The sequence below is a fragment of the Mytilus galloprovincialis genome, chromosome 3, assembly GCF_965363235.1.
Source record: "Mytilus galloprovincialis chromosome 3, xbMytGall1.hap1.1, whole genome shotgun sequence".
Classification (NCBI taxonomy): domain Eukaryota; kingdom Metazoa; phylum Mollusca; class Bivalvia; order Mytilida; family Mytilidae; genus Mytilus; species Mytilus galloprovincialis.
The window spans coordinates 20665377-20892873 of record NC_134840.1 but is presented as its reverse complement, the minus strand read 5'-3'; the positions used below and the strand labels follow the sequence as shown (position 1 = coordinate 20892873).

Sequence of the window (227497 nt, the reverse complement as noted above, 5' to 3'; positions counted from 1 at the left end):
TCAAAATGGTGAAATATAATCCCTTTGGGTGTAACCATGGCAACAATCTGCATTTCTTAGATACAAAATATAGCAAAAAAGGGGGGAGATTGAACATGTCACAAAAGACTCCAAAATTTGGTCTGAAGGAAAATTTCAATCAATTGACAACTAATAGTGTTTGGCGAAAGGTGCTTTATTATAGTAATGCATTCAAATATAGTTATACCAAGCATGGTATCAATAAGCTACAATGAACAAAGTGTCAATATGAAGCACCTGAACCCCAATGTGGGTAATAATTTTAAAAAGTAATTAGAAAAAATTAACAATAAAAAGAAAAAGAAAAAAAAATGTTTTACATCAATTACATAATTAAAAGTGGCTGGAACATGCTCTTTTGCTTAAAACCACATGGTAATATAAACCCGGATGAAGTATCAAAGGGAAGCAATCTCTTACAAGGCGTTATCTAGCCTGGCATCCGGTCCAATCTAGCTGCGTGTCGTAAGGACCCCAGGCTTGGCGTTATCAGTTAGGTACAATGAGAGTTGCCTCCCATTGTACGCAATTTCAGTGACTCGAAAGTTTTCTATTGAAAAGATCGAGCGCAAAATCTTTGTTGATAACTATAATAATTTATGGACCTATGGACGGAACGGATCGGAAAATACGGACTGTCATACATATAAATGGCATATAAAACATGTTAAAAACAATCTGAATGTTCATATAAACACACTAAGAAGGCTATATTATCTTTAATTATCTAGAAATCAATTTCATTGTACAAAAACTTTCATATTTGAAAAATTCACCATGGCCATAATACGAAACTAAACTTCTAACTATTGCATGCTTACCTATTAAAGTCGAAGGCTCGACAAAAACCTTGAAGAATTCAAAATTGATAGAAAAATAAAAAATGATTGTCATCAGCTGTTACATTCAAAGTGTGTCATCTCCCATACATTTTTGACAGACTTTATCGTCTTTATCATCAAACTAACCTAAAAAGTAACTGACACACCCACACACACAGTTTCTTCTACTAAACATCCGCAAACACGGCAACTCAACTTATCCAGATTTTGAATAAGCAGTTCCAAGATAATTCCCTTTGCAATATACCATTCAGCATATGGAATGTCCGCACCTGAAAGCAGAATTTTCGGATAAATTTCACGGGCGCCTGGGGCATTACAGCAACACAGTAATATGTGAAAATTATAACCAAACGGAACTTAAAAAGGGGGTCCATTCCCTAAGCGCCCGTGGTGCTATCTTCACCATACCACGTAGGGTGTTAGTGTCTCTTATAACAGTACATAGGTTTAAGTTCAACATCATTATGTCTCATGGAATCTCGCATGGAATTATAATATAACATAGATATGACAAGGTAAGAAGCTATCTATTAAATGAAGATTTACTTAATGAAACCCAAACGAATTTTTTCTATGAGAAATCAATTGTCTTCTTCTTCTTCTTATGGTATCAAGTTATCCATCAGATTTTTGATGATTACTAACTGCTGTGCATGCGTAGGATAATAATAAATAAATATTTACAAAATAAAAGTGCCAAAAAATAAACAAATACTAACATGACATGTGGTTAAAACTATTTACATAACTACTAGGTTTACTGTTCTATATTGTAGAGAACAGTAGGTGTCAACTGTTCTCTAAAAATATTTAGAGTGGGAGAAAGTACTACCTTTGGAGGTAGTACATTCCATTGTGTAATAGTATACGGGAAAAATGAATATTTGTAACAATCTTTAAATGTAAGTATATGTCTGTAAGTTTGTTGATGAAATTGTCGGGTTCTATTGTCTGTTGGTATGAGTGATGTTGATGGTACAGCGACAATATGGTGAACAATTTTATAAAACATTATAAGTCTTGTTTTAAGTCTGCGTTGTTGTATGGTAGGCCAATTTAAAGTATTGAGCATGTCTGTAACGCTACTGGTGTTGTGAAAACGATTACAGGCATATCTAACAGCCCGACGTTGAACCATCTCAAGTTCATTGCATTGTTCAGCAGTATGAGGGTTCCAAACCGAACAAGCATATTCTAGTTTAGGTCGGACAAGTGCTAGATATGCCTGAGACTTAATGTTTGTAATGGATGTTTTCAGATTTCTTTTTAGAAAGCCTAGGCTTTTATTAGCATTACCAATGATGTTATTTGTATGCTGTGTCCATTTTAAGTCTGATTGCAGTGTTACTCCAAGATATTTTGCGGAGGAGACAGATTCTAGAGTGTGGCCGTGAAGGATGTAGTCGTGTTTGATGGTATTTTTCTTGTTTGAGGCAGTGAGAACTGTACATTTGTCTGGATGGAAAGCCATCAGCCATCTTCTTCCCACTTTGCAGCAGCATCAAGATCTTCCTGAAGGCTATCACAATCTTCTTGAGATTTGATGCTTTTGTATATGATGCTGTCGTCTGCGAACAGTCTGAGTTTACTGGATTTCAAATATTCTGGTAGGTCGTTAATATATACCAGGAATAGAACTGGACCCAGAACTGTTCCCTGTGGGACACCAGAAGTAACTGGAGCAATGTCTGATGACTCACAATCCAGGACAACTGTTTGTGTGCGGTTTGATAAGAAAGCAGAGATCCAGTTAAGTGTTTCATTTTGAATACCGTAGAAATGTAGTTTATATAAGAGTCTTTGATGTGGGACTTTGTCAAAGGCTTTGGCAAAGTCCATAATTACAAGGTCTGTTTGGGTGTTATTGTCTGAATTTGAAGCTAGTTCTTGTATGAAAGATAGAAGTTGTGTTTCACATGATCTAGAGTGTCTGAAGCCGTGCTGAAGGTCGTATAATAGGTTGTTTTTTTCTAGGTGGTTAATTAGGTGTTTAGTAATGACATGTTCCATTAGTTTGCAACTGATACAAGTGAGAGAGATTGGTCTGTAGTTGACTGCGTTGTATTTTTCCCCTTTTTTGTATGCTGGTGCGACATTTGCATGTTTCCAGTCGGATGGTATACATCCAGTTGTGAGTGATTTTTGGAAAATAATGGTGAGGATTGGTGTCGTAATGTTTTGAAGTTGTTTTAGTACTCTTCCGCTGATGTTATCTTGGCCAGTGGCTTTGTGCGGATTGATGTTGTGTAAGAGTTTTTGTATGCCAGGTGTGGTAATTGTGAGTGATGGTATGACTGGATGGGGACTTGGCCCTTTATCAGGCATATTATTTGCTGTTTCGGTGGTAAAGACTGATTGAAACTGCTCATTTAAAATGTTGGCTTTTTGTTTTGTATCAGTTGTTAATTGGCCCTCTTTTTTAGGGGAGAAACTCCACCATTGCCAGTTCTGATTGATTTTATATAAGAAAAGAGTTTCTTTGGTTTTGATTGGTTGCTGTAACTTAGGTCCGGGTCATTTGTTGGAAGGTCAAGGATCATTTTTTCTATGTATGTACAATAGGCACGTCTCTGTTCTTGTTGGACTTGTTGTTTTAGTTTTTTATATTTTACTATATGCTTTTTGTCCTTTTTCATTTTAGAGTACAATTTATTCTTTTTATTTATCATTTTTCTGAGTTTGTTGTGCACCCAGGGAAGTCGATGTTTATACGTTAACATTTTATGTGGGATGTTTGTATCTATAGATTTTGTGATATTGTTTTTAAATAAATCCCACATTTCATTGATAGTACTATTGTTGTTATTGTTCATAATAGTAAGCTCTTCTAGTGTTTTTTGTAGGTCTGCTTCTATATTTTCCCAGTTTGCCTTGTCATATTTTAGTATTTTTCTGGGATGTTGTCTAACTTTTCGAAGCCAAGTGTCTGTTTCTATGTAGACGATGTCGTGGTCACTTAGTCCTAGTGGTGGTAGAGTGTTTACTTTGTTGACATTCAATCTTAACTTTGAATTCCTCCCTTTTCTTTGAATAATAACTAAACGACCACATTTTTTTTAGAAATGTCTAGCATTTTTTCGCGTCTCCGATAACAATCTATAAATATCATTTGGCTTCTTCATAAAAGAATAAAATCGTGATTGCTCATTGTTAAAGGTCGTATGTTGACTTATTGTTGTTAACTTCTACCATGTCTACATAATTTGATATCTGATGTTGAGTTGTGTCATTGCCAATCATATACCACATCTACTTCTTATTGTATTACGCAAATATTCTAAATCTTTCTTTTTTTCAGCCATATCGTTAAATTATGCATTATAAAAAAAGTATCTAGAGCATCATCAAAAGTCTACTGATAATATATTTTATCTCGATTGAGAGTAAATATGAGATTATTTCGATGAATGTCATAAATATAACATACTCAAACTGTTAAACTGTTAAACTTTTAATAGGGAGCAATCATTTGACTTCAAAAGGGGGAATTAAATTATAAGGTATGGGCAAATCTAGATTCAGATTCAGAATGTTTTGTCATCTGTTTGAACACAATATTTGATTCCCATCAAATTGGTAATCCGCATATATTTTGTTTTGATTTTTTTTTGTAATTGTTAATGAACGTGATACAGTAACATGTATTATGAATGAGAAATAGTTACCGCGTATATGTTATCTAAGATTGTGGTTTCTAAAAGCTCCAGCCATTTTCGGGATATCGAAAATGAAAGTAGAAATAGACACTATTAAGACAACCCGAATAATCCAGTCGTTTAACTCCCGGCTCACTACGATCACACTATCCCCATCAGAGAACGTTGAATTCGAGTATTCATCATGGGGAACACAGCTTCCGATTATGGCCCTAATGAAACTATTACTGAAATGAGACCCTCTGAGTTACGATTTACTCAAGATAGTGTTAGCTGCAATTTCCAGGACGGGCATTCAATGGACGAAACATTACGTATGGTTTTAAATGGATCTATTCCGATTTCCAGAATTCCTCCACTAGTTGTTATGAACTTTGAAGGTTCGTGGTATGTCGTTCGGGGTAATCGCAGGTTGTATCTTTATCAATTATTGGAAAGGAATGGAAAGCTACAATATGTGAAAGTCTTACAACAGAACTTTGACAACAATGTATTCAATAAACAGCATACAACCAAGAACAATGGCCGATCAATTCGTCTGCGAGGAGATCCAAATATGGAACACAGATTGAACGAAATTATCAGAGAAAATTCAAGTAATTATTTAAAACATTTTACTTAAATATAAACGAACCCGTGATATAATAATTATGACTTCTGTGTATTTCCTTTTTTTACTCAATTTGAGTGTATTTGATACTACGGGTAAGTTACTCGGAAAAAAACTAGTACATATGTACCTAATTAAGGAGAATTCATACTAGTACATTTAATATAAAAAAAGAAGATGTGGTATGATTGCCAATGAGACAACTGTCCATAAAAGACCAAAATGGCACAGACATTAAGAACTATAGGTCACCGTACGGCAATGAGGAAAGCCCATAACGCATAGTCAGCTATAAAAGGCCCCGATATGACAATGTAAAAGAATTCAAACGAGAATTTACTGGTCTTTCTAATTAAAATTATAAAGTCTTTCTAGTTAAAATTATTAGTGTATCTAGTTAAAATCATTTGTTTTTCTAGTTAAAATTACTAGTCTTTCTAGTTAACATTATTAGTCTTTCTTGTTAAAACTACTAGCCTATCTAGTTGAAAATACTTGCCTTTCAAGTAAAAGTCTTTCTAGTGAAAATTACAAGTCCTTCGTAGTTGAAATTATTAGTTTTAATAGTTGAAATTATAAGTCTTACGAGTTGAAATTATAAGTCTTACTAGTTAAATTGATTGTCTTTCTAGTTAAAATTACTAGTCTTTATAGTTAAAATAATAACATTACTGGTCTTTCTGGTTAAAATAACGAGCATGATGATGTCTTTTTGAAATTACTAGTCCTTCGTAGTTGAAATTATTAGTTTTAACAGTTATAATCATTAGTCTTTCTAGTTTTCTAGTTAAAATTACTAGTCTTTATAGTTAAAATAATAAAATTACTAATCTGTCTAGTTAAAATTACAAGTCTTTACAGTTAAAATTACTGGTCTTTCTAGTTAAAATTACTTGTTCTTTGTAGTTGAAATTACTAGTCTTTACAGTTAAAATTACTAGTCTGTCCAATTAAAATAATTAATTTTAATAGTCAAAATTATTTGTCTTTTTCGTTAAAATTACAAGTCTTTATAGTTAAAATTACTAGTCTGTCTAGTTGAATTTACTAGTCTTTATATACTGAGCCAAAAAAGTTTAGCAACAAAAGTGTGAAATTTTATTTTATTACAAAATCATAACAACATATAATTTTGATAATAACAAAATTGAATTATGACATGTCAGAAGCAACATGAATGTTTATCACTCACATTCATTAGAATATAATTACATTAGATGTATGTTTCATTATAATACTTTATTCTGATTGGCTAACTGCACATCACGTGTTATTCCGTAAGCAGTTGCATTGCTCAATACAACTTTTCATTCATGATAACACGTGGTCCAACAATAAAGTGCACAGGTGAATTAAATAAAAAGATATATAAAATTCGTGTTTTCATGATCATAGCTAAAAAATGTAATTATAAGTATTGAATGCTTCTTTTTGTAACTTTATAGGGTTGTAAAAGCGTTGACCGTGCGCACATTTTTAGAATGAAGCGCTTCCGCGCTTCATACAAAATGTACTTCGGTCAACGCTTTTACACACCAATAAATTTACTAAAAGAAGCATTCAATTCTTAATTTCTTTGTATGGAGCGCGGGAAGGTCAAAATGCGGAAATGAGTATAGTGTTATTCGAAATCAATTTCTCAGCAATGCTCTAAGTGCACCAATGAAGGATTAGCATGCACATCATCAGCTGTCCTTAGTCATGCACTACTTTTGTGGCCGGAAAAAAACAACTGGTCACGTGTTCATGTAAAGCGAAGGTAGCGCTCATCCCCTGACGATAGTTTTTTTTTTTTTTTGGTTTACGAGATATCGACCTAAACTGTACAGTTGCAATTTGTCGATATCTGTTTGTTAGTCTCTAAACTGTTGCCTTATGCACACTAAATCGAGCCAAGATGTCAGTAACACTCATTCCGGCCTCAACCATTCCAAGAGCTTTCTGACGGTCATTTTCGGGATGGCCTGGTTGAGGCCCTACGCAATTTTTTCAAAGGTGTATGTGAATTCTTACCAATTGTGTGTTTCTGAACGTTAGTGAAACAGAAATTTATAATTTCGTTTTAAAAGTACAGGTACAGAAGGTAAAACATCAATTACACGTGCAAAGATGAAATGACACAAAATCAATCACCAGGAAAAAAAAGTACGACTGTTTTAATTACAGGTAAAACTAAGGATTATATCAATGATGTTTAAATAATTTTTTTTCCAGAAACAACAAAAAAAAACAATAATTAGTTGCTAAACTTTTTTGGCTCAGTATAGTTAAATCTACTGGTCTTTCTAGTTGAAATAACCAGTCTTTCCAGTTAAAATGACTAGCTTGTCTTGTTGAAAATACTAATCTTTTAAGTTAACATTACTAGTTTTTCAAGTAAAGGTTACGTGTCTGTCTAGCTTAAATTACTAGTCTTTATAGCTAAAATTATATTTTCTTTGTAGTTAAAATGTCTAGTCTTTCTAATTGAAATTTATAGTCTTTCTTGTTAAAATTATTGGTCTTTACTAGTCTTTCTTGTAAAAATTACTAGCTTGGCTTGTCTTATTGAAAATAATAGTCTTGCAAGTTAAAATAACTAGTCTTTCTAGTTAAAGTTAATAGTTTATAGTTAAAATAATTTGTCATTGGTAGTTAAAATTATAAGTCTTTCTAGTTATAATGTGTATGTCTTTATAGATAGAATTACTGGTCTTTCTATTAATTAACATTAATAGTTTTTCTAGTTAAAATTATTTATCTTTCTAGTTAAAATTAATAGTCTTTCTTGTTAAGATTACTAGCTTGTCTTATTGGAAATACTAGTATCTCAAATTAAAATTACTTGTCTATCTAGTAAAAACTACTATTATTTCTAGTTAAAATTATTAGTCTTACAAGTTAAAGCTACTAGTCTTTCTAGTTTAAATTACTAGTCTCACTAGTTAAAATGGTTTGTCTTTCTAGTTAAAATTACTTATCTCCAAAGTTAAAATAACTTGTCTTTTTAGTTAAAATTACTAGTATTTCTAGTTAAAACTACAAGTCTGTTTTGTTGTAATAGCAAGTCTTTATAGTTAAAATTACTTGCCCTTCGTAGTTGAAATTTTTTTAGTCTTTATAGTTAAAGTTATTAGTCTTTCTAGTTAAAAATACTAGTCTCAATAGTTAAAATTACTAGCTTGTATAGTTGAAAATACAAGTCTTTCTAGTTAAATTTACTAAATTTCAAGTTAAGATTACTAGTCTGTCTAGTTTAGATTACAATTCTTTAATCTTTATAGTTAAAATCACTTGTCCTTTGTAGTGTAAATTATTAGTATGTCTAGTTAAAATTACAAGCATTTCTAGTTATAATGTGTATGTCTTTATAGATAGAATTACTGGTCTTTCTATTAATTAACATTAATAGTTTTTCTAGTTAAAATTATTTATCTTTCTAGTTAAAATTAATAGTCTTTCTTGTTAAGATTACTAGCTTGTCTTATTGGAAATACTAGTATCTCAAATTAAAATTACTTGTCTATCTAGTAAAAACTACTATTATTTCTAGTTAAAATTATTAGTCTTACAAGTTAAAGCTACTAGTCTTTCTAGTTTAAATTACTAGTCTCACTAGTTAAAATGGTTTGTCTTTCTAGTTAAAATTACTTATCTCCAAAGTTAAAATAACTTGTCTTTTTAGTTAAAATTACTAGTATTTCTAGTTAAAACTACAAGTCTGTTTTGTTGTAATAGCAAGTCTTTATAGTTAAAATTACTTGCCCTTCGTAGTTGAAATTTTTTTAGTCTTTATAGTTAAAGTTATTAGTCTTTCTAGTTAAAAATACTAGTCTCAATAGTTAAAATTACTAGCTTGTATAGTTGAAAATACAAGTCTTTCTAGTTAAATTTACTAAATTTCAAGTTAAGATTACTAGTCTGTCTAGTTTAGATTACAATTCTTTAATCTTTATAGTTAAAATCACTTGTCCTTTGTAGTGTAAATTATTAGTATGTCTAGTTAAAATTACAAGCATTTCTAGTTATAATGTGTATGTCTTTATAGATAGAATTACTGGTCTTTCTATTAATTAACATTAATAGTTTTTCTAGTTAAAATTATTTATCTTTCTAGTTAAAATTAATAGTCTTTCTTGTTAAGATTACTAGCTTGTCTTATTGGAAATACTAGTATCTCAAATTAAAATTACTTGTCTATCTAGTAAAAACTACTATTATTTCTAGTTAAAATTATTAGTCTTACAAGTTAAAGCTACTAGTCTTTCTAGTTTAAATTACTAGTCTCACTAGTTAAAATGGTTTGTCTTTCTAGTTAAAATTACTTATCTCCAAAGTTAAAATAACTTGTCTTTTTAGTTAAAATTACTAGTATTTCTAGTTAAAACTACAAGTCTGTTTTGTTGTAATAGCAAGTCTTTATAGTTAAAATTACTTGCCCTTCGTAGTTGAAATTTTTTTAGTCTTTATAGTTAAAGTTATTAGTCTTTCTAGTTACAAATACTAGTCTCAATAGTTAAAATTACTAGCTTGTATAGTTGAAAATACAAGTCTTTCTAGTTAAATTTACTAAATTTCAAGTTAAGATTACTAGTCTGTCTAGTTTAGATTACAATTCTTTAATCTTTATAGTTAAAATCACTTGTCCTTTGTAGTGTAAATTATTAGTATGTCTAGTTAAAATTACAAGCATTTCTACTTAAATTAGTAGCTTTCTGGTTAAGCTTACTTGTCTTTCTAGTTGAAATTATGAGTCTTTCTGGTTAAAATTACTGGTCTTTCTAGTAAAAATTACTGGTTTGTCTATTACTAATTAATCATCTTTCATGACAAAATTTTCTAGTTTAAATTACTAATCTTTCTGTTTAACATTACTTGTCTTTTACTTGCAATTACTAGTCTATCGTTAGAATTACTGTTCTTTCTTGTAAATATTACTAGACTTTCTTGTTACTAAAATTCCTAATCTTTTGTTAAAATTAATAGACTTTCTAGTTTAGATTACTAATTCCTCTAGTTAAGACTACTGGCCTTTCTAGTTACATTATTGGTCTTTCTATAGTTCATTTATACAAGTCATTCTACCTACTAGGTATTTCTTTTAGTGTAACCGTGTATACGCATCAGTCTCCAAACAATGCGCGCAATGTAGTAGTCTAGGAGTTATTCATTCCTGGCATGTTAATTCGGTCAAAATTTATGGTAGAATTTAAAGTTTTTAATAACACATTAAATGACATAAACTCTATCTTTTTGGTCGTTTGTCAGCGGCAGATCCCATAAGAGTTTAAGAAAATGACAGTTTAAGTGTAAAAATAATATTTGGAAGTATTTTATTTTGAAGAAAACACAATTATAGCCATTTAATGTTCTTTGTATCTAGTCTCACATTTGAACAGCAATATGTTTTATACACCTTTCTTTAACACTAGCAATCAATGAAGAGTGGAGGATTAGAACTGATCTGAGTGTTCTACACATCAGTAGTATTGATGGGGTATATCCACAGATATCAAATATCATTAGAGGTTGTCCAGTATCCACGGATATCCAATATCCTTAGAGGTTGTCCAGTATTCTAAGAGAGCTACATATGGGTCTGACGTATTGAAAATAAACGCATCATAAATACCATACGCGCGTTTCGATTACAGAAAACTCACAGGTGACGGTCGAAGAAAAGGTTGATTTGCCAAATAAAATATTAAGTTAAAGAGCCCTGAACCCACAATTGCGAAAGGTTTTACTAATGTTTTCAAACATCGATTTATGACTATAAAAACGGTGGTATACTTCTACTATTGTCTGTATTTCGCACACATTAATTACAGTTTGCATGTGCTGTTTTCTCCGCCATACAATTAGAGGGAGAGAGTAATGTGTACATGAAATAATGTGTTTGAATCCCGTTGTTGCTTAACTCACTAAACTCTTGAGAAGAATATGATTGGAAACAACTGTCACATACCATAGCTTGGTACAGGCATTTTCTGGATAAAATGGTGGGTTAAACCTTGTTTAAAGCTAGCAGGAAAGTTTTTTCCGTCTGTCATAAATATTAGAAGACTCTCAACTTAATGTGACGAAAGTTAATTAATTGTTTTATTCTATGTTGGTTTCTACAAAAAAAAAAGGTGACAGCATAAACTATGTGTAGTGTGTTTCTATGTGTCTGTCCAAATTAAGGAGTCTGGAATTATATGGTTGTCTTCGTTTGAATGTTTGTCCTAAGTTGTCTTTCGGTATTTTGTTTTTGGCATATTAAGATAAAGCAGGTGGTTTCTCTTTTGACTAGTTTCACATTTTGTCATGCCCCTTTTATAGTTTTTATAATACTTATTGTTTCGAGTTTTCTTATGGTTGAACTCTTACATTTTCCTATATAGTCGATTATGCTGTTGTTTTTCGGTATCTGATGAACAGTTTTCTCATTGGCAATCATACCACATGATTCTCCTTATTTGTATATCTATATAACTGTAGTGACTATATTATGTATTCTGTAAGGTGCTAAATTATTGTGTGAAATTCTGTTTACTTATTATACCGGATATATAACATAACATTTTGAAGTGTTCAAGACAGATGAAGAAAATAGATCAGTTGAGACAATAACATTCTTAAAAAATCACTTATCTTTACTCCTTTCTTTTTCAGGCTGGTGTGTAGTCATGTGATTGGAACTTTTTACTTTTTACAGACCGGTGTTAACTTATGTGATTGGTACAATACAGTAGGCCAGTAGATTTGTTGAGATACGCATGTTCTTTACAAAGTTGACAATAACGAGAGTTCAGCATTATTTGTTTTCGATAAATAATTGTTTAATGACAAAATCTTTTTTATAGCTAGATAAAATACTGTACTCCAATGTAAATTTAAAAGGGAGAGACCAAATTAACTCTATCACTCAACGGGTCGAGTGGGAAAGGAAACTCGCACACACAATTCCCTATCTTCCATACATGAAACGATCTAAGTTAGTCTTCATCACCAAACATGTGTTTTCGATGACGATTCCGATTTTACAAACATACGAAAAAGGTTTAATAACTTAGGGTCGATATTCATTAAATGCACGATATCTGATGAGATGCAATGAACAGATAGATAAATGTTTAAATTGTGTGTGCTGACCGATAAAAAAGTTGTTTGAATCCTTTTGCACATTGATTAATTATTTAATACATGAATACATTTCGACCGTTTTACCGGTTCACAATTAACCATTATCGGTTGAGGAAGATATGAAGATAATAATTTGTAGAAAATGTTCAAAGTTAGAATACCTATACAATATTTTTGGCAGATGATTTGAAAATAAGAGTCAAACTGTTTTCAATTAAAACAAAACATGGCATAGGATTACATGTTTTGGGACTGCATACCATTGTAACAAAGACAGAAATAATCGTTTTGCATGTAGAATTTTACAAATCTTTTTTATTTTGTCCAAAACGTCTCCTCATAAATGGCACGATTTTCATCAATAGTTATGTAATTTTGCATTCCGAAGATTGGTATATCTATCAAATCATTGGCATTGCGGTAGTCAATTTTTTACATATACCGAGGGGAAACTTGATGCAAAGCATTATTATTTACTGTTTCATTGCATTTAATAGAAAAAGAGTGCTTTGTGGCAAATAAACCAAGATTTTTTATAGAAAGCCACAGCCTTTATTATAGAGATTTTGTTATAAAATTTGGAACATAGATTACTCACTTGTTTTTCTATGATTTGCTAGTATTTATTTTTTACAAAAAGTTCTAACCAACCATTAAATTCCAAAGTACCACTAAAGTCGAGCGCACCCTAAAAGGTGTACTTGATTTGGTCCATATTTTTATTTGTTTTAACCAATAACTACATTGATAAACTTGTTCTAAGGAAATCAATGCTAGCACTGCATGCAATAATCATGTATCTACCAGTCTACAAATCGACAAATTTGAGAGTACAATGATAAAGGCTGTGGATTTTCTATAAAATTTCCATATATTTAGCATTGAATCAACGCAAGGGTACATAATCCTTAAAGTAATTATGGAAATTACAGTTGTGATAACTCTGATTTTACCTGTCCTTAATCACCTTATAATTACATTGCCAAACCCAAAACCCAAAATGAAGAACTTGTGAAAAAGATTAATGAGCTTTTTTTTTACATTTATTTGGAATTCACCTGTTCAGGGCCGTAACTACCTATGAGGCAGGGGAGGCAACGTTGCCTCCCCTAAATTTTCTGCACCATTTTTTTTAAAGTAATAAAATGAAATATTGACAACATGTACAAGAAGAACCTGAATTTATATCATAAACTATACAAGTTTACAGTTTTAACAGTGTTATCATGATACATGATATATTATCTGTCATTGTCTGGATTTTTGATCGATAGTGAACCGTTTCAGTATTTGTTTTATTTTTATTTTTTCGGGTGGCCGTCCGTCTGTTATTCAGTATTCGTACGAGAACACATATGAAACTTTGCGTTCGACAATTTATATCATAAACAATACAAGTTTACAGTTTTAACAGTGTTATCACGATACATGATATATCTGTCATTGTCTGGATTTTTGATCGATAGTGAACTGTTTCAGTATTTGTTTTATTTTTATTTTTTCGTGTGGCCGTCCTTCTGTTATTCAGTATTCGTACGAGAACACATATGAAACTTTGCGTTCGACAATTTTGAATAAAACCTAACTATTCACATTTATTTAGGGCTCAATTAAGCAGCGGGAGTTCCCTTTGTATTGTGATTCTTTTATATCGGAAATTCGTTACCGGCTGAATCAGCTGTTGGATCATTTTTTAACATCTCCCGATAATACCAGAACATTATGGTCAATGCCTTAGTTACTTAGTTAAACATTGAAATTCAAGGTCCTCGATAAAAAAAAATATCTTGCGTTCTATGATCTTGCTTTATATGTTTTTTTAACTTACCAGTTTGATTTCTTACAAAAATATCTTTAAATACAGACAATAATTGTTTGCATAAAAATTTCTTCCAGGATCCAGCAATACTGATATTTTTTAAAGTAAGGCAATCGAAGGAAAACGGGTAATTTTTACGGCCACTGATTTTATTAAGAAAAAAAATCTGCGGTCACATTGTATTGAATGTTAATAATTATAGGTCAAAGTACGGCCTTCAAGACGGAGCCTTGGCTCAACCCGAACAGCAATCTCAGCTTGTTTTTGCATAAAATTGCTTTCAGGTTCAAGCAATACTGATGTTTCTGAAAGTAAGGAAATCGAAGGAAAACAGGTAATTTTTAGCCGTTTTACTGAGAAAAAAAAATAATTGGCATATCTATTGGGCCTCAATCGGCGCCCCCAAACCCCTGCCTCCCCTGAATTCAAACCCTAGTTACGGCCCTGCTGTTCATAGAGTCAAGAAAGAGCTGTTACAAAAGGATTACAGTGAAGGTGGATAGAAAATGATCAATCTTAATTCCTTCATCATAGCACTCAAATCTACATGGGTTAGAAAACCTTTTCAATCTAACAATAAATGGAAAAATGTTTTATTTTCCTTAATAAATCAAGAAAATTTATTTAAGTTTGGAAATGGTTATCTGTCAAACATTAAAGTAAAGATGAAAAATAAATTTTTGGCAGGATGTATTCCATTCATGGGACATTATTGTTGATAAAGAAGAAAACAATATGTGGGAATACTTTTTGTCAAGCCCACTGTGGATGAATAATTGTATAAAATAGAAAATAAACCTGTATTTTATAAAAACTGGTTTACTGAAGGTATAATTTTCATTAATGACATTGTAGCAGATGCTGGAACAATTCTTAGTTTAAAACAGTTAGAAGAAACAGTTAGAAGAAACATTTAAAATTAATAGAAATGTTATGAAATATAACAGCACAATTTCTGCTGTAAAGAATGCAAGAAAGGACTATGTTTTTGATAATTATAAACTAGTCACCCCTTTTATTCCTTCATTTGCCAAGATTTTTTTTTAAAGCTCAAGGGGAACTAAAGACATGTATTCACTATTTATCAAAATTAATATAGTTTCAACAGGTCCGAAAAAATGGGATCAAATTGTAAAGGTAGATGAAGATGAATGGAAATTAATTTTCAAATTACTTCTTAAAGTCACAAAAAATACCAAACTGCAGTGGTTACAATATAGAATAAATCACATAATTTTAGGTACTAATAAACTTTTGAATAAAATTAAGGTCACTGACAACCCAAATTGTACTTTTTGCCAAGAAGAAGTAGAAACTATTGTACATTTATTTTGGTATTGTAGATTGTTCAAACATTTATTGATGAAATTGACACAAGGTTTTTGTCAAAGGTATAAGTGTTCCATTTACCATAAAATATTTTTTATTTGGGGATATTACAAAATCAAATAGGGGGAATGCTGCAAATTTGATTTAAATGCAGATAAAACAATATATTTTCAACTGCAAATATTTTAAGAAAGCTTAACAATGCAGGCAGTACAAAGTAAAATAAAACCTTTATACAACACTGAAAAAATAATTGCTGTTAAAAATAAAAGAATAGATATTTTTGACAAAAGTTTTTTGCCATTCTTTGCGATGAATGATCAAATATTTTTTTACATTGCATATGTGTACATAAATTAGTAGAAATAGAATTCTCATATGATATATTGTCTCTTACATGAGAAAGAACTACATAATTAATCTCTGCAAATAAATAACAAGAAACAAACAAAAACTTTTAATTTCCTTGAAATCCTATCTATCTTTCAATTATCTATTTACTTATTTATTTAATTTCGTTTCTTTTTGTGTGTTTTTTTTTTTTTTTTTTTTGTGTTTTTGTTTTTGTTTTTTTGTTTTTTTTTTTTCATAATTTTGAATTAAAAAAAATCTACGGACATATTTAAAATATATATCTTATAACTCTTTATATTTTACAGCTTTAAGATTTGAGGCAAACTTAAGTGTATCTGTTGTATCCCATATCTCTTCTTCGATGGAATAGATGCGTTCAACATAAGTCACCAAACTTTGAATTATTTAGTGAGAGAACATTATCTCTGTAGCGGAAAGAAAAGTTAAGGATATTACTAACCTCTATTCTTTCTTCCTAAGAAGTTCATGTATGAAGTCAGTCTTATAAGAATACAGAACAAGTCGGCAAGAAGAGGGGCACCATTGGTTCCCATGTGAATGCCGATAGTTTGTTGGCAACACGTCCTCCAGACAGATATATTGTCAATCAAGAAATCAAGCATCTTGATAATGTCAGTTTCAGGGATTTTTTTTGTTTGAATCAAATTGTTTCTTTTATAAAGTAGGATTTATCCCTCCCTAAGACAAGATATGAAACAAAGCAATACCAACTCTTTCAATTTGGCTTTTAGTTTGGAATGGGGAATACATGTGTAAAGTGTAGAAGAGTCAAATGTATTAATACTATATTGTAAGATGAAAGAATCTTAGATTGTATATACTCCATAACAGATCTTTAGAAATTTGTATATCCACATCTGATTCACGCCACCTCTGGGATAGGCACTTTTGCAACAACTTTGAAGCCGATTGTTGATAAAATTGATGCTAATAATTTAGCACTTAGAATACCCAGCAATACACTGTTGTTTGTAAGGACACTTATGTAGTTTAGGTATAGTGACGGAAGATCCATTTCTTCATCTTTGGATGAAATTCCAAAGGAACATAGAACAGACCTAGGATTATCTAGGATTTCCTCTTTGGTAAAAGAGGGACGAAAGATACCAAAGGGACAGTCAAACTCATAAATCTAAAACAAACTGACACCGCATGCTAAAAATGAAAAAGACAAACAAACAACAGCACACACGACATAACATAGAAAATTAAAGAATAAACAACACGAAGTGTTGTGGGGTATATGTTGAGTTTCCAAGTGAATTGTCAATTCTTAATTCATTTATCAAGCAGTTTTTTTACTGAGATTTACACACAAAACGATGCTGTTTAGGGCTTTATCTGCGGGAACAGCAACAAATTTGTCATGGAGGTAGGAAAAGTGTTTTGCAACATTTAGGTCTTTAAAGATTTACGTAGCATGGGTATTGATAGACCAATTCAGTTTCTTAATTCTGATTTGCATCAATGACCTCGCATGCTTAATCTATTCGGAAAGAGTATCTACGTCTTCTCTCTCGCGTTTAGCCTATTGCCTGACATAATCCACGACTGAATTCATCACTATTTTGAATTTGTGATCCAATTGATGGATTTATACTCATGATATTTTGGACCTCATGATAACACATTTCGCAGGGAAGTCTTATTGACAATTTTGAAGTCACCGGTAATAACGTGGCCAGCCCGCAACTGCTTTGAAAAGTCTGACTTGTAATATCCGAATGATACTATAAGCATTTTATCGGTTTAAATTAGGGTTTGCAACAGTGGTTTCAAAACATAAATTGAACAGATAATGAAGTTTTGAAGGTGGTAATAAATAAAATTTCGTGTGAATGTGATTATTACCTAACAGCTTTTGTATAAATGGCAGCTTGTCATTAATAACGACACCATGCATAGTTGGTGATGTATAATGACGATGATCATGACTGCTCTACGTCGAGGAGTAAAGTTGAAAATATTCATCACATTCACCGAGCTACAGGAAGGACTAAATAGAATACTTAGTTATACCATCAATTTTGTCATTGCAACCATATGGTGTCGCAGTTCCAAATTGTCGAATCCAGTAGTTATTCTTTTAGTGTGCGGAGAGACGTAACAAGAAGATGATTGTTAGTCCTGTGGTATATTTTTTCGATCATGCAAACTTTCATAGAAACAATTTAATGATTAGGCTGATTAAAATGTTGGTAAAGAATGTTGTAGTAGATGTCTGATCTATGGCCGCGCACAAGTTTGTTAAACCTTCCTTTCGTTTCACCGACGTATACCAATCAGCATAAATATCTATTCAACTAAATATTTATACCTGCGCAAGTCCAGATTACTACCATAAAATGTTATACCATCCCTACAGTAGAATGAGCATGATGTCCATAAAATGGAAACAACTTCAAAATACTAATGGATTCAGTCTAGTGGATTATACAGGACAATGGAAAACGGGGAAAAAAGACGTTTGTACTCCTTCTGAATAAGTGTTGGGTGTAAGGTCGTTGAACATTTATTAAATTAAAAAAAAATAGATTTATTAATAATCCGTTATACATCTATCTTCAAAGACCAACATACTGCTATCAACATAATTTTATGGCTATCTGGCGAAAAGATTTTAAAACAATCAACAAGCAATGACGGATAGAGGACTGTACTGTAATTGTAGGGAGAGCTGTGGAAGAGTTAATTATAAAGTATGACTGTAAATACATCCACCTTTTGAAACATTGTCTTAAGGACTTTTATATTCATTATCATATCTTTTTAATTCGTTAGATGCTTTTCGTCCGTTCATATTGACATCCACAGACTTTTAAAACAAAATACTTAAACCTCTCAATCAAGAAATAACGAATTATCTACTATCAAAGTACTTGAAAACACGACATATACTCCCACGACACTTACCGAAAAGGAAATCCTGAACAATCTGAGGTCTCTTTTATCACGGTGGGTATGGTTGTCCTGCGAGAGAACGTACTGTGCTGGTGATTCGGTCCTGACGGGTGCTGGTGATCAATGAAAAAATGTAAACAAAGACGAAAATGATGATTTTTGACGTTTTCACTCATAAAAAATGGAAGAAAACAGTTGAGATTTTTCAATTTCGTTTCTTATGGGTTCATATATAAACCATTAAAAAATTGACCCTCTAAACTGTTTCAGTAAGCGTAACACAAAAATGCTCATTTTCAGAAAATCTCGAACTGAAAAAATAAAACAAAAATGCTCATAGAGTCCGCTTTCTATACCGCAATCCACACGACAAAACAATTTTGTGAAAAAACATTGCAATTTCTTAAAATTTAGCATTTTCTCAATTTATTCATGTCCTGATACTGTGCTGGTGGGTCCTGTCATTGTGCTGGTGGGTCCTGATACGGTGCTGGTGATTTTGGATAAGAAGTTGGTCATATTTGAAAGAAATGTTACAAAATCAATAAAATTGGGCAGATAATTGTTGCCAACAGGATCTATGACTCCTATTTCAGCTCTTGTGCATCCATTTGGCTGTTTAATATGTGTTTTCAAATGATCTTAACTTGTATTACATAATAACATAAAAGGGCAACATCTTTCGTCCAATATCAGATAACAATATATAGTATCTAAAATAAGTTAAAAATTCCACAATACTATATAATTCATTTTATGTGTCAATTTGTTCGAAAAAAGTCGAAAAGAAGAGAGTTTAAGTTAATGTCATGATTATCTGTCGCTTTCTAGATCTATGCTTAGCATTTATTTCAGATGACATGCACTCCTCACCCTGCTGCCTTTCATAACTTCATCCGTATACATATATTAATAGATAAACGAAAGGCTGCAACTGGTATTTTTGTATTTAAAATGATTCGTTGTAACGAATATATTTGTGGTGAATGGAAACTGTGAGGGTCAAAATCTTAAATTGCTTATAAATGTTGCTGGACCTAGTTTCGTTATCTGATCCGAATTTTCTGAAATGTGCAAGGTAGATAGACATTTTAATTTGTTTACTCGGTAATGAACCCTTGTGTTGATCCCATGCTAAACATAACAAAAATCTCTGTACAAAGGTCTGTGAATTTTCTACAAAAATAGTGATTTTATTTTCACTAAATTCTCTTTTTTCTACTAAATACAATAATGAACTATAATAAATAATAATGCTTTGCAAGAAGTTTCCCCTTGATATATGCACATTTCGTAATTGACATTGTCATAAACCGTACACGAAAAGATAAAATATTGATATAAGTACTTAATTTGCATCTTTGAACCCCCACCCCGGCTTGTTTTTTAGGAGCCTGGGGTGTCTAAAAATGGTCGATTACAGACAGCCGAGTACGCATTTTACTTTCCAGGCGTGTTTATGTTTTTTTAAATATAAATTAAGGCTACATTTTAATATAATAATTCTATGAATTCACAATATAAAAAAATGCTGAAAAAAATTTAAATGAAGTGAAATATCTTAGTAAGGAGTCATAACTACAGAGATGGTGTGTTTGACACACAAAACTTAAAAGCTTAGTGATATTACCAATATTAAAATAAAAGTGTATTTTAGTTGGGTATTTTTTCCATTTACTCATTTTCAATTATAATCAAGGCACATTTGATTTTTAATTCATGAAAAATATTTAAATATAGAAAAGTAGGACACATTGTTCACTTCCTCCCCCGTAATTCTTTATCAAAAATATTTTTTTTTGAAATGAAAAAGCTAAGAAATCTTAGGTTTTTTAGTGTTTTCTAGGTTATCTCGTCTTCATTCTCTGACATATTCTAGCTTGCCCTTTCATAAAATAGTGATTTTTTTAGTGTTTTATCGAATTTTCGAAAAACAAATACCTGATAACCGCTTAGACAAAAAAAAAATATGTTGGAAAAATCTTACAGCAAGTGATTCTTAATAGCTATAGCCTCGGTCACACCTTACCGGATAGCTCGAACAGACGCCTAACGGATAAAAAAAAGTTATCCGTTGACAAAATTTGTATCTGTTCACTGGTGGTAAGCGGATGGTCGTAACTAAAAGTTACGACCATCCGGAGATGGGAGACAATTCTAGGGATAAGTTTTTCTTTTTCGATTTTCGTGCAGTAAAAGGTTCATTTGAGTCAAACCGCTTGTCTCATACATACTATTCGGTGGTTCGGTGATACTGAAACCAAATTTGATGCATTAAAACATTCCAATTTTCGTAAAATAGTCATTCAAAAATTCGAGCATGATGGTCGTAACTAAAAAACAAAAATGTCGAAGATGGTCGTAACGAAAATTTGTGATGGTCGTAACTCGAGATCTGTTTTAAATTAGACCGAATAAGGCAAGTCAAGAGTTTTAAACGTGTCTTTTATTGTATGCATATATTATATGATGTATTTCTGAAGATTTATTTAAAATTTTTACATACAACGTAAAATAAAGCAATTTCAATCCGTGTAACACTTATCAATTAAAATTTAAAAAAAAAGTTTTCAAATATTAGTTTGGGGGAATTTTGATTAAAGTTTCAAATTGGTTTAAAATTCCAAATTTTTAAAATGTTTTGTACCGGACAAGGCAAGTCAAGAGTTTTAAACGTGTCTTTTATTATATGAATATATTATATCATATATTGTGAAGTTGTTTTCACCAATGATAAAATCTAAAGGAGTGAAGAACGGGGTACCTGTAAAGTGCGAAACGGAAGAAAATTGGAACGAATCGAACAAAACAATACAAAATGAAATGACAGTCATATATACTGAAAATGTAATGTATAAAACTAACCAGAGGCAAATAGTTGAATTAATGTAAGCGATTAAATTCATTAACAATGTAAATTTCTCAAAAGTGGAGAATTCATTTTAAAACAAGAAACACAGCCTTGGTTATGATAATTCTTAGTTAGAAATAAAAAGCACAAAATGTATCAAATCAATTTTAATTACAAAATAAAAGATTTTAAGGAAAGGCATTTTTAATAAAACATGAAATAACAGTATCCTGGTTTTTTTTTTCTTCTTCAGATTTTGCATCTTTGTTAAAGATAAACATTGTAAAAACTTTTTGAGGATTTACCTACTAGTTGATTTTTTTTGTTAATTTTTTTAAATTAGGTCGAAAGAGCATTAGTAACGAGACAACATAATCTAAAAGTTAATATTGATAGGTTATGAAGGTCGTTATCTAGACTAGACCATTCCCGCGAATTCGCAGGTCCGTACCTGAGTTAAAGAACACTAGAACGCACCCGTGAAATCGCGGGCATATACAGCTTGAGAACTGTTGTAGGATGATTTTTTGTAAAAGATATTATGTATGGAGAATTTCATAAAAGGTATCAAAAGCCCTCTCCCTTTTTCCAAAGTCCGATATTTGTTTCCTTTCTGTTAAATTCAATTATTTTTGTGTTTCTGGCCTCAGACCACAATTATTCTTCTCCTTTGCTACAATGCTTCTTTTGGTAAAAGTCAAATCAAATAAAAAATTTGCACCGTTTCAAACATGAAATAAATGTAACTGCTTATATATAGACCATTATTAGCCTAATAATATATGCTTCTAGGACAATCCATCAGTGCCTTTTCATTTGAGAGCCGTATTAACATACTAATGGTAGGATATGAATCATTTATAGATGACTAAGACCGACTTAGACTAATTTGAGGGGTGGTCGGAGGGGTCCTGATCCCGAAATCTCGGGCTTAAAATCATGAAATCCCGAGATGCAGAATTTAAAGAAATTCATATCCCGAAATCCCGAAATCGAAAAATATATTCCTGGATTCCGTAAGGATCAAATTGAATCCCCAAATCCAAAGCTTAAAAACACCCGACCCCAACGCCCCGAAAGAGGTCCTGCCTCCCTCTTATCTCTACCTTACTTTCATTTTTGCCAAATCACTATTTTCCCTTTCAACCATAAATTTTGATGCCCCATTTATGGGCATTATGTTTTCTAGTCTGTGCATCCGTGCGTTCGTTCGTTCGTTCGGTCGTCCGTCCGTCCGTCTGTATGTCATGCTTCAGGTTAAAGTTTTTGGTCGAGGTAGTTTTAGATGAAGTTGAGCATGTTTTACTTATTAATATATATGCAAGTGATATGACCCCTTAAATAGTAAACATTTCAAAGAAAACAGTCGACAGAATCAGGGACTTTCTATACTAACATAGAAAGTCCCTGACAGAATACAGAGAGTCTCTAGCTATATATTAAAGTAGTATAATTGTAGTTTACATGTAGATAAACGCCGAAAATAATTCTCTCTAAGGAGTTATAATAATTGTGGTTCTTGCGATCTAAACACCATGATATGGAGAACGCTCGGAATGGCTTATTTATTTTTCATTTTTGTTATCTATCATACGATTGGTTGTACTTGTGTCACATGTTTTACTTATTTTAATATATATGCAACTGGTATGACCCCTTAGATAGTAAACGTTAATATTTCAAAGAAAACAGTAGACAGAATACAGAGAGTCTCTGTATATTGAAGTAGTATAATCGTAGTTTCCATGTAGATAAACGCGAAAAATAAGTGTCCTCTATAAGGAGGTATAATAGTTGTGGTTCTTGGGATCTAAAGACCATGATATTGAGAACGCTCTGATTGGCTTATTTATTTTTTCATTTTTGTTATCTATCAAGCGATTGGTTGTATTTGTGCATGTTTCAAACCGGAAGACTGGCCCAAGACCACAATTGAATATAGTTCCTTTTAATTAGAGTGTATTTTTCTTTAATTTTTTTTCTTTCCCTTCCTCACTCATTTCTTCAATTTTTTTGGTGGAAATGAAAGAAGAGAGGTGAAATAAATTTTTGGATGTTGTATTTTAACTTATTTTGATTTGGAATGAGTGATTAGGCCAAGTGCAAAAAGGTAATATTTACAGTTTTCGGAACATCTCTTGACTTGTCAATAGGGGTATGGAAGTGTATTGGCTAAATTTGTAAAAGTGATTGCTACAATCTTTCTGAATTTTGGATATATATTTGGACTAGGACTATACATTACACACACAAAAAATTGGACAAAAGTGCATGGTGCAATTTTTTTAATGATGCAAAAGGTTATAAAGAACTGATAGAGGAATTAATTGTGGTCTGTGGCCAGACTTATCTATGACTAAAATTCAGTCTAATGACGGAATCATATCCGGACTCCTTTTTTGTCGTTTTTCTCCCAAAATAACTCAATCTGAATAATCATAAGAATGGATGACAAATGCGACTATGCATGTTAGCTATAGGACACAGAGGCATGATCATTGATTTATTGTGGAAGGAAGAGAAGTGACACACAAAATGAGGTCTTCTCGTTTAATAGTATAGATATGCTTTAATTTTAGCCTTGATTTTTTAGAAGTCATATTGTTATTTGGTGAAATCAAGCTGATAATAAGGTGGACAGTTATGTCCATTACGAAGTCCATGAGTAGCGTGTAGCCATTCACACAATATAAACATATAACATACACATAATGTTCAATTTGCATACCGTGGGGTTTGTATGTGATAGTTGCCGCAGTACATTTAGTTCTACCTAAGTCTCTGACATATTATCCTGGTTACAAGCTTAAGTCTGGCTTCAAACTAGTATTTTATTTTACTCTTAAAGTCAGCGCGTGTTGCAGTGTAAAATATATATCAACAATATTCCTACTTTAAGGTTAATACAATTTTATTGCGACACAATGGATTCAGTTTTCATTCCGTACCAATACTTAGAACTAATTTCAATGATATACTGCAATATATAATCGTTATGTAATCGATAAACAATAGACAGCACGTTAAAAAATCCTGGGTTGAGTTCAATATCGTAGCGACTACGTAGCTGCTATCAATATCTATGTAGCAACTAGTCTATAGCTACACGTTCAATAGTCAAAATCTACGTAGCACTATTCGTAGCTGCTACGTTATTGAACTCAACCCAGGACTCCGAAGTGTATTTGTTGATTTATTTTCCGCATGAACCACCAAAAGCCGAATATTTGAAGGCCTATAGTTTATAAGAACTGCAATAGCTGATTAAAAGTTAAAGATGATTGTTCAGAATTGTACGTTTAATAATTTCATCTGCCGATATGATTGCAGATAAAAAAAAAAGTCGAAAATAAAAATTAAAAAAAAAATATGAGGGAACACACGTGCATTTAATAATTTTATGCCTTAACGTACAGTAAAAACATATAGTAATACTCAACCCTAACATACTTTTTGACTTAATGCGAGTTAATAAGTTTTCACTGTTACTCCTAAATGATGAGCGTTTGGAATACATCAGAACTGTGTGTGTTTCATAATTCTCTAGCTCAATTTCTGCATTCCATTATCATAGTAACAAATAATATTGTTTCGGTAACAAATCATATATAACATCTGAGTTTATTACTTTTACTTTTAAAATACATTAATAAAAGTTTGTCTAAATACTCGAGTTACGGTCATCTTTCAAAGTTACGACCATCATCCAAAATATTATAGTTGAATTTACGACCATCACACATTTAAAGTTACGACCATCATGCTCCAACTTTTGAATGACTATTTTACGAAAATTGGAATGATTTTGTCTATCAAATTTGGTTTCAATATCAACGCACTCACGATAAGTGTATATGAGACAAGTGGTTTGGCTCAAATGAACCTTTTACTGCACGAAAATATGAAAAGAAAAACTTATCCCTAGAGTTGTCTCCCATCTTCGGATGGTCGTAACTTTTAGTTACGACCATCCGCTTACCACCAGTGTCTGTTGGGAGTCCGTTGGTGTACTAACGAACATGTAACGAATGCCAAACGGACACACAACGGACACTGAACGTACGTGAAACGGATACGTACCGGACAGAATGGACGTCGAACGTACATCCAACGGACAAGTACCGGATAAAACATACACCTAACGAAAGCGTAACGGATAAAACGGATGAACAAAATAATCTGAAAATTAAAGGCAATAAACCATCTAAAAATTAAAGGCAATAAACCATGAGAAATTTCAATTGGCATTTGTCCATTTTACATCCGGTAGTCATCCGTTTTATCCGTTATCCTTCCGTTAATATCCGTTTTACATCCGATTTATCCGTTAGGCGTCCGGTAGACATCCGTTGGTGAATTGGTCTACCGGATCTCCAACGGATGCATAACGGATACGTAACGGATACAAAACGGACGAGTACCGTACAAAACGGATGCCTAACGGACGTTCAACGGACATTTTATCCGTTCGACGTCCGTTCAAAGTTTGAACATGCTCAAAATTTTCCACCGGACAGAACGGACGTCAACGGATAAAACGGACGCTTAACGGACATGCAACGGATATGGACGGACGCCTAACGGATAAGAACGGACGCCCAACGGACATGAACGGATTGAGAAAAAGTTATCCGTTAGGCGTCCGTTCGAGCTATCCGGTAAGGTGTGACCAAGGCTAATATAAGATACATTTTTCTTTTACAATCCACCTTTAAAATTTTACGGGAAACTATTCCAAGCTTTCACTGTAACCTCGCTCTAACTTATCCCCCTCCCTCCCCCCACCCTCCCCCCAAAAAAACACCAAACAAACAAACCCGCAATACTATTGTCATTCTTATAGTCAACACTCAATTGTTCACAAACAAATGTGTTTTAAGCTGCTAAAGACATGATTCAAACGCTCAGAAAGTCCTTTGATCTATATTTATGCAAAACCTTTCACATTTTTATTTTATGGGTTATTGTTGAAGGTCGTACGATGACGTATGGTTGTTAACACATACTTCCTTTGGTTTCTTATGGAAATTTGTCCATTGACAACAAACATACCACATCATCTACATTATATTAAGTATTGTATAAATTACAACGTATTTTGGTGATCTTGCAAAATGATCGTAATCCCGAAAATCGTAAACATATGAATATATGCCACTTTTAACTAAAATATAAAAGCACAGAACCAGGACATAGGAGCACAGAACCAGGACCGTTTTTCTTATCACCAGCACAGTGTCAGGACAATTCCGTTTAACGAACTTGCACGACTTTTGCAATATAATATTGTTGTAATATACTTTGCATGGTACTTATGACACATCAGAGAAAAATTAAGCAACAAAACAGTCGTTTTATTGCCGTTCTGATACAATGTAAACAAACCCACCAGCACAGAATCAGGACCCACCAGCACCCGTCAGGACCAAATCACCAGCACAGTACGTTCTCTCGCAGGACAACCATACCCACCGTGTTTATGTTCCTTTGGAATTCAACTTAAGATTAAGAACTTGGTCTTTTCTCAAAGAACTGAATATCCAAATTACGGAAATAACCTTACAAGCAAAGTAAACTGTATTGCTAGGCTGCGAATCAGATGTGAATACTCAATAATGCCAAAGATCTGTACATACAATCTGAGTATTTCTTCTTCCAAAAAAAAATAACAATAAAACTTTTGAATTAACTCAAGTTTTCCTCGTTCTAAACTTAAGACAGATTGAAAGAACAAGTCCAACTTTGTTTTGTCAAAGTTAATGTCCAAGTAAGATACACTCATCTTGTCATATTAATGGAGAAATAATACTTCACAAAATACCACCGACTTCAAGCAAAAACTAAGCTGGAGTCACACGACTTTTACTGCCGTCCTTGACAGGATTATTCCCGATTAAAATGTGTCTAACCTGTGAATTGTGGATTGAAATTCAAACTTGAATTGATATTTGTAAAAACAATCAAACAGGACAACAATCAGATATTGTCCATCTAAACGTATAATAAACCAGTCACCAGACTCTTCCGAAATATACAGATATCCAAACAAATCGAAATACCTGATTGGGTTCACGTACAAAACCCAGTTTTACGTGTATACAAACTTTTCCCTTTGCATATTTAGAACATATCATGGTCGTAAAACAAAACACACATTAAAAAAAATTGCACAGTGCAAAGATTGGGGACTATATTTCATGGAACTTGAAATATAGGATATTAATTACACGGCAGTGTTGATTTTGAAGTCGTTATAACTAAGGTCAAGATCACAGCAACAATTGGTACACTTAGGTGGTATATTATAAGTTATCTACGTTCATATCCGTAGATATGGATATTTTAACACCCTGAAGTACCCCAGTACACCATGAGGCGTAGCCGAAGGGTGTACAGGGTACTGAAGGGTGTTAAAATATCCATATCTACGGATATGAACGTAGATAACGAATTTATCCCCGGTCTTAGTCCGAATCGGGCGAGTTTTATGGAAATTCGGGTACAAACTGTAACGCGAAAACAACGTTTTTTTCATTATCTAAAAAAGTTTTATTGAAATTTGGAAATTTTACATATTTTTTACGGGGTGTAGGGTACTACCTTTGGTAGAACCCTACAGGTAGTCAAATATAAGTCGTTTTTAATACGGAGACAGAGAAACTGGATAGAGTCAAATTTGGCGCTCAATGTTGTGAGCGTTACGCCATAGATGGTGTGACGTCAACGTGGGTCATTTGCATAGCTAGGTCAGTAGTCCCATTCCTTGAAAATGTGGCAGTCAAGTGATGCATTTAATGAAATGAATGTAAATAATCGGCATAATAGGACAAAATCGTTAATGAATCAAATATTTAATTACAAACATTATGGATAATCTACAGAATTCAATATTTCACAAGGAGCAATCATGGAACTAAGGAAAACTTGCGTGAAGTTCCCCGGAATAATGGTTAGCAACGTCCGGGGATATGGGTTAGCAACACCCAGGGGCTATGGGTTTTGTAACGACGTGCGTTAACCAATCAAAATCCTGGATATATACTAAGCCGGGGATAAGTTTCATTGAGTCAACAAACGTTTGACACATATACAATACAATATTTTTATTTTCCAAATAAACAAATAATATTTAGACTAAATTGGGACAGTATTTTATCAGACAGGGATATCTTTTGAACCATATATATATCTTTCACCAAACAGCTTTAATTAAATTAACGGTACCAATTTTCTTGCACCAGATGCGCATTTCGACAATACATGTCTCTTCAGTGATGCTCGTGGCCAAAATATTTGAAATCCAAAGCTTATATAAAAGATCCCTATCTATTACATTTTTTAGTATGTCAAAGTTCACACTGATGTTAAACAGATTGAAATTTTGTGGGTGAAGTGTCGTTTCCAAACAATATGTGTTGATCCAAAAATCATAACTTTGATGGAAAATATACCTTAGGGTGAAAAGATCCCTTTTGAGTTAGAGGTCACTCATTCACAAGAACAATTAATAGACTACATTGTTTTCGAATTACATCTTTGAACCATACATGCAATCATTAGCACAGTTGGTTTTCAGTTCATTATAAAACCAAACAATTCAAGTACCTGACACATAAATACACAAAATGTATCTTCGCTGTACTTCAATTGTATCAACTTATCCAGATTTCGTTTATGAAACTCCAAATTAAATTATACCCTTCTGCAGTATAGTATACTGTTCAGCATGTTTCGTTTTTAGTGATCAGTTTTTGTATTTGAATAAAAGAATGTTTAACGTTTTCCCCAATTTTCTTTTTATAAATGTGTTTTTGCTCTTACCGATACAATATAATAATACCCTTAGTTTATACATGTGACAATAATACGTTCAAAAGAAAATCCCCTAACTTTACGTCTTTCTTTTGCAGGATTGTGTGTAGTTATGTGATTGGAACAATAATCTAGGCAAGAAGATTTGTTAGGTTTGACACGCGATTTTATTTTTTTCGATTAAGAATTGTTTAATTAATGACCGAATTTTGGAAATTAAACGCACACCAAACGCCTTTTCCTGCATGAATAAAGAGACTGCATAAAGTCTTCATCACCCGAAATTGGTCACTGATTCTGATTTTACAATCGTACGAAAAATTTAACACTTACATCCCAGCTCCTTTGTTCTAACAGGGGTGATCTGAGCCGGATCACCCCTACCAGATCACACCAGCTTGAGTTTCTTTGTTATGCATGCTTTCCTTTGTTCTGTAACATTTTGGCGGGAGTGTCAAAGCCATTATAAAACTTATAATTAATTATACAGAAACGACAGTGATTAGGGATTTCACGTAGAAAAAATCCATTGTATATGCTGGGATTCGAACTCAAGACCTTTAGCATATCAAGCCATGACACATACCACTACACCAGGACGACTGGATACGAATTAACAGTAATTTAACATACTTAAAGGAAGTAAGATCTTTTAAATGGGGCGAGTTGGCAGACCTTTATTTAGTGGGGTTTAAACCTTTTTCGTTAATAAGTGAGTTGTCAGACTGATTGTTCAATTTGATTTTACACTTTTCGAAAGTGTGGCGAGTCGGTAAACAAGAGTGGGGCGATATATTTTATGAAGTGGCGATATAGTATGGCCGATTGTCAAGTGGGGCGAGTTGACATTGTTTGATATCTACTTATTGTGTTCGGGGGTCATAAAGGGTATACATCATATAGTAATATATAAAGTATATAATAATGGTTGTGTGGCGTTCTAAACTAGATTTTATGAAATGTAAATGTTTTTTTGTCTAATCTTTAACAGCTGGGATGTAAAATAGTTATCCCACTCGGACTTGGTGTGTCGGTGTAAGATGACCCTCTGGCCTCCGGCCATCGGGGTGATCTTATACTGACACACCGCGTCCTTGTGGGATAACTATTAAGGATTAATGTCCTTTCAATGTGAACGATACAATATAATAATACCCTTAGTTTATATATGCTGCTCCACTATTCTTAATGTCCACGTTAATTAAGTTAAGATATTAAAGATTGTTTTATCCAAAAACAAAACAACACACAAAAAGAAGAAAGGCATGCCGCAGGGGCCGTTGCTGCATGATTTTTTTTATATATATATTTCACCACAGCACGTCTTTTGATAGTCTTTGATATCGCTTGAGATCAACATAAGTCAGGTGGAACATTAACATATATACTAATTATAATAAAGATCCATTTCACAAAGACATAATTAAAGAGTAATGATGTCTCTGTGAAAATTTAGTCTTCATAAGCAGTGAACTCCCGCCCATTTTTGTTCTAATCCCTAATCATTGATAGTGTCAACAAACGGCTTTGAGTAAGTTTTCTTGTTCAAAGTATTCTTTGGCCGATTTTGTTTTTGTTTTTTGAAAACTTTAATAGTGTTTAGTGTCACAGCCTTTAACGAAATATATATGGCTCCTTCACTTCTATAAAATGCTGCAACTTCTATATGGCATCTTGATAAGGGAATAGAAAGTTGTTATTGCACATCACACACATATTCTTATTCTTTCATTATCTCTTAGCAGTACTCTTTTATTATAGAATATGGAAACAGTCTCAACGATGTAGAATTATACATGTATGTCGGTCGAGAGTAACAGAATACATATCATAACAGTACATTATTTTTCAAGAGCTGTCTCCGTTTCTTGGTTAGCTAATATCAATAAATTACATAATATGATGAAATTTAACTCGAGATCAAGTGGTAAGTTTAATGTATTGGGGAAAGATTATGGTGACGCACTTGCATGTTACATGAATTTTGTGAAGAAGGAAAAAGTTGACGTGTTTATGCAATATATGAAATAAATGTAGATCTGAATATTCAATCTTTTTAACAAACGATCAATATTCCCGTTGGAACCAACTTGCTCCAATTTTACCGATTTGGTTTTTTATTTATATAAGCCAGAATTCATACAGGAGCTTCCAAAGATGGATAAAAAGACATTATCTATCACTTCTCAATCCAAATAATAGTTTTGTGACTATGTTGATTGCATCATCTAGAAATTATCAATAAAGTTTGGTTTAGAACAAACTTTATGACAAAGGAGAGGATTTAAGCTTCCTTGATGTGAACTTTCCATTTCTATGTTGAAACATTCAAGCAACGTCTGCATCTTAAGTAAACATCACCAAACTGATACGATGTTCCAGATATGCTATTTTCTATTACGATTTCATCGAAAGAACGTTGCTATTTTCTAGATAGCTATTTTAATAAAGGCAACAGTAGCATACCGCAACATTAAAAAAGTCATTAATCGATTGAGAAAAACAAATCCTGGTTTACAAACTAAAACTGAGGGAAACACGTCAAATATAAGATTTCCAAGTGATAAAGACATGACTTCATTTATTTTACGGACTCCATCACGAATCTTTTGTCGTTATTAGATATCTATTTCACAGAATATACGGATTTTTTATAATTGTCGTATACACAATTCCGTTCTCTTTGGCTGAAAGGTGTCACCATCCCATGAGACTTATCTCAGCATTTGTTCTCGCATGATCAACACAATTAACGTATAATCTGCTTACCCGATTTTTTAGTTTAGTTTCCTGCCTTTTTGTCGTTTTTTTATTGCTATGGCGTCAGTTTGTCTTTAACTAAAAAAAAATAATATCCCTTCTGTAACTGTTGTCTCCCTTTACACATGTATGTTGTCTTTAATTATTTCGGTGAGTATCATAAATTAAACATACTCAAACTGTTAAACTTGATTTTGATATCCCATACAATTGTCACAGTGATATGTGTTATCTATTATCGTGGTTTCAAAGCTCAAGCGATTTTCGGTCGAAAACGAAAGTAGACATTGATAACCTTATACTGCATATTCAGAATGGGAAACACACCCTCCGATGATTATGGCCCTCGTGGAACCATTACTGAAATGAGACCGTCTGAGTTACGATTTACTCATGATAGTGTTAGTTGTAATTTCCAGGACGGACATTCAATGGACGAAACATTACGTATGGTTTTAGACGGGTCTATTCCGGTTTCAAGAATCCCGCCACTAGTTGTTATGCAATATCGAAGTTCGTGGTATGTTGTTCGCGGTAACCGCAGGTTATATCTTTATCAGTTATTGGAAAGGAATGAAAAGCTACAATTTGTGAAAGTCATACAACAGAACTTTGACAACAGCGTATTTAAGAAACAGTTTACATCCAAGAACAATGGTCGATCCATTCGTCTTCGAGGAGATCGAAAGATGAAACGCAGATTGAACGAAATAATAGGAGACAATTCAGGTATCTATTTTAAAATATACTGTACTTGAAACTAAAATATAAAGAAAAACATGATATGCACTTTAACTTCTGTGCATGTCTGCGTTCCTATTCAATTTTAGTTATGTGCAACCTCGTGTTTGTTGTTGTTGCATTAATCAGACCTTATTCCCTTTTGAATTGTTTCATATTTTTTCATGACAGGGCCTTTTATAGCTAAGTTAACTGTATTGGTTTTGCTCATTTCAAAAAGCCATGGATAGTCCTATATATAGTTGTTACATCATTGTCCTTTATATATATAGTCTCTGGTGGGCAGCTGTCTCCTTGGCAAGCGTTTTTTTTTTCATATACTTTTATTTGTATCAAAAATGAGTTAATGATAAAATGACCTGTGTCCTAGAAGGTGCTGAATTGGTTTCGAGAATTTTATTTACTTTATATAGTATAATTATACCTGATATATTATGTACACAATATTTTAACGCCGGTGTTCAAATAAGAAAAATCAGATAAAGAAAGGCACTGTTTGATTTAAAACATATTTCAGGTCAGTTTTGACAATAATCTACACTACTAAAGGAAGAGACCAATTGCAATGAGCCGCAACTCCTCTGAACAATACAAAGTCGCATATATGCCCAGTCGACGTACTACCTTCGAAAATAAAAACTCTTTGTTTCAACACTTGCCCAATTCTACACAGGCACTTGTCTCAGCATTTTTCCCCCTATATACCTTAGTATAAAAATAATTCTGAGACACGTGCCTGTGCGATTTTACCGCGATTTCGCGGGAATCTTCTTGCACCATAATAAAAACACCTAACTTTGTATCGTCTTTGTTTTGCAGGATTGTGTGTAGTAATGTGATTGGAGCCATTATCTAGACAAGAAGATTTTATAGACATACACAAATTTGATAATGACGAGATTTCAATTTGTGTCGATTAAGACTCTAATTAATGACCGAATTGTAGCAATGAAACGCATACCAAAAATAATCATATAAGATGGAAGTCTTCTCCGCCCGAAATTAGTCACTGATTTTGATTTTACAAACAGAAAGTTTAAACAAGGATCAATGTCCTTTCAAATGTGAACGGTATTCCGATAAGAAGCAATGTACGGAAAGTGAGGATAGAATAATGATACATGTGTGCGTGCTGACCGATAAAAAAAGTTGATTGAGGCTTTTTGCAAATTGATGAATCAGTTGATGTATGTACCCAATGATATTTTTCAGTCATTTATCGGTAAGGTAGATCCAAAGATAACAATGTGTAAAGAATGTTCACAAGATAGAATATACAAAAGTCGAAAGTGGTCCGATGAATTAAACATAAATGTAAACATTTGTTTCACAATTAATACGACATAGAATTGCATGTCTATTTCATAGGTTTTGATTGAAAACAAGCGTAACAAGGAAAGAGGCACTTGGATTTGCACATGTCCTAAAACTACAACACACGAAAAATATTGATTGTGGCATCAACGAATACGACATATCTCCAAATTTTAACTTTCCATGGTCATGACGGGTGTCACCTGTGAAGCAGGATCTTTATACCATCCGAGAAGTGCCTGCATCATTCCACCCCGGCTTTTTATATCGGGCTCGTGTTGCTCAGTTTTATATGCAAAGTTTTGTAGACGTGTTTTTGTCTTTTCGTCGTATTTCCATTTTGCCATGGAATTCTCGAGATGGAATTTTATGGGGTTTTTTTCGCTGTCTTATGATTTTTAATTTTCTCTTCTTCCTTTATCTCGTTATTTGATATTTGTTGAAAGTACTATTTCAATGTTATAATGTCTTCCTCTTAAAAATTTCGTCCTATACTTGGGTGGAAGGAAATATGTAGACATTTATGTGTTCGTTATGTTTATCTAAAAAAAAATTATAAAGTTTTGACTTGTGCTTTACTAATTGGCATTCATCGGTGAACGCTATACATGTTTTAAGGAACAATTCATGTGTGCATGGAAGAAAGTATTAAATACAAATAAAACTGGTTATGTATTCCTCCAAATTTTGTCATTCGTTGTCCTACAAAATCTCTTAGGATTGTTGTGATATTGAGGTAGACACCCACATCTTCTTTTTCTTCATATTATACATATACATAAAACAACCACAAACAATGAATCACCAAAGTTGATGTGGGCTGCGAAGACGGATTAGATGCATATATTCGAACCACAATAATACTTACGATGAAGTATGACCATGAGTAATTGACTTATAAACAATCCATAAATTGACAGTAATTTAGAGAATATACCTCAAACATTGAGGCACGTAAACATTTCAGAACTTGCCCACATAAAATTATTCTTTTTATCATACCTCATTTCCATTCGCAATTTTATACATACGCTTTCTGTTTTGTTATTGGAAGTGTTTTAAACATTCTTTGTCGCTTTAAAACGTTTAGAAGAATTATGTTTCAAACAAATTTCGTTTGACAATGTTTGAAAATAAAATTGAGAACGGAAATGGGGAATGAGTCAAAGAGGCAACAACCCGATCATAGAACAGACAACAACCTACTTATACTTATACTTGAAAAGACAATTTATATGCTTTTATATGATTACATGTTGCAAATGTTACAGAATCGTACATTTTTGGTGAACCGACAAGCTGAATATTAACTATGCCCAACAATAGGTCCTGTTTATTCGTATGGATCAAACGTACACGCTGTATGTATATATAGTAAAAACCAATTTACATCAGACCAAATCACATGAATCAATCGTATATACGCTGCTTATATAGTATACACCAATTTATATCAGACCAAATCACATGGGAATACATGTACTCTAATTCCTACACATGAAACTTAATCCTTGTAACAAACTTGTATTGTCCAACTACATGGTGACATTTACATATATGATGTTTATATATGATTATAAATGATAATGTTCAAAATTACCTATTTTCCCTCCATTATCATGTATTCTATCAACTAATTTGAAAGAAATCATATTTCACGAAATTGTATATAAGGTCAACTCTTACATTCCATTCTCGTCCTTGTTCTTCTAATTGGGTTTAGAGTGTTTTCAATATGAAGTACTACATGTGGTACACAGCTCAGTCTAACAATTATATCTCCCATCAAACCGATTTAGATGACTAAACAAAAAACAAAATGCCGACATAAGTGAGACACCGTTAAGAAACTGAAAATTCGAAATACAAAATATGTAGGCTGTTTTCATGAATATTAATAAGTACAACAATGTCAATATCAAAGTATATACCTAGTATATGATGTGTCAACACCCACAAAAGTAACTTTATCTTTTATTATTACAGAAAGAGCTTATGAACTAACATTTTGTTAAGTTTCCACATAATATATCTTGTTTCGAATTATATATGTCATATAAAAACGTTTAAGTAAGGGACGACATCAAAAGATTGATGTAGGATAAAAAACTTAAATCAAATAGTTTGGGGGGGGGGGGTTAAAATTCTGCAAGTTTTGTATATCTAAAATCGATTTTTACATATATCCCTATTGGTAAATCAATTTTTCCCAAATTAAGTTAAGAGAGGGGTGGGGGGGGGGGGTCAGTGAAAAAACTATGTGAATTAAGTTTTTTATCCTACATTGAACTTTTGATGTCGTCCCTAAATTAAAACTAGATCTATTTTGGAACATGCAACTTATATTGTCCCCAATACTCACATAACATGTGAAAACAGTCACCACTCGACCAATCTTAGCATACGCCATGTATATCTCTTCAATTATACACTGTAACTATAACACTTTTTGGTTCTTCATCAATCATAAAAATGTCCTTTTCACTAAATGGATCTATAACTAGTTGAAGCTTGACCACTGTATCCAATGGATCTATAACTAGTTGAAGCTTGACCACTGTGTCCAACTATAATCTAGTAATAACCTGGTTCACGTTTATTAAGGAAGTGTCGCTAGTAGAAGTTTGTAGCAATGCTATTTAACTACAGTCGATTCGTGTAAACATATTACTTGCAGTCTTATGACCGATATTTACTACTATATTTTTTTCTGATCATGTAGTTTGGATGCCGAAGATTGTAACCATGTTATCTTTAATACTGCATGTAGACTGTTGGTCAAATATTGAAGCCATGGTATCTTACTGCATGTAGACTGTTGGTCAAATAGTGTAACCATGGTATCTTACTGCATGTAGACTGTTGGTAAATTAGTGTACCCATGGTATCTTACTGCATGTTAACGGTTGGTCAAATATTGTAGCCATGGTATTTTACTGCATGTAGATTGTTGGTCAAATAGTGTAGCCATGGTATCTTACTGCATGTAGACTGTTGGTCAAATATTGTAGCCATGGTATCTTTCTTCATGTAGACTGTTGGTCAAATAGTGTAACCATGGTATCTTATTGCATGTATACTGTTGGTCAAATAGTGTAGCCATGGTATCTTACTGCATGTAGACTGTTGGTCAACTATTGAAGCCATGGTATCTTACTGCATGTAGACTGTTGGTCAACTATTGTAGCCGTGGTATCTTACTGCATGTAGACTGTTGGTCAACTATTGTAGCCATGGTATCTTACTGCATGTAGACTGTTGGTCAAGTAGTGTAGCCATGGTATCTTACTGCATGTAGACTGTTGGTCAAATAGTTAAGCCATGGTATCTTACTGCATGTATTTGATGGTCGATGGCTGTAACCATTGTTTCTTAACTTGCATTAAGTTTGGTGGTCAAAGAGTTTAACCATGGTAGCTAACTCTATGTTGTTTGTTGTTCAAAAATTGTAACAGAAGTCCATTTTATCGTACTTCGTGTCGTGTGGTGGTTGAAGTTTGTTACCAACTGTAATCAGGATGTCAATGTTTATTAAATTGATATCATGCTTTCTAACCAAAGTTGTCCAAATTGTTAATGCACCCACGGTAAAATAGAACATGATTGCTTAATGTTGTATCATCTGACTGTGTTAATTTTTAAAATCTATATAGTGTTTAAAACAACGGGGACCTGCAGTACCTGCATTACAAAAATCAAAGATTATCAATTGTCAACTACCAGTTTGATAGGTTGTCAATCAAAGTCGTGTTACTACTTTTACCTAAAGTTTTGTACACGTCTAAAAAAAACAATTATACTTAATTGTTGTTAATGTTTATCAGACATTGAAATATTATGAATATACAAACTAATTGCTGTGATCATGGCACATTCTAATTTGTTATTGATAACCGAGATCTGATTCCTCAATGACTTGTTTGCTATTTCGGTAATTACACTGTTCTTACAATAGACAGACATACAATCGTATTTTTGTAGTAGATAGTAATGAATTGTTGGCATCACATCAATTATTTTACACTATAGTTTACGCTATAGTAAGGTTTGTAGGTTAGTGTCACAGGGCTCCCACAGACATTTCAGTGATATTATTACAAACGCTATTCCATAATTAAAACTGAACTTATCATAATCTTACTCAGTAAACTAAACTTGCATGGTCTTGTACATACCCTCTCCTCGTTAAAGTGAAAAGCGTCGTTGCTGTGTCATGAAGGAATTAATTAATTTCCATTTCTATTATGCCGGATGGATATGGACCGCATAAAAGATATTGCAATTGAATTGAGTTCCATGTGTCAATTTCAAACATTTGAATATTTCTTTATCATTAAATGTAACATCAAGCTAAACTTTTGCTTCTCGCAGTCAAAACGACTGGTATCAACTACTTCAGATGACTTTTTTCGATTATCTTAGATGAAATAAATAAAAACAAGATAAGAGAAGACCAAATTTTGTCTAAAAGGATATAATGCACAGAAATATTTCTGTCAAGTAGCTTCACAAACTTCGCATTATCATTTGCTTAGCTTTTTTCGAAATACGTAATTTATATTCCCATTATTATTTTGACGCATTCTTGTTATACGTTTAAAATCATTCTGGTTTCAAATTGCAGAATACCAACTTCGAGAATGTATTTAATACGACGATAAAGTTGATTCAAAACATCTATTTAACACTTGTTAAATTTTCGCTACAGCATATCAATCCTTCTACACATAACTTGAAATAATCATTGTTACTTGTTACTGGAATCATATTCTGTTGTGAAGTCACAATCGAACAGGAGTTATTCCCCTTCGTAAGATTACTAATACTAATATGACGGGTGTGTCCCATGGGGAATTCCGGCCTCGTTTTGAACAGTGTTGCAGACGCCGGTATTTGATTATATAGAAGGATGGCGGCAGCAACTGAATCTTCGTGTAAGTAAAATATTTATTTAAATGTGTTCCGGATATAATTTTGAAAATGTTTTTAAACAAATATGTTTAAATAGTTGAAGCGTACGTATCTAATCTTTTTCCGGCAAGGATGTATCATGCGGTAAGTGTTTTTTTTTTCAAATCTTTTGATTTAATTTTTTTCTTTTTTTCAGATATTTGTATATTGATATAATGTATCAAATATTGTACAATTTCGATGTTTTACTTCACTTTTATGAGTTAACATTTTATTTTATATATGAATAAAACGACGATGAAGAAAAATAGTGTCAAAAGTACTCATTTAAAATGTAGACTTTATTATATATGCAGACACCCTTTGATTATAGCACTTAAATACGATTCTGTCGTTTATAAAGAGAATATCGAGGCATATAGGAACCAATTTTCACAAAAAGTATTTATCCGAAAATTAAGAAAAAGAAATTGGTTAGAATTCTCATTTTTGAAAATGCATTTCGAATATTGATTTTATCATTACATTGATTTTAGTTGAACTATTGTAATTTCTTTATGGTATTGGAAAATTATTCCAAATCTTGATGATTCAAAGATGAAATCATGACTGACTCAGAATCCGTTACTGGTGCATGTCATTATTTTAAAAGAGGCTCCCAAAGGTACGGGTGGGACAGTTCATTACAGTTCAATTCCTAATCGAGATGAAAGATGAGCGAATCATATATCTGTACATGCATAAGTGTTATTTTATTGTAATAAAATGACAATTCTGCAATAAATACCTGTATGCAGATTAATAGATAATATGACTGAAGTAGTTCATAAATTTGCCTTAAGTGATTTTACTAACCAAACTTGATCATTACATTTCCAGAGGGTATAGTCGAGGTCTCAAATATTGCAAAACTATTCATCAAACATGACTGAATATTTAACAGATGTTAGAACACCGAGGCATTCTAACCTTATATATATGTTTGGATTTTTAACCAGGATTAAACACTTAGAAATAATTGTCCTCTAAGTAGTTTCCGTTTCCGTCTGTGGTTTATATGGATTTATATAATACTTTTATTAAAATTTAAGTTAATAATACAAAGTATTACATATATACTGTTTCTACGTAGATCTGTCTAACGAGACAACTTGTAAAGAGTGAGGTGTATGTCCGAGTGGGATTAAGTTTGGTCCACACAAAAACAGGAAGATGTCAATATGTGGCTGTTGTCCCCTTATAACCTATCTGATTAGCCTGCGAGATTACATTGAGGGTTAGACCTCGATTGGTTTGACTTTATGGTACTTTTTATACATTTGGAAGACGAATTTTACGGTTGATAATTTGAAAATTTGTCAGCACTTTTGCTCAATTTTTTAATCCATGTTTTGACTTTAGATTAAGGATTTGAATGGTTTTATTTTATTTTTTTTAAATAGGAAAAAAAAAAAATCACTTTACAATTAGATAAGATGTTTTGTTTCTATACTATCCCCTTTGAATAACCTCCATAGAGAAACAAGCCGTTCTCACAAAATAAATTTCGAAAGCAGCGTCCTGGGTCGTATTTCTCAGGGATCCATGACAACGACACGTGGAAATAATATTTTCTTCAAATTCCATCAACATTATGCAACATGTAAACATTCTTCACATCAGGCAAATGGCTTTGATAATTTGTTGACGACCTCCTTCAACGTTCATTATGACACCCGACTGACTTCAATGGATTTGTGTTGGGGAAATTGACTCCCATTGGAAGATATCAACTTCAGCTCCCGATTATCCTGAAAGATTAATGTCACTTTGATGTTAATTAAATCAACTATTATGATGAATACAATAATTTTCCCATAGATTATTTGAAATTCAACTATTTGCTCGTTTTAAAGTATTTACAAAGACAAAGACTTGCATATACATGCATAAGCAGAACTTACTATAGGCTGGTGCTTTATGTTACATCAAGCTGCACAAAAAGGGGACACAAACTGGACTAAAGGGGATACAAACTGGACTAAAAGGAGCAATGCATGTGTATTATGTGAAAGTTAAAACGTCCTTCACATGTAAACAATATATATCAATATACGCAGTAAACCTTTACATATATGTGATACGGAAATTTCATGGAAACTTTGCACTTGATGGCTTTATCTGGATTAAACTCGACAACAATTTGTAAAAAAAGTAAAAACATTAAATCAAGTAAAGAATGAAGCTCCTTTATAGTTTCATTGTCTGGATCCACATTTCCCTGCATGACCTTTGACTGAACTGATGTGGAACCTCAAATGTCTTGATTCTAGTTGGTATATCATGATAACATCACCAAACAATGTCAAAAGTATTGAGATTGTATTGACATGTTCTAAGCATCTGTTGATTCACGTGCATCTGTCATAGATATAACACATATTATAATCTGATAGCTAAACAAACCCACTGATACACCCCGGGGTTAACAGTGACTGTTAAGTAGAACAACATTAAACAGAATTGCCCATAGTACCATGAGATCAAATCTTGGAACAATAATTGACACGTATAAGCAACTATCCCGTGAGTGCCATTCCTTTTTTCAAAAGTGGAAGACGTAAAAGTCGGGAAATTACACATTCGGTAATAACGGTTTAAAAGCTTAAGAGATTATGTAACGGTTTATTTCTTCCTCTGTGATATTTTATCCTGAGGATGATTTGTCCTGGTAATTTTTTTCCAGGCATGGTATTTCACAGGTTGATTTTTTCCAGAGGAGTGACAATCTATCTGTGTTATGCGGATAGTATATACTGGTATATATTTGCCGTACTATATTTCACAGAACCATGTGAAATAGAGTCCCATTAACTACTGTGTAAGTTACTCACTATCAATATATACCTGACTATAATTATAAAATGTTTCACAAAGGTAGACCAAATTTGCATAATTTATCAAAGGGAGGTAATTATGAGCAATTTATATTTTAAAGATATTAATATAATATATTTCTGAATCTATTTTATAGTGAAATTTTTCCTTGAATCTTATTTTTTATATATTCATTTATATAAAAAGATGACTTACAACTTGATTTGATAAGACAGATAACATTTCACAGGTAAAAACTATCCAGCTGTTAAACATGCTTTTGTTCCAATATACTGTTATGCTATGATTTATCTGATTTTCATATAATCAACAACTACATCTCTGTCCCAAGACGAAACTATTTATATAGTTAAAAATATCATCATAATCAAATTCTTCTATTACTGTTAACAGTAGTAATGCAACTATATTTCTACCTTACTTTTAAAATAATTGTACTGAGATCTGAAAACAACTCACTTTTACATCTATTTCACTAACCTTATTTAATCATGATATTATTTTCACAATTACGATCTTTGAAATTACTTCTGGTTTTCTTCCCTATGTTTCATGATAATTTTCTTTTTAAAAGGATGATATTGACTTGAATATTTTAGGAAATTTTTTCAAGGATAATTTGAGAAATTATTTCCCATTATAATACATTTTTTTTTCTAACAATTTCGCTTTATTTCAAATACACTATTATTATTTCATAGCATTTTTAAAGGATAAGTTTTTTTCTAATAACTATTCAATAAGTTAACTACCCAGATAGAATTTCACGGCAAAGGAAAAAATATAACAGGGAAATATTTCCCTCCGGATAAAAAAATAACAACAACTACTGTGACATTTTTTCCTCCGGATCAAATTTCACCCGGATATAATTTTGCTTTACAATTACAGTCGGCCTGACCTGACTAGGCTAGTTTACTTGAATTCCTAAATGTCGCGTTTTACTGGAGAGACAGAACACATCCACTGTATAGCATTTGGTTTTATCCAGGCGAGGTCTAACCAACGACCTTTTTCACTCGATGCAAACACGATACTATTAGACAATTATCTCAACAAATCGAATTTTACAATTACAACCAGTGTTTCAAAGTTCCATACACTTTTTACAATCATTAAACACCTGACAAATGTGCACCCGCTGCACTCGAGTGGAATGTTCATGATTATAAACAGTCGTACTAATGTTATAAAATGAGTTAATTGTTTAATCTGAAATCAAAGCTCTCCCGCTTACGTACTAGATACAGTCTACACCTGTGTAAAACAGAAATTGTGTTATGATAGGAAAGGAATGATCTTATTGCTTGAGATGTAAAAACAATTTTGACGAATGGTGTTATTCAAAAGGCGTGAGAAGTCGGTGATTTCGTCACTGGGTTAGATTGCTGACAATTCTATATATATAAAACAAAGTTTTTAGAATGATGATACATTAGTTAACCAGAACATAGTTACAACCCTTAATTACAATACATTAACAGTTATGATAATATGATGATTATAGCGTGATTAATATGAGGATTGAACTGAAATATGTTAATTTCAAGGCCACTAGTACATAAACAAACCTAAGGCTATATAAAGGTTATAAAAATATATATACGTCCCAAACCTCTGCTATCATAGCTAGTTATGAATGTTGACTTATTCAAAAAGCCCCACTAGACGATTTTAATTATAGATACCATATTTGCTTGTTCTTACGTCCGGAAAAGAATAATATATTCAACTTATGATCAAGTTTCACACTTCAATAATGATGTAATCATACCACGAGCAATCGTGCTACTTTAGACAAAAAGTACATGTTAATCCATATGACAGATAAAATTACGAAAGTTTTATAACCTCCAGTTCGAATAATGAAAACACGACATGTCTGGTCATAAAATCTACCAAAGCTTTACTTATCTTATCAATAGTCGATGCATTGCATTGGTGGATCCGGGGGGGGGGGGGGGGGGGGGGGGGGGTTCCGGGGGTTGGAACCCCCCTTTTTATTGGTCGATCAATGCATTTGAATGGGGACATATAGTTGGAACCCCCCCCCTTTGTCCTGGGTTATGACCCCCCTTTTTTAAATAGCTGGATCCGCCACTGTATTGGTTCATATCAGTCAACGGACGACGGGCACTTAACAAAGGCAATAGCTCACACTTATCCTTTCAGCCAAGTGAACTAAAACAAAGCTATATGACTAATATTAACATCTTTCATTCATTAAAGGCTAGATTTACACACTTATCATTCAACTTAAACTAGGTCTAACATTTATCATCATCTTGAACCAGTTGTAACATTTATCTGTCAGCTTAAACTAGGTCTTATATCTTTTATCAAGCTTAAAGCTTACTATCGTATTACCACCCTGTGTAATGGATCTCGACACATATTTTATCATTCAGCTTAAACTATAGGGGTAACACTTTCCATGCATTTAGCTTAACATCAGTCCAACATGTGTACCCCATTTAAAGCTTGGTCTAACACTTACCAGTCAGCCTGAGGTAGGCCTAACAGTTATGATTCAGTTAAAGGGACTTAAAGCTTGGTCTAACACTTACCAGTCAGCCTGAGGTAGGCCTAACAGTTATGATTCAGTTAAAGGGACTTAAAGCTTGGTCTAACACTTACCAGTCAGCCTGAGGTAGGCCTAACAGTTATGATTCAGTTAAAGGGACTTAAAGATTGGTCTAACACTTATCGTTCATATTAGACTAGATAATATTTATCATCCAGGTTAAGCTAATTCAATCATTCATCATTAAGCTTAATACCTATATATTTATATCATTCAACTAAATACTTGGTCTTACATTTATCAATTGCCATTTGTTGGTCAAATGAAGAGAATATAAATCACGGTTTGTAAAATACTGAAGAAATGATCTTTTTGATCTTCTGTTGTTAATTAAGTTGTGGGAGGTATCTATTAAGATAGACAGAAAGATAAATAGATATAAATAAAGATAACTCTATCTTGAACATTCAACTACAGATTTTACAAAAATAAACTCCCTCACTTCTGGAAATGGCACTTTGTAGAAACAAGCAAAACCATGCACACCACTAAAGTGTTTGTATAATGTTTCAAGAGAGATCGACATTTTTAGCCGACGTAGATCCGAATAAATCATTGATTTCTAGAAGAGAACATGATTTTACATGAATTTAATACGAATTAGTGGCACCTGATATCAGAAAAAGATAGTTCCATACAAAGTCCTAATCTTTCTACTATACCACGGGCACATGAATGTTTAACGTTTAATCCACGATGTTACGGATATATATTCAGGATGCTATCAAGTTGAAAAGACCTATTTAAGGGATAGATTCTAGGAAGAATTTTGAATATCGACGGCATTTTGGTATGGTCGGAAATATCTTCTACAACAAGGTCTTAAACGTTCTTTTAATACTCCTTTACCCTTTTCAAAAAAATATATAGATCTTAATTTTAAACTGACCAGTATCAAGGTGTCAACGCTTACAATGTTTTTGATATTCAATATTGTTTTTATGTTTAGTACTTTTAAAAATTTGCCAATTTTTCATTTTAAATATGATTATTACCGTCACTTCATTTTCAGGTCATTTGTTTCGTTGTCGCCCACGTTGTAAACTTTTTATTGAAACAACTGACCCGTGTAACTGTTTTTATGTAATGAAAACAATAATTGGTGTTACTTATGTTCATAACTTGAACTGACATTTCTGTCGATTAGTTTGACAGACACCATACAATTCCTAGGGTTAGCCATGATGGTGACCTCACAGAACCACAACTAATCCTACATACCACCATGGCCAGACACAGGTTAGAAATGATGGTGACCTCACAGAACAACAACTAATCCTACATACCATCATGGCCATACACAGGTGAGAAATGAACACCCCCGCCTGCCGAATTAAGTAACCGATAACATGTAGTACAAGAAAGTCAAGTAATTAATTAACATGTACACATGGCTTGATGTATTGCCAAATAAACGTCTCTTATTTTATGTATTTATTCGTTAAAAACAATGACTAAAAATCTTTTCTTAAACTAGAGAACTCGGGTATTGTGGGTTTTTTCTCTCTCTCTTTTTGTCGAAAATAGTCGTCGTGACCGTGAATAAGAAAATTAATATATTTCAGGTCAAACTTTCAATAAAATCTTAACAGTAGCAATTTCTATTAACAAATTCCAAACATTCTCCGCCATCTGCCTAGTTATAAAGAAGTTGATTATAACATATGTTATCAACTTAGATAAGCCATTAGGTTACTTCAGGTCAACATCGCTGCGGTAACTAGTAAGTTGTATACTAAAGCAGTGTCTGGATACATAAATTTGAAATGGATAAAAATCCATCAGACTTTATTAAAAAAAAAACATGAAAATTTAACTTTTTATAAGAAAGTTGGCAAAGGAAAAATCAATATACTCCTCTTCTTACTTCAGATGTCAAATTCGGTAGGTTTTTAACTCGGTTTATCCCGTCTACAAGAAAGTTTTATTTGACAGTAAAAAAAGTTAGATCCCGTCGACCAGACTGGGACACGGGTTATTTTGTCGGCTGGAAAGAATTACTCGACTGAAACACAGTTTTTTCTGTCGGTCATTTAGGGACGACATCAAAAAGTCAATAAAGGATAAAAAACTTAATTCAAATAGTTTGGGGGAGGGGGTCAAACTGCTGTAAGTTTTTGTTTAAATTGACATCGATTTTACATTCATCCTAATTGGTCAATCAATTTTTCCCAAATTAAGTTGAGAGGGGGGTAAGGGGGTCAGTGAAAAAACTATATGAATTAAGTTTTTTATCCTTCATTGAACTTTTGATGTCGTCCCTTAGTGCATCGACTCTCGAACACTATGATCGATGACTTGAAAATATTTGAATTTAAGAATGTTGATTGATGGAATTTCCATACTGTAAGATTATAACATAAAATTATTCAAATTGAAGGAATTTCCTGATAATTCTGCCAGCAATTTTCTTTTTAATTCGATGATTTACACTCCACCTTGAAACTGACATAAGCGTACATAGCATTTCAGCTATCCTTCAAATATATTTCTGCTGCCAACCTGTACAATTTATGGAACTACACATCCTGTCTTATGTTTTTACATTTTATTGATTAAAAACAAGAATGTTACATCATCAGTGTTTGTTAAGCGGAAATCTTGACAGACTCCGGGCGAAAAATCAATACGCTATGCCTTAGAATGATGAAAGTTTCAAAAGACCAGAAATGAACACAATTAATTAAAATTTAGTGCACCAAATTACGACAATATTAAATGGTTGAGGTATTTTTACTGACGATGAATCAGAATATGCATTTTAGAGCGGGTCCAAATGGTACATTGCAGGTTTTTTTTTATAGAGATACATATTATCTTGATATTATATATTATAGATATGTCAGATAAGTCATGTAATTCAGTTATAGTTATGGAATAGTATGTGTAGATATGTAATGGAACACGAAATATTATATACATTCATCTATATTGTATTTATGATTTTTTCCATTTTTTTTTTCAAAATATGTAAAGATTGTAAAACAATACTACCAAAGAAAAATTAGATGTAACCAATGTGACCATTTCTTTGACTGGTTCGATCCACAAAAAACATTCTTACGCAAGTAAGAACGGTGATTAACTTATTTTGTTCACCACATGAAATCAAACAGACCTATAAAAGTCCAATTGCACGAGGTCGCTATACATTTATATTTATGCTTGTGTTTGTATCAGGTTATGTGACCGTCGGCAGTCTTATGGAGTCATCTCGATGGTTTTAATTATACATGGCGTCTTGACTAGAATACGCAAGAAACACTGAAATAAATATTATCGAGTCCATGCTTTATTTTTTTGTTTATTTCAGACTTATTGTAATTTGGATATAAGTTTGAGTATGTTAAAAATCGAATATGAGAATTAGGGTAAAAACCATGAGCATGAATTTTACTGATAATGCTACTTAAATATTAAGGAACTAATGTTGAAGCAGAGGCATTTTAAATAAATTTCTCCAATATTCTGCGGTAAAAGAAACGTTTATTTTGCTTATTCATGTGTGTTACAAGTAATACGGTTTAAATGCAAAGCGAGCGCATCGAAGCAAAACATGCGCTATGAAAATTAATTGATCATAAAAATCATTTGCCTGAATAGTTATCAATCACGATTATTATCTTTGGTAAATACACAGACTTTTGTAGTTATTCGTCCGGATGATGTTTTTGTTAGTGGTGATTAAAAATGTCAACCCCGGAACTATCTGTTAAAAAGAAAAAGGAACAAGTTCTTACTGGGAGTCGGTAATGCCCGCGTCACACTGTCCCGATTTTTATATACGATGGACACCCGAATGCGAAAATTGTAAGTTCGTACGAAGTTGGTCCCGATCTCGTTAAAATACCCAAAAGTGACCGAAGCAAGTACGAGGAATAACGAAGTCTATACGAGGGTGCCGAAAGTATATACGATAGCAAAAGATGGACATACGAAGGTTAACCGAAGACGGTATTTAAGCTTCATATCTCAGCCGAAGCCTACAAGATGGATCACGAAGGCTACACGATGGATAACGATGATGGCGCGATGGCCACACGATGTCTAATAGACGTCCGTGTACAGCTTACGATGCATTTGAATTATATGCGGAAGGCATCACGCGTTTTAAATTGTTTGATCAATATTGAATATATATTATATTGTACATTTAATTTTTGGTTTAATCATAAGACGGAAGACCGTGGGTACTTCCAGTTACTGAATAATTTGGTTGATTTCTAAAAAATAGTTTATGTATCAAATATGCGTATTCCATTTACCATTTTCTGCATGTGTCATATACAAATATAGTGTCCATATTTGTCTCCAATATGTTACATACGAGGGGATGCCACGCTCGGCATTGCTTTGTTTTAACTGTAAAATGTGTGCACTAGTCTGAATAATCACAAATAATTATGCCCATGTTTACTGATCTATCTTAAAGGTAAGGTAATGGGTTCGTTGATCCCTTTTATTCAAAAAGAGCTCTTTCCAGGAGAATATCATAATAATATAGACTAAAGGAAGGATGTGGGGAAAGCAACTAATGCGGCAAAATATGACATATAGAAAACAAAATGTTTATGGAGTAAACATTCGTGTGACAACAACTCAGACGATACATAAAAAATCAGAATAATGAAGAAAAAGTTGGTTTCCCTATATACGTGTACCTGCAGTGTTGGTATACGAGGCCGGTTTATGATTTTTATTATGTTATTTGATATGAACAATTGACAAAAAATAATATTTTATTTGTAAAAGTAAATCCTGAGCCTGTAATAGCTGCTCTTCTTGTTCCATTTGAGTTAATAGAAACAACGCTGTCGCCTTTCTTGTTCTCATAGAATCATATGATATGAGGTCCATGTTTTGTGAACGTCTTTCTTAACTGTCGTATTAGACTGACCAGTGCATATCGCGCATGGCACTTTAAATTTGGCGAAAATTAACTTACATCTAGCTGGATTTATTGCCGTCGTAGTTCCATCTTGTCACCTTCGTACTTTTATTCGATGGCATCACGACGGGATTACGAGGTCTTCACGAAGTCGTGTTGCCATCGTAAGACCTTCGGTTAGCTTCGTGATTCATTCGTGTAGACATCGTAATGTCAAAACTGCCCGATGGAAACGATGGAAACACGAATGCAATACGATGTTCAAAAATGCATTCCCGGTGACATTACGATGGTGAGGATGGTGATACGAACTCAATACGAACCCTAAACATCGGACGCACCTTCGGGGATTTTTTAACATGTTAAAAAATTTAGAACCCTTCCCGAAGTTGTCCCCGAAGGCTAGAAAAAGTGGCCGATGGTTCTACGATGGTTAAAGATGGCACTACGAATAGCCCGATCTGGATACGATCAGTCCCGATTTTGAAAATTTCCATAATCTTGTTGCCATCGGCGTAAAAATCGGGACAGTGTGACGCGGGCATAAAACAAATATACTGACGTAATGTCTATTGATCGTTTTCCATACCGTTTTAAACTATATTTTACTAAATGCTTCTAGAGACTGTGTTGTCTACGAATCTTTCGCAAGTCAAAATATAATTATCTTGTGATGATTAGCACCAGTTAATATAGTTAATCTTTATAGACAGAGATGATCCATCTATCATCAACATGTGTTGTGATTAATGATTCAGACATTTCAAACTATTTATTGTAAGCACTGGAATCATATACATCTTCAGCTGTTCATTTTAGCTTACCTGGACCAAAGTCCACGCGAGCATTTACCATAACTAGGCGTCTGATATTAAAAATATTCTCTTCTGAGACTTTTCGGCGGAATGTTACCAAAATTATCTGACTGGACAGGTAGCTTCTAAATGATATCTGAACATTTGATCCACTAAGAAACATACTCCGCTATTGCTTGAATAATACACCGGCATCATTCTAAATATTTTCTTTGTTTTGAATCTTTTACAGTAAGAAGAATGGGAAATAGTCAACATTGTCGTAGTACGTTACCTTATAGAAATTATTGCACTTATATGAAGATTATTTCATGTTTTTTTTTGTGATTTTGGTCTATAAATGTATATGTATATATGGCAAATCTTTGACAGTCTGTGTAACATTTTTCAAACTTTTCAAGTCATTTGACGATTTTCAAAGCTTATCATGTTGTACACCCTTTTGTATATTGTTGAAGACCTCATGTGTGTTGCCCTTATAGATACGAATTGTTGGGTTGATGTCTCATTGACATATTACCTCCCCCCCCCCCCCCCTATATCTCATAGTATACATACTTTTGAAAACGCCATCGGAAAAAAAAGTGAATGACAACTATTTGATAACTGTTTATACAAAATGGAAATGAAAACGTAACATTTGACATGATTTAGATTCAGGTATGAACTATTTTGACAGGGTTCTTTCAGTACAATTGTATTAGAATTTATGTCGGCCTCAATATTTGTGTGGTAAACAACTGTACTAGGATGATTTTATATAATGTAAAGTTTTATAAAATACCGAGTTGTATATTTCAAAATGCATGATTTAATTCAAAACACAACCAAACTATCCTTTTACATTTGATTAGAAGGGACTTTTGCATTGTATGCAAATTAATCAAGTTGGCAATCTCACTTTTTTAAGAAAATTCTATGTATTTAAAATTTGAGATTTCATGATTTTAAGACAAATTTAAGGGCGTTTTTCGCAGATTTTCTATATTTTCTACACAAATGCTCCCCTTTTTTGATAGAATAACAATTCCATCACTTTAAGTTATAATACTTCTGAGAATAAAAGAGATAGATGCATTATTTGTTTCGATTTTCAGTAAAAATTCACCGAGCTATATAGCTGAATATATGACATAGCCCAGTAACTGTTTTGTTCATTGACCTCAATAAAGACATAGACCCCGAGATTAAGTCCAAAGTCGATTGTTTTTACCTTTATAAAGACATAGACCCCAAGATTAAGTCCAAAGTTGATTGTTTTTATATTTGATTCCATATTATAATTTCTGTCTATCTTTTCAATTTAGACTTGATGAGCTCTTATATGATTTTTAATGAATTTTTAAGATAACTTGTCAAAGAAATTTGCTTGGTTTATACGGTTCTATGAAATGTTGGTTCATTATGAGAAATAATTAATCTATGAGAAATAATTAATCTAAGTCAGGTTTATGTACTGTTTATACATCGAGGAAACAAAAAACAAAAAACTTTTTACATCCAATACCACCTGCAGAATTACAAAAATCTTTTTTTCGCATGCAGTGTTCTGTCATTTTAATCTAAAAGAGCAAAATAAATAGAAATCCGGCGACATTGAGGAGTAAAGACTTGTCGATTCCAAGTCAGTGTCCGTCTAGTGTGACATGTTCCCTCATGGACTAACATGTTAAAATTCTAGCTCTGCTGCGTACTAGTATTAGTCTATTATAAAGAAAGGTTCATATTCATATGCATTGAATGTGCAACTGGACGCTAAACAGCCATACATCATAACATGGATGAGTCATTTTTCCGAAATTGTAATTAACATATAATTTTTGATAAAACTTTGCATATGTGTGTCTTAACAACAAATGCCCATTATTCTTGATTCTGATAAACAGTCTATCTCCACTAACGGTTTTTTTAAAGTGCCAATGCACTATTGTGTTAAAAGTATTTGCACTTTAAGTTGAAGCATTTCGTTGTTTTATGTTTTTCCAGTAGGTACATTTCAAAGTCTGTTGTTTAGTGTCAAACAAACCCATTAAGTGTATCTTGCGATACAGTTTATCAATCTGAAGATTTTTTGCATTTTGCACAAACTTCCTGATACATTAGAAAGATAGAACTATTTTGAGAAAAGAATTTGAGATATAAACTTACACATCCTGTTGTTACGGCCAGAAATCGCCTTTAAATTGTAGCCAACAAAAGACACAAATCAATAATAAAATTTAACAATATTTAATATACAAAAGTTTACAAAAGGTATTACACAAATATTACTGTTAACTTAACTGTCAAAATATGAGTCCAATCAGTTATCTTTATCTGTATCCGGAAATCTTTCGGAATCCAATTTGAATATTACGTTCACTACTAATGTCACAATCCAGTATGATGTTGTTTGTAGAATAAAAGTGTCAATCCAAATGCTGTGAATACTAATGTCTATCAATGTCTATGTCCAAGTTTTAATTATGAGAGTTTAACTTTAGTGTCTGTATATATAGTGTTGTCAATGGAAAATTCTAGAACACTCTATAATGGAACATTGTGGAAAATCCTGGAAAGTTACAACGGAAGTTTCTGGAATAACGTAGAAGTTTAAATTACGCATCTTTTATAAGGATCATTCTAGAAAGTTCCAATCATTCTGTGATTGTTCCAGTGATTCCTAAACTGCACAATTATAAGATTATTTGGTAAACAACTATCAGGCCATACAACACAAATTAGGCCAACATAAATAAACATAATAATTACAATATCATAACACCTCCCCCCTTAAAAGAAGTTTTAGTGTAACAAAAACTTATCATGAATAATATGAACAAAAATACATAATATATACAAAGTGATTTAATAAGCTCTAGATAAAGCATCAGCTATTACATTATCTTTACCCTTAATATGTTTTACAATTACATCATATTCCTGTAACAATAAACTCCACCTAGTCAACCTCTGATTCTTGTTTCTCATTTTATGCATGAAGGTGAGAGGATTATGATCAGTATAAACAAGAATAGGATATACAGTGGGATTCAAATATACATCAAAATGTTGAAGTGCTGACAACATTGCAAAACACTCTTTTTCAATAGTTGAATAATTTTTCTGATGTTTATCTAATTTCTTAGAAAAATATGATATAGGTTTTTCAACATTATCATCTGTCTCTTGATATAAAACAGCTCCTATTCCTACATCGCTTGCATCAACAGCAAGTTTAAATTGTTTTTCAAAGTCTGGAGTAATCAGAACTGGACTATTAATTAAAAGTGATTTGCTATTTTCAAAAGCTTTTTGACAATTTTCACTCCAGATAAATTTAGAATCTTTTCGTAAAAGATGAGTCAATGGTTGAACAACAGTAGCAAAATTTGAACAGAATTTCCTGTAAAATCCTATCATGCCTAAATATCTCATAAGTTGTTTTCTATTTGTAGGAGGTGGAAATTTGGAAATAGCTTCCACTTTAGCCATAATAGGTTTTACTTGACCTTGGCCAACTGTATGCCCTAAATAATCAACAGTGGCCTGACAAAATTCACTTTTACCAAGATTAACAGTCAAATTTGAATATGACAATCTATCAAAAGTATCATACAAATGTGTTAAATGCTGTTCCCAGCTATCACTACATACAATAAGATCATCAATATAAGCATAACAACAGTCTAAATCTTTTATAACATTATTGATCATTCTTTGAAATGTAGCTGGTGCACTTTTCATGCCAAATGGCATTACAGTATATTGAAATAAGCCATCTGGTGTAACAAAAGCTGATATTTCACGAGCTCTCTGTGTCAATGGAACTTGCCAATAACCTTTCAATAAATCAAATTTGCTCACAAATTTTGCTTGACCAATATTGTCAATACAATCGTCTATCCTTGGAATCGGATAGGAATCAGATTTTGAGACTGAATTTACTTTTCTGAAATCAGTCACGAAACGAAAAGTTTTATCTGGTTTTGGCACAAGGAGACAAGGAGAGCTCCATTCACTGTGACTCGGTTCAATAATATCATTGTCAAGCATATATTTAATTTCTTTTCTCATAACTTCAAGTTTGAGTGGATTGAGCCGATAAGGATGTTGCTTAATTGGAGAAGCATCTCCTACATCAACATCATGACAAACAGCAGTGGTTTTGTTTGGCACATCTGGAAAAAGATTTTTAAAAGAAAATACCAAAGTTTTTATTTCTTCTCTACGATCAAAAGACAGATGTGCAAGTTTTGAATCTAAATTTGACAAAATTTCTGAATTTTTCAATCTAACTGTCTCTTCCATAGTTTTACAACTAAAAGTTGGTTCAATTACATCTGGTTTGTCATGATTGTTCTCAAATTTAACCATGCCTAAAGTGGCAACTGGTTTACTATCACATAGTACATTAGTACGCTCAAAATATGGTTTTAACATATTAATATGACACACTCTATTTTGTTTGCGCCGACCTGGAGTTTTTACAATATAATTCAAATCATTAATTTTACTCTCTATTGTATAAGGACCACAATATTTAGCCTGTAAAGGATGTCCAGGGACTGGCAAAAATACAAGTACCCTATCACCAGGCTCAAAAACTCTGTCCCTGGCATCTTTATCATACCATATTTTCATCTTGTTCTGTACATTTTTTAAGTTTTTCTGAGCAATTTGACAAGCAGTAAACAATTTTTCTTTAAATCTAGATACATAGTCTAAAAGATTCAAGTCAGTATGTTCAGTAAGCCACTTTTCCTTAATCAATTTTAATGGTCCCCTTACAGTATGACCAAATACCAACTCAAAGGGACTAAATCCAAGGGATTCTTGAACAGCCTCTCGGACTGCAAAAAGTAGAAAGTGAACTCCATCATCCCAGTCTCTGTCAAATTGAAGACAAAAAGTTCTAATCATGTTCTTCAATGTTTGATGAAAACGTTCTAAGGCACCTTGAGATTCTGGATGGTACGCACTTGATCTATACTGAGCAATTCCTAGCTGGTACACGACTTGCTGAAATAAACCTGACATGAAATTTGATCCCTGGTCGGATTGTATAGACTTAGGAAGTCCTACTAATGTGAAAAATTTGATAAGTGCTTTGACAATAGTAGGTGTCTTGATATTTCTTAGCGGAATAGCCTCAGGAAAGCGAGTGGATGTACACATGATTGTCAATAAAAACGCATTTCCAGTTTTGGTCTTCGGTAAAGGTCCAACGCAGTCAATTAGAACTCTGCTAAAAGGTTCCTCAAAGGCTGGAATAGACAGAAGTGGTGCTGGTGGTATTTTCTGGTTAGGCTTACCAACAACCTGGCATATATGACATGATTTGCAGTATTCTGCGACATCATTTCTAAGTCTGGGCCAGTAGAAATGTTGCAATATTTTTAGGCAAGTTTTCCTTATACCTAAGTGCCCAGCCAAGGGGGTGTCATGGGCAAGACCAATAATTTCTTGCCTATAAACTTTAGGCACCACCACTTGGTACACCACTCTCCATTCCTCCTCTGGGGTAGCATCAGGAGGCCTCCACTTCCTCATTAAAATGCCGTCCTGATGGTAAAAGCATTCGGCCACTTTGTCTGCTTCCTCCTGTGGTTGAGCCCTCTGGCTGAGCTGAAGAACCTCAGGGTCTTTATGTTGTTCTTCGAGTAAATTATTTCGGTCTAATGAATGGCTGTTTACATCTGGCCATGGCATAATAACATTTTTGTTAACACTAGGTGGTTTTATAATAGCCTTTTCTGAGTTACCAGGATCTTCAATATCAGCTATAAAAGTGTCAGAAAGGTCCATGTAATCAAACTTGTCTTCTTGCAAATTCTCATTTTGTTGTTTTCTAGCCATCGCCCTAGTAACAACACAAGCTGGATACAATTCAGCATCATCTTCAGGTGATTTAACATCCACCACCGGTTCACTGGTAACAATTGGTTCAGCAACCACTTTGTTCCTAGCTAGATCATTTCCTAGCAATAAGGTAACACCCTCAACAGGGAGATTAGGACGAACACCTACAACAACTGGTCCAGTTATCAAATCTGACTTCAGATAAATACGATGGAGAGGAACATCTATACAACCTAACTCTACACCTTGTAACAAAACGGAGGCACCAACAGAAGTCTTCTCGGACAAAGGCAACACACCTTCTAACAATAAAGACTGAGAAGCTCCAGTGTCCCGTAAAATCTTAATAGGCTGAAGAGTGGTATCATCAACAATAGAAATAAACCCATCAGACATAAAGGGTTTATATTCCTCCATGTAATCACAAAAACTGGACTTAAAAGCCTGACTCGCAGGACATTCCAACGTACTGGTAATATAAGGTGTCGTACAAGCACTGGTCTTCGGCTTATTATCTCGTTCATTCTTCTTCTGGAGTCTAAAACAATCAGCCATCAGGTGACCAATCTTCTTACAATAAGCACAAGTCAGTGACTTCTTCTCAAAAGTATCAAATTTTGGACTAGACATATTATAACTGGACTGACTCTTATTCTGTGGAACAGGCTTACTATCAGTACGCTCAGTGCTTTGATTTTTGTAATTTCCACTGGAAGTATTAACATTTTGACTCTTGAAACTTCTTTTATGTGAAAGAGTATAATTATCTGAAATTACAGCCGCATCATGTATTGACTCAACAGTTTTGTCGTCTAAATGTGTTTTTAATTCTGAATGAACACATTGTTTAAACTCTTCTAATAACATCAATTGTCTTAGTTGATCAAAATTGTTTTTTGTTTTCTTTGAAGTAAGCCATTTATCAAATAGATCTTCTTTTTCCCGAGCAAATTCCACATAGGTTTGCGAATCAAACTTTTTATAAGATCTAAATTTCTGTCTATATGCTTCTGGTACTAGCTCATAGGCTTTCAAAATTTCCTGTTTCACAGTGTCATAATCAGAACTTTTTTCTGATGGAAGTGCGGAGTATATTTCAGCTGCCTTACCCTCAAAAACACTTTGCAGCATCGTAGTCCAATACGGCATTGGCCATTTCAAATTATTAGCAATTTTCTCAAACTGTGGAAAATATTTATCAACTGTTTTTTCACAAAATTTCGGAACCAAACGTATATTTTTTGCTGCATCAAAATAATCTGATTTCGACTGGACTTTAGTGTTGCTTTCTTCTTTGACCATTTCAATTTTCAGTTTTTCCATCTCTAGCCTTTCTCTCATTTCAAGTTCTTTTAATTTTAATTCATCTTCTTTTATTTTCTCCCTCTCCTTCATTTCCAGTTCTTTTAATTTAAATTCATCTTCTTTTTCTTTTCTCTCTATTTCCAACCTTTCCTTCATTTCCAGTTCTGCTTGTTTTAATTTAAATTCATGTTCTAATTCAAGCTGTTTTAATTTAAAGGCATCAACATTTTCGACCTTAAGTTCAAGAGCCTCTTCACCTAAAATTTCTGCGTCAACTAATTTGTCTATAACCAAATTTTTTATAATTTGTTTTCTCATAGATACTTTAAAATTTAACTGCAGATGTTTAGCAAGCAACACTAATTCGTCTTTCTTTAAATTATCAAAACTCTCCAGGTCTGGCGTTTTCAAAAATTTACCGGCATCAAATGCCATTTTGTAGAATTTTGTTGGCTAGTTATAATAAAAATATTGAAAAAATTTTGAATAATATATTTTCAGTATCCCGGACGAGCCCCCAATTTCTGTTACGGCCAGAAATCGCCTTTAAATTGTAGCCAACAAAAGACACAAATCAATAATAAAATTTAACAATATTTAATATACAAAAGTTTACAAAAGGTATTACACAAATATTACTGTTAACTTAACTGTCAAAATATGAGTCCAATCAGTTATCTTTATCTGTATCCGGAAATCTTTCGGAATCCAATTTGAATATTACGTTCACTACTAATGTCACAATCCAGTATGATGTTGTTTGTAGAATAAAAGTGTCAATCCAAATGCTGTGAATACTAATGTCTATCAATGTCTATGTCCAAGTTTTAATTATGAGAGTTTAACTTTAGTGTCTGTATATATAGTGTTGTCAATGGAAAATTCTAGAACACTCTATAATGGAACATTGTGGAAAATCCTGGAAAGTTACAACGGAAGTTTCTGGAATAACGTAGAAGTTTAAATTACGCATCTTTTATAAGGATCATTCTAGAAAGTTCCAATCATTCTGTGATTGTTCCAGTGATTCCTAAACTGCACAATTATAAGATTATTTGGTAAACAACTATCAGGCCATACAACACAAATTAGGCCAACATAAATAAACATAATAATTACAATATCATAACACTGTGTATATATGAATTGATCATCTATACATGTGTGTATGACGACATGTCTAAAACTCATCTAAAATTACCATGTCTCTGTAATTATATATCAGTACTTAATATATTTAGCTGTCGGTTAGCCCGAAACTAAGAAAAAATGTGCTTGTTATTATGAGATTACCAGTAGCATTGCTGCAATGAATACTCGAAGGGACTAAATAGATCTGAATACTTACGATATGTATAAAATGACAAGTATACTCGCGATAGTCCTAGCTTTACATAAACGTACTGACATGTGGCATATAATTGTAGAAATCAAATATTTAACCAGATCAGTGGAATAACGGAGAGTTAACATGCAATAAAGATAACTCAGACAAAACACTCTGTGAAATCGTTACTAAATAAAGAACAATAAAACACTACAACACCATCTCAACCAAATGCAGAAAGATACAGAATACATGCTTAGAGTGCTTAATCTGTTTTGTTGGAAGTCATGACTTAAACAATCAGACCTATATACAACACCAAAAAAAAATGTGTGTGCAGATAATTGATGTTCAGAAAAGAAAATATATGAAACATTTTAGACAGTTTTCGCTTATAAATAGGCAAATCGACTTTATGATAAAACGCAAACCTTCATGAGTTTACAACCCTGAACATCTTAAGTTCATTGTCCAAAAAAATATGAATTAAAGAATGAAAATTAAAAGACTGGAATTTCAATTATAAACCTTTTGCTGCATAATTTTTTTAGCCGATCAATCCATTTGGTTTGGTTAGAATCTTTGAGAAAAATACAATTTTTTATTCAGAAAACAAGACATCTAATTTGTTTTTGTCTTTTGAATGTTGTGAATAATTGCAGATCATGAAACATATAAAATCTTATATTATCATATCATGGATATTTCCATTATCTGTTTTATCTTGACACCAAGATAAAAAATATCAGCAAATAAAAGTTTGATGCAATCCAACTGACTGCTCTTTTTCATCAATATTATACAGGCATATTCTTTTATTTATCAAATCAGCAAATTCGATATTAAAATGTTATTTTACTAAATAAGGAGTTTGGACTACTAAGTTTTCGAAGTTTGTCACTTTCCCGTGACATTTAGAATATTAAGTATTAATTTGATCACATGTTTTAAGTAGTTATTAAACTAAGTGTAACTCGGCTCGGAATGTCAGTGACCGAATTCCGTAAATATTAAGTGTCACCTTACAATAAAGAATTTACTACATTATAGAATAATTGCTAGCTATCATTCATTGTCGGACATATTCGTAGTATTGTTTGTTTACCAGTATTATTTCTGTAAACACCTTTTAGCCAGGAATTTCATATCATAAGAATTGTAGAGACACACCAGTGAGCATTCTTGAAAAATAATTGGAATCCTTTATATAGGATGTCTTCAAGTAAGTTTTTATTTTTTTGGAACTTCTAGAAAACTGTCATCTATTTGTCAATAACTGCACGGCAGCCGTAAATCGTTGAATAATTAGAGAGAAAAAACACAAAAGTCCTGTATCATGTTTAAAAGTAACATTTTTTCAGTGAAGGGTTAACTTGATCAACACGCCCTTATAATTGAATTAAAATCATTACCTCTTACATATATTATATGACTGTTTAAAAGGCTGCAAAACAATCGAACGGATTTATGACGAAATTTATCATTAAGACTAGCTCCTTATCAATTTTCATCAAGATAATTGGACTTGTTTGAAGATTTTCACATTGTGTGTCCCTTCTTTAAAATTTAGTAAGTTATATTAAACAAAATATTATAGATGAATTATCATTCAATTGAAAATAATGTAGTCATATGATTTATCATGCCTTATCCTAAATAACGGTCAAATTCGTGATTTTTTTTTATAACTATATAATTTTTGCATTAACTATGATTTTGTATTTTTATAATGTTGTGTAGTATACTTTTTATTTTATGAGACAAAAGAACTGATGGGTGCGGATATAATTTCATGTCCGTCCGGTCTACGATAGCAACAGGGCATTATGTTTTCTGGGCTGTGCGTCCGTCCGTCCGTATCTGGTGAAGGTATTTTACCATGATAGTGTGGTCACATTAACTGAAGAGTTAGTACACTTCCTCATTGTGATGTGAACTTTTGAAATTTTATCTAAATTAATGTTCAACCACAATTGCACGGATCATTTAACATAGAAATGTGAGATCGAACATACGAATATTCTCAGGTTAAAGTTTTTTGGATAGGTTAGTTTACCATGAAATTTAGTATACATGTTCATCTTTTAATCTTCAGTCGCTTCTAATTAATAACTTGATCCAAGTAGAGAGATGAGCAAATAATGCTCACGACATTTCTAATTTAACTTTTTAGACCTAAATAATGAAGTGTATTAGCTTTTATAGATATCCTATTCGATGATGGATCGTGTAAACTAAAGACAAACAATTATAACTATTGTACAATACATCTTGATTATTTATTAATACAGGAAACTAGAATTCAAAATTACAAAGTTCATCTATATTGACTGTGGAACATAAGACTATGAATAATCGCCACCAAAACTCAATGTGTCATATTATTACTAACCATTTTCAGTCCACTTCAAATTCCTTTTATTGCTTTCTGTAGGTTGTTAGATTGATTACGAACTTTCTGCATGTTTTGTAAATACGTCATTGCTTTTTAGAGTGAATAATGTATTGTTGGCCTGAATTGACCTGATCAACCCATGCAGTGTGGACTTAATTGACCTTGTCACAGTGAGAAACGTGTTAACTAGATTTGCAGTGATGTCTAATCGGTCATTTATTGGTCAATACAATGGTGTTAGATATTGCCGTAATAGGAGAATTATATCATTGAAATTGGCTGTCGAATGTCATTAAAGATGCTTTAATCAAATGAACTCAACAGTTATTCAAGCAGTGTCCGATACTTTTAGATGGACAAATTAGCCTTGTCTGGCAGATTATTGATCCTACAGTCAATGTAGTACTCCCCATTTTATCTAAGATCTGGAAAATAATGTCTTAACGTTGTTTGGAGAAGGAAATTGATTGAAGTAGCCAGTTTTGGTTTGCTAGTCAGTCATATGTCTAATCTTTATGCAAATGTAATATCATTATAACTATAGTTGTCTGGAATATATAGCTCACAGAAAAAAACAATCGAAAGTCGCAATGATTAAAATCAATGTAAAAAAACTATATTACGCTATGATTGAGTTTGAAATTCACTGGAGAATTTTCTTCAGTGACATATTTAAGATCATTTAATTTTTGGCTTTTAAAAAATAACTGAATTCCAGTTTTATCACCTCAAAACTGAACCACAAGGCTTAAATTTGTCATCAACTAACTATATAAATACTTGGCCACCATAACTTTGAGTAATACACAAACAACAAGCTAAGTTTTATGATAGTTCTAATATATACTATTCACTTGCCGTATTTAGCTTTTTGCGTTCGTTTGTGTGCATGACTCGTCATATCCAAGAACGTGGTTGTCGACTTTGCCTGTTGTATTTCCGCGAAATATTCTTGCCAATGTTTGTCAATAAACACAACACTGTTTTAAGGTTTTAATTTGTTTACTACATTTTCTGTTAGGGATCTCTAGCAGTAAAGCCGTTTTGAGCTCTGGGATAGTGTTCAAACACATAAACTCTTCGGTTTATAATTTCAATCCCCCCTTTTTCCCTTGGTATTATCTTGGTATTATCTTTGTTTTTTTTTTTATTTCATCAACTTCTCAGTTGAAAACACTGTGCTTCTAACTTTGAATCAATACTTTATCAATAAATTGTTTATTCTTCAAAAATTTTCTTGTCAATATAGGAAAATATATCTTTTTTATTTTTTTTGTAGATATGTAGACTTTTTTATTATATTCATTGTCCTCAGGTATACTAACATGGAACTTGTGAATCATACTGTTTTGAAAACCATTAACATAATCCAATGCCTTGTTTAAGCTAATGACGAATAAAGGCCGCATGTAGACTGTTGCAGACGACATTCAAGCCATTGACATTTCTCCACAGTAAAACAGATTTAAAAGTTGGATGCAACGCAGCTTGAAGAACGACCGAATGATTTCATTTGACACAAATCAATATATATTCAACGTGGTCGTCCTGGTTACATATCCGACATTTTGCTGCATATTCTACAAGTTAATCAAACAAGATGCAGTTAAAACCGAGAGAATATGAAGCATGCATTACATTTCAAAATTGATAAAATGTCTGCTTTAAAATGTATAATGGATTCCAGCTGTATCCCCTGGTTGTGACATGAACTGTCAAATATACCTTTAAAACTGAAGATTGTCCATTAAATTTAACATATTTGCTTCTTTTTTTTTTTTTTTAGTAAAAACTGCACTTATTTTGATTCTGACCCAAAACATTTGTCGTTAAAAACCGATACAAGGTAATCAGAGTTAATTCTAGTGTTGTATGTTAGACTACAGAATGAATCACTCCACTGTGCCCATGGGATCGGAGATTATTGTGTAGAGATAGCGATGGCATTTGTTTTTATTTAGGATCAGCTTTTTATGGAAACAATTACATAAATGAGTGAATCATCTTGGGACTCTATTTATACATAATTATATCGATGACCCTGCTAATCATAGAATGGTTTATTCAATTGAATGATTTTTTTTCTCAATAATTTCAATACAGTTATTTCACTATTACATTGGACATGCACATTTGCACTGTAATCGTATGCATTTTTGTGATCAATTTTTACTGGAAAAATGTCAAAAAAGAATACTACACAATGGACTTATCTATCCGTCAGGAAAATTAGCGCGAGCATGTTATTTGAAAAAAGTTATAGTTAGTTTAGGTATAAGAGTTAAGATAACTTTTATTTTCAATAGAGGATACATTATGGAGAAAATCAGCACACTGATTTGCACAAACAATATTTATATTTAGTATTGCAACAATGGTTAACTACTGCAACCGATAAAAAAATCTACTTAGTAATATATTTGATAAATTGCAAGATACCACAAAGTCACATTATATAATGCAAATTATATATATTAAAAGTTCAGTTAAGCTAAAAGTACTATTATGGTATCGTCTGCATTTATTTCTTAATCTGTTTTTACACACCTTAACATAAAAAGGGTTGCACTTTAACCATTAAACCCCTTTTCAAGGATATCCATACACACATATATATATAAATAAATTTGGTAAAAAAAATGTTTTAGATTCTTAAGATTCCTGACAGGATAAGGGTGTAACAAATGGTATGGCTGTCAGTCAAGTATCTAAACAGCAGGCTTATGATGTAATTTGGTTCATGAACAAAACATGTAACGTTATAATCATCTTTCCATCACAGATTAGAAAAATGACTTTTGATTCCCAGTTGATTGTCAAAGCACGTGAAATGACTTGGTTGCATGCTGTAACGAATGTTTGTGTTTACATTGTGAATACTTGTGGGACGAAATATTAACTACAACAGAACTGAACGTTTAACCAGGTTGAATAAGACATTATCTTGATATACCCTGAGAGTAATCACTATAATTACTGTAACTAACATGTTTATTACCTTGTCATCTAATACTTAGGACTTAAAAGGGACATAATCTTTTCTTAAATATCATCAGCTGAAAATAAGTTTGCATATGATAATTGAGTCATTGTGTGTTCAAGTTAAAACTATAATTTAAAATATGAATTGAGGCATATTTCAGCCCAGTTCTCACAGTAGTTTGACATTCAAATTTCCCTGTATTAAGTTCACCTACATAAAACTTGTGGGCTTAGATATATCTTCGTTTATGTATGTTTGCCAAACACGTTTTCTCTACCCTTACTTCTGAATGTACATAGATTTAAATACGAACCCCAAAAACTTCAATAAAAATCTGTTTTTTAAATTCTAATCTAACCTTTACAGGAAATGATTTTAATAGCTGTAAAATAAGCTAGTTTTGATATATGATAATAGCTGTTTTTGTTATATCAGTGAGTAGTTTTCTATCCTCATGCAAAAGTTATTAAAACATTTCACTACCTCCCAACTCTTTTCGTTAAACCACATAAAGTAACAGAAAAAAATCAAGATATTAATGCACTTTTACAAATGTTGAGCTCTTGACTTTAGTACTCTATACTTAGGAATAAAACTATATTCTAAAATTAAACATATGAAGTGCTGCCAATTAAATAAAACAAATATTTTTTTCAAAATTTTGATTGTTTCCCACCTTCAAGATTAAAACTTTACAATGTCATCCGACATTATTTTTCAAGATGGAGATATTTTACACACCCATTTTCACTGAGAAAGAATCTTATCTAAGTTATCTTTCGATTGAAACTATTTTTCAAAAGGCGTTTAACAGCGTCTGAATCTGAAGAATTTTGATAAAGTGAGTCACAATGCAATGAACTGACGAAGTGATTGTTTAAGTTCCATTGCTTCTGATTCAGTTTCTTAGATTGGAAATATTATAAGGTCTGTAAAGATAAGGATTGATCTGTATATTATAAATAATAAATGTTTGTCTGTCTGTAATAGAGTAAAGTACCGGTTAAATCATTCCCTGGCGATTTAGTTTTATTGACAAGTTAGCATTTGTATGTATGTGTTTATGTTTATTCTTTGACCTTATGCTGTCATTTTCTGACATTTTTGTAGAATCAATAAAATAAGATATTTGTGTAACAATATATAAATATTCATACATTGTGTTGATATAATAGTGTCTATCATATAGTTCAGTCTTGCTTATAAAAAAACTTAATCACAATGACTGCCGTTCGATTTTGCTTTGTCATCGCAAAATAAACTGGATTTGCACAGGTTTTCACGACAACCTCTTCAAATACTTAGACATATTCGATACAAAGCTATAAATGCAGTCAAAAACAATGTTTTCACTGGTGTAATTGTGATAAGCAGTTTTTGCATTCATCATTAAGTAAAACATATGTAGGTTCTAAAAGTGCAAGAAAGGGTAACAAAATCTTGTAATTTTTATTGTAATTAATATTGCGTATAATATGCTCCTGTTACGCAGTCTTCTGCGGCTGAGTTTTCTTTAATAATCTATGAAACAATGAAAAATACAAAGCTTAACGTATATTCCAACAATCTTAAATATTTATTGGTTTTGGTATTTTTTTATTACTTTTTATTACTTACATTTTGTATTGTACTCTTTTTTTTATACACAAATAGATATGTATAAAAAAGACTTGTATTGCAATGTATAATATATACATATATGTTTTTATGTTATATTGATATGCATTATACCATTATAAGTTTCAATGAAGAGTTTTATTGTCGAAGTTTTACATGCTGCCATTGTATGTTTCTATGTAGAGTTTTATTGTCGAAGTTTCACATGCTGCCATTGTAAGTTTCTATGTAGAGTTTTATTGTCGAAGTTTCACGTGCTGCCATTGTAAGTTTCTATGTAGAGTTTTATTGTCGAAGTTTCACATGCTGCCATTGTAAGTTTCTATGTAGAGTTTTATTGTCGAAGTTTCACATGCTGCCATTGTAAGTTTCTATGTAGAGTTTTATTGTCGAAGTTTCACATGCTGCCATTGTAAGTTTCTATGTAGAGTTTTATTGTCGAAGTTTCACATGCTGCCATTGTAAGTTTCTATGTAGAGTTTTATTGTCGAAGTTTCACATGCTGCCATTGTAAGTTTCTATGTAGAGTTTTATTGTCGAAGTTTCAAATGCTGCCATTATAAGTTTCTATGAGGAGTTTTATTGTCGAAGTTTCACATGCTGCCATTGTATGTTTCTATGTAGAGTTTTATTGTCGAAGTTTCACATGCTGCCATTGTAAGTTTCTATGTAGAGTTTTATTGTCGAAGTTTCACATGCTGCCATTGTAAGTTTCTATGTAGAGTTTTATTGTCGAAGTTTCACATGCTGCCATTATAAGTTTCTATGTAGAGTTTTATTGTCGAAGTTTCACATGCTGTCATTATAAGTTTCTATGTAGAATTTTATTGTTTATCTTACAGTAGTCCTAGTCACTGGAGCCACTGGCTTTATTGCTTCACATATTGTTAAACAATTACAAGAGGATGGCTATCAAGTGAGGGGGACAGTGAGGAGTTTTCAGGATGAGGAAAAGGTTAAACGTCTCAATGAACTCTGTCCAGAAGCGGAACATAAACTTGAAATAGTTGAAGCAGATCTCACGAAGCCAGAATCATGGGAGGCGTAAGTAAAGTCATTAAGTTGTTGAAATTTCAAGAGACAGTAATATGAATTCAACTTACTGTTAGATGGGCAGAAAATAAACCGGCCAAAAAAATGCCTCAATTCGTAAAATTGAATTGGAATCTTCTCTAATCATTTTGAAAATTATGTTTGTCCATATTTTAATTTTCCTTTAGTGTATGTGGGGGAGGCAGAAAGTTGTTTCAGTATGTTGGTTTGACATTAACACGTAGAAAAAATGTGGTAGTCATAAGTTGCATATTTTAACAGATTCAAGCACTCAGAAAAACGTCAACTATGTTAGATCAAAGAGTCTTCTAACAAGTTCAGAAAGAAGAAAGATAAGGTGGTGTAATTAATACAATTGTTACATTAACCCATTCAACAAGTCCTTATGATGTAGACACTTTCCGTCCTTGTCTCTTTCTTAACCTACGAGTGTTTTGAATTATGAAGTTGTATAAAAATAAGAAGTTGTGTTCATTTTATCATTTCTGATTCGAATAATTACAAAATAATTCCACATGTGTTTCCTATCTATATTGTTTATCTATCAACAGTAATAACATTTTTCTTATGTTTCAGGGCCGTCAAAGACGTAAAGAATGTTATACACGTTGCAAGTCCGTTCCCAGCACAAAGTCCAAAGGATGAAAACGAGATTGTTCAGCCTGCTGTCGAAGGAACTCAAGCCGTTCTAAAAGCATGTGTCCAAGCCAAATCCGTCAAACGTGTAGTTATAACAAGTTCCTGCGTTGCTGTGGGATGTAGGTTTTCGGCTTTACATTTGTATTTTTGACATTTGTTTCTATAACTTTCATAAGCTAAATAAATCTATGTTTTTGGGTGTGTTATGTGCGTGTAGACATTTTTTCCCATGAAATAATACACTGTATCCCGTCTTATCAATTACAGTTTGAGTTCTATCTAAATATCTTTACAAATGAATTATTAAACAAAAGCCAAGGTTCATATGTGGCAGCTTACATAATAGAGCCAATAATTTCCCTTCTATTTTGCCCGAATTATTTTTCTTTCTTTTAATTTTCGTTCAATAAAATTCTATATCTTGTACAGGGGGTCCAGCAGCGTTAGCAGCCGATCCAAACAAAGTATTTACAGAAGAAGATTGGACAGATCCAGAGAAATTAGATGCCTATGGTAAAAGTAAAACTTTAGCAGAAAAAGCAGCCTGGGATTATGTCAAAGAACTACCAGGTAAACATAGTTATATGTATGGGACAACACAAAGGATAAACAATATAAAGTACTTGATAATGGAAAATAAGACAATTAACCGGATAGTTGGCATCAAGTTCTTTAAATATTGAACCATCTTCTTATGAATTTAGTGCAATTCTTCATTTGAATTTTTAATCGAAAATATTGTGAACGATTCTATGCTTCTCGACTCTAGTAAATATTCTAGGTTTTAAATTTGTATATTTTAACATGTATACAGCTGTTTTGTTAGAATGCAGTGCTATTTCTTAAAAAAAACAAACTTTTTCGAATTTTTCAAGATTACATATTATGTAACATTTGTTTCAATTTCAAATTAGATATACTTTCCCTTCTTTCTTTTTTCTTCTTAAGTATTTTTTGTATTGTTTTATTATCAGTACTTATCCTTTCCTCGTTTTTTCTTCGTTGTTTTCTGTTTTTAATAGAATTAAGATTTTTGATTCCTCCCTTGGCATCTCCTCTCTCTTTTAAAAAACCCTAATATATATTTGCTTTCTAACATGTAATGGTTTATTTCAGATGAAGATAAGATAGAACTAGCAGTAATTAATCCAGCTTATGTGATGGGTCCCGTTATAAATGGATCGCAATGTACAAGCCTAGAGGTTTGTAACTTTAAAATGATAGTTCAGATATAGGAATTATTCTACATTCATTGTTATATATAGTTCAGATATAGGAATAATTCTACATTCATTGTTAATGTCACATTTTCTCCTGAGTATTTATTGACTATTTGATATTAACCAAATAACATCCGTATTTTCGCAATCCATTACTAATATGAACACTATAGTAATCTAGGATCCACAATTATTAATTATTACACCTTGCAGTTCCCAAAACAATAATTCCAGTTCGTTCTGCTCAAAATTATTTTCATTAGAAATTAGATTTTGAAAACAAAACATTGCATATCAAAATGGAAAAGTAAACTGCTGAAGGAAAAATCATTATATGGACGAACTGAATTGTAGCATAATAAAAAAAATATGATGAAAAGTTTTTGAAAATCATACACAATTTTTATGAGAAACAGTTTATTAATATTCAAGTAACAAATTATCAATAGATATATTATTGTTAACTGTTATAAGATAATATACGTTTTTATTTGATAATGCACATATTATCATCGTTTGCCTTAACTCCAAACATTAAATATTTTAGATTGTAAAAAGACTTTTGGAAAGAGAAAAACCATTCTGTGCTAAACTTAACTTCGCAGTTGTCGATGTACGAGACGTGGCTGCTGCCCATATTAAAGCCATGACACTGGAAGAAGCAGCAGGTTTGTCCCATATATACTTATCTTTTTTCTATTAAAGGAATATGGTAGGTTGAAAAATGTAAAACAACAATATCCAGGAATACTTAAATATATGGAGTATTCAAAAAACTTATCTTCACGGCTATTTTCCCAACTTAACATTGACCTACAGGTTTGGTTTTGAACGCCGAGCTTACTTACTTCCTTTATCCTCTTCCGGCGCACTTGCCAATGATGCCTCACCAACGCCCTCCCACTGCTGTCTGTCTTGTGTCTTTTTTTCTGCCTCTCCCTATGTCATTCCCATGATTCTCAGTTCACTTTCTATTGTGTGTCGCCATGTTTCTTTCGGTCTTCTTCTATTAACAAATGTTAGGCTGTGTGTTTAGAGTGTACGTATAACAACAAGGGTAAAGACATAAATACGAAATATACAAATGATTCAAAACTCAGGGATGAGGAAACAAGAGCAGTGCTCTTATAGAAATCCGTCTCCAGACTTACGAGCTTATATGTAATACGTTATTGGTGGCCTCTAACACCGACTTAAAAAGTGATAAGATCTTTACAGCCTCTAATGACGACCTTAGGAGTGACATGATCTTTACAACCTCTAATGACGACCTAAGGAGTGACATGATCTTTACAGCCTCTTATGACGACTTAAGAAGTGACAATCTTTGATATTCATTGATAAACGCAAAATATGTTTTAGAAGATACATTTGCCTAATTGGATAATTGCAAGTATATCAAATAACAAACGAGTTCTTATTGCAAAATGCTTACAACTTTTAACACGTTAAAGTTACGTCCAAAAATAGTATAAGAGAGGATCAAAATGATATATAAATAGAGCGTCATATTACTTTTAAAATTCATGGCAGTATTTGTGATTAAAAAGTTAATTTTAATATGATTGTAAGTGGGATAAGAATGTTAGAATTACACGACTATATTTCAATTAGTTATAGCTTTTTGACACTGTCTGAAACTTTACATCAATTACCCCTATATGTTACAGTATCAACAACCATTTCTTGCTACACTTTAAGTATGTCTAGGAAAAGTATGATGGGTCTTATGAAGACGAAACGCGCGTCTAGCGTATCAAATTATAAGCCTGGTACCTTTGATGACTAATAATATTTGGAACAGGGATGATTCAAGGCAAATAATTCCATTCATTTACCATTACATTAAACAGAATAATCCACTGAAAATGGGAAAGGGTACTGAACTATAAATAATTACCTCTTCCAAACACAATTTGCCAAAAGAGAGATTGTTTAATGCACACCAATACTGTCTTCAAAATCATTATTTCTGAAAACCTGATGCATATGGATACAGGGAGTGGAAAACGGGTTAACTTATACAGGCCATGACCAAAACGACGGATGCAACGTGTAGAGCCTGAAATGCACCGCGGATTCAGAGTTCAACTTATTGTTTTCAATCGAATTTTGTGTGGGCTGTTCTTAGTTCTGTATTTTTTCTTTTATTTATTCTATTTTAGAATCAATGACTAAACAGCAGTTAATTATATCAGTAATTATCTTCAGCCAAATCAAAAAGTAGGATTTCCAAGCCGTAGTATCCATGCAGAAGTAATGACAAACTGTGCCGTTTTTTCAGTGGATGTCACTTACAAAGATGTATCGTATAATTATTCATAAAATCTGCATATAATACAAGATCAATTTACCGAATTTAGAATATAAACAAACTATGAAAAAGAGCGATAGGATAATTTACCGTTATATTTATGTGTAATATATTTATTTTTAGGTAAAAGACACCTGATTGTTAACCAGAATATTTGGATGAAAGAAATAGCTCAGATTTTAGCTAAAGAATTCAAACCACAAGGTATACAAAACTTTTCAGACTTTATAGTTATGCAAAAAAAAAAAGAATTGTAAGAGCAGTGGTGTTTCTTATAATGTTCAACAATATTCCTCTAACTTCATTTTAAGCTTACAATATGATTATGACAGTTTTTGTATTGACAGAGAAAATACTATTGTTTCCCCATAAAAGAGGGACGAAAGATACCAGAGGGACACTCAAACCCTTCTTCCAAGAAAATACTAAAAATCATGATACATACCATTCTATAAATATGCCGACCATCAGCATTTATATGTAAAAATGCAATGTATTTAAGAAAATGCATTAACTTTTATTTTAGGATACAATGTTCCAACTGCAAATTGTCCTAACCCCATTTTGTGGATGACAAGCTTGTTTGATAGAACCATAAAGATGATTTTACCAAATGTTGGCAAAGTGTACAAATTTGACAATTCTAGGGTAAGTTCATTTTTTCTTTAGTTGTAATATTCATTAGTTTACTCACATTCATAATTACATATTTGGTTACTAGTAAATACAAATAAGAATTTGTTTGAAAATATAAAAAAGTGTCAGCAAAAACAAACGTCCTGGTGTTTAAAGTAAGACAGCAAATGACTCCACGTCCACATTATAAAGATAAAAATAATTTCATTTCATTTAACATTTTAACTTGTTAGAAACTACAGGTCAAATAAGGCTATTATATCTCATTTTGAAATAAATATCACCAGACAGGATTTAATAATGTACCGTGCGTAATTGACAAATCATGTAGTTGTGAACTTTGGCTGTCAAAAAGATCAATTTTGAAACGAGTTTGTGAAATTTACTGGTAAGCAATTCTTCAACTCATTGTAAACAATATTTACTACCTATATTTCTGCCTTTTTAAATGCAAGCAACGCATAAAACAGCTCACATACCAAAATAAACGAAAAAGATAAAGTTAACATGTTATATATGTTCCAACTACAATCATATTCCCTTTCCTCGTTTGTGACATAAACGAAGTCGACTTATTCCCGGATTTTCACTTGCATGAATAAAGGCAACAGTAGTTCAATACAGCTGTTCAATAGTCATAAATTTGATTGAGCAAAAACAAATCCGTGTTTAAAAAAAACTAAAACCGAAGGAAATACATCAACTGTTAGACGAAAACTACAGCACAACAGAATTACTGAATTACAACAAAAGCAAATGCAAACATACATAGTAACGAGTAACACGACTGGAGTCACATGTAACTTTTTATGTCCTGCAGAGTACAAAGTAATTTTATTTGTGACGTTAGGCAGGTGTTCCAATTGTTTAAATGAAATTAGAAATGACCTTCTTGACAAAGCATAAGAAGAGCGTCACATATAATATAATACGTCACTGCATGTACATACGTTAAATTGTAAGAGCAGATTGCAATAATTTGCATTACATCGAGGACTATTTTATGTATTCAGAAGGACAAGACTGTAAACACATCGAAGACACATGCTCTCCTTTTTCGTTTGCTCAATATTTTCCTACTCAAATGGATCTCACAAAGTTAGATATATAGCTTATATATTCTAAACTGAAAGTCAAAATAAACAAAAATCTCAATACATAAAATAGTCATCGATGTAATGCAAATTATTGCAATCTTCTCTTACAATTTAACGTATGTACATGCAGTGAAAATTTACATTTCTGAAGAAATTCAATAAACTCTATTCAAAAGTATTTATGTTTATTGTACACTTTGTAATCATTAAACAGTTGGTATTTTAAAACGTGTTTGCTTCATCAAATCAATTCCGCTGCCTTTTGAGCATGTCATATAGTTTGCTTCAGCTAAAAAAAGTTGAGAATTTCCCTAATAGAATCGAAATATTTCTTTCATGTCATGCTCTGGTATCCTACCTTTGAATTCAATTGACTTTGTTGTCTTTATAGTTCTAAAATATTGTTTGGTTGCAGTCTTTCAATTTCATTTCCATTTATTTACAATCCTATTGTGAAAGCAGAATCGTTGTAGATATCTGACCACAGACAGTTGTTAGTAGGACATTGATTTGACGAGATGATTCATTCATTGATAAATCATATCATATTAATGTAATAGAAAGAAAAGATGACAAAATCATGACCATCTTCAGCTGTTTAAGTTGTCACTAATAGGGATGAAACTTAATCCACACAGCAGATGTTTCATCATCAATGCCACAGTATATTAATGGAGTCAGTATATTGGTTAAACATATGGCATCATAAAAATCTTCAACATAATACATTATATTTATGGCTATTCACTAAAAATTGTCAGATGTAATCATTATAAAAGCAGAAAATGTATACGTACAGTTAATGCAGAATATTGGAATTTTCCACATATTTTATCGGTTGTGTATCAAATTTTTGCGTACATATGAGATCTCACAATAATATTTCTTATAGAAAATCATCTCCTTAGTTATTGAGATTTTTTTTTTCAATCTATAGATGAAAGATGTATTAGGAATAGCCCCCAAAGAAATAAAAGAGACACTGATTGATATGGCATACAGTCTGATAGAAGTTGGTCTGGTGAAGAAAACTAAGAAATACAAGGGTCCAAACGCTGGTACTGAAGGAGAAGAAGAAGAGAAAAAGGAGGAAGAAGAAAAAAAAGAGGGTGAGGATGAAAAACCAAAGGAAAATGGTGACGTAAAAGAGGGTGGAGAGGAGGATGATCTTAAAAAGGAAGAAACCAAAGAAGACCAAAAGATCGAAGATGTGAAGGATGAGGAGAAAAAAGAAGAAAAAGAACCAGAAGAAAAGTCTGAAGAGAAAAAAGAAGAAAAACCAGCAGAGGAAAAAGCAGATGAAGGTTCAACAGAGGAGAAAAAAGAGTAACACATTCATATTATATATTTTTGACATTATTCAAAGGACAAAGTAAGCATGGATGTTCATTATTTATCATGTACTTGTATATTTATTAATTTATTCATTTCTAAGAAGGAATGCTGAGTACGAATCTAATTCATGTTTAAGCATAATAAACAACAACACTTATGTTTAAGATACATATTTGTATTGTTTAGGACTTATGCCAATAATATTTCTCCGTTCAATCTATGGAAAATTATCTGTTAAGTTTTTTTACATGTGATATTTTGTCGGAAAAATCCAAGCAGTATTACAAAGTATTATAGGGAATTTAAAAATGCTTATCAAATTCACACTTTAGTGTATTAATAAAGTGCAAACATGAATTTCAGTTACTGGTAGGGAAAATTAAAAAGAATTTCTGTAGAAAAAATTAATGCACATGATAAATTTTGAGCTACATTATTGATGAAGGTTGTATTTTTAAGGAGCTGTATGTGTAACTATGTGAGATCAAATCATTCTTAAATCCATTTACATTATTTTGAATTTCTTCCATTTGTCTTTGTTTTCTTTGTTTTATATACTGAAGATCTTCTTGCATGATATATTGGACCAAAAACTTTTTGATAAAACTTGCGATGAAATGTGTAATTGATTATTACTACTATGTATGTAAATATAGATTTTGGACCAATATCTACAGAGACCAGAATGAATCAGTAAAATTGGAATGTAAAAGGAGGTAAATATTGAAAAAAGATTATGCTAGTATTATGATATTAAGACTGAATACAGATAAATAAGTACAACATAAAGTCTATTCCGATTATATATACACCGCCTAGTAGTAAACTTCAATGTTAGCAGAATTCTTTTGTATATGATCTTAAAGATGGTTTCTGTCTAGCAAGACCTCTACAAAAGTTGTTCATCATGGTTTATTGTTTTCTGTTGAGTTGTGTTAATGCTTAAAGTGTTAAGTGAGATCCATGTACTATCATTAGGAAATGTTAAAGGAGACAATTCATAGATTTACACTCAATTTAGTATACGTGAATTTTAATGTTAGTATGAAGTTCACATAATCTGAAGGAGTTGGTGAGATTTGTGAATGTTCCTTTACATTTTTCTAATAAAATTTTATAAATATTTTTATTTGTCACTTTTTGATATGATATATAGTTATACATTTATTTTCATTCATCACCAAGTATGGTCATCATTTCGAAAGTGCTGCAAATGGTTGTCATGACAACATTAAATGCTTTTTAAAGGTTTTGCCTAAATTATTACATTTTGGCATTTTATAATTGAATTAGTTTGTATTTACAAAAAATCTTTTTTACTTTATTTTCTAATATATTTATATATAAAGATAATTTTAATATACCATATTTTAAAATATTTTATTTTCATTATTATTGCTTTTAAAAACATCAGTGCCTAACTTTCTTTCATTTCTGAAATGTTTTTGCTATAATAACTATTTATAACTATAGAAATGTATAGACAAGCAATTGTGTAGTTCATCTCTAGTCTCAATAAAACAATTCCAAATTAAGAATATACCTTCTTGTAGTAATAGCTCTTACTCTTATTAGTAATATTTTCTCTCTTGTGATAATACTCAAGAACTGTGCAATATTTATATTCCAATATTAAATATAAATTACATGAATATTAGTATAATACTTGTAGTTTTATAGGGTTTGAAATATGATTGCAAAATAGTTCAGACATTTACTTTATCTGATTAATGAGGCATTTAGATTTTTATATTAAACATTTTATTGGATTCCCATAAGTTGGGAATTGCCTAACTTAGAACGGTATTCATATGTGCATATGTGTATATGTGCAAACTCTGATAAAAAGTAGAAAAGCCTCCAGTTAGAATGCAAAAGTGTATCGCTACTTTATATATTTCATTTGATAAGACAATAATAGTAGTGCGAATTTTTCATATTGTAAAAATTCTATTGAGTGGAAAGACACTAAAACACATTGCACAAAGAGTTCAAGGGAAACAAGGTTTAATGAATCAGATGCCTTAAGATGTTGTTGATAAAGAAACGTTGAAATATAGACCATAAAAAATTGAAACATTTTGTTTCCCAAACTTTCTATGATAAAAGTAAGAGATAATATTTTGTTAGATACTAGGAATGTAGAAAAATGCACTTTTTATATGATTTGCACATGTAGTTTTCATTGCTTTGATGCCAAAATACACACAAGAAATGATATTGATTTTTATTGAAAAGTATAAAATTGCTTTGAGTAGATCATAGCATGCACACATTGTTACATTAATGTATATGATACATTTTCATTGTATTTAATTGCAAACAATATTTATGTGATGTAGTTGTTATGAATATGCAAAATGTTGCATTATACAAATACAAAATTAAGTAGTATGTATAATCATTTAGTCGCTGTTATAAACTAGTCAATATTTGCCCGATATTTATTGTTTTTTTTACATCTTAATGCACATTAATTACAATATATCAATTGTATATCTCCTAGAGGGTTAATTACAAATGCAAATAGTCTACTTAGCAAGTTAAGAAAATTATCTTTGAATACCAAGTATTAATCAGTGAAAAAAGTTGGGGTTTAATTTCCTGAGGACAAAGAAAACTGTTGAGAAAAACTAGATGCGTTGATTAAAAATAGTCTTTCTATTTTTTAATTTGAGTAACCTGAATAAATCAATGAATTTCGAAAAATAAGTTCATTTCAGTAATATGTACACAAAATATGCTGGCAAGTTCCACTCCTTACACCACCACATATGATATTATTGTGTTTATTTGCAACTGACACAAAACATACATTGTCACATTTATTTGATATACATTAGTCTGTCTTCTTATATATTCATAATGTGTATTACTTTATCGATATTGTATCAAACTTCATTATAAAGGATGAAAAATATAAATTAGATATTCACATAACTCTCACATCAAGTTGGTTGTTCATATGAAAAGAATAAATTCAATAATTCAAATATGACAATAAAATACAGATTTCAAATATGAAAAATACTGGAAACTTGATATCAGTCTCTAATGGGAGTAATTTGGTTTAGTGATTAACTTTGCCGTCTGCCGTCTAGTCTTTCTGTGTTTTATACAAAATTTCCAATAACTTGACTGTATTTTTTCTTTTGTGAAGTTATATGGTAGCAAAATGTAATAAAGTCCAAATAAAAAAAAATAATATATGAAAACATTTATATATCTCAATTGATGACAGCAGACAAATTCATTAGAAAATTAACTTGTACGATACCATTTTTGTATTCCAAACTTAATTATATTAAACCCTAAAAGCTGTTTGTTAACCAATATTATGATATATGTAAAAGTTTCTTTTGCTTGAGAGTAGACTTCATTATTGGTACCTAATTTGCTTGACAATGCATTGCTGGATATCATTATTGTCTGCTCAAAACTACTTATTGTGCATTTTCTGTGAAGAAAAATAAAATTTGTAAAAGAAATATATTTTATGTTGTTTGTTCGAACACATTTGAAAAAACCTAATTATTTGGAAGAAACCCCAACTTGCAATAGAATATCTCCGTAGAGATGCATTCTCATTCCCCATTTCCATTTTCAATTTATTTATATTTCTTAAGTGTTATTTGACCAGATTTCTAAAGGAGGCCGTATTTTTCTCTCAACACTTTAACGCTCTAAGATGGATAAGATTGGAAGAAATACAGACATTATATTATTCGAATGAAACACTATTTCTCCACCACGAATGGCCGACTTGTTGGTGTACTTACATGAATAAAGGCAACAGTAGTATACCAGTTTGCAAAAGTCATAAATCGATCGAGAGAAAACAAATTCTGGTTACAAACTAATCCCCAGGGAAACACACCAACTTCACAGGAAAACAAAGGAACAACAGGACTACCGAAGTGCAAAAAAAAAAACATACGCCAACAATTATGTGAGGCAGGATTCACACACACAAAATTTAAAAACTAAAAGAAAAAACAAGTAAGCAAAGTTCTTTAATTTCACTTTCAAATTTTTTGGCGATTTTCTGTCACTTATTATCACACACTTCAATAAATGCTTACCTCTCATATCCCACGGATTCGTGTATTTTCTTTGGTACAAATTTTTGTGGATCGAAAAAGCTGTGTTTTCGTTAATTGAGAAAATGTGTTTTTGTGGATCTTTTATTTCGGGGTTTTACAAAGTCTATATATACATTAATATAGAAATGTATGGTAATTTTTTTTCCGAGTTGAACAATCCAACTCGTTCCGTTCCTCACGAAAATCGGTACCAAGCGACTTATAATGAATACACAGTATTCCAGTGATCTTGATATTAAGCCTTCTACTGAAAGTAGACTTTTCCCCCAGATTTCTTGATATTTTCTTCAAAATTGACACATACGGACGAATTCAAACTAGAATCAATATAAGAATAGATTTAAACTTTTCAACTTTCAACTTCCAATTTCTCAGCAGTAACATAATCTCTGCGACAAAGTATGGTGTTAACATTTCTGTGAATATATCTGAGTTAATAAGTTACACTGGCGAGTGTAACTTGTATACGGATATCAGGAAAAGGAGCTAGCTCCTTTCATAAAGACTAGTTTGACAGAGTTATGAAAGAGAGCGACTGGAATCGACTCTACACAATTTTAACAATAACCATAACGAATTGGTTGAACGATTTGATGTGTCGGTGTCTCAACTCACAAAATAATTCTTAATAATAAAGTCTTAAGATACCAGTATAGTCGTCTGACCTGTAATTATTTCGAATGTAACTCTATTCCCGATTTAATTCGCATGGTTGGTGATGCACACTAACATTGGTGATGCATTCGGCATCGAGCCTCTTGGTGTTTAGGCGATTTCATCAGTTTTTGTTTATTATCCTCTTGTGTTTCTTCCTTGTCGATTTGCGAAATTTGAACTTCTGTCGCCTAAGTTTATATCTGCCAGACGAATTTTCAAAACATTTTGTGGGGGGAATGAAAGGTCCATATACCTTCTCCTTCGGACATGATTTGTTATGTATGAACATTTTGCATCTAAAAAAAAGCATTGAGATCACACATGGAAGTCACGATTAAAAAGTATATAATTCATTTAACTGTAGTGCATCATAAGATGTGGAATGTTTGCCAATAAGACAACTCAACATCTAAGTCACAATGTATAAAAGTAAACAATTTTAGGTCAAAGTACAACATAAAGGTGTTGGTTCACACAGAACAGCAAGCTATAAAGGGCCCAGAATGACTAGTGTAAAGCAATTCAAACAGGACAAAACCAAATGATTTAATCTATATAAAAACGAGAACCACTTATAAACCAGACAAAACAAACAGGCTCTTGGCTAAGAATAGGAGCATACAAATGCAGCGGGTCAAAACGTCTTTGAAACGTCTAAAAATACACAAGTATAATTCGTATACATTTTTCATTATTCGTACTGATTTGATGTTTTGATTATGGTAAACCACTCTTCAGATTTGAAACATATCTTACAAGAAATGTTATAAATAGTAAACAGCCAATATATCATGTTATGTAATAATATGTGGTGCATAAGTATTCGCAAAGAGATTGCTGGCATTATATGTCTCCAGCTTTCGATCAATATTTGTATCTAATTATTTTCATATATCAGAGCACAATAATATTAAAACGATGAACGACGTAGACATTTCTGATTGTCATTTATCTAATAATTCGTAGTTTTGTCTTCAGTTAATTTTGTTTTCTACTGAAGATAATACGCATGATAATCATATACCATGTTATTTCAGTTGAAATAATCATATTAAAAATCCGGACAAATTCATAGTTGTGTTTACATCATCTTAGAACAAATGCTTCATACTAAATAGACAAATAAATATACACCAATTCTTTTGGTAGCAAGTTGACTTAAATACCGACTAGAAGTGACCCCTTTATGTTGACTTAATTTTTCTATAATGAAATTGTGTGATTTTTGATGAGAGTAAACTTAAACGTAACGAAGCCAAATGGCTTGAAAATGATCAAACACATTAATTAAGGGTTTTCCCAAAATACTAGAGAAAGAAAAAAACGCTTAATTCGTAATACCAGCTTTAATCCACCGGTTTCTACATTAGGATAAGCCTGTATCAAGCCAAGAATATGATTTCCATTCGTTTGATGTAATTCAGCTTGTGATTTTACCATTTGGTAAGGGAATTTCTATTTAAACTTTCCTTGGAGTTCGGTGTTTTTGTTATTCTACTTTTTTCGTATGTTTAATACCTATATCGTGCTAGATGCAGTTGTTTAACGAAGTTCAAATCTCATTATCAATTCGGCAGATATACGTCAAGACAAAAAACACAAATCGAACGGAATCTAAAATGAGCGATACTGGAATGGTGAGCGTCTCTTTTATTTAATGCATCACTTGTTATGTGGATCCTTTCCCCCTTTCAAAATATCATAATCAGATATAAGATAGAATTGATGCATTTCGAATAGCCGTTCTTTTTTCTAAATATTTAAAGAAAACATTTTTTTTAACAGATGCAACTGATATGATAACTGTTGTTGGTAAATAATGTTTTGTTTATGGAACTAATATAAGTAGTCCTATTAGTAATAGGTTTAATAATGACTTATATTTTTATTTTATCTTTCATTGTAAATTGATGTCCAGAATAAAGAAGATAGTATGTTAGCACAAACCCTTTGAATTCGGAATAACAAAAGAACAAAACACCTACCAGATATTTTTTTTCTTCAGATAATTACAAGACTACTGATAAATCAGTTATACAACATTATCATTCATATTTACGTTCATTAATATACGTATATTAAGTGCTTCAATTTCTTATGTTTAATGCAAACCATCAAAAGCCGAAAAAAATATTTTTTATAGCTTGTCATTTATATAACCCGGTAAATCAAGGCTTTAACAACAATTTGGCCAAATTAGTATTTGCTTCAAAGAGGGTTATATTGGTATAGCATCTTTTTGAAATATGTCTATTTAAGTGCAAATAATGTGCTTCAATATAAAATTATGCAATCAGTTTGCAGCTGTATGAATTTAAACTGCACACATCCTTCACTTTGATGTGCATAAAATTACCTGCGGTAATAATCATTATTACATGTATGTATTTAAATTGAGCAGGTGTAACTGTCGTCTTAACATAATGATATTTTTAGTTTTCGCAGATAAGGTAAACAGGATTATACTTTTAAAATAGATTCAAAAGTATTAATGATTATATCATTAAATTGCGTTGGTTGTTATAAAGTTACTAAGCAGCTGGAAAACATGCACATATCTGGAACCTACTTAACGTTTAACGTTATTTATATCAATGTGTAGACAAGAAGAGAAACAAGGGATGTGTATAACAAACAACAAGGAAAATGAAAATACATAAAATTAAGGACCCTTAGCATTTTTGTAAAGTACAGCGAAATCAAAGTCGGCAGGTATATGTAAAAGGAATTTATGTGGTCTATAAGAGTAATTTATTTATCATTGGTATTAAAAAAATAAAATAAATAAAAATAGAACATTGATTAATTTTTAAAGATACAATGCACAAGGAAATAAAACAGTACAAACAGTCCGCTGATAAATGCAATTAAAACCACTTTTGCGTAATACATAAATCATATATTTATAAAGTATTAGTAATGTCTTCTATGTGGATGGTACCTACGTGATTGACAAAAGTCCATCGACAAGCAAAGAGAAACGCACGATACCTGTTTTCCCCCAATATGAAATAATCTTAATCGGAAATGGTCGGGACGAAAGCACATGATTGAGAACATATAAGCCGAAAGCATACACGCATCGTCTTGTGTAGATTTAGCTTGAGGGAATTGCCTTTTTGTGTAAGAACTATTGCATAATGTATGAACAAACTCATCACATAATTTTATATTTGCGCCAGACGCGCGCTTCGTCTGCAAAAGACTAATCAATAACTTATGAACTGGGGGTTTATAGACAAATGAATAAATAAACTATGCAAATATGAGGAATACCAAGAATTATAGCTTGCCTTCCCTTCGTCGAACTGTGTTGTTTAGAAGCAAAACATTCAATGCTATAAGTTCACAAATGTAAGAAAAAACAATCAGAACAGACAGCGACCAATCACAATCACTGGAATACCGGCCACTGTCATGGGCAGCAGATTATGACTCTTGTGTCGTTGTTAATTGAACGGATATGTGTGGTATGATTGCCAATGGACCATGTTCGTGACTGCTAACTCTTTTCCTTATCTGTTACTGAAGTTAAACAGCTCAACATATGAAAAAACCGTTAAATTCAATCATAAAACAACATCATCGTAAGTTGCTTCGGAATAGGACAGATTCCTCATGATGTATGAAGACCATTGAGCCCTCTTCACGTCAGAGAACCATTGCAACGACTCTCTGGTAGTTCCGTGGGTGGCCTTTTGTAAGAGAAATGTTATGTTCAGATCAAACACACCCAACTATGGCATGTGGCAATAAAAGATTTCTTATCCTTCATACTAGTCGTACCACCTTGCAAAACCCTCCTATTTTTTTTGCATTTCGCGTAGTGAAAAGGTTCAGTCACGAATAACCGTTTTCAAAGTTGATATGTCAACCGTTTCTTTTCCATATCGAAATAATTAGTTTCACTTTCAGTGTGATTTTTGCAGTTCTTTTACCTTGACCTTAGACATAATTGCCTAAAAATCATTTGAATCTTCCTCTAATTATAATTTTATATCCAATTAAGGTTTCAATTCAAGAACTTATAGTTCTAATTCCCCGAGGGTATCATCAGCCCAGTAGTCAACACTTCTGTGCTGACATATATGGCCATATTTATAAACTAACTGTTTACAAAACTTTTGAATTTTTGAAATACTAAGGCTTTTTACCTCAGCAATATATAACCTTAGCTGTATTTGGCAAAACCTTTTGGAATTTTATTCATTAATGCTTCAACTTCATACTTTATTTTGCCTTTTTAACTTTTTTGGATTCGAGTTTATCGATATCATTTTCGTAGTAGTGCTGAGCAGCAAGTAAGAATGTATGTAGGCTTTGAAAACGTAATTATCCTTATTAGAATTTTTGATTTCTCCGACATTCATCTATTTTCCGTGTTGAGTGTCTGGTGTATAGTTCTTATCATAAAAACTTAGCATTCCTACTCAATTTTGAAAATTAGATCGAATAGAAATTTGTTTTTCGTGTCTAGTTCAGTATTGACACTTTATGGATGGTTGTCTCCTTGGCAATCATACTTCTGATTTCATTAAATTTAAAACTTTACCCCTTAAAATATGAAAAATGATGTCCAGGTCCGATAACAATGATTAAATGACTAAACTCATCATGAGATATCCATATCTCCGTATATTTTTGTTGTCTTTATGTCGAGATAAGAAATTGTAAAATATGATACACAAGAGTGCACACGCTGAAATGTCTCGCCTTCTATACTAATCATTGATTATGTAGATAGTCCTAAGTATAAAGCTTTATTACAACTGTCTCATAAACTTAACATTAACCAAGATAACTAAACAAAGACCAATGAACCATGAAAATGAGGTCAAGGTCAGATGAACCATGCCAGGCAGACATGTACAGCTAACAATGCTTCTATACAACTTATATAGTTGACCTATTACTTATAGTTTAAGAAAAATAGACCAAAACACAAAAACTTAACACTGTGCAATGAACCGTGAAAATGAGGTCAGGGTCAAAAGAAACCTGCGCTACTGACATAAAGATCATAAAATATTTCCATACACCAAATATAGTTGACCTATGGCATATAGTATTAGATAAAAAGACCAAAACTCAAAAACTTAACTTTGACCACTGAACCATGAAAATGAGGTCAAGGTCACATGACATCTGCCCGCTAGACATGTACACCTTACAATCAATCCATACAACAAATATAGTAGACCTATTGCATATAGTATGAAAAAAACAGACCAAAACACAAAAATTTAACTATAACCACTGAACCATGAAAATGAGGTCAAGGTCAGATGACACCTGCCAGTTGGACATGTACACCTTACAGTCCTTCCATACACCGAATATACTAGCCTTATTGCTTATAGTATCTGAGATATGGACTTGACCACCAAAACTTAACCTTGTTCACTGATCCATGAAATGAGGTCGAGGTCAAGTGAAAACTGTCTGACAGACATGAGGACCTTGCAAGGTACGCACATATCAAATATAGTTATCCTATTACTTATAATAAGAGAGAATTCAACATTACAAAAAATTTGAACTTTTTTTTCAAGTGGTCACTGAACCATGAAAATGAGGTCAAGGACATTGGACATGTGACTGACGGAAACTTCGTAACATGAGGCATCTATATACAAAGTATGAAGCATCCAGGTCTTCCACCTTCTAAAATATAAAGCTTTTAAGAAGTTAGCTAACACCGCCACCGCCGCCGCCGGATCACTATCCCTATGTCGAGCTTTCTGCAACAAAAGTTGCAGGCTCGACAATAAAAATAACTGTATCTTGAAAAATCCAGCAAATTATGACACTTGCAAATTAAAAAAAAAATAAATTGTACTCCGAGCAAGTATAAAGACTACATGGTCAAATATGTAGGCTAAATAATCAAAGAATGACAACTCTGTAAAAAATGTTTGAATTATAATAGATTTATATTGCTATTATTGATTAAAGTCTACGTCAACAGGTAACCTATATCAGTATAACATCTGAATCCATATATGAAAATAGGAGTCAGCTGGCCTCTTATAGTTTGTCTTAAGTTATTCCTACGTTGCCCTTCTACCATCCATATATTGAATAAATAAAGGCAACAGTAATATACTGCTGTTCGAAAGTTATAAATCGATTGAGAGAAAACAAATCTGGGTTACAAACTAAAACTGAGGTAAACACATCAACTATAAGAGGAAAACAATGAAACAACAGAAACACTGAAGTGCAACAAAACACCAAAATGACAATGCAACACAAACAGAAACGAACTGTAAGATAACAACTGCAATTTTCCTGACTTGATACAGGATATTTTAAGAAAAAATGGTGGGTTGAACCTGGTTTTGCGGCTAGCCAAACCTAGCGCGCTTTAATGGCAATGTTAAATATAACACTAAAATGACATCTGGTAAGCATGTTCTTCTTTCTATTCATGTAGCGGGACTGCACAGTCTAAGTAGTAAAACAATTGTTCCACTAGCCAGCTGTCAACACTGGAGTTTTGAGTATAATACTTCATGTGACATGTGCATTGGAGTCCAATCTTTATTGATTAAGATTTTAAGTTGCCTTGCAGAGGTCTGTGGTTCTCTTAAGGCACTCCAGCTTGCTCTTCCAATAAAAACTTACCACCACAAGATAGCAAACAGTAATGAAAGTGTTGTTATACAACAATCAATCAATTAATCCATCAATTTATCTGAAAATGTTTTTTTTATTGGTAGAAATTTGCCTATGGGATGAATGCTTCATTGTATATTTTGGGGATTATTATAAACAGATACATCAAGTAGGGTAATTTCAATATAAAATAAGGGAAAAAAAGACATTTAAAAATATGCATTTTATTACAATACAGTAAATTTGACACAAATTAATTTAATAATGTAAAAAAAGAAACACAAACAGAATGTAATTGGAATGCATATCAATCACTAAATTATACACAAAAGAAATAACAATATCTGTAAATGCGCATAATATGAAAATTCTTAAACATACTAGTATTTGTTATTGACAATATGTTAACCTTCCCAACCATTAAAGTTAGTCAGTTCTCAGCAACCTTTAAACAGATTTTGTCATATCCATACAAATCTTTAAATTGTACAAATGCATATTTTTTCATAAATGTGTGTTCTAATCTAGCATAAACTGTAGGGGAATCATTGACAAACTTCCCAAAATCTAAGAGATGAATATTCAACTATGAAAACTAAAAAATATAAAAACATTTGATGAACAATATGCTCATGGTGTAAAATTTCATGGTTATTGAATGTAAACTGCTGCATAGACAATTTTTCCTGTGTTTCGTGTTTGATTTGAAACATATACAATATTAAATTACTTAATAAAAGATACATATGGTATGAAGTAGCACTTTTAAAACTTTCTCTTATTTCAATGTAAGCTGTTAGAGATTTTCTGTTTAGAAGTTTTCTTAAAATCGAACTAGCAATAACATGTTTTGCTTAGTGAAACTCCAGATATCAGCAACAAAAACATTGGTGTACATTATAGTAAAACAAAAGAAGAGATGTGGTCTGCTTGGGTTGCTCATTTAATTTTTTCAATTTAACAGAACTTTAAACAGGTGTATTACAAGTGAGAGGTTTAGTTAGCTACCAAACCCGGTTTAACTCACCATTTGTTTGGAAAAGAGAAACTGTACTAAGTCAGGAATATAACATTTGATTTTCATTCACTCTGTAGATTGAAATAGTCAACATTTGATTTGTCAGTTTTCACGGACTTCTCCATATTCAAATTTACCTTGAGTTCGATATTTCATTAGTACTTTTTACAAAACTTCTGGTAGTTTACATTTTTTTCTGTCAAATTTTTATCATTTCATAGGTATTTTTGTCCTTTTAATATTGACGGTAGATCTAATGTAATTTTCATATGTTTTTTTTTCAAAACTTGGCTAGACTGACAATTTAGATGTTGACCCTTGTCTATTGTTAAAGACCCATTGTTGACCACTAGACGTATTGTCTAGTCTGTTGTGTTGCTGTCTAAATAATGAGTACCCCCATCTGTATTAATATTAAGCATAAAAATAATCCTACAATAACACAGATAACTGTCCTATTGATATTTACAAATAGGGTAAAAATAAGAAAGAAAATTGGTTGGTTCATCTCATTATCAACATTTTGTAGTCTAAAGTAAAGTGTGACTTAAAAATCTGTGACATTAGCATGGCAACATCTCATCTGAATATTACCAAAATATGATAAGCAGGGTTCTCCTAACTTTAAAATAAATAATCCTTGATGCAAAACATTTCTTTATGTAGACTCTGTAAGAGAAATTTTTATGAGTAATGGCCCAATTCTTAAAGTATCAATTCCTAAATTGACATTGTCTAATTAGAATAGTGTCAATACACAGACATGACTAGTTTATGGCAATTGACCTTTGTGCCAACATCACTTTTAACATATATATAACACAAGAAATGGCACAAACTCTTATAGCAAGATGAATACATTTCATACACACAAACATATAAAAATCCCACAATATCAAGTGTAAATACTGAAGACCATAACATTTTCTATACAGCTTAAATTTTGCTAGGGCACTAAAACTCAAATAAGTTAGGCTCTAGAAAAGTAATATTTTTTAACCCTTAAATGATATTAAGAAAAAGAAAAAAAAGTAGTTGTGTGACACTAAATGGGCATATAGAATAGGAGAAAAAAATTGACATTTTCAATAAAAAATAAAGCCACATTAATAAATTCATAAAATATGATCTAATGGTATTAAATATGATGTAATGAAAGAAATGGTTTTCAATTTCCTCTTTTCTTGACTAGGAAGTATTACTAACAAATCATCTTAATATTCTCTATGCATACTTAAGGTTAGTATTATATCACAGTTATGCTTTAATGAGATCTAAGATTGATATTTGTTTAAAGTGTGTTAACTTATACTTAACATATACTTTCGTTTATAGTGTGTTCACTTACACCTTTTCCTTTGATTCTAAGTGTTATAACTTACACCTTAAATATCCTTTCATTTAAAGTGTGTTAACTTACACCTTAAATATCCTTTGATTTTAAGTGTTATAACTTACACCTTAAATATCCTTTCGTTTAAAGTGTGTTAACTTACACCTTAAATATCCTTTGATTTTAAGTGTTATAACTTACACCTTAAATATTCTTTCGTTTAAAGTGTGTTAACTTACACCTTAAATATCCTTTCGTTTAAAGTGTGTTAACTTACACCTTAAATATCCTTTGATTTTAAGTGTTATAACTTACACCTTAAATATCCTTTGGTTTAAAGTGTGTTAACTTACACCTTAAATATCCTTTGGTTTAAAGTGTGTTAACTTACACCTAAAATTTACTTTGGTTTAAAGTGTGTTAACTTACACCTTAAATATCTTTTGGTTTAAAGTGTGTTGACTTACACCTTAAATATCCTTTGGTTTAAAGTGTGTTAACTTACACCTAAAATATCCTTTGGTTTAAAGTGTGTTAACCTGCACCTAAAATATCTTTGGTTTAATCTTTAAAGTGTGTTAACTTATACTCAAAATATCCTTTGGTTTAAAGTGTGTTAACTTACACCCAACAAATCGTTTAGTTAATAAAAAGTTAAAGATAAAAATAAGTTTGCTGAAATCAACAACTTATTCATTTTTTAGATATGCATATATTTTTCAATTTTTGAACATGATTTTATCTATCTTTTCAACACTAACCTACAACCATACTGCATATTAGAATTTGTATTTTTTACCTGAAATCACTATAGCTAATGGATAAAGATTTATGTTTGTTAAACTTATTAAACTTTAAACTGCCTTATCATTTTCTAGTAATTTAGGTAATGTTGACCTACAAATTGATGCAGAATAATGCTGTGTTTCACTGCAGTGTTGAAATGTCCTAAACATCCTTTCTGTACCACATAAACTCCAGTGATTCCAGCATATCAAAAATATGGGTCACTTTAATGTTTTAGAAATCAGTTTTTCTATACATACATGATGAATGTGGTTGTGAAAAATAAGTTATGTATCATTATGGAATTCTAAGCTAGCAACAAATCTAAACACAAAACTTGATCGAAGTCACTCATGAGAAAATATGTATGGGTCATAGTGATCTGAATGTAGTGAAACGGCATTATACTATATAAAAGAGATAGTAAAAAGATTGATGATATGCAATATTGCTTTTCCCATAAATGGATCTAAATACAGAAATGAACTCATGTTACTCAGAGGTAATATCACTCAAATGTACCAAATATATGTTGAATACTACAGAAAAGAAGTCATGCACAATAAATGATATATCAGAGACATTAACCTAATAGTAAAACTTTATCCGTAATGTAATATGTATGGCAAGATGACCTGTATATCATGAGTATATGGGCAAGAATGATCATTACATCAATTTAAGAGATAAAAGATTGCATGTTTGTCAATCATTGTACAATGCATCATAATAGAGACAACATCTCTATGATTTAAAGTTGGCAATATTTATTTACGCTACTGATACATCACCAGTAACTTATACCTTCACAATAGACAAAATGCCACTAACATTTAAACACAATACAAATATCTCATTAATAAAACAATACATTAAAACATTTGAAATTTCACACAAAGAATTTCAACATCAGAGGTTACAATGTTTTTTTTCTGATTCACAGAATATAGTTCAAAGAATTTCTTATACATGATTCCAATGGAAAGGTACATAGATATATAAAATGTATTAAGGGCTTTTCTACAATTTATTGTTATAAGAAATTTGAAACAATTTTTTCACTAAAGCACCAAATTTCTAATCAAAATTTAATTACTACACAATAATTATAAAAATTGGTTACTGTTTACTTCTAAAAAATTAATTAGCTCAAACAGACAAAGCAGATTCCAAATAAAAGGTTTTTACTTTCAAATGGTTCAAAAATAAACAAAAGTTAAAAAGAACACACCATTATAACTGAACCCATTATATATTTACCCTGTTCATGTTTATGCATTTTTACATTACCCATCAGTCTTTAAATCCAAAAATGATTCCAAGAAAACCTGTGTCTAGCCTAAAATGGCAGCTGTCAGTGTAAAAGTAAAATGGTGATTGCCAGACAGTCCAGTTGTCAGTAAATTTCAGAAATTTTGCAAAGGGTGCTGAATATGAAATGGTTTCTGTACAAATTTTGAAAACTCCATTAAGGTTTGACAAATTTATGAAGTTTTAAAGTCATTAGACCAAAACTACCTACTATTAGACATTGTTTGCCCCCAAAAAATATTATTAGTAAAATATGGAAAAATGGCAAAAAAGGAAGTAAAACTCTACTCTATATGATAGCTATTGACTATGAAGAAACTTCCTTAGGTTTTCTGAAATCCTATAAAGTTTAGTAACAGGTCAATGGTGTTTTAAAATATTAAATCTAGATAGTATCTAAATGTCAAGTCCATTTGCGATATTTGTCAGTTAAATATGTAAACTATTTCTTCAGATGCCATATTTTTATCAGCAAGGGAAGGACATTGCCATCACTGACTGTCCCTCAGATATCTGCCATCCCTCTTTCTGCAGTAGAATGTAAAAACAATAGTATAAAACACTTTTTTATGGATGATAAAATGAACAATATGAATGATAAAATCCCACATTTGACCTTACATACAATATCTAAGCACCACCTGGTAACTTGGTAAAATGTCGTCCATCTAATGTTGTTCTTCTTAATTCATTTTTAAAATATTCTATTGTCCTGTTTAATCCAACTTCTAATTGAACCTGGAAAATTAATGTACATATGTATATTCCTAGAGCAATTTTGAGGGGTAAATCATATTACTAGTATTCAACCTATCTCACTATATATTATCATGACAGAATCAGCCTTATTACATTGTATTATGGTAAAATAGGCTTTATGCTTTTTTTTTAAATGTATTTCTTTTTGAATCTATCTGATGAGTTATGCCCTTTTCAACTGATTTTTACTGTTTGTTCTTATGTTGTACTGTTACACCACTGCCCCAGGTTAGGGGAGATTTGGGATCCTGCTTACATGTTTAACTTCACCACATTCTTTATGTGTCTGTCCCAAGTCAGAAGCTTGAAGTTAAAAGGTTGTTGTTATTTTATGTGTGTCTCAAATTTGTTTGTAAATTTTTTTGTTATAAATTAGGCTGTTAGTTTTCTTAATTGAACTGTTTCATATTTTCATGTCAGGGCCTTTTATAGCCAATCTTACAGTATTGATTTTTCTTATTGTTTGAGACCTTACTGTGGCCTATACTTGGTTAAATCCACTTAATTTGAACTTTGTTGGGTAGTCTCATTGGAAATCCTACCACATCTTCTTATTTTTATAATGGAAATACTGTTTCTATCCTATAAATACAGCTTTTATACTGATGGGACAATGACTATGCTTAAGTGTAAGTATTTTTTTTTGGAATTTTTATTAGCCAGATAAAGTTAATTATAAGTGTAGAAAATCATTTCAAATACCATCATATTCAAGCAAAATTGCATCACATTACCATTATGCTAAAAGAGGAGAATACTGCTAGAATATGCACTTGACGAAATATTATTAACAAAATAACCTCATTAATGATGATTATTATCTAATCTCGACAATTGAATTAAAAAATCTATAGAGTGGGGTGCTCATTTTCGCCATATCTTTCCATATTTTCTTCAGTTTATGTTCAGGTCCTTATGTTTTTGAAGTATACTGATATTTCTATATGAAGATAACTTCAAATGCAAAATATTCTTAGCTTTAAAACGTGTTTGTTTTGAGAAAAATCATTTGAAATGTTGGATTTAAGGGTATTTGAAATTTCCTGATGTTTTGTCAACGGGGGACACATATTCGCCTTTGTTACACATCTATTTAAAACCAAATAACTGCAGCTTTAAACAATATGTATCAAATAAATTTCATTATAGATGAATAGCAGACATTTGAAAAGTGTAAAAAAACTGAAATTTAGGGCAATCAGTCAAAGAATTACTAAAGAAATACTTCTTTGAAATCGTTTTTTTCTTCAGGAAATTGGCTGAAAATCGTTGTCCGTTTTTCGGTCCTTTGCGGTAAATGCCGAAATTTGGTCTCATTTTCAAAAATTATCATATTTGTTATAAAAATATTATTTACCGGCATATTTCTTCAATTTCAACCATCCTTTGAAGTTTTTACACCTCAAAATCATAAAACGGCGAAATTGTGTCCATGGCGAATATGAGCGCCCCACTCTACTTGATTAACTGCCTAGAAATAATAAACAGTGTATAATCCTAAAATTTATTAGACCCTTTATTATCAATCATGAACTGCCTCATATAACAAAGCCTGTGTAGGGAATATCTAAAGGTTGAATAAATTATAAGAAAATTATAGAAATATGATAATGTATGACTTACTTTAGGTGACCAGCCAAGAATATTTTTAGCTCTTGTAATATCTGGCTTTCTTTTCCTGGGATCATCAGTCATAGGAGGTTTTTTAACAATTTTACTATTTCCACCTGAAAATATTCCAAAAGAATAAAATAATGTATGAATGAAAACAGTACTCTCACTCTCATCATTTTCATATATTGTTGAACTGTTTGATCCAATTTCTTTTGTTGGTCATTTTTCAGATAATGTTCATGTGGATAGCATTGAGCTCCTGCAAAAGGACTTGAATTAGAGGACAATATTCCAGTGTTCTCCCCAGGATTTTTGGATAGCGCTGTGGTAAGCGCGTTATTTTCGACAATTCTCAGTAACTTTGTCGCGGCGCGCGGTTGGTTTGTAATTAATTTGTTATGTGTTTTTCTTATATTATGCTATTGATGGTTTCTCTTGTAATGATGTCCTCATCATGCTCATGGAAGTTACCCCTTTGTTTGCTAATGTTATTGTCTGGATATAGACATGATAGAAGAAAAGTCTTTTTTTTCTCCATTGTAAATTCATATAATCCTCATATTATCTGTCTATAAAACCCAAGGAGAAGTCTTTTCCATGGTGGGTCTATACCAGACTGCCTATGTGAAGATTTCTTATCATTTACAGGTGATGTTGCAGAACATGTAGGACCAAGAATAAAGTCATTGTCAGCTTCTGTGAGAAAGTTTTCAATGCCAAGATTGGTATTTTTTACATTTACTTTTATTAACATTTCTAGCAAAATACAACTTTTCAATAAAAAAGAGTATAGTATTTCAAAGGAAGAAATGAAATTGCCCTTTCAATAATATTCAAATGTTATCAAAGACTTGCTTAAAAAAAGACTAAAACATTCCAATTATGAGTATGAAAGAAATCCTATAAAAATATTTTAAAGAGATTTTTTTATTTCAAAGGTGAATTACCAATCAAATACATTATGCCAATTGAAACAACTACCACCTATAGAGGTTGTGTTTGATGATTTTATAAACATTTGAATACTTGCCACCAGATAAGTTTGTCAAGATTTGACAATACTTCTTTTAGGTCTTTCCCTCCCAAATTATCTCCCTTACTGGCTGACATAGCTTCCTGTTTACACTTGTGGCCTTTTTAGCATTTAAAAACACTATTCCTTATCCAAGCCATCCTCTGTTTACATTAAATTTAAAGCAATATTTAATTAATATATATTGATGATTGGTTGACAAATATCGATATTTTATATATATTTACACAAAATTTTCGTTTTGTTTTATTCCCTTATCCATTTGAAAAAGTGCCATGGATGGACAAGTAATCGTAAAATACGGGCTTATAATGAATCCCTTGATAACAGGAATGCTTCTATCAAGCAATACAGGTTCGACAGTTCGAGTGTAAACGCAAAAAAAGTAATGATATAATCGTAGATGGTTCAAAAAATGGTCGAGACCTCGTGTCAGAGAAGGGGGTAGAACTTCCCTTATATTATTTAGAAATGAACTTTTCAGCACCCGAGACTTGTATTTTATGTCTCTGTTAGCACTGTCCATTCCTTTCATAAGTTTCGGCATCTTTTTAAAGCGAAAAACTCTAGGAAGGAAAGGTTTATTTGGCAGTAAAAGTTTTGCAAATGGCGCCATTTTGATCATTTATTGAACTGGCCCCTACGATATTTGACATCGTTGGGTGAATTAACGATCTCTCGGATAAATAAACCAGTCGATCACGTGATCGGAATGTGTACAAAATAATACCGGAAGTTTTAAATTCAAAAAACAATAGCGCTGATTTTTGATTGGATAGCGCTGCGGTCTGCCCAAATACCACCGCGGTGAATTCAAATAGCGCTGAACATCGCAGCGCTAAAACGGCCTGGGGAGAACACTGAATATTCCATCATTAAGATGCATGGCTGCATGTTATTGATCAAGGTAAAATATGTACCTTCTATATACTGTGGATTCATTTATTTTCGTGGGTATCAATTTTCGTGGATAGAGAAAAAAAGACATTTCGTGGTATACGTAAATTCGTGGATCGCTGATAACAAAAACAAAAAACATCAGATACGTAATTCGTGGATTTGTTTTTGATTTAGGAGATCATATAACCTCCTTGGTTTAATCAATGATAAAACAAACAAAAAAGAAGGAATTCATTGAAAAAGTTTTGAATTGTCAAAATCCTCGCTTGGTCATTTTAGGTTAAAGTGTTCATTGAAAACTTCTATTACAATAATGGACAGAGACAACTAATTATTTGTTTGTTTTACAATTTATAAATACTTGTCGGAATTCTATAAGGCAATCAAAACTTTATGATTGAAAGCTCATTTCCCTAATCACGATATAATAAACAGTCATATAAGTAAAAGGTGTGAAAATAAATGTTCCTGTCATAAACAATATTACCTACGGGCAATATCCCCGTACTTAATCCTATTGATTTTCAATCACTAGTAAACCAAACTATGACACGTTAATTTACAACTTATTTTCCATGAACAGTTTTAATCAATTTTAAAAAGTAAATTATCACTGATGTTCGATATATTTATTATTGATTTAATTAAACTACTTGTATCTTCTTTCAATAAAAAACATGTGTTATGTTACAATGTTTATCGCTAGTCAACACTATACTAAAACTGCATAACATAACCGGAAATAAACATCCGACTCCATACACATTTATCGGGATTATTCTTCGTTGAATTCTAAAATTTGTGGTTCGCTGTGACCCACGAAACCCATGAAAATTGGTATACCACGAATAAAAATGAATCCACAGTATAGAAGTAAGGAAAAGTTGGACAAATATTTTCCCTATACAATGAGATTGAAAAATATCAAACTATGGATTTTAACAGAAAGTAGCGGCACCACTATAACTCGACATTGTTATGCTGTAGACCAAATAGAAATCCTTCCCTTTCATACAAGCCAAGAAAACTTTGACAAAAGTTTTATTACCAAGGTCTTTGGACAGAACAAGCAGTTACTAGACCTACTTTTGCTGCGGACAATCCATGTTATAATTAAAATCACAAACTGAACCTGAACGTTGAAAATACTGATGATTACTATGTCTTGTCTTTGCATCCTCACCGTCAATTAAAGGGCAGATGCACGATCTGTTTGACTCATATCATATTTCAAAGCTATGCTTCATTAATATATGAAAACAGAAATGAAAAAAATAATATTTACATACCACTATACCTTAAATAATTTTACATACCCACTAAACCTTTTATAATTTTAGCAAAGTCTCCAATAGTGTACTCGTCTGGATTACCAATATTAACTGGCATGGAGTAGTTACTATTCATCAACCTGATTAAACCATCCACTAAATCTGATACATATTGAAATGACCTCGTCTGTTTGCCCTCACCATATATCTACAATAGAAAATCATAACAATCTGACACAGTTCAATATCAGAGATAACTTGCCCTCACTATATATCTACAATAGAAAATCATAGCAATCTGACACAGCTCAATATCAGAAATAACTTGCCCTCACCATATATCTACAATAGAAAATCATAGCAATCTGACACAGCTCAATATCAAAATAACTTGCCCTTACCATATATCTTCAATAGAAAATCATAGCAATCTGACACAGTTCAATATCAGAGATAACTTGCCCTCACTATATATCTACAATAGAAAATCATAGCAATCTGACACAGCTCAATATCAGAAATAACTTGCCCTCACCATATATCTACAATAGAAAATCATAGCAATCTGACACAGTTCAATATCAGAAATAACTTGCTATATATCTACAATAGACAAGAGGCTGTCACAACGACAGCAAACCGGATTTATTAACATTTATTTGTGTCCTGGTAATATCACAAGAACCATAACTGATGAACAGTGAAAGTGAAAATCGTCAATATCAAATTTGACCTCCATTTTGTCATCAGTATCAACATATTAAAATTTGAAAGAGCTTAGGTCGAATGGTTCATGAGTAAATGCAACAACATGAATGGAAACACCATTTTTTTTATCTTTCAAGAACCAGAACTCCTGAATGGTAAAAGTCAAAATCGACATTATTGAACTTGACCTCCATTTTGTCATCAGTAACAACATATTAAAATTTGAAAAGCTTTGGTTGAACAGTTCACGAGTAAATGCACGGACACGACTGGAAATGCCATTTTTCAATCTTTCAAGAACCATAACTCCTGAACGGTAAAAGTCAAAATTGTCATTCTTGAACTTGACCTTCATTTTGTAGTCAGTAACAACATATTAAAATTTTAAAAGCTTGGGATGAACGGTTCATGAGTAAATGCACGGACAACATTTGGTTGCTGCCCGCCTGACCGACCGCCCGCCGTACATCCCCAAATCAATAACCGACATTTTTGTCACAAAAATTCGGTTAAAAATCATAGCAATCTGATACAGTTCAATATCAGAAATAACTCTCTTCACCATATATGTCTACAAAAGAAAATCATAGCAATCTGACTCAGTTCAATATCAGAAATAACTTGCCCTCACCATATATCTACAATAGAAAATCATAGCAATAAGTAAAATCACAAAAATACTGAACTCTGAGGAAAATTCTAAACGGAAAGTCCCTAATAAATGGCAAAATCAAAAGCTCAAACACATCAAACAAATGGATAACAATCGCCTTATTCCTGACTTTGTACATGCATTTTCCTATGTAGAATCTGACACAGTTCAATATAAGAAATAACTTGCCATCATTATATTTCTACAATAGAAAATCATAGCAGTCTGACGCAGTTCAATATCAGAAATAACTTGACCTCACCATATATCAACACTACATCATTCTTCATAGAATTGTTTCATAACATATATCCTTCAATACCTCTCAACGTTTTGTGCATATCAGATTTTTTTTTTCAGTTTCTATCCTTTAAAATATGAACAGGAGGAAAGTGGGGCATGTGTTTTGTTTAATAAACCAACTTCAATGTTTTAGTGACTACTCTAGATCTCTTTGACTGAAGATAATTGTAGCAGTAAGTACATCATTTCTACCAATTACCACTAATATCATAATATGTAAGAATACTTTACCTGCACAGGTTTCCTCGTTTCCCAAACCAATAAATAATAAAGTACCATCCAAAGAAGGGGCATTAACCCTTCCCCCCCCCCAAAAAAAAACCTGTTTTACCTGATACTTACAGTTATAGGTTTATCTTGTAAAGACTGGAGTATAAAGTTACTGACAACTCGGCCATCATTAAGATGCATTCTGGGACCAAATGTATTAAATATTCTAGCTACTCTGATTTCTGTACCATCCTGAAAATGTAATGTTAATTATGAAATTCTCATTTGATATATAAGAAATAATGCTAACTGAATTCTATAATTTGTTCAAAACCTGTCCTATTGCAAATTTCAGACTAATAAAAGCATCTGACAAATTTCTGAAATCACAGTTCTTACCTGTAATCAAATTATATAATAAATTCCAAAATATGCCCTTTCTTAACAAATCACTAATACAAAGAGGCTTAACCCAATACGGTTTTGGCTTTTACATAAAAGTTCACCTGTCTATGATAAGCATAACACATTGTTTCTGCTACTCTTTTACCCTCATCATAACATGCTCTTGGTCCTATAGGATTTACATGGCCCCAATAATCCTCATTCTGTGGATGGATCTCAGGATCTGAAAATGAGCAAAAATTAAATGAAAATACAATTTCCTGTACTATCAATGGTCAATTTGTTTTTGACACGAAAGCGTATCTCCCTCCTGTGAAAATTAAAAGGAAAAGTCACTGTACAAAACTATCACATCAAAACTGCACAACTACATATGTTATTAGGAATTCTGACAAGTATATTTTCATTCAAATGCAAATTATAGAGGTCAAACAGGCAAACATTATTCTACCTAAGAAAATAAAATGTATTATCTTTCTAATTGTTTAGCTATTTTCCCATTTCTTGAGTTGTGTAGAAGCAAAGACTAGAAAGAGCTGATGTCATCTGTTCTTGGAAAGATAAGAATTACAGACTCAAGGTCAACTTATATGCTCTGACCACTTATGTGTAAATATCACAACACTTACCTCCATAAACTTCAGAAGTAGAGGCTAACAACAGTCTACCTCTCACACGTTTTGTCAGGCCTAAAATTTAAAATAATTACTGTCTTAATTGACTTTTAACTAAATTGAGCATTAACAGGATGATATTTCAAAAATAGAGCAAGCAGAATTTTACTGTATAGTGCTTTTGTAAAAGACCTCTCAGTAATTTATAAGTAAAAAAAATAATCTAACTACAATTATTATGTTCTATGATACTATATTACTGTTTATAAAATATTTAGCCAAAATGTGTTTTACATATATTTTTTTTACACCATATGCCTTTTATATAAAGATTGGATGCTTCTTTTTGTAATTTATGAGGTGTAAAAGTGTTGACCAAAGTACATTTTGTATGAAGCTTGGAAGCAAGAATCATTCAACTTATAATTACATTTTAAAAGCTTGGATCATGAAAACATGATTTCAAAATTTTCTTTAATTTACCTGTGCACTTTATTGTGGGACCTTGTGTTACATTTGATTGTGTAATGAATGTTAATATCAGAAAGACACAAGATTACTGTTAGCCAATCAAATAATGTGACATAATGAAACATACATGCAATGTAATTGTTTTTATTAATGCTGTATATTATTTCATGTTTTTCATACAAATTCTGCCATTTATTGAGATAGTTTTTAATCATTAATCCAACGTTAACTGAAACATGACTTATATTTAAATGAAGAAACCAATGACAACTCAACCTAACATATTATTTGTGCCAATGACAACTCACCTAACATATTATTTGTGCCAATGACAACTCACCTAACATATTATTTGTGCCAATGGTAACTCACCTAACATATTATTTGTGCCAATGGTATTTGTCTTGATAGTTTTGACTGGATTATACATATAATTAGGTGGAGAGGCTGGTGATGCTAAGTGGTAAACCTGATCAACTGCAATGTAAAAAAAATATGTTCAATCAAATAGTACAAAATGTATATAATAGTTCATCTGAGGTCTTCCATTTATTCATTTCTTAGGGATCGTTTAAGAAACAATACTCACTGTGTGTTGGACATTTCTTCCCAATCATGATATCAATAACAAATATTTCAATCTGTGATTTTTTATCAAAAACATTGGCTGTTAATTAACCTTCAGGTTTTATTGTCTAAGCTTATTGAATGATTACCATGACAACTTCAGATGCATGAAAAATGTGAGATGATATTATGTCAGTTTTTAAATATTTTCCCTACCTTCAAATTTTAAATTGTTTATTAAACTTCTTCATAACAGTTGTTGAATGATTTGGTGTTATTAAAAATTTCTTTCAGAATGAGTTAATTCTAGTATATCTGTTTCACTTTTGTTTTATTTTTCTTTCATCACCTTTTTTCCCTTTTAAATTGTGATGTGCATTTGCCTGATTTTTTAACAGAAGTTCACTACATATAGAAAATCTGTGTTGGAATATATATATAAGAGTTCAGAAGACAATAATTCAATCGCAGTACATTATTGAAGATTTTGATCAAATAAAGGATTATCTTTTGTACACATATTTAATAGTAAAACTTACCTTTCAAGTATATAAAACATATTCATCTCTTTGTTAAGAATGTCATTATGAATACTGTTTCTACAATTTTATAAGCATTATAATAAGATTCAAAACATGTGACTGTTTATAGTTTCTAAATATTAAAACATTAAAGTGCAATGCATAAAAGTAAAACAAACCTTCTATAAATAAAGGATTAATTACATCATGATTGAGTAACTCAAAGTTTTCATGACCAATCCAATGTTCCACATTTCTTTTCCGACCAGTGAAGAAATTATCTACAACTGTTACTTCGTGTCCTTCCATCATTAGTCTGTCAACCAAGTGGGAACCAACAAAACCTGCACCACCGGTTATCTAAAACAGTTAATTTGTATCAGTTTAACGAAGTGTTCAAGTATAACTATTCATATAGAGCTGACTTACAGACCCTAAATATTTGATTTTGATTTCAAATGTATGTATCTTTATTAATAGCATGTCATAAAATATGAGAGAAAATTTACTGATCATTCAATAAAGGGTAAGTTCAGGTGGATTTTCATGGGAGTATTTAATGTAGATGTAGATTTGGGTCCACATGAATACTGTAAACCAACTTATTTTCACGATTGATTTATTTTCGCGACTTTCTTGAGTAGAAAAATAACATGAATATTAATCGTCGCAAATATGTAATACTTTTCATTCCTTATTGAACATCAGAAGATTGCGAAAATAAGTTGGTTTACAGTAGTAAAGATTTTATAAACTATATAAAAATATATTTTGCTATGGGACAAGCACAGTTTGACCTCAAAAAGAATGCTGCATATATCTCAATAAAATCCTTTCCGAGTATTGCCAAATCAGCATCAATGTTTTTACACATGAAATAAAACCGTTTGGATTTTGTTATTACCATAAACTCTACATAAATTAATTTTTACAAAAAGGAAAAAAAGTCAGTGATTGCAAGATATATATTGTTTGTTTTTTGAACAAGAGGCAATCTAATTAAAATTAAATCCTTGACATATCAGAACAGGAACAATTCAAGGATTTGATTTTAATTAGATTGAACAAGGGGCTTCTTTTAGTTCAGGCAAGTTTAAAAATTGAATGCGTGTATCAGTAAGTTTTTTAATATATGTGTTTTTAAAATTATTGATATCCTCAACCACCTGTACCAATTATATGTATAATTCACTTTCACTTCTATCTAATATGTATGTACATACCAGTATTCTTTTTCTGTCTTTTACATTTAAGAATGCAACTTCTGGATACACTTTCTGTCTAAAAAAGTAGAAAAATATATTTAAATACATACTACATAAATTCCATTTGCTGGTAAAGTATGAGGTAATAAGCAACCCTTTCATTCTAATATCTTATCAATGAATTATTCAAATATTCTCTGAAATGAGAGTCATTTATTTCACAGAGTGGCAGTAATACACTTCATGTTTTATGTTTAGTACTTAATGTAGAACTACCTATTCCTTATCATTTCAACAAAATAATTGCTACTTAAACAAGATCACTTTACAATTATTGTGGCTTTAAAATTTCCTATATACTAATTTTGTGCATCCCACCTTGCTACACTACATTTAATAGCACTATGAGCAGTTATTACTATAAGATGTGTTGTTGACAATTGGTCTCATGCAATTTATTAAAGGAAGAGACGATATTAGTGCAACCTCTGCCAAAGTTGAGTGCTCATATAACTCTTGATAATACAGGTGCATTATGGGAAATGACAATTAGGTACTAAAAGAAATAAACAAATAACTAGACTACTGTGGATTCATCAATATTCATTGGATACCATTTTTTGTGGATTTCGTGGGTACAGGGGAACCACGAATTTAAATATTCAACAAATTGCCAAATTTCTGAAGGAATGCATGCAGACTTTTCCAAGACCACGAAATTAATTATCAACGAATATGCAAGTTTTACTCAAACCATGAAAATAGGTACCCACGGAAATACATGAATCTACAGTATACAGGAAAACACTATCTAAATAAGGTTAAATGAGCTATTTAAAAATGTTTCCCTTCACAATTTGCTTCTACAAAATAAAAATCAAAGTTCAAACCATTTTGTATTGCTCAACTGGCTAATATACCAACTTTAAAGTGTTCTACATCTTAACAACAATAACTGCTTAATTGAGGCATATTATTCAATCATAAATGCATGGATAAACTCTATTCTTCAAGATATTTAAAAACAAGAATGTGTCCACAGTACATGGGTGCCCCACTTGCACTCTCATTTTCTATGTTTAATAGACCATGAAATTAGGGTCTAAACTCTAATTTGCCACTAAAATTAGAAAGATCACTTCATAAAGAAAATGTGTACTAAGCTTCAAGTTGGTTTGAACTTCAACTTCATCAACAAGAGTGCACACGCTGAAATGTTTCACCTTCTTTACTTATAATTGATATTATGTTGATAGTCCGAAATATAAAGCTTTATTGAACTGTCACATAAACTTAACATTAACCAAAAAATTAAACATTGACCAATGAACCATGAAAATGAGGTCAAGGTCAGATGAACCATGCCAGGCAGGCATGTACAGCTAACCATCTTCCATACAACAACTATAGTTGACCCATTGCTAATAGTTTAAGAAAAATAGACCAAAACACAAAAAGTTAACAGAGCAATGAACCGTGAACATGAGGTCAAGATCAAATAAAACCTGTGTGACTGACATAAAGATCATAAAATATTTCCATACAGAAAATATAGTTGACCTATTGCATATAGTATTAGAAAAAAAGACAAAAAATCAAAATCTTAACTTTGACCACTGAACCATGAAAATGAGGTCAAGGTCAAATGACACCTGCCAGCTAGACATGCACACCTTACAATCATCCCATACACCAAATATAGTAGACCTATTGCATACAGTATAAGAAAAACAGACCAAAACACAAAAACTTAACTATAACCACTGAACCATGATACTGAGGTCAAGGTCAGATGACACCTGCCAGTTGGACATGTAAACCTTACAGTCCTTCCATACACCGAATATACTAGACCTATTGCTTATGGTATCTGAGATATGGACTTAACCACCAAAACTTAACCTTGTTAACTGATCCGTAAAATGAGGTCAAGGTCAAGTGAAAACTGTCTGATGGGCATGAGGACCTTGCAAGGTACGCACATACCAAATATAGTTATATATAAGAGAGAATTTAACATTACAAAAAATCTTAACTTTTTTTTCTAGTAGTCACTGAACCATGAAAATGAGGTCAAGGACATTGGCCGTGTGACTGACGGAAACTTCATAACATGAGGCATCCAGGTCTTCCACCTTCTAAAATATAAAGCTTTTAAGAAGTTAGCTACCGCCGCTGCCACCGCCGGATCACTATCCCTATGTCGAGCTTTCTGCAACAAAAGTCGCAGGCTGGCCAAAAATTTTTTGAACAAAAACTTTGACCTGAAGCGAGACAGACAAAGGAACAAAAAATGAAAGGATGGAGGCAAGAACAAACAGATGCACAGAACAGAACCATAATGCCCCCCTCCTGTGAAAGGTGTGGGGGTGTGGCATAAAAACTTCCGATTCCAAATGGATAACTATGTGAAATATGGTATTAATATACTATCAGACCAGACTAATATGAAGAATGATTTGTCAGAATGGAACAAATTGAGAATGTTTCTATAAAGATCCATCTATACATTTATCCTCCCATGATTAGTTCACGCTGGAGAAGTAGTTTCAAAGAATATGATGATGTAGGCAAAGTAATGTTGATGTCTTACACTTTACCCAACAACCAAATGAGCTAAATACAAAAGATTCTGAACTGAAACTGAATATGTAAATAAAACACCTAGTAAAGCATAGAAATGTATAAATTATAAAGTAAGTTGATAAATTTTAATAAATAATTGACATCATCCACCTCAACTATACTAGAATAATGTGCAGTATTAAATTTATACCTAAAACTCATTCTGCCAGCACACAAATATATATAAATATATATATTGAAAAGTATACATTATTCATTAGCATAAATCAAGAGATCGCAGAATATTTAAATAATTAATATTATTATTCAGTTGCAACAATAGTTCTTGCCATCATGACTGGCATGCTTGAATTTTAATTCGATAAACTACTGTAGTATACAAATATTCACAGCAGTTCAGTATCTCTTGTATTATCAAATGTGATGTCATAACTTTCATTCAGCATGCAAAATGGTGCCAAGCACTATTCTTTACCCAATCAATTTTATCAACAACATAATAAAAGTTAATACTTGTTGATTTTGTGAGAAAAAAACTGAAATATTTTGTGTTCCTCCCAAGTGTTTTTTCTGTCAATAAGGAAGAACATACTTGATGATTTTTCTCTGGGTTTTTTTTCCATTTATACTGACCCACCACCGTGAGAATTAAGGCCATGCCTCCCTGTTTTAACTTGATTGAAGACAGACAAAAATGATTGATGTTTTTTTTAAATAAAAGTCTTGCTTATTATGTTTTTATATATATATGAAATAAAACACTGAAGAGTAGGATTTAGTTTTATGACAATTATGTAAAGTAAAGTACATTGAGAAACTATATGTTATACACAATAATACTGTGTGCATGTACAAACTGTATTAGTAAATAATATATATGGCCACACAAAATTTAAACTTTGCTTATCAGATATCTTTTCTTTGAGTCTTAAAACTATTCTCCTTTATCAGATTATTTTCAGTCCATACTATAAAGAAGCCAATATTTGTAGAAATAATTTATTTTCTTTCAAACCTATCAAACATTAAATCTTCTCATATCAGTGACATAAAATAAAGCTGTATCAAGTAACAATATTGAAAAATATATTTTTTTTTTTCCAAACAAAATGTTATTTCAATAAAATAAAAGTGGAATAACAGAAAATGTGCTCAACTTCCAAGTGAAAAATTTTAATTATGTGTGGCTTAATTCAGAAATATACCTTGTCCCTTCAGACCTTGACAAAAAAAAATTGAAAAATGAAAACTATCATATTTGACTCCACCTCAAACAAAAAAAGCCTGTCCAGATAGTAAATAAATAATCATACAAAAAAGTTTTTCAACTTTTACAGCCTTTCAGAATGTGCTTTGTACAACAAATTGCACCATGCACATGCCATGAATTCTAATGTATGGAATTTTCAGGCCAGCTAGGCTTGATTGACCTGTCACACATTCTACAGCTTCTTTTTTTAAATCTGTGAAGTACCATAGGCATAGCTGAATGCAAAAATTGAAAACAGTCCATTTCAAACTTGACTTCAATTTTTTCATCAGAAACTAAATATCAAATTTGAAAAACAAATGTTGAATGATTCATAAGTTATTCCACAAAAACAATTTTACTTTTTCATTTCTCTATCAAATTAATTAGTATTAAAAATTGCTTCTAAAATTTCGATATCTAAATACTTTAACAAACAAGTCTGAATAATTGTACAGCTGACCATAGTTACAATTTAAGCCATTATGTGAACAAGCAAGCATGATTGAAGAGCGAGCCAGATTTTCTAAAAAAGCTTGTGAACAAAGATCTATATTGCAAATACATAAAAAATAATTCATAATCAAAATTGAAAAAAATAAAATTGATTTTTGTATGATTGATATAGTTTAGTTGTATTGCTGTAGAGCATTATTAAGTAAGCGTTTATAAATATAAGTTCTAAGTTGGAAAGAACTATAATTTCAATATTAAACACATGAACAGTGATTTTCCTAACTGAAAAGAAAGATTGATGTAGATTTTGCATGTGAGGGCTGATTCCCATTGAAATTGAATATGCAAACAATACTTATGTTTATCTTTTAAAATTTATATAATTAACTTTACTCTTTTATTTTTTTCTGCTTATGTTTTGACAAATTATAATACTCAATGTAAATATAATTCACACTATATAGTGTAACTTACCCATGTTCCAGCTCCTGAACTCGTCGTTTCAAATTTTCAATTTCATTAAATAAATCATTATTAACACTTCTTCTTTCACTGAAAAAAAAAAGAATTGGACATAAGAAAATATTTCTGACTAATTTCTGTAATTCTTTACTTTTTTCCAAAAAAAACGATACTGAAATAAATATTGTAATTCAGTTGTTGTAAAAGATACTCTACCATTATATGTACTTTTTTTTCCAGTGATGTGTAAAAAGTGATGAGTATGTCAGTCTGTTTGATTTGACCCAGATAGTCTCTGTGAATGCATTGTCATGTTTTGGCAATATATGTACTAATGTACCTTAATAAAATTTATTATTTCTTGTACACAACACAATGACAATTATCTTCTCATAAATTCATAAGATATATATTTTCATATCTGAGTAACCATGTTTTATGTCCCTGAGTTGCCATATTAATTTTTAATAAAAGAAGTCTAAAGAGGTTCTGTTTCTTGATATAATATGTGCTATGAAGAACAATGTACCAAATATTGGCTGTAAGATCCCTTAGCATCAATGACACCATTTTTCTCATGAGTTATCATGTTTTTGCCAAAAGGTTTCTTATCTGTTTATTTTTTTTATATTTATGTTTCATGACATTCAAATTATTACAATATATACACCTTATCGCTATTTGGACCAATCCTGTAAAAACAGTCATTTAAACAACTTCCTGTTTAAGTCAACAGGCCTCAGATCACAATTAATTCCCTTTGTTCGTGGTCTAGGAATATAGTTCCCAATTATTATATAGGGTATTTCTTCCCAAGTAATCTGTCTACTATTTTCTTTGAAATGTTTACTATTTAAGTGGTACTATCAGTTGCATATATATTGAAATAAGTAAAACATGTGGAAAAAAATTATTGTTGAAAGTGAAAGTAGTGATTTGGCCAAAATGAAAGTAGGGTAGAAATTAGCCTTCGTCATTTATTCAAGATTCAAATCCTACCATTGGCATGCCAATAGGGCCCTCAAAAGAAAAAGCACTAATGGATTGTTCTGGGACAAGCATATTTTATTAGAATAATAATGGTCTATAAGCAGTTAAATTTATTTCAAGTTTGTGGCGGTGCAAATTTTTTAATTCAATTTGACTTTAACTAAAAAATGCATTGTAGCCAAGGGGAAGAATAACTGTGTTCTGAGGCCAACAGTTAACAAACCAAAGGTTATCAGTAACGAGCTAAGGGAGGAAAAAATTTAGAAAGCGATCACTAGGAAACTTTGATAGATTATGATCCACTTTTTTGAAACTCGAATATAATCCAAAAAAAATTTGTTTGAAGTATTTACAATGGTTTAAACAGGTCTCATTAACTAGAGGCTCTAAAGAGCCTGTGTCGCTCACCTTGGTCTATGTGAATATTAAACATAGGAAGCAGATGGATTCATGACAAAATTGTGTTTGGTGATGGTGATGTGTTTGTACATCTTACTTCACTAAACAGTCTTGCTGCTTACAATTATCTCTATCTATAATGAACTTGGCCCAGTAGTTTCAGTGGAAAATGTTAATAAAAATTTACAAATTTTATGAAAATTGTTAAAAATTGACTATAAAGGACAATAACTCCTTAGGGGGGTCAATTGACCATTTCTGTCATGTTTGACTTATTTGTAAATCTTACTTTGCTGAACATTATTGCTGTTTACATATTATCTCTATCTATAATAATATTCCAGATAATAACCAAAAACAGCAAAATTTCCTTAAAATTACCAATTCAGGGGCAGCAACCCAACAACAGGTTGTCCAATTCATCTGAAAATTTCAGGGCAGATAGATCTTGACCTGATAAACAATTTTACTACATGTCAGATATACTCTAAATGCTTTGGTTTTTGAGTTAAAAGCCAAAAACTGCATTTTACCCCTATGTTCTATTTGTAGCTGTGGCGGCCATCTTAATTTGATGGCCGGGTCAACAGACACATTTTTAAAACTAAATACCCCAAAGAAGATTGTGGCCAAGTTTGGATTAATTTGGCCCAGTAGTTTCTGAGGAGAAGATTTTTGTAAAAGTTAACAACGACAGACGACACACGCAAAGTGATGGGATTTAAGCTCATTTGGCCCTTCGGGCCAGGTGAGTTAAAAAGTAACATGCATGGTGCATCTTTAAAAAGGGTCCCAGATAGAGATGGGGTAATTGAAAATGTAATGGTAAAAGTGTAATGCATTACAATTTTCCATGTAATTCAATGTAATGTGTAATTGAGCATTTTTTTAATTACATGTAATGGTAATTTAATTAATTACATTTAAAAAAGCATGTCATGCTCAATTACTTTTGAATTACATTTCAATTATATGTAATTTTATGGTGGATTTGTGTTTAATAACATAAATTGTAAAATTATATTTATTTTGCAAATATTGATATCCCATACTTTTTTATATGAAGTCTGTAATTTATTTTTATATTATTCATTTGACCTACAGACATTTTTTTCTGAATAGTCTTATAATTTAAAAAAATGTGAGAATCATATGAATGTGTAAAAGGATTATAGAAATAAAAATTAACAGCTGTAAAAACAAACAGCAATTAATCAGATTGAAATGTCCAGGGACAATGCCACTATTACATGTATTTTATCTAATTATCAAAATATTTCTAATATTTAGACCTTATCATGATTATACACATTGTTTGTACTAAAAATTATTTTTAAAATTGTGACAAGCACACTTTTAAATATTTTTAAAGTAAAAACAAAATATTATTGATTTATTTATAATTTCTTTATTTACATTATTTTCAATTTAAATGTCTTCATTTCTGAGATGTCAAAATACCCCTTAATGTATTGGCAAGTTAATGGGAACAAATTCCCATTCCTATCAACACATCTTCTAATCATAGATAATGATAATGATAATGATAACTAGATATCATTGAGATGGGAGCCATCTCTGTGGGCCCCGCTGTGAATAATGTGCATTAAAAAATTGTATCTTTACCATAGGACATGGGTTTGTCAACTGAAATCAAAGTTTTTGACCTTGACCTTTGACCTAGGAAGTTGTAAATAAATTATGACACACCCTTTGGTGTTGGTTTATAAACATGTCAAGTATAAACTTTGAAATGATAACGGTTCTCAAGATATAGAGCGGACACAATCTTTACCATAGGACATGGGGTTGTCAACTGAAACCAAAGTTTTTGACCTTGAACTTTGCCCTAGGCAGTCGTTCATAAATTATGACACACCCTCTGGTGTTGGTTCATATACATGTCAAGTATAAACTTTGAAATCATAACGGTTCTCAAGATATAGAGCGGACACGATCTTCACCACAGGACACAGGGTTGTCAACTGAAACCAAAGTTTTTTTACCTTGACCTTTGACCTAGGAAGTTGAACATACATCATGACACGCCCTCTGGTGGTGGTTAATAAACATGTAAAGTATAAAGTATGAAATCATAATGGTTCTCTAGATATCGAGAGGACACAAAGTTAAAGTGTTACGGACGGACGGACGGACAAACTGAGCCCTAATGAAAATATTGAATAACAAATATTATTAGATATCTGTTGATATCAGAGATGGGTCCGATTACTTTCAATGTAATTGATTAAATTACAATTACTTTGTCATTTGTACGATTAAATTAAATTAATGATTACATCATTTCTGAAAGTATCTGATTAAATTAATGATTACATTGGCAAAGTAATCATGATTACATCTGATTACAATGAATTTAAAAACAAAACATTTTGAATGATGTGGATGAATAAACGTTTAATATAGAGTGGGGTGCTCATTTTCGCCACATCTTTCCATGTTTTCTACAGTTTATGTTCAGGTCTAAATGTTTTTGAGTATACTGATATTTCTATATGAAGATAACTTCAAATGCAAAATATACTTAAGCTTGAAAACCGGTTTGTTTTAAGAAAATCATCTGAAAAGTTAGATTAAAGGGTGTTTGAAATTTCCGGATGTTTTGTCAATGGGGGACACATATTCGCCGTTTTTACACATCTATTTAAAACCAAATAACCGCAGCTTTTAACAATTTTTATCAAATCAATTGCAAATATAGATGAATAGCAGACATTTCAAAGGTATAAAGAATTCAAAATTAGGGCATTCAGTCAAATATTTACTTAGAAATACTTCTTTGAAATCGTGTTTTTTATTCAGGAAATTGTCCGAAAATCGTTGTCCGTTTTTCTGTCATTTTTGGTAGGAGCTGCAATTTTGTCTCAGTTTAAAAAAAATATTATATTTGTTATAAAAATATAATTTACGGTACATTTCTTCCATTTCAGCCATCCTTTGAAGTTTTTACACCTCAAAATCCTTATACGGCGAAATTGTGTCCCCGGCGAAAATGAGCACCCACTCTAACTATAGCATTTTTGAGAACGTATTTTATTTTGTTCAATTATAAAATGATAACTTCAAATTAAACATCATCTATTTAAAACTATAGAACATGTACTAGGGAATTGTGAAAATGTCCAGAATTTATTAGAAGTAATAGATATATGGTTTTTATCTAATTGTATAAGTATCTCATTCACCAAAAAGAATTTTTTGTTTGGTGATGTCTCACATGTATACAAGGGTGAAATTTCAAACCTATTTTTTCTGTGTCTTAAACTATATATTTATAATACAAGATATTTCCAGAAAGTTTTATCAATTCATGCTGTAAGGAAAATACTATTAAAGATCTTTATAATTTAGAGAAGTGTATAGCCGTAAGAAACAATAAACTTGAGAGTTTTTTCAACAAATAGTGGATTCAATTAACTCCTTTGTTTGATTGTAATTATAGTCCTAGTATAATTCATATGTGAAAAACATGATAAAATGTTAATTAGTGAACTAACATCAAAAATATTCATCAGAACATTATATATATTTATTTTCATTTTCTTTTTTCATTTTGTGAATTTCACTTATTTTATTCCTCAATATTTCCATTCTTAAAAAAATATAAAACTTAAAATATCTGTATGTTTGTTACAGTAATTATTCTATTATGATCTTACATTTATTTGTGGTCCTTTTTTTTTGAACATTTATTATGTCATTTTTTAAATGCAAATGAAAAATGTGGTATTATATTAATGAACAAATTTTTCATAATTTTCATAATATATATGTATTCCAAGTGGCAGTTTATGGAAGTACTCAATTGGTAATTGCAATAAAAACAAACCTTAATTAGTCTCCTACCTGTCAATTCAAAGTTGACAAAAATCACAAAAATTAACAAAAGATTATAATTCAGGGTTAAAGAAAAGTATTACTTGAATATATAACAGTTATTATCAAATATTAATATGAAGATCATTATAAAACGATGAAAAAAGTAAAATCACAAAAATACTGAACTAAGAGGAAAATCAATTCGGAAAGTCCATAATCACATGGCAAAATCAAATAACAAAACGCATCAAAAACGAATGGACAAGAACTGTCATATTCCTGACTTGGTACAGGCATTTTCAAATGTAGAAAATGGTGGATTGAACCTGGTTTTATAGCTAGCTAAACCTCTCACTTGTATGACAGTCGCATCAAATTCCATTATATAGTCACCGATGCGTGAACAAAACAAACAGACATAATAGGTAAAAATGTCAAAAATAGGGGTACAGCAGTCAACATTGTGTTATCATCTTAATATACATGTATGTACAATATCTTTTACCAAGATAAAAGGTATATAATTGTATCATATGTCTCTGCTTAGGCTAATGATGACTTTTCAATACTGTAACAGTTTATTTTTAACTGAAGTAGACAAGCTTAAAGTAACCAAACCATTTTAGTATGTTAAAAATTTATCAAATATGAACAAAGAGGTTCATTTAATGACCAAAAACACAATTTTAGATTTTTTTCATTGTAATCAGAATGTAATCAAAAAGTAATCATGATTACAGGGTATTTTGAAAAGTAATTGATTAAATTAAATTACATGTAATCAGATTTTTGGCTGATTAATGATTACACTGATTACTTGAAAAATTGTAATCAATTACAGCTGATTAACGATTACAATTACAATTACCCCAAGTCTGGTTGATATAAGTATTTGAGGAAAATTAGAAGAAGGAAACAAATTTATCTACAGTTAAATGGCTATAAAGATGAATATACTGCGGACGGACGGACAGACAGACTGATCACTATAGGGCGACCCGCCTAAAGGCGGGGCCCTAACGATAATGATAAATTTATTTTATTAGAACTTCCATGTTCTGATCATGCAATATCTGCCACATTAGCTCCTGTCGAAAAACTATAGAATTGCTGTCAAAGTGTTCAGACCAGAGAGATGCAGACTAAATTGACAAAACATTAAAATTACTAATGATTAATAAAATGCAACGCTTAAACTATGCTTACATGAATATTTTAGACATGCATTATATATACATTTATAATATTGTTAAAAAATATTATGATGAAATGTAATGTGTAATTAAATTAATTACCATAGTAAAGTAATTGTGATTTAATTAATTACATTTCAAAAACTGTGTAATGTGTAATTAGTGTAATTGATAATTTTTGCAATGTAATGTGTAATTTAATTAATTACATTCCAATGTAATTGACCCCAAGTCCAGTCCCAGATAGCTTACACTTGATGAAAAAGTTGTGTAATTTTAGAACTTTCCCGGAAAGGAATAAATATATACACGACTCGGAGAAGTTTACATTTTTTATAATATTACTCTTAAATAAAAAACAATGAAAAACATGAACTTTTTATTTCAAGGACAATGACAGAAATTTAATTTTTAATCATGTAGTGCTGATCATTTTTAAAAATGTGTTCATCATTTTTTTTCTACTTACATGTCTCCAACAGAATGTGAAAAGTTTCCAAACCATACTGCAATAAAAATAAAATAATAAGAATTAACATAAAAGGATTGTCTAGTGGTCAAGGATATTGTAAAGGTTTAATTTTAAATGAAGGTGAATTTAATCTCTGAACCTCCTATTTTCAGTGAAAATAATCTTGATTGTAGTCTGATATTTTTTCTCAATTCGTTTTTTTTTTGCTACATGTAATTTTGTTTAGCAAGTTGCAATGTGTTGCACAGGTATTTGGTATGAGATATTACACAGCTGATACACTTATGACATTGACCCCTTTCAAAAAGCAGTCTACCGAAAAACACAGAATTGCTTGATATCTGCCTTAAAAATGATATTGGTGACTGATTATTTTTTATTGCTTGCTATAGGTATTTCCTCTGGTTGTTTCAGTCAATTATGACAGATTTATCCAGGAACAAGGTAAAGGAGTTATTTTCTGCTTTGCTTTTTTTACTATGAGGTATATACTGGAATAACTCATACATGTCATAAGCCATGAATGGAACAAGGAATCAACTCTTCTGATTTGAGGACAATGTCAAGTTCATAATTTTGAAGGTTCAAAGATCCAATAAATACATTTTATGTAGATGATTGATATCAAGTTATTGCAGCAGTAGATAAGATGAATTTTCTGCTTTATGTGGGGTAACCTAAACATGAAGTCACCCTATATAGCTATGCAACATTTATGTACCATTTCAAAATTATCCTTGAGTTGATGCTAACAAAATTCAATATTCAGATAAAACTTAAAAACTAAAAATTCTGTTTAAATTATAGGTATACTGATCTAATATCCAACTGTTTATAGTATGGATCACATTTCCAACCTACATTTTTTTACCTAAGGAACTACCAATATAATGACTTTATAAGCCGTATTTGAAATTCCAACCTAAAAAACGCACCTAAACAAACAAATATTTTATTTGCCAATCACGACGCCCAAAATGAGCAGAAAAACTACAATACAACCAACGTCACCTGTGTCTGTGAATTACAAAATTTCAACTAAGATTTCACATGTACAGATCACATTAAAGAAAATTAAGAATAACTTTTACATCATTTGTAGATCCTAGATAGCAATACTGGGTTAGAAACTAAGTCTATACTACATGCACTACTAAGTTCTGAAGCTCAAATTGACATCTCTATGAACTAAAAGTGAACAAATGTTTTAAAATTTCACAGTTTTTCATTGATCCATTTTAAAAACATAATTAAGTGTGTAATTGTGTATTGTATACACAGCCATCAAAGCTGTCATCTATTTGTGCTGTTACAGTAGATAAATGTCCAAATTGGAAACAGCTTTTGTAACATGTATGTGCCATCTGTTTCTTTAATTTACATTAACAAAAAACAAAATATATACATGTACATTTGATCTTTTCGCAAACTTGACAATTAATTTTTTACTCAATAAATTTCTTTAAACCTGGTCTACAATGTAGGTACAAACCAATTTGGCTATAGAAATAGACATCCAAAATATCTTCTTTTTTTTAACTTTGATTTAAGAAATATTGTACTTTCTTCATATATTAGAGAAAAGACAATTTTTCATCTTCAAAGGTATGAATTCTGGCACATATTACAAAGGTGTTCAAGATGTGTCTCCCCAAATGATTTTTTCTCAAAAATTGACAAATAATATATACTTGTAGGTGGCTTTATTTGCAATTACTGTTTTAACATGCAGGTTGTGTATTGAAAATTAGCATGTACAACACAGAAAAAAGTATACTTGGATGGAGAGTTATCTCATTAGTACTCATACCACATCTTCTTATGTCAATTGTCTCCTTTTACTTAAGCAAAGATAAATCTTGGAACCCAGATGACCTTGGGAATCATTGATCAAGTATCACATAACCTGATTAAATTACAGACACTCATTAATATTGTGTTCAAGAAAGGAGAAAAATAGAACAAGAGTCAACTGTCTATAAAATTTCAAGTTGCAATGGCCATACTCCTAATCGTCCATAGGATTTGTTGGCCGTACCACCACATTGTCCATAGGACATATCATCCATACTTAAAGTATTTATTCAAATATGGTAAAAACATTGTAGTATTTAGTATGTACAATTTCTTGACAAAAGCATAATTAATACTTGTTTTCATTTAAAAAATGATAATATTTTTTTCAGTTTCAGAATTAACAATTTTCTGATTACTTATTGATTTAACTATGACAGAAATTAACCTTCCATTTTGTGGGTCTCATAATTATTCTCATTAGTATTCATTTTATTTTTCAGCTTGTTTGACACTTGAGATTAAATGTACATTTTGAAAATAATAATAAATACATTTAAAAGTTATACATGTCATAAAAAACCGTATACAGTTTTTACATGTACATGTATATCACAATACTTTATAAATAAAATTTATATACGAAAAAAAAAAAAGGTTCAGAGGACCCGGAAAATAGGGTAAAAACTCTAATTTGGCATTAAAACTAGAAAAAGATATCATAGGGAACATGTGAACTAAGTTTCAAGTTTATTGGACTTTAACTTCATCAAAAACTACTTTTACCATGACCAAAAACTTTAACCTGAAGCGGGACAGGCGGACATAGACACAGACCAGAAAACATATAAATGCCCAGTAACAGGGCATAAAAATTGATTTGTTATTATAATGGTAGGTCTAAATGGGGGCATCATCATGACAAATAATGGTAAATGTTTTCCAAAATTAACAGTAACAATAACTATTTGAGACTGATAAGGAATCTGGACAAGGATATTTTGAGGAATCACTGTAAAATTTTAACCTATTTGAAGCTAACAGTAGCAGAAAATGATGGTTTGACACCTAACAGCTAAGGGCATTACTACTGCACCCTTACTCATGGACGTCAGTATGCATCTGATGTGATTCAATAGACATTCTACTGTTCTAAAAACATTTGGATTAGTCTGAGATTACTCTGACGTCCAACAGCTGTTTTACCAGACAATCTAGGGCCTTGGCTCAGACTACCTTTGGCTTTGGTTAAACAATAGTCAAGTTTCCCTTTGTCTTTTGGACTTGATTTACTAAAAAAATATATAAATTGTGAAAACAGAGAATAGAATATAATATCTATCTTCCCGTCAAGGAGAAGTTATACATTGTATAATATATTTCGTGTGTCCGAAAATAGTTCAAGTTGTGCCAGTGGCAGTATGTCCGAATCATCTTGCATCTGAAAAGAATATTTTTAAAAGGTTGAAATTAAAGTTGGGACGAAAATCATAAGACTGTTATATGTAAATTACCTATCAAGATGAGACCAAACAGTGTAATTGCCATGAACTTGTCTTTTACTGTACAATTTCTAAATGGATATCTAAATCTCATATTAGGATATCGTCTCTCTCGGTGTTCTAACAAGGAAGATAATCAAGATCAAACCGGAAGCTCGCATTTTGACCAATGCCTGTCTGCCTTACAAAATTTGTTTTGGGCGCCATTTTCAGATTTACAACAACAACAAAGTTTTAAAAATGTCAGAAGAAATGGAAGTTGCGACCTCCAACGCGGAAACATCTCCTCAAAGAACGCTTAATCTTGAAACAGGTAGTTCACGTATTGAAAGATAAAAGGAGAAAACACATCAATCTTCAAAACCAGATTATTTTTCAAATCATCACAAATCATCAAAATTTCATCAAAAATTTATAGAAGTTCTAGTTCATGTCTTTTCACCTGCAGCTGTCACACATTATAAAGCATATCATAACCATCTTGCTTCTTTTGGTATGAAAAGAACAGCAGTGATTCTTAAAATTAAAGACTATTTTCGTCCACGCAAGAATCCTGGTTCGTTCGCCCAAGGCTGAGATATAGAGCAGTATAGATGGAGTGTCATACAACTTAATGCTATTCCCAGCTGATCCAAGAATCTGTCCTGCTTGGACAATAGATGTCATACAACAATCACTTGTCCATTGTGGCGTCAGATTATTTCATGACATCAATTTTTTTTCAGGTACCTGTGTGACACAGGCTGTGTCAAGTCCGACAAAGAGCAATAAGGTGTACATGTATTTGGGGAGGGAGGGGGTCTCATCCCAGATCCCGCTAATTGTTTAGTGAGAATCCCGTATCCTGCTTCACGTTGCCATAATGGTGCATGTAATTTCCTGTGTCCTGCAGGACTTCACTTAAAACAAATCTGTCCCGCATCACGGTTAGACCCCAATGAGACCCACTATACATATGTTTCTGGTAAGCACCAAAAAATGTTTGCTAATATAAAGATCAACTAAAGGATATCACTACTCTAGCACGAAGAACATTATACTCCCAGATCAAAACTGGCATTCATGGTACAAAGAAGCTCCAAGTTGGTCATCAGGTGTTGAAATAGTCTAGAAGACTTAATGATGGTGATATGTGTGTATCCAGCTTGTTACGGCCAGAAATCGCCTTTAAATTGTAGCCAACAAAAGACACAAATCAATAGTAAAATTTAACAATATTTATTATACAAAAGTTTACAAGAAGTATTACACAAATATTACTGTCAACTTAACTGTCAAAATATGAGTCCAATCTTTTATCTTTATCTGTATCCGGATATCTTTCGGAATCCAATCTGAATATTACGTTCACTACTACGGTCACAATCCAGTATGATGTTGTTTGTAGAATTAAAGTGTCAATCCAAATGCGGTGAATACTAATGTCTATCGATGTCTAAGTCCAAGCCCAAGAGTAAGTCCAACAGTTTAACTTGAGTGTCTGTATATATATAGTTGTCATGGAAAATTCTAGAACAGTCTATAATGGAACATCCTGGAAAGTTACAACGGAAGTTTCTAGTAAAATGTAGAAGTTTATATAACGCATCTTTTATTAGGATCATTCTGGAAAGTTCCAATCATTCTGTAAACAACTATCAGGCCACACAACACAAATCAGGCCAACATAAATAAATACAATAATTACAATATCATTTATATAACATAATTACAATATCATAACAAGCTGTAGTCTGCATGTAGAGTGGACCCAAGTGAACCCATAAACAACAACATTTTTTTAGATCAGAGTAAAACTGATCTGGGTACAGCAGTCTAAAGAAAGTCATTGCACAAAAAAAATCCAAGAACTTACTGATTTTTTACTTCTATTTGACCTGCAACTGAAAGTACAAAATGTAGTCATTTGTATGCGTATTTCAAAGATAATTACAATCATTTATGATAAGTTGTATGTCTGAGGGTTTACACTATTTTTGAAAGTTTTAGGCCTCTGAACTTCCTGTGTAAAACACTGAAGGGAAGCCCAATCCCGAAAACCAATTTTTAACCAATTTAAATTTTCCAAGTTCTTATATGCACTCAATACACTGTAAACATGAGAAACTTGACAAAAGATAGCCTCAGGTTGAGGAATGATGCCTTAATTTTGAAATGAGTATACAAAATTAGACCTCTAAAAGTAGAGCCATTGGAGCCAAATAAAGGTGGTTTGTGTAACTGTAAGCCAGTCATATGATGGTCACCTGAATGGAAAGGGTTAAAACATGTAAATGACTTTAAAGTTTCATGTTATTAAAAACAATACATTATTTTATTATTATTAACACAAATAACCTAATTCAAAGCCTCCTTAATTATTTGACAAGGCCCTGTTTAGGCCACAATTAAAAATATTTCAGTTTGCCCAAACCCGACCCATGATGACTGGATGTGGGTAGGTAGGTAGGCAAATTCTTATTTTTTTTTTTTTTTATCAGAATTTGCATGAAAATATTAAAAGATCTTAAAACAGTATATCTTTTTTTTCCGTCAAACCTTTGTAGAGAAAACCAAAAGCCATGAATTTTAAAACCTCTATAAATAAATTAGTCTACTATATGATTTGTATCCTGAGATGTTTATAACACTGACAATTGCTAGCTGTGTGAAAGGGCTGGTGGATTTATGAAGTGATTTTCAACAGTTCCATCAACACGATGTTTGTGTAAAAAAAATATCAGCTGATTATGTATGTAATGATTAAATTTGTTTGCAGTTTTTAAATCCTATTTCTATTAAAATAGATTAAATGTCCAAAAATATTTATATGAATTATTATCTACCATCCTTAGTTTGAGTCTTTTTTATGTTTTGAAAACAAATTTGTATTTACATTATCACACAGGTAAACTAATTTGGCTATAAATAGATCAAAGCATGTTCTGTAGAATCTCCAAACTAAAAACGTATTTGTTATAATTTTATTTCTTTAAAAAATCAAGTTTAAATTTTTGAAAATAATCATTATTGATAAAATATAATTGCATAAAGTTAACGTTTTCTGAAGACTATTTATTTTTAGGTCATGGTTCTAGAGGCTTCCTCACAAATTTGTATAAAAATCCAATATGGCCAGTGTTCTCCCCAGGATTTTTGGATAGCACCAGGGTAACGCATGTCGAAATGATTTGTACAATATGTTGTGTCGCGTTGCATCGCTTACTTTTTCTTCTTGTTAGTTTTTGTGCCATTACCTTTTTGTCTTTTGTTTTGTTTACTGTGTTATGTAGACTTTGGGTAAAAAAATACTGGTAAAAAAAAAAGTAAATCAAACAGTTTGTATACTGTAATATCTTTTAAGAATAAATAACAGAAAGCACTTTTAGTCTTTAAACTAGTAACTTTTTATACTTTGATCACGCCAATTTTGGCCTGATACTTGTAGTTACACTACACATTCCCAATTTTTGTTAGATAACACCATAACAATTAACTTTAAACAAGATTAAATTTTAATGCAGAACCTTTAATAAATTAAATATTATTTTCCATAGCTTTAGACATGATTCTTTTAGACATCAATAACATTATTATTAGAATCATTATTGTGTTATTTCATGATAGACATGAAAAGTATACTTATATTATCTATGTGGACATTTGTGAATGGTTATCATGTCTAGCTGAGTTGCAATATTTGTAACATTATTTTTTTTCTTATAAAAATTGAACTTCTTTCATACAGTTCAACTATATATGAGTCAGTAAAGAAATAAATGGATATTCTACCTATTTAATAAAATATGTCTGTGCTTTAATTAAAGTATGATTGTCAAAAGTAATTTGCAATATATTTTTGTTGGTATGTTCAAAGAAAGTTTTTATCCTTGAGGTAACATCCTTATATAATTTTGCATTCAATTTGTACTTTATTTCTATTTTAAATGATGGATATTATTTTAGGAGCACATTTTTGTTATAACCTAAATCAGGGGAAGTAACTCACGTTTAAATTACGCAAATCTATGTTCATTTATGACCAAACGCTGGAGTAATAGAGTTAATTAACAAATGTCTGCTTGTCCCTCAAAAGTCTCTTAAGTCTGTGATCATTAAGTTATGATCTCTTAATTAATCATGTTAATTAAAACACAAGAATCATGTACATCGATTAAATCCAATCATCAAGGTTAACTTCAAAAGGTAAATCGATCACGTGGTGTAAACAATCTTCGTTGTCAGAACTGGATTGAACTGGTTTGAACTGGTCAATTTTCATCTGAAATTTAATACCCCACGGAAAGGTTTATCGATTTTTTTTACCGAAAATTTTAGCACCACGGTGAAAAGTTATACATCGCGGCAAGAACGATACCACCACGGTAGAAAATTAAACACCGCGGGCCCGCGGTCCTTTAAGGGCCTGGGGAGAACACTGATGGCGTCCATAACATGCTTTTACTTTTGCACATGTGAAAAAAATATTTCTGTCAAAAGTGAGATTTCTCTTGTCAAAAGGGATTTATATTGCAATAAATTATTCTGAGGGAGTTACATTCAGTAAAGATTATATTTCTGATTCTGTGAACAATTATAGTTTTATCAAATTCTCCCAAACAGCAACGTACTGATCTTGTCTAATGAGACTTGTAAATTTGAACTATTTGAATAAAAGGGCATCTAATTTACATGATAAAGAAAGATAATAATTAAAGACAACAATTTATCAAGAAATAATTCCTTTTTATTCAGTAAAAACAAAATCTTTTTGCAAGATTGTAACTTCGCAACTTCCGGATCCATTTCCTGTCAGAATAACATTGAAAATATTCGATTGCACATGGTTTTGAACAAATCTACCTGAATATTCTTATCAGATATTCGATAACACGATGAAATTAACATTGATCATATAGGTAAGGGTTTGGTAGTACAGACAACTACAGCGTTAAAAAAAACTGTGCCACTTCACATGTTTTACTTTACGTTCGTTAAATCAGAAGATAAAAACAGAGAACATCGAATATCGATTAACTGCGTCTTTTATACGCTTTCTTTTAATCTTATTCACAGTTACTTTCAAACGCAAAGACGACAAACATTAAGTTTTGTACGATGACGGAGCGGACCATAAAAAAATCTGAAAAAAAAAATTCTTCAAAAAAACGTCAAAAAAAGAATTTGAGTCGGCGGGTTTATTTTGGGTCGGTCGCGTTTGGGCAAACATACAATCTTTTTATTTTGGCCTTAGTATGTAGGAGTCTACCTATTGCTGTCAAATGATGAGTAATTAATAGCACATTGATATATTATTAACCATGGTAACTTGGGTGTCTCAATCTGGCAAATCACTTATGAATTCTTAGTGAGCCAGCTGTTTTATCTTGCTGACTGACTGATTACCTTGATTTAGATCCTAAGCTTGTATTAGTTTACACGGAAATCTTAGTCAGCAAGTTTGTTTTCTTATTGCTTATTTCGCATATTTTTTTAAGGCAAGTCCAACAGTCAGTGAGAAGATGAAATTTTCTTCTACATCTACATGTTCATATACATAATTTATTATTGACATCTGGAGATCACCAATATCTTTAATTGTTTTTACATAGGCGGTAATGATAACGTATGTTCCTGTAGCTCAGTCCATATCGTAAACTTGGATATGTATGATAGCTTGTTTCGAAGCTGTGACATTTTCACATATGTGGTTAAATTTTCGGGGTACGAAGTGAGATTACTTTTTCTGTATATTACCATACCCTGAACATCCTTTCGTGATGCAGCTCCTTGTGGTAAAATATCCCCTTTTTAACACGATAAGTTCTTTGAAAATTTAATACTTTGAACATTTTCAATAGCTCCATAGTTTTTACACATTTATTCTATGTTCCTCTACTTTCCTAATCACCACAAATGGTTAAGCTCAGTCATTTGTAAAAAATAGAAACATGTCCAATATCACTACACAGAGATTTTTTCTTTGCACATGACTTTTGAGTTCCTCATTTTGAGGCGCATAAGGGATGTTGTCCCAAATACAATGTAGAGCAAGGATTTGACGTTAAATTTTGATTTTTGGTTACAAAATAATGATACATGTGCTCACTTGATGATCTACATGATCTGACATGGACTCCACAGTTTTGAAATTTGATGAATCCATGCAGATTATCATGAGAATATGACTGATGGACTCATCTTTGTGAGAAGCCAGAGTTATATTGACAAGTCTTAAAGTACTTTTATTGCAATGTAAAAATATATAGAGTTGCTGTTCTTTTTTTAAGACTTTGGTCCCATTGAGGTTCCTCCTGCACCACAAACAGTTGCCACCTACAGTATTAATGGACCTAGGCTAATGATAACACATATTGTAAATGAAAATTTCAAATCCTATGCTGGTGTGCAGACATTAGGACCATTCCACAAGGTAAACATACTTAATAGCTTTTACAAAATTGTTTCAAAAGTCTTCAATTAAAAGAGGTTTTCACCAAACAAATATCGCTAAGTTGACGTCTTCAAGTAGGTAAAATCACTATATTTTTTTGCTAGAAGTCCAGATAATCATGTCTTGATCCATCAAAATGCCAGAAGACCAGGATACAAGAATATTCAGAATCAGTTTTTGCAAAATAAATATATTCAATTTTCAATTAGATTTCAAAAGCATTTATTGAAGTCAAATTTCATTATTAAAATGAAGATAGACAGGTTGCGACATAGGTATGCTGTTTCTGTCGATGGCAACATCAATAGTGTATGCATTTGTGATAAGGTCATTTAATGGGGAACAATGAATTACTAGTGGTAGGTCAATAATATTTAGAATTTTACTATCAAAATAACTAAAAGGCGAGACATATCTCTGTGTTAACAGTTTCTAATTGATGACTTAGTTTTTATGTAAAAACAGATGATAAGTTGTTATAAGTTATACATTGTAGGTGAACTGTATTAAAGTGTATTTCTTGTATACATGTATATAATATTATGATTAAAAAACTTAATATTAATGGAGTAGATATATTTTTCAGAGTTTTACCTCTATAGTTGGACCAAATGGTAGTGGCAAGTCAAATGTTATTGATTCCATGTTATTTGTGTTTGGATTCAGAGCCAATAGAATTAGGTCAAAGAAAATCAGTGTTCTCCTTCACAATAGCGAGAACCATAAGAATGTTGAGAGCTGTACAGTGGCAGTTCATTTCCAAAAGATCATAGACACAGGGGTAAAAAAACATTTCATCTCATAACTTCAGACTAATGAAAATAATAACGAGTATACATCTTGTGAATTTCAATAAATTGAATACTTATACTGCTGCATGTTTTTCATATTTAATATAACTATATTTTTCAGAAAATTTTGAAAATGCCTGAAGAAGTACTAAATTGAGCTATTTTCACTTTAATTGACCTAGAATGTGTTTTTCCTTGTCCCCTTTAATCTTCTTATATCTATTATTTTTAGGACAGTGATGAAGAATACACAGTGGTACCCAACACAAAATTTGTTGTTTCCAGAACTGCCTTCAGAGATAACAGCTCTTATTATATGATAGACAAAAAGAAAGCAACCTATAAAGAAGTGACTAACCTCCTCAGAGGCAGTGGTATTGATCTGGACCACAATAGATTTCTTATTTTACAGGTAAACAACTTCATTTTTATGCAGCTGTGATAATTATTTTGTTGAATATTTAATCACATACATGTGTATACATGTTCTATTAAAATATTTCTGGGACTTTCGTTTTCTTAATTTTTCAAAAAAATACATTTAGCTGAACATGTGATTTTTGTTGTTTTATTTCATTGGGTTGAACTGGATTTTCACTAAACTGCTCCCACAATTTTAAGGTTACAAAGTTTTTATTTACATGTTGTATGTATACCTGTTAATTTGCATATGAAGATTTTTATATGAATTTCTTACTGAAAAAGAAGTAGATAAAAATAATTTTTGCTAAAATAAAAATCATATATACATGTAGTTCATATTTAACAATTAAGCTGTTTATCTGTGACATTTCATATACATATATATTACAACATACAGACACGGGATACTTACAAGGCAAATAACATATAACTGTTCTCTTATTAAGAGACAGTGCACCAAGGCGTAAGGGCTATTAAGAGACAGTGCACCAAGGAGTAAGGGCATACTATTTTACTAGTCTGGCTATATCCTTACTGCCTTGACAAATAACATATTACTGTTCTCTCATTAAGAGACAGTGCACCAAGGCGTAAGGGCATACTATTTTACTAGTCTGGCTATATCCTTACTGTCTTGACAAATAACATATTACTATTCTCTCATTAAGAGACAGTGCACCAAGGCGTAAGGGCATACTATTTTACTAGTCTGGCTATATCCTTACTGTCTTGACAAATAACATATTACTGTTCTCTCATTAAGAGACAGTGCACCAAGGAGTAAGGGCATACTATTTTACTAGTCTGGCTATATCCTTACTGCCTTGACAAATAACATATAACTGTTCTCTCATTAAGAGACAGTGCACCAAGGAGTAAGGGCTATTAAGAGACAGTGCACCAAGGAGTAAGGGCATACTATTTTACTAGTCTGGCTATATCCTTACTGTCTTGACTTATAAGAAATACTACAGTATGATTATATATACTTTAGGGGGAGGTAGAACAGATAGCTATGATGAAACCAAAGGGTCAGTCTGAGAATGATGATGGTATGTTGGAATTCTTAGAGGATATTATTGGGAGTAATAGATTCAAAGAACCCATTGAAGTTCTGGCTAAAAGAGTGGAAACACTGAATGAAATGAGAGGAGAAAAGGTAAACTATTGTAATATGTATATGTACCTTCAATACATTTAAATGTTATTTCAAATAAATAGGATATTATTTGACACTCAAGTATAACACTTGAATTTTTTTTTATTTTAAACAAAAGCACTTCTCTAGATTTACTTTCATCAGAAACACTCAAATCTCAATGTTTTAAACCAGGGGATGTGTAAGTGATGAAACAGTTGAACTTGAAAGGTTTTAAGGTAATGAATGATTTTGTTTTTGTTGTCCCTAAATGGAAAGCAATGTGAGTAATATAAAAATGTCAGTCCATTTATGTGTCAAACTTAATAAAAAAAAATCTCACACCTGCTGTTCTAGTCAAATTTCAATTAAATAAATTTTAAGGTTTGAAATATCAACGATATTTCTGATGACTTCAAAAGTTAGGGTCAATCAATTATGTTAGGAAGTTATGCGGCAATGCCTTTGAAGATGAAATTAATATAGTAATTGACTATGATTCAATGGTACTCATTATATTTCTATATGTGATGTCAAAGATTAACATCAGCAACATCTCTTACAAGTTCAAAGTCAATTCTGTTTAGGAAATTATGCCCCTTGGAAAATAAAAAATGTAAGCACTGGGACATCTACCAGTGTAATCAGATTTCAATAAAATTGATGTCAAAGACTCAATGATTCTTAAGTGTTACATTCTCTTTTAACTAATCATATGATATGTATCTATTGTTCTCAAAAGCTTAACAGAGTGAAGGCTGTAGAAAAAGAGAAAGACAATTTAGAAGGTCCTAAGAATGAGGCAGTCCAGTTTTTGAATATGGAGAATGATATTGTACGACAGAAAAATAAACTTTACCATAAGTATATGTAAGTACAGTCTGTTAGAAAATAATAAACTGATGTAAATGGTTAAGTTAGCCTCTTTGTATACACCCAAAATATGGCTCTATCATTTAGTAAGTAAAACATTAAAAAATATAAATTTCTTAGAATCCTGAAAATTAGAACCCATGAAAATAAATGAATCTACTGTATTAATTTTGTTATCTACAAATTCTTGTCGAGACAATTGTGTCAACAATGAAATATTTTTATACGACCCCAAAAAAATTTTGGGATCGTATAATGGTATGATGTCGTCGTCTGCGTCGTCCAAAGTCACATTGGTTTCCGGATAATAACTTTAGTTTAAGTGAATAGATCTTTATGAATTTTTGTTAGAAGGTTCAATACCACAAAAGGAAGGTTGGGATCGATTTTGGGGATGATGGTTCCAACCGTTTAGGAATTACGGGCCCAAAAGGGGCTCCAAACAAGCAGTTTTCTAGTTTCAGGATAATAACTTGTGTACAAGTATTTCAATTGCTCTGAAATTATATTGCAATGTTTAAAACCACAAGTAGAAGGTTTGGATTCATTTTAGGGGTTATGGGGCCAAAGTTTAGGAATTAAGGGCCAAAACAAGCATTTTTCTAGTTTCCAGACAATAACTTGTGTGTAATTGTATGGATCTCTCTGAAATTGTACCACAATGTATCATATAACAAAGGGGAGGCTGGGATTAAGTTTTGGGTTAATTGCCCAAAATATGTAGGAATTAGGGGCCAAAAAGAAGCATGTTTCTATTTTCCAAACAATCATGACAATAACTTGTGTTTAAGTGTATGGATCTCTCTGAAATTATACTACAAGGTTCAATACAACAAAGGTAAGCATGGGATTGAGTTTAAGGTTTATTGCTCCAAGGAGGTTTCAAAAAGTGTGGGGGCGGGATTTTTTGTTTACCATTTTTTAAGTGATTCTTTTTTTTTCTCAAAATTTTTCAAATTTCGAATTTTAAAAAGTTTCAAGAAGAAATCTTCAATTGCACAGTATTGTGCAATAGACTTGTTAGATCTTTGACCACATTAGTTTTGTGACAAAAACCTATATTATGCCAAAAATGTGATCACAATCCAAATTCAGACAGTATCAAGCTTGAATATTATGACCAAATTTGCCCCAACTATTCAGGGTTCGACCATTGGGGTCGTATAAAGCTGCGCCCTGTGGAGCACCTGGTTATTTAATACAATAAAAACAATGTAACTTTACAAAAAAAATTATATAAATGGGCATTAGAATAAATATGGTATAACATTTTCTTTTCAGATTTGAATGTGCTAGTAATGAAAAGAAAGCTACTGATGAGTATAACAAAATAAATGAAGGAATGAAAGATGTGAATGAACAAATAGCAAAGATAGAAACTGCAAAGAAAGAAAAAGACAAAGAATTAGGAAAAATTTATAGGTAAACAAAAAGGTGCCTTTAGTTTAAGGAAAAGTTATCTTTTCTTTGATTTACAAATGAATTTAAGGAAAACGAAAGCAGTAGATCAAATCTATAATACTAAAATGACGAGGTCCAATTTGTCAGCCGTCATCAGGTAAAAACGGCAAATCAAAGAATTCAACTTTATATATATCTAATATAGGACATTGGTGTTGATTAAAAATTACACCACTCCAGGCCCTTTTGCAGTCCACATAATTAATAATGCCAATAATTAACAAGTTCAGGGTCGAATCCGATACCGATACCGATAGTATATTCACTTGTTACCTATTACCTTATCTGTACTACGTTCCACATCTAACAGACGCACCACCATCCGGTGTATTTAGGATTTTGCTATTTTGCCACTGGGTCGATCCACTGCTGCTGGAGATTTATTTCCCTGAGGGTATCACCAGCCCAGTAGTCAGCACTTCTGTTTTGACTTGAGTTATCATTGATATGTTCATAATTATAAATTAACTGTTAACAAAACTTTGATTTTTTTTTTGAAAAACTAAGGCTTTCTACCTCAGGAATAGATTACCTGAGCTGTATTTGGCAAAACTTTTAGGAATATTTGGTCCTCAACTTCGTACTCTATTTGGCTTTTTTAACATTTTCTGATTCGAGCATCACTGATAAAGTCTTTTGTAGACGAAACGTGCGTCTGGCGTAATATAAAATTTAATCCTGGTATCTATGACGAGTTTATTCATAGGGGCCCTAACGATAAGAGAAACATAAAAGGCATGGTGATCAATGTGAATGAACGTGTAGGCTACACAATTGGAGGTAAATTTGAAATAAATGATACTTGAGTAGGAACCAGGTTCAATTTTTAGCAAAGGCAACTTTAAATGTGTCTGAAGTGCCAATGAGTGAGAGAGATAGTGCATAAGTTATCATTGATTGAGGTTTTGTGCGTTGTCACTGTAAGAAAGGCAGTGTAAGTCTGGTAGGTGCAAATGTAGAAGCGTGAAAGTTTTGTGCAACTCAAGGTGTCACATGTCTCTGTCTTGTAGTAACAAGTAAAAAAAACTTGTTTGTAAAATGAATGAAAATTTGGTATGTTATGCATGCTGAAAATAATGCACCTTCTTTTGCTTTTGATTATTGTTTGTTTTATTTAATAAATTTCAATCATGCATGTATATTCTACTTTATTATTATTTTCCAAATTTTGTACAGGTTAGAACCATTTTTAAGTAATATTTTGTACATGTTACAACATGTATGAGGTACTTTTGTACATGTTATAACTTGTATTTTAGCATTGTACAAATTATAACATGTACAATATTTTTGTACACGACATATACACGGGTCATAACCACAGGGTTGACACTACTAAATTCAACCATTGTCACATTGTTCCCTATTGTAGTATTTTAATCAGTATGACTTTCTAAGATGACAATACGAATACTAAAAATTTGGACTTAAATTAAGGCGTATAGGTACAGTTTTCAATTTGTTAGCCGGCATGACGTAAAACAGCAAATCAAAGATCAAATAACTAATATAGGACAATGCTGTTGATTAAAAAATACTCCATTCCAGGCACTTTTGTTTTCCAAATAATTAATATTACCAATAATTGATAAGTTCAAGGTCGACGGGTTCAAACAGAAAGCTTTTTAAAGCAGAGAAAACTGTGCATCTTATAATTGGCATGGCTTTATCAGATAATACGCATAGTTCTATACTTTAATTCAGTCACGGACCCGCGATATCACGGGTGTGTTCTAGTAAAAATGATAATAACACAAGTACATTTTTTCTGCCATTTAACATTTCCCTAATCCATAGATATTGAATTTTTCATTTGACTGCCTATCATTGAACCTATTCAGACCATTGCCAATTATTGTTTTTCTTCTCAATGTTGGAAGTATTAATCACAGATCCAGAATTTCATCAGTAAGACAATCTGACCCATCATGACAAATTTTTATGAAGTAATCTGAATAATTTGTACTCCTATGGGCATGGGTCATACATAAGCATTCATGATTTGTATATTTCAAAATATAAGGTAAAATCAATGAGATATCTTTTCTGTTTATTATGCCCCTCTCATTTACCGGTATCCTTTAATGGGTTGGAATAAAACTAATACAAAAGAAAGAGACAAAAGCTTATTGATCTTCAATTGGTCAAAGGTCAAGGTCATTATTACAAGAAATAAAAAAAATTGTAGGAAAAATTGGTTTCAGGGCAAGAATAATAAACTACAAAAGTTTTACAGGTAGAAAATAGGAAATGAACAAAGACCTTTAAGTTGAGGTCAAAAGGTTTGTTGTCAAGGTGTCAGTAAAAAAAGTACCGGTAGACAACAATAACATAACATATTTCCAGAAGCTTTAAAATCTTTATGTTTAACCTGGGCTTTTTAAGGGGAATAGAAAAAAATCTTTTATTCCAAATAAGGACAATAAGGGTATAAAAACATTTGACATGACAATACATTTATAATACAAAATGCAAGTGGCAAGTGTGATTGAAAAAATAATGATACATAATTGTCTAGCCCAAAAGGTTCAGCATGTTAACAGTCCTTCCTTTGTCAGCATCAATATTTATCAATGTACAGTTCAGGGAGCATAGGTTTGTCATACCAACTTTCTTCCTGTTATTGTAGTCAAGAAATGACAAATGATGTTTTCATATGGTTAATATATCTTGATTTTTGGCGATTTTGGCTGTGATAAAAGTGAATATCTAAATTGGATACACCAAAATTGTAAATTTCTCATTAAGTGTTACATTTGTACATCCATTTTTGTCTCGCCTTGACAGAGTCAAAAAGCGCGACAAAGGTATGCAGTTTCCGGCGATGGTGATGGTGTCAACAATGTATTAGTTTGTGATTAGGTCTAGTTGATGGTGAACAGCAAGTGGTTGGTCAATCATATTTGGTATGCAGTTGTATAAGCATTGGCACATCTCATTTCCATGGAGATTATTTGCCCTGCCCCCTCAGTCATGGTCTATTGACTTTTGCTTATTTTACATGTATTAGTTTATGATTAGGTCAGTTTATGGGGAACCACAAGTGGTAGGTTATGATATTTGGTATGCAGTTATATAAGCATTTGCATATCTTGTTTCTACGAAATAATTTGTCTCCACCCCCTTAGTCATGGTCTATTGACTTTGAAATTTTTTCGAAGTTATCATGTATTAGTTTGTGATTAAATCAGTTCAAGGGGAACCATTAGTGGTAGGCCCATATGAATTGGTATTCAGTTGTATAAGCTTTGGCACATCTCATTTCTATGGAGAATATTTGGCCTTGTCCCTCAGTCACAGTCTAATGACTTTAAAACTTATCTTAGTTTACATGTATTAGTTTGTGATTAGATCAGTTTAAGATGAAATGCTTATGTTAAGTCAATGATATTTGGTATGCAAATTTATTGGCATTTGCAAGTATTGTTTCCATGGAGATTATATAGCCCCACCCCCTCTTCATGGTTCATTGACTGAAACTGTTACATAGTTTACAAGTTAATGTTTGTATTTAGGTTTGGGAACGACTTATAATAAGTCAATGGTATTTGGTATGCAGTTGTATTAGCATTGGCACATTTCATTTACATGGAGATTGTTTAACCATATAACTCAGTCATGGTTCATTGACTTTGAATATTTGCATAACTTGTGTAAGATGTTAGAGTATTGCTATTTGGATTTCAACATTTTCATTATCAAAATTACAAAAAGGCGAGACATATCTCTGTGATAACAGTTTATTATCAGAATATTGAAAGTTTGTAGATTTTATCATTTCTATTAATAGTGAATATGAAGGACAAGTAAAACATTTGGAAGAATCAAAAGAGAAATTCACAGAATATGAAAAACAAGATGTCAAATGTAGAGAAGATCTAAAACATAATAGACAAAAAACAAAGAAATTAGACAAGCAGTTGGAACAAGAAAAGAAAAAGGTAAATTTACCTGCAAGTTGTGAAAGTGTATTAATACATCAAACATTTTTACCAGATTTCTAATTTTTTTTTAATCATGAAAAAGAAAGTTGGACTACCATTTATTATTCCCCATTTTCAGCTATCATGTTATTAAGTATAATTGACTGACTTAACCCGAAGAACTTACTTCCAACCAAACATTCTAGTCTACTTTGGACAATCAGACATTTTGTCGGACTCAGACATAAACCAATGTTTCATCTGACAGATCAAAAATCTGTTGACCACAAATTTTTAGGGATAATCTTTAATGGATAAAATCTGGAATTTAGTGGTTTTCCCAAAGTTAGCTTGAATTGATAATTTGTATACAATATTAAGGCATGCTCTGTAGTAATAACCCCAAATTTGTAATCTCTTCAAAGATCTTAGTAGTTTTCTACATAATAAATCATGAATTATAAAAGAAAAAAAATGGTGGTTACAAGATTTATAGTGTAATCATCAAAGATTGTGACTTAAAAATATCTACAATGTTTTAACTTGATTTTAATAGCAAATTTTGTTTACCAGACATGTGGAACTATTATTTGCTTATATTTGTTAACCAAACAAACAGCATTATTGTCAGACTTGTTAGAGGGTCTAACATATGTTATGAAGCATGAAACAGGTGATATGAGAATATATCTTGAAGAAAAAAAAATCTAAGCGTGATGTAAAGAAAATAGAGGAATTGTTTTATTATTTTTTTTGTCATTATAGGTTTAGACTTTTATTGATTTAAAAGAAAGGATGTAATCTCAAGGTTTTAGAATGAAAGATTTTTTTAAAATATAGGTGGAAGACTTGAAATCAATGCCAGGTGAAACTGAGAAAGCTATTACCAGTCACCAAGGAAAATTAGAGAAACTTGAAGTTAAAAAGAAGGAAGAAGAAGAAAAAATGGCTGTAGTGATGGAAGGACTGAAAACAGAGACTAAGGTGAGATTATCATCTGAATTAAATATAATAAATATAAAGATATGGTACAGGCCTTTGCATGTTTCTAAAATAGGACATTCTTGAAAATCACTCCAAAAGTGAGAATCTAATCCAACATCTTTATCCTTGAAATCCATCTGTTGACTTCCATGAGGAAAAACAGCAATAAAAATTCTGTTCTTTTTGATAAACATGTAAATATATTTATAGATTATCGTTGACCATCTCAACGAAGGGTATTTTTATGGTCCCGCAACGAAGTTGTCGGTGCCATATAGTTTTACCCTTGTCCGTAATTCCGAAATTCCTTCATTCCGTCATTCAGCAACAAACCATTATATGGAGTTTTTTTCTAAACACCTTCAGATATTGGGCTAATTTTTGGTATGATGAGTTATAGATCAAGTTTAAGTTTCTTTCCGCTCTGCTAATTTTTGCTGAAATTATGGGCTTTGGACTTTGATAAATTGTTCAAAATCACAGTTATACGTGGGTTTTTTTCTAAACGCTTTCAGATATTGTGATGATTTTTTGCATGTGAGTTAACCAAGATGAGTTAAAGATCAAGTTAAAGTTTTGTTCCGATTGGCTAATTTTTGCCAAAATTACGGGCTATGAACTTTGATAAATTGTTGAAAATCACAGTTATACGGATTTTTTTTCTAAACACTTTCAGATATTGGGATGATTTTTGGCATGTGAGTTAACCAAGATGAGTTACAGATCGAGTTTAAGTTTCGTTCCTCTCCGCTAATTTTTGTTGTAATTTTGAGCTTTGGATTTGAAATTTTTTTTAAATCACAGTTATACAGACCTTTTTTCTAAATGCTTTCAGATATTGGGCTGATTTTTGGTATATGAGCTAACCATGTTGAGTTACATATCAAGATTAAGGTTCGTTCTGCTCTGCTAATTTTTGCCAGAATTAAGGGTTGACAACTTTGAAAATTGTTGAAAATCAGTTATATGGACATTTTTCTATACGCCTCCAGATTTAGAGCTGATTTTTGATATGTGAGACTACCATCATGTTTGTGTCCACGTGTGTTATTGAGATTGCAGATTTTTCAACTTTTTCAGACGGGGCCATTCGTGTCGCTTTGACACATCCAGTTTCACTTGAGCCGGTACAGCGAAAGTGAGAAAAGTAATCGAGTTACGATGACCAATGATAATCTGTTTATCGCTATTTTACCTATGACAATGTTGTCAATTTCATAAGCACTGCCACCTTAGTTTCTAGTGATAATTTTTCATATCACTTGACTCTGCTGAGAAAGGAAATTATTAGTCAGCAATATTAAAGGAAAATAACGATAAATAAATATATATATTTGTAACAGAATATATTTTACAATGTTTTTAAAAGCAATTCCTTCATGATTTTTTGATTTTTTTTTGAGGAATAATTGTAATTTGTTATATTGTGTTATTTATTTAGGGACTACAAGTAGAAAAAGACAAGAGAGAAGAAGAGTTGTTAGAACAACAGAAGTTTGTAAATGATATCAAGTCTAAGGTAAATACTTTATGCTGCTACCAAATGACATAAATTTCTTACAATGTAAAAGAAATTGATTTACTTATGCAAGTATATATACTATAATTTTTAAATCTGTTTTACTTTTTTCTACAATCAGGGTTTCCAACTCACTTGTGCATAGCAAATGTTGAATTTTAAGGAAATGGGTCAAGTTTTGGTTTCTGTGTATTAAAAGCAGAATATTGTCCTATGAAATAGTGTCCCCGAAGACCAAATTTTTTCTATGACAAATTATTTGATGCAGCATTTCATGCATGCATTATACAAATTGAATCAATCAGTTGAAGATATAATTTCAATAGTGAAATGCATTAAACTTAGTCATTTTTAACAAGAAACATTTAGTACATCAAAGACAATAAAAAAAAACTTTGTCAAGGAAGACAATGCATTTCTTGTGTTGGTTAGAGTGTCATGCTTCTGTATATTTAATATTTATATGAAATGATAAATGAATTGTCTATATTTTTGCAGTGATTTAAACAATTTAACATATGTTTTTCAGTTGAATATTGCACAGTCTGAGTTGGACATTTATTTAAGCAACCAGCAGAGTGAAACAAATAAATTAAAAGAAATGGAGAAAAATCTTGACAAGGCAAAAAATACACTGGAACAAAGAGCCCAGTAAGTTATAAATATTGAAAGGAAGAGGTTAACATCATTGTAATGTATCAACTGGCTATATACAATAGAAATGTTTGTATTCCTTTTAGTGAATTAAACAAATAACTATATACAAGAAAAATGATATTATATACACTAAATTTAAACACCATTCAAGGAATTTTTTACTCACAATAGTTTAATACTGTGGATTCATTATTATTTGTTGGATACCAACTTTCGTGGATTTCGTGGATACAGGCAAACCACGAAATTAAATGTTCAATGAATGACTAATTTTCGATATGCTTGTATGCAGACCTTGGCAAAACCACAAAATTTAATATCTATGAACAAACAAGTTTTCCTTTATCCACTAAAATTGGTACCCACGAAAATATATGAATCCACAGTATAACCAATGTTATTTTAACTGCTCGATCGGAGCTTATGTTTTAATTTGCATAAGGACAGTCTATTTGAAAATGTGTGTGATAAGGATGATTGCTGTTATAATACTAATTGAATTCTAATCACTAATCAGTGTCACCAAACGCATATACAAAAGAACTTATTGTATGATATGATGCAAATAACTGGACACTTCATTGATGAGCTTACCCCAAAACTCCTGTCTATAGATGGACTGGTCTTAAATGAGCGAACTTCTTAAACTCCGCCCAGTCAAGTGAAATAAATCTGGTTATATGGGGACGAAGTCCCCAATAATAGTAGAAAATTCAATAAAAAAATTTTTTTTAAAAAATCGGGAAAATTTTCCCGAAATTTTCATTGTACTAATGAACTCGAAATCGGGAACATTTTTTTTATGTCATGTTTTGAATTCCTGCATCTGCGCAGAAATCTACAATGTACTTCCTTTTTCCGGTCTCGTTTGCATGAAACTTTGAGTAAAACATATATTTAACAGTCTAGTATAAAATAGGAAGGAACGCAATATCAATTTCATTTTTATACCCCCGCTTTAAAAAAGGGGGGTATACTGTTTTACCTCTGTCTGTCCGTCCATCAGTCCGTCAGTCCGTCAGTCAGTCCGTCCCATGAAACTTTCGTCACATTTTTCTCAGGAACTACACATCCACCCTTTCTGTAATTTGGTATCAACATTTATATATGTCAGCCATACCGTGTGACGCGTTTTCAGATTCATCACTTGACAACTTCCTGTTTACCGAACACTTGTCTGATTTTACACATGATAGCCAAGTTGAAAATTTTCGTCACATTTTTCTCAGGAACTACAATACAAGGATTTCTGAAATTTGGTTTCAGGATTTATATAAGTCAGCTATACGGTGTGATGCGTTTTCAGATTCATCACTCGACAACTTCCTGTTTACCGAACACTTGTATGATTTTACACATGATAGCCAAGTTGAAAATTTTCGTCACATTTTTCTCAGGAACTACAATACAAGGATTTCTGAAATTTGGTTTCAGGATTTATATAAGTCAGCTATACCGTGTGATGCGTTTTCAGATTCATCACTTGACAACTTCCTGTTTACCGAACACTTGTATGATTTTACACATGATAGCCAAGTTGAAAATTTTCGTCACATTTTTCTCAGGAACTGCAATACAAGGATTTCTGAAATTTGGTTTCAGGATTTATATAAGTCAGCTATACCGTGTGATGCGTTTTCAGATTCATCACTCGACAACTTCCTGTTTATCGAACACTTGCATATTTTTACACTATTAATATTATCCACTTGCGGCGGGGGTATCATCAGTGAGCAGTAGCTCGCAGTTTCACTTGTTAATAATTCCTTGATATTAAAAAACGTTGCCTAATGATAGCGTTTCTTTGTTTACATTGCATATGACGTCATAACTTAAATAACATCACAACTAAAATCCCTAAAAAACAGAACCAAAATAGGAAACATTACGGTATTTCCGTTTTGAAATTAAGATATGTTTGAATTAAACAAAAATCATAGACTTCGTCCCCTTTCACAGGTAATGCCTGCCTCATATTAGAAGACAAAAATATTTATGTATATATATACAAAACTTGTACTGTGGATTAATTATTCGTTCAATACCAATTTTCGTTGTTTTTGTGGGTACTAGTGAACCACAAATTCAAATGTTCAACAAATTATAAAAAAATTCATGACTTTTGTATCTAGAGATTGGTGAAACCCACTGAAATAAATTTATCCACAAAAGACATTATTGTTGTATTAAAAACAAGGCGAATTACTTTGTTACCAATAAACACAAGTAGATTTGCCATGGAAATATATTTTACATTTTGGGATGTGTTACACTTGAGAAATTGTGTTTCTTCTAAGTAATGAATGTATTCTATTTATATTTTAACAACACTATTATTCTTTAATAAGATATTTTGGAATATGTTTAAATCTTTGTTCAATGATAATAAACATGGAATTTGTATATCCGTAGGGAAATAAGTGATATACAAAAGAGATTACCAGAATCGGAAAATATGGTTGAAAAGGCAAAGAAAGATCTTGAACTGGCAACTCGTACAGAAGAAAAATCAACAAATGATGTAAGTATAAAAATTTTAGAACAAAACTTTCAGAAAGTTGATTATTGTTCACTAGGCTATAAAATATAAGAGGTATACAGTTCCAGGCATTTTCAGGTTTTTCTTCAACATTTACTTATATTTTATTTGTTTGACATTGATGACAAAAATAACTCTATCTAGATATGTTTTTTTTAGTTAAGAGCTTTAAGAAGTAAAGTAGAGGAGGCAAGGAGTTCTATGCAGGCAGCTAAAAGTAAAGGGAAAGTTATAGATGCTCTGATGCAGATGAAGAAAAATGGACAACTACCAGGTGTAAATGGTAGACTGGTAGGTTCTCTAAAGCTACAATCAACTCTGTTATATTCTTAGTTATTAACATGTATGATGATAATATTCATTTAACTGAGTGACCTATCTATATTTTTTTTTAATATAGATTAGACCATTGGTTTTCCCGTTTGAATGGTTTACACTACTAATTTTGGGGCCCTTTATAGCTTGTTGTTTTTGGTGTGAGCCAAGGCTTTGTGTTGAAGGCCATACATTGACCTTTAATGGTTTACTTTTATAAATTGTTGTTTGGATGGAGAGTTGTCTCATTGGCACTCATACCACATCTTCCTATATCTATGATATATGTGTTCTATCAATTTTGGCTTTATATTGTGTTTATTTGAAGATAAAAGCACATTGGACATAATATCAAAGTCACAGTACATAGAAAGACAACATTAACACACTGTGATACTAGCTCTTTTGAACAAAATACAATTTATTATGTTAACAGGTTGATTTTGAAGAAGACATTTAAATGATTCTAAAAAGTAGTCCTAGTTGTACACATCTTTGTCATTTTGGTGGTCAGTTGTTTCAGTGTCAATCATACCACATCTTCAATAAAGGATTCTTACTGAAGCATGCAAAACATATGGATGCAACTTAGCAAATCTTATCTATAATAAATACACAGGAGTTTAGACTTGTGAACAAAAACCTTTCTGTCTCATCTCAACTTATACCTAGTAATTGGATGTGGTGAGACATTGTCATCCACCGTCACATGACCTTATTTGCATGTTCTATTGTTTAGGTTTTATTTTAAGAATAAGGTACTGTGGATTCATTTATTTTCGTAGGTACCAATTTTCATGAGGTGAGGAAAACTTGCCTTTTCATGGTTTTGCCAAAGTCCATACAGTTTGAATACAATTCATGGTTCACCTGAAACCATGAAAATTGGTATACAAGGAATAATAATTAATCCACAGTATGTGATTTAGCAACTCTAAAACTTTAAATGATGACTTGTTTTAGGCTTAGAATTTTACATGTATTGTATGGCTGTATGAGATCTTCATTCTTAAGTGAAAAGTTTCAATCCTTTTTTAATATTATACATATATCAGAAATTATATATACTAGGTCAGCAATATTAGAATTGCAAATTCATTATAAAGATTACATATGTGTCATTTTCATTTACCTTGACCTCAGTAGACCAGAAGATTTTGTGTGTCACTCTTGTTATAACCAATGAAATGCGTTGTGTGATTATATTGCAATAATTAAATGATTAATTGATAAACTATAAACTATTAACTCTTTGTAGGGAGACCTTGGAGCTATAGATGAAGAATTTGATGTTGCTATATCAACTGCTTGTGGTGCTTTAGATCATATTGTTGTTGACACAATCAACACAGCTCAAAAATGTGTAGAATATCTCAAGAAAAACAACATAGGTTCTGCAACATTTATAGGTCTGGATAAAATGGCTAGATGGAAAGATCATACTAAGAGAAAAATCAACACGTAAGTTATAAATACAAACATATTTATTTATTTTTTAAATTATTGAGTTATAACTTAAGATTTTTTTGGCGTCAACATTTGTTAAGTTTTCTATTTAAGTTACTTTGATAGGAACTACATGTGATCGATCAGTGATATTTTCAATAAAGTATCATTATTATCAGTATATATCTGTTATACAAATATTTTTCTATTTTAATTCAAAAAGCAATATTCCATGTTGATTTCTGTTTTAGTTTGATAGTTACTACTTATGATAGACAACGATATTTTCTATAAAGTGGCATTATTATCAGTACATCTCTATGTAAAGGGCCTGAAACATTGAATTAATTTACTATGTTGCTGTCCATCAGGTAGTCTTTTCCTGAAATGTTTTACTGACAGGTGGGACATATCTCTTGTGTCCTACTTTTATTATAAATTTAGATTACTGCTTTGTTTTCCCCAAACAAACCTTAACTCTGAAAATGCTTGTTACACTAAAAGATATATGTTTTATACTTTTGTCTTAGGAGACATTATACAGGGGGTTCTCCCAAGGCCGTTTTAGCGTCGCGGCACCACAACGCTATATTTTCCTCCTGTGATGCTATAATATTTTCCACAACACTATAATTATTTTTAGGATGTTATTTTTCCTGTTTCTATATTGCAAATTCATGTCCTAAATTTTGAACTTTCATCTAGTTACTGCTTATGATCAAAAATTATATCACCTTTAATTGTTATCCTTTCAAGTCAGACAATAGAGGCAATTTAAAGTGACTAAATAGGTGTTTATTGCCCTTTGGGGGATAACTGTTAGGATAAGAATACCTCAAGCTGACACTTGTGACATGATTTATACCACGTGGTCTGCAATCGCAAATTTCGACAAGAGAAAATGTAATCAGAAAATCTTTAAAAAATAGAAATACATGTTTGCAGAATGGAAATTCAAAGAAATAAACAATTTTTCTCTTTCAAAAAGAGGATTGGTCTCTTTTTATGACTTTCAAAAATTACTCCCTATCTCTTCCTGTACGCTTCTTGTAAATCGAGGGCGATAAATTTGATTTTGAGCTAAATAAGTTCTGTACTTTCTTTAGAAAGTGATCATTATAGGCTTTAGTTTATGTTTCATCCCTTTAATGCATTAAAAACTTCATATTCATTCCCAATCTCCTGTCAAACATTGTTTATTTTCGTATTTTTCATAGCCTTCGGCGGCCAATAAATATTTTAGTGTAAACTACTGGTTGGAAATACGACAAAAATCCGCATTTTAAAATAATTGCTACAGATGCACAAATGGCACAGTAGACAGAAAAAATAATACCTAAAGACAAAACTACGCATTAACAGACTATTTGTTAGATTACTTTGTTATAAATATATATCATTTTGATAAAAAGAAACCACTGAGACTAATTCATTGAGTACCATGAACCAATATATTTCATAGACATGATAATGAAAAAGATTTTGAATTGAAATTTTATTGCTATATGATACTTTCTCTTCCCTTTTTAGCTCACCTGGCCTAAAAGGCAAAGTGAACTTTTCTCATCACTTGGCGTCCGGCGTCGTCCGTTGTCGTCGTTAACTTTTACAAAAATCTTCTCCTCTGAAACTACTGGGCCAAATTAAACCAAACTTGGCCACAATCATCATTGGGGTATCTAGTTTTAAAAATGTGTCCAGTGACCCGGCCAACCATCCAAGATGGCCGCCATGGCTAAAAATAGAACATAGGGGTAAAATGCAGTTTTTGGCTTATAACTCAAAAACCAGAGCATTTAGAGCAAATCTGACATGGGTAGAATTGTTAAACAGGTGAAGATCCATCTGCCCTGAAATTTTCAGATGAATCGGATAACCCGTTGTTGGGTTGCTGCCCCTGAATTAGTAATTTTAAGGAAATTTTGCTGTTTTTGGTTATTATCTTGAATATTATTATAGATAGAGATAAACAGTAAACAGCAAAAATGTTCAGCAAAGTAAGATTTACAAATAAGTCAACATAACTGAAATGGTCAGTTAACCCCTTCAGGAGTTATTGCCCTTTATAGTCAATTTTTAACCATTTTTCGTAAATCTTAGTAATATTTTACAAAAATCTTCTCCTCTGAAACTACTTGGCCAAATTAATCCAAACTTGGCCACAATCATCTTTTGGGTTAGTAGTTTGAAAAATATGTCCGGTGACCCGGCCATCCAACCAAGATGGCCGCCATGGCTAAAAATAGAACATGGGGTAAAATGCAGTTTTTGGCTTATAACTCAAAACCCAAAGCATTTAGAGCAAATCTGACATGGGGTAAAATTGTTTATCAGGTCAACATTTATCTGCTCTGAAATTTTTAGATGAATCGGACAACCCGTTGTTGGGTTGCTGACCCTGAATTGTTAGTTTTAAGGAAATTTTGCTGTTTTTGGTCATTATCTTGAATATTATTATTGATAGAGATAAACTGTAAACAACAATAATGTTCAGCAAAGTAAGATTTACAAATAAGTCAACATGACCGAAATGGTCAATTGACCCCCTTAGGAGTTATTGTTCTTTATAGTCAATTTTTAACAATTTTCATAAAATTTGTAAATTTTTACTAACATTTTCCACTGAAACTAATGGGCCAAGTTCATTATAGATAGAGATAATTTTAAGCAGCAAGAATGTTCAGTAAAGTAAGATGTACAAACACATCACCATCACCAAAACACAATTTTGTCATGAATCCATCTGCTTCCTTTAATATTCACATAGACCAAGGTGAGCGACACAGGCTCTTTAGAGCCTCTAGTTTTTTCCTAGATATTTAGTGTAATTGTATCTATACAGGTTGCACTATTATAATCCATTCATTAGGGCCCCGCCGACGGCGGGTCGCCCTATAGTGATCAGTCTGTCCGTCCGTCTGTCCGTCCGTAACACTTTCGTGTCCGCTCCATATCTAGAGAACCGTTATGATTTCATACTTAATACTTAATATGATTATTAACCAACACCAGAGGGTGTGTCATGTTGTATGTACAACTTCCTAGGTCAAAGGTCAAGGTCAAAAACTTTGGTTTCGAGTTGACAATCCTGTGTCCTGTGGTGAAGATCGTGTCCGCTCCATATCTAGATAATCGTTATGATTTCAAAGTATATACTTGTCATACATTTTAACCACCACCAGAGGGCGTGTCATGATGTATGTACAACTTCCTAGGTCAAAGGTCAACGTCAAAAAAACTTTGGTTTCAGTTGACAACCCTGTGTCCTGTGGTGAAAATGAAAAAAAAATTCAAAATTTTACTATGAATACAAATACATGTATACTATTTAATATTGATATAGACTTGTTTCCATATGTTTATGGATATATACACAGTATTTGGACTTGCAGATATATGCCAATAGAAGAACACTTATTAGAAAGACTAATGTTAAAATACTACAAAGATGAACTTTCATACAAACATTTGAATAATATTGTACAGTAGTTTTCTTTTTTTGTTAAAATAAAATTTGAATAAAAAAGCACAATGATGAGAAAGTTGACCAAAACAAAACCATCAGTATCGACCCTAATATAGGTGATTGACATGATGTGTAAAATGTGTTTTTGATATATGAATTTTACTACCTTTAAGTTTTGTAATCTATTTTTGACTCTATCTTTTGACTTCCTTCTTAGCATGTGTATTCACAACTAAACTTAAACTCAAATCTTTTATAACCTGCTATTTTTTATATTTTGTTTTGTTAAATTGTGTACAAATGTTTTAAATGTGATCGTTAATTTTTCTATAAAGTCAACAACAATCTGAGTGCTATAAGAAAAAAAAAAAAAAAAAAAAAAAAAAAAAAAAAAAAAAAAAAAAAAAAAAAAAAAAAAAAAAAAAAAAAAAAAAGTGTCCTGTGGTGAAGATTGTGTCCGCTCTATATCTTGAGAACCGTTATGATTTCAAATATTATACTTGACATCCATTTTAACCAACACCAGAGGGTGTGTCATGATGTATGTACCACTTCCTAGGTCAAAGGTCTGTCTGTCTGTTGGTCTGTCCATCGCTAACAAATTTGATCCACATTATATTTTGAGAGGACAGCTGTTATTATTTCATACTTTATACCTGACAAACATTTTCAACTTAACATATATATTAACCAACACAAGAGAATGTGTCATAATGTATGCATCCTAGGTCTAAGATCAGTCTGTCGGTCTGTCCATCCGTTCGTTGTTCTTAACAAACTGTGTCCGCTCTACCTCTCGAGAACCATTAATATTTCATACTTTATACTTGGTGGGTCATAATATATTGAAGGCATAATTCTAAAAATATGTGACAAATATCAATTGGGCAGCACCTTTAAACATATTGTTCAAACATCAATCCATATATCCAGAAGTCACCTTAGAGTAGTTATCAATGAGTTCACATCATGCAGTCATATCACTATTATACTATGAAAGTAAGATGAGAATATTTTTCAGTTTTAACTTAAAATCTTAGATCAAAATCACACATGAGACTATGTAATAACTTCAAATAATGCTTCATATCAGATTATCCATACAACTTATTTACCCCACGTTATTGACAGCGGGGCCCACAGAGATAGCTCCCATCTCAATGATATCTAGTTCATCTAGTTGGGTAGGTAGGGTAACTGGAACCACACATATATTTTTATTTGGCCCAAGAGGTGAAAAATAATTGAGTAACTATACATGAATATAGAAAACATAAACTGAAAATACTTTTAACATGGTTATAGTTTAATTGTATTCTTAGTAAAGAATTCAACAACATAAACATACAGAATAGGATGGAATAGAATATTTTATTCACCAAATGAGGGCCTTCAGCATACAAATAATATAAACAATAACATATATAACATAAAGGAAATAGAGCATCGCCACGACACAACAGTTTAGTTTTTGTTTATGCCAAATGTGATGCTATCCAAAATTTCTGGGGAGAACACTGGATATATAATGCAGCATTGACTTCTGTTCCATTTTCTTCTAATTCCAGTCTTTCTGAAACCAAAAAAAAAATTTTTTTTCAATACCCCTTATAATTTGTATAGTCCAAGATTTGTCTACAGAAGATCTTCCACAAACACAGAGTTTTGATTTCTCTTTTCAGACCAGAAAATGTTCACAGATTATTTGATCTGGTTAAAACAAAAACTCCTGAAATACTGCCTGCATTTTACTTTGCTTTGAGAGATACATTAGTGGCCAATGATCTAGATCAAGCCACCAGAATAGCTTATGGAAAAACTAGATTCCGAGTGGTTACACTTCAGGGAGCTCTTATTGATCAATCAGGTAATGTTGTGATTTAAAATATGTTTTAATCTGACAACCATACATTTACAAACAATCAGAAGCTTATACAAGTTTATACTTACATGTACCTTTATAACACTTTTCTTGTCCTGAATAATTGAAATGGACATTCAGAACAAACAATTACACAATGCTTTTGAATTTGAATTTTAGTTGTAATGATGCTTAATTATACTTGCAGTGCATAGATATTATTTATTATACCCCACGCAACGGGTTGCGGAGGGTATAATGTTTTTGACCCGTCCGTCCGTCAGTCCGTCAGTCCGTCGGTCAGTCCTGTTTCTTGTCATCGCAACTCCTCTCAAACCACACAATAGAATTTCACGAAACCTTTTCAGATAATAAGGACATACTATGTAGATGTGCATATCAACAGGAAATTGCGATTCAATTTTTTTTCTAGGAGTTACGCCCCTTTGAACTTATTTACTTTAATGTACTACTGCAACAGTTTGTCATCGCAACTCCTTTCAAACCACACAACAGAATTTCACGAAACCTTTTCAGATAATAAGGACATACTATGTAGATGTGCATATCAACAGGAAATTGCGATTCAATTTTTTTTCTAGGAGTTACGCCCCTTTGAACTTATTTACTTTAATGTACTACTGCAACAGTTTGTCATCACAACTCCTCTCAAACCACACAACAGAATTTCACGAAACCTTTTCAGATAATAAGGACATACTATGTAGTTGTGCATATCGACGGGAAATTGCGATTCAATTTTTTTTCTAGGAGTTACGCCCCTTTGAACTTATTTACTTTAATGTACTACTGCAACAGTTTGTCATCGCAACTCCTCTCAAACCACACAACAGAATTTCACGAAACCTTTTCAGATAATAAGGACATACTATGTAGTTGTGCATATCGACGGGAAATTGCGATTCAATTTTTTTTCTAGGAGTTACGCCCCTTTGAACTTATTTACTTTAATGTACTACTGCAACAGTTTGTCATCGCAACTCCTCTCAAACCACACAACAGAATTTCACGAAACCTTTTCAGATAATAAGGACATACTATGTAGATGTGCATATCAACAGGAAATTACGATTCAATTTTTTTTGTAGGAGTTATGCCCCTTTGAACTTATTTGCTTCAATGTACTTCTGCAACAGTTTGTCATCTCAACTCCTCTGAAAACACACAACAGAATTTCATGAAATTTTGTAGATAATAAGGACATACTATGTAGATGTGTATATTGACAGGAAATTATTATTCAGTATTTTTTCTTATACTTATTTAATTTCTCCAATGACAATGTGGGGACGTGGGGTATGTGAGCGTGCTCACTAAGGTTCTTTAATTTATTCTTTTTTTTTGTCATTTCTTTACAAAAGATAAGTACTGCTTTTCATTAAAAAAAAACCCATTGCAGACGCTGAAATAAAAGAATTGAATTAAACAAAAAATGTCTTCTAAGAAAAATCACATCTTCACTTAAAAAGAAAACCAATTTATGAATATAATGATTATTTTCCACAGGCACAATGAGTGGAGGAGGTAAATCTGTGATGAAAGGAAGAATGGGATCAGCTTTAGCAGCAGACATAGATCCCAAACAATTAGCCAATATGGAAAATATGCTAGAAAAGGTAACACATGTAAAATCTCCCCCAGAAACAATTAGCCAATATGGAAAATATGCTAGAAAAGGTAACACATGTAAAATCTCCCCCAGAAACAATTAGCCAATATGGAAAATATGCTAGAAAAGGTAACACATGTAAAATCTCCCCCAGAAACAATTAGCCAATATGGAAAATATCTTAGAAAAGGTAACACATGTAAAATCTCCCCCAGAAACAATTAGCCAATATGGAAAATATCTTAGAAAAGGTAACTCATGTTAAATCTCCCCCAGAAACAATTATCCAATATGGAAAATATGTTAGAAAAGGTAACACATGTAAAATCTCCCTCAGAAACAATTAGCCAATATGGAAAATATGTTAGAAAAGGTAACACATGTAAAATCTCCCCCAGAAACAATTAGCCAATATGGAAAATATCTTAGAAAAGGTAACTCATGTTAAATCTCCCCCAGAAACAATTATCCAATATGGAAAATATGTTAGAAAAGGTAACACATGTAAAATCTCCCCCAGAAACAATTAGCCAATATGGAAAATATGCTAGAAAAGGTAACACATGTAAAATCTCCCCCAGAAACAATTAGCCAATATGGAAAATATCTTAGAAAAGGTAACACATGTAAAATCTACCCCAGAAACAATTAGCCAATATGGAAAATATCTTAGAAAAGGTAACTCATGTTAAATCTCCCCCAGAAACAATTATCCAATATGGAAAATATGTTAGAAAAGGTAACACATGTAAAATCTCCCCCTGAAACAATTAGCCAATATGGAAAATAGCTTAGAAAAGGTAACTCATGTTAAATCTCCTTCAGAAACAATTAGCCAATATGGAAAATATGCTAGAAAAGGTAACACATGTAAAATCTCCACCAGAAACAATTAGCCAATATGGAAAATATGCTAGAAAAGGTAACACATGTAAAATCTCCCTCAGAAACAATTACCCAATATGGAAAATATCTTAGAAAAGGTAACTCATGTTAAATCTCCCTTAGAAACAATTAGCCAATATGGAAAATATGCTAGAAAAGGTAACACATGTAAAATCTCCCTCAGAAACAATTAGCCAATATGGAAAATATGCTAGAAAAGGTAACTCATGTTAAATCTCCCTCAGAAACAATTAGCCAATATGGAAAATATGCTAGAAAAGGTAACTCATGTTAAATCTCCCTCAGATGGGTTTTCAGAATCATTACTCAACAACTTCCTTAAATCGTCAAGTATTTGGGCCGGGTATCATCAGTGAGCAGTAGCTTGCAGTTTCACTTGTTGGGTACAGTTGTTACTGTCGTCATTCAGGCAGAGGGCTATAATTTAAAGAACAACTTAGGGCAGTATTCATTAGATAGATATAGGAAGATGTGGTAAGTATCGTGTATCGTGTTTCTTGTGGTTAGTACTTCGCTTTAGGGTTAGTAATGAAAGGCGTTGTGTTCATATCAAATTGTATTCAAGTTATGTACAAGGCAACGTTACGTAAACAATAGGCAACGTAAAAACAATAGGTAACGTTAGTGACGTTAGTTACTAAGCAATTGTACAGCGGCAAATACTTGACACTGGGGGCGCCGAGAAGTGAAAATTATTAAAATATTATCAAGATGAAATTAAGTTACAAAAAGTGAAAATGATAATTATTCATTTAAAGTCCATGTAATAAAATATAAATCATTGAACTGTCTATTCACTATATATCAAAATTACGGCGCACTATTTACAGTCTCTTGTATTATAACAAAATTAATTAAGAAGTCCATTTTTTATCTTAAGTTTGGCTTCTGTTTTCGATTTACGCTCTCTGGTCTCTGTGGCTGGCATTGTTGATGGCACTGTCGAGTCGGAAACCTCTAACGGATAAAGTTTTGAAATAGGACGACTAGTCAATCCGTGCTTGGTTCTAATTTTCACTGATCTAGTATATCCATCTTTTCCTTGGCAAAGTTCATCTACGACTCCTAGCTTCCATGTTATCCTAGGAGAATCATCGTGAATCTGGACTACATCGCCCATCTTGATAATATGACTGTTTGTACCGATGGTCTTGTGAAATTCTCTTAATGCAGTCAGATATTCATTTTTCCATCTGATTTGGAATTGTCTAATAAGTTCATGTTTAATATCTGCTTGACGGATAAAAGTAGTAGAAGTAGGTACGGTAAGCTTGTCGATATTTTCGGTAATGTCTGACGGATATGGTAGACGGGTTATTCTCTGGCCGTATAGAAGGTGAGATGGTGTCAACGGTTCTGGATCACACGATTCGGACGATACATACGTTAATGGTCTATCGTTCAATATTGCTTCAATCTCCGAAATGACTGTTTGGAGTATTTCAAGATTAACACAGTTAGTTCCTAATATTTTCCGCAAAATGTTTTTTGTAAGTCCAATCATTCTTTCCCAAAATCCGCCATACCATGGCGCTCTACTCGGAATAAATTTCCATTCTGCTCCATAATCATTGAGTTTGTCCTTTAAAGATAACGAATTGGTTAATAGCTTGAACTCTTTACTAGCTGTAATAAAAGTTAACGCATTATCTGAAATCATCGTTTTCGGAACGGATTTACGGCTACAAAATCTTCTGAATGCTGACATAAAGAATTTTTCTGTCAAGTTAGTGACAATCTCCAGATGAACGGCTCTTGTTGAAGCACACGTGAACAGACAAATGTATACCTTAATCTTGGTATTTTCACAATTCTTTACATATAACGGTCCTGCGAAATCGACTCCGGTCACAGTAAACGGTACGGGTTCATCAACTCGGTCTTTCGGTAACGGCGGAGGGTCTGGTTTCAGATAAGGTTTTCCCGTAACTTTGCGACAAGTCACACATTTCCGTAAAACTGTTTTTACGCATTGTCTCATTCTTGGTATCCAATAACTTTGGCGTAAATGTGTAACTGTACTATTCAGTCCTGAATGTAAATGGTTACAATGCGAATCCCTAATCACTAGATTTGTGAAATTGTGTTTGGAAGGTAACAAGTACGGAAATTTCGTATTTTCACTCAAAGAAGCATTGTGTATCCTTCCTCCACATCTGAATATTTCATTGTCGTCTTTGAAAAGTTTTAACTGTCTAACAATAGATGATCGTTTATTTGGTTTATCGCCAAAATTATACGTAGTGTTCTGTGTGTTCCGAATCCAAACTAACACTAAATGGCGAATCTCATTGGTAGATAAACAAGAAAATGTCTTTCTGTTTGTCTCGCTCCTACAGTTATGAATAAACCTAAATATATATGCTGTTACTCTCAACAGTCTTTTTAAATTACTGAACCTTTCCAAATTTATAATTATGTGTATACCTGTATTCTCTGTCTGTGCCGGTAATACAAGAGAAGCTACTGGTTCCTCGTCCTCTTCATTTACGATTAATGATGTTGTTGTCATGTTTCCGTGCCATGAGGGCCACTGATGTTCATTTGTAATCCATTCCGGTCCATGCATCCATAACTTATTTTGTACAAATTTTTCAGCTGATGTTCCACGAGTTAATTGATCTGCCGGATTATCAAGTGTTGGGCAATATTTCCATTGTTGATTTCTTATATTTTCTTTAATTTCTTTAATACGATTAGCGATGAAATTTTTAAGTGGCTTTGTTGAATATATCCAGCTTATCACGATTTGGCTATCACACCAAAAATTCACATCCATTTCTCCTATGTTTTCAAGTAAATGTTTAGCAAGTCGGGCTCCCAATAATGCTCCCATCAGTTCTAATCTAGGCAGTGTTATCTCTTTCAAAGGGGATACTCTATTTTTTGCCATTACAATAACTGACTGGTCCCCGTTCACTAGGTAAGCACATGCACCGTAAGCGCTCTGACTTGCGTCTGTGAAAACATGCAGTTTTCTAGTTGTAATAGTAGACGATTCGTTGTTGTAGAAATAAGATCTCAATATTTCAATTGTGAGTGCCTGTTTAAGATCCTGTAATAAAATAAACCATTTGTTCCGTATATCTTCTGGTAGTGGTTCATCCCATTCAAATTTTCGTTTCCAAATTTGCTGCATCAACATCTTTGCTCGTACTGTAACAGGACTTAATATGCCTAATGGGTCAAATATTTTAGAGGATTGTTGCAATATTTCTCTTTTCGTTACACATCTGGCCTGGTCCAATTTTATACTATCTTGAAACGAAATTGTATCTTTATCTACGTTCCATAACAGACCGAGTATTTTCACAGATTTGCTTTTATCCAGGGAATTCTCCGTTGCTGCAACTTGTCGTAATTTTACATTATTCGACGTCCAAGACCTCAAGTTAAATCCTCCTTTGGAAAATAATTCTCTCGATTCTTTGTAGAATGTCATCATGCTCTCTTCGGTTTAAAAACTTGACAAAACATTGTCCACGTATAAATCTTTCTTTAACATGTTTGCAGTTATTGACGAATTATTATTTAAATGTTTCAGTAGGGTTGCATTCAAAATGAACGGGGAACATGTTGTACCAAATAAAACTACTCTGAAACGATATGTTATCAACTGGCTTGTTGGGTCGGCGGGTTCACTTAGCCAAAAAAATCTCGTCACGTCTCGATCCTTTTCGTCAAGCTCAATTTGAAGGAAAGCTTTTTCGATGTCTGTCGTAGCTGCATATTGGTGTAATCTAAATCTTGCTATTATTCCAGTTAACTCATTCATTTGTGGCGGGACGGACATAAGGCAATCATTTAGGCTGGGCTTATCTGATGATTCTCGGCAGCTGCAATCATATACGATGCGAATTGGGGTGGTTGGTGAGTCTTTCTTAACAGCATGATGAGGAATATAGTGTATTTTCTCACCTGCATTTTCATCTTGAACTTTTTCCACGAATCCTCGTTTTTCCTGGTCAGCAATAATGTCTCCATAGACTTTCATCATTTCTGGTTCCCTGCTTAATCTATTTATCAAACTAAGTGTACGGCGTTTTGTAATATTGTAATTACTAGGCAACTCCGGAAAATCTTCTTTCCAAGGAAGTTTTGCAATATATCGGTTGTCCTTCATTATGATACTGTCTGTTTCATATGTCTCGAAAAAGGATTTGCTTGATTTTCCAGATTCGTCAGAAACTTCTCCAAGTGATTCGATTTTCCAAAAACGTTCCAAATCGACTTCTTCTGTTTTGTGTTGCATCATAACATTGAACATGAAAGCTGAGGAAGTTGTGGGTCCATTTGAGTTTAACATTGGTCCAGAAAGCAGGTATCCGAGTTTTGATTGTACTGCGGTTGGGCCTGGTCCACGGATAACTTTGTCTTGTACGATATCCCAGTAATAATCAGAACCTATTAACAATGAAATCTGGAATTTATCCATGTCGTTTACAGGATGCGCTAAGGTAAGTCCTCTGAGGTATGGCAGTTTAGCAGCATTGTATGTCGTGCGGTTGTGTAACGGTGCTGCGATTGTAGGGACAATCAATACTTCCATCGGTATTTTCTTCCCATTCTGAGTTTGTAAATCTATGACGGCAGTGTTTAAATTTCGTGTATTTCTGGTTGCATCTCCAAATGCTGCTAGGCTAACTGTTGAAATTCCATTTGGCTTTAACTGCAACTCAGCGGCTAATTCTTGGCTAATAAATGACTTCTGAGATCCTTCATCTAATAGTATATAAGCTGTAACTGACCTGTCATCTACCCATACTGGTGAGATGGCTGTCTTTAACAAAACGTCTGTCCTTGGTTTAATGTTCGATGTCGACGTGTAACATGTTAATGCATCATTTTCGCTCTCTACTGTATTGACTATGGCATTTTGCGGTAAGGGTTTTGCTGTACTTACGCTTTCTTTTTCTTGATTCTTATTACTGTCACAGAGACTAGTGTGGTGCTTTTTATCACATTTTCTACATCTAAAACGCGAGCGGCATTCTGAAACTTTATGACTTCCAAAGCAATTGTAGCATACTTTTTTTTTTCTGTTTAATTATAGAAAAGCGTTTTTCTCTGTCTACAACAGTTGTGCATTCTAGGGAAGAATGTGATTGTTTGCAATAAATACATGTTTTGGGCTTGGTCTGATAGCTTCCGGACTGGGGTCTTGAATAGCTTTTGGGTTTAGCTGCTGTGTAAAATGATGCAGTGGGAGTAAAGTTATCTAATTGATTCGAAAAACCAGTTTCCTGTACGTGCATTTCTTTACCAATCGCTTCCCTCAGTGACCTAATATCCCAATTCTTTTTCCCATGTTCTCTGGTCATAAGTTTTCTCATTTCATCGGGTAGTTTTCCAAATATTATTGGTACTAAAAGTGATCCGAATGTGTCTTGCGATTGTCCGAGCGACTCTAATCCCCTTATGCACGATTCCATTTTATCGTAAAATGCTCTTATGCTTTGCGGTGTAAGTGACGGATGCGAAAGTTCTAGTAGATTCTGCATGTACGCGTTTATAATTGTTTGTGTCTGTCCATACCTCTCCTTTAACAATATAATTGCGTGTTCATAGTTGGCGTTTGATAGAGATAAACCGGATATGCATTGTGCGGCTTCACTGTGTACCTGAGATTTGAGATAGCTGAACTTTTGTATATTTGTCAAAGAGGGATTGTGATGAATGGTTGTCTCAAACGATTCCCAAAATGTCTGCCATGTTAATATGTCTCCCGTAAAGTTTGGTAGATCAAGCTTCGGTAGCTTGTGATAGAAGTTTGTTGCTGTTGTTGGGTTTGCATTCGTATAAACGGAGTTGTTATCTACGGAAAATACATTTTCTGAATGGTTTGAATTATGATTTGCAATACTTGTTGACGGAAAATTTGATGAATCAAGTGTATTGGCTATTGGAACATAAGTTGTTTCACTCACCGTTTGCTGAAATGGGGTTGTTTTGTTTCCAGAAACTATGTCATTGAATCGGCGAATGGCGACTTCCATATTCATTGCATAATCGTCCGCGTCAAGAATTTCTTGTTCCATGTCTTCTAATTCGGTTCCATCTAAGATCTGTGAGTCTAAAGATTCAAGCAGGTTCCTCTTCTTTGTAAGGTTGTCTGCGGCAGCCGAAAGTTCTTCATGTCCAATATCTTCTTGCGAAATTCTTTCCTTCGTTCTATTAATTAATCTTGTAACTGCACTACGGTGACCACCACGAATTGCTTTTAATTTCTCCATGGGTCACGGCACCAATATCGTGTATCGTGTTTCTTGTGGTTAGTACTTCGCTTTAGGGTTAGTAATGAAAGGCGTTGTGTTCATATCAAATTGTATTCAAGTTATGTACAAGGCAACGTTACGTAAACAATAGGCAACGTAAAAACAATAGGTAACGTTAGTGACGTTAGTTACTAAGCAATTGTACAGCGGCAAATACTTGACAGTAAGAGTGGCAATGAGACAACTCTTCCTCTAAGTCACAATTTATAAAAATAAACCCTTCTAGGTCAAGGTACGGTCTTCAACATGGAGCCTTGACTCACACTGAAAACAGCAAGCTATAAAGGGCCCTAAAAAATTAATAGTGTAGAACCATTCAAACGGGAAAACTAACGGTCTAATCTCTATAAGAAAACAAGAAACATGATTATTTTAATATTTTGAAATTGTTATATAATAAATGATGTGTAATATATATAATTGCAGCTTACATCTGAAGCCCAGACTAGTAGAGCAAATAAGGAAAGATTGGAAGATGTCATAAGAAGAGAGGAAAAAGACCATACACATATGAAACATTCATTACAGAAATGTACAATGGATATTGAGGTAAGGATTGTAAATATATGTGATCAACAAATAATCATCTTTATAAAAAATAAGACAAGTTGTATGGATTTATTAAAGGCAGCATAACATATGTTTTTGTTTACTACATGTAATAATACTTGTGGGTGTGTATATTAAGGTGTTTTGATTGGCTGATGAATTAATTTGCTGCACCTCTTAGCAAGTTGATTCTATAATCCTATATACATGTGTTTGTTTTCTATAAGACAGGTTTTCAATCCAACAAATCTGCATGCTTTGGATATATAAGTTAAAAAAAATTGCAATGCAAAAATGAAAAAAGTGTGAAGCGTACACATAAGTTAGGTTTACAGTAGATATACAATACATTTTCTTGTACTTAAATCTATGGTTGGCTGAGTTTCAAATATTTAGGTTGCTAATCGTTTATGGTTTTTAACTTGATATTGGTTTTATGCTTACCTGGCACCAATAGCCATGTCAATTTTTGCATCACTTTGGGTCCATAGTATATAAACTTTTCTTTAAACATTTTCCTCTCTTAAACTGCTTGATGGATTGAAACCAAAGTTTTTTGGGCTTCATCTATAGGATGTCAACTATATTAAGCTTGTGAATTTTGTCCAGGTTGATCACCCAACATGGCCAAAATGACTAAATATAGAACTAAGGGGTAATACTCAGTTTTCTCTTATATCTCAAATACTATAGCAATTAGAGAAAAACTGACAGGTAAAAAATGGTCAGCATATCATGAACATATTTTTGAAAATTGATCACCTTTTTTGAAGGTATTGCACCTGGCATGTAGAATGTTTTGAAACTCTGTTAGCCTTTTTTTAACCATTGTTTCGGCACTAGAAGAGCTCAATTAAAAGTGATAACGCAAAAATGATCAGCGAGTTTTTATTTTTGTACTGGATACAGGCCATCAACAAAATGATACTGACTATTTGACCACATTTACTTTATATAATGTCTTACTGTTTTTGTATAATGTTGAAAGCAATTTTGGAATGCAAGAGTTTAAAATTGCAATGATTTTATAATAACTTAAAATTGTAATATTTCTTAGGAATGGGCCCACTATGCTTATAAATTTCAGAAACAAAATAAAAAGAGGAAATTTCAAGTTAGTTATTAATTATGAGTGCTTCTGGATAAGGATAATCTGAATGCAGCAATAAGATTACCATATATAATTTCTTATCAATAATGAAAACTTTGATTTTATAAATAATAAGGCAAATAAAGAACAACAGACAAGGTTAACAAAACAAATAAAAGAACAGGAAGTCAGAGTTAAAGCAGCTGCTCCAGATGAAAAAGAATTAAAACAGTTGGAGAAAAAAGTTGGAGAATATAAAAAAGGTAAGAATTAATTAGATTATTATTGTGTTACTGTGGTATTATCCATCTGGTGTATTTTGGTATTGACTGATTTGATTAATTCATTTTATATTTCGACAGTTCTGAAATCAGAAAATTATTCATAAAAATTCATCTCATACAGGTTGTTTGTCCTTAAACAAATTTGGCTCCTAATAATTATAAATCTGCTTCTTGCATCTGATTTAACCCTCATTCAGTTTCCCAGCTTTTTTTTTAAATTGGGGGTGTATATTTTATGGATTGTTTGTTTTCACTTGTTATTTCTCTTTATAGTGTTATCTTTCTTTTAATTAAACAAAACCTACCTCTGTATCTTTTTAAGTTTTATGTGAAATGTTATCAACCAATTTAACATTATTCTGTACAATTTTGTTTTAAGGGAGTTGTAATAGAATGAATTAATATTGAGCCCAAAAACTTGAACCCTCCGAAACAGAAAATTTAAGGTCCTGATTTGCATGCAGACTAAAACATTTTATACTGCAACTAGTTGTGTTTATTTCCTAAATACATTAACATAGGTATATTTTGTACAATGCCAATTTCATCATGGCACACTTTTTCTACAATCAGGGGTTCATTAAGAGATGAAAATAAGCTTGAAATCTGTGTTGCAGTATAAAAACAATATTAGGTCAATGTAAAAATAATATCAACTTTTTTGTACTCAGCGCAAAACTGGGGAAGGGCTCAGTAGAATCTCACCCTTCTCCAGTTTCTAAACCTCATACAAAAAAGTTGATATTTTTCTGACATTGACCTAATATTGTATATGTAGTAGTTACTTTTTATTTAGGATTAAATATAAAAAGGAATCACCAAAAATTATGGACAACATGAGAATGAAATATGGTAGCATAAAAATTTCAATTATTTTTTGTTGCCAATTGATAAACAATAAATATTTGAACCTACACATGTATGTTAAAACATCTATTTCATAATAATTTCAGAGTATGAAAAAGTTGGTGGTGCTGCAGCTAAAGTAGAAGCAGAAGTTCAAAGGTAGGTTTCCAGATTAAGTTTGGTTAAAATTTATTAATATTCATATATTTGTGAAAACAAATCAAAAGATATGGTATAAGTGCCAATGAGACAACACTCCATTTAAGTCACAATATGTAAAAAGTGATCCAATATAGGTCAAAGTATGGCCCCAACACAGAGCCTTGGCCCACAACCAACAGCAAGCTATAAAGGGTCCCAAAATGACTATTGTAAAACAGTTCAAACAGGAATACAACAGTCTAATCTGTATAAAAAATTAAAAACACTCATGAAACACACTAACAAACCACAGCCACTGAACAACAATCACATGACTGTGTTACACGGTTTTATCCACATTTTTATATATGCATTTGATGAAATAGATGTATTAAGATTTTGCTTGGAACAAAAATTATTTTTTTAGAACCCTACATTAAATTTGACTACTTATCTTTTGTTTTAATTGTTATTATTATTCTTGAAAAATGTTTGAAAGAAGTTGTGAAGATTAGAGAAGATATTGTGCTTTAAATGTTTAATTATTACTGTTAAAACTATTAACATGACAGATGTTAACTTTCAGGTTACACAAAGAGATTATGGAGATTGGAGGATCTAAAATGAAGGCAGCTCAACATAGAGTTGATGCCATTAGTAAACAGATTGATGAAGTGACAGGTCAAGTCACAAAATGTCAGGTGGCCATCAAAACATCACAAAGGTAGGCCACATGGTGAAATAAATATGTTAGGGCTCTTCCTGAGGTAAACTGATGGGGGCATGTATAACTGTTTATACATCAGCCTCCTTTGATATAAAAAAAAAATTAATTGACTAAATTAATTAGTTGCAGCCATATGAGGTAGCATATTTACCTAACGATATTGGGATATAGTTATTTAGTCGGATCTTAACATGTACTTGTGATTGTATTGATAAAAATAAACAAACAAATGTCGAAATGTTCAGGACTTAATTAAATCTGTATTTGGGTAAGATGATGCAAGCATACAATTTTTATTGCGTCTTACACTTTGAGAAGCATATAATCTTTAACTACTTTATTAATAAATATTGTGTAAAAATGTTAATTATGAGCTATGAAAGTCAATTGGCTCGAGCATTTTTCTGAGGAAGTTTTAAAAAATTTCATAGAAATATCTTTTACAGGGGGTTAGCTTTCATTAATCTTAACTATCCTATAGATTAACAAATTTTGGTTATATTTATAATTTAGAATCTTCATTGAAGGTGGAGCAGGAATGCACAGTTAATAAATTATATTGATGTGCCATTTGTATGCAAGAATGACTTCCTTTGTATTATGTGCCGTTTCGAAAAAAAGGTTATGGGAGTATTGTCTCCCTTTAACAGGTTCATTATTTTATTATTAAGTATAGGTTTCTGATATAGTTTTGAATAATAACAAAATGTATCAATTCAATATATTTCTGCTTCAGTATAGATGTTGTATCAGTCAAGCATGCAGTACGTTTAAAATGATTACATACCAATATAAAGAACCATTCATCATTTTTTAAAAAGACTATAAATGAAAATCGAAATATTTATCTCCCCTTCATGATAGATTGATTTGGAAATTAACCAGAGTTATCTAATATTAATCACAGAGAGGGACTAGCAAGCATTTTCAATGTAGTTTATTTAAGTTAAAACAATTTTCCACTATAATCAAATGTTACTTTATACAAATATAAGGACTTTGTTAGCTAAATCTACAAATTTTATTAGATATTATGAATTTTTATTATGATAGATTAATATGCTATATGAGGCTCTGTCCACCATGTACCTGTGACTGTATAAGAAAACATAACGCCTTTTGATTTTTTACTCCAGAATTCATGTTATGGATCATAAGAAAGTATTATTGACAATTACATTTCATTGGTAAAAGACTTTATTTTAAGTTTCACATTTTTGTTTGGATCTGTTTAATTTGATGATATTAAATTTTTGATTATCTCCCATGTTTAAAATTAGCAGGGGTATTATATTCTTGATAAAAATAAGTGATTGATAGATGAATGAAGATGCATAAGATCCAGATAATTAATTCTGTCTAATCTTATTTCTTTATTTACAGAAATTTGAAGAAAGCAGAAGACAAGGTTAAGTCTGTTGAAGAAGAAATACAAGAAAATAAAGATAAGATAGCTGAGTTAGATAAATTGTTTAAAACATTAGAAGAAGAGGCAACACAAGTTTTAGAGTCCTACCAACAATCTCAGGTGGGCAACTTAAGAGGGTTCAATATATTTGCTGATATATAGTCAAAATTATCATGACTGTAAGCAGTTTATATATTTTAACTGAGTTAGTTACATACATATTAACTCAAACCATTTTAAAAAACAAACTTTTCCAGCTTTGTTAAATGTTCTGCTAGATTTCATATAAACATTGTCTCTCAATTTGAATCTTACACTAGTGAAAGACTTGTCTTACAAACTTTTCAGTTATAAGTAAAAACTAGATTATTAGAAATATGTCTTCTTTTTTTTTACTGTCTTTTGTTAGTAAACAGTATTATTTTGTAGCTATTGATCAGCCAGTTTCTGGAAACTAAAATGGTTAAGTTTACAAATTGTTAAATATAACTTAATTTTTTTTTATTGTACAATGAAGTAACTGTTGAATATTTGTGTTATAGGAGAAAATGAAAGAAGCTGAGACTGCATTAAATGAAGTAAAAGCTGTAGTTGCTAAACTTGAAGAAGATGAAAATAAACTTCAAAAAGATTTTGTGGATGTCAGACATGAATTGGAAAAGTTTGAGAATATAATGAAAACAAATCAGCAGAAAATTAAACATTGGAAAAAAGAGGTTTGTCTTTTAGAAGATCTCATACTTTTGAGGTTTTATAATTGTTTTAGGTTTTGCTTAAAACTAGAACACAATTGTTGTCCCTTGACTTTCATTGTCCACGAATATAGTCCCTAGTGTGAATAGTGTGTTACTTGCCAATATTTTGTTATATCCTTTCCAAATTTATTATGCCCCACCTACGATAGTAGAGGGGCATTATGTTTTCTGGTCTGTGGCTCCATTTGTCCATCCGTCTGTGGTTCCGTTCGTCCGTCCAGGTTAAAGTTTTTGGTCAAGGTAGTTTTTGATGAAACTGAAGTCCAATCAACTTGAAACTTAGTACACTTGTTGCTTATGAGATGATCTTTCTAATTTTAATGCCAAATTAGATAATTACCCAATTTCACGGTCCATGGAACATGGAAAAGGATAGTGCGAGTGGGGCATCCATGTACTTTAGACACATTCTTGTTTCTCTATATTTTATGCCTGACATAGCAAGTACGGGGTGAAATGGCACTGTAAAAAAATTAGGGTCCTGAATTTTAAAGTAAAGTAGTGATTTGGTCCAGCTGAAAAAGGTTAAAAATTAGCATTTTGGAAGATGTAAAAAGATTTCAAGACCCCCTTAACATAAAACTGTCCAGGATCAATGTTTCTGTGATTATGCCATTTACTCATTTGAATGAAACAGCCCAAGAACTGCTGTAAGATAATGTGTTTAAAGTTGTAATGGGGTCTTTACTCTTCAGCATCAAAATAAAGATAGCATGTCTTACACTTAGATAATGTCTTTAAAGTTGTAATGGGGTCTTTACTCTTCAGGAACAAAATAAAGATAGCATGTCTTCCACTTAAATAATCAGTGCAATTCAGTTTAGTCAATTTTGTTGTCATTCAAATGTTATGTCATATGAATCCTATGATTGATTTTTTCCCCCATTGTTCATGGTCCCTTGTAGCCGGTAGATGATAACAACCATGTCCTTTGGTAGAATTGTGGATAGTTATCCAATTGGCAATTATGCCACATGTCTTTTGTTATGATTACTGCTTTATATGTAAATGATTGTTAATTTTTCAGATAGGCCATTTACAGCTGAGCCCTATAAGTGGACAAGAAGTGGGAGAGATAGCAGCTATACCTGATGAAGAGCTAGCAGAACTAGATAAGGAAGCCATACAGTATGAAATTACAGTCCTGGAAGAAAAACTAGCACAGATGAAACCAAACATGGCTGCTATTGCTGAATATAGGAAAAAGGTAACTAAAAAAATAGGTATATTGAGTAAACATATTCACATTAAATTACAGAAAAGAAAATGTTTTCTTTCATATTGGTAGGTCATAATGTTCACTAAAGAAATAGAAAAGTAAATAAAACATTTTGTAAATTAAGATAAAATATGATGTATGATTGGTCCAATTCAATCTGTAGGTTTATTATCCATTTTGTTATGTATAAAAGAAAAAGGAGCAAGTTTGATATTAGTTTGAATTTGCTTTAAGATTGAAGAAATGACATTTTTTGTTATTTTGTGGGGAAATTGACTGATAGGTATGCACACAAATTATAACTGTAGGGCATTTTTGATGTTTAAGAATATTTCTGTAGCTTTTAAGTTTGAATGATTACAAACACTTAATTTTTATTAGCTCACCTGGCCAAAAGGGCCAAGTGAGCTTTTCTCATCACTTTGCGTCCGGCGTCGTCTGTTAACTTTTACAAAAATCTTCTCCTCTGAAACTACCGGGCCAAATTAAACCAAACTTGGCCACAATCATCATTAGGGTATCTAGTTTAAAAAATGTGTGGCGTGATCCGGCCAACCAACCAAGATGGCCGCCATGGCTAAAAATAGAACATAGGGGTAAAATGCAGTTTTTGGCTTATAACTCAAAAACCAAAGCATTTAGAGCAATTCTGACGGGATAAAATTGTATATCAGGTCAAGATCTATCTGCCCTGAAATTTTCAGATGAATCAGACAACCCGTTGTTTGGTTGCTGCCCCTGAATTGATAATTTTAAGGAAACTTTGCAGTTTTTGGTTATTATCTTGAATATTATTATAGATAGAGATAAACTGTAAACTGCAATAATGTTCAGCAAAGTAAGATTTACAAATAAGTCAACATGACCAAAATGGTCAGTTGACCCCTTTAGGAGTTATTGCCCTTTATAGTCAATTTTTAACCATTTTTTGTCGAGCCTGCAACTTTTGTTGCAGAAAGCTCGACATAGGGATAGTGATCCGGCGGCTACGGCGGCGGCGGCGGCTACGGCGGCGGTGTTAGCTAACTTCTTAAAAGCTTTATATTTTAGAAGGTGGAAGAACTGGATGCTTCATACTTTGTATATAGATGCCTCATGTTACGAAGTTTCTGTCAGTCACATGTCCAATGTCCTTGACCTCATTTTCATGGTTCAGTGACCACTTGAAAAAAAAGTTCAAATTTTTTGTAATGTTGAATTCTCTCTTATTATAAGTAATAGGATAACTATATTTGATATGTGCGTACCTTGCAAGGTCCTCATGTCTGTCAGACAGTTTTCACTTGACCTCGACCTCATTTCATGGATCAGTGAACAAGGTTAAGTTTTGGTGGTCAAGTCCATATCTCAGATACTATAAGCAATAGGGCTAATATATTCGGTGTATGGAAGGACTGTAAGGTGTACATGTCCAACTGGCAGGTGTCATCTGACCTTGACCTCATTTTCATGGTTCAGTGGTTATAGTTAGATTTTTGTGTTTTGGTCTGTTATTCTCATACTATATGCAATAGGTCTACTATATTTGTTGTATGGAATGATTGTAAGGTGTACATGTCTAGCGGGCAGATGTCATGTGACCTTGACCTCATTTTCATGGTTCAGTGGTCAAAGTTAAGTTTTTGAGTTTTGGTCTTTTTATCTAATACTATATGCCATAGGTCAACTATATTTGGTGTATGGAAATATTTTATGATCTTTATGTCAGTCGCGCAGGTTTTATTTGACCGTGACCTCATTTTCACGGTTCATTGCACAGTGTTAAGTTTTTGTGTTTTGGTCTATTTTTCTTAAACGATAAGTAATAGGTCAACTATATATGTTGTATAGAAGCATTGTTAGCTGTACATGTCTGCCTGGCATGGTTCATCTGACCTTGACCTCATTTTCAAGGTTCATTGGTCTTTGTTTAGTTATCTTGGTTAATGTTAAGTTTATGATACAGTTGTTATAAAGCTTGCCCCTGTGAGATGATAATGAATAATTCATGAATATGCATGAACATTTCATGAACTGTTCATGAACAGATTTCATGAACAGTTCATCATATCTTCATGAACATTTGATGAACAATTCATGAACTGAAAATCGACAGTAATGTTCATGAACTTTAATGTTCATGAACAAGAAAGGGTTCATGATCATTGTTGTTCATGAACATTTAAATGTTCATGAACCTTTCTTGTTCATGAATTGTTCATGAACATTAAAGTTCATGAACATTACTGTCGATTTTCAGTTCATGAATTGCTCATCAAATGTTCATGAAGATATGATGAACTGTTCATGAAATCTGTTCATGAACAGTTCATGAAATGTTCATGCATATTCATGAATTATTCATTATCATCTCACAGGGGTAAATTACTGTCAAGGAGAGGATTCTGGGGGGGATTGGAACCCACCCTTTTTTAGCAAGATCAATGCATATGAAAGGGTTTATAGTACATAGTTTGAACCCCACACCTTTTTTAAAATGGCTGGATCTGCACCTGTACCCACCCAATATTAAAACTAAAGTAACTATGCGTCAGATATAATAATATAAAAGGATACATGTAAAGTTTCTGCTTCTTTCTGTAATATTTTGTTGTCTCTGTTCTTCCAAGTAGAATCGCTGAATAAATGTAACTAAAATCTCCACGGAATCTGTTTTACTATCAAAACTGGCAGCTCCAGTTTGATATTTAATCATTCAATCCCCTAAAAGTATAAAAAAAAAATCCACAAAGAATCAATTGTTCTAGATGTTTTAAAGCAATACAATTCAATTGAAATGTTGTTGCCTGTTTATACACTACATCTGAAGCTGTTAATGAATCAAATTCATTTCAAAACCCTCCCCCTTTTTATCCCCTGAAGATTAAAAAAACTGGCTACTTATTATTTTCACAAAAGAACAATTCAAACAATTCAAAAACTATAAATTTTAGGTAACTACCAATAATCATATGTGGAAACAATTATTCATTTTGTTTATATGCTTTCAGACTTTCTGATGTTGCTTTGCTCAAAGAAACCATAAAAAAATTATATTTCCTCAACAAATTATATTTTATAATAATATACACATGTCTGTCATGTTAAATTAAATTTGTAATGCACTTATCTGAAATCTTTCTGACTGGAAATGTCTTTTCCGTGTTTCCATCAGCGTAATCTCCATTTTGGTGACGTATTACCCAAGAGTGCACTTACGCTGACGTTGAGACTGTGACAATCTCGCCCCAGATAATATCGGCCAGAAGTTGATCTGTGCCGTAACGGAAGTATGAAAATAAATCAAGGGTGTCGCAAACAAATATTTATTAATATGCAGTTTTATTAAGTATAATAAAAAAAAATCTTTAGTTTAAACGGCACATGGTGCATGTGAATAAACAAGTGGACTCACTTGGAAGGTATTTTTAGGGCCGAACTGTTCAGTACGATTAAAACCACGAGGTCAAGGTTTGTTTACATTGTACATACGTTGAGAAACGTCTGTCGTTGGGCCTATCTATCATTGATCTGATATTTTTCTAAGTTATTTATATGCCGGACGACAATTAATAGAAAGGCACATATGTGAACTTGGAGAAAATCAGAATTTACATCTTTAGCAGTTTAGGGAAAGGAAGAGTAAAAAAAACCTTCTTGCAGCAAACCAGTAACAGCAGTGACAGTCCCACACGCAGTGTTACCAGTTACTAAATCATCTATTATTCATAACACATGCATATGACAGATGAACATTTCAAGAATTTCAATGATCAGCTCGTGATTCATCAAAACTTCATGAACATTCATAAAATACTTTTAATGAACATTTCATGAATTTTTATGAGCAGCTACTGATTCATCAAAACTTCATGAACATTCATAAAATACTTTTAATGAACATTTCATGAATTTTTATGAACATCTAGTGATTCATCAAAACTTCATGAACATTCATAAATACTTTTAATGAACATTTCATGAATTTTTATGAGCAGCTAGTGATTCATCAAAACTTCATGAACATTCATAAAATACTTTTAATGAACAGTTCATGAATTAAATTCATGAACCTTCATTTATGAATTATTTATGAATTTTCATGTACCATTCATGAACATTCACGAACCATTCATGATAGTTCATGAAGTCATGAATTTCTTCTCGCCGGGGTAGCTTTATACTTAGGACTATCAGCATAATATCAATGATTAGTATAGAAGGCGAGACATTTCAGCGTGTGCACTCTTGTCGTAAATCTTAGTAATCTTTTACAAAAATCTTCTCCTCTGAAACTACTGGGCCAAATGAATCTGAACTTGGCCACAATCATTATTGGGGTATTTAGTTTTTAAAAATGTGTCCAGTGACCCAGCCATCCAACCAAAATGGCTGCCACGGCTAAAAATAGAACATAGGGGTAAAATGCAGTTTTTGGCTTATAACTCAAAAACCGAAGCATTTAGAGAGAATCTGACAGGGTTAAATTGTCTATCAGGTCAAGATCTATCGGCCCTGATATTTTCACATGGATCGGACAACCCGTTGTTAGGTTACTGCCCTGAATTGGTCATTTTAAGGAAATTTGGCCGTTTTTTGTTATTATCTTGAATATTATTATAGATAGATAAACTGTAAACAGCAATAATGTTCAGCAAAACAAGATCTACAAATAAGTTTTCATGACCAAAATAGTCAATTGACCCCTTAAGGAGTTATTGCCCTTTATAGTTAATTTTTAGCATTTTTCATAAATTTTTGTACATTTTTAGAAAATATTTTCCACTGTAATTACTGGACCAAGTTCATTATAGATAGAGATAATTGTAGCAACAAGAATGTTCAGTAAAGTAAGATCTACAAACACATCACCATCACCAAAACACAATTATGTCATGAATTTATCTGTGTCCATTGTTTAATATGCACATAGACCAAGGTGAGCGACACAGGCTCTTGAGAGCCTCTAGTTTAATGTGTGGTTGATATAATATCAGTATGAATTAACCAAGTAAATTTTTGCAAAAGTTGTCCCGTTTGTAACGAAGAAAGGTATGGTAAATAAGTAAGTTGTCGCCAAGAACCTATATATACATAAGGTTGGAAAAATCATTCGAAAAGTATATGTTATTTCACAGGTCACACTCAAAGTGGCTTTTTGAAGTCAACAGGACTACATTTATTGAGACATCATTGATCCTAAACCTAAGGTTTTAATTTTTCAGTTTTCTCAACCTTAGAAACAGAAAATAGAAATTTGAATGTACTATTTTCAGCATTAAGTATTACACCAAATAAGGCCCATCCTCCCCTTTCCTACTTATAAAAAACTGGTAAAACTCATTATTAAATAAAGATCTATAGAATAACAAACATGTTTATAATGTTTTTTAGGAAGAGCTATATTTACAACGAGTAGGAGAATTAGATAAAATAACAGACCTTAGGGATTCACAGCGTAAATATTTTGATGAATTACGTAAACAGAGACTGGACGAGTTTATGGCAGGATTCAGTGTTATCACAAACAAACTGAAGGAAATGTACCAGATGATTACACTAGGAGGGGATGCTGAGTTAGAACTTGTGGACTCACTAGACCCATTCTCAGAAGGGATAGTGTTCAGGTAGGGATGAGTAAGAACTTGTGGACTCACTAGATCCATTCTCAGAAGGGATAGTGTTCAGGTAAGGCTGAGTTAGAACTTGTGGACTCACTAGATCCATTCTCAGAAGGGATAGTGTTCAGGTAAGGTTGAGTTAGAACTTGTGGACTCATTAAATCCATTCTCAGAAGGTATAGTGTTCAGGTAAGGCTGAGTTGGAACTTATGGACTCATTAGATCCATTCTCAGAAGGGATAATGTTCAGGTAAGGCTGAGTTAGAACTTGTGGACTCACTAGATCCATTCTCAGAATGGATTGTATTTAGGTAAGGCTGACTTAGAACTTGTGGACTAATTAGATCCATTCTCAGAGGGAATATTGTTCAAGTTAGGCTGAGTTAGAACTTGTGGACTCACTAGATCCATTCTCAGAAGGGATAGTGTTCAGGTAAGGTTGAGTTAGAACTTGTGGACTCATTAAATCCATTCTCAGAAGGTATAGTGTTCAGGTAAGGCTGAGTTAGAACTTATGGACTCATTAGATCCATTCTCAGAAGGGATAATGTTCAGGTAAGGCTGAGTTAGAACTTGTGGACTCACTAGATCCATTCTCAGAATGGATTGTATTTAGGTAAGGCTGACTTAGAACTTGTGGACTAATTAGATCCATTCTCAGAGGGAATATTGTTCAGGTAAGGCTGAGTTAGAACTTGTGGACTCACTAGATCCATTCTCAGAAGGGATTGTATTTAGGTAAGGCTGAGTTAGAACTTGTGGACTCACTAGATCTATTCTCAGAAGGGATAGTGTTCTGGCAAGGCTAAGTTAGAACTTATGGACTCATTAGATCCATTCTCAGAAGGGATAATGTTCAGGTAAGGCTGAGTTAGAACTTGTGGACTCACTAGATCTAAACTCAGAAGAGGTAGTGTTAAGGTAAGGCTGAGTTAGAACTTGTGGACTCACTAGATCCATTCTCAGAAGGGATTGTATTTAGGTAAGGCTGACTTAGAACTTGTGGACTAATTAGATCCATTTGAGAGGGGATATTGTTCAGGTTAGGCTGAGTAAGAACTTGTGGACTCACTAGATCCATTCTCAATAAGGGATTGTATTTAGGTAAGGCTGAGTTAGAACTTGTGGACACACTAGATCCATTCTCAATAAGGGATTGTATTTAGGTGAGTCTGACATAGTTAAAACATCCAACAGCTTCAATATCTACAGTTACAAAACAAGACAATACTAACTCACAAAAAACTTTTATATCTATTAAAAGACTACTTACTAACTCTCACTATTTATTCTACAGTATTAACTACATACTTGTGGCAAATATAAACAACGCAAACATAATCTTAATTTGCCGACAGCCTGTCATGCTCGATGGACGACAGATTGTATCATAAATATTTACAAATATTTTTATCATCATTATTACTACAGTATTAGAATGCATATTCAAACATCATACAATTCCAATGTATGTATTATCCTAAATAGACCAAAACCAAACTTCCGACTAAATGCACCCCTTCATAGACGGTCAGGGACGACCAGGAACAACTAGAGAAACGATATAAGCGACCAAAATTCTCTAGAAACCTGTGTCAGTGGATGCCAAGTGCGCAATCCGTTCTCCAGGGCCAGGTGCTAAACATGTGTGTACTAGCAAATTGAATGCAGTAAAAATATCAATGTATATACATGTACATCAAAAATGAAAGTTGAGCTAGAAAGTGACCTTATGCTTTGCTACCAGAAAGTATACCCATTGGTCACTGTGTGACCCTATTATATATTCATACGACCGTACCGTCAATACAATATTTTCCCACTATACTGAAGAATACGAAATCGGGCTGTACAGACTTCATTTGAAATTAAATGCACCCGATTTCGTATTCTTCAAATTCAATCTGATGCTCCCGAAAATATGATTATCAAACACACAACACTCTAGATACAACCACTTTTACAGATTACTGGCCATTCCCAATAGTTTGATGAACGATACATAGTTAAAATTCAACATATAGAATAGTGATATTTATACTTTGTCCTTTACTCTCGACGACCGAAACATTTTACAGCATTCCTGACGCGATTGGTAGCAGTACCTCTGGCCAAGGGAAGCCAGTCGAAATGGTACCGTACGGAATTGCTGATAAAATGTCGTCTATTTTTGGGAAGAAAGTTAAATGAACATTTAGACCACACAACCTATACAGTCTATACACAGCCTGACAACTTATTGTATTATTCTTACCACGATGCAAGAGGACAAACACATTTTGGTAGAATAATTTTAGCAAACATTTTCACACAAAAACATTTGATTTTAATTTCTTTTTATAGTTTACTTACATACTTACAATGAACTATCACTTTCAGTTGCTATTATTAGAGGTCGGTCATTTAAAAACGTATCAACCGTATCGTATACATTGACGTATCCGTATCTGCAGATTTATCAAAAAATATTATGTGATCCCGAGCTTAAGAACACCTTACGTTCGAATCAATCAATTATTCACTTTCAAAATTTACAATAATGCACGTGGTGTTTTGTAAAAATAATAATAAGGGGGTCTATCAACTACTTTTACATGCCCTTAAAAAGAAGCCAATGTAGGGCAGGTATACGAATATCGTACACAATCCTTTAATAATCAAGTTAAAAAATATTTCAAGATCTTTCATTAATAAACACACACAAAAAAATCAAATGTACTACTTATATACATGTAAGGAACTTTGAATAGTGTTCATTTGCGATGTTATCATAGGAGGTAATAGGAACACGAGCTGTCTTCAGATGTCATATAAAATACATGTACATTTAATAAAACAGTACTGAGTATCACTCTTTTTGTAAAATAACAATTTGGTTCTACGTGAGCACAAGATAGCACACAAATAAATGATTTTACCGTATTTACTCCTATCATGCTTGTAAACTGTTCCAACTATCCGGAATATCTTTAAAAGTCGGATTACATGTTCCACAAAAACTCGATATTTCCTACTTGTTTTGTTATTTTTTGCATTAGAAATTAATGAGTTGCCCATTTGCATTATTAAAAGTACATAAAATTAAAGCTCGAGATTACATACTGTTTTTTGGTATATCTGCAGATGCGGATACGTCAACGTATATGATACTGTTGATACGTCTTTAAATGACCGACTTCTAATAACGTTATTTACCATTGTAACATTATGACGTTTAAATTTTAACAACCCGATTTTGTACTTCAGCATGATTTTATGTATTTTTTTTTATCCTGATGACGATGCCCTAGGCACCGAAACATGTTGATCAATAAATTTCTGCAGCAGTCCCTAAAGTGTTGTTGTTATAAGACTCTCTACATTTTATGTTTTTTATAATAACGACCCTTCATACCCGAGGTATCCACTTTATGGACTCTACCGTACTACAGACTCACTAGGCGTTGGTTCACTTTCGTTTGTAATGTATTTTCATATGTTTACTTGTCCTGAAGACGCCATGCTTGATGGCAAATCATGAATTACAATAATACAAATAATACTTGTTGTTGGTATACTGTGTTACTATGGGAATCCACTTGTTTATTACCCTACTGCCCAATCACCACTCCTGGTGTTGATTCATTATTTATAATTACAGTTTGTACAATATTGGTATACTTTACCTATATTTTTCATTCTTTTATTAACTTTTTGATACATGTTTTCCTTAGAATTATAAACAATTGCAATTTTTCAGTGTACGACCTCCAAAGAAATCATGGAAAAACATATCTAATTTATCTGGTGGTGAAAAGACACTGAGTTCTTTGGCATTAGTGTTTGCCCTACATCACTACAGACCAACACCTCTCTATGTTATGGATGAAATTGATGCAGCTTTAGATTTTAAGAATGTTTCTATTGTTGCCAATTATATTAAAGTAAGTGGATATGTGTTATACAAATGTCATACAAGAGATATACGAAAATTAGTCATCATAAATATAATGAAAAAAAGTCAGAACCAAGGTACCAACTCAAATACTAACTTGGATAATAAGATGCAATTCTGTAGGATAGAAATTAGATTCTTTTTTGAAGGTTGTGAATCTCACTTAAAATACATGCCAAACAATTAACAATTTATGCATAGTAAATATCATTACAAAAAAAGAAAAAATTAATGACCATTCTTCAAATAATGGGAAAACAAAGGATATGGTCCATGCATAGCAAAAAACATACAAAAAGAAAAGGAACAGTGCTTTTATGCTTTTGAGTCCTTCAACCTGAAGTCAAATAAAACACTCATCTCACTGCAAGATCATAGTTACAAGATTTATGTTAACATAGCTGCAAAATCAGTGTTAATAGTATAGTTATAAGATCAGTGTGTAATGCATAATTACTAGATCAGTGTTAAAAATGATGTACTATTTTTTTCAGGAGAGAACAAGAAATGCACAGTTTATCATCATATCACTCAGAAACAACATGTTTGAACTAGCAGACAGACTTGTAGGCATTTATAAAACTGACAACTGTACAAAATCTGTGACAATTAATCCAACAAAATTGTCACTACCACTGCAAGAACAATCTATTAATACACAACAACCAGTAAACACACAACAACCAGTGGTTACATGTACATGAGGGAAAAAAGGAATCTAGCGTGATTGGATAATAAAATGATAGATGATAGAAGAAAGGCAGGTTACATCCATGTTTGATATTTTCAGTGAATGGGAAAGTCATGTACATAAAATTGAAATGCATGAAATGTATCCTGTTTATATTTGAACTAGTTGTAAACATTTTATGTATTCTATTTCCACTGTAACTCAAAAAAGATTTGCTATTTAACAATATAAGATAGTATGTTACAAGTTAACATTGAAACTTTTATGGATAAGAATATCATCTGAGTATGAACTGAGCAGATAATGCAGATGTGAATTTGAATTATAGTTAACATGTATTATCTAGTGATTAGATTTTTAATGTATCTTTATTGTATCTCATTTAACTTTACATATTCTTTCTGTAAAAACTCTTAATAATATAAACAGGTCCAGCAAAAATGTCTTAATATTTATTTGGGAAAATGGTATATTGTAGACTCTAGTAAGGTTTTATTAAACCTTGAAACACTGCTACTAGTTTGTAGCCATTAAGAAAATTGTATACAATGGTAACTGTCTTAGATACTTTTTTCAGCTTGTATGACATGTATCCTTTTGCAAGTAATATGGCAGTATAAATTAAAAAATAATTAAAAAAATATTTAAAGTGTGCCCAAACATAGATTATGTGCTAGTTTCAAGTGTAAAAGTAATAGGTCACCATGCTGGTTTTTATGATACAGACTGATTCAAATTTCTCATATTTAGTAGGGATAATGCAAATAAAAAAAATTATTATTGGTATTAAAAGAGAAAAGTCTAATTTTTCAATGAAACATGGGATCATAGCTCTTTAAAAATGCTGTTAAAAGAAAATGAATATCAACAACTCTTTTCTACAAATACATTGCAGGAAATCAATTGTTTAAAGGAATTAGTATTTGCTAGTTGTCCTGCTTATCACATGGCATATATTAGTTAGAACTAGTCATCTCAAATCAGAATAATATGTCTGGGTTGGATGACAGTTCTTCGTGCCGACTGTTTTCTGGAGAACTAAATCTAGAATTAGTTCAGCTCACTTTGAACGTCTAGTGCAAAGCGGGGTTTATATGCATATCACATTATAATTATACGGTCCTGAAAATGCATTTATTTTTTATTACCTAAATGAATGCAAATGTAAGGCACCGTCATCTCCAACAACAACTCTTATTTGGGAAGACTGAGCTTTAAGGCAATGTGTGGATCTTTGTTTATTTATTACGTCTAGGAGGTAACATATTGAAATTTCAATAAATATTTTGGATAACAAAAATGTGATTTTACACCAGGCTGCTTGATTTGATGAAGGATATTTTTATGCCCCACCTACGATAGTAGAGGGGCATTATGTTTTCTGGTCTGTGCGTACGCTCGTTGGTTCGTTGGTTCGTTCATTTGTCTGTCCTGGATCAGGTTAAACAAAATAGATTTTTTACCCCAATTTCCCGGTCCACTGAACATGGAAAATAATAGTGCGAGTAGAAGGCGTCCATGTACTTTGGACACATTCTTGTTTACTATGGATTCATTATCATTAGTGTGATACCAATTTCAGTAGATTTCGTTGTTACAGGTAACTTAAATTAAAATTTCAACGAATTACAAATTTTCTATAAGGTATTATAAAGAATTCGTCAAAACCACGAAATCAAATATCCAAATGCAAGTTTTCCTCAATCCTCAAAAAATTGATACCCACGAAAATTAATGAATCCACAGTATTCAAAATATGAATTGAATTTTGTATTTTTTGTTTCATATGTCATTGTTTTGATGTTGTACACTTTCAACTAAGTTTTCAGCCAAACTGACATACTGTGCTCCTGTTTGGAACAGAATTGTATAATAAGAAGATTCATTACATTAATGAGTTTTGTCATTGATAATCTAATTTGGACTCAATTACCACCAATTTCATGAAAAGCAGAGTGTTTCTGCTATTACCAAACCCTATTGGTATATAAATGACCAACATGGCCTACATATCTGACAGACAGAGTTTACCTGACCTCAACTTCTTTTCAATGATCAGTGATCAAGTTTAAGTTTTCATGTCCAAGTCTGTATCTCATATACTTGTGTACTACAAGCATGGTTGGGATGGTTTGGGTTTTTTTATCCCCAGAGTCTTGTCAATCAATACCAGTTGAGTATAGTCCAGTTGTGTTTATCACCATAGACTTGTTGGCAAACACAACCAGTTAAGGAAATTCACAAAGTGTTAACCATAAGAGGCTTTTTGTCAAACAATACCAGTTAAGCAAAGTCATGAAGTGTTGATCAGTAGAGGCTTGTTGGTAAACAATACCAGTTAAGCTTAGTCATGAAGTGTTTATCAGTAGAGGCTTGTCGGTAAACAACTCCAGTTAAGCTTAGTCATGAAGTGTTTATCAGTAGAGGCTTGTCGGTAAAAAATACCAGTTAAGCTTAGTCATGAAGTGTTTATCAGTAGAGGCTTGTCGGTAAACAACAGCAGTTAAGCTTTGTCATGAAGTGTTCATCAGTAGAGGCTTGTCAGTAAACAATACCAGTTAAGCTTCGTCATGAAGTGTTCATCAGTAGAGGCTTGTCGGTAAACAATAGATATAGGAAGATGTGGTGTGAGTGCCAATGAGACAACCCTCAATCCAAATAACAATTTTTTAAAAACCATTATAGGTCAATGTACGGCCTTCAACACAGAGCCTTGGCTCACACCAAACAACAAGCTATAAAGGGCCCCAAAATTACTAGATACCAGTTAAGCTTAGTCATGAAGTGTAGATCATCAGAAGCTTATTGGTGAAATAACAGTAAATCAAAGTCAGGTTGTGTTTATGACCAGAGGCTTTCTGTCAAACAATACCAGTTAAGCATATTCAGGAAGTGCTTAGCAGCAGTCTTGTCAAATAATATCAGTTAATCATAGTCAAAGTGTTGGTCACCAGAGGCTTGTTGGTAAATACTACCAGTTAAGACTTAAGAGTGATGAAGTGTTGATCAGCAGAGGCTTGTTTGTAAACAATACCAGTTGAGCAAAAATCTTGAAGTGTTTATTGGCAGAGGCCTGTTGTTAAGCAGTCAGAATGTCTTTAACACTATAGGCCTGTTGTCAAGAAACACCAGTTTATCAGTCAGAATGTCTTTAACACTAGTCCTGTTGTCAAACAATACCAGTTAAGCATAGTCAGGAAGTGTTCATCACCAGAGGCTTGTTGTCAAACAACACCAGTTAATCATAGTTAGGATGTGTTTATGCAGAGGCCTGTTGTCAAACAAAACCAGTTTGGCACAGTCGGGAAGTGTTTATCACCAGAAGCTTGTTGGTTAATAACAATACCGGTTAAACAGAGTATGAATGTGTTTATCACCAGAGTTGTAACCAATACTCGGTTATTGTCAAGATCAGTTGTTTTGTTTTGTTGGTTTAATATATTAGCTATGGATTGGGTTTTGAGAATGGAATTAAGATCATTTTTAGAAAGTTTTTAATCACACTAAAAGGAAGTTAATTAAGTTCAATTAGCCGTTGGTTTCAGAGGCGAACATTTAAAAGTTTTGCAAAATATGAATCGGTTTATTTATTTTTTCATATCAAGGCAATTAAGTTCTTGGATAAAACTAATAATAAGGTGTAATAATAATTAATTTCATTTCTGTCATAATTATTTGATAAAATAACTGATATGAAAGAATAAACGATATATGATGCACTAGTATAAAGACGAGAAGAATTTATTTATGAGGAAAGACCTCCACCCCAGAAAAGGCAAATAATTGAAAAAGAAAATTCCAATGAACTCCCCAAATCCATAGATAAGAATATAATGTATGTTAAATATGCCAAATGAATGGTCACCATAACAAATATCAAACATGGTATTAATATTCCAAATCACATGAATGACAAATGGTCCTTTTTTATGCACCACCTAGGGGCATTAGGTTTTTCGGTCTGTGCGTCCGTCCGTTCGTTCGTCCATCTGTCTCGCTTGGTTTGGTCGAGGTAATTTTTTTATAAAGATTAAGTCAAATCAACTTGAAACTTATTGTATATGTTCCCTGTGATATGATATTCTAATTTTAATGCCAATTTAGAATTTTTTATTCCTATCCAACGGTTCACTGAACATAGAAAATGATAGTACTAGCGGGACATCCGTGTACTATGGACACAATCTTGCTTGTCTATAATTTGTGGAATACATCCTCTGTGCACTAGAGGGGTTATAGTATAATCGACATAAAAGCTACAAAGTGACCACATTGCAAAATGACGAATAGACATAATCGCTCACTACAAACTTTAATACAGGATAAACATAACTAAAGGCTCCAAGGATCCTCCATTTGTTAGTCTAGTAGCTATGCATGGTTTTGTCTTATAATATGTTTCTTTTATTTAAAAAGGATCTGAAGCCAATACGCCCTTCAAAGTATGGAACATCCCCTTTTAAAATATGGAACATCTTCTTTTAAACTTCATTTAGAACACAAATGAGTATGATATGTGCCACTGGACGTTTTAAGGGCATACGATACAGTTTTGATCCTGTATTTACAAGTTCGTGAAAATTTGCATATAGGCTATTTTTTACCTGATTAATTCAAATATGTAATAAAAAATATACCTTCATGTGCTACTTTTTGAGTAAAATGAGGTCGAAATTTTGTATATTTGCTCAAAATTCAGATTTGTGGTCGTAATTTCTTTTTCGAAAGAAAGACATAACTTTTTTGTTATAAGAGATAAACACAAATTGTTTTTTGTTAAATAATCGGTAATTTCTGTATTTTATAACTATTCTAAAAAATTATGCATTTTTAATTCAGAAATCTCATATTTATCAAATGTTCATGAATTGAGGAAAATACATCATTTTTTGCTGCATGTTTATCAAAATTAAAAAAAAACTCTATTTACAGTTTTATAAAATTTGGGTCACATAATCTCCCTGCAAAATGAAACAAATTGCTGTTTTGAAAAATAGGGGTCCATGAACTCGTTTTCAAATTAAATCAGTTTAAATGATAAAAATCAGTCGAAAAATGCATCTTTTCCCGATATGTCACAGTTTGACGTCGCGAAAATAACATTTTACGTTAGCAACGTCATTACTTCCCCTGTAACTGTATCGTATGCCCTTAAGCAACCAACAATCAATCAAATGAGTATGTTAATTTGTGCATCATTGTAATTTTGCTTAGTTGCTTATGTTACCTTTTCTGAAATCACATTTGGACTTTTTTTAAACTAAGTTTTATTGTACGTATTACGGTGTGTGCTTTGGCGAAAGGTCTAGGGGAGGGTTGAGATCTCACAAAACAGTTTTGTGTCTATTACAAGTCAGGAACCTCTGACGATTGTTTGTGTTGTATTATTTTTTTTTTAGTTTAAGCTTATTTATATGTTTTGGAGTTTTGTATGACGTCCATTATCACTGAACTAGTACATATTTTAGTTTAGGAGCCAGCTGAAGCACACCTCCAGGTGCGGGATTTTCTCAATGTATCGAAGACCCATTGGTGACCTTCCGCTGTTTTCTGATCTTTGGTCGGGTTGTACCTTTGGTACATTACCCATTTCCATTCTCAATTTTAATTAATTTTAATACCTATACAGCGACAATGTTGTGCAAATTGTATTCTTTGCATAAAGAGACAAAATTTCCTGGTAATTTGGGTGTTCTTTTTCACAAAACTACAATTTCCATTGGCCAACAAAAAAGTTGTACATCTTTATATTTGCTATTTAATTAACTTCGGCCATGTTTGTTGCTCAGTTTGAAATCCAGGTATTGGTTTTAAACTATATGGATGATTTTGGCTTACTTTTGTTTCAATCATTGTCCCATTGGTTGATGAGAAAAGATTTCTATTTTTTGTAAACTATATGGATGATTTTGGCTTACTTTTGTTTCAATAATTGTCCCATTGGTTGATGAGAAAAGATTTCTATTTTTTGTATAGACGGGCAACAGATATCGTCTGCCAAGTGATGAGAATGAATACCACAAAATAACCCTTTTAACCAGGTGAGATAAAAAAAAAACACATCGAGCGACTGAAATATATTGAACAGATATTAGCATAATTTCGTTAACATAATGCAGAACTATTCAAATATTGAACATCAAAAAGTATTTGAAGTTTTCCTATGTCTGTGGTGAAGATTCGTCGTATTGTTTTAAATGTGTTCAGAACGCACTTCTGTAATGGTGCATTATGTATACTTGTAGGTATACCCTGTGTTCAATGTAATATAAATAAGCTTTCAATTGCATGCAAATGCAAGTCCAGTAACACAACACGTATATTGAATGCATATTATAAAGTTGCTGGCTTGATATCACATTTTCCCGGCTTCACTGCTTATGATTTTCAAGCCGTGTTTCTTTGAGAGAATGTTTACAGCATAGCATTATGTGTCTGTAAAATAGCTTTCAAAGGTAACTATAAATATTTTTCTCTCAAAACGTCAACGTGACTCGATCCGTCTTCAACTTTACATTCATACTCTAGCCATGTCAAGGTTTGTCCCCAGTGACAATGTTCTACTTCGTTCTCACTGTAAAACTTGCACTGTAAAGTCACAATTAGAGTATGTCCTCCTTCAAACTGCAAAGAAATGTTATTTTGTAATAATTCTTCGGTATTGCAAGTTAATTTATTAGGTAAATAGGTCCCCTTCAAATGTCCTTTATACAAGGTCACATCAAATCAATTTTACTTAGACTGTCATCTTATCTGCATTTACTAATGTTTCTTTGAGATCATATATCATTTTACGATTTAAATAAAGATTGAACATTCTTAACAGTTTTGCAATTTAACTTAACAAAAATAATTTTAAATGTTAAAATTAAAATAAAAAACTATAGTTCCCTCTTTCAGTTGCCATGGAGGATTAGAATTCACAAAAATAATTTCGTGTAAATACCACTAAGAACATCTTGATAAGCATTACTTTACTTTTGCAAGCTTCATTTGTATATGTATTTACTCCTTTAGAACACCACTAAGTGAACTTACATTTTACGAACATGGAAAGACAATGACCAGTGATATTGTTTGCCTTAAATTACCGGAGAATAAAGGCTTTTTCCCCTGGAGAAGAATCCCAGTTAGAAAAAAAAAATGGCTAAAAATTATTCCCAAAAAGACATTTTTTTTTCCCAAACAGTGCAGTCTCAGTAGTAATTGTGCCTGAATTCAAACTGAAAAACACTCATTTATACATTTTTCATGTCTAAAATGATTATATGTGCACATTTGAGGGTCTATCTATGCATCATCACTGACAATAAGTGGTCTTATTTCAAAGCAGGGTTTGACTCTTGAAAAGGGGTCTGCAAATTGAAGTTTCAATCAAATTCCTGGTTTATTCTAAATTTCCCAATTTGATAAAAATGACGCATATTTTCCCAATAAAAAAGGGTAGAGGTAGTTTTGAAAAAAAGCCAACAATATCACTGATGACTATAACCATTTTAGGCTTGACGCTAGGAGAAAAGCAAAACAATATCTTACCAGAAATACTAGGGGTACATCCTTTCTCTTTTGTCGTCTACACAGATCGTATCCTGACGTGTTAAAGTGTGATGAGTATGTAATACAGTCTTCATCTTCAGTTGTCAACTCTTCGAGTTCAATGCTTTCTCCTTGTATGACAAGTTCCCTATTATTATAAAAGAAATAACGAGAATTACCAAATGCATGAAATGGGGTTGTTTAAGCAGAATCTATTGAATTTTTAAAACTTATTATTAAGGCTAACGTACCACAATTTCAAGGAGGCATACACCACTTTGTTCATATCTTATTTATTTCTCGCCTTTTTAAAATGGCATTTTCGTTTCCGCAAAAGTTTTTACAATGAATTCCAGAAAAGACGCTCTAGCCAAAAAATAGCATATTTTGTACTATTAATGACCGAGTCTTATTTAAAATTATTCTTACGAGAAGAAAATACTCGCAAGTCATAAACATTTCAGTATAACTTACGATTAATTTCTATCATGATTTTTTTTGTGAAAATAGTCAGGTTCCTGCAATAGAACCGGAAAAAAACACCTCTAGAAAGCACTTCCAACGATGACAATTACTGCAGCATGAGACCAAATGACACAGAAGTTACCAACTATAGGTCACCGTACGACCTACAACAATGAGCAAAACCCACACCGCATATAGTCAGCTGTAAAAGGAACCGAAATGACAAATGTAAAACAATACGAACGAGAAAACTAACGGCCTAATTAATGTACAAAAAATGAATGAAAACAAATATGTAACACATCAACAAACGACAACCACTAAATTACAGGCTCCTGACTTGGGACAGGCACATACATAAATAATGTGGCGGGGTTAAACATGTTAGCGGAATCCCAACCTTCCCAACCTTTGACAGTGGGGTAACAGTACAACATAAGAACGAACTATAAAAGTTAGTTGAAAAAGGCTTTACTCATTGGATAGATATCAATAGAAATACTACACAGAGTCAAAAATTACCATTCGACAAACATTGTTGAAAAAACATTAAAGAACTTTACAAATCGTTTGGACATTCCAACCAGCAAAACACCTCAATATTCATACTCATTTTTTGTGTAAGCAGTGATCGATTGGAACCACCTAAACGACACCACGTCTAATGTGTGCACTCTCTCCACTGTTTTACTTAAGCAACTATCAATAATGCATTCAGGCAGATAGATACAGAACATATCATAAAATGTCACTGAACAAATAGTTATGTCATTAGATGCTATCAATTTTAAAATTAACTATATATTTATAGAAAATCAATTAGCTAAAAGATCACATACAAATATTTGTGAAATGACCATGTCTGATCGTCTAATGACATCACTGTAAAATAATTTAATGACATTCAGTTGATATAATTAGAAATAATGATTGTAAATACCTTAAAAAGAAATCTATTCAAGCAACTTGATCAATATCAGAAGATCAATTGCTGTGGAAAATACATTAATTTTTGTAGTAGACTGATGAATACTATTTTAATATTCAGTCTGTTTAGAGAATCAGAAAGGTTCAAATGTGAAAAAAAAACATTGACCCCTTTCCTAAGTGAGATAAAAATAGATGAGTTGAATACTTGTACAAGTATGTAGGTAAAATGGTCAATGGGCGTATTATACATGTGATATCAAACGCACAGTCATCAGCAAATTTTAACGAGTTTATTAGGTTTTAACAAGTCCTTAAAAAAATAATATTAACAAAGAAAACATATACAAGTCAAGGTAAAATATCTGAATGAGTTAATAGTATGAAATTGAATACTTACATCAGTTTTACGGGTGGCCGAATCACAACTTTAATTGCATACGTCGTATTGACGTTTAACTTAGTTGTATGAGGTTGTACAAATCTTTGTCCATCCTGTTTTTGGTAGATAGGTTTCTCGTCTTCTTTTCTGCGAATAGATAGCCAAACTTTGAAAAAGATAGCCATTTACTCTCAGATCATAAACTCGTTGTTCTTGCACACAGAGGCTACAGTCAGACCATGATCTGTAATTTGATCGTCTGCAAGTCGCTCGTGATACCGTCGCGTGCGATTACATTTTCAATATCATTATCTACGATATTCGTCATGATGATTGTACGTTGCATTGCTGCGTTACTAATTGATTGATTTTCCTGTAAAACAAAATTGCTTTATGATCGATGACAAGTTTTCTAATAAGTTCAGTGATAGTTTTTCGCTCTCTGATTGAACTCGACTGTATTCCTGTTTACAATTAATTCAATATTTGTTTACATGTGACCCTAGCTTGTTCTACTGACTCTATTATCTCATATATCTTTGGCTGATAAGGTAATACGTAGCTTATCAACATTATAAACATTTCTAAATATATACATAGAAATAATTAAATTGACAAAAATTTAGATACAACGTCATACATATATTATGATCTCTTTATCAATTATATAAATATTCTGAAAGTTTAAAGTAGTTATGATTTTAAGAAAAATACATAAAACAAAGCACCATGGTAAGAAGTGAGTACATTATCATAACAATATATTGTCTGTTTGTTAACGCTTAGTGCGACAGTTATTTCTTGTTATAGTCAGACGAGCATCGTTATATATTATTTCTCTAATTTTCATGCTATTTTGACATTTCCTGACCGGTGTGAGAAAAAGTTTCTAATCTCTAGTGAAAAATCTGTTCTCAGCAAATGATTGGTTGAAATTTAATTGTGACGTCATGAAAAAAAGCGACCATTCCTGATGACGTCACATGAAAAGTACACAACTTTCCTCAAATCTTTGAAAAGGACGTGATCTCATTAAAATCCGATGTTCTGATACGCTACCCGTTAGTGGAGGGTAGCGTATCAGAACATCGGATTTTAATGAGATTGTCAAAAGGAAGTATAAAAATCATTAGAGAAACAGATTCCACCACTTCAACTCGTGTATTACGATATTTCTCCACTCTCGACAGTTAAATTTTAATTATTTAAAAAGCTCGGCAAGCCTCGCGCTTTAAATATTAAAATTTAACTGTCTCGAGTGGAGAAATATCGTCTAAATTGAAAACTACGTTCAAACCTATGATTGCGTTGGGTAAAAACCGCAATTTTTATACGTGTGCATGTAAAACATACAGTTTACCTTTATGAAAAGATATTTAATATCCTTTATTGGATCCAACAGTCTGATTTTCCACAAGGTTCGTAGAACCGAGGAAAAATGACGTTTTCGAGATTTAATAATTTTGGATATTAAATTTCACGTAGGTCTTACAAATGTTTTGATTTTCCTTGTTTATTTGGTCACGGGTTTACCAATATATATTTTGCATTTTTTTTTACTATTTTTACATATTGATTCGACCTTACTATACTTTAGAAATGATATGGATGCCATGTTACTAAAAGTCAATATCGTTTTCAAACCTACGCTATGTTCTACATATGTAATATATGAATAAAGGACTTTCACTCTGTCAATACGTTATATATGAACCTGTTAGATTATATTAAACCTCGGACTTCGTCCTTGGTCAATATAGTCTGAACAGGTCCATATATTCGTCAGATGTTCAATATAATCTAACAGGTCCATATAAAACGTATTGACAGAGTGAAAGTCCTTTATTGCTAAATAATTATTGTTTGGTCAAATCTTGAGGCGGCCGCCATATTTTCCAGGCGTCAGCAAACGATATTACTAGTTTTGTGCGGCAAATCTATTTACCCTCGAATTAAGCTTTCCATATCTTATCAAAATTAAATCCTTGATACATGTCTAACTGATCTATTCATGTACCGGACTGGCAACTTTCACTATTTAATAAGAAAATCTACAGTGCCGTTATACATATGCATCCATTATACGCTCGAAAGGAAAGAAATATTATAAACATGCATGCTGTCTGCTTGCAGTGCCCACCCGGGAAAATAGAAATATTATACACATGCATGCTGTCTGCATGGAGCCCCTGCCTGAAAAGATATATAATACACATGAATCCTGTCTGCTTGGAGTTCCCGCCCGAAAAGAAATAAATAGCCAAACTCCAAGATATTTTATTCCTACATCACGTGATTCTTACCACGTGGAGCTTACATAAGAATAAATACCGAATATGGAAAGCGAAACTTCAATTCAAACATAAGGGCAGAAGGCACATAAGAATAAAAAAGTTGGGATTTTTTTGGCAAAGGATGGCGGGGTAAACCTCTCTGAGTTCAAAATACACATGAAATATTTGCCACTGCCCCTTGTTTGTTCTATAAATTGGAGAGCCATGGTGTAGTGGTTAGCGAATCAGACTACTAACACAAAGGTTCCTGGTTCGATCCCCGTTCCGAGGAGAAAATTTATAGGGACGGAATGTTCGACTCTCCCTTGGCACCATTTGCGAGTATGGTCTTGAGAAACGATGATAGTCCGTCGAAAGGGGACGATAAATGGCTGACCCGTGAGGAAAGAGCCATATCTCTTGTACGTAAAAGACACCGTTATAGATTTCGAAAAAAAGCAGGCTTATGTCGCTACAAGGCAGCACTGGCACCAGCAAAATGGAAAGGAATTAATGTAAGTTGCAATAACTTGTTTCCCAATCAACTATAAATAAATATGTTTAAACTAAAACTATGAATCATAACTCTGATTTTTTTATCTGTTACATACCAGAACACGGCCATATAATATACATTATTAATCGTCCATTCAATTTCCTTTATGGGATGTTTGCAAAATTTCACCGGAGGCAATTTCTTGACATGGCTAGGCAGATATTCCAGAACAGTTATATTTCCCTTCGTCGATATTACCGAACCGTTCCAGTGGCGGATCCAGAAATTTTCATAAGTGGGGGCCCACTGACTGACCTAAGAGGGGGCCCGCTCCAGTCACGCTTCAGTGATTCCCTATATAAGCAATTTTTTCCCAAAAAGGGGGGGCCCGGGCCCCCTGGCCCCCCCCTCTAAATCCGCCTCTGCGTTCATGCGTTATTTTGCTTCACAAACAGTTATTCTGGACACATGCAATCTGCCACGGGAAATGTAGTTTTTCTTCTTGGAGGAGTGAAAACATTCAATAATATCTAAATTATTCTATCAGTGGTTGATATAGTAGATCATAGTAACGTAAACTAATATTATTTATTTCACATGTGCGTATTTGCAACCATAGTTTTACTGTATACTGAGTGCCAACACAGCGCTACCGTTTATTGAGTGCCACCACAGTGCTACTGTATACTGAGTACTACCACCATGTTACCGTTTACTGAGTGCCACTACTGAGTACCACCACAGTGCTTCTGTTTACCGACTGGCACCATATTGCTTCTGTATACTGAGTGCCCTCGAATTTCTAGCGTTTACTGAGAGCACCACATTTTTGCGGTATACATAGTACCACCATAGTGCTGCTGTATACTGAGTACCATAACAATCCTACTGTATATTGAGTACCATCACAGTGCTGCTGTATACTGAGTGCCACCACAAGTGTACCTTTTACCGAGAGCACCACAGCGCTACTCTATACTGAGTACTACCACAGTGCTGCTGTATACCAGTGATATTGTTGGCTTTTTTCAAAACCACCTCTACCCTTTTTATTGGGAAAATATGCTACATTTTTATCAAATTGGGAAATTTATAATAAACTATGAATTTGACTGGAACTTAAATTTGCAGACCCCCTTTCAAGAGGTAAACCCTCATTTGAAATAAGATGCCTTATTGTCAGTGAAGATACATTAATAGACCCTCAAATCTGCACATATAGTCATTTTAGGCATGAAAAATGTTTAAATGAGTGTTTTTCAGTTTGTTTTCATGCACAATAACTACTGAGACTGCACTGTTTGGGAAAAAAAAGTGGTCTTTTTGGGAATAATTGTAAGCCATTTTTTTCAAATTGGGATTTTTTTCCAGAGGAAAAAGCCTTAATTCTCCAGTAATTTAAGGCAAACAATATCACAGTATACTGAGTGTCACCACAGTGCTCCTGTATACTGAGTACAATCATAGTGTTCCTGTATGCTGAGTACCAACACTGTGCTGATGTCACTGAGTACCACCACGGTGCTGATGTATACTGAGTGCCACCACAGTGCTACTGTATACTGACTGCCACCGTAGTGCTACCTTTTACAGAGTACTACCACAGTGCTCATGTTTACTGAGTGCCACCACAGTGCGTCTGTATACTGAGTGCCACCACAGTGCTCCTGTATACTGAGTACAATAATAGTGCTGCTATCACTGAGTACCACCACAGTGCTGATGTATACTGACTGCCACCACAGTGCTGCTGTATACTGAATACCACCAGAGTGCTGCTGTATAATGAATACCACCACAGTGGTGCAGTATACTGAATACCACCACAGTGCTGATGTATACTGACTACCACCACAGTGCTGCTGTATACTGAATACCACCAGAGTGCTGCTGTATAATGAATACCACCACAGTGGTGCAGTATACTGAATACCACCACAGTGCTGCAGTATACCGAATACCACCACAGTGCTGCTGTATACTGAATACCACCACAAAGCTGCAGTATACTGAATACCACCACAGTGCTGCAGTATACTGAATACCACCACAGTGCTGCAGTATACTGTTGATACTGTTTATAATGTTTTTTTTTGATATTTTATATTTATATGGATATTGTCTATATACCAGCTTTGATTATTTGGAATATATTCTAAGTTTCACTTCTTCTTCTTTCTTCAAATACTACATTTGTATAAACTTCAAGATTTACCTGTATTTTTTTAAAACCAGTTTTTTTTTTAAGTGAATATTTTCGAAGGCTAAATATTTCGCAGTGGTGACTTGCCATGGCTTTGTTTGGACTTGTTTGTTTTCTTTTTGGCCTTGAATGTTTGTCCCTAATTTTTATTAACTATGCATTTGCATTCAGATATCACAGATCAAATTTATTCGTTTATAGTGTATTAATGTACGTTTTTTTTTGATTGAGTTAAGCCTGCCAACTAATATTTTACCGTGTGTTTTTCGATGTTGTGATGTTATGCTATTGTTTCAGAAAAAGGAAAAGGTTTGGATCCATTAGAGATCATTAAAACGTTTAATCCCGCTGCAAACGTTTGCACCTGTCCTAAGTCAGGAATCTGATGTACAGTAGTCGTTTGTTTATGTAATTTATACGTGTTTCTCGTTTCTCGTTTTTTATTTCATATAGATTAGACCGTTGGTTTTCCCGTTTGAATGGTTTTACACCAGTAATTTTGGGGCTCTTTGTAACTTGTTATTCGGTGTGAGCCAAGGCTCCGTGTTGAAGGCCGTACATTGACCTATAATGGTTTGCCTTTTTTTAAATTGTTATTGGATGGAGAGTTGTCTCATTGGCACTCACACCACATCTTCTTATATCTATGAATACCACCACAGTGCTGCTGTATACTGAATACCACCAGAGTGCTGCAGTATACTGAATACCACCACAATTCAATACTGAGTAAAACCACAGTGCTGCTATATTATGAGTATCACCTTAGTGCTGCTGTTACTGAGTGCCACCACAGTGCTGCTGTATACTAAGTACCACCACAGTGCTACCGTTTACCTAGTTACATCGTAGTGATGTTGTTAACTGAATACTACCACAGTGATACTGTATACTGAGTGCCATCACGATGCTGCAAAACCCATACCGCATAGTTACTGCACTATATATAAGGTCCCGAAATGACAGATGTATTGCAGTAAACAATTCAAACGAGAAAACTGACGGAATAAATTATATACAACATTAAAAAGGAAAAACAATTACAGGCTCCTATGTCAATCAAGATGCAAATTATGCATGTATTTTCATATAACATGCATTATCAATTTTATTTCATTATTTCTAAAGTCTTAGATATTCCATAATACTAGTAAAACAAGAAAGAAAGTTATCATTGTTTTAATGGGACTCGGTGGCCCATATGTCAGTAGTTTATCTACAGTGATTTTTAGGTTGTAAACATTTGGGTTGTGAGTTCGAACGCCGCTTGTTAGGAGCGTTTGATCTTGACAGGAATTATTGTAAGATTTCATTTCCATGTACTCCTGTATTCTCAAACACTATGATATAGCCAATACCGCCGAAACTAGCGTTAAACGTTAACAAACAAATCCTGTATTCTCAAACACTATGATATAGCCAATACCGCCGAAACTAGCGTTAAACGTTAACAAACAATTATACTGCAATCAGCTATTTTACTATACAGATATTAAAGCTATACGTATTGATAAACGTTAGCTTTATACGTCAATGACCTCAACTCACCTATATAAGCCCCGCCTACTTGCAACGTCACGTCACAACCATGAATTTAAACCTGTTATGTCTTCAAATTGGTAATTTATATACCATGTTTATCAAATGTTATTAATTAAATTCATTTTCCCTTTCTTATTCTTTTAAAAAATGTCAATGCTTACCGCCTAGACTACGCTCATAGGGAAATACCCTAAAATTCCAAACACTTTTTTTTAATAATATTTGTTTCATATTTTTATTATTTTTTTATTTTTTTTATCGATTTCAGTATAAAAACAATATACGTATAGTGTCTTGAAATATGAAATTTATTTGTATTCGGCACGAAAACCTCGCATTTTCCCGTTTCTAAGCCTCATACAAATAAATTTCATATTTCAAGACACTATACGTATATTGTCTAAATCCTGTATTCTCAAACACTATGATATAGCCAATACCGCCGAAACTAGCGTTAAACGTTGACAAACAAATCCTGTATTCTCAAACACTATGATATAGCCAATACCGCCGAAACTAGCGTTAAACGTTAACAAACAAATCCTGTATTCTAATGCAATTATTTTGTAACAATTGTTCTGATTGGATAACAGCAAGCGTAAAATTCTCCATCTCCTTGTCTGTAACTAAGGAAGCCGACATTTTGAATTTCGGAATGTATTGACATGTTATTTCTACAATAATAAACAAAAAACTCACTTGTTGCGCCTAAAAATCTTCTTTTTATCAAATTTTATTACATTCTGAAGCGGCACAGAAGCCAGAAAACGGCCGGTGTTTATGTTTGACGCCGGAAGAATACCTATGACGTCACCTAGTGTAGGGACCAAAGAACATAACATCTTTTCGCGGAATTTTCTTTTATGAACATTTTACACTGAAATAATGATTGAAATTTAATTATAAACTTGTTTTGCATTAGAATAGAGATAACTGTATTGTATTTGAAGCTTTGCGGACGTCCATCGGTAGTTTTACTGTCGCAAATACCCGTTTACCTGTCTCCGCTCCGCGTCGCCAGGTAAACTAAATTTGCGACAGTAAAACTACCGATGGACGTCCTTAAAGCTTCAAATACAATACAGTTATCTCTTAATTCTCAAACACTATGATATAGCCAATACCGCCGAAACTAGCGTTAAACGTTAACAAACAAATCCTGTATTCTCAAACACTATGATATAGCCAATACCGCCGAAACTAGCGTTAAACGTTAACAAGCAAAACAAAACCAACGTGTAATTATACTGTTGGCAAGTTTATAACAATAAATCAGGATTATACTTCATGACAATAAAACATAAAAATATGGCTTAACTTTGTGAAACACCATCCCATCTTACTGATATTTGACATTGTAGGAAAAAGCCAATTATAAACACCAAATGTATAGTAAAATATGCAAGGTGTATGAACAACTAAGTATCAATGATATATGGTACGTTTCCTTTTACACCTACGTAATTCAGTTGACGATTGTTAAAATGATATCAAGGAAAGGATATTTTGGGTTTTAACAAAATTCATGTGTTATAACTTATCTTATCCATTTTCTTTACAAAACAAACTTCCTTATAAAGACCTAGAAAGTTTCCTCGTCTTTGTACTTTTATATTGTTAAAACAACGTAAAGGCAAGTAAATTATTAATCAAGACGATTTCATTAATTAAAAATATTGTTTTAGAACATAGTTATCGGTCGTTGTATAACCTGTTTCGATTTAACGGGTCATTGGTCAAAATTGTATGCATTTAACCATATTATATTGTCATGAACAGAATTACGTGTACTAGTCCAACTAGAAGCTTGGAGCAGATATGTACTATTCTTTCCTTTATGGATTGTATTTGTTTATTTCTTCCGTGAATGCCTCGGGTAAGTATGATTTATTTTTTAGTCAATTTGGTTTTTGAAAAATTTCAGCAAAAAAAACTATAAAAATTATAAAGCACACGCTTTGTCATGATTCATAGACTACAACGTCAATACTTAGAATTTAAGATGAGATGTAAGTCGATAAAATCAATGTCAAATTATAGCAAATTTTCGATTCAGAAATTCTGTGTCATTGAGAGAATCATTCATGTCCTACGTAATCTGAACTTCATTCAACGATCTTGTTTATGTCATGCATGGTCATATTATCATTAACTTCATTTACTGTTTTCTGATTAAAACATTTTAAATTCTCAGTATTGATGTTAGTTTCAATCTATGAACCATCAAAAATGATTTGATGACCGTTTTTACATCCAATAATTTACTACGAATACATTACACAGATAAACAGAAAATGAGAAACTTACCTGGTAATTGATGTGCATTTTTTTCAGTTTGCAGAAAACAAAGAAAAATTAACAAACACATGAGTTTCATTTGATACGGTCCACTCAGTTACACAGTTTAAATCACCTATTGTTTGCAGATGTCTATTGTCCATTTATTGTCTATTTAAATCAATAGTTGTCTCATTTTTTACCTCTTTCCTATTAAACTTAGTTTATTTTGGCATCTTCTGCAAGAAAGAAAAATGAATAGCAAAATCCAGAAAAGTGTATTGATTTCTAACACATAAAATGCATTAAAAATATAAATGCGGTCATATCAGATAAAAGATTATGATGAACCTTCAAACATGTATATATATTAATTACCACGACCAATTACATTTCATGTTTTTTCGTCAATTAAACTAATACCAACCATACAAACTGGAAAAAATGAATTTGAATAGTAGTTTATCTCCAATTTGAGGGGAGAAAAAAAATCTGTTAAAGCAGCTGGACAAAAAAAAATATTTTTAATGCAGATTCCCCCATTGCTTCATAGTCATAAATAATGATGTACGGTATTTCTCGAAGCATTTGAAAAACAATGCCAAATTTACATAAACATGTCATTACAAAAATAAGAGACATCCCTTTCAAGTAAAAAATTGCTCTCAGCAGTATGTCAGTCATTTGAGTGATCGATTCTTCTTCTCTTGATTTTCAAATCCCTGTGATAGTGGGTTTATGCAGTTTGTAGATATCGTCTGAGAAAACTAAGTGTTGAATTTGCTTTGAGGAAATAGAAAATAGACTCTATATTTTTGCTACAAGAAAACCCCAAAACATAATCTTTTATCTTAAATGATGCAATCTATATGCGTGATCCGAACAGCATGACCGGTCTTATCTACATTTTCTGTCTGAGTAACTACTTTTCCTGAAAAATTGACGAATTCGTTCCTTTCGTAGTATATATTTATTCCAAAAACGATAGATCCGCGATGTAGCTTTTTTGCACTGATGCGGCGTGATGCAAAAATCAATCAATAAATCAAAATCAACGAAACGAAACGTAGCCAGGAGCCTCTTTTTCAGAGATTGTCGTTGGTTGATGTATGTCTTAAAGTAATAAGAAGATGTGGTATGAGTGCCAATGAGACAACTCTCCATCCAAGTCACAATTTGTAAAAGTAAACCATTATAGGTCAAAGTACGGTCTTCAACACGGAGCCTTGGCTCACATCGAACAGAAAGCTATACTAGTATATATATAATGGGCCCATAAAAAATACTAATATAAAATCATTCAAACAAAAAAACCAACGGTGTAATCTATATATAAAAAAAACGAGAAACGTACACGAACCACATCAACAAACGACAACCACTAAATATCAGGTTTCTGACTTAGTACAGGTGCAAACAAATGCAGCGGGTTTAAACGTTTTAATAGGTACCAACCTTCACCCTTCAACCATACCACGTCTTCTTATTTCAATATCAGTCAAACGTTTTGTCATTACACCTTTAACAATATTTTTTCAAGAGTCCAGTAACGGTCTGCCAGGAACAACGTATACAAAATGGACTTGGACAGAATGGTTTGACACAGATTCAGGAGATCTAGAAACAGAAATAGAAACCTATGATTCTATTGTAGCGGTAAGTAATGGTCTCCTGTGAGAACACGAGAGAGAGGTTGGAACTTTGTCGTGCATGGTGGAAATCTTATAGGATAAGGGTATTTATAAAGCGTAAGTTATTACCCCCGTGAGAATTAAGACTAACATTTGATGGTTTTGTAGCGGTAAGTTATGATCTTCTACGAGAACTAAGATGAACATGAGGATTTTGTTGCAGTAGTCTGAATAAAGACTTACCTATGAGTCTATTGTAGTGGTTAGTAATAACGTCGTATGAGAACTATGTAGCGACCTGTGCGAACTCAGACAAAACTATGGGGCTATGACGGCTATTGTAGCGGTAATCAATTACGTCCTGTTATTGAGAGAAAAAGGTTTTATTTTAGGCTTTTTTGTGGTCAGTAATTTCTTCTAATTGAAACCATATATAGTATTTAAGTGTTCATATTATATCAGCCTATATAGATATAGGAAGATGTGGTATGAGTGCCAATGAGACAACTCTCCATCCAAATAACAATTTATAACAGTAAACCATTACAGGTCAAGGTTCGGCCTTCAACACGAAGCCTTTGCTCACACTAAAACAACAAGCTATAAAGGGCCCCAAAAATTACTAATGTAAAACTATTCAAACGGGATAATAAAAACGCGTACAATTTTGAAAGATTGGCGAATGTTACTTTTGGAGGAATTTCGAGAGCCAAATAGATATTCTTCGTCATAACTTCTCCACATTAAGAAGAGTATTAATAATAAAATTGAGAATGGAAATTGGGAATGTGTCAAAGAGACAACAACCCGACCATAGAACAGACAACAGCAGAAGGTCATCAACAGGTCTTCACAGCGCGAAATTCCCACACCCGCAGGCGTCCTTCAGCTGGCCCCTAAACAAATATATACTAGTTCAGTGATAATAAACGCCATACTAAACTCCAAATTGTACACAAGAAACTAAAATTAAAAATAATACAAGACTAACAAAGGCCAGAGGCTCCTGACTTGGGACAGGCGCAAAAATGCAGCGGGTTTAAACATGTTTATGAGATCTCAACCCTCCCCCTATACCTCTATAGCCAATGTAGAAAAGTAAACGCATAACAATACGCACATTAAAATTCAGTTCAAGAGAAGTCCGAGTCTGATGTAAGAAGATGCAACCAAAGAAAATAAACAAAATGACAAAAAATACATAAATAACAACAGACTACTAGCAGTTAACTGACATGCCAGCTCCAGACTTCATTTAAACTGATTCGTAATATGAATATTCAGGCACAATCCTTTCCGTTAGGGCTTTAGTATCATACCATCATAACATATATGAGAAGAACATAACCCGTGTCATGCCAACAACTGGTTTTTAAATTAATGTGTTTAGTTCCGATGCAAAGACCCTATAAGTAAGTGAATCAATATTAACGCCAAAATATGCAATCTTTAATGACCTGATAACAGTATCGTAACTATATCCCTTCCTAATAAGTCTATTTAAAGGTTTTGTTAGCTTCTGAGGGTAATACTGATATTTTTGTGCTTTATAAAGAATATTTCCATAAAAAATTGGCTGTGAAATACCTGAACGTATAAGAAGTCTGCATGTTGAGCTATATTTACGAATGATGTCCATATACCGATGATAAAATTTAGTAAATGTTTTGACTAGTTTGTGATATCGAAAACCCTGGTGTAATAATTTTTCAGTAATACATAAATTTCTCTCGTTAAAATCTAAAACATTGTTACATACACTAGCGAATCGTACAAGTTGAGATATATAAACACAAGGGAACGTCACCATCTAAAAATGGATAATTAACGATAGGAAATGAAAAATCATCTTTTATCATAAATTTTAGTATTAAGCTTTCCGTTAATGATATAGATATCAAGATCGAGGAAAGGGCAGTGGTCATTGTTAGTATTAGCTTTATTTAAAGTAAGTTCAACAGGATAAATTTCTTTAGTATACATACTGAATCGTCATTATTGAGAGCCAATATATCATCCAAATATCGAATTAGAATTGACGTTAGGACGTAAATCGTTTCGAATGCGAATTAAACTAATTCGAATTAGTTAAAGCGAATCGAATTCGAATTACATGTGAACTCAGCATTAGTATACATACTGAAGTCGTCATTATTGCGAGCCAAAATATCATCCAAATATCTAAAAGTATTATTGTTTATCAGATGTTGTTTCGATGGATCTTTGCTGATTTTTGTCATAATTTGTAACTCATAGCAATACAAAAACAGGTCCGCAATAAGTGGTGCACAGTTAGTCCCCATCATTGGAATTCCAATAACCTGACGATATACGGAATCTCCAAAGCGAACAAAAATGTTATCTAGCAAAAATTCAAGGGCAAATATAGTATCAAAGCATGTCCAATTGACATAGTTTTTTTGTTTACTGCTAATAAAAAAAAAGACCTAAAATTACTTATAGGATCTTTGTAATCGTTATGCATTTGAAGCATTTAAAAATACATTATAAAGCTAAAGCTGGACTGTATTTTAATGACCCTGTACAATAATTGTCGGTCATAGTTTAGAGAAATAGCTGGTTTGTGTTGTGTCGGGCATCATAGCATCGTAGCACATACATGTATAAAACAATTTATACGTTTTTCTTTTGTTATATAACATTTTGAATCTCATAAGCTATTATACAAAAATAAAATCACATTAACACGTCTTATTTTCTAGTGACAATGTTTTTTTTTAATTTGATATTGTTCATATTTGCCACTGGACGTTAACGAACAGAAATCAAGTGGCTACATATTTGAAAAATAGTGAAATAATTCTATAATAAAAAAAAAGCATTACAGGTGCGCTTTAAACAAACTATAATTTTCTTTTCAGAGAGGTTGGAGCATTTGTCGTGGTGGAAAACTTATAGGATGTGAATGTAAACGAGATGACACAAAAGAAATTCTGTCTAATGGCGCTTTCTTTAATACCTCTCATATACTTGGAACTGATCTAGAGTGTAAACTACATGGAATCGAGTGTCATAACGTTCTATGTATGAACCTTGAAGTCCGCTTTTTATGTGAAGGTAACAAAAATAAATGGAAATTTAAAAAGGAAATAGCAATTTTTAGTGTAAATTGTTCATAACTTACACACAAAAAAACCCGCTATACATCTAGAATTTTGAACAAACATTTCAATTTCTTCCCAGATGTTTGAAATGTATCTATTTAATTTTGCATTATGATTTTTGTAGGAGTGCATTACTGTAGGTAAAATTACACTATGCATATTTGCCATACAAAACTTAATAAAAAAATCAGCATTATTGGTGATGTTAGATTTTGCATAAAAATTCATATCATTAGAAACATATGTAGGCTTTTAATATATCAATTTTTTAAGGATAAATACCATTATTAGAATCATGGTACATATACATTACATTTTTAATATGTTTATTCACATGTAAATAAGCTCTACTGTATTCGCACTTAGACTCTGCATATGATTTGTGCAACATGATTAGTGTCGTAATATTTTCTTGATGCATAACAGATTGAAATGTCGTTCTTTTTTTAAATTAGAAAAATACATTTGAAATGAGAAAATTGTCAACAAATCTATTGGGTTTTCTTGTCTAAAACATGTGTTCTTTCAATCGTGCATAATAATTTGTAATTTTTCCCACCGTTCCTTTGTTTACCTTATTAAATTACGGCGTACTAACTGAAAATAAAGAGAAGGGAAATGGTCTATCTATTTTTCTTCCATTACAGAATCTAGAACCATAAATTATCAGAGTGGTATTTGAGTAAAAAAATGAAAATTTTGTAAGTTGCTCATCCTGCATTTTTTTTTACCTCAAAATTCCTGTCCTGCCTTTTTTAATATTTTATACTGCATTTATAATTTTGTCCATATATTTTTGTTTTTGTTTATTTCAGACGTGATACTTGAAAGTGGATCAGCAGTATTTTATTTTCTGATGTTAATTATACCAGTATTAGTCATACTGTTCAGATTATACTGTTGGAGTATTGTGAAGAAACAAATCTGGGAATAGGAACACAAACGGAAGTTCTCCACAAGATGTTATAGATATGTCGATATTTGATCCCCCGTCATACGACGATTTATTTGGTTCTCAAACACACACGCGTTTCGGTGATATCAAATGCAATAATTGTAATCACTTAAAAACCATTTGTCACTCTTTTACTGAACAACCAAATACAACTGCTCAAAACTCAAACTCAAGAAGTGACGAGTTCTCTAGGTTAGACTGCTCGTGTGAATGCCATAAAATAGATAATAGCATAGCTTCCTGTTTTAGGGGGGCTTCACGGTGTGAATCTTCTGTTAATTATTCAAGGATAAATGACGCTTATATTCACGACAACGAAGCAAATAATAATACTGGAAGCAGCGCAAGGACAACTAGCATCTCTATAAACGTAATCAGTGGAGCGTGCATTGACACTCTGCCTCCTACTTATTCAGAGGCCTTAGTTATTTTGAAAAGGACAGAAGGTTTGGATGCAACACATTTGTGAGGGAAATACAAAATGTTAACAAAAAACATATGTAAAACATACCAAATAGATCAGTTTTGAAATAACATTCGATTGGAAGATTGAAATATTCAAATGCAAAAACTGTTCAGTCACATAAAGATATCACGAAATTAATAGTAAAGGTTTTTCGAAAGGACATTTCATTTGTGGCTAACATATGTAGTTTGTAGTCAACTTCAATATCTAGTTTGACACTAACATATGAAATAGATTATATATAAATGTTTGATATTTGGAAATTATTCATCTTATTTATTTAGAAAATGTTTTGTGTATTGTTTTATTTGTTTTATCAGGGTGTGGTTTATTATTCGAATTTGTCATCATGGTATATAGTCTGTTTGTTTTTAAACTTGTGAGTTTGAGTATCACTTTGGTATCTGTCACCTTACTCAAAGTTAAGTTTTAAGAAAAAATGAGCAATAAATAGAATGATTTTCGATTTTAAACCTGAGTGATGAAAAGACAGGTAAAACACTAGACGGGTTTGGTGTAGCGTTATAGTAGTTCCACAGGGATAACAGGAATTATCAACATTTGAATATTGAATAGTTCAACGGACCACATCATCCAATGCATTCTAGAAAATAGACTTAAAAACAAAAATATTCAGTAACAAACAACAACTACATTGTAGTTTAGATAACTTGAATTCGTACAGGATCAAAATGTGTTTGGGTTAACCAGGTTTACGTGCGCACAGACCACCATCTTTATATAAAACGAAGACATGATTACCAAGGAGAGAACTCTCCATAATATACCAAATGTCACAAAACTAAACTACTATAGATCCCCGTAAGGTATTCAACAATGAGCAAAACCCATACCGTATAGTCGGCTATAAAAGGTCCCGAAATGACAAATGTAAACAATTCAAACGAGAAAACTAACGGGACTAAATTATGTACAAAATGTTGAACGAAAACATATATGTAACACAGCATCAAACGACAACCAATGAATTACAGCCTCCTATGTCTATCAAGATGCAACTTATGCATGTATTTGAATTATCATTTTTTTTTTATATTAAGGATGAACTTAGGTGAGGTTTTATGTCATATGTTTGGACTCCTTGGTGTTTTTAAATACGTTACAATGTAAGATAGTTTGCCCAATAACACCTATTTATACAAGACTTAATAGCTCGTAATAGGTCATTTGACAAAATTAAAGAAGATTCTTGATTTTCATTCTTTTGATTAGAAACCCCAAAAATACCAATGCAAATATAAGGTAAAAGTCCAAGTCAGCCTTTTCCCGCCATATTTTATAAATCAAATATCTCGAAAAGGATCTTCATGACCTATCAATAATTTTAGCTTATTTTGATTGTCAACTAATGTAACACTCTTCAAGCCTGTAGTATTAATTTTAAATACTTGATTTATTTAATTTCACCTAAGATCACCTAAGTACATCATTAAGTCCAAATACATTGAAACCATGACGGTTCTTTAATATTCAATAATACTAGTAAAATGTTAACATTTGCTTAAAAATCACTCGAGGAACTAGAATGACAAAGGTACATGTATATAAACTCATCATAGATACCAGGACTAAATTTTGTACATACGCCAGACGCGCGTTTCGTCTACAAAAGACTCATCAGTGACGCTCGAATCCAAAAAAGTTAAAAAGGTCAAATAAAGTACGAAGTTGAAGAGCATTGAGGACCAAAATTCCTAAACGTTTTGCCAAATACAGCATACAATTTTATCATTTTAATATACAACAATCTTTTCGATGAGATAGAAATTCTAACAGATTTAAGGAAATGAATGATAAACCTCTCGGAGAGGCAAACATTATGTCAGATTAATGAAACAAGAAGGATATTGAGACTTCGTTGATGAGTGGGGCCTCGGTTGTTTATTTTTCTAAGTAGTTTATCTACAGTTATTTATAGGCTGTCAACTCAGAGGTTTTGAGATCGAACCCCGCTTGTGGCCAGGTGCATACGAACTCAACATTTCAACCCAGGACAAAAAGGGGGTGTTCCATCTATATGTCCCCATTCGAATGCTCAAAAGGAAGGGTCCAACTACGAAGATCTCTCCCCCCCCCCCCACTGGATCCGCGACTATATATTTTGAGAATATTATGCAAACGTTAACGTTATGTTTCCCGTATTTACGTCTTATGTCTATGACGTTACTTTGTACCTTTGTATGGGCTCCTTCGATATAGATTTTGAGCATAAAAGTAACACAACGCAAAGTATCGAGTTTTATTCGTTTATTACAATACATTTTGGTGCCGTGACCAGGGTGGAAAGTAAACTGAAAGCGGTGAGAGCAGGCCATAAAAGTGCTGTAACAAGACTTTTGAGAAAAACGGAAGAAGAGCAGGATTTGGAGATAGAAGAAAGTACAGAATTATTAGAAACACTTTCGCAAAAACAGAAGATTATTAGTGCTTTGAATGAAGAAATTCTTAATTTAACAAAGGATGAGGATGTTGAGGATGAAATTCTACAGACAGATGAGTATAAATTCTTTCTGAATACAAAAATAAGACACATTCGTAAAAAATACTCAAATTCGCCAACTTCAAATATTACCATCTTACCTAATCTGAGTAATCAATCAACGGAAAATACGAATCAGCATAGTTCAGTAGAAAACACATATAGCTCTGTTCAACAACAAATGTACCATGTTCCGCCCAACGTTACGCAAAATCAACAACTTCCGAAACTCACCTTACCTACATTTACAGGAGAAACACTCATGTGGCAAACTTTTTGGGACTCGTTCGAATCATCTGTACACTATAATCCCACACTTACCGACATACAGAAATTCACATATTTGAAATCGCAACTTAGTAATGAAGCCGCACGATGTATTGATGGACTACCGCTCACAAATAATAATTATACGGAAGCTATAAAATTGTTAAAAGAACGTTTTGGTCAGCCACACAAAATTACGAATGCCTACATGCAAGCCCTGTTAGACCTTCCCGCACCACAATACAATCTTATTAGCCTCCGTAATTATTACGACAAACAAGAAGCATATATAAGAGGCCTAGAATCGTTAGGCAGATCGGGAGATTCATATGGCGCACTGCTCATCCCAATCATCTTGAATAAGCTACCGTCAGCTGTAAGACAAAACTTAGCCAGAGAAAACGGAACCGATAATTGGGAATTAAAAGGATTAAGATATGGGATATTGAAAGAAATCACAATTTTAGAAGCCGGAGAGAAACGCACCGATGTATTTATTGACACCTTACCGTCTACAGCGTCATTTTTTACTATCGCCAATAATAGAGACTACACGCAAATACAAGATAGATTTGAAACCGAAGAAGTAAATGCAAATTTACCGTCTATAGCGTCATTATTGACAAGCGCCGATACGAGAGATTACCCGCGAACACAAGATAGATTAGATTACCGCCAAAGCACAAACATTCGTCAGAAACCTTGCATTTATTGCAACGATATGCACGACCCCGCAAAATGCTTAAAGGTTCCAGATTATGAACACCGGATAACAATTATTAAACACAAGCACTTATGCTTTAATTGCTTGGGATCGCACCGCGCATGTGAATGTAGATCTCAATTTCGTTGCAGATTCTGTAACAAGAATCACCATACTAGTATATGTACCCAAAATACCGACAGATCGTACTTTGATAAAACCGCTAATGTAAGTAGATATGATACGTCAGTTAACGCCGTAGTCAACAATGAAAGTGTTGCCACTGCCACAAGTTTTCATTCGTCCACGATGCAATCCCGTTCTAGCATATTATTGAAAACCGCCGTAGCACCCGTTTGGAGTGAACATCAAGGAATGAACACGAATATATTGTTCGATGAAGGAGCACAGCGTTCTTTCATGACCGAGGAATTAGCTTCAAAACTAGACATAAAGGCAGAAGGTACCGAATTGATCAATCTTTCTACATTTGGAAATACAAGCACTAGAGTCCAACACTTACCGAAAGCAATTATATACGTTGAGCCAATAGAAGGAGAGAAAATACCCATTGAAGTTTTAGTAGTTCCAACTATAGCAAATCCGATCACAAATTATAGTGCAAATAAAACCCGAGATTGCAAACATTTAAAAGGATTAAGATTAGCGCACCCGATCACGAACGACAACAATTTTAGAATATCTTTACTGATAGGAGCTGATTTTTACTGGGATTTTGTAGAGGATACCGTTATTAGAGGAATAGGTCCGACAGCTGTTAAGTCTAAACTTGGTTACCTGTTGTCTGGTCCGACATCACCAGATGTGAATCGTAAATCGGGACTAGTAGGAATGTTCAACATTTTGACAAATCCTAAACCGGAAGAGTTTAAAATAGAGTCACTAGGAGAAGTCGACACAAAACATGAAGATGAAAATATGTACCGAAAATCATCAGTAGAATTTCATGAAAATAGATACGTACCGAAGTTGCCATGGAAACATGACCATGAGACCTTACCAATAAATGTTATTACAAAACAGAGAACTGATCACGTTATAGAGTTTCATGAAAATAGAAGGGACAACAGAATCAACATCTGTGTCGGAGATATTGTACAAGTTTATGACGAAAAACCACGAACTCGGTGGAAAAAAGCAATTTTCCCAGATCGTCAAACTTTATCCGCTAGAGATCAACAAAGAGGTCCTACCAAATACAGCAGATGAGACGAATGAAGTGGATACCAGAAGAACAGTGCCTATGCGAAAAACATCTTAAAACTTATACAAATTCTTAAACATTAATGTTGTGTTCGATTTGAAAATCGTTATAGAGACTGTTAATTTTCAATTTTATCATAGTGATTTCAAGAGACAGTAATTGCCCATCATATTTTTTCGTTTCATATATGGACATTTAAAGAAATATTTGAATTTTATACAAAGATATACTTTTGCGGCCCCCCAGTATGTTGAGAATATTATGCAAACGTTAACGTTATGTTTCCCGTATTTACGTCTTATGTCTATGACGTTACTTTGTACCTTTGTATGGGCTCCTTCGATATAGATTTTGAGCATAAAAGTAACACAACGCAAAGTATCGAGTTTTATTCGTTTATTACAATACAATATATTCATATATTGAAATATCCAGCCTGCGTGAACAAGTAATTATCAATGAGATGTGTTATGTTTCCTTGTAAACCTGCATAATTAGGTTTAAAGTAAATGATATCAAGGAAAGGATAGTTTGGGTTTTAATTATTATTATATATAAAATGTATCTACTTTCTTTACCAAAACAAACTTCCTTAAAGAGACCGTTTGTGTACTTTTATATTGCTGAAATAGGTTGAATAAATTGTATAAATTCATTATTGTATAAAGGCAGGTAAATTATTAATCAAGTCAACTTCATTAATTAGAAATATTGTTTTAGTACACAGTTATCGGTCTTTGTATAACCTGTTTCGATTTTACGGGTCATTGATCAATTATGCATTAACCATATTAGATTGTCATGAACAGAATTACGGATACTAGTCCAACTAGAAGCTTAGAGCAGATATGTACTATCCATTGCTCTGTGGATTATGTTTGTATATTTCTTCTGTATATGCCTCTGGTAAGTATAAATTATTGTTTTAGCCTATTATGGTTTGTGTCATTTTTCAGCGAATTGTAGAAAAAAAACTATAAAATTCTAAAGCAAATGCTATGTGATGATTCCTAGATTGAAACAAACATCAATACTTAGAATTTAAGATGAGATGTTAGTCGATAAAATCAATGTCAAATTATAGCAAATCAGAAATTCTGTTTCATTGAGAGAATAACTAATGCCAAACGCAATCTGAACTTTATTCAACGATTTGTCTAATCAGTAAATGCATGTTCACCTGCAAGTTAATAATATGACCATGCATGACAATGTTTTATTGAACACCAATGAGTCGAGTTCACCGAGTATTGATACATTAAAAATTACCCCATAATTTCTGTTAACAGCTTTGTTTAATGAATGTTATTGTATTTTAATTTTTAACCGATTATGATATTGATGATACTAACAATATGTATTGACTTAAATTCAGTGGTTACAATAATGTTATACCGTTTGAACACAGGCACTTGTTTCTATCCATTGGAAGACCCACTATCAACGTATATTTATACGTTGATAGTGGGTCTTCCAATGGATAGAAACACGTGCGTGTGCGTTTGAAAGGTGAGAGAAAATCATTGATGTATTGAAAGAATATCAATCACCACTGCAAATTAAATTTATATTTTCTCGCGGTTTTTCTTCGATCTCTATAATACCACTATCAGTCATGTTTTTCATCGATTATAGTAAGATCTAGTAACAAAAATTACATCAACCATACAAACTGGCCTCTATTATTATTTGTCTCACATTATATAAACCTGACCCTACTGACTTCTTTGAATTTACGACAAAAAATCTCGACAAAACCTCAAGCAGACTGATGATTATTTAATACGTGGCTTATTTCCAAAAAATGATGAACAAAGTAAATTAGGAAATTCAGTGCCATATGTCACAAATTGTTTGGTTGTGCAGGGGAACGAAATTAAAGTCATATGAAACGAGTGACTCGTGAAAAATAATCATGGTTTTATTCATTTCTTGAACCAATGCATGTATTTATCATAAACGTAGTCTTCTGTGCACGATTTTATTATTTTTTACGCAAACATATCGTATAATCCTCAATTTTTTTCTCTCTCTGTCTGTTAACTTATGATGTGAAAATATAGCTAACTTTTTGTCGTGTTTTGAAGCCGAAGTTTACCGATTGTCACCTTATAGTAAACAATCAACAAAGAAGCATGGGTATTGAGCACGTGTATAACTGGTACAATCAGATAATAGTTTATTTCAGAGAGATCCATGCGTATTGCGATTACCGGATTTTTACGAGACGGGTCACGCTAAGGTCACTTTGCACACGGAAAATATGTCGGCGAATTGCTTCTTGGAAGCAAGCAATTAAAAAGTGAGCTTTATCTAAATGTATTCAAATCAAAGAATGTTCTTCAGAAAAAAGTTATGTACATAGGTTTTACAATGAAAACTATCCATTTAGTTATAAAAAACATATGCATAATTTTTTTTAAATTTGAGGTTTCATATGACAAGTGTTTGAGAATCATGCACAAAAGATTTGATATTTAAATGAAGAGTACAGAGAACATATTCATATACTCCAATATTTTGTCAAAAAATCGTAGTCAGCTTTAAAGGAGGACGTATAAAAAAACGTGAACTAATTGTTAATGTTAGATACGTTAACGGATTTAAGTACAATTAATGACTTATAGTCTTATCCGTTTTAAATTAATATATTTGAGAATTAAACATGAATTATAACTAATTTTCATTTAATATGCATTATAGTAAAACATAAACCAATCATATTTTGTTTTCAGTCCGACATCAATTTACGCTTGAAAAGCTGTACGCATTGCCTTTCAGACATAAATAATGATTTAATATATAAAAAGAAGATGTGGTATGATTGCCAATGAGACAACTGTCCACAAGAGACCAAAATGACACAGACATTAACAACTATAGGTCACCGTACGGCCTTCAACAATGAGCAAAGCCCATACTGCATAGTCAACTATAAAAGGCCCTGATAAGACAATGTAAAACAATTCAAACGAGAAAACTAACGGCCTTATTTATGTAAAAAAAAAATGAACGAAAAACAAATATGTGACACATAAACAAACGACAACCACTGAATTACAGGCTCCTGACTTGGGACAGGCACATACATAAATAATGTGGCGGGGTTAAACATGTTAGCGGGATCCCAACCCTCTCCCTAACCTGGGACAGTGGTATAACAGTACAACATAAGAACGAACTATATAAATCAGTTGAAAAAGGCTTAACTCATCAGATGGACAAACATACAAGTGGACGTGGCCGGGTACTTATACATCCCGACACAAAAAGCCACAAAAACAGATCTGAGAGTACTAGCAGTTATCTGACAGCTAGTTCAAAGCCACTAACAACTAATAAAAAATCTTGCATCTAAGACTAAACTATCAATCCGTACACATCCAACATCCAATGGATTTAGTGTAAAGACGTTATAAACAGCCAGAGAAAAACATGACCTTGTGCAATGCCAAGTTACAGGTATCGACAGATTATAGATCCATGAATATGTATATGTATATTACATTCTATAAACTGTAGTAATATTTAGTTAGCTTTTAATTTACTGATAACAAAATCAATATGTATACCAATAAAAACAATATTCAATTATCTTATTACAGTGTTGAATAGGTAGCCTTTTAGAATTAGTTTATTTAAAGGAGCGACAATTTTACATGGATCATTTTTAAATTTCCGGGCACGGTTAACAACATTTGCGTAAAAATGAGGATGTGCTATCCCATTTGAAATAAGCTTCCTACAGGTACAACCAAACTTCAAAACCAAATCTTTATATCTATGGAAAAATTTAGTAAAGGTTATAAGTAATTTATGGTAACGCTGTTTCTGGAAGCATTTGAAAACAATGCAAAATTTATACAAACATGTCATTATAAAAAATGACACCCCTTTCATGTTAATATTGCTCTTAGCAGTTAGAAGAACATTCTGACAATTTCAATGCAGAAATTTTAATTGCATTTGAGACCTTACTTTTGTCGATTTCGTGGTAATGTATCTGTGTCGTTACAGAGCACATATTGACGGCGTATTGGAGCTATTTTGAAGTTAACTTAGATTTATCTGGGGGAACCGTTGCTCTTAAGTCCTAATTTTACTTTTTGATGGTCCGCAAATTGTCAAAAATATATGGACATAAGAGCTACGGTTCCGCAGCTAACTAAGATTAAGTTCTAAAAAACAGTTCTAGATTATGTTGTAGTTAAGTGCCTTTGGGTTGTTCGTACATGAATAGTTTACTATATTTACACTCAAAGTCGACAACACATTCTGGTTTAATAATCTTTTTAATTTTACTTTTAACATTAAAATTGTCAGAATGTATAACTGGGACCAAACCTTCAACCTCCTTGTACAGACATACCACCTGCTTACTTGATCTTCTTGACTGCAGGTTGTCTAATTCTAAGTCGGTTAAACATTTTTGTGGTCGGTTTTCAACTCTTGACATGTTATTTCTTATAAAAAATCTTAAATCCCTACGTCGGATCCTCGTATCCTTCAATATAAGTCAACCTTTTTGTCATGTCACCATTTTCCGATATATATCTATCTAGCGATGCATAAATGAACATGTAGAATTTTTGGACTTCAAAAGTCATGACTTCGAGTCAAGATATGATAATTTATACTTAAAAAAGTGTGCATTAAAAGACTTGTGCAATATTCACAACTAATGTTTATGCTTTATCACATTCTAATCCTAACGTTTCATTTAAAACTATTTTATCAAGAGTCCAGTAACGGTCTGCCAGGAACAACGTATACAAAATGGACTTGGACAAAATGGTTTGATACAGATTCAGGAGAACGAGAAACAGAAACATATGAGTCTATTGTAGCGGTAAGTAATGATCTCATGTGAAAACTAAGACAAACCAATGAATCTATCGTAGCAGTAAGTATAATGATCTCCTGTGAGATATAAGACAAACCGATGAGTCTATTGTAGAGGTAAGTAATGATCTCCTGTGAGAACTAAGACAAACCTATGAGTCTATTGTAGAGGTAAGTAATGATCTCCTGTGAGAACTAAGACAAACCTATGAGTCTATTGTAGAGGTAAGTAATGATCTCCTGTGAGAACTAATACAAACCTATATGAGTCTATTGTAGCGGTATAAGTAACGATATCATGTGAGAACTTAGTCAAACGTACGATTCTATTGTAGTAAAAGTGCATGTGAAAATGATGATCAAAGTGATCTTTTAATAACCTTGACATTTGCCAATTTCTTCTTAAAATTTTATATTCTACTTTCTCGATGTAGTCCTTCACCGTACTGGAAACTTAATAGATACTATCAAATTCAAACATTATGTCTGGGTAGTTTGAACACAGTGCACACGCACTCTGTTACAAATGTACAATATAATTGATCAATGGAATGACGGTACAATACTTGCCACTGGACGTTAACGAACAGACACCAATCAAGCATAATCACAAGTGGCTACATATTTCAAAATACGTTAAATAATTACTTTGATAAAAAAAAAGCATTACAGGTGCGCTTTTGACAAACTATCAATTTCTTTTCAGAGAGGTTGGAACATTTGTCGTGGTGGAAAACTCATAGGATGTGAATGTAAACGAGATGACACAAAAGAAATTATGTCTAATGGCGATTTCTTTAATACCTCTCATATACTTGGTACTGATCTAGAGTGTAAACTAAATGGAATCGAGTGTCATAATATTCTATGTATGAACCTTGAAGTTCGCTTTTTATGTGAAGGTAATACAAATGACCTGAAAACAGTTAATTGCAATAAGTTCGTAAAAAAAGTGTAGATACTTTTACACAAAACCGCTATCTGGAATGTCAACCAGCATTAAATTTGTTTCCCAGAGTTTTAATTTGTATATATTTTTCATCATAAGTCTTGAAGAAGTGCAGTAGTGCAGGTAGTTTCACACCACACCTCTTTGCCAAAGAAAAACTAATTTTACAGTTTATAGGTGATGTTAAATTCTGCATTAAATACATATAGATTTATATAGGCTATTGATATATCCAATCATTTAGGATAAATATTATAACATACTTTCTATAGATTCTAAATATATTTTTATTCGTATGTAAATACCTCCAATTGTATTCGTACTTCACGCTACTTATAAGCTGTGTGTTAATATTTTCGTGTTTCATAGCAGATTCAAATGTCGTTTTAAAAATTGAATATAAAACATTTGAAATGAGAATAATAACAGCAGTTAATGGGTTTTCCGTTCTAAAAACATGTGTTCTTTCAATCGTGCATCAGAATTTATAAGTTCTTCTACAGTTCCTTTGTTACCCTTATAAAATTCATGAGTACCAATAGAAAGTTACGAGAAGGGAGAGGGAATATCATTTTCCGTCCATTTCAAAATATTAAAGAAGCAGGGTGTAGATATTAACTTCCTTATTACTCATGGAAAATTTTACGTGCATATGGATGTCAATTAGATTTGGTTGATTTCCTTTTTTACATTGGTTTTTCATCTCTCAGCTACAAACAGCTCCAAACAGAAAAAAAAACCCGTCAACTCGATTTCTACAGTGACTCCAACAATCGAGTTTTTTTTTTATAAATTTCAACCAGTTGAATCAGAATTTTCCTGGTCATTTGACCAATAATGCTAAATCTTGATATTTATTTTTGAGTCAGTGGAAAACCACCTTTAACTGTATTTTCATTTTTATACGACCGCAAAATTTTTTTTGGAATCGTATAATGGTATGATGTCGTCGTCGTCGTCCGAAGACACATTTGGTTTTCGGACAATGACTGTTGTTTAAGTCAATGGATCTCTATGAAATTTAGGAAGAAGGTTTAATACCACAAAAGGAAGGTTGAGATTGATTTTGGGGATGATGGTCTCAACCGTTTAGGAATTAGGGGCCCAAAAGGGGCAAAAACAAGCATTTTTCTACTTTCAGGTTAATAACTTGTGTATAAGTATTTCAATTGCTCTGAAATTGTACCAAAAGATAAATACTCCAAGTATAAGGTTTGGATTCATTTTGGAGGTTATGGTGCCAACAGTTAAGGAATTAAGGACCAAAACTTGTTATTGGGCCAAAACAAGCAAATTTAGCTCACCTGGTCCGTCGTCGTTTACTTTTACAAAAATCTTCTCCTCTGAAAGTACAGGGCCAAATTTAACCAAACTTGGCCACAATCATCACTAGGGTATCTGGTTTAAAAAAATGTGTCTGGTGACCCTGCCAAACAACCATGGTGGCCGCCATGTAATAGAACATAGGGATAAAATGTAGATTTTGGCTTATATATCTGAAACCAAAGCATTTAGAGCAAATCTGGCAGGAGAAAATTGTTTATCAGGCCAAGATCTATCAGCCCTCAAATTTTCAGACAAATCAGACAACCCGTTGTTGGGTTGCTGCCCCTGAATTAGTAATTTTAAGGAAATTTTGCAGTTTTTAGTTATTATCTTGAATATTATTCTAGATAGAGATAAACTGTAACCAGCAATAATGTTCAGCAAAGTAAGATCTACAAGTCAGTCAAACATGACCAAAATTGTCAGTTGATCCCTTTAGGAGTTATAGCCCTTTATAGTCAATTTTTACCAATTTTTCTAAAATTTTAGTAATCTTTTAAAAAAATCTTCTCATCTGAAACTACTGGGCCAAATTTGTCCAAACTTAGCCACAATAATTATAAGGGTATCTTGTTTAAAAAAATGTGTGCGGTGACCCAGCCAACCAACCAAGATGCCCACCATGGCTAAAAATAGAACATAGGGGTAAAATGTAGATTTTGGCTTATAACTCTGAAACTGAAGCATTTAGAGCAAATCTGACGAGGGGTTAAATTGTTAATCAAGTCAATATCTATATGCCCTGAAATGTTCAGATGAATTAGACAACTGGTTGTTGGGTTGCTGCCCCCAATTGGTAATTTTTAAAGAAATTTTGCCGTTTTTGGTTATTATCTTGAATACTATTATAGATAGAGATAATATGTAAACAGCAATAATGTTCAACTAAGTAAGATCTACAAATAAGTTAACATGACCAAAATGGGCAGTTGACCCCTTAAGGAGTTATTGCCCTTTATAGTCAATTTTTTTCATCAATTTGGTAAATTTTTGGAAATTTTTACAAAATATTTTCCTCTGTAACTAAACGGCCAAGTTTATTATAGATGGCGAAAATTGTAAGTAGCAAGAATGTTCAGTAAAGTAAGATCTACAAAAACATCACCATCACCAAAACACAATTTTGGCATGAACCCATCTGTGTCCTTTGTTTAATATGCACATAGACCAAGGTGAGCGACAAAAGCTCTTAAGAGCCTCTGGTTGTTGTTTCTGGACAATAACGTGTATGTAGGTTTATTGATCCATCTGACATTGTACCACAAGGTTCCATATTACAAAAGGAAGGCTGGGATTGAATTTGGGGGTAATTGCCTAATTCATGCAGGAATTTGGGGCCAAAAAGGGCCAAAAACAAGCATTTTTCCAGTTCCGAGACAATAACTTGTGTTTAAGAGTATGGATCTCTCTGAAATTGTACTACAAGGTTCCATACTACAAAGGAAAGGATGGGATTCAGTGTGGGGGTAAATGCTCCAAGGGGGATTCAAAAGTTTCAAACTTTTGAAAATTTCCAACAAGTATCTTTAATTGCACAGTATTCCACGATAGATTTGTAAGATCTTGACATTTATTTTGCGTCAGAAACCTATACTATGTCAAAAATTTGATCACAATTCAAATTTAGACAGTATCAAGCTTGAATATTGTGTCCATATTTGCCCCAACTGTTCAGGGTTTAACATCTGCGGTCGTATCAGGCTGCTCTCAGCGAAGCAATTTATTCTACATATAATATTATATTTTGTATTTATTTCAGACGTGATACTTGAAAGTGGATCAGCAGTATTTTATTTTCTCATGTTAATTATACCAGTATTAGTCATACTGTTCAGATTATACTGTTGGGGTATTGTGAAGAAAAGAATTAAAAAAAGACATCCTGGGAATAGGAACACAAATGGAAGTTCTCCACAAGATGTTATAGATATGTCGGTCTTTGATCCCCCGTCATACGACGACTTATTTGGTTCCCAAACACACACGAGTTTCGGTGATATCAAATGCAATAATTGTAATCACTTAAAAACCACTTGTCATTCTTTGACTGAACAATCAAATGAAACTGCTCAAAACTCAAACTCAAGAAGGGAGTTCTCTAGTGTAAACTGCTCATGTGAATGTCATAAAACAGATAATTGTACAGCTTCTTCATGGTGTGAATCAAATAAGAATTATTCAAGGATAAATGCAGCTTATATTCACAACAACGAAGCAAATAATAATACTGGAAGCAGCGCAAGGACAACTAGCATTTCTATAAACGTAATCAGTGGAGCGTGCATTGAAACTCTTCCTCCTACTTATTCAGAGGCCTTAGTTATTTTGAAAAGGAAAGAAGGTTTGGATGCAACACATTTGTGAGAGAAATACAAAATGTTAACAATAAACATATGCAAAATATATACCAAATAGATCAGTTTTGTAAAAGTATCGATTGGCAGATTGAAAAAATTCAAATACAAAAACTGTTCAGTTACAGTTATCACGAATGTTTATAATTGTGGTTCGAACACATTCTTTTGAAACGGCATTACTTTTGTGGCTAACATACGTAGTTTGTAGTCAATTTTGTTATCTAAATTTATACCAACGTCTGAATAAGATTGTTATAGGTATTAATATTGATTTTGTTATTGGTAAATCGTATTAAAAGCAAACTTAAATATTATTATTATCTGACATTAATGGATCTACAATCTTTCGATACCAGTTTCAAGGCATTGCATACGGTCATGTTATTAGTCCCTATTGACGAAGTCGAATGGGACTTAAGGTTTGCACTCTGTCCGTCTGTCCATCAATCAGTCTGGCAAATCAGTTTTCCTTTTTTCTACATGCTTGAAGATATTGATTTGATATTTGGTGTATTGTTTTATCATGACAAGTCACAGGTCCAGTTCGATTTTCACAATTTTAACTTTTCTCCTTGATTAGTTAAAAGCCCTTTCCCTAGAATTGAATTTTTGATGAAATACTTATCGATTACTAGATTTCTGTTCAAAGGGAAATAACTCATTTTAAAAAGATTTGTAAAAGACATTATATTAAGATAAATGACATTTTGATTTTTAGTGGAAGAAGACGTCAAGTCTTCTGAAGACTTAAGGGGCTGACCATTGGCATTGAGTCTCCGTATGCCGCATTCATTTCGTGTATTACAATTTCAAAACAACTTAGATTCCTGACACCGATTTTTATACATGATTAGGCATCTGAATCATTTAATTTGTAAATTATGATTGTAAAACAATCACTATCGTAAATATGACCCTTTTATTTATGTAAATTATTAGATTTCATCTCATCCACATGAACGTTATTTGTTTACTTGTAACAGGATGTTTTAACTGTAGATATTTGTATTACGCATGCGTGAATTTGGTATCGGGACAACTCGCCCTGTTTACAAGTTCGCCCTTGAAGTTACGAATTTGCAATCCTGCAGACAAGAAGATTTTGTTTTTATATAAATAAAAAGGATATATAAAGTGTTGTCTTTATTCATGGTTTTCCTTTGTCATGTGAATTAGATGCCCTTCGTAACATACATGTGAACCTCCCGTTTAGGAGAAAAAACTCCCGTGTATGAAATTTTTCAGACGCCATATTTGATCATTTCTTACTACTGTACGGGTGTAATTGACACCTGTGTTAAATTTTACCTGAACATCAAAGAAGATGTATAATTATATGGCTTCACTTGACAGCTTGGGTGTCAAACATACTGGTAATCAACGATGTTTACCTCCGGCTAACTGCCGTTGTGTTATCAAAACGATGTGTATTGGGAATATTGAAATACTTTTTTGTTACTTCCCTTTGTTTTATCCTGTTTTCAGTTATTTTGCTTTTAAAAATGTAAATTGTAAAAAGACTATAAATGATTAATATTTTAATCAAATAATCATAAAAGGATGTTGATTAAATGAATTTAAATGATTTTGGACAAATAGAAAAATTAAAATTTACAAATTATTTTAGCAATCTAGACCTCCTTTCAAGGATTAAATTGAAGTTTATATCGTAATTTTGTTTACAATAGAATGTTAATTTAATTAATTTACGATGTTGCAAATATACATGTGGAGCTTATTTCTTTCTTATTTGTCTATACATTTACAAATGATAAGGAGATGAAGACATGAACAAAAATATATACAGATAAGATATATAAATATAATGATTCATTTGCTAGCAGTGAACAATCATTTGTCAAAAACAAAACAAAACAAAACAAGAAACAGATTCTTCTTATTATTTTATTTTATTCAAATAGAGAGGCAATAATGGAACTATAAACATTACAATTTGATGGAAATTTGAAGAAAAAACACAATTTCTACATCATTTGGTTACATTTATGACAAAATTTATGTCGATAAAAAAACATGATGTTTTGACCATTCAGTACTTAACCCTTTCCTCCATAATTACGCTTTTTGACGCCTTTTGACGCCTGTGTAGTACCTCAGTTGAAACACTTTGACTACAAAGTGTCTGCAGTAGACTCAATAAAATTTGTATCCAATATGAAAAGGAATATCATAGGAATATTCTACTTAAATTTATTTAATGAAATATTTGTTTTTTGCAATGCATTTTAATACTTTAAAGCCTATTTTCAGCATTTTATTGAAAAATTCTATTTTGTGTTCATTTTTTACAGTGGGTTGTGATGATCTTCCAGTTAGGTTACCCTCATTTGGAGTGTTGTTCCCAACCTGTTAAAGGTCCATCTTTGTGCATAATTCAAAATTGGAAATTTCAACAAGCATCTAATATTCTTAATCTGGAAAATAAACCCTGGTCTGCTAGCTTCATGTATATTTTTTCTACCGATTTAATATATAACTAGAATCATGCAAACAGACTTAAGGAAAAGGCATGTAAGTTCATCATACAAATATGACACTTTTTCTAGACAATCCAGATCTTGCAAAATACGTCGCTAAAAATTGTAACCTTTAAAATTGTTGTGCAGTAAAAACCCATATGGGAACTTTCAAAAGTTGGCAGGTATGTAACAAGTCTTACTATTTTTATGCTCCATTTATGGGCAATATGTTTTCTAGTCTGTCCGTCCGTCCTGCTTCTGGTTATAAAGTTTATGGTCGAGGTAGTTTTTGATGAAGTTGAAATCCAATCAACTTGAAACTTAGTACACATGTGTTCCTCTTGATATGATCTTCTTAATTACTGCCAAATTAAAGATTTTACCTAATTTTCATAGTCAACTGAACATAGAAAATGATTGTACGGATGGGAAATCCATGTACTTATGACCTTTTCTTGTTTGAAGAAAAAAAATACATTTTAACGATAATGGAACAAAGCAGCCTGGGTAAGTGGGGCTGCTTTTATGGTAATTCAAGTTACCTTTTATTCACCTTCTTCCACTTCAGAGCTATCAGCTCTTTGATTTTCCTTTTCTTTAGAAAATTGTAAAGAATTTAATGGTACTAGGTTTTTTTAGTTATTTTATGTAGTTTAATACACCATGACAAGTTATAGATCAAGTTAGAATTTCGGACAATGTATTGCCATGCATAACTCACAGAATGCTTGTTCTCTGACTGCTTATGACGTATAAATACTAAATCCATTGGATTTTGGATGCGGACTGATTGATGGTTTAGTCTTTTTAACTAGTTTTTATTGGCTTTGAACTACAGCTGTCCGTAACTGCACGTACTCCCAGATATGTACTTGGTGTCTTTTTGTTGTTTGAATGTACATGAACCCGGTGATGTCCACTCTGTGTATCAATTTAAATGTATTTCTATTTGTTTCCATCTGAGGAGTTAAGCCTTTTTTAACAGATTTTTATACGACTGCAAAAATTAAAAAGAAATTGGTCGTATATTACGTGGTATCACGTCGTCGTCGTCGCCGTCAGCGTCGTCCGAAGACAGATTGTTTCCGGATAATAACTTTTGAATAAGTAAAAAGAATGGGAAAAACTAGGTATTTCTGGTCAATGGACAATTAAGACAATATAAAAGCAGTGTGAGGAAGGTTATTCTAAAACATTTAACATACAATGTTGGGTATGATCGGATTTACCTCCCTTACACTACTTGTATATTATGTATAAAGAAATGTCAGGTTTTGGACTTATATTGCGCAATAGATTTGTAAGATCTTGAAATTTGTTTTGTGTCAGAAACTCATATTATGTCAAAAATTTCATCGCAATCCAAATTCAGAGCTGTATCAAGCTTGAATGTTGTGTCCATACTTGCCCCAACTGTTCAGAGTTCAACTAGTGGGATCGCGCCTGTGAATAGGTATCTGTCAGCAATAAAATATATTTGGACTCGGCTCTTTTTTTGTTCTCTTTTCTTTTGGAGGAGGGGGAGGGGGGGCTCCGAAAATTGTAGTTTTATGTCAAAGAACTCTATAATCACCAGGAAATGTTAGGTCTCTCTCTATGCAAACAATACTATTTGCATAACTTCAATGTCGCTGAACAGGTATAGAGGAATCATTATTTTTCTTTGTCTTTTCTGTAAATGTCTAATTCAATTCACCTGTCAGCTCCGGTCACAAGTCTGGAAATCGTCAGTTCTTGTCTTTGTTTCAAGTTGGGCTTCTTTTTCCTGCACTTGAAAAAAATTGGTGCTGATCACAGATTTATGTATTTTCTGTGAAAGAGGAAGGACCAATGTCTACTGTATTTATTTCACAGCAGGATCATTTTCAAAAGACAAAGTCTCTTATTCTTAATTTACCCAAAACAAACAAAACACGTAGTAGAATAGCCTCATGTGTGCATACAATAAACACAATTCCCGATATTTTTTAGACAAATTTCGAGTATCCACCGTGAAAAAAATCAACATAAAAAAGTCATCCTTAAAATGATGCAAATAACCACATTTAGCTGTGCGACGCCCTTCGACGTTAAATTTCACCAAAATTTGTAAAATTGTATTTTTGTCTTTTTTTCTCTCTTATTTTATCAATGTTTTTTTCTTTCTTTCTTTCACAGTAATATAGCACTCTAATGATAAGGACCGATTGAATTTCTTTAGTAAAATAATTTTCGTACTCGTAACCATATGGACACACTGCCACGTGTACATGTATATTATAAATAGATAGCGGTAGTTTCTCACCTTAATTGCATGTTTAAATAATGTTTTTTTTTTTTTAAATACATACATGTCGTTTATGCAAATTTGGTTTATGTATCGGTACCTAACATGATCATGTATAAATAGTGAAAATTTCCACATGTTTATCGGTTGGGAGTTGTGGCGTGCTCCTGTGATCCAGCTACCTGGAGACCGGCGTCGGTGAACGGTGTGAGGGCAGGAGTCCTGCTTTCAGGTGTTCTATGTTGAGCGGGCGTCCGCACTAAGATCGGTATCAATATGGGCACACCGAGGGAGCTCAGTGTGACCAGGTTGTCTAAGGAGGGACGTACAGGCCAAGGGCGGAAACGCAGCAGGCAAAAGTCCCCGTGTCGATCAGTAGTGGGATCGCGCCTGTGAATAGGCATCTGTCAGCAGCCTGTCCAATATAATTGGACTCGGCTCTTTTTTTGTTCTCTTTTCTTTTGGAGGAGGGGGGTGGGGGAAAGGGGGGGGGGGGCTCCGAAAATTGTAGTTTTATGTCAAAGAACTCTATAATCACCAGGAAATGTTAGGTCTCTCTCTATGCAAACAATACTATTTGCATAACTTCAATGTCGCTGAACAGGTATAGAGGAATCATTATTTTTCTTTGTCTTTTCTGTAAATGTCTAATTCAATTCACCTGTCAGCTCCGGTCACAAGTCTGGAAATCGTCAGTTCTTGTCTTTGTTTCAAGTTGGGCTTCTTTTTCCTGCACTTGAAAAAAATTGGTGCTGATCACAGATTTATGTATTTTCTGTGAAAGAGGAAGGACCAATGTCTACTGTATTTATTTCACAGCAGGATCATTTTCAAAAGACAAAGTCTCTTATTCTTAATTTACCCAAAACAAACAAAACACGTAGTAGAATAGCCTCATGTGTGCATACAATAAACACAATTCCCGATATTTTTTAGACAAATTTCGAGTATCCACCGTGAAAAAAATCAACATAAAAAAGTCATCCTTAAAATGATGCAAATAACCACATTTAGCTGTGCGACGCCCTTCGACGTTAAATTTCACCAAAATTTGTAAAATTGTATTTTTGTCTTTTTTTCTCTCTTATTTTATCAATGTTTTTTTCTTTCTTTCTTTCACAGTAATATAGCACTCTAATGATAAGGACCGATTGAATTTCTTTAGTAAAATAATTTTCGTACTCGTAACCATATGGACACACTGCCACGTGTACATGTATATTATAAATAGATAGCGGTAGTTTCTCACCTTAATTGCATGTTTTAAATAATGTTTTTTTTTTTTAAATACATACATGTCGTTTATGCAAATTTGGTTTATGTATCGGTACCTAACATGATCATGTATAAATAGTGAAAATTTCCACATGTTTATCGGTTGGGAGTTGTGGCGTGCTCCTGTGATCCAGCTACCTGGAGACCGGAGTCGGTGAACGGTGTGAGGGCAGGAGTCCTGCTTTCAGGTGTTCTATGTTGAGCGGGCGTCCGCACTAAGATCGGTATCAATATGGGCACACCGAGGGAGCTCAGTGTGACCAGGTTGTCTAAGGAGGGACGTACAGGCCAAGGGCGGAAACGCAGCAGGCAAAAGTCCCCGTGTCGATCAGTAGTGGGATCGCGCCTGTGAATAGGCATCTGTCAGCAGCCTGTCCAATATAATTGGACTCGGCTCTTTTTTTGTTCTCTTTTCTTTTGGAGGAGGGGGGTGGGGGAAAGGGGGGGGGGCTCCGAAAATTGTAGTTTTATGTCAAAGAACTCTATAATCACCAGGAAATGTTAGGTCTCTCTCTATGCAAACAATACTATTTGCATAACTTCAATGTCGCTGAACAGGTATAGAGGAATCATTATTTTTCTTTGTCTTTTCTGTAAATGTCTAATTCAATTCACCTGTCAGCTCCGGTCACAAGTCTGGAAATCGTCAGTTCTTGTCTTTGTTTCAAGTTGGGCTTCTTTTTCCTGCACTTGAAAAAAATTGGTGCTGATCACAGATTTATGTATTTTCTGTGAAAGAGGAAGGACCAATGTCTACTGTATTTATTTCACAGCAGGATCATTTTCAAAAGACAAAGTCTCTTATTCTTAATTTACCCAAAACAAACAAAACACGTAGTAGAATAGCCTCATGTGTGCATACAATAAACACAATTCCCGATATTTTTTAGACAAATTTCGAGTATCCACCGTGAAAAAAATCAACATAAAAAAGTCATCCTTAAAATGATGCAAATAACCACATTTAGCTGTGCGACGCCCTTCGACGTTAAATTTCACCAAAATTTGTAAAATTGTATTTTTGTCTTTTTTTCTCTCTTATTTTATCAATGTTTTTTTCTTTCTTTCTTTCACAGTAATATAGCACTCTAATGATAAGGACCTATTGAATTTCTTTAGTAAAATAATTTTCGTACTCGTAACCATATGGACACACTGCCACGTGTACATGTATATTATAAATAGATAGCGGTAGTTTCTCACCTTAATTGCATGTTTTAAATAATGTTTTTTTTTTTAAATACATACATGTCGTTTATGCAAATTTGGTTTATGTATCGGTACCTAACATGATCATGTATAAATAGTGAAAATTTCCACATGTTTATCGGTTGGGAGTTGTGGCGTGCTCCTGTGATCCAGCTACCTGGAGACCGGAGTCGGTGAACGGTGTGAGGGCAGGAGTCCTGCTTTCAGGTGTTCTATGTTGAGCGGGCGTCCGCACTAAGATCGGTATCAATATGGGCACACCGAGGGAGCTCAGTGTGACCAGGTTGTCTAAGGAGGGACGTACAGGCCAAGGGCGGAAACGCAGCAGGCAAAAGTCCCCGTGTCGATCAGTAGTGGGATCGCGCCTGTGAATAGGCATCTGTCAGCAGCCTGTCCAATATAATTGGACTCGGCTCTTTTTTTGTTCTCTTTTCTTTTGGAGGAGGGGGGTGGGGGAAAGGGGGGGGGGCTCCGAAAATTGTAGTTTTATGTCAAAGAACTCTATAATCACCAGGAAATGTTAGGTCTCTCTCTATGCAAACAATACTATTTGCATAACTTCAATGTCGCTGAACAGGTATAGAGGAATCATTATTTTTCTTTGTCTTTTCTGTAAATGTCTAATTCAATTCACCTGTCAGCTCCGGTCACAAGTCTGGAAATCGTCAGTTCTTGTCTTTGTTTCAAGTTGGGCTTCTTTTTCCTGCACTTGAAAAAAATTGGTGCTGATCACAGATTTATGTATTTTCTGTGAAAGAGGAAGGACCAATGTCTACTGTATTTATTTCACAGCAGGATCATTTTCAAAAGACAAAGTCTCTTATTCTTAATTTACCCAAAACAAACAAAACACGTAGTAGAATAGCCTCATGTGTGCATACAATAAACACAATTCCCGATATTTTTTAGACAAATTTCGAGTATCCACCGTGAAAAAAATCAACATAAAAAAGTCATCCTTAAAATGATGCAAATAACCACATTTAGCTGTGCGACGCCCTTCGACGTTAAATTTCACCAAAATTTGTAAAATTGTATTTTTGTCTTTTTTTCTCTCTTATTTTATCAATGTTTTTTTCTTTCTTTCTTTCACAGTAATATAGCACTCTAATGATAAGGACCGATTGAATTTCTTTAGTAAAATAATTTTCGTACTCGTAACCATATGGACACACTGCCACGTGTACATGTATATTATAAATTGTTCTCTTTTCTTTTGGAGGAGGGGGGTGGGGGAAAGGGGGGGGGGGCTCCGAAAATTGTAGTTTTATGTCAAAGAACTCTATAATCACCAGGAAATGTTAGGTCTCTCTCTATGCAAACAATACTATTTGCATAACTTCAATGTCGCTGAACAGGTATAGAGGAATCATTATTTTTCTTTGTCTTTTCTGTAAATGTCTAATTCAATTCACCTGTCAGCTCCGGTCACAAGTCTGGAAATCGTCAGTTCTTGTCTTTGTTTCAAGTTGGGCTTCTTTTTCCTGCACTTGAAAAAAATTGGTGCTGATCACAGATTTATGTATTTTCTGTGAAAGAGGAAGGACCAATGTCTACTGTATTTATTTCACAGCAGGATCATTTTCAAAAGACAAAGTCTCTTATTCTTAATTTACCCAAAACAAACAAAACACGTAGTAGAATAGCCTCATGTGTGCATACAATAAACACAATTCCCGATATTTTTTAGACAAATTTCGAGTATCCACCGTGAAAAAAATCAACATAAAAAAGTCATCCTTAAAATGATGCAAATAACCACATTTAGCTGTGCGACGCCCTTCGACGTTAAATTTCACCAAAATTTGTAAAATTGTATTTTTGTCTTTTTTTCTCTCTTATTTTATCAATGTTTTTTTCTTTCTTTCTTTCACAGTAATATAGCACTCTAATGATAAGGACCGATTGAATTTCTTTAGTAAAATAATTTTCGTACTCGTAACCATATGGACACACTGCCACGTGTACATGTATATTATAAATAGATAGCGGTAGTTTCTCACCTTAATTGCATGTTTTAAATAATGTTTTTTTTTTAAATACATACATGTCGTTTATGCAAATTTGGTTTATGTATCGGTACCTAACATGATCATGTATAAATAGTGAAAATTTCCACATGTTTATCGGTTGGGAGTTGTGGCGTGCTCCTGTGATCCAGCTACCTGGAGACCGGAGTCGGTGAACGGTGTGAGGGCAGGAGTCCTGCTTTCAGGTGTTCTATGTTGAGCGGGCGTCCGCACTAAGATCGGTATCAATATGGGCACACCGAGGGAGCTCAGTGTGACCAGGTTGTCTAAGGAGGGACGTACAGGCCAAGGGCGGAAACGCAGCAGGCAAAAGTCCCCGTGTCGATCAGTAGTGGGATCGCGCCTGTGAATAGGCATCTGTCAGCAGCCTGTCCAATATAATTGGACTCGGCTCTTTTTTTTGTTCTCTTTTCTTTTGGAGGAGGGGGTGGGGGAAAGGGGGGGGGGCTCCGAAAATTGTAGTTTTATGTCAAAGAACTCTATAATCACCAGGAAATGTTAGGTCTCTCTCTATGCAAACAATACTATTTGCATAACTTCAATGTCGCTGAACAGGTATAGAGGAATCATTATTTTTCTTTGTCTTTTCTGTAAATGTCTAATTCAATTCACCTGTCAGCTCCGGTCACAAGTCTGGAAATCGTCAGTTCTTGTCTTTGTTTCAAGTTGGGCTTCTTTTTCCTGCACTTGAAAAAAATTGGTGCTGATCACAGATTTATGTATTTTCTGTGAAAGAGGAAGGACCAATGTCTACTGTATTTATTTCACAGCAGGATCATTTTCAAAAGACAAAGTCTCTTATTCTTAATTTACCCAAAACAAACAAAACACGTAGTAGAATAGCCTCATGTGTGCATACAATAAACACAATTCCCGATATTTTTTAGACAAATTTCGAGTATCCACCGTGAAAAAAATCAACATCAAAAAGTCATCCTTAAAATGATGCAAATAACCACATTTAGCTGTGCGACGCCCTTCGACGTTAAATTTCACCAAAATTTGTAAAATTGTATTTTTGTCTTTTTTTCTCTCTTATTTTATCAATGTTTTTTTCTTTCTTTCTTTCACAGTAATATAGCACTCTAATGATAAGGACCGATTGAATTTCTTTAGTAAAATAATTTTCGTACTCGTAACCATAAGGACACACTGCCACGTGTACATGTATATTATAAATAGATAGCGGTAGTTTCTCACCTTAATTGCATGTTTTAAATAATGTTTTTTTTTTTTTAAATACATACATGTCGTTTATGCAAATTTGGTTTATGTATCGGTACCTAACATGATCATGTATAAATAGTGAAAATTTCCACATGTTTATCGGTTGGGAGTTGTGGCGTGCTCCTGTGATCCAGCTACCTGGAGACCGGAGTCGGTGAACGGTGTGAGGGCAGGAGTCCTGCTTTCAGGTGTTCTATGTTGAGCGGGCGTCCGCACTAAGATCGGTATCAATATGGGCACACCGAGGGAGCTCAGTGTGACCAGGTTGTCTAAGGAGGGACGTACAGGCCAAGGGCGGAAACGCAGCAGGCAAAAGTCCCCGTGTCGATCAGTAGTGGGATCGCGCCTGTGAATAGGCATCTGTCAGCAGCCTGTCCAATATAATTGGACTCGGCTCTTTTTTTGTTCTCTTTTCTTTTGGAGGAGGGGGGTGGGGGAAAGGGGGGGGGCTCCGAAAATTGTAGTTTTATGTCAAAGAACTCTATAATCACCAGGAAATGTTAGGTCTCTCTCTATGCAAACAATACTATTTGCATAACTTCAATGTCGCTGAACAGGTATAGAGGAATCATTATTTTTCTTTGTCTTTTCTGTAAATGTCTAATTCAATTCACCTGTCAGCTCCGGTCACAAGTCTGGAAATCGTCAGTTCTTGTCTTTGTTTCAAGTTGGGCTTCTTTTTCCTGCACTTGAAAAAAATTGGTGCTGATCACAGATTTATGTATTTTCTGTGAAAGAGGAAGGACCAATGTCTACTGTATTTATTTCACAGCAGGATCATTTTCAAAAGACAAAGTCTCTTATTCTTATTTACCCAAAACAAACAAAACACGTAGTAGAATAGCCTCATGTGTGCATACAATAAACACAATTCCCGATATTTTTTAGACAAATTTCGAGTATCCACCGTGAAAAAAATCAACATAAAAAAGTCATCCTTAAAATGATGCAAATAACCACATTTAGCTGTGCGACGCCCTTCGACGTTAAATTTCACCAAAATTTGTAAAATTGTATTTTTGTCTTTTTTTCTCTCTTATTTTATCAATGTTTTTTTCTTTCTTTCTTTCACAGTAATATAGCACTCTAATGATAAGGACCGATTGAATTTCTTTAGTAAAATAATTTTCGTACTCGTAACCATAAGGACACACTGCCACGTGTACATGTATATTATAAATAGATAGCGGTAGTTTCTCACCTTAATTGCATGTTTTAAATAATGTTTTTTTTTTTTTAAATACATACATGTCGTTTATGCAAATTTGGTTTATGTATCGGTACCTAACATGATCATGTATAAATAGTGAAAATTTCCACATGTTTATCGGTTGGGAGTTGTGGCGTGCTCCTGTGATCCAGCTACCTGGAGACCGGAGTCGGTGAACGGTGTGAGGGCAGGAGTCCTGCTTTCAGGTGTTCTATGTTGAGCGGGCGTCCGCACTAAGATCGGTATCAATATGGGCACACCGAGGGAGCTCAGTGTGACCAGGTTGTCTAAGGAGGGACGTACAGGCCAAGGGCGGAAACGCAGCAGGCAAAAGTCCCCGTGTCGATCAGTAGTGGGATCGCGCCTGTGAATAGGCATCTGTCAGCAGCCTGTCCAATATAATTGGACTCGGCTCTTTTTTTGTTCTCTTTTCTTTTGGAGGAGGGGGGTGGGGGAAAGGGGGGGGCTCCGAAAATTGTAGTTTTATGTCAAAGAACTCTATAATCACCAGGAAATGTTAGGTCTCTCTCTATGCAAACAATACTATTTGCATAACTTCAATGTCGCTGAACAGGTATAGAGGAATCATTATTTTTCTTTGTCTTTTCTGTAAATGTCTAATTCAATTCACCTGTCAGCTCCGGTCACAAGTCTGGAAATCGTCAGTTCTTGTCTTTGTTTCAAGTTGGGCTTCTTTTTCCTGCACTTGAAAAAAATTGGTGCTGATCACAGATTTATGTATTTTCTGTGAAAGAGGAAGGACCAATGTCTACTGTATTTATTTCACAGCAGGATCATTTTCAAAAGACAAAGTCTCTTATTCTTATTTACCCAAAACAAACAAAACACGTAGTAGAATAGCCTCATGTGTGCATACAATAAACACAATTCCCGATATTTTTTAGACAAATTTCGAGTATCCACCGTGAAAAAAATCAACATAAAAAAGTCATCCTTAAAATGATGCAAATAACCACATTTAGCTGTGCGACGCCCTTCGACGTTAAATTTCACCAAAATTTGTAAAATTGTATTTTTGTCTTTTTTTCTCTCTTATTTTATCAATGTTTTTTTCTTTCTTTCTTTCACAGTAATATAGCACTCTAATGATAAGGACCGATTGAATTTCTTTAGTAAAATAAGTTTCGTACTCGTAACCATATGGACACACTGCCACTTGTACATGTATATTATAAATAGATAGCGGTAGTTTCTCACCTTAATTGCATGTTTTAAATAATGTTTTTTTTTTTTAAATACATACATGTCGTTTATGCAAATTTGGTTTATGTATCGGTACCTAACATGATCATGTATAAATAGTGAAAATTTCCACATGTTTATCGGTTGGGAGTTGTGGCGTGCTCCTGTGATCCAGCTACCTGGAGACCGGAGTCGGTGAACGGTGTGAGGGCAGGAGTCCTGCTTTCAGGTGTTCTATGTTGAGCGGGCGTCCGCACTAAGATCGGTATCAATATGGGCACACCGAGGGAGCTCAGTGTGACCAGGTTGTTTAAGGAGGGACGTACAGGCCAAGGGCGGAAACGCAGCAGGCAAAAGTCCCCGTGTCGATCAGTAGTGGGATCGCGCCTGTGAATAGGCATCTGTCAGCAGCCTGTCCAATATAATTGGACTCGGCTCTTTTTTTGTTCTCTTTTCTTTTGGAGGAGGGGGGTGGGGGAAAGGGGGGGGGGGGGCTCCGAAAATTGTAGTTTTATGTCAAAGAACTCTATAATCACCAGGAAATGTTAGGTCTCTCTCTATGCAAACAATACTATTTGCATAACTTCAATGTCGCTGAACAGGTATAGAGGAATCATTATTTTTCTTTGTCTTTTCTGTAAATGTCTAATTCAATTCACCTGTCAGCTCCGGTCACAAGTCTGGAAATCGTCAGTTCTTGTCTTTGTTTCAAGTTGGGCTTCTTTTTCCTGCACTTGAAAAAAATTGGTGCTGATCACAGATTTATGTATTTTCTGTGAAAGAGGAAGGACCAATGTCTACTGTATTTATTTCACAGCAGGATCATTTTCAAAAGACAAAGTCTCTTATTCTTAATTTACCCAAAACAAACAAAACACGTAGTAGAATAGCCTCATGTGTGCATACAATAAACACAATTCCCGATATTTTTTAGACAAATTTCGAGTATCCACCGTGAAAAAAATCAACATAAAAAAGTCATCCTTAAAATGATGCAAATAACCACATTTAGCTGTGCGACGCCCTTCGACGTTAAATTTCACCAAAATTTGTAAAATTGTATTTTTGTCTTTTTTTCTCTCTTATTTTATCAATGTTTTTTTCTTTCTTTCTTTCACAGTAATATAGCACTCTAATGATAAGGACCGATTGAATTTCTTTAGTAAAATAATTTTCGTACTCGTAACCATAAGGACACACTGCCACGTGTACATGTATATTATAAATAGATAGCGGTAGTTTCTCACCTTAATTGCATGTTTTAAATAATGTTTTTTTTTTTTTAAATACATACATGTCGTTTATGCAAATTTGGTTTATGTATCGGTACCTAACATGATCATGTATAAATAGTGAAAATTTCCACATGTTTATCGGTTGGGAGTTGTGGCGTGCTCCTGTGATCCAGCTACCTGGAGACCGGAGTCGGTGAACGGTGTGAGGGCAGGAGTCCTGCTTTCAGGTGTTCTATGTTGAGCGGGCGTCCGCACTAAGATCGGTATCAATATGGGCACACCGAGGGAGCTCAGTGTGACCAGGTTGTCTAAGGAGGGACGTACAGGCCAAGGGCGGAAACGCAGCAGGCAAAAGTCCCCGTGTCGATCAGTAGTGGGATCGCGCCTGTGAATAGGCATCTGTCAGCAGCCTGTCCAATATAATTGGACTCGGCTCTTTTTTTGTTCTCTTTTCTTTTGGAGGAGGGGGGTGGGGGAAAGGGGGGGGGCTCCGAAAATTGTAGTTTTATGTCAAAGAACTCTATAATCACCAGGAAATGTTAGGTCTCTCTCTATGCAAACAATACTATTTGCATAACTTCAATGTCGCTGAACAGGTATAGAGGAATCATTATTTTTCTTTGTCTTTTCTGTAAATGTCTAATTCAATTCACCTGTCAGCTCCGGTCACAAGTCTGGAAATCGTCAGTTCTTGTCTTTGTTTCAAGTTGGGCTTCTTTTTCCTGCACTTGAAAAAAATTGGTGCTGATCACAGATTTATGTATTTTCTGTGAAAGAGGAAGGACCAATGTCTACTGTATTTATTTCACAGCAGGATCATTTTCAAAAGACAAAGTCTCTTATTCTTAATTTACCCAAAACAAACAAAACACGTAGTAGAATAGCCTCATGTGTGCATACAATAAACACAATTCCCGATATTTTTTAGACAAATTTCGAGTATCCACCGTGAAAAAAATCAACATAAAAAAGTCATCCTTAAAATGATGCAAATAACCACATTTAGCTGTGCGACGCCCTTCGACGTTAAATTTCACCAAAATTTGTAAAATTGTATTTTTGTCTTTTTTTCTCTCTTATTTTATCAATGTTTTTTTCTTTCTTTCTTTCACAGTAATATAGCACTCTAATGATAAGGACCGATTGAATTTCTTTAGTAAAATAATTTTCGTACTCGTAACCATAAGGACACACTGCCACGTGTACATGTATATTATAAATAGATAGCGGTAGTTTCTCACCTTAATTGCATGTTTTAAATAATGTTTTTTTTTTTTAAATACATACATGTCGTTTATGCAAATTTGGTTTATGTATCGGTACCTAACATGATCATGTATAAATAGTGAAAATTTCCACATGTTTATCGGTTGGGAGTTGTGGCGTGCTCCTGTGATCCAGCTACCTGGAGACCGGAGTCGGTGAACGGTGTGAGGGCAGGAGTCCTGCTTTCAGGTGTTCTATGTTGAGCGGGCGTCCGCACTAAGATCGGTATCAATATGGGCACACCGAGGGAGCTCAGTGTGACCAGGTTGTCTAAGGAGGGACGTACAGGCCAAGGGCGGAAACGCAGCAGGCAAAAGTCCCCGTGTCGATCAGTAGTGGGATCGCGCCTGTGAATAGGCATCTGTCAGCAGCCTGTCCAATATAATTGGACTCGGCTCTTTTTTTGTTCTCTTTTCTTTTGGAGGAGGGGGGTGGGGGAAAGGGGGGGGGCTCCGAAAATTGTAGTTTTATGTCAAAGAACTCTATAATCACCAGGAAATGTTAGGTCTCTCTCTATGCAAACAATACTATTTGCATAACTTCAATGTCGCTGAACAGGTATAGAGGAATCATTATTTTTCTTTGTCTTTTCTGTAAATGTCTAATTCAATTCACCTGTCAGCTCCGGTCACAAGTCTGGAAATCGTCAGTTCTTGTCTTTGTTTCAAGTTGGGCTTCTTTTTCCTGCACTTGAAAAAAATTGGTGCTGATCACAGATTTATGTATTTTCTGTGAAAGAGGAAGGACCAATGTCTACTGTATTTATTTCACAGCAGGATCATTTTCAAAAGACAAAGTCTCTTATTCTTAATTTACCCAAAACAAACAAAACACGTAGTAGAATAGCCTCATGTGTGCATACAATAAACACAATTCCCGATATTTTTTAGACAAATTTCGAGTATCCACCGTGAAAAAAATCAACATAAAAAAGTCATCCTTAAAATGATGCAAATAACCACATTTAGCTGTGCGACGCCCTTCGACGTTAAATTTCACCAAAATTTGTAAAATTGTATTTTTGTCTTTTTTTCTCTCTTATTTTATCAATGTTTTTTTCTTTCTTTCTTTCACAGTAATATAGCACTCTAATGATAAGGACCGATTGAATTTCTTTAGTAAAATAATTTTCGTACTCGTAACCATATGGACACACTGCCACTTGTACATGTATATTATAAATAGATAGCGGTAGTTTCTCACCTTAATTGCATGTTTTAAATAATGTTTTTTTTTTTTAAATACATACATGTCGTTTATGCAAATTTGGTTTATGTATCGGTACCTAACATGATCATGTATAAATAGTGAAAATTTCCACATGTTTATCGGTTGGGAGTTGTGGCGTGCTCCTGTGATCCAGCTACCTAGAGACCGGAGTCGGTGAACGGTGTGAGGGCAGGAGTCCTGCTTTCAGGTGTTCTATGTTGAGCGGGCGTCCGCAATAAGATCGGTATCAATATGGGCACACCGAGGGAGCTCAGTGTGACCAGGTTGTCTAAGGAGGGACGTACAGACCAAGGGCGGAAACGCAGCAGGCAAAAGTCCCCGTGTCGATCAGTAGTGGGATCGCGCCTGTGAATAGGCATCTGTCAGCAGCCTGTCCAATATAATTGGACTCGGCTCTTTTTTTGTTCTCTTTTCTTTTGGAGGAGGGGGGTGGGGGAAAGGGGGGGGCTCCGAAAATTGTAGTTTTATGTCAAAGAACTCTATAATCACCAGGAAATGTTAGGTCTCTCTCTATGCAAACAATACTATTTGCATAACTTCAATGTCGCTGAACAGGTATAGAGGAATCATTATTTTTCTTTGTCTTTTCTGTAAATGTCTAATTCAATTCACCTGTCAGCTCCGGTCACAAGTCTGGAAATCGTCAGTTCTTGTCTTTGTTTCAAGTTGGGCTTCTTTTTCCTGCACTTGAAAAAAAATTGGTGCTGATCACAGATTTATGTATTTTCTGTGAAAGAGGAAGGACCAATGTCTACTGTATTTATTTCACAGCAGGATCATTTTCAAAAGACAAAGTCTCTTATTCTTAATTTACCCAAAACAAACAAAACACGTAGTAGAATAGCCTCATGTGTGCATACAATAAACACAATTCCCGATATTTTTTAGACAAATTTCGAGTATCCACCGTGAAAAAAATCAACATAAAAAAGTCATCCTTAAAATGATGCAAATAACCACATTTAGCTGTGCGACGCCCTTCGACGTTAAATTTCACCAAAATTTGTAAAATTGTATTTTTGTCTTTTTTTCTCTCTTATTTTATCAATGTTTTTTTCTTTCTTTCTTTCACAGTAATATAGCACTCTAATGATAAGGACCGATTGAATTTCTTTAGTAAAATAATTTTCGTACTCGTAACCATATGGACACACTGCCACGTGTACATGTATATTATAAATAGATAGCGGTAGTTTCTCACCTTAATTGCATGTTTTAAATAATGTTTTTTTTTTTTTAAATACATACATGTCGTTTATGCAAATTTGGTTTATGTATCGGTACCTAACATGATCATGTATAAATAGTGAAAATTTCCACATGTTTATCGGTTGGGAGTTGTGGCGTGCTCCTGTGATCCAGCTACCTGGAGACCGGAGTCGGTGAACGGTGTGAGGGCAGGAGTCCTGCTTTCAGGTGTTCTATGTTGAGCGGGCGTCCGCACTAAGATCGGTATCAATATGGGCACACCGAGGGAGCTCAGTGTGACCAGGTTGTCTAAGGAGGGACGTACAGGCCAAGGGCGGAAACGCAGCAGGCAAAAGTCCCCGTGTCGATCAGTAGTGGGATCGCGCCTGTGAATAGGCATCTGTCAGCAGCCTGTCCAATATAATTGGACTCGGCTCTTTTTTTGTTCTCTTTTCTTTTGGAGGAGGGGGGTGGGGGAAAGGGGGGGGGCTCCGAAAATTGTAGTTTTATGTCAAAGAACTCTATAATCACCAGGAAATGTTAGGTCTCTCTCTATGCAAACAATACTATTTGCATAACTTCAATGTCGCTGAACAGGTATAGAGGAATCATTATTTTTCTTTGTCTTTTCTGTAAATGTCTAATTCAATTCACCTGTCAGCTCCGGTCACAAGTCTGGAAATCGTCAGTTCTTGTCTTTGTTTCAAGTTGGGCTTCTTTTTCCTGCACTTGAAAAAAATTGGTGCTGATCACAGATTTATGTATTTTCTGTGAAAGAGGAAGGACCAATGTCTACTGTATTTATTTCACAGCAGGATCATTTTCAAAAGACAAAGTCTCTTATTCTTAATTTACCCAAAACAAACAAAACACGTAGTAGAATAGCCTCATGTGTGCATACAATAAACACAATTCCCGATATTTTTTAGACAAATTTCGAGTATCCACCGTGAAAAAAATCAACATAAAAAAGTCATCCTTAAAATGATGCAAATAACCACATTTAGCTGTGCGACGCCCTTCGACGTTAAATTTCACCAAAATTTGTAAAATTGTATTTTTGTCTTTTTTTCTCTCTTATTTTATCAATGTTTTTTTCTTTCTTTCTTTCACAGTAATATAGCACTCTAATGATAAGGACCGATTGAATTTCTTTAGTAAAATAATTTTCGTACTCGTAACCATATGGACACACTGCCACTTGTACATGTATATTATAAATAGATAGCGGTAGTTTCTCACCTTAATTGCATGTTTTAAATAATGTTTTTTTTTTTTAAATACATACATGTCGTTTATGCAAATTTGGTTTATGTATCGGTACCTAACATGATCATGTATAAATAGTGAAAATTTCCACATGTTTA

The 227497-nt window shown here is 32.8% G+C and overlaps 6 protein-coding genes and 1 long non-coding RNA gene across 10 annotated transcripts; 5 read left to right on the top strand and 2 right to left on the bottom strand.

Annotated features, from left to right (window-relative positions):
* The first annotated feature begins 4594 nt into the window (after positions 1–4594).
* On the top strand, positions 4595–11947 carry LOC143067389 (uncharacterized). The gene is made up of 2 exons (XR_012975940.1): positions 4595–5118; positions 11769–11947. It is a non-coding gene; the product is annotated as an uncharacterized LOC143067389 (long non-coding RNA).
* A 26986-nt stretch (positions 11948–38933) lies between these two features.
* On the top strand, positions 38934–74693 carry LOC143067388 (uncharacterized). Of its 2 annotated transcripts, none has more exons than XM_076240617.1 (9): positions 38934–39075; positions 66527–66728; positions 67314–67495; positions 67806–67946; positions 68493–68578; positions 69144–69264; positions 71034–71114; positions 71437–71558; positions 73581–74693. In XM_076240617.1, exons 1-9 carry the CDS (start codon positions 39051–39053, stop codon positions 73971–73973), a joined length of 1353 nt encoding a protein of 450 aa, XP_076096732.1. In that variant the 5' UTR covers positions 38934–39050; the 3' UTR covers positions 73974–74693. The 2 variants fall into 2 exon arrangements, with proteins under 2 accessions (XP_076096732.1, XP_076096734.1); XM_076240619.1 differs by lacking the exon at positions 38934–39075 and adding an exon at positions 59736–59911.
* Positions 74694–85564: 10871 nt separating this feature from the next.
* On the bottom strand, positions 85565–116124 carry LOC143067387 (UDP-glucuronic acid decarboxylase 1-like). 3 transcript variants are annotated; one of them, XR_012975939.1, is made up of 14 exons: positions 115993–116124; positions 112682–112718; positions 105803–105880; positions 104829–104843; positions 101056–101113; positions 100012–100192; positions 99117–99221; positions 98289–98348; positions 97761–97882; positions 97387–97506; positions 95427–95589; positions 92187–92290; positions 87797–90542; positions 85565–87724 (listed from the first exon to the last, which is right to left on the bottom strand). XR_012975939.1 is itself a non-coding variant. In XM_076240615.1 (13 exons), exons 1-13 carry the CDS (start codon positions 116072–116074, stop codon positions 90435–90437), a joined length of 1233 nt encoding a protein of 410 aa, XP_076096730.1. In that variant the 5' UTR covers positions 116075–116124; the 3' UTR covers positions 85565–90434. The 3 variants fall into 3 exon arrangements, 2 of the variants coding, with proteins under 2 accessions (XP_076096730.1, XP_076096731.1); XM_076240615.1 differs by having other exon boundaries at positions 85565–90542; XM_076240616.1 differs by lacking the exon at positions 104829–104843 and having other exon boundaries at positions 85565–90542.
* Positions 116125–116151: 27 nt separating this feature from the next.
* LOC143067386 (structural maintenance of chromosomes protein 4-like) lies at positions 116152–171754 on the top strand. The gene is made up of 26 exons (XM_076240614.1): positions 116152–116293; positions 122250–122392; positions 123000–123194; positions 123437–123616; positions 124622–124786; positions 125508–125635; positions 126920–127060; positions 130890–131040; positions 131863–132006; positions 133448–133525; positions 134055–134176; positions 136595–136703; positions 136881–137012; positions 138295–138497; positions 143631–143815; positions 145337–145446; positions 153047–153169; positions 154396–154522; positions 155497–155548; positions 156117–156254; positions 157641–157785; positions 158208–158381; positions 159448–159627; positions 165013–165245; positions 168979–169162; positions 169668–171754. Exons 1-26 carry the CDS (start codon positions 116221–116223, stop codon positions 169875–169877), a joined length of 3825 nt encoding a protein of 1274 aa, XP_076096729.1. The 5' UTR covers positions 116152–116220; the 3' UTR covers positions 169878–171754.
* Positions 171755–176182: 4428 nt separating this feature from the next.
* Positions 176183–179492, bottom strand: LOC143066349 (CB1 cannabinoid receptor-interacting protein 1-like). Its single transcript, XM_076239307.1, has 3 exons — positions 179193–179492; positions 177401–177548; positions 176183–176488 (listed from the first exon to the last, which is right to left on the bottom strand). The coding sequence occupies exons 1-3, from the start codon at positions 179357–179359 to the stop codon at positions 176324–176326; spliced, it is 480 nt and encodes a 159-aa protein (XP_076095422.1). The 5' UTR covers positions 179360–179492; the 3' UTR covers positions 176183–176323.
* Positions 179493–187320: 7828 nt separating this feature from the next.
* On the top strand, positions 187321–193655 carry LOC143066229 (mucin-5B-like). Its single transcript, XM_076239225.1, has 4 exons — positions 187321–187564; positions 189506–189621; positions 192479–192674; positions 193537–193655. Exons 1-4 carry the CDS (start codon positions 187507–187509, stop codon positions 193653–193655), a joined length of 489 nt encoding a protein of 162 aa, XP_076095340.1. The 5' UTR covers positions 187321–187506.
* Positions 193656–199608: 5953 nt separating this feature from the next.
* On the top strand, positions 199609–208625 carry LOC143067385 (uncharacterized). Its single transcript, XM_076240613.1, has 4 exons — positions 199609–199743; positions 203577–203686; positions 204386–204581; positions 207714–208625. Exons 1-4 carry the CDS (start codon positions 199686–199688, stop codon positions 208316–208318), a joined length of 969 nt encoding a protein of 322 aa, XP_076096728.1. The 5' UTR covers positions 199609–199685; the 3' UTR covers positions 208319–208625.
* Positions 208626–227497: the final 18872 nt, after the last annotated feature.

Coding starts and splice junctions, on each gene's coding strand:
- LOC143067388 (XM_076240617.1), top strand. CDS start 39,051: ATGGCGGCAGCAACTGAATCTTCGT. Junction 39,076..66,526: donor GGCAGCAACTGAATCTTCGT/GTAAGTAAAATA, acceptor TTTATCTTACAG/TAGTCCTAGTCACTGGAGCC. Junction 71,559..73,580: donor ACAAATTTGACAATTCTAGG/GTAAGTTCATTT, acceptor TTCAATCTATAG/ATGAAAGATGTATTAGGAAT.
- LOC143067387 (XM_076240615.1), bottom strand. CDS start 116,074: ATGAGATTTAGATATCCATTTAGAAATTGTACAGTAAAAGACAAGTTC. Junction 100,193..101,055: donor AAGACAGAAAAAGAATACTG/GTATGTACATAC, acceptor TAACTGTTTTAG/ATAACCGGTGGTGCAGGTTT. Junction 95,590..97,386: donor TACAAGATAAACCTATAACT/GTAAGTATCAGG, acceptor TTTCTATTGTAG/ATATATGGTGAGGGCAAACA.
- LOC143067386 (XM_076240614.1), top strand. CDS start 116,221: ATGTCAGAAGAAATGGAAGTTGCGACCTCCAACGCGGAAACATCTCCT. Junction 132,007..133,447: donor GACTGAAAACAGAGACTAAG/GTGAGATTATCA, acceptor TTATTTATTTAG/GGACTACAAGTAGAAAAAGA. Junction 136,704..136,880: donor AAGAAAAATCAACAAATGAT/GTAAGTATAAAA, acceptor TGTTTTTTTTAG/TTAAGAGCTTTAAGAAGTAA.
- LOC143066349 (XM_076239307.1), bottom strand. CDS start 179,359: ATGGCTATCTTTTTCAAAGTTTGGCTATCTATTCGCAGAAAAGAAGAC. Junction 177,549..179,192: donor CGGCCACCCGTAAAACTGAT/GTAAGTATTCAA, acceptor TTATAATAATAG/GGAACTTGTCATACAAGGAG. Junction 176,489..177,400: donor ATGTACCCCTAGTATTTCTG/GTAAGATATTGT, acceptor ATTTCTTTGCAG/TTTGAAGGAGGACATACTCT.
- LOC143066229 (XM_076239225.1), top strand. CDS start 187,507: ATGTACTATTCTTTCCTTTATGGATTGTATTTGTTTATTTCTTCCGTG. Junction 189,622..192,478: donor CCTATGATTCTATTGTAGCG/GTAAGTAATGGT, acceptor TTTTCTTTTCAG/AGAGGTTGGAGCATTTGTCG. Junction 192,675..193,536: donor AGTCCGCTTTTTATGTGAAG/GTAACAAAAATA, acceptor TGTTTATTTCAG/ACGTGATACTTGAAAGTGGA.
- LOC143067385 (XM_076240613.1), top strand. CDS start 199,686: ATGTACTATCCATTGCTCTGTGGATTATGTTTGTATATTTCTTCTGTA. Junction 199,744..203,576: donor TTCTTCTGTATATGCCTCTG/GTAAGTATAAAT, acceptor TATTTTATCAAG/AGTCCAGTAACGGTCTGCCA. Junction 203,687..204,385: donor CATATGAGTCTATTGTAGCG/GTAAGTAATGAT, acceptor ATTTCTTTTCAG/AGAGGTTGGAACATTTGTCG.